Source organism: Marmota monax, unplaced genomic scaffold (genome assembly GCF_021218885.2).
Source record: "Marmota monax isolate L192 unplaced genomic scaffold, Marmota_monax_Labrador192_F-V1.1 WCK01_AAM20220418_F8-fsc00030, whole genome shotgun sequence".
Classification (NCBI taxonomy): Eukaryota; Metazoa; Chordata; class Mammalia; order Rodentia; family Sciuridae; genus Marmota; species Marmota monax.
This window is the reverse complement of record NW_026691988.1, coordinates 10,241,415-10,529,772: the sequence shown is the minus strand read 5'-3', so window position 1 is coordinate 10,529,772 and position 288,358 is coordinate 10,241,415. Positions and strand designations below refer to the sequence as shown.

The window sequence follows — 288,358 nt, the reverse complement described above, 5'->3', positions numbered from 1 at the left end:
CTTAAGACTCCATGAATGCATGAAAATACAAATAGTACCATAAGCTTAATTCATAAGTTAGGTGCAGTAAGACTAACAACAACTAATAATAAAATAGTAAATAATAATAACACACTGTAATAAAAGTTATATAATTCTCTCACACTGCCCACCCCCTCCATTATCTTCCTTCTTATTATTCTGTATTTTCAGACCCAGGTTGACCGTACATGACTATTGAAAATGAAACCACAGATGGAAGAGACCACTATATACTTAAACATAGACATATTAAGATATGTAGAATCTTGCTTTGTGTAAGACAGAGTCTTACCCTTGGATAGTTATTTAAGATATCTGGAAATTTTTTTAAAAAATACATCTGTGAAACTCTCATTTTAAGAGATTATAATTTTATTCACCTGATAAAGAGGTTCCAAATTAAAATATCTTCAACTTTTTAAAAAGAACTTCTTAGGATCAGGAGTGTAGCTCAGTGGTAGAGCATTTGCCCAGCATGTGTGAACCTTAGATTCAATCCCCAGCACCGTGGGGAAAAAAAAAGTTCTTAAAAGTATTCTGATGTGTGGCCTGGTTGAGAGCCACTGCTTTGAGGTTTATTAGGGAGCAACGATGAAGGGTTTGAGAACAGGATGAGGCAGAGTTGGAGAGGCTCCTCTTGAGAGTTTACATTTGTATGTATGTTAAAGAGATTATAGGAACACACAACAGGCACCCAACAGCCTTAGTCTGGGAAAGCTTATTAAAGGAGATGGACCTTAAGCAAAGGTTTTCAAAAGACAAAGACTACTTTTATTATAAGAATAGAGTAGACAAGATAGAGAGTAACTAAGAACAGAGTAGGGACGAAGAGCAGAAGAATATTAACATTTAACAGGGATGAGAGGTGGGAGGGAAAGGGAGAGAGAAGGGAAATTGCATGGTAATGGAAGGAGACCCTCAGGGTTATACAGTGGAGGAGGTAGAGAGAGAGGAGGGGAGGGGAGGGGAGAGGTGGGGAGGGGGGAGGGGGGAGGATGGGAAAGGCAGCGGAGCACAACAGACACTAGTATGGCAATTTGTAAATCAATGGATGTGTAACTGATGTGATTCTGCAATCTGTGTATGGGGTGAAGGTGGGAGTTCATAACCCACTTGAATCAAAGTGTGGAATATGATATGTCAAGAAATTTGTAATGTTTTGAACAACCCACAATAAAAAATTAAAAAAAATAAAAAAGAATGTACAAGAGTAAGAGCAAATCATGTTCAGAACTGGAACAGAGATTCTAAACAAGAACAATTAAATATCAAGAAACACATGATCCAAACTTTGTTTTCTCTAGGCACTCAAGAAGTAGTAATTAAATTTCATTGTAATTGAACTGAAATAATCTTAATGCAAAACCATTAAATGGTTCAGATTAAGTTTTGTACTTAGCACAGTATTCATTTAATCCTGGGTCTGCTTTCAAAAATTTAGAAATATTAAGACCCAGGAATAATGCTGTCCATTCTCCCTTTCCACCATATATCAGTTTTCCAACAGCTCAATGAACATTTTCAGCAAATTTGAGATCTGATAAAATTTTCCAATATCTACAAATGTAGTGAATCACTTTTAAGGGTCCTGTGGTGCCATATGGTTCCATGACCATAGAGGGGGATAAGGATTATATTTTAATAAAACATTGTCACTGAACTTCAGAATCTAAGAGTACCTTTAAAATTATGACTACTGTGTTTTTCAAAATTGTGAGGCATTTTATCCTCTTAAATATCCTCTTAGAATTAGTTTTCCCCCATGCAGAGCTAAATCAAATAGTGTCAATTTATGAGATGTATAAAAAAACTATTCAGTGGCTAATGAGTTTAGAGCAAAATTTTACCTTGAAAATTTTACCTACCTGCAAAATCTTTCCATTAAGACTGTCTAATCGGGGCTGGGGATGTGGCTCAAGCGGTAGTGTGCTCGCCTGGCATGCATGGGGCCAAGGTTCGATCCTCAGCACCACATACAAACAAAGATGTTGTGTCCACTGAAAACTAAAGAATAAATTAAAAATTAAAAAAAAAAGACTGTCTAATCAACACAGTAGTCTTAACATCAGAGCAAATCACCAAGCTTTTACCAGCAGTCACCATCCACAGGTAGCCAGACAAGGCAGAACAAACAGTACCTTTTTATCATCTGTAGGTGGGATCACATCATGACATATGCTGTACTCATTGATAGAATCTGTGGAAATAGTGTAATAGCTGAGAATATCTGAGAAATTTTGAGACAGATACAGTTTGGCCACCTCCACCCCTCAATCTTAAATCTATTCATTCATCTACTTATTCATTCAATAAACACTTAACCAAGATTGTATTATTTGCCAGACACTGAATAGGACAAGCTGTTCTCTGTTCTCATAGAGTTTAAAAGAGGAGGATGAGCAATGAACAAGTAAATAAATTAAAAATCATTAAAAAATCATTTTAAAAATTTAAAAATAAATGTAATTAAGGCAAAAAAAAAGTAGTTTATGGAGAGACAAATGAGAAGGTACCATCCCTGCATAAGTGAAGGAAAAGCACTTCGCAGAAAGCCCTAATGCGATTGGAGAGAAGGAGGTCACAAATAGGTTGTACAGGACCTCTTTTTGATTTATTCTGGATCTTGTCAGCTGCCAGGTGCCAGGATTTGAACACCTTCTCTAAAACCCTAACTGAGCCTGTGTCTGACCTGTCTCCTTTTTGAAAAGTTTTATGCAGTAGATTCAGCTTTGCTTTTCATGTAGGCATGTAGCCATGCATGCTCCCATCAGGGGTGTAGGAATTATGAGTATATATCTGTGTATGCTAGTCAATTTTTCTTCTCTGTGACCAAAATATCTGACAAGAACAACTTAGAGGGGGGCTAGGGTTTGGCTCTGTGGTAGAACATTTGCCTAGCATGTGTGAGGCACTGGGTTCAATCCTCAGCAACACATAAAAATAAATAAATAAATAAAGGTATTGTGTCCATCTGTAACTAAAAAATAAATTTTTTTTTTTAAAAAGAACAACTTAGGGGAGGAAAAGCTTAATTGTGGGGTCACAGTTTCAGAAGTTCAGTTCATGGTCAACTGACTCCATTGCTTTGGGCCCAAGGTGAGGCAGAATATCATGGCAGAAGGGTGTGATCCAGGAGAGCCTCTCAGCTCATGGCAGCCAGGAATCAGAGAGAGAACCAGAAGAGCCAGGGACAAAATGTAATTCCCAAGGGCATACCCCCAGGGAACTTTTAAAACATTAAGCCATCAAATGGATTAATCCACTGATTATGTTAAGGTTCCCATAATCTGATCATTTCACTTTGCTACATTACCTGACATGAGATTTTGGGGGACACACCATATCCAAACCTTAGTACTATGTGGCATGCTAGTAGGCCATATTGTTACCATCATTCAGGTTTTCCATAAAGTCAATTATTTTTTCTCCTGCAAATATGAACTTAGCTTTTAAAGAAAACTACATGGGAGGTTTGTAAAGGACGGTAGAAAAAGCTCCGTAACCTCAACAAACCGAAACAACTGTTTACCTGTCCGAGATTTTATTAGCAGGAGAGTAGCGGCCAGTTGCAGAAGAGAAGGCGGGGGGGGGGGGGGGGGGGGGGGGGGGGGAGAAGAGAGGGAGAGAGAGAGGAAGAGAGGGGGAGAATAAGAGTAAGAGAGAGAGGGAGAGTAAGAGGGGTAGAGTAAGAGAGCAAGCATGAACAGGGTGTTAATATTTATGGGCTTAACACAGGATGAGGAGGAGCAAGGTGAGTGGGCTGTTACTTCTTCATTGGCGGTGAGTTCGGGACACTTCAGGGATTGGAGGTGCGCCATTCAAAGTTCGCGCCATTCACAGGGATTGGAGGTGACGTTTTGCGCGCCATTCAGTGTGTCATGGACCTGAGCTCCCAGAAGAGAAGCACTCCAGGCGCCATCTTTACCAACAAGATTATTCTTGAGTATTGTTTGTCCAGGATGCCCAAACTTACCCACAGTAAGGAATGCCACAAACTTCCAGAAAACCACAAGAAGCTAAGCAGGAGATATGGAACAAATTCCCCCTTTGAAAGAACAAACCTTACTGAGACTTTGATCTTGAACTGCTAGCCTCTGAAGTTGCAAGGCAATACATTTCTGTTGTTTTAGCTACCTAGTTTGTGCTATTTTGTTATGGAAAGCTGAAAGAACTGATACCGCTGGTTATCAGTGACAGGTCCTGCTTCCCCACATGTTGAAGTTAGAACATTAGAGAAGCATGCCGAGGCAGGCATATAAAGCAGGGTTTATTTAAAAAGGGGTAACACAGACTTCTCCCTAGAAGGAGAAGGGGGCCATAGCTGGTATCCTGGTATCCCAAGAGGCAAGGTGTTGTGCCCTTTTTATATGTCCTAGGCTTCCTTTGTTCTCCTGCCATTTCTCCCTTATCCTTCTTCTTCCTGCATATGTGACTAGGCCCAGGAATGCTCGGTAGGATGGCCAAAAGGTGGGAAACAGGTGGGCTGAAGGGGGAAGGGCAGGATGGAGGAGTCCAGGACACATTAACAACCTTATAGCTCCCTGTAGGGAGGGGAAATTCCTGGGTCAGTTTACCTTGGAAGCATGGTGGAGCAGGGACAGGTTTTTGATAAGGGTGGAGGAAGGGCTCTGAAGGAATTAACATTTTAATCCCTCAGGGGACAGTCTCCAACTTCCCAGACCACTCAAAATTGGCCTAATTCAATCTTACCTGACTCGATTTACCTATCTACACTGACTGCCTGTCTAATGCTGGCTTCAGAACTAATCCACATTCCAACTATTCTATCTGAAATTTCAAAATAAATGGAAAAGCATCTTCCTACGCATCTGTAGTTTTTTAAAATAAAAAGTCACAAAATGAAAAAAAAACATGAATAAAGCAATTAAAATAGTAAATATACCTTGAAATATGTATACTGTCATAATCCATTTTAGGAGATTCTGGCATTCATGGAGGGAGAAATCCCTTCTTCACACTCCAGATGAGAATCACTGCTCTAACCTCTTTGATTTATATAGGAATAGGGAGGACAAGCTTGGGAAAGGAACAGTATAATAAGAAGTGCACTTCAGAGGCGTTGGATACAGAGTTCAAGACTAGGCATGTAGTTGGATTTCTGCAGTAGAATAAAATTATGTCCGACCCCATAGCTTTTGGTGTGGGTACCTGGGAAACTACCCAACTTCACAGAGGAGTAGAACTAGAAAGACCTTACCTTTAAGCAGCTTGGTCCCAGTCCTGGCATGTTTTGGAGTGAGTGGTTTTCATCTTGCTTTTGGAACAAAGTAATGGGTACCATGTTAGTTTTCTTTTTATTTTTTTTTCAGTTACTTTTTTTTTAATTAATTTTTTAAAATTTTTATATAACAGCAGAATGCATTACAATTCATATTACACATATAGAGTACAATTTTTCATATCTCTGGTTGTATACAAAGTATATTCAGACCATTTTTTGTCTTCATACATTTTCTTTGGATAATGATGTCTGTAGCATTCCACTATAATTTCTAACCCCATGCCCCCTCTTTTCCCCTCCAACTCCTCTGCCCTATCTAGAGTTCATCTATTCTTCCCATGTTCCCCCTTCCTACCCCACTATGAATCAGCCTCCTTATATCAAAAAAAATTTTGGCATTTGTTTTTTTGGGCATTGGCTTACTTCACTTAGCATCATCTTCTCTAATTCCATCCATTTACCTGCAAATGCCATGATTTTATTCTCTTTTATTGCTGAGTAATGTTCCATTGTGTATATATGCCACATTTTTTTTATCCATTCATCTACTGAAGGGGCATCTAGGTAGGTTCCACAGTTTCATTTTTACTGCTCACACATCGGATAATGCACTAATCTCTAGGGTATATAAAGAATTCAAAAAGCTTAACACCAAAAAAACAGTTAACCCAATCAATAAATGGGCCAAGGACCTGAAGAGACACTTCTCAGAAGGTGATATACAATCAATCAACAAATATATGAAAAAGGGTTCATCATCTCTAGCAATTAGATAAATGCAAATCAAAACTACTCTAAGACTTCATCTCACTCCAGTCAGAATGGTAGTTATTATGAATACAAACAGCAATAAGTGTTGGCGAGGATGTGGGGAAAAAGGTACACTCATACATTGCTGATGGGACTGCAAACTGGTGCAGCCAATATGGAAAGCAGTATGGAGATTCCTTGGAAAACTGGGAATGGAACCACCATTTGACCCAGCTATCCCTCTCCTCAGTCTATACCCGAAGGACTTAAAAACAGCATACTACAGGGACACAGCCACATCAATGTTTATGCAGCACAATTCACAATAGCTAAACCATGTTAGTTTTCTAGGGCTATCATAACAAAACACCACAAACTTAGGTCTAGCTAAAACAACAGATATATATTGTTTCACAATTCTGTAAGCCATATTTCCAAAATCAACATGTTGGAAGGGTTGGGAAAGAATCTGATTTGCCTTTTCCTAACTTTTAATGGTCTGAGCAATCCCTGGCTTCTAGTTACATAATTCCAGCCCTCCCTCTTCACATGGCATTCTCCCTGTGTGACTGTGTCTGTTTCCAAATTTTCCCTTTTTCATAACATCAGTCATATTGGATTGAGGCCTGTTCTAATGACTTCATCCTAACCTGATCATCTTCAAAGACCCTATTTTCAAATAAGTTCACATTCACAGATACTAGAGGTTAGGACTTCACTATATCTTGGTGGGGGCGGGGATGACAACCCAAAACATAACAAATGCCAAGCTAATCATCAATACTATGAGAGACTAAAGAGCACCCGTATGGTTCTTGGACTAGAATCTGATCCAGCAGGCCCAAATACTCAATCATTCCAAAACATCTGCTAGAAAGATGGATGCTGTTCATGTGCTCCCTCTGCTGGAAAAAATCAGTGATGTATTTCAACTGCTGAACTAACTGTCTTTGTATCTGTGTTTACAGGTAAAATTAGCCAATAATTTTCCTTTTATGTTCAGTCCTTGGGATCAAGGTTACATTATTCTCATGCCCTGAACTGGGGGACTGTCCCAACTTAATGTCTTATTGAGACATGTGTTTCTTTTTTGAACTACTTTTGTTATGTTATGTTTTTCCAGAAAATTGACATTTCATCTATGTTTTCATAATTTTAGCATATACTCTTGCATGTTCTGTTATGATTTTTAAAATACCTCCCATATGTGGATTACGCTCTTTTTTTAAATTTTTTGTGACATCATTCTTCTATCATGCCAACAGTTATCTATTTTGTTTCCTTTTTCAAAGAATTAGTATCTAATTAGTGTTTATCCTATTACATAGTTTTATTTCTTAATTTCTGTTTGCATTTTCATTATTTGTTTCCTTCTTTCTTCGGTTTACTATATTGTTCCTTTCGAACTTTTTGAGATTGATACTCAATTGTTGGGTCAAACACTCCAGAGAGAGGCAAGGTCGAAAGGAACAGAAGTGCGTTTCAAAGGCATTTGATACAGAGTTCAGGATGTAGTTGGACCTCTGCAGCAGAATAAAATCAGTCACTGGAACCCAGGAAGGGCCCAACTGCCCTCATTTCCCAGTTCTCTTTTTGCTTCTGTCTTCAAGTCAGTTTTATCCTTTATGGCTGCAGATGGATATTTTCCAGAAATGAGAAGTGATTAAAAATAAATAAGATAGTAGCCTTGAACAAACCAAAGATGGTGAGAGGTATATTGAACTCCACTCTCTAGACATGTTTCAGAACTGGAAAAAAAAAACCACATAGACAAATAACAGGGAGGGACACATCATAACAATAGATGTGAAGCCCAAAAATTATCAAGAAGTCAATATTTTCAAACTAATTTATAGCTTTATTGTAATCCTCATCATCATCGTTGAAATGGAATTTGGAGGTGGGATCTTAAAAAGATTCCAATATTTAGTTGGAGAAAGAAATGAGTGAGATGAACTTTTAAAAATGAAAATCTATGGTAATATGAAGAAATTAGGGTGTTCTAGCTGTTAAAATACATCCAATTATTCTTAGGTTGGCTCAAAAATAAACAGACCAGGGGGGAATCAATACACAAAATATCAAAAATAACCAAGATAGCTATTCTCCACTCTTTTTGAAGAATGTCTCTGGTCTTAATGAAGACATTAAAATTCAAGTTGTTAAGCCAATACTGAATCTGACAATACCTCCATCCGGGGCTGACATAGTTTCAACTTGTGTGCTTCTCCTTCTTCATTTTTAGAATTCAGGAATTTCCCATTAATATCATGAATTTATGATGGCATTTTTGTGGCCATTGGGCCATGATAAGACAGAAAGAGTAGCTACCCTTCCCACTGCTTCTTCCCAGTGGTGTTGTCTTGTCAGACCAAAAAAAATTGTATGTGCATAAATGAGATTTGTTGTCCAAGTATAGATGTGCAGCTTAGATGAATTTGGTACCACTATAGCCTGGTGACCTTTCTTAATAGGGGTTTTATGATAAAAATTAAGCCCTACAGGAAATGTTTGGAATGATTATTTTCTCAATTATCCCTCAGATAGTACATTGTTAATGCCATTACAGACACACAGGAAAGAAATTAATCCACTGCATACATCAAGTGATCCAAAGCTTAATCCTTTCATGAAATCCCAGTTGAGAAAGGCTACAGAGAACAACAAAATAGATTTTGTACTCATACTGGACAAAATGGGCCACTTTTCTTGAGCAAATTGATGTTTCAATCAAACAAAATTACAAGACAAATAACCTATTTTTGCATCTGAGTTATGACCTTCAGGAAATCTTTAGCCTAAAACTTTTAACCTCAGGTGTTTTATTAATTTGCAAAGGTTGCTATAAAAAGTACCACAATTTAGGTGGCTTAAATAACAGAAATGTATTATCTCACAGTTCTGCAAGCTCAAAGTCTGAAGTCAGAGTAAAGTTTGTTCCACCTGAAGTTCTGAAGAGGTGAGCTGTTCCTCGTCTCTCTCCTGGCTCATATGGCCACCTTCATGCACACGTGGCCTTTTCCCTGAATGGCTGATGTGTCCAGCCTTCACCTTTGAATAGAACATCAGTCATGTTGGAGTACAGCTCACCCCAATGACCTCATGTTAATTCAATCATGTCTATAAAGACCTTATCTCCAAATAAAGTCACATTTAGAGGGAATAGAGGCTAGGACTTCAAGAGATCAATATGAGGGCTAAGATTCAGTTCAACCTATAACATAACAAGGTTATAGAGTCAATTGTTAGTTTTGTCTAGTCAGCTTCATTGAATTTTCTTCTTGAACTGAAATCCTACTTTCAGTAAATTGTTTGTTTGTTTGAGGTGGGGGGTCTCACTGTGTTGCCCAGCTGGTCTTGAACTTGTGGGTTTCAGCAATCCTTCCACCTCAGCCTCTCTAGTACCTGAGACTACCCATGTTCACCACTGTGGCCAACATCAATAATCTTTTTCACTAATCATCTCTATTTCCAAGGGTTAGGCATATCCAGAATTGAATAGTCAGAGAAGCACATAATCCTGGTATTACGATATGTTTAGGGATGGGCACGTGACTCAAAGTAAGCCAATAAAAACTCTCACTTGAACAATTTGATGTTTCAATCTTGTCACAACTTTTCTGTATAACTACCATAAAAAGTTGACTGCCTGAGAATAGAGTCTACAGTAATGGATGTATAGCACCCTACATCCTTCAGGCCTATAGCACTCATTTTTCCAACTGCTTGGACTATTGGCAGCTCATGGCTCTAAGCTGAGTTATTCTTTCTGAATTGCCCACAACCAAACACAGCCGCCTGGATCAACAACTGATTGATGTGAGGATGAGGGCTTCTAAAGGCCCAGTCTTCTTCCCTTCAAACTAAGCAACCCTCAGGGTTGTCCACCTCCAGAGCTCCTAAGAAAATCAGCCACTGCCCTTGGCCTAGTCCTGGTCCTTTTACTCCCTTCATCCTTGTTGATACCCAGCATGCTCCCTGATTCATTTTCTGCATTCAAATTTTCATCTTGAGCCTATAACTTCAACATAGAGGAAAATAGTGTTAGAGGATCCTGATTATACCTTGTTTGAGGCTACAGGTCCAATCTTGGATCTCTTGGTTACATAGGCAGTAAGTTTCCTTTTTCACTTAGACTACTTAGTTTTGAGTTCCTGCCCCTTTTGCCAAAAGAGACTTAACCCATTACATCTTGGAAAATAAGTACTGGAAATAGCCTAGAGTGAGCAGCAGATGAATACCTATATATTCATTCAGCAAATATTATGGAACATCCTTCCAGCCATCTAATTTGTGCTAGGTTCCTTTGTAGGCACTGGGGACACAGAAGTACAAAATTTAAAGTCTCTATTCTCAGAGACTAACAGTTTGATGGGGGAAGGAAAAAATAAGCAAGTAAGAAAATAAACAGTATAATCTTAAGTAAAGGCTGTCTACCCAAAGTTGGCCCTGGGAGATTTGCATGCCATCAAGCCTGGTGCTGCCGGGTTAGATGACATTATATTCAAGCAAAAGTTCCTAAGTTCTGTACCAATGAGACTCCTGGGAGGTTTGCTATGACATTTAAAATTACTTACAAGGGCTTGGAGAGACCTGGTAATTAACATATTACCCTCCTATGTGATTTTTGATGAAGACCTAACTAGGCAATTTCAGAGACAATACCTCAGAACTTGACTTCCCTAGAATATTGTCTTCATGGACTTCAGTTCTGCTCTTTTCAGATAAACCCAAGTACCTTTTGTGGATTACTTGATTAAGCACTCAAATAATCCTAATCAGTGGGTATTTCCATCTTCTTTGACAGGTAAAAAATATAAGTCAAAGAGAGGATAAGTAACTCCCCCAAGGTCATATAATTCCTGCATGGTTCTGAGCCTAGGCAGTCTGACTCCAAAGACCTCTGATTCCAAAGACCTTCCGTTTGGAAGTCTGAACAACTTTGTAGTACTTGAGCCATGGGTCGTGCCTGCCAAACATGTACCTGGGTTTGTTTCTGACAATGATGTTGAAATCATGAGACCTACTTACTATTACCAAATGCTTTTTATTTGTAAGTTTGTTCAATCTTTAAACAACAATAAAAAACAAACCTGCAAAGTTGGCATCATTGTTCCTACTGTTCACATAAGCCACTCCAGGTTAAGAAATGATCTCATAGACTTCTAACTAGGGCTGGAGATGGGTCTCAGACCTGCGTCTGATTCCAAAGCATACACTCTTAAAAATTGCAACTAACTAGCTGGGTGTAGTGGCATATGCCTGTCATCCCAGTGTCTTGGGAGGCTGAAGCAAGGGGATTGCAAATTTGAGGATAGTCTAGGCAATTTTGCAAGACCTTGTCTCAAAATTTAAAAAATAAATAAAAAGGGCTGATGATATAGTTCAGTTGTAGAGCACCCTTTGGTTCAATCTCCAGCACTGGAAAAAAAGAAAAGAAAAGAAAAGAAAGGAAGGAAGGAATAAAGGAAGGAAGGAAGCAGGAAGAAAGAGAGAGGGAGAGAAATGCATTTTTCCAAGAAAATGATCATCTGGATCCATTTTCTTTATTTTCATTCAGTTTCCTCTTTAATAACGTCTAGATAGAATTCTTTATCTTGGAAATTGAGAATACAAGAGATTAATTGAGAGGAGTCTAGGCTATACTACAGATTTGCCAAGCTTTTAATTTGGGCAAATATTTATATCCTACTATTAATAGAGTAATATACGGGGTGGTTTCCATGCAGTCACCACAAGGTTTCTCATTAAAGGGCTGGTAAATTATTCTAGCCACAGGTGAGCAAGTGCAGAAACTCACCCTTATCATGGTTCCAGTCTTGTATCTCCCCAGTCCTAGGCCTGATGTTGCCAGATTACGAGAGAGAGAGAGAGAGAGAGAGAGAGAGAGAGAGAGAGAGAGAAATATATACTGAGGATTGAACTGAGGGGTTCTCTGCAGTACTTTCCCAGCCCTTTTTCTTTTATTTTGAGACAAGTTCTCACTAAGTTGCATAGGCTAGCCTTGAACTTGGAATCCTCCTGCCTCAATCTCCTGACTCTTGGGATTATAGACATGTACCACTAAGCCTGACCAGATGACTCTTTTAATGTAGCTGTGACTTTGAGAGATTCTTCCCAAATTTCCTTAGGCTTTTTGCCTTTACTCAGGTAACCAGGTAACTTTGATTCTTTCATCTTTTTTTTTCTTCCCCCTACCGCTCTGGGCCTTTGTGTTCATCCACACACAGTACTAAACCCATCACTGAGCACAGAACCCTTCTCTGTCAGGTCCTAAAGGTACGACTTTGGTTTGGTCTATGATTATCTGTTCTTTGCTCTGCCTTCTCAAAGCTGTGATTTCTCTCTACTCACCAGTCCAAGAAGACAATCTTGTAAAGAAACAAACGTTGTCTCCAGGACCACAAGATCAGTAACCTCCTTGTGGCCCTCATTCACCTCCTCATCAGGTCTCTTGCTAGGTGTCCCTGTGGTTCACTGAATGTCTTCGTTCTCAAGGCTCCTGTGTTATCTTCCTGGATCTTGAGTTTATTTTCACTCCATCCTGAGAAGAGCCATTTCCATCATCCCTGTGATTTGGGGTGAGGAGGATTAAGTTCCTTAGGAATAGATGACTCCTTTTTCTATAGTTGCTTCCTGGATCCCTTTTGAAAGGATCTCCTTCTTCCACAGCTTGGGGGCAAAGGACAAAAAGATCTGTACTTAATATGCAGACTTTGCAACCAGCCTTCCAACTGCTGTTCCTGCAGAAAACCCTTTCAATACCTAAAAATTCTTCTGCTTTTTCATATTCTACCCTTTGCATGTAGACTATCCATTTTTATCGCCATAACATTATAAACTATTTAATGTACCTTTTAATAGATTTAATATACTTAGAATGTACTAAAAGAGCTGATACTGCTTTTTAAGCATCCAACTCAAATTACAAAATATAGTCGTGAACTTTGGAGCTAATAGTAAACAACATTTTCCTGTTATTTTATCATGAAATATTTATGAGTGCTCTGAAAATAATATATTGGTATATGCCTATTATTAATGCCAATTTCCCTCAAAATGAACTCTTAAAATTTAAACACAAGTCTGGAACATTAAAATTTCACAATGTGGCTAAGAATAAAAGGCATAGTTTTGTATTTAATGAACATTTACTATGTGCCATGTTCTGTACTAAATGCTTTACAGACATCATCTCATTTAGTCCCTCAATGGCCCTAAGAGGCTAGTATATAACAGTAATTGCAGATGAGCTAGCTGAAGCACAGAGGGGTTAAATGACTTTGGAGTCCCAAGCCACAGTGGGGCTTGATTCCAAAATACAAACCTTAGCTGTCAAGTGATATTGACTCCTCAAAATAGAAAGGTTGAAAATGTGTGTGTGTGTGTGTGTAAAAGAGAGAGAGAGAGAGAGAGAGAGAGAGAGAGAGAGAATATCAGACATTCAGAATGTAACAAACTACAGTGTTTCATCAGAATAGTTTTATAAGGAAGAAATCCTCATTCTGGATTCAAAATACATATAGTAAATGATATAGTAAGCTTAAAAATATGCTGTTACTTTTTGTTATACACAACCTATCATTTATATAATTTTTCAAGATTACAAGAAAATTTAATAAGACATAGTATTAACAATCAGACTTATTTTGATTATTTAAATGTGGTCCTTGAGCAACCAACAGGAAATGACCTGGATGACTCTTAAACCTAAATCCTGTGTTAATGGCAAGGTGCTCAGAAGTTGAATTTTCTTCCATCTTTCAGCCTGCAAAATTGCATTTCTTGTGTTGCCACTTCAGAGTGACAAACAGATACCATTTTACCCAGATCTCATTGTAAAGGGAATTGTAATGCTAATAATAGCATTAATAGTGAGTCATTGTGGCAGCAGCAGCAGCAATTTAAATACTATATTTATTTCATGAAGATGCTGTTATTAAGGTGACAAAATCAGATTATAGAACATCTATCATTTCATTTTGCCATTTATCTGGAAAGAAGCAAATGACTCTGCTCAGCCCCAGAATGTATCCAGGAAGTCCTAGTTTGTTCCTAGACTGATGATAAAGTGATAGGGTCTCTTGAATTCCTTTTCCATTTTGTCACTTCAGGCCCTTGAGAATTGTGTTGGCACAGTCTACGGGGCCCATCCCTGTAGGAGGTCAGAGACTTCAATTCCTGCACGGCAACATTTATAAAAATTACCATTGAGAACACATGGGGGCCCTGGAATTGTCCCAAAACACACAATTATCATGTGATAGGACCCAAGTTCTTCCTTTTTTATTTGTCCTTTTTAGATATACATGGCAGTAGAGTGTATTTTGACATATTATACATACATGAAGTATAATGTATTCTAATTCGGATCCCATTCTTATGTCTGTACACGATTCAGAGTTTTCATTAGTAGTGTATTCATACATGAACATAGGAAAGTTATGTTTGATTATTCTATCAAGGCCTTCTTAATGTACACCAAGTTCTCCTAAATTAGCATCACAGAGACTCAGAGTGGACTCCATAATCAAAGTACATACATTCTTTTGTAAACCTTGTGAGGGATGCTTGGTTAGCTAGCTCAACATGCAACCAAGCCTCCTTGTGGTTGGAAAGATTGGAGTTCTAAAATGATCTTTCCAAGACCCTTTAGAGCTGGTATTCTCTATGTGAGTCATATTCTGCCAAGCACATTCAATTTAGTGAGAAGTAGAAGGCAGTAATGAGGCGGAGGCTATATTCCTGGTAATGTTTTGCTCAACTTTTCCCACAGCAATGTTCCAGGGCCTGTTCTCAGCTTCCTGGGTGTTGAGGAAGAAGCAGAGGCCATGTTTTGATTGCAGCTTCCTGAGCACAAGAACACAGTTGCAAAGCTGCACCCTTGAACTCATGGCTCTAGTAGCAGTCTCAGGAAGAATAATTGCCCAGGATGTCAGATCCATACTGTTCTTGGATCCTTAGAGCAGCCCAGGCCTTTAATACTGCACCAACAAGGGCAGATGTAAAAGTGGCCTCCCTCAGGGAGTAACTCTCCAGTGTCCCCTCAGTTGTAACCAGTGAGGCAAATGGACCAGGAAACAAAAGTAGAGCCATGGAGGGCGGTGCATGGGAAGCGCCAGGCTTTAACCAGGGACGTTGATTCAGAGCCAGGACCCAAGTTTTCACTATTCCCACCTAGCAGCAATTCATCATTCTCATTAAGAGTTGACCACCACATGCTTCCCAGTCTTCTCTTTTATACATCAAAATATGTATTGAAGTTACTCTGTTTTAGTTCTCCATTGTATTTTGGGCATGGGGAGGCACGAGCACTTTTCTGTTCATGTTATGAGCCAGCAAACTAAATGACCCACTTCTAGCCCTGCTGGTAGGACTGCATATCACAAGGAAACCTTCCACTTTGAACTGTAGTAACTGGAAGTACGTTGGAATTGCCACCTTTAGGGAAGGAGAAAACATGTCCCATGTGAAGGAAAAAGGGTGTGCACATTTAGAAGCCAAAAGGAGAGAATTGTGGAAGAGATGAATTTCCCTCTAAAATCTATTTTTTCCCCTTAATGATAGAACTCCCAAGTTCTATGGGCCATATGACAATTACAAGGCAAAATTATATTGTTGTCTTACTTGTATCTTTGGGTTGCTTGGCTATAAAAACTTGTACTTCTTGACATATTATACATACTTGTACTTCTGTTTCAGTATACTAATTCATCAGCAAAGAAGACAGTTAATGACTAGCTGAACCTAGGGCAAACTGTGGCCAAACTAGAAATAGAAATTAGAAGCATGTGTGATAATTCCCAGTTGTTACTATTACAATCCCTGGAATCTTGCATTTCCGTGACATCTGCAGTGATCCCTAAGGCATCTTTATTTCCATCTCCTTGTCTCTCTTTTCAGATTCTGGTGTCCCGATGATCTTCACATTGTTCCCTTCTCTAAATCCATCAATATAAATGGGAAGACAACTCATGTGTCTGAATATTTTCCCCATGCCTGACACTTTTCCAAGCACTTTATATTATGTGAGATATACAGGATCAAAAATCCCTAATTTTCAGATGAGAAAAGTGAAGTTCAGAGATATTTATTAACTCTACCTGCATGCACTTATCTAGTAACTAGTGGAATCTAACTGAAAACCAGTTCTTCAGAGTTTAAAACTAAGAGGTTGTGTACACCTATACTCAGCCCTGTGAGTGTAATTCCAGGTGTCACTGGGTTGGCTAGAAAAGTGAGTTTCCTGTTTGTGTTCTGTGTGGATCCCCTGAGTCGTGCCCCATAAATATTCACATGCCTCAGGGAGCATATTAACTTTCCCTTTCCTAGAGAAAGTGTCCAGCCTGGGCACTGACCTCAGCCCTGGAGGGGCCAGGTACAGAAGAGCCATATGTGTGTTCAGTGTGGCCAACTGACTCAGGGCCTGGGGAGGAGGATGGAAAGAGTTACCTTCATGAATGACAATGAGGTATGGTAGTTATCTTCAAACTACATTTTGCTCCACAACCTAAGAAGATTTTATAAATGTATGTATCCTTTACACATTTTAAATCTGATTCCAGAAGTACTTGTCATTATGCTTTAAATACTTGCAATGATGTAGTTTCCAATGTGCATTAAATATAGATGCATCCATTATAAGTCACATTGCTCTTTGAAAATAGTCAATGGAATCTAAATATCCTAACAGTTCAATACCCATAAATGTCTATTTTTAAAAGATGTGAACAAGAAGCTCCTTTAGCATTCAGAAATGTTACTTTGTCCCTTGCTAACTCTGTTTCCCTGCCTCTACATAAATTTAGTCAAATGTAATAGTGTTCGATACTTGAAAATCTTTTGTAGATCATATAAATATTTTTTATCTGCAAACCAATTGTGTATATACATTGAAGATTTTTTACTTTTATGTTCCCAGAATATTATAATCATTCACATGTGCTGTCATTTCCAATACACAGCTGTTCAAACCAACATCAGTAGGATGACACTTTTGAATATTATTCAACATAAAAGAAATTTGTTGTTGGAAGTGCATCTCTTTATAAGATGAGTGATGCTTTGTTTTTAAGATGATTTCATTCATACATTCATGAATATTATTTATCAAAAATAAGAGAAAGATTTGGTATCATTTCCCCCATTTTTCATTATATAATATAAAGACTAAGAAAATCTTATTTATATAATAAGTATAGGGGATAGAAAAAGTTTTACTGAAACATAATCACTCAATTCTTTGAACTCCTTCTAAATTTTATGTCAAAAATTACCTAGTGATTTGTCATAACATTATTTTTCATGTTCTATCAAATGACAACTTGATTAGGCCTGTCTTCAGTTTTGTTGGAAGAAAAGAACTGGAAACCACCTGGCTTACAAAAACATTTTTTTGGTTGTTGTTCAGTTATTAGGACTTTCACCAAAAAAGCTATGCCAAGATTTATCAAATAACTATTAATTATACATGTTACTTTTGACCAAGAAATACTTTCTAAAGATATAGTCAGAGGTGTTGGGAAAACAAGAATCTTTATTTTAATGTACCTTAGCTAATTTATAATTCTGAATACAATTATTTTTATAGTATCACTTGCTTTTAATACACTTTTTGTTAAAACTTTGATCAGCTAAGACAACAAGATTTGGCTTGCTGAATCTGTGAAAAATGTTTGCTGTCTAACCCAATTGGCAAAAGCTGTCTTATCAGATTTAATTCTTCAGAAAAACTCTGACTTCAACTTCCAGCTCAAGGAAATAACATAGATTTAAAGGAACATCATAAAAACCATTAAAAAAATAGGTTGTGAAGAACATCTTATAAAATAAATGGCCAAAAGTTAGCCAAGTTAAGATTAAAATTACATAGAGGTAATAGAATTATTTTCCCCATTTTTATAATAAATTATAGAAAACAATGCTGCTTCTTATACCCAAACAGTAATTACATGATAAAGTATGACATTTTAGCTGGGTAGAGGGCTGTCTCTCACTTTAAAGTGGGAGAAGGAATTTGGGAAAGTGAACGTCACAATCAACAACCTTCACCAACATGCTCACCCCCCAGCAGATCAATTTCAAGTAAGAGTGTGTATGGGGTTTGAGAATCTAGAAATTTATTTCCTTGAAACCATCTGTGCTCATATGATCCTTGGCAAGTCTTTAGGTACCCTCAGAGTACTCCAATATGAAGACCACTGCTCTTAAAAACCAAATACCTGACACTTGAAGGAATAAGACATGTGATCAATAACAATTATGTTGAGAATGGCCAACTGCCATTTGTAAGTCAAGGATTTCCAAAATTCTCACCAGTAATGCTTCTTTGACTAAACATCTCAACTGGATGACTCACAGTCACCTCAAACATAACACATCTATAAATGAATTTACTGTCTGTCCACTTAGGCCTCTACTCATCCTGTATTTCTTGTATTAGAGAATGAAACTAATATCCACCTTATCAGCTATAGAAAAAACCTTCACCCACCAAACCACTATTTAGTTCAGAGAGGCAGTCTACTCAGGTTAACAGCTTCCTTGCAAATATATGTAAATTATATATTTTGAAAATATATTTTTACATATTTTAATATATTATATATTAATTATATATTTTAGATATTCATTATTTTTAAAAAATAATAAAACAAGCAAATGAATGAATAAGACACATGTATAAAAAATTAGCCAACAACTAGGAGTAACTGGACAATTTTGTTGAATGCATGAATGACATGGATGGAACATTTGGGAAAGCCCTTTTCAAAAGGGCAGCCTCAACCTTTTGTCCTTCACCATTCTCCTTCATCTGGTCTGGACCACAGATGTGATGCTGGAAGGAGCACCAGCTTCCTGCAGTAACAAGAGAGCAGGTATACCGATGAAAGGCTGTGTTGCACAGGTCTGGGCAGAACACAGGAAGGAGCTTCCCGAATCTGCAACTTTTCTAGCCAGGCACAGTCCTGATGTCAAACCAACTGGGAAACCTGGATGATTCTGCACGGCTCCTTCTCCCTTACGGCCCACATCCGCCTGATTCCTAAGCCCTGATCATCTTATCTCCCTAACGTCTTTCCAATCACTCTACTCTCTTGGACTCTCCAGTCACTGTCTTAGTTGGGACTCCTTTTTGTTTGTTTTTCTATTTCTCTGATGGCAAGGTTTCCTTATTAGTCTCAACTTTCCCCAAAGCTTGAAATGACTTCTAGAAAAGCCTACAGAATGAAGCACCAGCTTTGCACCAGCTTTGTATCTGACTCGTGTTTGCCTTTGGCTTGCTAGACTTTCTGCTCATGCTTCTCCCACACTGCCCTCCAACTGAGCTACACTATGTTGTAGGTCCTTTGTTTGGGGACCTTTTCTTACTCTCCTCTGTCCCCTGAAATTGCTTTTATCTTTCACTTGGTCATGGCAAACACTACTCTTCCTGCAACCCTCAAGTTTCATCATTCTGGTTGATGTTCCTAATTCTACGTCTCCCCTGCTTAAACACAGAAAGAAAGAAAACTGGGGGATTAATAAAATGATTTGATTATTATTTTTTTACTTTCTGAGAAATGGGGACTTAAAATAGATTGCTACACCTGTGGCTATAAATGGCAGTTGGTCCCTCTCAGTATAACAAAACTTGTTACTGATTACATACCTGACTCCTGCAGGTATCCAAGCAAGTCAGGTATTTGGTTTTTAAGAGCAGTGGTCTTCTCTCTCCCTTTCCCTCCCACCTCTCGTCCCTGTTTAATGGTGATCTTCTTCTCATGCTCTTCCTCCCTGCTCTGTTCTTAGTTGCCCTCCTTATATCAGAGAAGATATTTGGCATTTGTTAGGGGTTAGCTAGCTTCACTTAGCATAATCTGCTCTAATGCCATCCATTTCCCTGCAAATGCCATGATTTTGTCATTTTTTAGTGCTGCGTAATACTCCATTGTGTATAAATGCCACATTTTTTTTTATCCATTCATCTATTGAAGGGCATCTAGGTTGGTTCCACAGTCTAGCTATTGTGAATTGTGCTGCTATGAACATCGATGTAGCTGTATCCCTATAGTATGCTCTTTTAAGGTCTTTAGGGAATAGTCCAAGAAGGGGAATAGCTGGGTCAAATGGTGGTTCCATCCCCAGCTTTCCAAGGAATCTCCATACTGCTTTCCAAATTGGCCGCACCAATTTGCATTCCCACCAGCAATGTACAAGTGTACCCTTTTCCCCACATCCTCGCCAGCACTTGTTGTTGTTTGACTTCATAACGGCTGCCATTCTTACTGGAGTGAGATGGTATCTTAGGGTGGTTTTAATTCGCATTTCTCTGACTGCTAGAGATGGTGAGCATTTTTTCGTGTACTTGTTGATTGATTGTATGTCCTCCTCTGAGAAGTGTCTGTTCAGGTCCTTGGCCCATTTATTGATTGGGTTATTTGTTTTCTTATTGTTTAATTTTTTGAGTTCTTTGTATACTCTGGATATTAGGGCTCTATTGGAAGTGTGAGGAGTAAAAATTTGTTCCCAGGATGTAGGCTCCCTATTTACCTCTCTTATTGTTTCTCTTGCTGAGAAAAAAACTTGGAAATGGAAGGAGACCCTCATTGTTATACAAAATTACATATAAGAGGATGTGAGGGGAAAGGGAAAGAAAACACAAGAGAGAGAAATAAATTACAGTAGATGGGATAGAGAGAGAAGATGGGAGGGGAGGGGAAGGGAGGGAGGATAGTAGAGGATAGGAAAGGCAGCAGAATACAACAGACACTAGTATGGCAGTATGTAAAAACGTGGATGTGTAACCGATGTGATTCTGCAATCTGTATTTGGGGTAAAAATGGGAGTTCATAACCCACTTGAATCAAATGTATGAAATATGATATGTCAAGAGCCTTGTAATGTTTTGAACAACTAATAATAAAAAATAGAGCAGTGGTCTTCACACTGGAGTCCTCTGAGGATACCTGAAAACTTGCCAAGGATCACATGAGCACAGATGGTTTCAAGGAAATCTATTTCTAGGTTCTCAAATCCTATACACACTCTTACTTGAAATTGATCTGCCCAACAACTGGTGAGTATTTTGATGAAGGTTGTTGATTGTGATGTTCACTTTCCCAAATTCCTTCTCCCACTTTAAGGTGAAAAACAGACCTCCACCCAGCCGAAATATCTTAATCTGGTTTATTATTATGTAATTACAGATATAATCACTTAATATGTAAAAATTTTTAAACTTATTAATTTTATGAGTTTATATCACTTTACATGTATTAATTTTAAGCCAAACTATATGTTAAATTAATATAGTTAATGACACAGTAGCTTGTGGATTCCATAGCCTTGTTTGTGAAAAATAAAATCACATCAAAAATTTAAATTATAGAATTTAATAGTACATACAACAGAACAGTTTGGATCACACTGAGATTTTATCTCACATCAGTTGGAATGGCATTTATCAAGAATACAAATAATGCCTGGGCATGGTGCACACGCCTGAATCCCAGTGACACAGGCGGCTGAGGCAGGAGGATCCTGAGTTCAAAGCCAGTCTCAGCAAAAGCGAGGTGCTAAGCAACTCAGTGAGACCCTGTCTCTAAATAAAATACAAAATAGGGCTGGGGATGTGGCTCAGTGGTTGAGTGCCCCTGAATTCAATCCCTAGTTCCAAAAAATTAAATTAAAAAGAATACAAATAATAATAAGTGCTGGAGAAGATGTGGAGAAAAAGTAATAACTTTATACTTGTTGGTAGAATTGTAAATTAGTACCACTACTATGGAAATCACTATGGATGTTCCTCAAAAGATTATATCACTCCTCACTATTTATCCTGAATGATTAGAGTCATCATACTACAATGATATATCCATATCCTTGTTTATAGCAGAACAATTCCCAATAGCCAAACTGTAAGGGTCCGGCGAACGTCGGAGGAAGAGACCACCAAGAGACAGGCTTATGCAACAGCAAAAGGGGTTTATTGAGGATCCAATCCAGTGTGCTGGGGCTCCAGGCTCACTCAACAAGGGAGAGCGGCCCAGAGCCCCGAGCAGGGGTTGAGCAGTGCTTAAGTACACTTTTTGGGGAGGGCGGGGACTTTACATACATCACAGTCTCCTTTAACAAATCATCATACACCGTGGGAAAATCAAACAACAATTCTTAGACATGATTAGTACGTTCATTGGCGGGAACAGGTCGGGCGGGGGTGATAGGTCAGTTCTAAATCAGGGTACACATTCAAACTGATTGGTTTAGGCCCTGCGATGCCTACGTGCCAAGCCACACAGGGTCCTAGGTTATTAAACAACCAGATGGTCAGGGGGAATATTTACTGGGCAGTTCCAGGTATTGTCCTAACAGCTACAGGAATTTCAGGTTTTAGGTGTAGCATAGGAACTTAACAATACCTGGTCCTTTACTTTTTAACTCAGGCCTTGCAGCTTAGAAACTTTACAACACCCGGTCTTTTACACTTTAACTTCAATTTCTTTTACCCTTACAAAACTATGGAACCAGTCTAGGTATCCATCAACCAATGAATAGATAAATAAATAGTGGTATGTATACACAATGGATTATTACTCAGCCATAAAGAAGAATGAAATTATGCCATCTATAGGAAAATGAAAAGAACTAGAGACCATTATGTCTAGTGAAATAAGCCATCTTCAGAAGGTCAAGGGTTGTATATTTTCTCTCATATGTGGAAGCTAGAGAGGAAAAAGGGATGTAAGGTTGAGTGTGTGGGGGGGGAATCTCATGAAAATCTAAGGGAAATCAGTAAAGGAAAGAGACTAGGGGAGGGAAGAGAAGAGGGAGAAGACAGGGAAAGGGAAATGCTAGGGAGTGATATTAGCCACATTATCCTGTTCCATTGTGTGCTTATATAAATATGTAACAGCAAATCCCATCATTATGTACAACCTAATGCATCAATAAAAAATGTGGAAAGAAAAAAAAAGAGTACAGTTTGAAAACCTTAAACCAAAAATGATAATAAGCTTGCTCACAGCGGTTACCACACCATTTATAAAGCATAGAGGAGGAAGTATTTTGACCTTTTCGTGTTTGGTGTTAGATATGAACATTCTTTTGGGGGCAAGCAGAGCTGGATAAGCTTCTTTCTCTAATAGCTTATTGGTTTAGTTTTATTGTGTTGTGCCACCAAAGGCATGAAGCTTGTGTTTTGTGTTTCATTTATGATTAAATATAGCATTGGGGGAAAATTGGGGTGACTTAATTTTTGGCTGTGTGGCTGTAGGCAGATGGCCTTGGGCTATATTGCAACTGCAGCCTCCGTTTTTATGACTCTTAACAGCTGAAATTAACATTCTCATAGAAGCTAGTGGTAAAATGGAATCAGCTCAGTGATTTCTAAAAATTGCCGGTTAAACTAGCATTATTATTTTGTATCTTGTATTTTGTATGTCTATTCTTTCTCCATTGTGAATGGTGTTTGGGTGGTTACCTGTCTGACTAATTGGCTTTATGCAGGGGCTGATCACACGTCTTCAGTATGTCAGCATTTAGTAAACACTTGGGGATAATTGCATACTAACAATGTCAATTATTCATTTAATCATCATAATACAGACACCATCATGCTTTATGTGTTGATTATGTACTCAGTGCTGAGAAGAGATAATGATGCCCAGATATTTGTTTTATTATATTAAAATAAACACTGGGTTTGAAACATCTGTCCAGTCTTTTTCCCCCTATAGTACACAGTGATCAGCAACTATTTTTAAAGGCCCTTTCTAAAATTCCTAAAAACTCAGGTTTGACATATAGGTCAAAAAGAAGGCTGGACTTGAGAACCTACTTCCTTAACTTTATTGGACATTTATTTGTAATTATTTTATAATTTACTTATTTAAACATATCTGCAAAGAGTGACAGTGCACAATATTCTAGGGACGCCACATAGAATATCTAGAGAAAATGAAGGCCTTTGCCCCTCAGCACAAGTACTATGAATTGGTGTCCAGTTGAGTTGGTAAGAAAGGGCTATCCTCTCCTAGGCTAGGCAGAACTTTCCTTTTCTCATTCTTTGCAAAGATGGCCGTGACTCAGTGTCCTCTTTGCCTCACCCCTCACTGTTTGCAATAAGATAAGAAGAGTTGAGAAGAGAAAAGAAAAGACAGAGAAAGAGAAAAGGAAGGAAGGAGAGGGGAAGACAGGCAGTCAGATGAAGAGGAAAGAATGATAGTGACTTCCAGGGACTTCTTCCAGCTACTGTGGAAAGAGGCAGCCTGGATCTCTTGGGGCAGGGAGACCACGTTGGCTGCATCTTCTTGGCTGGCAGGTAGAGAGAAATAAAGGCCTTAAAGTCCAAGTGGCAGATACTGGATCTGTCAAGGGACTGCTATAAGTTCTCTGGGACAAAGGTTATAATCCAAATGCTTATAGGGCCATGCTGATGACATACAAGGTGGCCAGCCAGGTAGTGGCTCTGGTGACCTGGAAAGCCCACACCAAGTATGTGTAGTGCATGTATGTAAATGAATGAATTATAGTCATGGGTTCCTTAACAACAAAGATACCATTACTTTTCTCCCACCAATATCTACCATGTCATAACCTTGACCTAATATTACCAGATCTTCTGTTTTGTTCTACTTTGTCCAGAAATTTGTGGGGTTTTTTTTTTTTTTGAGAAATCTTCTGATTTTTAGATGTCAAGACTAATTCTTATTGTTGTTAAGCCTATGGCTCAAAGTGCAATAGTTTTGATGGGCCTGATGTAATCCATAGGTCAGTTACAGTTTTTCTTCTCTTCATTGGTCATTGTCATGTAACTGTGGTAATTCAATTCTATCATTCAGTTTTGATATTTTCAGGAAATCTGAGAAAGAGAAATAAGGAATCAGGAAATTAATAACCTAAAGAAATTGTTTAAAATGCACAAATAGAGATAGTAGATTTGGGGGGCACCAGGGAACATAGTAACTGCCATTTACGACATTATTTGGAAAGGAAAATGAAAACAGGTTTTAAGTTGTAATAACAACACTGGAAAGAAACAAGCTTTTGGAACTCAAGTGCTTCATTGATTGAAGAATCCCATTATATTTTGATAAGAGAGTGTTTTCTATTAGATATGGTCTAACGAGATTTTGAAGAATTCCTGAGGACTTAACTAGCTATCTGATGTTCCTGAAAACATAAATATCTAATCTTCTTTGTAACTAAGATACTTCAGCCAAGATTAGTCTCATTGCTTGTGGCCCATGAAACACCAAATTATAAGATCATATGTCACAGGATATAAGTATCTTCCAAAACATTGATGTGTTCTGGCTAAGTATATTGTCAAGATCATTGTAGCTGAGTACAATGTTATCTTAATTCTAAGTAGGATTTATAGATACTGTTATGGCTAATTTCATGCATTAACTTAACTAGGCCATGGTACCCAAACAGTAGTTTTTATGTGACTATAAAGGTGTTTTCTGATATGATTAACATTTATAATCATTAGGTTTAAAGTATAGATTACCCTACAGAATGTGCATGGTCCCCATCTGGTTGAAGGCCACAAGAGCAAAAAGTGAGGTTTCCCAGAGAAGAAAGAATTTTGCCTCGAGATGATTTACCTGAGTTTCCAGCCTGTGTAGTTGTTTTATAAATTATATCTCTGTGTGTTTATATTTATATAAATGCATGTGTGTGTGCACACATGCACATATTCTATTGGTTCTGTTTCTCTGGAGTACCCTAAGATGCCCATCTATGAGTTTAGAATACATCCTTCTTCTGATCAGTCTCTCCCACCCATTCATCAGTTCTACTCTAAAGCATAATTTCTTTAGTGTAAGGCTTTCATCTCTGATAAAATAAGAACAGGATAAAGCTAATAATACAGCAACTGGTTTCATATTGCATTACAAATTCTCATTCTACCATTGGCTTTGTCTCAGTCCTCAGAGAAATAAATATAAAGGAGTAAATATTTATTCAGCAGTTTTTAGAATCCATTCAATGAACTTTTGAAGTTGGCATTATTTTTTATTACCTGTTTTTAGAAAAAAAATCTCTAGTGTATAGATCATATATACACAGCTTGATAAATTTCACAATCCAACCACACTGTAATCAGCACCTAGATGAAAAAGCAGAACAGGACCATTACCCCAAAAGTGTCCACAAGTATTGTATTGAGTATATGTATACTTAAACATGTATGTTCATATGTATATGAATGTATGTACAGTCACGAGTTGCTGAACAACAAGGATACTTTCTATTAAATTCATCATTAGGTGATTTTGTCATCATGTAAACATCAGAGAGTGCATTTGCACAAACAGATATGATGTCACTAGGCAAAATACATAATTTATGCAGTGCCGCTTGATTGAAAATTCATTATATGGGACACGACAGGATGCATACACATATACACATATGTTCATGTATAACCACTACTCAGATACAGAGACTGTAAAATATTTCCAGCTCCCAATATGGCTCCCCTTGACTCTTGTCCAGTCATTACCTCATCTCAAAGTTAACTATGATTCTGATTTTTTTTCTTTTGTTCTTGGAGCTAGAGATTGAACCCAGAGCCTTGTGCATGCTAGGCAAGCACTCAACCACAGAGTTGTACCCCCAGGCTGTGATTCCTACTTTTTAGCAGCAAAAATTAGTCTTGCTGTTTTTACGTTCTCTATAAATAGAATCATACAATGTGTGCCCTGGGAGACAGCTTCATTCCTTCAGCTTTGTCTTTGTAAGATTCATCCCCATTGTTAACACAAACTTCAGCTCATTAATCTGAGGCTCAGCGATATTTTTTTATTCTTTTTAGTTATACATGATGATAGATTTTATTTTGACACATCATATATACCATGGAGTATAACTTCCTGTATTTGTGGTTGTACATGATGTGGAGTTACACTGGTAGTAAATTCATATATGAACACAGGAAAGTGATGTCCGATTTATTCTACTGTCTTTCCTATTCCCACCCCCCTCTATCTTCCCCCACATCACCCTATCCAATCTGGTGAACCTCCCCTTCTACTTCCTGTTCCTGTCTATTGTGAGTCAGCATCACATATCAGAGAGAACATTTTTGATATGGGGGAATTTTGGCTTATTTCACTTAGCATGATAGTCTCGAGTTCCATCCATTTACCAGCAAATGCCTTAATTTCATTCTTGTTTATGGCTGAGAAATATTCCATTGTGTATATGTACCACATTTTCTTTATTCATTCATGGAAGTTGGTTCCATAGCTTAGCTATTGTGAATTGGAGGTTCAGACATTTTAAACCATCACCTAAATCATAAAAAATACTTGACCAAGATTACACAGCTATAGTAAACAGCAGAGCTATAAATCCAAACATGGAGAGTCTCATTCCAAAGCTAAAGCTTTTTTGCTGCTGTACCAATTTTTTCCAAAGCAGTATATGTAAACTAATCTTAGGTGGTGTGTGGGTGAGGATTAACAGTCATGCTTTCATTTAATGTGTATTATTAAAAAAAATAGCTATCACCTTAAGTCCATATAGAAGCTCCTTTAAAAAAAATACAATTCAAAAGCTAAGCATATGCCTGCTCTGTGACTCAGTAATCAATTCCTATATTCATATACTCACTAAAAAAATGCTTAAGTATAAGTTTTATTCATAATGGTCAAACTACAAACTACCTAAATATACATCAACAATAGGCTTGATAAATACATGCGGAACAGTCATATAATGGAACTCTATACACTAATAAAAAAGAACAAACTATTTATTATTGTTTGGATGTGAGGTGTCCCCCAAAAGCTCATGTTTGAGACAATGCAAGAAGGTTTACAGGAAATGATTGGTTATGAGAGCTTTCCAATCAGCAAATTAATTCCCTGATTGGTTAAATATGTGGTAAGTGAAGGTGAGTAAGGTGTGGCTGGAGGAGGTGGGTCATAGGGGGCATGGCTTTGGGGCATATATTTTGTATCTGGTGAGTGGAGTTTCTCTCTCTGCCTTCTGATTCTCATGTCAACCACTTCCCTCTTCCACAGTCTTCCACCAAGATGCTCTGCCTCACTTTGAGTCCTGAGGAATGGAGCTGGCGTTTATGGATTGAGACCTCTGAAATCATGCGCCTCCAAATAAACTTTTCCTCCTTTACAATTGTTCTTGTAAAGTGTTTTAGTCACAGCAGAGAAAAAGCTGACAAAACACTATTGCTATGTACAACAGCATGAATGAATCTCTGAGATTGTGATGGGCAAATACAGCATACACAAAAGATTATGTGGCTGTATGATTCTACTTTTATGAAGTTCAAGAGAGGTAAAATTAATACATGGTGATAGATGCCAGCATGGTGGTTGCTGGAGGAATGAGCGATCACTGAAAAGAAACAGGAAGGAACATTCTGGAGTCAAGATGTTTTATATATAGATAAGGGTGGTAGGAACGTGAGTGTGCGGGTTGTAAAAAATTCATGGAGCTGTATACATAAGACTTGTGCACTCTATCATATATTCTAGAAAAATCATTACAAATTGAGTTCATCTTCATTAAAAATGAATTTATTTAGTTAAATTCCTATATTAAGAATGCCAGTGTTCTCTTTCCAAATGCATTCTATGAGGCTAGGATCATCCTGATACCAAAACTATACAAAGACACATCAAGAAAAGAAAACTTCAGACCAATATCTCTGATTGACATAGACACAAAAATTCTCAATAAAGTTCTGAAAAATCACATGCAAACATATTAAAAAGATAATGTACTATGATCAAGTAGGGGTTCATCCCAGAGATGCAAGGCTGGTTCAACATATGGAAATCAATAAAAGTAGTATATCATATCAATAGACTTAAAGACAAGAATCATATGATTATCTCAATTGATGCAAAAAAAAGCATTTGACAAAATACAGCATCTCTTCATGTTCAAAACACCAGAAAAACTAGGGATAGCAGTCTGGCTGGGCACAAATCACAAGCCACTTAAGCAGGAACAAACTTTATTGAACTCACTCGAACGCCACCCATTCGGCCCTTCCAGGAACACCACACACCAACCGGAACTCCCTCCACCGGAACTTCACCAACCAACGTGAACTCTTTGGGAATCCCCGCGAGAGCTCAACCAGAACTCCACGAGAACTCAAAAGTAGTGGGCGCCTGAGGCAGCAGGAGCCGCCCTATTGCCAGACAGCAGGGGTCTAATATACAACTGAATACACAGCCTGTTTCAATCCAGCATCATCCAGTCACAGCAATTATACACAGCTTAACTTAATTATCATCATCTTAATGGCTGGGTTACCTCTCAACCATTACTTCTGGCAAAATGCCAGGGGCCATTCTGACTGGCTGTGGCTCTCAACATAGTAGGAACATACTTCAACATTATAAAAGCTATCTATGATAAGTCCAAGGCCATCATCATTCTAAATGGAGAAAAATTGAAAGCATTCCCTCTAAAAATGGAAGCAAGACAGGGATGCCCTTTCCCCACTTATATTCAACACAGTCCTTGAAATTATAACCAGAGCAAGCAGACAGATGAAAGAAAGTAAAAGGATACTGAAAGAAGAAATCAAACTATCACTATTTGCTGATGATATGATTCTATATTTAAAAGATGAAAAATATTCCACCAGAAAACTTCTAGAACTAATAAGTGAATTCAGCAAAGTAGCAGCATATAAAATCAATATCCATAAATCAAATACATTTCTATACATAAATTATGAATCCACTACAAGAGAAATTAGAAAACTACCCCATTCACAATAGCCTCAAAAATAATAAAAGACTGTGGAATCAATCTAACAAAGGAGGTGAAAGCCCTCTACAATGAAAACTACAGAACACTAAAAAAAGAAATTGAAGAAGACCTTAGAAGATGGAAAGCTCTCCCATGCTCTTGGATAGGTAGAATTAATATTGTCAAAATGGCCATTTTACCAAAAGTGTTATACAGATTTAAAGTAATTCTTATTAAAATCCCAATGACATTCTTCATAGAACTAGAAAAAGCAACCATGAAATTCATTTGGCAAAAGAAGAGACCCAGAATAGCTAAAACAATCCTTAGAAAGAAAAGTAAAGCAAGAAGCATCACAATACCAGACCTTAAACTATACTGCAGAGCAACAGTAACAAAAATAGCAGGGTATCGGCACCAAAATAGACATGTAGACCAATGGTAAAAAATAGAAGACACAGAGACAAACTTACATAAATACAATTATCTCATACTAGACAAAGGTGCCAGAAATATACATTGGAGAAAAGATAGCCTATTCAATAAATGGTGCTGAGAAAACTGGAAATCCATATGTAGAAAAATGAAATTAAACCCCTATCTCTTACCCACACAAAAATCAATTCAAAGTAGATCAAAGATCCACTAGAATAGAGACCCTATGCCTAATAGAAGAAAAAGTAGGCCCAAATCTTCATCATGTCAATTTAGGACCAGACTTCTTAATAAGACTCCTAAAGTGCAATAAGTAAAACCAAAAATTAGTAAATGGGATGGATTCAAACTAAAAAGTTTCTTTTCAGCAAAGGAAATAATCAATAACATAAAGAGAGAGCCTACAAGGACTCCAAGATGGCCGCGAATAGAGTGCATCACACCCCGTGTACCGCGCCACTGCGCAGGTGAATAACGAGTTAGAACGACAAAAAACTATCTTGTTAGGAACGTACAGCAAAATGGGGGTGCACCGAAACCTAGAGGAAGGATTTCCAGCACCGAGGTCCGGTAATTGAGTCTCAAACACGAGCCAACTGTGCGACCGGAGATCCGGGCTGACTGATCCGCGTGGCCCGCCCTGCGGCTACAGACGGTGGGGAGCCGCCGAGAAGCGACCAGCAAGCAGGGAGAAACGTTGCTGCGGATTCTGTGGAATCCTGCCGGCTGAGCCCTCACTGAGCCCCGGGCTGAGTTCGGGATTTCAGACGGGGAAGGAAGCGGTACAGTTCTATCCCCCCAACGGAAACTCCACCAAGGAAACCAGCGGCCACCATCTTGGAGAGCTAGGTAACCACCGCCACTCTCCGACAGATTGCAACAATAAAACAGGTGTGTGTTACTCAGCTCATCTCCCATACAGCAGGGAATTCGCATAAAATCTCTCCTAGGCTTTCCGGGGGAGGGATTATCAGAGCGAGCCTGCATAAAGACACAGGGAAAACTAGAGACACCTGACCTTCAACTCCCCCTCCCATCAGCGGCAAAAACGAAACCTGTCTTGCCAGCGCTGGGGGAGGGGCAAGCGGAAAAAATCAAAACAATAGAGTGCCAGGGTTCCCAATAGCCACTCTCCACACCCAACAAACGGCAAGCCCAGAGTACAGTTTGAACTGCCAAGAGGCATTACTCAGGGGAAATCTGGTCTAGCAGGAGAAACCAGGACTAGCAGTAGAAACCAGGGGACTAGAGGCCAGGCCAGGCTGGAGACCGCATGCCCGCCGCCGACAGTCCACCCACTGCCCGCGTGACTGGGCGGCTGGAGAACGCCCGCCCGCTGGCGACCGGGAGCTGAAACCAACCGGAGACAGTCCAGTCCCACCCCGCCATTCGGACACCCCGGCAAGGAGCCTGGGGCCCGCCATAGCAGAGAGGTGACATCACTGGAGCTCGGCCGTCGGAATTCCTTCCCAGCGGAATCCACTTTAGCAGGCATAGTCCACCAACACAAAGGAGAGACAACAGAGATATACAAAACCAAAACAAATCTATAGAAGAGAGCAGAAACACAGCAATCAAATAGAGCTGGAAAGTAACGTGAACATTATGAAAAAACAAGGGAAAAAAGGAGTACAAACAATGCAGGACAACTTAAATCTACAGGAGGACCTAGAAGCATCAGAAACATGGATAGGGAAAGAACTCAAGGCATACCTAACTCAGATGGAAAGGAATATTAGAGAAGACATGAGACAGCAAGTCCAAGCAATAAAAGTATATTTTGAAAATGAATTAAACAAACAAATTCAAATGGCAAAGAACGAGATTTACCAGGAGATAGAGATCTTAAAAAAAAAATCAAACAGTAATCCTAGAAATGCAGGAAACTATAAACCAAATTAAAACTCAAACGACAATATTACAAATAGACTAGATCAAGTAGAAGTCAGATCATCAGATAATGAAGACAAAGTTTATCAACTTGAAAAGAATATAGTCAACACAGAAAAGATGCTTCAATCCCACAAGCAATCTATTCAAGAGATATGGGATGTCATAAAAAACCCAAATTTGAGAGTCATCAGGATAGAAGAAGGCATAGAGATTCAAACCAAAGGAATGGACAACATATTAAATGAAATAATTCTAGAAAACTTCCCAGAGATGAAAGATGGAATGGATTGCCAAATCCTGGAAGCCTACAGGACCCCAAACATTCAAAACCATAATAGACCAACTCCAAGACATATAATTATGAAGATAGCCAACATACAGAACAAGGAGAGAATATTAAAAGCTAGGAGAGAAAGGAGGCAGATTACATTCAGGGGTAAACCAATTAGGTTAACGACTGATTTTTCATCACAGACTTTGAAAGCGAGAAGATCCTGGAACAATGTATTTCAAACGCTGAAAAATAATGGATTCCAACCAAGAATACTCTATCCAGCAAAATTAAGCTTCAGATTTGACAATGAAATTAAAATCTTTCACGATAAACAAAAGTTAAAAGAATTCACAGACAGAAAACCAGCACTGCAAAGCATTTTGAGCAAAATACTACAAGAAGAGGAATTGAAAAATAGTGCCCAAAACTAACAGCGGGAGGTATCTCAGTAAAGGGGGAGGAAAATAACCAAAAAGTAAAAACTAGCCAAACTAAAATAAATAAATAAATAAACATGACTGGAAGTACAAATCATATTTCAATTGTAACCTTAAATGTTAATGGCCTAAACTCACCAATCAAGAGACATAGGCTAGTAACCTGGATCAAAAAAACAAACCCAACAATATGCTGCCTTCAGGAGACTCATATGATAGGAAAAGACATACACAGGCTGAAGGTAAAAGGTTGGGAAAAATCATACCACTCACATGGCCCTCGGAAGCAAGCTGGAGTGGCCATACTCATATTGAATAAAATCAACTTCAAACCTAAGTTAATCAAAAGGGATAAAGAGGGACACTATATACTGTTAAAAGGAACCATCCACCAACAAGACATAACAATTATCAATTTGTATGCACCAAACAATGGAGCTGCAATGTTCATAAAACAAACTCTCATCAAGTTCAAGAGTAAAATAGACTACAACACAATAATTATGGGTGACTTCAACACATCACTCTCGCCATTAGACAGATCCTCTAGACAAAAGCTGAATAAAGAAACTATAGAACTCAATAGCACAATCAATAACCTAGACTTAACCGACATATATAGAATATATCAACCATCATCAAGTGGATACACGTTCTTCTCAGCAGCACATGGATCCTACTCAAAGATAGACCATATATTATGCCATAGGGCAACTCTTAGTAAATATAAAGGCGTGGAGATAATACCATGCACCATATCTGATCATAATGGAATGAAACTGGAAATCAATGATAAAAGAAGGAAGGAAAAATCCTACATCACATGGAAAATGAACAATATGTTACTGAATGATCAATGGGTTACAGAAGACATAAAGGAGGAGATAAAAAAATTCTTAGAGACAAATGACAATACAGACACAACATACCAGAATCTATGGGAAATAATGAAAGCAGTTTTAAGAGGGAAATTCATTTCTTGGAGTTCTTTCCTCAAAAAAAGAAAAAACCAACAAATAAATGAACTCACACTACACCTCAAAAACCTAGAAAAGGAAGAGCAAAACAACAGCAAATGTAGTAGAAGACAAGAAATAATTAAAATTAGAGCAGAAATCAATGAAATTGAAACAAAAAAAACATTGAAAAAATTGATAAAACTATAAGTTGGTTCTTTGAAAACATAAATAAGATTGACAGGCCCTTAGCCATGCTAATGAAGAGAAGAAGAGAGAGAACTCAAATTACTAACATACGGGATGAAAAAGGCAATATCACAACAGACACTACAGAAATACAGAAGATAATTAGAAAGTGTTTTGAAACCCTATATTCCAATAAAATAGAAGATAGTGAAGACATCGATAAATTTCTTAAGTCATACGATCTGCCCAGATTGAGTCAGGAAGACACACACAATTTAAACAGACTAATAACAAAGGAAGAAATAGAAGAAGCCATCAAAAGACTACCAACCAAAAAAAGCCCTGGACCGGATGGGTATACAGCGGAGTTTTACAAAACCTTCAAAGAAGAATTAATACCAATACTTTTCAAGCTATTTCAAGAAATAGAAAAAGAAGGAGCTCTTCCAAATTCATTCTATGAGGCCAACATCACCCTGATCCCGAAACCAGACAAAGACACTTCAAAGAAAGAAAACTACAGACCAATATCTCTAATGAACTTGGATGCAAAAATTCTCAATAAAATCCTGGCAAATCGAATACAAAAGCATATCAAAAAAATTGTGCACCATGATCAAGTAGGATTCATCCCTGGGATGCAAGGCTGGTTCAATATACGGAAATCAATAAATGCTATTCACCACATCAATAGACTTAAAGACAAGAACCATATGATCATCTCGATAGATGCAGAAAAAGCATTCAACAAAGTACAGCATCCCTTTATGTTCAAAACACTAGAAAAACTAGGGATAACAGGAACTTACCTCAACATTGTAAAAGCTATATATGCTAAACCTCAGGCTAGCATCATCCTAAATGGAGAAAAACTGAAAGCATTCCCTCTAAAATCTGGAACAAGACAGGGATGCCCTCTATCACCACTTCTATTCAATTTAGTTCTTGAAATACTAGCCAGAGCAATTAGACAGACAAAAAAAATTAAAGGCATAAAAATAGGAAAAGAAGAACTTAAATTATCGCTATTTGCAGATGACATGATAATATATTTAACAGACCCAAAAGGGTCTACAAAGAAACTGCTAGAATTAATAATGAATTCAGCAAAGTGGCAGGATATAAAATCAACACGCATAAATCAAAGGCATTCCTGTATATCAGCAACAAAACTTCTGAAATGGAAATGAGGAAAACCATTCCATTCACAATATCCTCAAAGAAAATAAGATACTTGGGTATCAACCTAACAAAAGAGGTGAAAGATTTATACAATGAAAACTACAGAACCCTAAAGAGAGAGATAGAAGAAGATCTTAGAAGATGGAAAAATGTACCCTGTTCATGGATAGGCAGACTAACATCATCAAAATGGCGATGTTACCCAAAGTTCTCTACAGGTTTAATGAGATGCCAATCAAAATCCCAATGGCATTTCTTGTAGAAATAGATAAAGCAATCATGAAATTCATATAGAAAAACAAAAGACCCAGAATAGCAAAAGCAATTCTAAGCAGGAAATGTGAATCTGGAGGTATAGCGATACCAGAGTTCAAACTGTACTACAGAGCAATAGTAACAAAAACAGCGTGGTACTGGTACCAAAACAGGCAGGTGGACCAATGGTACAGAACAGAGGACACAGAAACCAATCCACAAAATTACAACTTTCTTATATTTGATAAAGGGGCTAAAAGCATGCAATGGAGGAAGGATAGCATCTTCAACAAATGGTACTGGGAAAATTGGAAATCCATATGCAACAAAATGAAACTGAATCCCTTTCTCTCGCCATGCACAAAAGTTAACTCAAAATGTATCAAGGAGCTAGATATCAAATCAGAGTCACTTCTGATAGAAGAAAAAGTTGGCTACGATCTACATACTGTGGGGTCGGGCTCCAAATTCCTTAATAGGACGCCCATAGCCCAAGAGTTAATAACAAGAATAAACAAATGGGACTTACTTAAACTAAAAAGTTTTTTCTCAGCAAGAGAAACAATAAGAGAGGTAAATAGAGAGCCTACATCCTGGGAACAAATTTTTACCCCTCACACTTCAGACAGAGTCCTAATATCCAGAATATACAAAGAACTCAAAAAATTAAACAATAAGATAACAAATAACCCAATCAACAAATGGGCCAAGGACCTGAACAGACACTTCACAGAGGAGGACATACAATCAATCAACAAGTACATGAAAAAATGCTCACCATCTCTAGCAGTCAGAGAAATGCAAATTAAAACCACCCTAAGATACCATCTCACTCCAGTAAGATTGGCAGCCATTATGAAGTCAAACAACAATAAGTGTTGGCGAGGATGTGGGGAAAAGGTTACACTTGTACACTGCTGGTGGGACTGCAAATTGGTGAGGCCAATTTGGAAAGCAGTATGGAGATTCCTGGGAAAGCTGGGAATGGATCCACCATTTGACCCAGCTATCGCCCTTCTCGGACTATTCCCTGAGGATCTTAAAAGAGCATACTATAGGGATACTGCCACATCAATGATCATAGCAGCACAATTCACAATAGCTAGACTGTGGAACCAACCTAGATGCCCTTCAATAGATGAATGAATAAAAAAAATGTGGCATCTATACACAATGGAGTATTACGCAGCACTAAAAAATGACAAAATCATAGAATTTGCAGGGAAATGGATGGCATTAGAGCAGATTATGCTAAGTGAAGCTATCCAATCCTTAAAAAACAAATGCCAAATGTCTTCTTTGATATAAAGAGAGCAACTAAGAACAGAACAGGGAGGAAGAACATGAGGAAAAGATTAACATTAAACAAAGACGAGTGGGGGGAGAGAGAAGGGAAAGCATATGGAAATGGTAGGAGACCCTCAATGTTACACAAAATTACATATAAGAGGTTGTGAGGGGAAAGGGGGAGGAAACAAGGGAGAGAATTGAACAACAGCAGATGAGGTAGAGAGGGAAGATGGGAGGGGAGGGGAGGGGAGGGGGGATAGTAGGGGATAGGAAAGGTAGCAGAATACAACAGTCACTAATATGCCATTATGTAAAAATGTGAATGTGTAACCCATGTGATTCTGCAATTTGTATTTGGGGTAAAAATGGGAGTTCATAACCCAATTGAGTCAAATGTATGAAAGATGATATATCACGAGCTTTGTAATGTTTTGAACAACCAATAAAAAAAGAGAGAGAGAGAGCCTACAGAATGGGAAGAAAAAATCTTTACCATATGCACCTCAGATAGAGGACTAATTTCTAGGCTACATAAAGAACTCAAAAAACTTAACACTAAAAAAACAAATAAATGGGCTAAGAAACTGAACAGACACTTCACAGAAGAAGAAATACAACCAATCAACAAACATACAAAAAAATGTTCATCATCTCTAGCAAATGCAAATCAAATCCAGAAATGGAAATCAAAACTAGTCTAAGATTTCATCTCACTCCAGTCAGAATGGCAACTATCAAGAACACAAGAAACAATAAATGTTGTCGAGGATGTTGGGAAAAGGGTACACTCATACATTTCTGATGGGATTGCAAATTGGAAAGCAGTATGGAGATTCCTCAGAAAACTTTGAATGGAATCACCAATTGACCCAGCTATCTCACTCCTGGGTTTATACTTAAAATCATCATACTACAGTGATGCAGCCACATCAATGTTTATAGCAGCCCAATTCACAAGAGCTAACCATGGAACCAACCTAGATGCCCTTCAACAGATGAATGGATAAAGAAAAGGTGGTACAAATACACAGTGGAATATTACTCAGCCTTAGAGAAGAATGAAATTATGGTATTTGCAGGTAAATGGATGAAACTAGAGAATATCATGCTAAGTGAAATAAGCCAATCCTAAAAAACCAAAGGCCTAATGTTTTCTCTGATAAGTGAATGCTGATCCATAGTGGGGGTGGGAGGGGAGAGTAGCGAAGGATGAAGGAATTTTGGATTGTGCAGAGGGAAGTGAGGGGAGGGGTGGGGCTGTAGGGATGGGAAGGATGGTAAATGAGACAGACATTATTATCCTGTATACATGTATGATTACACCACTGGTGGGACTCTGCAACATGAAAAGCCACAGGAATGAGAAGTTGTGCTCCATTTGTGTACAATCTGTTAAAATTCATTCTACTGTCATGTATAGCTAATTAGAACAAATTAAAAATTTAAAAAAAAAAGAATATCAGTGTTCTTTGGGTATTGTAAGAGCCAAGCAGGTGAGTGCTATCTCAAAAGAGACATGTGGCCATATGCCACAGCAGCCTCTTAGGACAGCAGTGCCCAAGGAGAAGAGGAGATAAGCTCTTCTTTCTCAAAGCAGTGCCTGGGACCCAGCAGAACTGGTGTCACCTGAGTGTTTAGTAGGCCTGCCCTGTCTTGTACCTCACTCCAGACCTAATAAAATAGAATTTGCATTTTAACAAGATCCCAGGTGATTCACATATGCTAAGTCGAAAATGAAAGCTCTCATAGAGACAACAGAATGGTTAATTGTCTCAAATGCATCTATTTATCTTCCTAAGTAGAGTGTAAACCTCTTGAGGACAGTCTGGTACAGTGATGAAGAGCTCACACCCCCAGTTATGCTACTTCCTATCAAAGTAACTCTGGGAGGTTACTAGATTCCCTTAGTTTCAGCATATAAAGTGAGAATAATAATATTATCATTACTATTATTATCTATTTCATTGGATGTTGTAAAGATTAAATGAAATAATATATTAGGGGCCAAGGGTATAGTTCAGTGGTAGGGCACACACTAAGTATGCACAATGTCCGGGGTTCAATCCCCAACACCAACAGCATAATAATAATGTGAAGCATATATTGTACATTGCCAAGTACATAGTAAAAGATCTTAGTCATTATCACCTTCGTCCATGGTAAATGAAATGAAGGGCACTTGTTTATACATTCAAGAAATTTTACTGATCTCCTAGTATGTGCTAGGCATTTAAAAAAAAAGAAAAAACAGAGGACACAACTCTGAACAAAACTGACCCCCAAAGCCCTGCATCATTAGGGGTCCTGTTCTAGTGTGAAGGGTGATAATTACGTAGCAGATGGAACCCTCAGGAAAGGAGTACGGGGACACTTGGGAAAATCTCCTAATTGAGTCCTGAGGTATCTGGCAGCACTGCATACTGCTTCTTCCTCCCAGATGGGCTGTGACCACTGTTAGTAAAAGACGTGTGCCAAGATTTTTTTTCGCACCTTCCCTGGAGACAGGCTGTGCTGATGAAATAGAAAATGTAGCACCTGCACATCTTCTTGCTTAAAAAATCTTTTTAAAGAAATCCTTGTTCTTTTGATATTTCAGTCTCTATAAATAAATGGGGGGAATGACTCCATTTTTATCTCAAATAAGAAAAATTAGCCCCTCCCCCTGCTCCCGCAAAGTAGAGGGAACTGTGACCACGCACAGAGCAGGCCCAGCGGCCTGCTGAGGGGCAGAGCCGCCCCCCACCCCCCGCGCCTGCCAGGTAGGTGGAACTGTGACCATGGACAGAAAAGGCCCAGGGGCCCACGGCGGGACAGAGCTTCCAATCACTCCTGCAAGGTAGGCGGGCCTGCGACCCACCGGCAGAAGAGGAGCAGCGACCTGCTGAGAGGCAGAGCCGCCCCCTCCCCCTGCACCGGCAAGGTAGAGGGAACTGTGACCACGCACAGAGCAGGCCCAGCGGCCTGCTGAGGGGCAGAGCCACCCCCCACCCCCCGCGCCTGCCAGGTGACCACCGACAGAAAAGGCCCAGTGGCCCGCGGTGGGACAGAGCTTCCAATCACTCCTGCAAGGTAGGCGGGCCTGCGACCCACCGGCAGAATAGGAGCAGCGTCCTGCTGAGAGGCTGAGCCGCCCCCTCCCCCTGCGCCGGCAAAGTAGAGGGAACTGTGACCACGCACAGAGCAGGCCCAGCGGCCTGCTGAGGGGCAGAGCTGCCCCCCACCACCCGCGCCTGCCAGGTAGGTGGAACTGTGACCATGGACAGAAAAGGCCCAGGGGCCCGCGGCGGGACAGAGCTTCCAATCACTCCTGCAAGGTAGGCGGGCCTGCGACCCACCGGCAGAAGAGGAGCAGCGGCCTGCTGAGAGGCTGAGCCGCCCCCTCCCCCTGCACCGGCAAGGTAGAGGGAACTGTGACCACGCAAGGAGCAGGCCCAGCGGCCTGCTGAGGGGCAGAGCCGCCCCCCACCCCCCGCGCCTCCCAGGTAGGTGGAACGGTGACCACCGACAGAAAAGGCCCAGTGGCCCGCGGCGGGACAGAGCTTCCAATCACTCCTGCAAGGTAGGCAGGCCTGCGACCCACCGGCAGAAGAGGAGCAGCGACCTGCTGAGAGGCAGAGCCGCCCCCTCCCCCCAGCGCCTGCAAGGTAGACGGAACTGTGACCACCATCAGAGCAGGCCAGACCTGCAACCAAGAGACAGAACAGGCCCAGTGGCCTGAGGAAGGGTAGAGCCGCCCCCCCCCCCCCGCGCCTGCAAGGTAGGCGCACCTGCGACCCATTGGCAGTACAGCCCCAGAGGCCTGCAGAGGGGCAGTGCCGCTGCCTGCGCCTGCAGAGTAGACAGAACTGTGACCACCGACAGAACAAGCCTAGCGGCCCGCAGAGGGACAGAGCCGCCGCCCGCGCCTGCGAGGGAGACTTTGCAACTATACAAGACCAATATAAATATATAGGGGGAAAATTCAATAGCACAACAGTTTCACCAAGTAGAAAGGAACGCGAACAGTATGAAGAGACAAGGAAAGAAAGGACCACAAGCATTGCAGGTCAACTCAACGTTAGAAGAGGTAATAGCTGCAGCAGATGGAATGTCAGATAAAGAATTCAGGATATACATGCTTCAGATGATCTGGAGTCTCAAGGAAGACATCAGACAGCAAAATCAGACAATGAAAGATCACTTCAACAATGAATTACATAAACAAATCCAAGAAGCAAAAGATCAACTATACAGGGAAATAGAGGTTATAAAAAACAAACAAACAGAAATCCTAGAAATGCAGGAAGCAATAAGCCAACTTAAAAACTCAATTGAGAATACTACCAGCAGAGTAGAACACTTAGAAGACAGAACATCAGACAATGAAGATAAAGTATTTCAACTTGAAAAGAACATAGACAGCTCAGCAAGACTGTTAAGAAACCATGAGCAGAACATCCAAGAAATATGGGATAACATCAAGAGACCAAATTTAAGAGTCATTGGGATACAGGAAGGGACAGAGTTTCAAACCAAAGGAATGAGCAATCTATTCAATGAAATAATACGAGAAAACTTCCCAGACTTGAAGAATGAGACAGAACCCCAAATCCTAGAAGCCTACAGGACGCCGAATGTGCAAAATCATAAGAGACCCACACCTAGACACATTATAATGAAGATGCCCAACATACAGAATAAGGAGAGAATTTTAAAAGCTACAAGAGAAAGGAAGCAGATCACATTTAGGGGTAAGCCAATCAGGATAACAGCTGATCTTTCAACACAGACTCTGAAAGCTAGAAGATCCTGGAATAACATATTTCAAACACTGAAAGAAAATGGGTTCCAACCAAGAATTGTGTTTCCAGCGAAATTAAGCTTCAGGATGGAAGATGAAATTAAAACCTTCCACGATAAACAAAAGTTAAAAGAATTTGCAGCTAGAAAACCATCTCTTCAAAACATCCTTGGCAAAACATTACAGGAAGAGGAAATGGAAAATAACAATGAAAACCAACAGTGGGAGGTAGGACACTAAAGGGGGGAAAATAATCAAAGAGGAAAACAAACCATGTTTAGTAACATAAATAAACAAATATGGCTGGAAGAACAACCCATATCTCAATAATAACCCTAAATGTTAATGGCTTAAACTCACCAATCAAGAGACACAGGCTAGTAGAATGGATCACAAAACAAGACCCAACAATATGCTGCCTACAGGAGACGCATTTGATAGGAAAAGACATACATAGGCTGAAGGTGAAAGGTTGGGAAAAATCATATCACTCATATGGACTTCGGAAACAAGCAGGAGTATCCATACTCATATCAAATAAAATAGATTTCAAGCCAAAGTTAATCAAAAGAGATAAAGAGGGACACTACATACTGCTCAAGGGAACCATACACCAACAAGACATAACAATCATAAATATATATGCCCCAAACAATGGTGCAGCTATGTTCATCAAACAAACTCTTCTCAAGTTCAAGAGTCTAATAGACCACCATACAATAATCATGGGAGACTTCAACACACCTCTATCACCACTGGACAGATCTTCCAAACAAAAGTTGAATAAGGAAACTATAGAACTCAATAACACAATTAATAACCTAGACTTAATTGACATATATAGAATATACCACCCAACATCAAGCAGTTACACTTTTTTCTCAGCAGCACATGGATCCTTCTCAAAAATAGATCATATATTATGTCACAGGGAAACTCTTAGACAATATAAAGGAGTAGAGATAATACCATGCATCCTATCTGATCATAATGGAATGGAATTGAAAATCAATGATAAAAGAAGGAAGGGAAAAGAATACATCACTTGGAGAATGAACAATAGGTTACTGAACGATCAATGGGTTATAGAAGACATCAAGGAAGAAATTAAAAAATTCTTAGAGAATAATGAAAACACAGACACAACATATCGGAATCTATGGGACACATTGAAAGCAGTTCTAAGAGGAAAATTCATTGCTTGGAGTTCATTCCTTAAAAAAAGAAAAAACCAACAAATAAATGATCTCATACTTCATCTCGAAATCCTAGAAAAAGAAGAGCAAAACAACAGCAAAAGAAGTAGAAGGCAAGAAATAATTAAAATCAGAGCTGAAATTAATGAAATCGAAACAAAAGAAACAATTGAAAAAATTGACAAAACTAAAAGTTGGTTCTTTGAAAAAATAAACAAAATCGACAGACCCTTAGCCATGCTAGCGAAGAGAAGAAGAGAGAGAACTCAAATTACTAACATACGGGATGAAAGAGGCAATATCACAACAGACACTTCAGAAATACAGAAGATAATAAAAAATTATTTTGAATCCTTATACTCCAATAAATTAGAAGATTGTGAAGGCATAGATAAATTTCTTAAGTCATATGATCTGCCCAGATTGAGTCAGGAGGATATAGACAACCTAAACAGACCAATATCAATTGAGGAAATAGAAGAAACCATCAAAAGACTACCAACTAAGAAAAGCCCAGGACCGGATGGGTATACAGCAGAGTTTTACAAAACCTTTAAAGAGGAACTAATACCAATACTTTTCAAGCTACTTCGGGAAATAGAAAAAGAGGGAGAACTTCCAAATTCATTCTACGAGGCCAACATCACCCTGATACCTAAACCAGACAAAGACACTTCAAAGAAAGAAAACTACAGACCAATATCTCTAATGAACCTAGATGCAAAAATCCTCAATAAAATTCTGGCCACTCGGATACAAAAACTTATCAAAAAAATTGTGCACCATGATCAAGTAGGATTCATCCCTGGGATGCAAGGCTGGTTCAATATACGGAAATCAATAAATGTTATTCACCACATCAATAGACTTAAAAATAAGAATCATATGATCATCTCGATAGATGCAGAAAAAGCATTCGACAAAGTACAGCATCCCTTTATGTTCAAAACTCTAGAAAAACTAGGGATAACAGGAACATTCCTCAATATTGTAAAAGCAATCTATGCTAAGCCTCAGGCTAGCATCATTCTGAATGGAGAAAAATTGAAGGCATTCCCTCTAAAATCTGGAACAAGACAGGGATGCCCTCTCTCACCACTTCTGTTCAACATAGTTCTCGAAACACTGGCCAGAGCAATTAGACAGACGAAAGAAATTAAAGGCATCAAAATAGGAAAAGAAGAACTTAAATTATCACTATTTGCAGATGACATGATTCTATACCTAGCAGACCCAAAAGGGTCTACAAAGAAACTATTAGAGCTAATAAATGAATTCAGCAAAGTGGCAGGATCTAAAATCAACACGCATAAATCAAAGGCATTCCTGTATATCAGCGACAAATCCTCTGAAATGGAAATGAGGACAACCACTCCATTCACAATATCTTCAAAAAAAATAAAATACTTGGGAATCAACCTAACAAAAGAGGTGAAAGACTTATACAATGAAAACTACAGAACCCTAAAGAGAGAAATAGAAGAAGATCTTAGAAGATGGAAAAATATACCCTGTTCATGGATAGGCAGAACTAACATCATCAAAATGGCGATATTACCAAAAGTTCTCTATAGGTTTAATGCAATGCCAATCAAAATCCCAACGGCATTTCTTGTAGAAATAGAGAAAGCAATCATGAAATTCATATGGAAAAACAAAAGACCCAGAATAGCAAAAACAATGCTAAGCAGGAAGTGTGAATCAGGCGGTATAGCGATACCAGACTTCAAACTATACTACAGAGCAATAGTAACAAAAACAGCATGGTACTGGTACCAAAACAGGCGGGTGGACCAATGGTACAGAATAGAGGACACAGAAACCAATCCACAAAACTACAACTACCTTATATTTGATAAAGGGGCTAAAAGCATGCAATGGAGGAAGGATAGCATCTTCAACAAACGGTGTTGGGAAAACTGGAAATCCATATGCAACAAAATGAAACTGAATCCCTTTCTCTCGACATGCACAAAAGTTAATTCAAAATGGATCAAGGAGCTTGATATCAAATCAGAGACACGCCGTCTGATAGAAGAAAAAGTTGGCTACGATCTACATACTGTGGGGTTGGGCTCCAAATTCCTCAATAGGACACCCATAGCACAAAAGTTAATAACTAGAATCAACAAATGGGACTTACTCAAACTAAAAAGTTTTTTCTCAGCAAAAGATACAATAAGAGAGGTAAATAGAGAGCCTACATCCTGGGAACAAATCTTTACTCCTCACACTTCAGATAGAGCCCTAATATCCAGAGTATACAAAGAACTCAAAAAATTAGACAATAAGAGAACAAACAACCCAATCAACAAATGGGCCAAGGACCTGAACAGACACTTCTCAGAGGAGGACATACGATCAATCAACAAGTACATGAAAAAATGCTCACCATCTCTAGCAGTCAGAGAAATGCAAATCAAAACCACCCTAAGATACCATCTCACTCCAGTTAGATTGGCAGCCATTATGAAGTCAAACAACAACAAGTGCTGGCGAGGATGTGGGGAAAAGGGTACACTTGTACATTGCTGGTGGGACTGCAAATTGGTGCAGCCAATTTGGAAAGCAGTATGGAGATTTCTTGGAAAGCTGGGAATGGAGCCACCATTTGACCCAGCTATTCCCCTTCTCGGTCTATTCCCTAAAGACCTAAAAAGAGCATGCTACAGGGACACTGCTACATCGATGTTCATAGCAGCACAATTCACAATAGCTAGACTGTGGAACCAACCTTGATGCCCTTCAATGGATGAATGGATAAAAAAAATGTGGCATTTATACACAATGGAGTATTACTCTGCATTAAAAAATGACAAAATCATAGAATTTACAGGGAAATGGATGGCATTAGAGCAGATTATGCTAAGTGAAGCTAGCCAATCCCTAAAAAACAAATGCCAAATGTCTTCTTTGATATAAGGAGAGTAACTAAGAACAGAGTAGGGTCGAAGAGCATGAGAAGAAGATTAACATTAAACAGGGATGAGTGGTGGGAGGGAAAGGGAGAGAGAAGGGAAAATGCATGGAAATGGAAGGAGACCCTCAGAGTTATACAAAAGTACATACAAGAGGAAGTGAGGGGAAGGGGAAAAATAATATAAGGGGGACAAACGAATGTCAGTAGAGGGAGCAGAGAGAGAAGAGGGGAGGGGAGGGGAGGGGAGGGGAGGGGAGGGGAGGGGGGATAGTAGAGGATAGGAAAGGCAGCAGAATACAACAGACACTAGTATGGCAATATGTAAATCAATGGATGTGTAACTGATGTGATTCTGCAATCTGTATATGGGGTAAAAATGGGAGCTCATAACCCACTTGAATCAAATTGTGAAATATGATATATCAAGAACTATGTAATGTTTTGAACAGCCAACAATAAAAAATTAAAAAAAAAAAAAAGAAAAATTAGCAATGGAACATCACATGGGCCACTGATTTCTGCTCCAGGGAACTCAGTGACAGGGGTTGGTTGGACTCCTCCCTCACGGCTGGAACAGTTGCCAGGTGGGAAAACGACTCTGTGCCCACCCCCCTTTGAGGGAGCCACACCTGTCCTGGGATGCAGACCCATTAAAGCTGTCTGCTTTGGAAAGCAATGCAGGTGACACTTGCATATTTGCTGGTTGATTTGATGGGAGACACAAGAAGAAGAACCCTCTCTCAATTCTCTCCCTCAGTGTTTTTCAATGTGTATTTTACTGTTCTTGAAGGAAACCCATAGTCTAGCCCAAAATGGAGAGTCATCTTGGATTTGGACTAATCCTAAAAAAAGAGCTTATGTTTCTTTGAAAGGTGTTTTTTCTAATCTTTCCCATCCTCCTTCCTCTTCTGTTACAGGGGAGCCACTTGGACACAAAAAGCCACCGAGGACACCTAAACCCATTCTGAAAAGCATCCCTCACCCCAGTCCTCTGTGTCCAGCCTTCTTGTCCCTCCTTTCTCATGCTGTCTCATTTAGATTCATGTTGGGTTGAACCTGTGAACTAGCTAACACAGAAGGGAGTCATCAGGCTTGGAGTATCTATGGTCATCTATGCTTTTGCCTATTTAAAGACCTAGGGTTCTGGACTAGAATTCTGGACTCAAGTAAGCCCAGAGTCAGCCTCTCTGAATTGTAGGATTGGTACCGTCAACCTAATTAGACCATTTTGGAATTTCCCTGTAAGTCAGGTGCCATGAGCACTTCTTAGAAACCCAGAGGTTACTAGAGAGTTTGTTCCTTTGGCCCCAGATGGATTCTGCACTATCAGCATGCTTTGCTACCAAGCCTTACTCTGTCGTGACACTTCTAGTATTTGAGACTAGAAGTGAAATTAATACTTTAATATAAATATTTTTTTAATATATATATATATATATATATATATATATATATATTTAGTTATAGATGGACACAATGCCTTTACTTACTTATTTTTGTGTGGTGCTAGGCATTTAAAAACAAAAAACAAAAAACAGAGGACACAACTCTGAACAAAACTGACCCCAAAAGCCTGATGGTGCTGAGGATCGAACCCAATACCTCACATGTGCCAGGCAAGTGCTCTACCACTGAGCCACAACCCTAGCCCCTAGAAGTGAACTTAATACTTTTACTATAACCTAAGAATTTCCCAGTAAATTTTGACACTTTAAGACATTGTTCTTAATGTCACCAACATACAAGAAGTAACTGGTGTTAAATGTTTTATCTATTCACTTGAAAATGTTTGGACCATAATATAAATTGACCATTGTCCATTCATTTATTATCATCATCATCATCATCATCATCATCATTGGCACTAGGGATTGCACACAGGGTTGCTTAACCACTGAGCCACATCCCCAGTCCTTTTGATTTTTTATTTTGAGACAGGGTCTTGCTAAGTTGCTTAGGGCCTCCCTAAGTTGCTGAGGCTGGTTTTGAACTTGAAGTTCTTCCTTAGTCTTCCAAGAGGCTGGGATTACAAATGTGTGCCACTGTGTCTGGTCCATAGTCCATTTAAATATAGAAAATGACCCCAAGCACCAACAAGTTTCATTTTTCAATATGAGAAAAAATAGAATATCATTCTATAAGAAAACACTATAGATTTTATTATACTTCTATTCTAGCAATAGAGTATGGATTATTCAAATCTCAAAGTCTTATTTAGGAGAGATTATAGGCCCAAAATACAATTGCTATAAATATGTATCACTATTTGCAAATGTTCTAATCACACAACCACCCAATTTTAAATAATGAAGCTAAATGTACTGTCATTAAATAACCAGAATGGTAGCCACTGAAAACCATGACCAGTTCCAGAAGGCTGATAATAAACTATTAACTGATAATAAACTGTTAGCGAGTATCCTTTCAAAAAAAATGTGGGGATTTCAATCATTATCACACAGTAGAAGCTCTACAATATATAAGTGATACTGAGTACCAGTCAGATTTGTTAGCAGAGCACTGAATCAGGTTCTTCGTCAACTCCAAAAGAACATCAATTTTATTTGATAAATAACTAAGTTTAGCACCCCTTATCTTTCTAACTAGGTTACTAGCAAGCATCTCTTTGCCCGATGTGAAATTCAACAAAGAAATGACTGGCAAGTTTGATCAGTTTTGTGCCCCCTGCATCATAAATAATACAAAACAAGAGGACACTTTAAAATGGACTATATTTTGAAAAGCATAATACTTCCTAAAATATGCAAACAAACTGTTCCTTTAGGCCGTTTGCTGTCTCATCCCTCCTTTGGTAGCCTCTGTACCCCATACCCACTGCATATAAGATCCCCCATTCATCCATCCACTGTCAAGTCTTCTCTTTGTCATTCCCTATCTCACAATACCCTCTCCAAACTTCTACCTTTATCCAAATCTGTCATCCTCACTCTATTCTCTAATTATGTTTGAAATGTTCTACTCAACAGCAGCTTTGTCAGCCAGACCTATCCAGGGTGGAACCCTCTTTCTGACCCAGCTCTCCAGGAAGACAGATGCCATTCTCTCTCCTTCTGAAGCACAAATTCCTCTGGTTCTTTGCTAGGCACATTCAGACTAGATGGATATAGATTTATCCCCAAACTTTTCACTTTGGGAAAAAACTTGCAAAGACTCATTTTTAGTTCTTTAAATATAAAACGTAAGCTGGGCATGGTGGTGCATGTCTGTAATCCCAGAGGCTCAGGAGGAGGCTCACAGTTCAAAGCCAGCCTCAACAACTTAGCAAGACCAAACCTCAAAATAAATAAGTGGGTTGGGGATGTGGCTCAAGGGTTCAGTGCCCCTGGGTTCAATCCCTGGTGCTGAATAAGTAGATAAATATATAATAATACAAAACATATTCTCAAAATTCGGCAACAAAATAAACAGCTTGTTATCTCATGAAATACAGGAGCCAAGTGTTACCTTCCTGTAAGAAAATATTCATTTATCATCCAAACACTGCACAACAAAAGCTACAAAACACTGGCAAAAAAAAAAAAAAAACTATAGCACATCCCCTAATCAAACAAATGCAATTGCCAATCCATAGTCTCTCATATTACTTAAGGTTGTAAGTAACAATGATGCTTGGAACAGCAACCAAGTTCTTCTGCTAAGTTCATTCATCCATCCATCCATTCATCCATCCATTCAACAGCTATTTATTAAGTACCTGCTGTATGCTGGCACTACTATAGTCATTGAAGAGTTGTTAGTGAACGAGACACAAAGTTGGGATAGGATGAACAAAGTTTGGTAAAATTATAGGAGGTAGAGATTTGGTTTTCAGATGAAAATCCACCCAAGGAGAAAGTATTGATTGTAAATTTACCTCTGGATTTAGTCCTATGACTTTCAGTAACCTTTGTTTCTTCCCCTTCCATGCAGTTACACCTTGACTAGTGATCAGTTCCTGTTTACCATAAATTGTCCTCAAAGCTCAGGTTACTTTCAGAACCTTATGACACAAGTAGTAATGATTGAAATTCCAAAAACAATATCCCTGCCAAGACAAATAAATATAGCAGCAACAAACATTTATTGATCAATTACTGTATTTCAAATATTTAATCCCCACAATAATCCAAAGAGTAATTTTGCCCACTTGAAAGATAATGAGAGGCCAAGACTCAGAGTTATTAGATCTGCCTACCATTCAAGCCAAGGCTCTATTTCCTTGATTTGCTGAATGCCTCCTGGCTATTAAGGGTCAAATTCTGAACTCTGTGGTTGATTCCAACTCCAAAAGCATCTCACCTTTATCATGGGCCTTTTGTGCTAATTCTCCTGACTTCTCTCTGTAGCCAGCTATTGTAAGCTCCTTCTCCACTGATTACAACATCAATAGATGATAAATATTGAATATATGTGCAGTATGTTTACTATTCTAATCAAATAGTGCATTCCTCAAAGTTAATTTGGTACCTATTTAACAAGACACATAATTGTTATTGAATTACATGGCAATTAGAGAAAGCTGTACCAATAAATTCTGTAATCAGTCCCCAAATGATTGTCTAGTGTTCTTTCTTTCTTTCTATTATTTCCTGCTATGTGCTATTTCTTCTCCTTTTCTTCCTATACTTCCTCTTCTGTTTCTTCAGAACACACAGGTTAAATAAAATATGATGAGTTTTGATTGTATTCTCCATTAGCCTAAAGCCTATGTTCCCCGGGGATAAGATCTTTCTGGACTTCTCCTGACCTAACACAACTTGTTTCCCAATCCTCATCTCTGCCTGGATTCCCTGGAGGCTGCAGGATGGAGAGATAGCAGAAGTCAGGTAAATCTCTCCTTGAGAGGGGTACAGATTTATCATATGCTGAAAGTCAATCTTCCAGTGACCTCCACCATAGGTAATAATAAAGTAGAGAGGAAAATGAACTCTGGATACTCTACACTTGCAATTTGCTAGTCTTAAAGCAACAAGAGTAGAGAAACTAATAGAAGGATAAGGAAAAGAAGAGATTTTCTAGTAAATTTGGAAAATAGATTACCTTTTTACTATTCTCTTCCTTCTGAACCTGTTCAGAACTGAAACAAATTCACAAGGTCACAAATTCACTAGGATGAAGAGAGTGTGAGAAGAGTCAATCAATGCCTGATGGAACAACTGGAGGCTGGAAAGCAGATGGCAGAGTAGTGATTGACCTGAGAAAGCTGCCACCTGTGGAAAAGGATACCCACAGGGATTAAGCCAACCCACCTTCATAGAGGCCCAAAGAGTTCAGAACATGGTATATCCAGGGAACCAAGATGGGCAATGGAAATTAGGGGAATTTGTTGCTCATCTGAACACTGAACTGGTGATGAATCCAGACAACTCGCCCTCCTCCCCATGAGACAGTGAGACCAATGTCTCTGAAAACAATGAAGGGATCATGTTTCCATCCCAGAGAACTCCAGGTATATTAGACAGCAAGTGTAACAAGCAAAGCTGAAAACTGAGAAGTTTGCTGATTGGACCCATATCTGCTTCCAGAATATCAGTATCTGTGAGATGCTCCCAAGCAAAAACTAAAAAATTAAAAGAAACTGAATGAGGTCAGTGGTAGGGAAAAATCACCTACAATTTTGATGTTTAGGATTTGTGCAATGAAAAGCTTATATACCATCTGATTACCAAGTAGCAAAAATCGTTAGTATATGTTGGCAAAAACTGCCCACCAATATAAAAACCTTATATATTAGTTTTTTGGTGACTCACTCTTAAATTGTCAAATATCTGTATATACTTGAAGAAATACTCCAGAAAAAATATATAAGATAGATACAAATTATTAAAAGGACTTCAGTTAAGAGATAATAAGAAGAAAATATAATGAAACCATAATTAATATCATCAGAGAAATGAGATAAAATGCTGTATCCATGAAATAGGAACAAAATTCTATCCTTTAATAAAAATATGAGAAATCAAAATATAAAAATAGAACTTTTCTTTTTTTTTTTTTTTTTGCATTGCTGGGGATCAACTTAGGGCCTCATATATGCTCAGCTAGCATACTACAATTCCAGTCCCATAAAAGCAGAATTTTTAAATACTAACAAATCAAATTAAATCATTTAGAAAAGAGAAATAAAGGAGACAAAAGGGAAAAAATTAAACTAGAATATTTAGACATGCCACTATCCAACTAATAGGAACTCCAGAAAAAAATCAAATAAAACAGAACAAATCAAATAAAACAGAAATAGATATAGAAGAGAAGTTATAAAAGAAACAATAAAAGAAAACATCCCTAGGTGAAAAAAATGTAAGTTTCCAAACTGAGTCAATGCAGTACTCAAAATAACAGATAAAAAATTCTCCATAACAAGGTATATACAATGTGGCAAAACTTTAGATCACTAGTGATAGAAAGATCATGAGAGTTTACACAATTTAGAAAAAAGTCATATAAACATGGCAAGGAATTAAAGGTTGTCTGACTTCTCAACAGCAGCACTGGAAGCTCTCTGACAATGGATAAATCTCACAATGCTACTTTTTCCTTGAACTCTATCCTTCTATCCCTCTTTTTCTATTTCTGTCTATCTCTATCGTCATCTTTCTCTCACCCTGTCTCTGCCTCTTTGTCCAAGGAGTCATGAAAGCCCAGGAGTTGATGGCAGCTATTTTTTGACCAGGAAGAAAACCAGACTTAAAAAGAAATAAATGAAACTGACATTACAGAAGGCAGAGTGAAGAAACAGAAAAAAGCCAGGATAGTGGTGACATCATTGAGTTACTTAAACCATCCCCGAATCCCTTCCTCCCTCTCAGCATTCCATTACATGTGCCAGATAGTTGCTTCATGGCCATTTATGACCTAGTCTCAGAAATCACTGGGATTATCCTGTTCTGCTTACTGAATCAGCCAACAGCCTGTCCAGATTCAAGGGGAGGAAATGTAGAGTAACTCTGAGAAATAAAGCTACTGAGTATACTGTGAGGCTTAAATGCAGGCTTTCCTGATCTAGGAAATGAGCTTAGTGTGCCACAAAATCATTCCTAACCTGTGGGCAGAGCACTCCTAAGGAGCCACAGAGTCATTTCAATGGATCCATGTGTCACCAAGCCTTTTCATAGATTGAAGAAATATGTGCCTTGAAAACATAAATAACTGTACTATTGTCTTCAAAGTATTCGTTCTGTCTTATAATTAATAAGATACAAACTCATGCAAAATCTTTGCTGAAGTTAAAGTAGCATTTAGTGTTATTTTTATTATGTATTGGATTGTGTGTTTTCTTAATTATGGATACAGAAAGTACAAATAACACATGGGGGCAATATTTATTATGTTTTAAAAGGATAGTCATGCCAGGAGTAATGGGGCACGCTTGTAAATCTAGTACCTCAGGAGGCTGAAGCAGGAGGGTTGCAAGTTTAAGGCCTGCTTCAGCAACTTAATGAAACCTTCAGAAATTTAGCAAGACCAAGTCAAAATTTTTAAAAATAAAAAGGGAATGGGGATGTAGCTCAGTGGTAGAGCATCCCAGGGTTCAATGCCCAGTACCAAAAATTAAACCAAAAAGGAAAAGGATTGCCATGTCTTTCAAATTAAATTTGCCATTTTCACACTGTGCCATAAATCACAGAGTATTCTGAGGTAAGGCTTATTCAAGTACAATCACACTGCCTGCCACATCCACAGGCAGCTCAACTCACAGACCCCATGGCAGTGGCTCTAGACGGCCACACTCCGTTCCATACATTCCCATGTCCCATCCACAGCCGTAACTGATTGGATCAGGGGTAGGCAGCTGAGCCAATCAATCCTTGCCTGGCCAGTGACCTCCGATGTGGCTTCACACAAAACATTATCAGTTAGAGACAAATTAAGCTACTAAGAACTTCTTCTGCAGGGCATTTGCTTTGTTTTTAATTGGCACATAAGAAAAACACATATTTTGTGGGGTACAGTGTGATATTGTAATATATGTATACATTATGTAATGATCAAATCAGGGTATTCAGCATCATCTCATACATTTATCATTTCTTTGTGGTAAGAACATTCAACATCTTCTCGTATTTTGAAGTACTTAACACGGTACTGTTAACCATAGTCACCCCACTGTGCAATAGAAACAGAACCTATCTGCCTATCTATGTGTAACTTCCTACCTGTTAACCAATACCTTTTTCTGGCATTTGAACTCAGACATAGAGACATACAGCATCGGAGACAGGAAGCAGCACAAACTGACACCAATGAATCAAAGTAATGTGAGAGCAAACAAAATTCAAAGGAGAGGTTATGAACTAGAGAGAAGAGAGTGGGTAAGGATGCTGACTAGAAGCACAAGAAGCAAATTGAAACAACATGTATGAAAACAGCAGAATGGTGTTAACTTGGAAGTTCCTGTGTCATAAAGTTCTTCTCCAGAGCTGCTCATCAGAATCAGCCTGAGAGATGTTCCCTCATGGAATGCCATCAGAATCTCCAGTGTATTTAGAGGTTGAAAAAGCTATCAAAGCTATTCTGACAGTTGCCGGTCAGGAGTCCCTCGTCTCCAGAGGCCCCACAGTGGCACGTTTCCCTCTCTTGGATTTCATGGAATCCTCTATCTTCCTTTTGACTTTTGAATTGTATGTGCCCTGACAGTTAACCCACTTTACCTAGCCACATGATTTTTCCACTCCTTCTAGGCAAAAGTATCTAAACAATTACTAAAAGGAGAGCTGTAGAAAAGGGGGAAAAATTTTTTTTTTGCCTTTATACATGTACTTTTTTTTTGCATTACAATTCTTATTACACATATACACCACAATTTTTCATATATTTGTATATAAAGTAGGTTGGCCCAATTCATGTCTTCATACATGTACTTTGGATAATGATGTCCATCACATTCCACCACCATTGATAACCTCCTGCCCCCTCCCTTTCCCTCCATCCCCTCTTCCCTATCTAGAATTCATCTATTCCTCTCATGTTTCCCCTCCCTACGCCACTATGAGTCAGCCTCCTAAAATCACAGAAAACATTGTTTTAGGGAGATTGGCTGACTTCACTTAGCATTATCTTTTCCAACACCATCCATTTATCTGCAAATGCCATGATTTTATTCTCTTTTATTGCTGAGTAATATTCCATTGTGTATATATGTCACATTTTTTATCCATTCATCCACTGAAGGGTATCTAGGTGGGTTCCACATTTAGCTATTGTGAGTTGTGCTGCTATAAACATTGATGTGGCTGTGTCCCTGGAAATGGGTTTTAAATGGAGTTATCTTCCAGAAAAGTAGGGTTTTGAGAAGCTGGTTTTTTTGAAAAGTTGCTTATAACTTGAGAGGGAACCCCGAGACAATTTGGATATAAACAAAGTTACATACATTTCTCTTCATATTTTCTCAATTCATGACTCTAATACGTCATGCCACGTAGAGAAACCAGCTCTGGTTCCTGTCACCTCACGTGTTTATACTTTGTCTGTTAGTACGTGGGCCTTATCTACCTCATGTCTGGAATCACGGACAGTAACTCAGACACTATGGCAGTCTGAGATGTCAATGTACAATTAAAACAAATCACCAAATCAACATTTCTGTAACTTATTTTTGTGACTCCAGGACACTAAGGGATGCTTGGATCTTCTTTGATGGCCGATGAAGGAAATTTGAGGATGCAAAAGCGGTAGTGTTAATCAATATCCAATTAACAGTCATTCACAATGAAGATGATAAGTTCTAATTATAGATTGTCATGATTTCAATATGTAAAAAAAGCACTGTATATTAGAAAATTAGAACTAGAAAATTAAAGTTATTGCATAATTAATGGTACTTATCAAATTACACGTTTTTACAGTTCTTTGTAATTCACCATTATTAAGACATACACTTAAAATTGTTTCTTCTATCTTAAGAGTTGAAAACAATGTCCCAACCTTCCTTTCTACTGAAGTTCTTGATATTCCTTTCTTCTTTGCCCCAAGTTACCTGCTTTCTCTGCCTTTGTATGCAGTAAAGTCTCTCCCACTGAATTCCTTCCTTGTTATTTTACTGCCTTACAGCTCCAACAAACTTTATCTGTGAAAGTCCCTGGGTCCACCCAGGAATAATTAGTCATTTTTAAACCCATGTCCCCTACATCATTTACCCCAAAACTTCTTCTACAACGGTCAATATATTTTGTAGAAATTATTTCTTTTTGAGGACTGGGATCAAATTTTATTTATTCATATTTTGCTTTGCTGTAGTAATTTCTAATGCTTAACACAGTGACTGGAACAAAACAGGTGCTAGACACTTTTGTTGCAAAAATGAAGAATGATTGTATATGGTTGTACACAATTTCTAATTCCCACGTGGCTATAGTCAATGGTACTTATTACCAAGATAATTAAGTGGAATGCAGTTTATTGCCAAGAAAGATCATACTCCCTGTAAATCTGGCTCAAAAGAAACCACATCCATGATTTTGAATTTTAAGGCCATGATCCAAACAAGACAGAGATATCCACATGTGAAATTGTTGCAAAAGAAGTTACCATCTTGAATCTAAAGGAAAATGCATAAAACTCTGTCATGGATGTCAGTAGTAGATAGGAACACTGCTGTGTCAATAAACTTGAAGTAACTAACAATTAACATGGAAATACCTTTTCTGGAAGATATTTATTAAATGTTAAATCATCCAATATTTAAAACTTTGAAACTCCATTTGATACTGAATAAGAGGCTATTAAACAAATACAAATGACAAATTGAGTAACCATTTCAACTTCTTTTTTTTGGCGGGGAGGGGTATGGGTTACCTGAGATTGAACTCAAGAAAGTTTCTTCAGTTACACGAAGTCATCTATCTCATAAAAAAAAAAAAGTCTTATCTGACATATTTGCACCGTCTAGACTGCTTTCCTCTAAAAGCCGCTTCATTTCTGAGCCTGGGCTTTTTAGAAAGCCTATAGAAAATACATCATTTTGCATTCGCTGGAAAATTAAAATGTCAACTTAATAGTGATAAGAGGGGGAAAAGTAGAATTATCTATACAAATCAAAATGAAAATCAAACTTAAACTATTAATTCTTACAACTGCTTGAACTCTGCCTACATCCTGAAACTTCACCTGGGTCCCAGACCCCAAATCATCTGCTTTCTACACATTTTCTCTAACCACATCAAGTTTACCATGCCCAAATGAAACTCCCTAAAATTAGCCCTCCTGTCCATTAAAAACACATCATTCTCCAAGTCACTAAGGTCACTTATAGTGGTGACTTTTGACCATTCATTTGCATTTTTCTTTTATTTTTTGCCCTTTAATTCTATGGATCTGCAAAGTGAACCTATGTTGTTCCCAAGTATCCAGCATCCCTTCCTTGGAGAATTAGCTCTCTTGCATTTGAAGTAATACTGTTAATCATTCCTTCCACCTGCATCAAGATGCATGTGACCGGGGCGGATCATTCGAGGTATCTCATTCCCCAAGCAAATAGTATTGGTCAAAGAGATAGGTTTATGCAGCAAGTGGGGCAATCAGAATCCCTGTCTTGGAATTCATAATTAAATATTGTAATAAATTCTCTCTCTACTAGCATTGCTAATATAGGAATAAGTGGATCCAGAGTAGAAAGAGAATGACATTAAACCCAATAATGACATTAAACCAAGATAAAAAGCCAGTTTTAATGACATTGCTTGCATCCCTGACACATCCATGCTTGAAGTCTGTCCCATCCCTGAACTTCCAATTAGGTGAATTTCAAAATCCTGATTCTATCACCTTTTACCTAGATAATCTTGGATAAACTATTCAACTTTTCTGAGCCTCACTTATCTCATCTGCAGAATGGAAAATAATATTATTACCTATCTCACAGGACAATATGAGGATTAGCACTGTAAAGTCTCAATAAATGTCAGCAATAATCATTGAGTGCCAGTGAATTCCTGATCTAATTTGAATTGGGGTCCTGTCACAACAGAAAGAGTGATGATGATAGGATTTCAATTTCCTTAAAAAAATGCTTGGAGTTCATCTATCCTTTACCTTTCCATTTTTACCACATCCACAGGAGTCTTAGCAATGTTTTACCTGACTGCCCTTTAATCCCTACAGTCCACCCGTGTCAGAGCGGCTGCAGTAAGCATCACTTTCTTCTTTGCTCCAACTCCCCTTGACTGCTGAGGCTCCACCTTTTCCATTCAATCTGAATTGCCTCTAACATTCTGGTCAGCCTCATATCCTACCTTCCACAAGATCCACCTTGCTAACACTGGTCCTTCTGCCTTCTGCCATCACCCTCATTCGTTCTACCTTTTTTTCCCTCTCAATAATAAATGTCAACCATCCCCTGATGCAAGTTCTGCCTCTTCTAGGATGCCTTCTCTGGACCTCATGACTTTCACTGAGTTACTCTCTGATATTGCACCTCATTTTCAATTCTGGACTAACAGGCTACAACCTGCAATCATAAACAGCTCCGCCTCACTTCAGGTGGACCTAATTAATCCAACTAGAAAGTGAAGTTCATAAGTTATGTTTCCTGGCATGTCCCTCAACTCAGGGGCAAGTACATACTGGCATCAAAACAAATATTTTTATAGGCTCCACTGATAACACTAACCATTTCTATTTTTCGATCCTGTTGTCTTTAGAGAATTTTTTTTTAATTAAGATGATTTTTACTGCAATCACCTAATCTTCATGCAAACACTCAATTTTGAGAGCACATAATTACTTTAAATGACAAGATAAAGCAACAAGGCAATTTTAAGAGTTACATGTTTTTATTACACAAACATAACATTTCTTGTGGGAGTGGACCTTCAGTTTGCTTCCTGCTTTGACAGAATGTTAAATATCTGTAGAAACTGTGTAAGAGTGATTTATGAAACAAACATTCCGCTACCCCCTTCAAGGAAAAAAAAAAAAAAGTCTCATTGCCTATATTTCCCAGTCAGATTTCTGATAAAAATAATAGGTTTTCTTTATTTTTACAGTGTGGTACAAACAATTTCTTTAAAGATATAAAAAAGGACAGACTTGTAAAATATGAGCCCCATTTGTTTACAAAGTTCTATAAAAATACATTAAGTAAGCATGTGTTGATCCTTTGATTTAATATTCCAATTTACCAGAAACGAAAAAAATTCAATTACACAAAGATATGCAAACTACATTAATCTTGCAGTAATATAATGTCAACATCATCATGAACACCTTGCAAGAGTAGCTCTCCTGGATATGTGACAATCTTCCTTCGTTTTGCAGCTTTGAGAGTTCCTACCAATGCTTCAAAGAGATTGGCACATTTGTCATCTTGGAAGAGGACCCCAAATTTCACACTTAACTTTCCATCAGCATCTAATTTGAGAAAATACAAAGTTAGTAAATGCAAAATTTGTTTCTTGCCTCCATGCTTAGTGAACTTTCAAAACCTTTAATAAACATCTAACACTGGGCTAACCAAGATTACAATGTAAAGCTTAGCCATAATTCAAGCAGCCTCTTCCTAGAGCCGAATGATAGAATAAATACAATGTGTTATGACTCTCCCAGCTTTAACATTATCTACTCAAAGACCGAAAGAGAACCAAGAAATATTTATAAAAAGTGAATGTGCTACACAAATACTGTAGATGAATTCCTTTTGCAGTTCTAACTTTTCCTCTCCAATGACAATTCCTGAGTTCAGACTGTAATTGCAAGTTGGTAAATGATAATCCTTTCCCCATTTTTGTCCACCAACAAATACACCATCCACATTGGTGCAGAATTTAAAAAAAAAAAAAGTAAAAGGTTTTTTCATGTATTTTTAGTTGTAGATGGGCACAATACCTTTATTTTATTTATGTATTTTTATGCGGTGCTGAGGATTGAACCCAGTGCCTCACGCATGCTAGGTAAGTGCTCTACCACTGAGCTACAATCCCAGCCCAGAGTAAAAGAAAGTTTATCAGAAGCAAATCTGCTTGATACTCTTCCACTTTAATTGCTCAATGGCTCCCTATCACCTTCCAAATAAAGTGAAGCCCATGCCCTCACAATAAGAACCTTCATCCTCCAACTACACATCCATTTCTTGCCTGATCTTCTGCCTCATTACAAGATATACCTTTTGATCCAGTCATGATGAACACTTGCCATTGTCCACAGTGACATTAAAGAAACTGATTTTGTAATTGTGCCCATGTTGAGGCATCTGCCCAGCATCACAGACCCCTTTTCCTAATAAATTCTTTTCTTCAAGAATGGATTCAAATGTCACTTTCTCCAAGAAGGTCCTCCATGATTCTCTCAGAGAGTTGATATCTCTTCTTATAAAACTGACTGCATGTCTATCAAAGCACCACCATCAACTATAGTAAAAATAAGTAACGCTTACTAAATACTTGCTATAGTCCTACAACTATTCAATGCATTTTCGTCATTAAAATTCACATAATCCTTATTTCATAGATGAGAAGACACGATTGATTGCAAGAAGCACCATTATTTTATGTTCCAATTAAACTGCCCACTTAACTCCAGCACACCATGATTAGATAAATCCTCATTTCAAAAATTTTTAAATGTAAAAATGTGTACTTAAATCGCTGAGATACAGTATTAGTATACACATAAGGCAACCAAGAAACAGAAAAGTTTAGTCGTGTGCCTAAGATCACAAGTAAGTATGTAAGGAAGTTGGGATTCATTCCCAGAGAGTGTTGGGATTCATTCCCACTCCAGTGTCCATGTTCTTAACCACTTCCCAAAACATGCTCCCAGTCTGTCCTCCAACTACCCAAAGAAGTCTTCAAGGACTAAGACTGAATTTTGTTTATTTCTACATTTCCTGCACTTGAGCACAAAGGAAGCATTCAAGAAATAGTTGTTGGATGAAAGCATTTAAAACTCCAAATAGTCAGTCTCCACTTAGTCTTTTCTAGCTGAAAAATGAGACTTTGAAGAATTTGACTTTAGGGGCTGGGGTTGTGGCTCAGTGGTGGAGTACTTGCCTGGCACACTGGAGGCACTGGTTCAATCCTCAGCACCACATAAAAACAAATAAATAAAATAAAGGTATTATGTCCATCTACAACTAAAAAAAAAAACCAGAATTTGACTTTAAAAGAAACAGAACTTTGTTCATCCATTTCCAGCTAGAGTTAAAACATCATATGTTTATTAGTCAAAATTACTCCAGACACAACTTAAATAATTAACCATAAGATGTCAGAAGTTGACATATCTCCATATATGCTTTGCAACTCAGCAAGTCATTTTTTTACCAAGAACAAAAAAGTCAATCCATACAATACTGCTACCCCCGAGAGACATGACATCCTTGGGCTAGAAGAAACTAGGAACTGGGGAGGAATAAAAGCAGGGGTAGCACTGGTGAAAACAAGACTTAATAAATTTCCATCAAGTGGTAATGGTGAAGGGGTTGGAGGAAAGTGGAATTAGAAAGATTGTTCATTTGCCTGACCAGGGAAGTAAATAAATGACATTCTCCAATGTCTGCTTGGTGTTCTCCTCAAACATCAGATTCATTCCCATTCCAAAGTGAACTCATGCTTCTCCTCCTATACTGACCTGCCCCATACTTCAAAATCCTATCTGAGATCCTAGGTTTAAGTAAGTGCCCCCAACTATTATATCAAGAATCAATTTCTACAGTCCCATGCTGAACTGTCAGCACTTCATAGTTTAGCATACCATGTTTTTTTTTCCTGATAATTGCTCCATAAGTGCTCCTTTAGTTTCATCAACTAAGTAGTAAGATTCTAGAGGAAGGGTGCACCTATGTCACTTGTCCCTGCGACATATGCAGATGCTCAATAACTATTAACTGACCATAAGATTAAACTTGCTTGCTTGTTAAATCCACACCACTTTTATATGCCTCCTTCATCTTTTCTTAGTACATGATGACTCAGATTTAATGTAGTAACCAAGTGACTAGAGAAGACCAAAAAGAGAAATGGGTGCTAGGGGTATACCTCAGTGGTAGAGAACTTGCTTAGCATGTATAAGGCCCCAGGTCTGATCCCCTAAAGAAAAAGAAAAAGAAAGAAAGGGAGAAACTCAAAGATACCCATGTCCTAACCTCTAACCTCTAGGACCTGTGTTACCCTACATGGCAAAAGGGGCTTTTCAGATGTGACAATGGAGGACCCTGAATTGGGACAATTATATTGTATTATCTAGATCAGCCCAAGTAACTACAGGTCCTTAAAAATGGAAGACAGAGGCAGGAGAGGAGGTCAGTGTGATACAACATAAGGACTTCACAAGATAATACTGGCTTTGAAGATAGAGAAAGAGGCCATGAACCAAGTAATATGGGCTGGGAAAAGGTAAGGACTTAGATTTTTCCCCTAGAACCTCCAAAAAGGAAGATAGCCTGCCAACCTCTAGATCTTAAGCCCAGTAAGACCCTCATCAGACTCCTGATCTACAGAAGATATGAAATATGTTAAGATGTTAAATGTATTATTTCATATCACTAAGTTTGTGGTCATCTGTTACACAAGAATAGAAAACTAATACAGGAGACAGTGGAGATAAATGGTTCAATGGAATTTTCAAAGTGTGTCCTATTATTTCAAAGGATTGGGATTCATAAGCAAATACAGCTTTGAGAATCAAGCTATAAATGATGAAATTCATTTGGAAAAATAAGAGACCCAGAATAGCCAAAGCAATCCTTAGCAAGAAAAGTGAAGCAGGAGGCAACACTATACCAGACCTTAAATTATACTACAGAGCTATAGTAACAAAAACAGAATGGTACTGGGACCAAAACAGATACATAGACTAATGGTACAGAATTGAAGACACAGAGACAAACCCACATAAATATAGTTATCTCATACTAGACAAAGGTGACAAAAACATGCACTGGAGAAAAGATAGCCTCTTTAACAAATGGGGCTGAGAAAACTGGAAATCCATATGTAAAAAAATGAAATTAAACCCCTATCTCTCACCCTACACAAAAAATCAACTCAAAGTGGATCAAGGACTTAGACTCTAGAACAGAGACCCTGTACCTACAGAAGAAAAAGTAGGCGCAAATCTCTACCATGTCAGCTTAGGAAATGACTTCTTTGATAAGACTCCTAAAGAAAGATAAGAAGTAAAATCAAGAATCAATAAATGGGATGGAATCAAACTAAAAAGTTTATTCACAGCAAAGGAAACAATAACATGAAGAGAGAACCTACAGAATGGGAGAAAATATTTACCACATGCACCTCAGATAGCGCATTAATTTCCAGGATACACAAAGAACTCAAAAAACCTAACACCAAAAAAATAAATAACCCAATCAATAAATGGGTAAAGGAACTGAACAGATACTTCACAGAAGAAAAAATACAATCAGCAAATAATATGAAAAAATGTTTAACATCACTAGCAATTAAAGAAATACAAATCAAAACTACAATGAAATTCCATCTCACTTCAGTCAGAATGGCAATTATCAAGAATATAATCAACAAAAAATGTTGGCAAGGATGTGAGGAAAAAGGTACACTCATACATTACTGGTGGGACTGCAAATTGGTATGACCACTCTGGAAAGCAGTATGAAGATTCTTCAGAAAACTTGGAATTGAACCACCATTTGACATGGTTATCCCACTCCTAGGTTTATACCCAAAGTATTTAAAATCAGCATACTACAGTGATGCAGCCACATCAATATTTACAGCAACACAATTCACAATAGCAAACCTACGGAGCCAACCTCAGTGTCCTTCAACAGATGAATGGATTAAAAAAAATTGTGGTATACACATATCGGAATATTACTCAGCCATAAAGAAAAAAGGAATTATGGCATTTGCTGATAAATGAAAGGAACTGGAGAATATCATAGTAAGTGAAATAGGCCAGTCCCAAGGCTGAATGTTTTCTCTGATATGTGGATGTTAATTCACAATGTGGGAGGGGGCTAGGAAAGAGGGAGGTACTTGGGAAGAGAGAGGGGAGTGAAGGGAGGAGAGGGAGTATGAGGGTCGAAATGATAGTAGAATGATTTGGACATTTATCACCCTATGTGCATGTGATTATAGAACCCATATAACTCTGCATCATGTACAACTAGAAGAATGAGAAGTTATACGCCATTTATGTATGATGTGTCAAAATGCATTATACTGTCATGTGTAACTAATTTAGAATTTAAAAAAAAAGTCATGTATGTAAAGGGGATTAAGAATGCAAAAACAAACCTGAATGTTGATCTAATCAAGTGTTAGGGGTAATGTATAAAGAAAATTAAATTCCTCTCTTCCTTAGTAGGAAGTAAGCAGATTATTCTTAACACCAAAACATCACGAAAGATAAGTATGCTGTTTAGAGACATGGAGGTAACTAACAAAGGATGTAAGTTTTTACTTGTGAAGGGCAGGAAATGTGGAGAAACTGGGAGTAGAAGGAAGACTCCTATCAAGCTTTTCATCTTTATTATTTGACTCCTTAAACAATGTGCATGTTTAACTTTGTTTTTTACAAAACCATTTTTTAAGTAAAAAGAAATGTTATAGATTTAAAAAAATCAAGCTATAATGATAAAATAACTCTTGTAAGATACTTCGTAAGTATGTTTTTCATTTATTTGATGTAATTTTAAAACTTTGAGTTCCATTATCCGAGTCATTACTGACTATGTCTATTGTTCTTATTATTTTTAAAATGCTCCCCAAATTCTTATGTCTTTTCTTTGAGATGTAACAAATACCTAAAGCTACAAGTATAATAGTAACTCTGATTACAACTTAGGAAAAAGACACTAATACTACCAATTTTACATGTCACTATCTTTATAGTAGCTGCCTGCCTAGTTGTTGAAGAAAAGGACAATTTAAAAGAGAATATCCTAAAAGATTTTGTTTTAAATTCTAGTTATATGCTCACATTTGTATAAAACTCAAGAATTTAGAGAAAATAAAGACGATTTTGTATAGCTGCGATTGAAGTCCTGAGTTACTTTGGAAGTTCATAAAATGGTGGCAGAATAAAGCAGAAAACATGGATTTTAATAGTGTGGCAAATAAAAATTTGAACTCAATTACCAGATTTTAATGCAACCAGATACAAGATGTTTAGTGATTTTCTTTCCATTCAAAGGGTAAGGAAACATCTCAACTATTCTACCTCAGAAACTGGATACCCCAGTAGCCCTGTGTCTCAAGGTGTGCCTTCATGGCCAAGGGTAGTTACTACTTGAGACTGTGGACAGAATTGCCAGACACTGTCCTAAAGCCCTGGGGTGGCCCCTTTCTAGGTCAGAATGCCAGTGCAGCCTGCTGTGAAGTAAACTACAAGAAATACCCATGTTACTTACTTTTTGAACCCAAACGATGAATTTCCTCCACTAAGAGGTTAACTTCATGATCCACATTCATTGCAACCTGCAAGAAAAAATAAGACTACCTTATGACCGTTTCTATGTTCCATCAAGCACCTATAATCCAATGGCTCTATCTTTTTTGATGTGACATTTGTCACTATTATTTTCCATGTCCCTCTTCCTAAAAAGACTGTGTGATGTAAGGGCATTAAAGTATGTCCACCTTCACTATCTGTGTACAGCTTTCCCTCTTGGCTACCCCAAATCCTGTTGTCCACCCCAAATCCTGTTGTCCACAGTCTACTGGGGGAAAGGCAGCCCTTCTTCTTGTACCTGCTATTACTCTAAGCAGGTGTCCTTCACAGTGCCCTGGGAGACCCAAATACTACAAAAAGTGAGTAACATAGGATCCTTGCTCAGGGCAGAGGGTTCTGGAACCAAAAGCAGGGTGACAAGCACTCTAAGAGGTGAGTCCAAGGCATTAAGGAAAGCTGGAAAAGGCTTCCAGGAGGTCACGGGGAAGAAGTGGAGCAAGCAGACAAACGGGAAAGGGTATTTTATGAATGGGGAAGAGCATGTGCAAAATTTTGGAGAAAAAGGAGAAACTGATATACTTCCTGCCTTTCAAGAGCCTGCAGTCTAGAGGGGAAGGCAGATTGATAAAAGTGGCAATTTTAGTACCCTCAGGTCAGTGCAGTGATAATTTATGGGTCACAGTACATCTGACAGCAGTGAAGAGCTTGTGGTGAAGACTATTCACCTTCAGATAAGGAGGTGTTCAGGACCTAATGGGAGTGGAGATTTATCTTGGATTGCTAGGTCCTCTATAGGCTGCTTCCGCACACTTTCAGCCTCTTTCATTCTTCCCCACTTGAACTCCAGGCTGCAACCACACTGGGTTTCTTTCCATTCCTCAAACGTTCCTTATTCTCATCTCCAGCCTTCCCACATACTGGAAGAAACTGGATTCTGTTTCTTCAGCCCAGATACTGTTTCTTCAGCCCAGACTCATTATTTCTTTCTCAAGGCTAACTCTCATGTGTTCACTTCCTGCTTAGAGGAAACTTCCTCCAGAAAGCCTTCCCTGAAGCTCTGGAGGTAGAGAGCTCTCCAACTCTGTGTTCCCACAGGGCCCTGTGCTCTTTTATATTTTACTCCATTGGAATTACTGGTTTCTCCATTTTCTCCACTAAATGATAAGCTCCTGTCTGCAGGAATTTGACTGAAAAGCTCCCTGTTTATCACTTCTGACACTGAGAGTCGAGGTTCCATAAATATTGGTTTCATGGACTGAAAAAAAACAAGCAAAGAGACAAGAGGGGATGGAACTATATCTGTAAGCACATCAGAAAGTTCAAGCAACTGGGTGGAACAAGCATCAATTCAGTCTTTTTGAATCATACTTTTTTCAAACCGAATAAGGGACAAAAAAGGGGGCGACTGTGTATATGGTTTCCTTTAAGGTGACAATAATTTGCAAGAAACAACTTTATCCAGATGGAAAATAACTAATTCCTGGTAGCTTTTAGAGACAAGAGTGACATCTATGTCTATAGACCACCTGTTTAAATGATATTGATTGGAACACCAGATTTTCTATCAGCTAATAATTAAAAGCACCACTACCATCTGCTATGTTATTTATCTGAATATTATAATTTAAGGACCTTGTATTGCAATAAAATGCAAAATCTTCAATTAAATGCATCAATATAAAACTTATTATCAAAAATTATCCAAATACTGGGACTTTGCATTTGGGGGAAATCATATCTTTAACATTGTATGTAACTCAAGACATAGTTTAAAAGAGATACTAAAAACATGAAATGTATCCAGAGATTATGGCCAGAATGCTGAAGGCTTGAACAGGATGCCATGAGAAAAACAGCAGGGAAAAAACCTATTAACGACAGAGTGGTGGGCAGCTTTTGTTTCTGCCTGCCAGTACCCATTCCCCATTCTCACGGTGAACAATCTCATTTTTGTCTGCTTGGAGCACTTCCTTCCTTATTCCAAACCCATGGATCTTGGACAGAGCCTCACCTGAGTCTCCAAGAGTGGTTCAAGACCAAAAAGGTTGGTTTGAGGCATTAGGTTGGTGTTGCCATCCACATCAATGAAGTTAAACCCTAACATTTTGCTAGAACTAGCAAAACACCACTCTCTTCCCACTGGATTCTAAGATGTTAGTTTATAGCCCTGATGTTGGAAGACCCCATGTTGGAAGTACCTAACAAGGACAGAGCTGACACAAAGAAAATCCAGACATGTTACAATGACTAAGCCCTTATGTAACTCTGGACTCTCCAGTTACATGAACCAATGCTCTTTCCTACTTTTTCTTGTGCTGGTTTGACTGAGTTTCTATCACTTACACTTTAAATAGTCTTGACCCATAAAATTAGTTAGAGATCTACTGTTTTTTTTTTTTTTAACTAAAGTTCTTTTTATTTTTTTCTTTGTGATACTGGGAATTGAACCCAGGGGTGCTTTACCATGGAGTTAAATCCCCAGCCTCTTTTATTTTTTATTTTGAGACAGGGTTTCACAAGGTTGCCCAGACTGACCTCCAACTTACAATCTTCCTACCTCAGTCTCCTGATTTGATGGGATTACAGGCATGTGTCACCTCACCCAGCTAAAGCTCATTTTATACTCTTATATGATTAGTCTTGTTTCATATTTCGATATTGGATAGATAGGATGGATAGATGTATTAGAAAAGCAGATTCGGGGGCCATATTTTTTAAAAAATTCTAAGGCTGGGGATAGCTCAGTAGTAGCATGCTTGCCTAGCATATGCTAGGCTCTGGGTTCAATCCCCAGCACCATCAAAGAACAAAAACTCTCTAACAACCAAACTGCCCAATAATACAGTTTGTATTCTGTTCCTGGAGGTATTAATGAAGAAGTAGCAAGGCTCTATGAGGAATGATGAAAAAATTAGCCTGCACTGGACAGAAAAATAATGAAATGTTCAAGATTAAGAATTTCTTCAATTCTCCTATTATCAGATTCCCAGGCCCTGGAAATTTATCTCTTCAACACCACTCCCCCATTCCTTCCACCCATCATCAGCAACACATTTCAGATTTAGATCTCAATTAATAATGAGAATCAACGAGAAAATCCCTCTATTATGTTCAACATGCATACCTGCATTATATTAAGCAGATGTATGTCCATCCAATTCTGAGAAAGCAACCAGCATTTCTTTATAATCATTTACACATTCAGGTCTTTACCTATTTTAATTCATACAGTTCTAAGAACCTTGCAAAGTACTTATTATTCATTCGATTTTTATGGATATTGAAACAGGCTCCGAGGGATTAACGCCCCACAATTAAATACTGTTTCCAACATATCATTCTGGTTCTTCCTCCTCCTCCTCCTCCTCCTCTTCTTTTTCTTTTCTATTGTACAAATGCACTAAATATAATAGCGTATTTGTATGAAATATTTCATGCTGAGTACTTGCTAAGGCAGATCAACTTACAAAGCAAAAAGGCTTCCTGCCCAGACCCCTATAAATAGGAAAATAATAGGTTTTGAAATTAACTGCTAGCATACATAATTTGGCATGTTTTATTCATTTCTTTTATTATTGGGGAGGGGAGGGTAGGCATAAAGAAGAAAACTGCTCATTGTGACACAATCCTTGGATGGCCCATGACATTTTATTAGCAGGACAGAAGCCTGAGACTGAAGTGAGCAAGAAGATCAAGAACAATGAGAGGCCATAAGCAGAACAAGCCTAGGGGGAAGAAAGAGGTTGTCAATGAGGCTGAACCAGAAGAAAGAAAGCAGCTCAAGGGAAGGCGAAGGCAGATGCTAGTCGCGCCTTCTGTCAGAGAATCTAATTAGGCTTTGTGCGTGGGAATCACAAAGAAAACGGAATGAGGCATATGCTGGGACGCCCCATCAATACACGCTGAAGAATGTATTTAAGGTCCCTCTAATATTTGTGTGTGTTAAAGTTTGGAGGCAATGCGTGAAGATTTTCTAATAACTACGGAAATAAAACCTACTGGAGTGGGGACTCCAGGAAATCAGGAGCGAACTTCACACAACAAACACACACACACACACACACACACACACACACACGCCGGGCGCTTTTCCAGCCCTCCCTTGCAATCACTTAACAGCTGGTGAGGGTCAAAGGATGACTGGGTTCCTTCCTCTCGCTGGCGCGCGCACGCTCCATATTTGGTCATCGCTTCTCTAAGTTTGGGATCCTGCCAAGTAAGGGTCCCAAGCCCTATGCCCTGCAGGCCATCACACGGTCACCACTGGCACCGGTGCAGGACTGGGGAGTGCTGAGCTTCTGCCCTCCGTCTCCGAGCAGCCCTACGCGTCCCAGGAAGAGCTGCGTCCCGGAAGCCTTTGTCTCGGCAACTCACCGGCCAGCGCTGCCCGCCCACGTTCCCCCCAGGGCCGGGTCTGCAGAAAAGGGACACGGCCCAGGGTTCCACCAGTCCCCTCACTAACCTCTTCCCTACCCCCGACCTAAGGGCAGGGCCTCAGCCACCTCCCCCTACTGCAGAGGACATTGCCCCCAGGTCACCAAATTTCTAGGAACAGTGTCTCCCAGTCCTCCAATCCTTCTCCACCCAGTTCTGCAGAATTGGCACCCGACCCACCGTTAAGTGCAAAACCCAAGCGTTACACCGCGGTAAAAAAAAATCGTTTCCTCGTTTCTCGCTTCACCGTCTGCCCCTAGCCGGCAAAACGTCACGTGAGCGGAGTGCGGAAGTCTGCGGGAGAAGCGGGGCGTGGGAGGCGCGCGCCCACCCAGTCCACTCCTTTACGGTTTCAGCCCCCGCCGCTCATCGCCTCCGCGCACCCCTGAGCCGCCTCGCGGTCCCTGCTGTCCACCCGCAGCCCGCGATGCCTCCAGCAGATTGACCCCTGCCGGACACTCCAGTCCATCTTCGCTACCTTGCCACATCTTCCCGGGGGACTCACCTATAGCTTCGTTTTCTTTATCAATGAAGAATTGGTGTCGAATCGGTCTAGACCCGGTTATCTTCTTCAGTGTGTTGGGGAGGAAGAGTCTGAAGAAGGAAGTGGCCGCTAGGCAATAGAAAGGTTCCTGGGGAGGAGGAGGAGGAAGGGGAGGAGGAGCCGGGTGGGGAAAAAGTAAAAGAGTTTCTGCGCTCAGGAAAGGGGCCGCCCATTCACCCAGGGACAAGCCTATGAGGAGGAAACTTGGGGGAGGAGACGCCAGAGAAGGGGGCAGTCTCTGGACAGGTGGCTGGGCACGCGGGGCTCCTAGGAGTACCAACCAGAGCTTCGATTACCTCCACCTTTCCTTCGTGCAGCCCAGAGTCCTGAACCGCATCACACTGCATCTGATCCTACCGGAGTCTCTCTCCCAACAAAAGGAACAAAGCGCCCCCAACATGCTCAACAGTGAGGGCTCTTAGGAAGACCGTGACTCACTTGGGTTCTATTTGCCAGGAGCAGGAGCCTCCAGAACACTGAGTATAATGACTCAAGAGTGGTCTGAATTGCAAAGCCAAGTGCATTCTTGAAAGCCAGTTTGTTTTACTGCAAAGTAATGTTTCTTGGACAAAGCAAGCTCTTAAGCTTCATTATTTCCTACATCTAACTTTATAATTCAGTCATTTTATTCATACTCCCTTTATTTTAATCGTGTGTGTGTGTGTGTGTGTGTGTGTGTGTGTGTGTGTGTGATGTTTGCTGTATCCAGATTTTGGAAAGGAAAACCATCCCAAACTATTCCTAGAGCAGGGGTTGCACAAATAATGAATAATAACTACAAAATAATGTTCTTTCCCCAACCCCGGCTGATTGAATTAAGAGTAATAGTTCCCGGGCTAAGGTTATAGCTCAGTGGTAGCGCACTTGCCTAGCATGTGTGAGGTACTGGGCTTGATTCTCAGCACCACACATAAATAAATAAAGTTCTATCAACAACTAAAAAATGATTAAAAAAAAAGAGTAATAGTCCCACCCGAGCATACACATTCATAAAGTCCTCATTGAAGTAACCAAGGGCAAGCAATTCTCACCAAACACGGTGGTAATTAGCAAATTATCTGACAACTGTCTGATGGAACTGTGATAATTAATAAACTAATCAAAATATCCCTTGGAAAAAGAAAATAGAGAATGAGTTGAGAGGGGGATGAGGCAGAAGGGGCCAAAATAAGCTTCCAGAAAGCAAGACCACTGACTAAGCAGAAACCAGCATGACCAAGTGGAAGGTGGGTGGTGACAGAAATGGCCGAAGCAGCAGCTAAGACAGTGTTGGAAGGAGGGCAACAAAGACCTGCTTCCCCAGGGTGTGTGAGTGTCCAGGTCCTAGGGCTGCACTAGATCCATCCACTTCCCAAGCTGGGTTCTAGTTACCCTTTTATATCAATACCTGTCACGTGGGTGTGACTCTGAATGAGACTCTGTAATCTTCAACAAAGATGCGATTCTTCTAAGCTTCTCATGTCCGATGCAGTTTGAGGAGATTTCAAGATCCTCTGGGTTCTGTTTTTTTCCTCACCAATAAAAAGCTATGAAGTTATACTTTATATCTTTCAAAGACTACATAATGCAATGATTATAATTGAGAAAAATGTCATATTAGTAATTTTCCAAGCAAGACCTAGCTATTTCTTCCTGTGGCAGTGATCACAATTGGTCAGATAATATCTAATGAAGTGAATAATGAATGATGAATAAGGGTGTACTGTGGTGTGTCACTAAGGAGTTAGTGTTTTCCAGTACTCTGTCAGCCAGGAAAAAATGAAATAGATTACTTTACCTAAACAAATCTAAATCTATGTTAGCTTTAAGATAAATTCTTTTACAATGTTATTTATACACTTTTCACACTAGGTATTACAGACTTCATATTAATCTACAGTATAAGGAATTATAATTCAAGACGGTTGTTTTTGATCAGAGATAATTAAAAGTTTTGTCAAAATAAGGTTTTTCACACCAATTACTGTTCCCTTAGTTTCCATACAGACTTTTGCTATTTTTTTCTTCTCTTAGGAATATTATTGTATATAATGTAAGCAATGTGGAAATTTTATGGTAAATGTAACAATCCCAGATAGTCAACAGTCCCTGACTTTTATTATTCCTTAAAGTAAGGCTTCTCATTGGGACATGTCATTCCAGTTCAGTAATAATAATAATGATTGCATGTCTTGGCACTAATTCCTGAAACAACTGGAGTACTGTTTGAGTGCAAGTAAGTAAATATAATATCTGTGCCTCAGCCAGGTATAGTGACACACACCTGTAATCTCAGCCGGTAGGCTGAGACAGGAGAATCACAAGTTCAAGGCCAGTCTGGGCAACTTAGTGAGACCCTGACTCAAAAACAAAAACAAAACAAAACAAAAATTCTATGCCTTCAAGAAATTATGGGAGAAGGATTATACAACATGAGCAAGTAGGGTTTATCCCAGGAATGTAAAGTTGATTGAACATTCATAAATTAACCAATATAATACAATGTATTAGTGGAATAAATGGAAATACCACGTTTTTTTTTTATTTTATCAGGTGCAGGAAAAGCATTTAAAAAATCAATACCTTTTCATGATCAAAACACAAAAGCAACAACACAACTAGGTATACAAGGGGCTCTCTACAACTTATCAAAGGGCATCTACAAGTGACTCACAGCTAACTTTATACTTGATGATGAAAGACTGAAGGCTTCCCCCTGCATTCAAGAACAAAACAAGGGGCTGGGATTGTAGCTCAGTGGTAGAGTGCTTGCCTCACACACAAGAGGCACTGAGTTCTATCCTTAGCACCACATAAAAATAAATAAATAAAGATTTATCTGTCTACAACTTTAAAAATATATTTTTTTTAAAAAAAGAACAAGACAAGAATATATGCTAAAGAATCTGCCTCCCCCAAAGAAGCCAGACATGGTGGTGCATGCATATAATACCAGCTACTCAGGAGGCTAAGGCAGGAGGATCTCAAGTTTGAGGCCAGTTTTGGCAATTTAGTGAGAGCCTGTTTCAAAATAAAATAAAAAGGGCTGAAGATATATAGCTCACTGGTGGAGTGCTTGTCTAGCATGTGTTGAGGTCCCAGTATGGGGGTGAAGTTATCTTGAATTAAGCATGTGGGGAGGTCTGGAATTTTGTTGCACAATTTTGTGAATATACTAAAATCCAATTGATTGTACACTTTAAAATGGTGAGTTTTATGGCATATGAGTTATATCTTAATTTTCTTTAAAAAAGAAACTATAGAAACTCAAGACTAATGGATAATTAATTAAAAGCTAAATCAGAAAACAAAAAATGATGATTTAGCTGAAATACTAAACTGTTGAACAAAAGGGCTAGTGTAACTGCTTTAGGAATGTGTTGCATTTATTCATTGCTGCTTTATTCATTCATTCATTCATCCAATATTTACTGAAAACCACTATGTGCCAAGTCTCATATATCTCTTTCTTAAAATGTGGGCAAAGACAACATTTTTATATGAAGGAGAACCATTCCTGTCAAATGAAAAAGACTCTTCTAACTTGGCTCATTACACAACTCATTCTAATTTAAATGAAGATATTTTCTTTTTCTTTTTTCCTTCCTCCATATCTTGCTTTAGTATTTCTTTTCTGTAACTCTCAAATCAGAAACAATATCTTCAACAAGACTCTTAATCTGTAAGAAATAAAAACATATTAAACTAGCACCAGTAATTGAATTATTGAAAGATTGCAACAGAAATTTTCATGGACATTCAAGGATAGGAAACAAAGTATGTGCTAGTGACTTTAGACTTAGTGGAAAAGTCAGGACCAAAGTGTTACCATCTCTGGAGACAACACTATCACCCCCTCCCCCATCTCTCTCCTCCTTTCAGTATGTTTATAATCTCCACCAACTCACCTCTAATTCACATTGCTTATGGCTTTAGTTTCCCATGGCACAAAGTCTCTGGTGCCAACTCTACTTGTTCAACTTGTCATTATCAGACAGATGCGGTCTTTCAGAGTGTTCTTTAAAGAAACAATCTAATTGGCCTAATTTGGATTATCAGCCCAGTCAAATCTGCTATGTCCAAAACTAGGGCTTCTCCTTCCAAAAAAGACAAATGAGATCATTTCTCTATCAAAGAGGTATGAAAAGGAGTTATTACAACCTATATCTTCCACGAACAACATCAATATGTAGCTATTAGTCCCACATGGATTTTGTCATTTATACTTAATTTAAAATTTAAAAAATATTAAATATTCAGAGCCGTAGTAGACACATCTCAAGTGCTCAATTACCATAATGGTTAATGACTACTATATTGGGTATCACAGATTTTTCTACTATCTCAGAAAATTCTATTGAGCAGAGCAGTTTTTCTTTTTTCTTTTTAACCATTGGTTAAAAAGAAATCAACAAAACTTGGAAAATCAGTAAGAACCCTAATGAGATAATTAACCACTGGTCTTCCAATTCTTCCCTCACTCCCAACCACCAACCAACAAGTTCACAAATACTTGTGTTTTATACCTCCTGATTTTCTGAAAAGAAACTTAAATTACTACAATAAAATGATTCACCAAAAAGACAAATCATGGGACTGTCCCAGTCAATTTAGGACAACTGGTCATCCTACCCACATTTCACCCTCCCCATTCGTAGAGTTGTTTCATTTGGTATTCAGTTTTTCCACTTTCTTTTTCCTGTGTCTTTGTTGTGGCTCCAGGAGGAGAGAGGCTACATTATCCCTCTTTGAGCTTGAGCCAAATGGCCAGTGTTGCCAGCTGAGAGTTAAAGTTTCAAGATCATTAAACCTAGTCATGAGAGGTTAAGTGCTGTGTGCAAAGAGCAGCCAGATGGGCAGCTGTGGGGATCTCAGTGGAGTCAGGTGTCAAGGAGGGCACCAAGAAATAGTTTTTTTTTTTTTTTTTTTTTAAATCTGAACATCCAAGTGACTATCTAGGGAGTCTGGAAAGCTTGGAGGGGAAGGGCTTACTGCCACCAGACGTGCACATTAGAATCACCCACCAACTTTAAAATGCAGTGCCTAAGACCTAACCAAACTAGTGGATCCAGAATTTCTGGGGCAATCATGTTTTAAGGTCCCCGGATGATTCTAATGTGCAACTGAGGATGAGAACTACTGTTCTAGATGGGCCTGTGAAACCTGCAGCCAGCAAAAGCTCATGGCAGCAGTTGCTCCAACGAATTTGAAAGAACTTCTGCTACTTTTCAGCTAGAGTAGCCTATGGATGTCTTGTTAGTCCACCCCACAGAATGTAAAGTGCCTGTTCTGATCTCTTCTGAGGCTTCCTCCCTTGTGGTATCCGTGGCAGGACACTCTTCTGGGATGAGCAAAGAACAGTCTTACATCTTGATAAGGTAGGGCCAAATAGCATTGCAAGATTGGAGGGATGCTCAGGAAGGTCTCCATTCCCGTCCTCGATATCTTCTCTATCGCCACATGACTTAAACCTGAAATTCTAATTAGTATAAGTAACTACACACACACACACACACACACACACACACAATAAGTATGGAGTTTGCATTATCAGTTGCCTATTGAGGTAGGCAAGTAATCTAAGCAGATGAAATAACCGTGATTGTCCACTTCTTTTGAAGGGATAGCTGCTGTTCACTTGCAATATGGGAATATGCATCCAGTTTTGCTAGATCTTACCATTTTGCTAGAGAAGGTAGAAATTTGGACTTTTTAAAAACAAAATTTCCCATTTTTAAAGGCATGAGGCAAATCATTAAAGTGTTTTAAAAACATTTTCCAGCCAAATGAACCTTTCTTCAGGCTGAAAATTTCCCCTCAAGCATGCACATGTCCCTGGGAGTAACAGCAGATGGCTTCGTTTTGTCACAAATATCTGTTGATTTTTTTTTCTTTCTACAAACCAGATAACCCCTCCTACTCCTTGCCTGCGTTCTCGTTTTTTCTCTTTCTCAACAAAGTTCATCAATTAGTACTTGAAACTTGCTGTTTCTATCCCTTACCACCAACCATCTGTTTCACTGCTTGTAATCTCGCCTCAGACTTTGCCTCTTTATTGAAACTGTTCTCTTTAGTCTAAGGTCACTAACGACTCAATTGGCGAACAATATGGCCTGTACCCAGTTCTCATCGCACTATATCTCTCTGTAGCACCTGATATTGTTATTACTCCCCTCAGTCACGACCATCCCCAACAAGGAAAGTGGCTTAGGCACACACCACTGGCTGGAAATCTGGATTGCTGGAGATCAGGAAGAGGGTGACACTGGGAATGGATAAAAGAAAGAAGCACAAGGCAGGGGACTCTGGGAAAGGGAGTGATATTGTAAGGCTCCTGAAGCAATTCAGATGTGAAATTCTGATCTGGAGGTTTCATGACCTGGGGAGAAAAATTGTATGCTCAGCAGTACTAAACAAACATTTATGAAACAAAACTGATCTCTACCCTAGCCTTCACTAGTCTCTGGATCTTATGTCCAGGACTGGAGATGATGGAGAGGAACTAGAGTAGGAAGCCAATGTCCCCTGCCAGGGATAGTCATGGGCAGACCCTCATCATGAGTGCCTAGAACTCTTTGCAGGATTTTCGTGACTATTGCCAAGTTGATGGGATCCTTTCTGTTTGGAGGGGACTTTGAGAGAGGCTGGAATAGTGTGGCCTCATCTTCCTATAATATAGGTGGGAGAGGAGTGAGATAACCAGAACACTGGGAAAACAAGTACAGAAACACGGGGGAAGGGACAGAACTGTACACAAGCTCAAACCCCTTCCCGTGTCAAGGTATGGGATAAAGAGCTATGTACATAGTCTCCCTTCACTATTTCTTCTCTAATTTCTTTTGCAGTCTGTTTCTGCCCTGAGGTCCTAAATAGAAGAAGTCCATATGGGGTTCTGAGCCCACCCCAGATCCTCTCTCAGAATCACTAAGGGAGAAGAGCTTGTTAGATATGCAGGATTTCAGTTTTAGGAAAAGAGAGGCTGTGTTACCTTGTGTTTGAGATGCTCTGCTCTGGTCCACCCTCCTCTTGACTGCCAGGTTAACTTTGCTTTTTGTATTGGGAATTGAACCCAGGGATGCTTTACCACTGAGCTGCATCCCCAGCCTTTATGTTTTATTTTGAGGCAGAGTCTTGCTAAGTTGCTGAGGCTGATCTCAAACTTGGGATCCTCCTGCCTCAGCCTCCCAAGTCACTGGGATTACAAGTTTATGCCATTGCACCCATGCCAATTTAACTTTCTGAAACTACAACTTTCATTAAGTTATACCCCACTGAACAATTTCACAGTCCACTCATATTCTATTAAATTAAGAATAAACTTTTCACTGTGCCTTAGAAAACCTTCACAACTTGGCCCCTGCTACCTTCTAGATTCCTTACCCTCCAATATTGTCTGTGAGAACCAAGACTCCCTCAAACTGAACTTTCCATCCATTCTTTCACCTGATCCAGAGTCAGGTGAGGGGATGGGGTGGAGGTCAGCTTTGTTCTGTAAATGTTTATGTCATGCTTTCTTGCCTTGGCTCAGATTACTCCCTCCACCTAATACCTCCTCCTCTGGTGCCATAACTTCGCCCACTGAAACGGAACATGGCATGTCCTGTTCCAAAGTCCCTTCAACTGCCCTCCCTCTGGGCTTGCTCACTGCCCTCTCCTAAGCTTCGGCCTCCCTTCCCACTGGCTGCCTGGCTGGCACTGTCCTCTACTCCCAGTCCTACTCCTCAGGAGCCAGAAACTCCAGTTCTTTTCTTTGTTATGCAGAGCAGTTTGGTTATAGCTCAAAATCCAAAGCCTCAATAATGTGCTCTGCCTCTGACCCTTGGACAGGTTGGAAGATCTGGTCAAGAGTAAATTGCTCCTGTTTTTCCTCTTCCTTCCTGCCTTTCCCTCTCCACACCACTAATCTCTATCAATGAAAATAAGCTTTAAAGCATCTTATTTTCTCAGTGATACAAGTTAGGACAACCCTCTTGAAAGTCACTGTGGTCTGTTGATAGATTGATAGATTACTACTGGTAATTGAACCCAGGGACACTTTACTGCTGAACTGCATTCCCAGTCTTTTTATTTTTCTTTTTAATTTTGAGACAGGATCTTACCATGTTGCTGAGGCTGGCCCCAAACTTGCAGTCCTCTTACCTCTGCCTCCTAAGTCACTGGAATTATAAGCATGTGCCACTATGCCTGGCTCAATCATTTTAAATAAAACAGTTATTTAAATTAGTATTGGAACTTGTACCATGTCATTTCTCCTTAGTAGACTATAAAATTCTTAATGGCGGACAGTATATTATTCATTTTGTATTCTTTGCAATACTTGGCATCAAGCCTGGTAGAGAGTGGGTGCTAAATATCTGTTTAGTTGACTGGACTCGAGGGTTGACTATCTCACCTCTTGACTCCTCCCCCAGGCTATGTCAAATGAAAGATCAGACATGTAAACCAATTATTTTAGCTATACTGAATATATTTTTCATAGTCACCAAAAAAGAGGTGATATTTAAAATTTTACATATAATTATCCCCATTGATATTTTATATCTCTGGGTTTTTATTGTGAGACTAATGTCTAGAATTGGTGCCCTTGCTGCCTCTGGATCATATTCAATTGAAATAATCTGCTGAAGTATGTAACAATTAGTTCAATATATTTTCAGTGGGTCAAAGTGTCAAGTACTCACAACAAGGAAAGTTTCATTGATATTACAATTTACAAGATATGAATTTTAAATATTAATTTGCATGTAAAATTCTTCATAACAGCAAGCTGCCTTTTAGCCATCAGTTATTAGTAAGTTCATAATATATATTTATTAACTCTTACAGAAGTTTCAGAGAAAGGAGAAGATGGTTTGATATTTTATAAACATAAAATTTAAAGATCTATCTATGACAGTAAATTTTTAAAGTCTTTTTGGCAGTTGTTTTATTACATATTTAGTTAAAGGATGAAACCACAAAAATGTAGATTTCAATTTAAAAATTCAAACATTCTACAATTATGATGTTTCAATTAAGTCGTGTGTGTGTATATGTGTGTGTGTGTGTGTGTGTGTTTAATAGAAACATCCAGATGATTCTGGATGGGTTTCTCAGTAGTTAGGTAGGTTCAGGGTGCTCCTCCAGGTATGACACACATTAAGAAAAGCAGTTCTTATTAACCAAGCATACAGTAGATTGTCTTTTAAAATTGGCATTATTATACAGTAATAAATTCAACTGTAACAAAAATTAGAGTAGCTATTCACCTAAGAACATCCACAATTTACAAATAGTATTGATCTACATGCAATATCAGATTGGTTTTCAAAAGTGGCATTAATAATCACAGAATTAAAGACAAATAATGTGTATTATTTTAGAGGTGATCTAGTTCCTGGAACATTGATAGAATTCAAAGCTTATGAGAGCAAAGAAAGAATATGCAGGGCTATCTTCTAATCATGCAAAATTTGATAATGAAATTTTATTTTGGAAGTTCAAACAACTATATTTATCAATGGTAATTACAGCCATTAAAATATTTATTAAGTGGGCTGGGGTTGTGACTCAGTGGTAGCACACTTGCCTGGAATGTGTGAGACACTGGGTTCAATTCTCAATACTGCATATAAATAAATAAAATAAAGGTCTATCAACAACTAAAAAAAATCTTTGAAAAAAATATATTATTAAGCAATTATTTATTAAGCACCTGCTATGAAATTAATAAGTCATTTTTTCCTCTAATAAGGGTTTTTGGTCTAATATGTAGTACCATTCACTCCACTGGGGAAATATCTACTCAATAATGCTAGACCTGAGATTGTGTAAGTCTCTTCTCAAATGCTCCCATTTCAAAACCTTAAGATGATTCAGAAGCTTTTGTTTGTAGTTATTAAACTATTGTTCTGTCTCCCCTAAGAGTAGAGAACTTCTAATAGCTACCTAAGTCCAGGCTTATTTTCAAACCAAGGGTAAAGAGGCCTTAAGTAGACATATGGTAGTCAGCCATTAGTGTGGTAAGATTTGAGATATCAAAACATTCTACTAAGAATTTAGGCTGTCTTGCTATGGTTCAAAGCACCTACTTGCAATTCCATAGACAAAGAGTTGGAATTCTGACCACATCAGAAAGGCCCTTTTCTTTCCAGTGAGGTATCAGTGTGTTATCTTGTGATAATGATTGTTTTCAGTTTCTGCTATTTGGCTTTTAATGACCATAAATGTATATTTAAGTATGCTTATGATTAATTATAAATGACTTTTAGTTATTGAGTAAGTATCATTGTGTATTTGCATCAGTTTTATTTTGGGCCCATGATTTTCCTATAAGCAACGGCCAAATGACATACCTAAAACACCGAAATTTGCTGTATGATAATATTTAATTCATCATATGCTCCCCAGCAGATCTATATTATTTAAATAACTTTCATCATACTAAGTTAAGTATAATAATTTATAGTGTCATTTTGTGATTTATAGATTATTGTTTAAGATGTGCAATTTGCATATGTTTTTATTCCTGTTATAAAATAAGTTAATGTTCCAAGTTAGCAACTTACGGTAGCTTTTACTTATAAGTTTTTGTTATCAAAAAGCTCTTTTTTCTTTCTTTACTATTTTTTTTCCTGGCAAAAATGGGTCTTCACCCAACACTGATGGAAACATTAAAGCACACACCATGGATAGAAAGGATAAAATTCTAGCTCTACCACTTAATGTGTGTCTGTGGGCTCAATTTCTCTGACTCAGGTCCTTCAAATATAAAATAAGAAAAATAACACCTTCTATATAGAATAAGCGTAAGTTTAAATGTACTTAGTTCTTCAAAGCAATTATTGAATAAATAGTAAATGTTGTTATTCTGAACTATGTGATTAAATGATGGAGCTTTGTGTCTAGGCCTTGGGAGATACCCTGTCTAGGGTGATGCCAAGCAGACTCTTCTGGAATTGATGGGCAGGGTGGATGCATTGCAGCTAGGTCCAAGAAAAGAAACCTGTGCCATGTCCCTGAGGCTAACTTGCATTTTGTAGGTTCTGAACAAGCCAAAAGAAATCGTCATGCTATCTCAGGAGGAACTTCTGATTTCTCAGGATGAGGTGATCCAATTATCTGTTTTGGAATTAATCTGTAATTTAATCTTGTGTGGGTATAGTAGTCCTCTGGGCCTTCTTTCCATTAACTGATGAGCATTTCAGGATTTGCAAGAGGGACCCTTTCAATCCATATCAGGTACTCAAAGGAACAGGTAAGGGTGTGTCTTATGCCCATAAGTTTGAACTCTCATTGCCAGAGCCTGTTTTTCACCTTGAGAGCAGAGTACAAGTTAATTCTTGGACTAGGGGTAAGGTTCAGTGGTAGAATTCTTGCCTAGCATGTTCAAGGCCCTGGATTCAATCCCCAGCCCGGGAATGGGGTAGGGAGATGGTTAATTCTTCCTCTGAAATTTCTAGAAAACTAGTATGGTTTAGAAAATTGATTCATATGGACTTGAGAAGAGGATCCTAGGGGTAGGGTTTGAGTAACTGGATAGAGCACAGTTGCATTGATAACGTAGACTTTGCCATAGGCTCAGGGTTTGACTATCTCCCTTCCCTTTGGTGAGAAGAGATGGGAATGTAGCTTGATCTGGGCACTTCCCAAGGGACAGGAGTTGAGCTAGGGCTTCATGTAGGGCAAGAGACACCGAGGCTGTAAGAGCAGGAAAAGTCAAAATTATGCAGGATAGCCAAGGTCCAAATGGCCAAAAGTATAAAGAGCACAAAATCTGGGGTTCTAAGTATCTAGGTCAAGTTCAGAGAAAATATAGAAAAGATAAGAAAAGGCAGAATATAAGAAAGGCAGAATCAAATGTGGTAGAAGGATCCAAAAAGGCTGAGGAAGGAATAGTGTTCCTGAAAATTTTTCTAGAATATCATATATTGGTTTCCTATAGGAACCGAAGAGGTGTTGGTGACCAGTGGTATGTGGGCAAGCACAGATTAAAGAGTGGGGGGTAAAGCATCCCAATAATAGGGAGATTAGTTATTTTCTCCGTCCAGGCTGGTTTTAAAGTTCTTTGGTTCAGCTCCTAATCACAAGTGGGATGATCTCTCTCTCCTCTTCTCATCTTCCACTGAGAGCAGTGCTCTTGTCCTTTTCTCTGAGAAGTGTGGCTATTCTGGGCCATTGCAATTGTGGAGAGGTTGTGTCTTGGTATTCATATGGGGAGTAAGCCTGGCTGAGCTTTGCTCTGCTGGAAAGTCCATTGGGTGGAGGACATCTTGTACCAATTATAGATAGGACGAATGGGTCCAGAGACAAAACATACCCTTCAAAGGTGGCCTCCAGTGAACCACCTCTTCTAACTAGGCTGTACCTCTTTAAGTTTCCATCACCTCCCAGTAATGCCTTCAACACATGAATCTCTGGGGGACATTCCAGATCTAAACTGTATCATTTGATCCTTGGCCCCCAAGGGCTCATGCCCATCTCACAATGAATCTTACATGGCAGGGGGAAGAGTGTGGATATGAAAATGATTCTCAATTAACAGATTAACTTTCAAAATGAGAGTTTAAAAAGAGAGTTTAAATGTATTTTTAAGTGATAATCCATGAAAGTAGTTAAATTTATCTTCCATCTTAAAGCTTAATTATGTTCTGCTTTTAAAGTACAAAGGGCACAGTCAAAAAGATTGGTGATGTCAATTTGAAAATATCAATGCAAGGGATACATTTCTGAGAAAAAAATATTCAACAAGCCAAAAAAAAAAAAAATCTAAACAGGTCAATAACCTAGAAAGAAAATATCACCCAAAATTGTCAAATGGTTTTATAGGCAAATAATTCCCCTTAAAAATAAAAAACAAGCCATCTAGTTAATTTGGAAAGTTAAACATAATCTTAGTGAGGAAGTGGCACATGTTCAATGCCAACTGTTGTTGAACAGAAAGATGTAGGATTGACTGACAGGGAGAAACATAATCTAAAGGAAATCCCCTGGTTAGCTACTTTCATTTTTTTTTTTTTTAGTTACAGTATAAATGGCTTAGAAAGACATTTTTTAAAAAACTTGGCTTATACTTATCCTCTTGGAAACCTTGCCCTTCAGATAGTCCCTCTTTAAACCAAATCAGTCATGCTATAAGAAGTCCAAACATATGGAGAGGCCATGAGGTGCTCCAGGGGACTGTCCCAAATGAGCTTCCAGACAACAGCAATTGTCATCTGCTACAACCATGTGAGCATCCAACCTGACTGAGCCTTCAGATGATTGAACGTATAAAAAACTGTGTATGTTAACAACTTAACTGAGCCCTTCTCAAATCCCTAACCCACAGAATCATGTTTTATGCTGTGAAATTTGGGGATAATTTGTTATGCAGCAAAAGCTAACAAAACTTCCTGACTATATGAAATTCCTAATTCCAAGAAATAACTTCTTAAGTTCCTATATGGACCAGTGGAACTTCTAATGAAAGGATTAGTGGATGAAAGAGGCTGCCAAGTACAGAGACTTAATGATTGGAGGTTAAAGTCTACAAGTGATTTCATCAAACCAGCTTGATGCTTCAAAAACCGGCTAATTCTGAGATCACTTCAACATAAGCCTGGGGATCAGGCTGAACCACCAACCTTATGGTGGAGCCAGAGGACAGCACAAGGACTCTCACTTGCATATTTGAGTCCCCTTTCTCCTCACAACAAAACCATATGAACTGATCTGTACCTCCCACTCTCACATACCCCAGGACATCTGGGAGAAAGGTAGGGAAAAGAGGAAGAAATATGGAAGGCTGAAAATGCAAATGAAAGAGATTGATTTGCTCAAATTATTACACTTAAAGAGAAAGATACTGATGGTAACTGTATTAGTCAGCTTTACATTCCTGTGACTGAACGACCTGAGAAGAAAAAATGAAAAGGAGGTAAGGTTCATTTCGGCTCATGGCTTCAGAGGTCTCCATTCATAGACAGCCACTCCATAACTCTGGGCCCAAGGTAAAGCAGAACTTCATGGTGGAAGGGCATGGCAGAGGACATGGCAACAATGAAGCAGAGAGGGTGTGAGATCTCTGCTCACCAGGGACAAAATACAAACCCCAAAGTCATATCCCCCAATGACCTAATTCCTCTAGTCATACCCTACATGCCCACAATTACCACCCAGATAATCCATCAGTGGATTAATCTACTGATTAGGTTACATTTCTTATAATTGAATTGTTTTGCCTCTGAATATTCTTGCATTGTCTTATACCTGAGCTTTTTGGGGGATACTACATATCCAACTCGTAACAATAACTGACAAAATTAAGTTCAACTCCCATACTGCAATACTGAGGAAGTTATATTCAGTGGTGAAAAAATTTAAAAACAAAATGTTTTATTCCACTACACTATGTACCTGTACCAAAATACGTCAGATTTACATTCCTGTGACTGAACCACCTGAGAAAATAATTTATATATATTTTAAAAACACAAGTAGATTTTAAGAACTAAATGCTTGCTGGCCAGAATACTTATTGATCAGATTGCAAATTTGCTAGATATTATCAGATTTTTAAAAAATTCAGTGGGTTTACAGAAATAGCAACAATTTAAAGACTTGAAGGAAATGGACATGATAGCTGAAAATACAAGCTGTAAATAATTATTTATGTCTTAATAAAAGGTCTTCTTTCAGTTGTTTGAATTATTTGAACAAAGATGCAAGAGAAAGTATAAAGAATGCAGATTTTAAGTGACTGTGTTTGTCTTTCATAATAGCTGCCAGTTGTTAAACCCCATTTAAACAACAACCTTTGACATACATTATTTCTTTTTTTTTATACTGATCAAATAAAGCATCCCATTTTACAGTGGAAGACATTCAAGCCGAGAGAGGTTCAACTTGCCCTAGATTACTTGACTAATAATTGCCAGAAGTAGGCTTCAAACTTGCAAGGGTATGACCTCAAACTTATTTCAACTTGCTGTCTTCCTATTGCTATAGCCATTAAGATTTATGTTCAGTTTACTTTCTATATTTTCTAAGATTGCACAGAAACAACCTCTAAGCATCCTCAGAAATTGAAATATTGACAAGAGCAAAGCATGCAACAAGATTGAAATGGAAATAGACTTTACAAAGCAGACAACCTAAACAAAGGGTTATGGACTACGGATAAACATTTTGACGTTTTCCATGTGAAGAATCAGAATCTGAAAGCACACCAAATAGACAATATTTATTTACCAAGGAAACCTAGGGGGAAACTGCTTTACAGAGTAGGTAAGTAATAAATATTTGTTGTTTTGATTTTTTTATTTGAAGGAAAATTTTTAAAATTTTTTGGTTAATCTCTCCTGAGAATTCTACTTCTACAAAGAGTTGATTTATTTTTGCTAAGCTAACAATTTGGTGAAGGTTTCTATGTCCTTCCTCCCAATGAATCTGATGCAAATATGAGACCTTAAATTTATATGACATTTTCTATCTCATTATTAATCCACAGATTTACAACTGCATTTTCAAAAAAAGTAATAATTTTATGATTCTTTCCTATTTAGGCATTGGAAATGTATCCCATTGGCAATATAGCATAAGATTGCCTCGTGTGGTTTTTGGAGAATTTAGGTGTTTTTGTATGTTAACCTAATATGTCATTTTATGGATGACTTCAAAAGAGGAAAATAAATAAGATTCATATTAATTTTTAAAAAAGGACAATTTTACATGTATAATCTGCATTTACGTGAACAAGGTGTACTACAAAAGGTATTAGAAAGAAATAAGCATACAATATCAAATAAATGGATGCATCATACATTATTGCATTTTGTTCCCTATTACTTTATATAGTAATATATGCAATGTATCCATTTATTTGATATATCTGATTATTTAATGCATAGTGTCCATTTACTTGCTATTTATTGTGTGTCTATGTCTTTTTATTTTAAACAAATGACATCAAGAAAGATACTCACTGAAATGTTAATGAGGTTCCCTGCAAGTGGTAGGATTCCAGATAGTTTTTATTTTTTCTTTATTATTTTCTGAGTTATTTTGAGTTTTTACATGAATGTATGTATTTTTACAAAAATAATAGCTTTTCCAAAAACAAAAACAAGACATTATGATACCAAATAAGCAACTGTATTCCAAACTCTACCTCAGTCAAACAAGAAGCATACATTGAATAAACTGTGCCCAATGCGTGGATACCATCCATGTTGCTTTCCCAACTCCAACTGTTTCTTCATGAATCCTGCAGAGAGTTCAATAGCAGCTTGCACTCATGTCTTCCCAAAGCATCATTCTTAATTTTTTGTAGAAACAAAAGCTGACTTTTTGTTTTCATAATTAATTTGTTTATATTCAGTCCAATTATAATAATTACATTAATAAGTCTAAGAGGTTGATAAGCACTAAGTAACTCAACTTAAGAGAGCAGAAACGAGTGGGTGGCTTAGATCAGGTTCCCAGAAAACAGGTACTGAGATGGAATCTTGGAGATGAGGAGTTCACTGATAATTGTCAGTAAAAACATCAGTAAAGAAGAAAAGAAAGCCCAGAATCAGGCAGAGGGAAAAATGTAATGCAGTAACAATGGAGGCCCCCGTCAATACCAAGAAGGGCTCTAGAGCTGAGATGATTCTTTTAAAGTTGTACTAAAACAATGCAAGGATCATAAGCTCCTCTGTCTACTGACTGGTCTTTGGATGTGGGCTGCCTCTGGGGCAGGAGTGTAACTTGAGCAAGGCAACTTCCTTTTCCTAAGGACAATTGCTGGAGAGGAATTCAACAGTGAGCCTTTCAACACTTACAGAAGCTCATGGGATGGGAGTCTGAGGCCCGCAGATTGACAAGAGTTGTGCCCACAGCAACCACAATAGTCCAGGCTCACACCTGTTGGATCTACTTGCTTCATATAATGTAATTACCTTATATGGAGATGATTCCTCCAGGATTCTTATTGGTCTTATTTCCTGAAAACTTTATAAAAGGAAGGTTAGTGGAATGAATGATATCTGCCACCATCACAGCTAATCTCAAGGCCACATCTGTTACTCATAGTCTCCTCTCTATTTCTCAATCTAGATTCCTCTCACTGTCTCTCAACACCTTGGCCACTCCAGTGGCTGGTATCTTGTGGCAACCCAGACTCTCATTCTAAAATGGACTGGATCCTTGTTACCATATCCTTCCAACCATATCCTTTGTCCATCAAAATGAACAGAGGAGTGCTAAAGAAAAAGAATTATTCAACGACACTTGCTAAAGCATGATAAAGCTGACTATTCTGGAATATCATGATAGGTATAGGGACCAAGTGGAAATTTAAGGCTAAGGATCAGGGTAGGGGTCAGTCGATGTACAAAAATTACTAAGAGGAAACTCAGTCTAAAGGGGAAATTCTGGCTGAACTGACGTAACTAGATTCTTGCTGAAGATAGGCCAGATTGATTAGATGGCCAACTTGGAGATAATGGGGGATAATGGACCAGACCAGAGATACAGGATGACCAGATATTGAAGGAGACGGGATCTTGCTAAACTGAGTTATCAGGATTCTTTGTTAAAACTGGATTTTATAAAGAAGCACAGAGATGAGTCTATGAGAAGTTTCAGGAAACTGATTAAAGTTTGGCCAAGCAAAGAATCTTTATCAAAAGTACTAAGAAATGCTTCTGTGGATTTCTTAGGTGTAAAAATTACTGTTTCCTGCTTTGGTTATGAAACATAAGTGCTATTTCCTTCTGGGAAGTAAGTTCAATTATTCTTTAGTAGGTTGATTCTTTGGTTATCTACTAAACTTTTAACACAAGGAGCCCTAAGTGACTGGACAATACCTGTAACTGGATATTTACTGGTTGATAATAATTCACCTAATGGAAGCTTTGAGTCACCTTTGAGAACCAAAACCTTTAGACCCAGACACAGCCTGTCATTGCAAGGAGAAGAAGGGTAAAGGCAGAGGCCAGTGTTCCACTCTGGTTCATCATCTCATACAGCCGACTTGCTGGGAACACAGCAGTATATCTGGTCACTTATTTGGGGTGCACACTGTGTCCTGGAATGTGGAGTCCCTTATTCACAGAATATCATGTGCAAGCTGACACATAGCTTCCCCTTCAAAAGACCATTTTATTATTCTCTTGGATTGGCAGCTTTTGGATGATGTGGCTTATGAGAGGTCCAATAAATTAGGTCTCTTGTTCTGAAAGGATGTAGAGAGACTAGGTTGGTTATTTGAAGTTCAGATACTGGTGCTGGCTGAGGTCCTGTGATGAGAAAGTCGATATATGTCCAGAATAGATCTGGTTCCAAACAACTTGTCAACAAGTGTTCAATTGATCTTCTTGAGGGATGATGCTGTATTGGGAACTCACCTTGGGTCTATCTGGATGGAAGGTTAAACTTTTTTTGGCCTTGGTAACTGGAAACCCATGGTGAGGGGCCCATGTATAGTTTTCTTTGCTGTCATCGTAGTCATTCAGTTCCTGAAGGCAATGTGCCACCACTGGGCTGGGTGGCTGAGTGATAGGCTGCCTGACATCAACTGACCATGTCATTTTGTTTACTTAGTCATTTTGTGCCTCCTCCATAGTGGGTACCTTCTGGGGGGTATGAACATGTAATACCAAGATATTCACACTTCATGCCCCATTCAATAGGCTTGCCCAGGTGCTTCCCCCCAAGACTTCCTTCTTTCTTATTTTCTGAACTGTGTCTTTCCTGACTTCCCAGCTAAACTACACCCATGGACTTATTGTCTATTTTTATCTTCAGCCCACCTCTCTTACACAAAGACAATGGCAAGGTACACTAACTGAAGCTCTCCTCAATGTTTCCATTTATTACTGTTTAGGAGTTCCCCTGATTTAGGTTTAACCCAAAATTTAATTTTTTTTTTTTTAGTTTACCTTTATTTTATTTAATTACTTTTATGTGGTGCTGAGGATTGAAACCAGTGCCTCATACATGCTAGGCAAGCACTCTAACACTGAGCTACAACCCCAGCCCCGGTTTAACCCAAATTTTAACTATTCTTTTCTGCATAAGATACTCCTAAGTAAGTAAAGATACTAGTCATAGACTGTAGAAAATATTGATCATAGACTGTAGAAAATACTTGTAAATTACATATCTGACTTATATAAAAATGAATAAAGAAATTTGAAAACTCAACAGTAAGAAAATAACTCAAAACAAACATGGAAAATTTTTTAATAGATACTTCACCAAAGAGGATATTAGGATGGCAAGAAAGTACACAAAAAAATCAATCAATGTCATTTGTCCTTAGAGAAACACAAATTTAAATCACAGAGAGATACCATTATGTACCTATGAGAACAACTCTAGAATGGATTCTTGATGATGTCAATACAAAACAAAACAAACACTGGGAATACAAGATGGTACAGGCATTTTGGAAAATAGGTTAGTGGTTTCTTATAAAGTTAAACAATACATTTAATCATCAGCCCAACAATCTCACTCAGATATTTTATTAATGATCACCCTGAATTGGGAAGCAACCCAAAAGTCCTTCAGTTAGTGAATAAGCAAACTGTAATCATCCACACAATACAAAACTACTCAGTAATTTTAAAATGAACCACTGATACAAATAAGTAATGGAATAATTTCAAAAGCATTTATATTCTTTGAGAATAATCCAGAGTTAGAAGACTAGGTACCACATGATTCCATTTACATGACAATTTGGAAGAGACTTTCAAAGCAGTGGTTGCCAGAGGCCCAGGGTGGAGAGTAGGGGATTGGGGGAATGGAGTGATTCTGCCTCTTGATTTTTGTGGTGGTAGCATGACTAAATGCATTTTTCAATACTAACATAACTGAATACCAAAAATAATTAATTTCACTACATATAATTTATTTTTAAAAACTAGAGATTTCCAGTTTTAAAACAGCTGATGCTTTTACTGGCAGTAATCCACTATTTGATCTTACCTGAAAACCAGCATCTTTAAATTTGTTGCTATATAATATAGACCATCTGTTTTAAAATAGCTTTCTTATGATGTCACTTTTAAATATTGGTATGTCTAGAAATATATATAGGAAATAAATTAGACTTGACTTCAAAGGGCCTACATGCTTAATTGTATTTCTTTCCCTTCATACTTGGAAATATAAATTTAAGTGACAGATCATTCCCTTGTAAACAGTTCAACCATCCAGCCCACCCAGTATTCTGTGGGTGACAGCTTCCATTCTTGCAAAGTTTCCATGTCTTTCTGAGCTCCTGTCCCCAAGGAGGAGTATGCATCTGTTTGGAGGGGCTCACACACCACTCCGAATGCTTCTTACAGAGCAGTGAAGCCCAGGACCCCTCCTCCATCAAGGCCCACGCAGGTTTATAAAGGTAATGGTATAACTTTCTAGTACAGTAGTCCTAGTGACCAGAATGGCTTTGTACAAAGAGCAAAATCTTGCCAGTTGCCACCCTCCCCAGCTACTCAGCATATTTTGTTTTTCAGACTTGGATCAAGAGTAGGAACTGAATCTCTGTAGTGGTCTTTATATGAGGAAGTTTCCCTCATCTACGGGATATCCCTCAAAGCAGAGAATCATCCTCAGCAACTTCTGCTATCAGAAAGATACAAATAATAAACTGAATAACATTTCCCTTTCACTCAGATGTTTGTTAAATGCTTTGTGCCAGAAGCTTCGAAATATAAAAACTGCGACCCATATCTAAGTTCTCTAGCTCTAGCATGCTGATCCCCCAGGTGTCCCCCTCCCAGGGATCTCGTCCACCGGGCTCTGAGGCGGCTGGCCTTCCCTCCGCCGGGCTCCGGCCACCAGGGGGCGCTGCGGCCAGCTCTCTCGGGAGCGGCCGAGCCAGCCCGGTGGGTGTTTCTCTCTCCCTCTCGCGCTCTCTCCTCCCGGCCTCACATCCGGGTCTGGAACGCGGCCGCCGCTGTCAGTGTTGGTGCGGGCGCGTTGGGGCCGGGCCGGGGCTCAGTAAATGGCGGCGGAGGGAGGTGGAGCGGCGGCCACGCTCAGCCCAGAGCCCCCGAAACTTTAGACGCGAAGCCCCACAACTTTCCGGGAAGTGCTGCCGCTCCGGGGGCGTGGACTGAAGGGGAAGCCGAGGCGGGAAGTCTTGGGGAAGCGGCGGGGAGCGGGGAACCTCGAACCCGCGGCGGGGGCGGTGGCTGAGTCCGCCTGTGCCTCGCGCCGCCGCGGCCCCCGCCTCCTTCTCCGCGCTTCGCGGCTGCTGGAGCCGGGGCCGCGCGCCGTGCCTAGCCCGGGACTGCGCGGGGCCTCGCAGGCGGCGGCGCGCGGAGCCCAGCCGAGCCCCCTCCTCGCGACCTCCGGGCCCTGTTGCTCGGGCGCAGCCGACTCGCCAGAGGCCGGGGCTGAGGCTCCGGGCGTCTACGGGGACCGAGGAGGAGGCCGGGCCGCGCGGCCACGCGCAGACCCGCCGGCCCGGGGTCGTGGGGCCGGGCACCGGGTGTTGCATGCGGGGCGGGGCAGGGCGGCCGCGAGCCGGAGGCGAAGATGGAAGGCTTAACGCTGAGCGATGCGGAGCAGAAATATTACTCGGATCTCTTCTCCTACTGCGACATTGAGAGCACCAAGAAGGTGGTAGTCAACGGGCGGGTGCTGGAGCTGTTCCGGGCCGCGCAGCTGCCCAACGACGTGGTCCTCCAGGTAACGCCGCGTCCCGGGTTTGGCCGGCCGCCGAGGGTAGCTTCCCCGCGGCTCAGGCCTCCAACCTCCTTCCTCCGGGAGTGGGAGTAGGCGCCGTTTCCAGAAGGGCTGGTGGTGAGCAGGTTTCCCCCAGCTTTCCAGCTGCGGGCAGGGGCCGCAGGTGCCCGGGTGGCCGCGACTTGCGCTGCGGCCGAGGGGGAGGGGTCGTTCCTAATTAGAAGAAACTCCTGTGATGGTGGTAATGGTCTGAGGAGCCCTGACCCCTCATCCCTTGACTGCTCCTGAATCTTTGTTTTCCAAGCACTGGAAGAACACTTACCATGAAGAATCTTGGGTAGTTAAATGTGTTTGAATCTTAGATTCTGGTACATGCCTAGCTCTTCCGTTCCTGCAGGGTAGGTTACCAATATAGGCGAAATGTTATTTTAATTCTTGAATTAACCCTGACGACCTCATAACGTGATTTTTGTAGATTTAAGAAGATAAAAAGCAGTTTTTAAAAGGAGACAATTCTTAGGGAAATTAAGAAGTTTGAACTTTCAGCTAATTGTTTACAAGTAGAACTTGTAAGTACTCATAGGACGTGTGGCTGATGTAAACTGGACAGTGTTTTCCAGTGGACATTGGATTATATTTGTTGAAATTTGTGGATTTAGGTTGGGAGGTAAGTATTCAGTAGCTTGAAGTGGAATGTGCATGCTTGCTTCAGTCTGTAGCCTTGGAGGTAAGCAGGGTAAGTTAAGACTTCTTTACCATATCTGTTTTTAAAGCAGGAGGCTTCCTAGAAGTTCTTAACTAGTGTATGTGGTGAACATCAATGTTACTGTTTAATGATTCATAGCTGCTAGTAAGAGTCTCACTACACGTCTAGAACACGTTTTAAGCTTTCATGGATCCAAACCAGTTTTTTCAGATCTCCCAAACTGAAAGCCAGACACATAGGTGTAATGCAGTGGACTGCAGTAGTCTTGAGGCCTGGGTTTTTGACTTCACCTCTTGTCAAGTACAATTGTGACTTTGGGTCAGGCACTTTCCCTCTGAGAGCATGAGTACTGTGTATTCATTTGTAGAATCAAAGTTGCTTATCTTCTAATAAAAATTATGTAAAATATAAAAATATCCACACATACACTTCTGATTTAGAAATTACCTGTGCCTTAACTAAGTTTGATCATTTTGCATAATCTTGTGTGTTTTATATTGAATTTTTTAAAACCTGGGGAGAAAAAGTTGAGTTTGTTAGGTGCCCTGAAGGACAGGTAGAAGGCCTAAATTCATGCTGTGGGAGAGACAAATGGTAAATATTTTAGTTGTCATTGGCTACATATAGTCTCTACTTTTTTCTTTTTTTGACTTTTAAAAATGTGAAAACCATTTTTAGCTCAGGAACATAACAAAACAGGGTTTGTAGTATGCTGACCCTGCTAAAGAATGGTGGTAGTGTGAATAACTGCACTGTCCCTGTATAGATTTGAAGTAGGACTTAAAGAGGTCTGGTCAGAACATGCTCGCTAATGATTCTGCTCTTTTTATGGAACAAAACATACCTTCAGGTCAGTTAGGAACTAAAATGAGAAACCTCCCATGTTCTATTTTGGTTTATGTCTTTGGGGCAGGAAGAGTTGAAATAAACTGACTTTTCATCTTTTTAATGGTGCACAAGACTTGATGTTCAATATATTACTTAGGACAGACAAATTAGCATCAATTAACCTTTACTTGAAATATATTTAGTCTAATTAATCCAAATTATGTTTTGCTCAATTTTATTAACATTCAAAAATTAATTTGTCATCTTTTTTATAAAGCATTAAATAGCTTTACTATTCAGGATCCAGTGACAAATCAGAAGCTATAGTAATTCCCTGAAGAAGGACTCTTGTGGTAATATATACAGTTAAGCATCTGATTTGAAAAATCCAAAATGATCCAAAACTTTGAGGGCCAATATGATACCACAAGTGGAAAATTTCACACCCAAAACTTTGTTTCATGCACAAAATTATTAAAAATATTGCATACAGTTATATTCAGGCTATGTGGATATGGTATATATGAAACAAGTGAATTTAGTTTTAGACTTGGATCCCATCCCCAAGATATTATGTATACGTAAATATTCCAAAATCTGAAAAATAATGAAATCTAGAACATTTCTGGTCCTAGTCATTGTAAATAAAGGAAGGATACTAACCCTGTACTAAATATCAATCTGGGCATTTTGAAGGAAATTTACTCAAGAGTTGGCCTAAGACATAAATGTGAGATAAAAGCAAAATATGGGCCCTATTTCCCTTAGGGAATTTGGATTTTCTAAAAAGTTCTCCACTGCTTTCTAAATAAGAGTTATTTGGGGCAACTCACATACTATACTGAGTACTCAGCAGGACTAACAAAGAATAAGAAGCTCTTAAGGATCTTGTAATTGTGGAAATAGTCATGTGTAACATAAAGCAGAACGTGAAGAGAGGGGTGCAAAGTATTTTGTAAACACGGAGGAGGTATGACCAGATTTAATTGGTCATAATGATTTAATTCAGGTGGGCTTTAAATTGGTGTGATGGAGAGGGATAGAATGAAAAGAGCTTCCAGGCAGAGAAAAAACATGACCAAAGGTGCACCATGGTCCTTTTCAAGGACTAGTAGATAAGCAAGTTTTCAGGATAATGGAACTTAGAGGCCATTTTATAGAAGACTGAAAAACAGGCAGGAGACTTCATATGTATTTTAGTAGGTATTGGAGACCTCTTGAAAGTTTTTGAGAGTGAGGAAGGAGGCTTTTTGAGAGGTCTGGAAGGATGGTAGTTAATGGCAACCAAAGGAGAGTAACAGCAGTATAATAGAAAAGGAGGAACTGGTTGAAGAGCTGCTGGATAGTCATTATACGAAGTGCCTTGTGGGAATAATGTTTAATTTTTAGGCCAGATTATCAACACTGTGTGGGGAGCTTTGAACTGATTGTGAGCAAAGGTAGTAGATTTAAGAGAAAAGACTGAACAGGGGTACTTTAAGAGGCCTTTGTCAGTGCCATGGTAGTTAGAGGAAAGCAACTGGACGGTGACTAATGTGTGGGCTGATTTTGTATCAGATATGAAGTAATGAGGAGTTGGGCCAGTGGCACTCAGACATGGAGTGAGGGGGTCATAGAGATTGATTTTTGCCCCCAGCCAAGGTGGGGCATTTGGCAATGTCTAGAGACATTTTCGGTTGTCATAACTGGAGAGGGGAAGGCCGAGTTCTACTACTGGCATGTAGTTAGTAGAGATCATAAATTCTACTAAATATCCTGCGAGGCACAGGATAGCACCCCAGAACAAGAATTATTTTCTCCAAATGTCAGTATTGCTGACCCTGAGAAATCCTGACCTGGATTCTGGTGGTAGCAGTGGAACAGAAAATGAGGATAGAGATACAATAGTGATTATGAAGATAAACTTGATAGGTCTGGGTTGCCTAGCATTATTTAGGTGAGAGAAGAATGGGACAAGAATTATTCAGTGTTGGGTACCACTCACAACTAGAAAAGGGCAAGAAGAAGGCCTGACTTTTTAAAAGAGATAATGGTGAGTTTGAGGTCAGGCATTTTGAAGTGTTGGTGCAAATCTCCAGAGATAGTTAGAAAGGGGATTTGTGTATGATGAATGTTAGTTCTTACAGTGAAGTTCACATTTGGGGTGTCTTCCTCTGTCTTCCTCACGTAATTGTTGGGGGTAGGGGCTAGACAGTATCTCACACTGTGGGCATGCACACACACATCAGGGCCTTGATTGATCCAGTAGTTCTTACTATTGTTAATAAGCATCATGAGAGAAGGCTGAGTCATCTGGAGGAATGAGTGTAGAAAACAAAGAACATAGAACCAGAGCTGACAGAGGAAGGAGCTGGCATTTATTGGGTAACTAGAGTCCATTTACCAAGCAAATCATTTTCATTCTAGATCTCATTTGATCCTTGGCACCAACCCTGTGAAGTGGGTATTCTGGTTTATTAACCAGAAACTTGATAGGCAGAGAAGTTAAATAACTTATTTATCAGTAGTGAGTATTTCTCTCTTACCATCATTCATTGTCAACTTCTAGCTCTATCTTCCCTTCACTGTTAATGTGATTCCAGGGCAAGGTGGAGAATAAAATTCAGTTAGATTTTGATTTGCCCATACTTTTTATGAAGAGTAGGGATTTATTTGGTTTTGAGTTATATGTGAATTTCCTCTTTTGCATAGTAAAGAGTTTAATGTATGAAAATGTCTTGAAACACAACAACTTCAAAGAAAGAGGGAGATTCTTGTTATCTTGGACACACATAGAGACACAGTTTTATATTATAGCTGTCAGACATCTTAAGGTATGTTCATTACACTTGTTTTAAAATAGCAGTGTAAAACCTATTTTGGATTAAAGGGTTGGATTTTGAAGACAATGTCAATAGACAAAATCAAGAGTTAGCACTTTGTAAAATTGCTCCATGCTACAGAGCTGAATAAGGGGGAGAAAAATCTGGCTCATAGGATTTAATCATAAGGAATTTTAATGTGCACTGAACCAGAAAATATTTAATGTTGTGTCTTAAAACAACTTTTCAGAACAAATTTACTTTTTAAAGATTAGGAAAGGTATATTATTTGCCATATTATCTGTTTTCTTAGCTTTCACTTAAAAAAAAAATCTCTATTCTCTATTTTGGGAAATATCTTAAAACTGCATACAGACTTTGAATACCTAATAGCTTGATAAAAGGTTCTAGTACTAACTGTTCTTTATTGAAGTTTGTAAGCAGTGTACTCTATTAATGAAGCTGAAACTCTTTAGATCATTTGTGTTGAGCAATATCTTGGTAACATTTGAATTTTGTGTATAAATTTAATGGGTGAAGGCAACAAAAACAAAATATAACCATTTTGTCTTTCCTGAAACTTGTTCAAGTTGGTTATAAGTTCTGTTCATTAGTGTTAGGTCTAAAAACAGGGAAGCACAGTTTCATTTATGTATTGAAAGATATAAATTTATTAAAAATGTCAGATGTGTTACTTTGAAGTAGTGGGTTTTTTAAATTTGTAATTCCCAAATCACTAAAATAATTGTAACAAACTTAAAAAATAAAATTATCTTAATCAGACATTTTCCTGTGTACGGCTGAAAAATGCTGTTTGAGAAAGAAGTCACAATTAATGTCTTTATGCACTGTCATTTTTACTTTTAAATTTCTCTCCATTTAGCTTCATATCATGATAGTTTTAGTTCATATGTCCTCCCCGCATCCCTCAATATCCCAGAGTTAGAGTTTTAGTATTTGGGGGAAATTATGCTGAACATTTTGACAAAGCTACAAAAGAGCATAAGAAGTTGGTAAGAAACACTAAATAAACATGGGAGTCCTGGCTTTAGCTAGCTTTGTGGACCTTGAACAAATCACATAATGTCTGAGTTTAGTTTTAGCACATGAGATGATTGGGTTGGATTATTGTGATATCTGACTCAAATGAATGTCATCGTGTAGGGGTGGTTACTCTTTTCAGACACACCCTAAGAAAGTGGCACAGATTTGTAATTTGATTCGTTATTTTAACACTTCATTTGGCTTCTTCACATTTCTTTGAAGGATTTAAAGAGGAAAGTCTTAAGCCTAAAATTTTGTAGTAATTATAAGAGGAAACTGAGGGAAGGGTCCTAAACTCATGGTGTATAATTCTTCAAGGTGTCTAGCTGGAAAGAATTTGAAATAGGTGATAGAATTTGGCATTTCTGATACTTTTCTTCAGATAGGTTTCATTTTCTATAGCTTTTCCTGGGATGCATCTTTTCATTCATCTCTTCTGCCTTTACCTCATTTGTTTCATGGAAGTTAAATCATACACCACATGTATTTTTTTGAGATTTGGTAAATTACAGAACTTTGGGTTTTTAAAAATAATACATCTGTTTTGTTTAAAAATGGGCTATATGTTGAAATTGAGTTCTAAATTGTTAAATATTACAGCCAGAATTTATTAGACTATAACTTTTGGGTTGTTGATTCCTTCGAGAGTCTGGGGCACATACTGGATATTGCTTATAAAACATAATTGCACAAAATTTTGCATATTATTTGAGGTTGTCGACCTCCTCCAGCCTAGTCAAGCTTGTCTCATTTGTCTCTACATTAGTATTAAGATAGAACAACTGGACCTGTGAAATGCTGAAGATAGATCTTTCTTAAATCAGAGTTTGTGATCACTATTTATATTCAGAGTATATGTGTAGTTTTGAGAAATGTCTTCATTCCCTTCATGGATTATAACTGTGCTAATGTTAAAAGGAAAAACTGTACAATAACAGAAAATCATTGGGTAAGGAGGCAGTGGGGACCTACTTGTATGCAAGGGAAGGCCTCTCAGATGAAGCATGAACAGGGAGGGGAGTGGGAGAGAGATGTTTTTAGTATAGAGAAAACTATGTGAAAGGGATGAAACTATGAAGAACTTAATATGTTTAAGGAAATGAAAAGCTAAAGCATTAGGATATGAAGGGAGAATGATATGGACTGCATACTGCATGGAGTTTGGATTTGAATGGGATTGTATAAGAGTTTTTATTCAGGGAAGTAGCATTGTTGGATTATATTTTTAAAAAGATCACTCTAACTGCTGTGTAAACAAGGAATGCTGGGGCAAGTAGAAACAAGTTGGTCAGCAGATATGCAATAATCTGTGCAGGTAAGCTAGAAGTGACTTAATTTTAGTGTGGTGGCAGTTGGATGGAGAGGAGTGGATATATTTAAGATTACTTGAGGTGACAGAAATAGTAAGGCATGGAGATGGATTGCATATAGAATTTAAGGGAGAAGAACTCAAGGATGTTGTTGCAAGTTGCCATTTTGTAATGTTTAGGAAAGGAATAGGTATTTGGAGGTTTTAAGTTTTATTTTGGTGGATGGATAATGGTGAGTTCAAGAATTTCCCTTTGTTCATTTTAAATTTAGAAAAGCTTATGAGATTGTCAATTAGGCCTTCACAATGGAGGATCTACAAGTCTCAAGGAGATATATGGCTTGGAGATATCAATTTGAGGATTGTCTGTACACTGGTGATTGTGTAAGCAATGGCAGTAGATAAAATAAAAAAGACTATTAAAAAAAGAAAGGATTGTCTATAAATGGAGCTATGGAGAACACTGAACATTTCTAAGCTGGGAAACGGGAAGCCCTCCTGGGAAGGGAGACTAAGGATAACAGGAATCGTTGGAGGACACTGTGGGGGGGGATGCCTAATGTAAATCATATCATGGATACCAAATGAAACAAGTGTTTTAAAGGAGGGGACAGTCAATTGTATTGAGTTTGGTTGAGAAGATATGGGCAGAAAAATGTGGCCATGGGACTTGACAACCTAGAGGTCATTGATAACTGTAATAAATCAGTTTCATGAACTGGATACCAGATTTAAGTGACTTGAGAGATAAAATGATGGCGGAGGAACTAGAGATGTGATGTGTAGATAGCTTATTAAAGAAGTTTGCTTATGAAAGAGAATAGGTATAGAGCAGAAACTGGAGGTGAATGAGGGTATAAAAGAATTTTTTTTTTTTACTTTATGAGAATAAGGAATATTGCAGCATGATTTTAGTTAGAATTGATAAAGGAAGGAAGGAAGCAGACCTTGAGAAAGCAAGGATGGTCACGATCTGGATTCCATAGAGTCCTTTGATGGGAAGGGCACCATTTCCTCAGTTTTAACAGAGGGGAAGAAAAGAACATGAGTTCTGAGACAAGTAGTTATGTAGATTTAGTTGGGGGAAGTGATTTGGATGTTCTGGACTAATATCTTCCAGTTTTTCTACAAACTGAGTCAAAATAAACAATGTAATAGTGATATGAAATCTTAATATAATATTAAGAAAAATTTACAGTAGAACCAAAAGATTGGAAATACTTAGGAATAAATTTAATAAGAAAAGTACCAATTTTTTAATATGGCAAACTACAAATCATTACTTGTAAACCAAAGATTTAATAAATGAAGAGATAATATATGTTCATTGAATGTTGAGATGGTAGTTCTTACAATCTTTATCTGTAGATTCAACAAAATCCTAATTGGACTTTTTTTGTAGAAATTGTTGATCCATCCTGAAATTGATAAGGAAATAAGGACCCAGAATAGTTGAATTAAAAAAAAAAAAATAGGAGACTTGTCCTACCCTATTTTAAAATGACTATAATGCTGTAGTAATCAAGACAGTGTGATTGGCCTAAGGTTAATAAACATGTAGATCAGTAGAACAAACTGAAAATCCATAAAATGCCTGACATTTATCATTAGTTCATTTTTGAAAGTGCCTGAACAGTTCAATGGGGAAAGGACTTCTCAACAAGTGGTTCTGGTACAGTTGGATATCCATATGTTTAAAAAAATATATTTAGACATGTTGTTTCTACTTTACACCATACACAAAAGTTATCTCAAAATAGATCATGGAGGCTGGGGTTGTGGCTCAGGGCTAGAGTTCGATCCTCAGCACCACATAAAAATAAAGATAAAATAAAGGTATTGTGTCCAATTACAACTAAAACAATAAATACTAAAAAAAAATAGATCATGGACTTAATTGGGAAATTATAAAACTGCTAGATGATAAAAACTAATAGAAGAAAAATCTTTGTGACCTTGGGTTCAGCTGAGTTCTTAAATATGACACTAAAAGCATGAGCCAAAAAGAAAAAACTGATTAACTGAACTTTATCAAAATATTTTCAAACTTTTGACACTTCAGAGGATACTTAAGAAAGTAAAAGACAAAGCACATATTGAGAAAATTTTGCATGTTACAAACACGATAAAGATCTCTAATCTAGAGTATAGTTAAAAATCCTACTATTTCCACTATAAAGAGAAAAGGAGTTTAAAATGGTCAAAGTGGATGTTTCACCATAGAAGATAATATGAATGGCCAGTAAACATATGAAAAGATGTTCAACATCATTAGTCATTAGGAAAATGCACATCAAACCACAGTGATGTATTGTCACATACCCAGTAGAATGACTATAATTTAAAAGACCTGTAATACCTACTATCGGTGTTGTGGAGAAACCAGAACCTTTATACACTGCTCTTGGAAATGTTAATGGTACAGCCATTTTGGAAAACATTTTGGCCATTTCTTTTCTTTTTTTTTTAGCCATTTCTTAAAAGGTGAATATACACATACAAACAAAATTGTTTGTAAATGTCTGTTAGCATTATTCATCATGGTAAAAAACTAGATAATTAAATGTTTATCAGGTGGTGTTTTAATAAATAAAACATGACATATCTATAGAATGGAATACTACTTTGTAGTAAAAAGGAACAGATTATTGATATATACTACAACAAAGATGAATGTTTAAAACATGCTAAGTGACAGAGGCTAGGCACAAAAGGATTACCTATTATGTTGCTTTTATATGAAATGTTTGGAAAAGACAGATCTATAGAGATAGCCAAACAGTGGTTGCCTGAAGTCAGTGTAGGAGAAACAGTCTTGAGGGAAATATTTGGGGTGATAGAATAGGTTGGTGTGATGGTACACAACATTATACATTTGTTAACTCAGTAGGTTGTGCACTTATCATGACTGAATTTTGTGTTGTATAAATTGTATCTTAAAGCAGTAAAGTTAGCCAGGCATGGTGATACACACCTGTAATCTTGGCAGCTCAGAAGGCTGAGGCAGGAGGATCACGAGTTCAAAGCCAGCCTCAGTAACTCAGCAAGACCCTAATTCTAAATAAAATACAAAGAAAGGACTCGGGATATGGCTCAGTGATTAAGTGCCCCCGAGTTCAATTCCCAGTATATATATATAAAAAAAAAGAAAGACAAAGTTGTAAATTTTTTTTTAATTTATGAAATACCCATCCTGAAGAATGTGAAGTTTGAGTGTGATGAATGAAGGACTTTGTACTGCATATATAATTGTAATTTAAAAACTGCAACATAATTTAATGTAATCTGGCTTTTGGTAAGGTACTTGTATTTTGAAAGGACAGATTTTATGTGTGGAGAAGATTGTCATATAAAGATGGATTATAACTGAGTATATTTAAATGAAGCACCTATAGTAATTTCAGTTAACATTTATTCATCTCTTTTTGTGTATCAGGGATTATTCTGTGTTTGTTACATGTATTAACTTTTTTTAAGACAGAATGTTGAAATGTTGCCCAGACTGAAACTCCTAGGCTCAAATGATTCTTCTGCCTTAGCCTCCTGAGTAACTGGACTATGGGCTATTGGCATGTGCCACCGAATCCCACTAACTTTTTTTTTTTTTTTTTGACAGTACTGAAGATTGAACCTGGTTGTTCTACCACTTAGCTATATCCCCAGCTTTTTTGTTTTTTATTTTAAGATAGTTTCTCACCAAGTTGCCAAGGCTGGCCTTGGACCTGTGATCCTCCTGCCTCAGCTTCCTGAGTAGCTGTGATTAGAGGCGTGTGCCTCCACATCCAGCTGTGACTAATTTATTTTTTATAAGTATATTGTTAGATTAAAAGTGGCTGAAAAAAGAATGAATTAAGGTCAATTTCCATCTATTGAATTTGGGTGTTATGCTGAATTTATATACAATTAAGTTGAATATTTGAATTTTATGGGAAATTATAGAACTGTAATGCCTCAAAAATAATTTGAATTTGAATTAATCATGTCTGACAAGTAATAGTTTTAATGAAATAGTAATTTCAGTCCATAGGACTGCTTAGGGTTGCTTTCTTCCACTGGAGTGATTACTGTCACTATCATGATTATTTTTGAAGTCTAAAAGCTTCTGTTGTTACTTAGAGGAACTGATTGAAGTCTCTATATTTCTAATGGATGAGTATGAACTAATAGCTAATAGAGTTTGGATTCAATCCTTTAAATTATATGAGCATGTTCCTTTGGATAAAAATCATTGTAAAGAGTACTGATCAAATAGTGATTATTGCTTCTTTTTGCCTGTGGATTATATGAAAGGTTGTATGTGGAATTTAGAAATATCTGTATCTTTGAAAAAAGAAATATTGTCTAGAAATTATTTAAGAGTATTAATGGTTTTTCCTTGATGTCTCATTGTGAGTAGGATGATTAGGGGCCTTACTATTTTGAATTTTATTGACATATTATTAATAGAAGAATTTATGGGTTTTTCTTTTTTTCTAGAGTACTTCATTATATTTCATATAAAGCATTTAATTAAACACCCTTCTAATTTTCTGTGACAGTAAGCATTGAGTTTAGTCAAAATAGCATAGACTTTGGAATGAGACAGTTCCAGATTTGAATCTCTACTTGGTGCTTATAAACTTCTGATTTTTTTTTTTTTTCTTTTGGTACCAGAGGTTGAACCCAGGGATGCTTAACCACTGGGCCACATCCTCAGCCCTTTTTAATATTTTCCTTAGAGACAGGATCTCAGTGAGTTGCTTAGGGCCTCACGAATTTGCTGAGGCTGGCTTTGAACTCCCCATCCTCCTGCCTCAGCCTCCCGAGTTGCTGGAATTACAGGCATATGCCACTGTGCCCACCTAAACTTCTCACTTTGAACATGAGCATTTTACCTATTAGCATGTAACTTAATCTGTCTTGAAGGTTTTATAGTACCAAACTGAAATGTAGTGACAACTAGCATAGTACCTGTTGCTTAGAAGGTGATCAGATAGGTTTCATTTGCTCAAGTTCTACTCTGCATGAGAAAACGAATACTTTATAGTATTTTGGTTTTAATGATAAAACACTGTCGATTTTTATTCACACCTAACTTTATGCCTTTTGTGGTGTTAACTTAATGCTGCCCCAATCCTTTGATCCAGTCATTTGCATTTTATTTTTTCCTTTTACTGTGTAATTAAATTAAGGGTTTGTTCTTCTGAAGTCACGTTTACCACCAAAGACACACATAAAAGATGCTTCTGAGGTCTTCAGCCTATAGAGCTTACAGAATAGTGATGCTATAATCAGGAAGTGAAGGGGATGGTCTGGTTTTGTGGGGAGACAGCATGCTGAATTTTGAACATTCTGAGTGAGATGCCATATTCATTTCATTTGGGCAACAAGGGTAGGTGGATATTTGAAAGCATGAGAGAAGCATTTGCGTAGCTTCAGAAGCTTGGGCAAAATTTGTTCTGCAAATGAGGCCATTCACTGAAAAAAACAAGAAATGCAAACTTAACTTTATTAATATTTGAAGTGTCCTGCATTTAGGCAATTAATTCAACTATTGCCTTAGTGCATTCCTTGGAGCATACTGTTTGTTGAATTAATGAATGATGTAAATACAGGATATTAAATTTTTAAAAAATTAATATACAGAGAATAGCAATTCACTGAAGCCATCTCAAAGGCAGCATAGTTCTACAAGATAACTAACCCTCAAAGAGTTTGTATACAAACCTTCAAGAATCTGCCAGTTCTTGTGTGTCATAAAGAGCATACATTTTCTTATAAACAAAATGGGGATACCAACACCTGTCAGGCTTATAAAGATTAAATGAGATTCTCTGACAAATGGGAAGTGTAAAAGCTGCATTGAGATGCTGATGCCAGAGTATGGGCTAGACTTCGCTATCTATAAAACTCAATTCTCTAAGTGCAATTTACTAAGTGTCCAGGGTTTTGGGAGTTACTTAAATAGCTAAAGCCTATTGTATGATTAATATCTATTATCCTACTTCCATCCCTTATCTTTGCTCTCTAACATATCTTTAAAGTACTCAGAATCTTCAATTTATTTATTTATTTTTTAAATATTTATTTTTTTAGTTGTAGTTGGACACAATACCTCTATTTCGTTTATTTTTTTTATGTGGTGCTGAGGTTTGAACCCAGGGGCCCACACATGTGAGGCATGCGATCTACCACTGAGCCCCAGCCCCGTCAAATATAAATAAATATAAATAAATAAAATAAAGATCTATCAATAATTAAAAATTTTTTTAATTAGACTTTTACAAGTCACATCGAGGGGCTCATTTGGGTGATGTAGCACTGTTGACCCTGCTTACAGAGTTTCTCAGAGTTACTTTGAATCCTGTTAGAATCTAATACTGTTTGTTGAATTAATGAATGAATCCTCTGTCTTGTCTTGTCTGAGCATGTCATAGAACATTTGTAGATAAATCTTAAAATAGTTCCTTTTGCTACACTTATTTGGATGTCACCGATTATTTTTAATAATTTGCAAAGTAAATTAATTTTATTAAAATAAAGAGATATTTAAGGGCTGGAGTTGTGATTCAGTTGTAGAGATCAGCACACATATAAATAAATGAATAAAATAAAGGCCCATCAACAACTAAAATTAAAAAAAAAATAAAACTTAGACACATGACTTTTGAATTGATTGTTAAATAGAATTCTTTGTTTCAACAAAGCAAAGTTAATCCAGAGCTACTTCAGTAAATCTAATATTCATTCATTTGTGTGACTAGTTGTTAGGGATTTAATGCAGGGCCTCAATACAGGCTATGCATGGGCTCTACCACTGAGCTACACTCCCAGCCAGTTTGACATTTTTGAGGGCTTGCTTAGCTCCATAGAAGACTGAAACTTGAGAGAAAGTTCCATAACATGATTTGGATATCCTTAGCATGTAGATGGCAGTTTATGAATAAGATGAGCCAGGATGAATTTGTTGAGTGAAAGAAAGGAGAGAATGAGAAAGAGTCTGAGGCAGCTGCCTGAGGCATTGGAGGGAAATGAGCAGAGAAGCAAGGAAAGGGTGTCATAGAAAGAATAGTTTGTCACAAGAAGCACAAGTCAGTATTGAACTTTTTGGAGGTATACCAGTGAGAGATTGCTTCCTGACAGTTTTGCATATTATTCCTTCAAAAATATTTTTTATTTAGACTTTTGACTAGTTCCTACTACATTTTCCCTTACATTCTCTATACTATTAACTGAGGTTTTATTGAAACTACTGTATCTTTCTTGAGCCAGAGCAAATCCTCAAATTATATTCAGATACTTACAGACCAATTTATTTTTACTTAGTCCTTGATTTCCTTCATAATTTTTACCCCAGGTATGTTTATCTAAATAATCTGAATCATTAGGTAACATCTGTATGAGTGTTATATGGCATTTCATGGAATTAGAAAGGTTTTTGAAAGGTTTTTGAAATATTTAAATACTTTCATTTAAAAAATTTTTTTAAATTATTTTATTTATAGTGGCATTAAGAACATTCACATTGTTGTGCAACCATCACCAACATCCATCTCTAGAACTCTTTTTTTCTTCCAAAATTGAACTTGGTATCCATTAAATAATAACTCCCCACCCTCTTCTTCACCTAGTCCCAAATAACTTATTTTAAATTTTTTCATATAAAATACCATGTTTTTGTTGTCCTTGTTGTTGTTTGCTTATTTGATGTCCTGTTTTTTGAACTTTTCCCTGATCATTCCAACCAGATAACCCTTCCTCCTCCTGTAATCTTCCAGCACTGTCCTATGTTAGCACTTGTATATATTTTTTACTTTTAGGGTCCTCTACATGTATCTCTGTTTTCATTGATAGGTGGCAAACAAGTTGAGGGCAAGTTTTAATTTAGCCTTGTTTTTTCCCTCAGGTCACTTTGTTCATGATAAGACACCAAATGCCTGTTAAGACTAGTTATTTGGTGCTTTAGAACTTCATTCCTTTAGTCTGATGGTGAACATGCACACTAAAGACTTCACCTTAAGGTATTGTTACCTCAAGGCTGTTTGCTTTATTTTATTTTTTAAAGATGATAAACTTCACTTTATTATTTAACTCACATGAGTTTCTTTGTGCTTCAAAGACATAGTTTTCAGTTGTTGAACTTGACAATGAGCAAGTAGAGGTAGACAAATAATGTAAACAAGGAAACAGGTCAGTGGACTTTCTCAATTTAGTTAAACTCTGTTGGAGGGAAAGTGAAACATTCTCTTAAAATACATGATGGGAGGGAGAGCGTATCAAATCTGGCAGTCATGCCTACTCAGCCTTAAAAGCTTCTGCCAGTTCAGCCCCACATCTCAAGTTTTATTTCTGATTATTCTCCTAATGTGAACTTTGTGTTCCAACCAGCATATCTGTTTTCTGTTTCTCACACAACTTGCTTATTCTTTATCAGTTTCTTTTCATTGTTTTGCTTTCTTATCCTCCTTACTCTCTCCCTACTTCTATGCTTATTCTTCCCTCCTTTTAAAAGCAGGACTTAACCTTAGACTTTGGAAATCCTGATCTGAACAACCTCAGTCTCACTTTGAGACTACTTGCATCCTACCCATCCTTTTATATGTGTTTTGCATTGTGTTGATTTTTATTCATTTATACTGTTGCCAATTTATGCCATTGATTAGATGCTTCTCCATTATATTTACCTCAACAATATTAGAAGAAGGTTGTGAATAAAATTCGGACTTCTTTCCCCTCATGAACTCATGATGTTGATTGAGAGCAGAAAAAGCACAAAGAAAACATTGACAGTTTCTTAGGGCAAGCCAGTTGCTTAGCCTTGCTATATTGCTATGCATTCAGACAGGAGTGGGATGATAAAGTTAATGCAATTGTGGGCTCTTCACCCAGGGGATTAAAAAATCCGGGTAGTGTAGTGAAGTTTGCAGTCTTGAATGTTCCATTGCCTGGCACTGTGAGTACTCTTTCCCCACCCCAATCAACATTCTGGGCATGAGGAGAGAAAGAGGCAAGAACAGGAACAAATAACACTGAATTCTGTGAGCTCTGACTTTGCTGGCAGACATTGCCAGTTCCTCCTCCTCCCTTTCCAGAACTAACTCTCTCTCTTTTTTTAATAGTAGAGTGACTATGAAAAGTTTTAAGATAAGCAAAACTATGAGTTTATTGGCAACTGAAAATATAAATTAGGGTAATATCTGAATATCTGGCATTGTAGCATATATTTGCATTCACAGAATGTAATAGAGCACAACCTCTGCAGAGTTCTATATTACCTGGCTTCAAGTGCAGAAACATAAATCAACTTAGAGGTGAAGGTACACTCTTAACTCTTACATAGAATCACAGAGAAAGCACATTTCCTGGCACAGGCCATTAGACTTGTGCCTTGTGCCATGTCAAAATTACATATTGAATTATTTGTTAAGTTTGGTGTAAGTCTCATAGGACTATGAGAAACTGCAGTGATCTTTTGAAATCTAAGAGTGTATTGTGTTTTCTGTTTGCCTTCAAAAAAAAAAAAAATGATGGCTAGAGGAGTTAAGGTTAGTTTTTCTGTTTACTACCCACATTTTTGAACCCCTAGAGATAGAAATCTTTTACTTCTCTAATCACATTTTCCTCTAAGACTTGATCCTGGAGTAAATCCAAACCTATATTTTTCTCACTAGCTCTAACAAATGGCAAAACCAGGAATTATCATAGTTACTAATTGTATCCTGCTTATTTTCTACATAGTGTTCTTTTTGCTTCTGGTGTTATTCATTTGACCCTGCACATCCATCTGCCTTCCTATTTTTCCTTTAACTGCAGAATAATGAATGACCCAGATTTCTTCTTTCCTAGCCTGTACCCTGCCTACTCTCCTTAAGCACTTATAATTTAATATTTGTAAAAAATATTAAACAACCCACCCCTCCAACTTTTAAAGGTATTTATAAAGTTCACTTTTATCCTACTCACCAAATCCAGAGACCTTTTATTAGGTCTTATTCTGTTTTACCACCTCCCTGGCAGTCAACACTGGATAACATCTTGGTGGATAGATCTTTTTGTTCATCGTGGTGTTAAAGTATTCTGTCTTTTGCATCCTGATTGTCTTCATATTCTTCCTCTTACTCAGAATCGGCTTTGACGCCTCCTTCCCTTATATTCAGCTTACAAAATCCTGAGATTCTTCAAAAGATCTCAACTAATTGTTATTTTCTTTCCCTGTCATTACTATTATCCTAGCCCTGATCACCTGCATGCAGTGGCCTCTTAAATATTAACAGAGCTTTTCTGTAGTTACTAACGAGTAGAATAGACAGGTGACTTAAAAATTATGTGATAATTTTTAAAAATGTTCAGGAAGATTAGCCTGGCATTTAGAGCCCTCCCTAGCTAGCTCTAGTTTACTGCCTAGTCCTCTCATCCCCACTGCCCTGCCCCTCCTCCCCCCACACAACCATTGAATTTTCTACCTTGTTTTGACTTCCCCAAAACCTCCCCTGTACTTAGGATCAGATCAGATCAGGCTCCTTTAAGCAATTTTTTTTCCCCAACCCATATTAACCTTTAGTTCTCAGAGTAATAAGTACTAACTGTATTGTACCTATCATGAACCAGACATTGAGCTATTTGGTATAAGTTTAAATTTAGAGATAGTTATTTTCAGTTTTCAGCTATGAGAAACCTGGAGCTCTAGAGAGGCTATATGCTCAACATGAGCTGGAATTCACATCCTCCATTTTATGGCAAAACTTATGTTCACGATACTAAACACTTTGATTCTTAAAATTACAGCTTTATGTTATGGCTTTTTTAAAAAATTAGATTATGTGTTATTTGCAGCTAGATAAGATTTTAGGGAATAGGGTTGTGTATTAGAACTGCATTAGAACTTTTTGTGTGTTTCCCCAAACCCAGTAGGTACTTTGAATATTGCATGTGAAAACTTAAGACAGCATTTTTTAGAAATTTCTGGAGTGCTGCTAAGTGTAATAATTAGTTCATCTCTTTATCCTAGAGCATTTGATAAGATGTTTGGAATACAAGAAAGACTGTAGATATAGCTGCATACTTAATCAAAGGGAGGCAGCAGAGTGGCCTTATGTTGTTTTCCAAAGTGTGGGATGTACCCAGCAAGATGTGAAAGTTTTTCCCTTTTGTTTTTCAAATCTGATTATTTAAGGAGAAAGTTTCAGCTTGGTGCTAGTAAGTTAACACCTTTCTAACACAGATTACTATTAATAAAGGACAGGTAGGCCTTGATGTAGCACATTTAGCAATTGATGGTATTTGGCTGAAATTAAATAACAGTTTTGTTTTCATTGAGTTTATTATTTTTAAATTTTCTATTTCGGGAGATATTCATTTTCCATTTACATTATTTACAAAGTTTCTTTCTTGATTTAAAGAATAAGTATTAAGTCCATATCAGTGAAGGTGTTCTATAGGCATGGCAGAATTCATGAAGGTAAGATGCAAGTATCTGAAGTTTGAGAAACACTGGCATAGAAAAGAAAGCCAGGCATTAGAGTCATATAGAGAAAAAACACTCATGTCTTGGTCCTTCTTGTTTCTAATCTGTGACCCTCAGGCAAGAATGCTTTCTTCTTCCATTTTTTGATTTATAAAGTGAAAATTATGATGCCTACTTTTTAAGGGTCGTTTGAAGATTGTCTTAAATAAATTCTAGTAAGCCACTCGATAAATGGGAGCTTTTTAAATCATCATTTTTGTTATTCATATATTATTTCTCAGCTAAAAATCTTTGATAGAATTTTAAAGTTGCAGTTTAATTCTTGGGTGTTCTTACATTAAGTAAGTACTTAAATGGTATAAACCTTTTTCTCTCGAATATTGGGACTTATCACAGCAACTACCTCATAGGATTATTTAAAGATTAAATGAATTGGTAAAATAACAGGAATAGAGCCTGGTACATGGAATAGTACTACATAACAGTTAACTATTATTATTTTTCCCCTAGAAAGAATAGATTTTTGGAAAGCTTTTTTCCCTTTGTTCTCATCATCCTGAGTTTGAGTTGTTTGTATATGTTCTTTAAACACCTACTAAGTGTGAAATGTTAACATACTGCCACTATAGTAAATAAGCAAGGGCCAATAAGGTCAAAATTTCTTTAAGGTATTATTTGCATGGTTATATTTATTACTATTTTTGTTTTATAATTTTTATCTATTTTATGGGATACACCTAAGTTTAAGGACAAGAAGTGTTTTTTTTTTTTTTTAATTTTGAAAAGTTTCTAAAATGTCAATTGTAAAACAAATGTGATAAGCCAGACCATTTTCTTCTTTGTTTTTTAGTAATTAAATTGTTGTTCTTCTGTAGGGAGAATAATTGGTCCTAGTACAAAATAAATCACTTACAAAATACAAATGATTGAATTCTGTGCAGATATTTTTTTTTTCTTTTTTTCTTTTGGTACCAGGACTTGAACCTAGGAATACTTTACCACTGAGCCACATCCCCCATCCTTTTTTTTTTTTTTTTTTTTTTTTTTTTAATTTTGAGACAGAGTCTCACTAAGTTGCTTATGGTTTTGTTAAGATGCTGAAGATGGCCTTGAACTTGTGATTCTCCTGCCTCAGCCTCCCAAACTGATGGGATCACAGGTGTGAGCTACCATGCCCAGCATGGAACTTGATTTATTGGACAAGGTTTAGCAAATGACTTAATAAATTCTACATAATTTCCAACATTGTTGAATGTAATTCTTTGTTTGTCATAACTATTCATATTTAAGTATACACTTCTTTTTGTTTTGGGGGTACCTGGGATTGAACTCGGGGGCACTTGAACCACATCCCCGGCCTTATTTTGTATTTTATTTAGAGTTGCTTAGCACCTCGATTTTGCTGAGGCTGGCTTTGAACTCGTGATCCTCTTCTCGGCCTTCTGAGCCCCTGGGATACAGGCATACACCACTGTTCCTGGCACCTCTGTCATTTTCAGAGGATAGTTTGTGTTTTTATTATATACATCATATGAAATTTGCATTCAGGGAAATAATATTTGCACTACACTAGGTCTTAATGATGGAATCCAACCCTTTGATTTTTTTTAAGAAAGAAAATTTGAAATTATGACACTATATTAATATAGCAAGCACCTATCAAAATTGAATTCTGTTTCAAGGTCCTGGGTTCAACTCCCAGTACCACAAAACAGCAAAACAAACTTGATTCAAAACCAGGTGTGGCGACACATGCCTATAATCTCAGGTACTCAGGAGGCTAAGGCTGGAGGATCAAAGTTCAAGGCCAGCCTTGGACAATTTACTTAGTAAGACCCTGTCTCAAAAATAAAAAGAAATGGCTAGGATATACTCAGAGGAATGATGCATTGGATTAAATCCCCAGTGCTACAAAAAAATGTAGTTAGGTAGGGCAGGTTGGATTGTAGCTCAGTGGTAGAGTACCCCCAGATTCAGTCCCTAGTTTTGATTCTGAAACCTGTGCACCAAAAACTTAACTCTTATTTTATAATATAACACAGTAGAACTCTGTTATAATGTAGCTTATAATATGTATGTACCACTGGGAAAATCATATCCTTTATAGATCCCTTTATAACATTTCTTATAAGGTAACACAGTAATGAAGAACATGGGTTTCCATCCAAGTTCTGTTACTTTGTTTGTTCTTGAGCAAGTTACCAGAGGGTCAGGTTTTTCTTCTGTAGAACAATAGCTAATCTCATAGCATTATTAAGATGATTGGATTAGCGAATGTGAACGTTTTATTAAGCTTAGAACAGTTCTTGACATGTTATATACATACAGTTAATATTAACTTTTACCATAATAGGTCTTTTTGGTCCTCATCCTCACCCCATAGCATAGGTTGTTAGTGCATTCTCCTAACACCGGAATAAATGGGTTTCTCTTTATCAAAAGTAAATTCCCAGGCCCATGTTTGCTGCTGCTTGACTTCTGGTAACAAATATACACACCAGAAATTGTATTGGGTGCTTAATTCTATTTGTCCCTAATTCTGCCCTTCTCACTTAACTGCATACACTTCATAGCTCCCCTCTATTCTGTGTATTCATGAAAAATAGTGGGCACTTAGAAGAGTGAAAGTGGCAACAAGTTGCAATATGAACTCCTTCTGAAAGAACATACTCTGGAGTCAACCTCATCACTGTGACCGTGGATGGGGATGCTTCAGTGTTCTTATCTGAAAATAGGGATAAAAGTCCCTTTCTTTGGGAGTTATGAAGTGCCTGGCCCTCTTACTTAAATATTCTATTATGAACTATTATTATTTTTAAAAAACTTTGATTAACTAGGAGTTGTGGCTCTGAAATAGGTTTCCATGTAAGAAAGCAGGGATTTATCCAGGTATGGTGGCACACACCAGTGATCCCAGAGACTCAGAAGACTGGAGGTTAGAAGGATTGTAAGTTCGAAGCCATCCTTGGTAATTTAACAAGACTCTGTTTCAAAATAACAAGAACTGGGAATGTAGCTCAGTAGTAGAAAACTACTGAGTTCAATCCCCAGTACAGAAAAAAATGGGGAAGGGGTGTTTGAATACTAGTTTGAAATCAGAACTGATTTCTGAAAAATATTACTCATTAATCGGACATTAATATTTTATATGGCATATTATTAGGAAACAGATTATAAGTGTTACCTTATGCACTTTTATTGGGTAAAAGGGATCATATGTATTCACTGGAATTTTAGAAGTACAGTTATAAGTCTGATTTATTTAGAATAGTCCCTGCTTGTGCCTCTTGTCCAGGCATAATTATACGTAGTGTCCCTTTCACTCTTAAAAATGTCCAAGGTTTAGGGTTGGAGTTGTGGCTCAGTGGTAGAGTGCTTTCCTAGCATGTGTGAGGCACTGAGTTTGATCCTCAGCACCACATAAAAATAAAATAAGGGCATTTTGTGTTCACCTACAACTAAAAAATATATTTTTTAAAAAAGTTCCAGTTTAGATGTAAATTTTCTGGCTACCTTAAGTATAGTTTACTTATCAGATTTATTTTACTGGATGGTTCTCATGGCCCAATATTATCTTTAAAAGAAAAATACTAATAATTTATGTTTAAGTTTTAGATGGTGTATTATCTTTTTCAAATCCTTTTTTGTGATTTTTTTCCCCTTAACATTTAGAGTGTAATTGTGTGTATTTTTAAGGTTCTTTTTTGTCGTTGTTAATGTCAGTAATACAAAGAATTATTTTAGTTGGAAATTTGAGACTTGGATTGAACTACCAATAAATTCAAATAGTTATCATATTGTCATCCTCTCCCTACTCCTTGTAACCAGCTTGTTTCATAGTGAGTTATTTTTCCTGTCAGTAATTACCCATATTTTTGTTAAAAAAAAAAAAGAGTTCTTATTTTTGAAGCTTCCAAAGTGTTTTATTTAAACATCCAGTGACTGTGATACTAATGATAAGCAATTTTTTATATATATATATATATATATTTTTTTTTTTTTTTTTTACTTGTTTGAGATTTTATTAGCAGGACCGTAGCAGCCAGTCTCAGAAGAGAAGGGGTAGAGAGAGAGAAAGGGAAGAAGCAATAAAATATTTATTGGACTATATGTACTATTATCAAGAGTAGGCTATCAATGGGATCTTGTATTGCCTGAAGCAAGCATAATTTTTATTTAGAAACAGGGCCTCACTAAGTTCTTGGGGGCCTGGCTAAGTTACTGAAGCTGGCTTTGAACTCACAATCTTGCCTCGGCCTCCCAAGTCACTGGGATTACAGGCATATGCACTGTGCCTGGCAGCAAGCATAATTTATTGCCAAAGAATTAGAAGTCACACCTTGCTAAGGGGAATCTCTGCTATCTCAGTCTAGAAGTGTACAGTCAAGAACTCCACAAACATTAAAAAGCTGTTTTAATCCTCTTTCCTATTGATTATTTGACACAGCACATTCCTTATGGTTCCTGTCCTTAGCATGTAGAATAAAATCTGCCTTCCAGATATTAAGCTTCTTTGTCTTATAGCAGTAGTCTGTATTTTGATGGTGAGTTTTTGATAAATAGTAGGGGTAAAAGTAAAATAAAATATTCAAACTTTGTCAGCTAAAAAGTTATAGTAGACATTTGTAATTTTTCTTTCTATTGAGAAATATACCTTTTATATTTCTCTTCAGATACTTATATTAAAAAAATATAATTATCTTTTGTTGGTGCTTTTTTCTTTGTTCATTTTTATTTTTTATGTCTGCTTTATTTTGAAGTTCACAAATAGAATTTTTATATTGTATAGAACATGTTGTTTTGAAATATGTATATGTTATGGAATGGCAAAATTATGGTAATATGCATTTCTATTTTTGTGTGTGTGGTCATATTTCTGTATTTCATTGCCTGACATAAAACAAGAGAAGTCTGATGTTGCTAGTTAGCTCTAGTAATTCTACTAGGACGGATTTTATACATTTCTTTTTTTTAGGTGGTCTTTAAAATAATGTACCTCCTTTTTGAACATCACAACATATAAGCAGTTTATTATATCCAAGGACATACTGTTGGGGAAAGACTTACCCACACTGAAATAGAAGAGTGGTTGAAATGTAAAATGGAAGTTACCAATAATGGTTTGGGTGACAGAATGTTTTTATAAATATTAAAATAAAATTGAAGCAGGAGACAGAAAAGAATACAGTCTCAATCTACAGATTTGAAAGCAAAGATCACTTGAGTTATGTAAGCAAAGGAATCAGCAATTAAAGATTTTGGATAAGAAAAAAAGTGAAAATGAGGTGAGATATTTGCTCTGCTACAATTGATTAAGTATCTCGGAAGGGTTGGGCCAATCACATTTCATGTTAGAACTAAGTTTATTTTTACTTATTTACTTGTTACGGGAGATTTAACCCAGGGCACTTTACCACTGAGCTACATTCCCAGCCCTTTTTGTTTTTTATTTTGAGGCAGGGTTTCACTAAGTTGCTGAGGATGGCCTTGAATTTGTGATCCTCCTGTAGCAGCCTCCCACACAACTGCAATTATAGGCATGGGCCACTACACCTGGTTTAGACCTAAGTTTAAAAGGGTTTGGCAGTGGAGTTGGTCACCAAGGGATAGCAAAACATCATTTAGGAATGCAAACATGATTGTGAATGCAGTAATGGATATGAGTTATCTGTTTAATTTGGTGGATTGTGCTTAGTATTTAAATTAAAAATATTCGAGATTGGTGTGTCCACAAAGCTAAATACTTTCTGTTTTGACAGCAGAAAGAAAATTAAGCCGTTTTGGAATAACCTGAGTTTGATGTTATTTCTTTTTTTTTTTTTTTCCTTGACCCATTCCCTTTGCAACAGTGTATTATAGTGCTGTCCATTCCAACCTCTGGAAGCATTTCCCCTCTTTTCTAGTAGTTTCATAGTTTCACATGTGGAATTTCCCAAAGTTGTGTAGAAGTTGAGTAGATGGTGGTTCTCAGAGGCTGGGAGAGAAGGAGAGGGGGAGATGAGGAAAGATTTATCACCAAGTTTTAAGCTACAATTAGGAGCAAGAAATTCTGGTATCCGCAATAGGGTCACACATGATAGTAATGTGCCGCATTTCAAAAAACATGAAAAAGGCTTATGAAAGTTTTCATCATAAAGAAATGATAAATATTTGAGAAGATATATATATGTTTAGCTGAATTTAAACCTCATGCTATATATATGTATTAAAGCATCATATGTTATCCCATTAATATGTACAATTATTATGTTTTATGTACCAGGTAAAATAAATTTTATTTTTAAATATGAAAATGTTACAAAAAGTAGAGGGTCATAAAATGGGTTATGATGGAAGGGTGTTCTTTAAAAGGAAAATGTGGGTATAATATTGTGAGAGGGAAAAGGAAAACTACAGAGTCTGTGGAAGAGCCTAACCTAGATTGATTTAAGAAAGATTAGGAAGGAAGTTTGGTGTTATAATATGACTACTAGACTTAGAATTTTGTTCTTTAAAATTTAATAAAATTATTTGTAGCGATACTTGAGGACTATTGATTTGGTAGGCTATGTGTAGGAGTGAAGAGATTACAACAGAATCAATCCGTAAATAACATTGATTCATTCTTTTTTCTAGCCACAAATATAAATTGACCCTGTCAGGAGTTGTTCTGGGTGCTAGGGATGTAAGTGGCCTTCCCTATTCTCTAGAGTCTTATTCTTTCAGGAGATACAATAAATAAGTTAACAGTACGGTGTTCAGGGAATCATCTGAGATCATTGATATTTGAGCTGAGACTTGCATGACAAAGCAGCCAGAGAAGCAAAGGTCTGAGGCAAAACATACTAAGGATGTAGCAAGTGGAAAGTCCAAGAAGCAGGAGCAGTCTTATACTAGAGGAAAGAGGGTTTGTTTGTTTGTTTGTTTTTTAGTTGTAGATGGACACAATGTTCTTTGTTTTATTTATTTTATGTGGTGCTGCTGATCGAACCCAGTGCCTCATGCATGCGAGGCAAGTGCTCGACCACTGAACTACAACCCCAGCCCCAAAAGAGGTATTTTAAAATGTACACCGTTGGAATATGTCATTAAGTACATATTCCAATGAGGGATATTTTAGAAATTACTGTTCCTTGGTTTTTGTTCAGTTGTCTCAGTTCCTTGAGTTCACTATGCCAGATAAGATCTTACATAATGCTAATATATAGTAATTCATTGGTGGTGCCAGATAACAAGAGCTTACATAAAGCTAATAATATATAATAATTCACTGATGATTTAAGAACAGTTTTTTTCTTGGGCATCCAGAATCTGCCATTATATAAGTAGGACAGTTTAATATAAAATATGCATACATACACATATATGGATGATTACCTTTCATGAAACTTGGTCTCACTTTCTTTTCCCAGTCTACCTTTACCTACTCACTAGAGGAGAAGGCTCAGTATGGGAATTTCACCATTTATTTTATTGCTTTTTTTTTTCCAGTATTGTAAAAGACCCTGTGGGATAAAAAGTGTGGACCTGTGGTCTAAGTGTTTTGTTTGGTCTGCATATTTTTTTGAGTCCACATTAGCATTTGAAAAATGGGAACAGAATAGTCTAGATATCTAGCTTTTAAAAAATCTGAAGATGGCATCGCAGGGAAAATGGTTTTGTATGGAGGCGTCTCTCTTTATACTTGCACTTAATTCACTGCTTTCCTCACCTGCCAGTTTATATTACTTGCTTGCATCCATAGACATTGTGTTTTGGGAGGCTATTCTAGATCAAAGTTCTTCCAATCACTTACTATACTCCTTTTCTCTCTCTCTCTCTCTCTCTCTCTCTCTCTCTCTCTCTCTCTCTCTCTCTTTGTAAAAGAAGAGGGTATGGTCTATAATAGCATTTTTCAAAGTGTGGTCTGAAAGTCCCTGTTCTGTGAAATCAAAACAATTTTTATAAAAATAATAAGACATTACTTGGGCATCCAGAATCTTTTTATTGTTTTGACTCTTGGATTGACGATGTCAAAGTAATGGTAGATAAAACTGCTAATTCAGTCAGGTGTGGTGGTACACACCTGTAATCCCAGCTACTGAGGCAGGGGGATCACAATTCAAGGGTGGCCTCAGTTTATTAAGACCATGTCTCAAAAAATAAAAAGGACTTGGGGGGCAGGTAGCCTAGTAGTAGTGTGTCCTTGTGCTCAATCCCCACTTGCACAGTTAATATCAGAAAACACTGCTGGTTCTTTAAGCATAGAACAAGGCAGTAACTCCATACTGTACCTGTATAGGATCCTGGGCTGCTATGTAGTAAAAAAGCCAGTTTCACTTAATTATATCCTTTATATAGCAGTGAAAATTACCAATTTTATTAAATCTTGACTCTAAGCATACATATTTTTAATATTTTATATGATTAAAAAGGGTATATGTGCATAAAGTATTTCTCTCCCATACTGAAGTATGATGATTGTCTTAAGGAAAAATACTTTTTGAGTTAAATTAACCATTGAGCTAAACAAACCTTTTAATTTTTGTTCAGGGAGCATCAATTTTCTTGAAAGAATAGCTGAATTGGATTTAGGGTATATATTTTCTTGAAAACGAAGGAAGTATGCTTGTTACTTCAGGGAAAAGAGCTGATGCTGTTTATTGTTAATGATAAAATGCAAGCTTTTTGTGAAAATTAGAATTTCAGAAAATCTTTTATCCATCACATGTGTTTGACTGCGTCTCAGTGCTTAATGATTTAATTTTCTGATGAAATCAGTGATATTAACAAATATGATTTGCAAAAATATTTTGTAAGTGAAATGTGTCACATTTGGGAAGTCTTCATAATTCATTAGACCAGTAATTTACAAATGGTCAGTGTAAATGCAATGTACCAAGACACACATGAATTTTATCATCAGTGTATGCAAAATGTTTATTGATATGGCTTTGGACTTTACATTGAAGCCAATGTGTAGGCAAGTACCACTTGTTGAGTTTTGATGTTCTCTTTTTTGTTGTTGTTTTGATGTACTCTTAATGAGTAATATCAGAATTATCTGAAAAGGCTACTTAAATACTTCTTTTACTTATGTGTATCTGTGGGAAATTAATTTCCTTTTATACTTTAAACAAAGCAAATAAAAAGGGCTGTGGAGGTAGCCCAGTGGTAATGCAATTCTGGGCCCAATCCCCAGTTCATATTAGAGTAAACTGAATTCAGAAAAGAGATATGAGAATATTCCAAACCAGGCATTGAGAAAATGTACACATAGGTGAAATAAGGCATTCTTCTAGCCTAGGTTTTGTTTTTTATAGTTTTATTTTTAAAGTTTTGGGAGGCAGTTATTTTCCTATGTGATAGGACTATTCTTGTTTTTTAAATGGATTCATAGATATACTTTTGAAATTCACTGATTTAAATTATGATATGTCAGTAACTAAAGCTCACAAAAGACATTTAGGAGGGAGTCTTAGTAATTTAAAGGATGCTGAGACCCAAAGGATTTAGAATTGCTGTTAGAGTCTACAATATTCATTCCCAAAGGGTTAAGCAGAGGGTCTAATATATGGATCACTGGTTCTGAAGCCTTTTCATAGGCCTTAAACTGAAAATGGATTTATTTCTAGGCAAGGATTTTTTTAGTGCCTTGTATGGAGTAAAAATGCATTCTGAAATCTTCAAAGGAGCTGTAATTTACGTCAACTTACTCAGCAATAGAGCTTTCAACTTGACTGATGTTCTTTGGAATAAATTTTGGAACTACTGCTCTATAAAGATACCACTGTAAGAGTTCTGACTAAGTATCTCCTGGAGGCAGCTGAGACAGAGAAGCTTTCAACCTCAAACTATACTGACTCCACACCTTATTAGCCTCAGTTTTCTTTCCTATGAAATGGATTAAGGCAGCCAACATTAGAGAATTGTTAAATAGAATAACAGGTAAACACCCTTCCTAAATAGTGAGTGCTCATTTTTAATTATTCCCTACTTTTTAAGTAGATACAAATCTCCATTACAAATATTCCCCATGTCACTAAAGCTAGTGAGTCACAGAGAATTGTAGGAACCAGCCTAACAAGTTGGTAGAACAGGAAAAGTTACAGTGTCTGGCTAGTCCAAATTGTCCAGGCTTTTAAGCCATCAGAAAACAGCATATCCACTGTCCTTGTCCCACTTAACCTGAAGAATTTTTGTAAGAATGAAAGCAGAAGTGTCATCTCATTCTTAATCTGATAATAATTGGAAAGGGAGGATCTTATTTTCTATTATACTTTATTCATTTTGGAGGTTTTGTTTTTTTTTTTTTTTTGGTGGGGGAGCAACTAGAGATTGAACCCAAGGGCACTTAACCACTGACTGAGCCACATCCTCAGCCTGTTTGTTTGTTTTTGAGATGGTCTTGCTAAGTTGCTGAGGCTGGCTTTGAACTTGTGATCCTCCTGCCTCAGCCTCCTAAGCCACTGGGATGACAGGAATGTGCAGCCACACCCACAGAGTTTCATTTTGGAGAGCGATTGATAGCTTACTGGAATGATTCTGTCATAGTATTATGTACAGTTTCAGAGTATTCCTCATTCCATTTTTTGAGTTCTTATTTTTCGTGATTCAGCTCATGGATTCAAAGTCATGCAGATTATTGTGTCTACTTCACTTCATCTTTTCTCATCTTAATTAAATAATTTCCATTGGGGGAGGGAGAAAGGAAGGAAGGGAAGTATTGAGAACTGAAATGGAGCAAACTATGTTATATGCATTTATGAATGTCAAAGTGAACCCCACTATTATGTATAAGTATAATATACTAAGAAAAACATTTTTTAAAAAAAGAAATAACTTCCATATACCTTTATTGTTAACATTCCCTGCACTCTGACATTCTGAGCATAGCAATAGAGCATATTTCTGTACTTTACTACTCTTTGATTGTTAGTGTAGAAGAACAGAAGCATGTTGTGGTAGAACAACAACAACTATATATATATATATATATATATATATATATATATATATATATATATATATATATATATATATACACACACACACACACACACACACACCCCCTTTGTTAGGCACTTTGGCCTTAGGCAAATTACTTTGTCAGTTTGATTCTCTCTTTTCTGTAAAATGTCAGTACCAATTCCATTCTGTTATTTTTAGGGATTAAATGGGAACACATTGAGTATTTTATTTAGCTCAATGCCTATCATTTGTATGTGCTCAACATATATGTTAGTTGCCTCTACCGCATATTTATATATCAAGATATTTTTTAAAAAACCATTCATGTATTTTACTCCTTGGAAAGTTCCTTTGGTCATTATTCAAGAACTATTTATTCTTGTTTTATACAGTTTAAAAAACTTGTTTGTGTGTGTGTGTGTGTGTGTGTATATATATATATATATTTTAACTTGTAGTTGGACACAATTTATTTATTTATTTATTTATTTATTTATTTATTTATTTATTTATCTATCTATCTATCTATCTATCTTCATGTGGTGCTGAGGATCAAATCCAGTGCTTCACACGTGATATGCAAGCGCTCTACCACTGAGCTACAACCGTAGCTCACTTTTTTGTATTTCTAACACATAGCATACAAGGCAGAGGGCAACAACTAGAGACTACTGATAGAGCAAAAAATTATAGCTTGGCAAATGGAAAAAGTCACACATTATAACAAAGATAATAAACTTTGTTTATAGTATTATTCCATTATATGAAAAAAAATTTGATTTTTCTTAAAGACCTTGAATATACAATCGAAATACAGTGTAGTATGCCAATATGTGTTCCTTAAACCAGAAGTTTAGAATACTTGTGAAGGCCTTAGAGCATCTTATATTTTAGAAGGCTTCCCATCAAAAATTATAATAAAATTCAACTGGAAATGTAGCTCAGTGTTAGAGTGTGCTTAACATACACAAGGCCTTCAGTCCAATCCCTAGTGTGCCGGTACACAAAATTATAGTAAAGTTCATGTGCTTAAAGGCTCTCAGGAAAATATGGTTTTCAAGAATGACTTCGTATTTAGAGTTCCTAACTATATGAAGTCTATTGTGGTTAGTGTAGTAAATGAAGAGTAATAGTGGTGATATTTGTGGACTGCTTTATTGAATATAGTTTCCTCACATCCTGACAGTAACCAAAGAGATCATATACTCTTTTTTTTTTCATTTTATATTTGAAGAAATCAAGGCACAGTAAAGTTACATAATTTAAAGTGTAGTCTCTCTTTTACCTAGTAGTTAGTGGCTTTTGGTGAACATTATTGGACAGAACATTTAGAAAATAAGTCAATACTAACTTACATAGGGGATAATTCTTCTTTGTGAAGCCAGTAAAGCTAATGAAAAACATCTCTGATCATGCAGGTAGGATTCTGTGCTGGTCAGTTAAGTGTTATAGACAAAGTTGTTAGTGCCTGGCTGTGTTATATTTTAAAGCATATTCTGTGTCTAGAATTTTGTCCTGCAGTTAGTTGTACAAGTAGACAGAGGTATGTACACAATAATGTTTTTATTATTTGTAGTACAAAACTGACAAAACTCTAAATGTTCCTTGTGGGGGATTAGTGACAGATACATCTATGTGATGAAATGCTATATAAGAAAGTGAGAGACCTATATATGCCGATATTTGTTGACCATTCGTATTATATGTGTGTTTGTGTGTTTATATACATGTAGAAAAACATAGGAAAGGAATTATTAATTCTGATGGACTTGTAAGAACTTTAAACTTCATATCCTTAAGTACTGTTTTATTTATTTTACTATGATTTTGTAGATTTTATAATGTCAGGAAAATAAAGCTTGGTGGTTTTCAGTAGCTATCAGTAATATACCAACAACCACTAGCTAGCTCTGGATTTTCTAGGTGAGTTAGAAATCTTAATATAACAGAATCTATAGTCAACAGAATCTATATCCTAATAAGTACTTCAAGTATTCTTCATGTTCAAGGTATTTAACTTTGCTAGACAGTGAGTATGCACATATATATGCATAATTAAGAGGAAATTACCATTGAGAGGAAATTAAAAGAGTAAGACTTTGAAAGATGCTCAATTAATATATTTCGTAATTTTAGAGATGATAAATGATTCTCTAGGAAATTATCAAATATTTTAGAAATAAAAAACCTAGCTAATTTCAAATAACATGAAAGAAATGGAGATACCTATCAGCCTAGACTGTAATCATAGGTGAATTCTTTCAGCTTTTCATGGAACGCATAATTTCTGATCTATTTAAAATATTTCTGAGCAGAGAGAAAAGAAGTAAAGCTTGCTAGTTAGGTTCATGAAGCCATCATAATTCCAATTAAAAACCTAACAGATTGATTTGTTCTAACAAAAGTTTAATTGTGGACTGGGGATATAACTCAGTGGTAGAGCACTTGTCTAGGATGCTTTAAGCCCTGGGTTGGGTCCCTGTTACTGCCCAAGAGAGTTTAAAGATTATGGTTAAAATGTTACAAATGTTATTTTTAAAATGTCATACACCATGATTAAATGGAATTCCTTCTAGGAACCAAAGGGTGGCTCCACATTAAGAAATCTATTAATATACTTATTGATAGACTAAAGAGAAAAATCTTGGTCTTTTAATTTTCTACCCAAATGCAAATGGTAACATCTATATTTGGTTTTTGAAAATATGAACCAAAACCAAACTCTTAGGAGAAGAATGGAACTGAGTAACATAACAGATGTTAAGAGTGTTATACGGTATTATGCTTAATAACAAAACACTAGAGCTGATCTTGTTTAATTTCAGAATAAGACTATAGAGTGCCATCCCAAGTAAAATCTCAATTTATTCTAACAAATGATTCTGAAGATTACTTGGAAGAGTATATAACAATATTTTATATGCTTTATTTTACAAACAAAATTATCTTAAGATGTGTAATGATCCCCTCCAAGGCATTAGGTGGGCAGAAAAGAGTAGTGCTAAAGATAGTAATCACAATAAAAATGCCTGCATGGCGGATAACCCTGTGTGGCCTTCCTTTGTTAACTCTGCCTTGTTTTCCTCATAGTTCCTTTAATGGTTAACCTGACTCTTAGAATTTCTTTTGCCTTTTTCAATTTCCTCAGAAGTGCATGCCCCTTAGTGGCAGAACTAGGAATTTTTTCTAGAGCAGGTCAGTCAACAGATATAACTTTTCTTTTTTTTTTTTTTTTTTTTTAAAGACCCTGAATATATAACAGTGATAACATTGAGAGGTATTTTTCTGAAATTCTTTATATACTTCAGACTTAATACTACAACATCTCAAGTGTACTTTAACTTCATTTGAATTCGATAAAAAGAAAATCAGTGAAATATACCAATAATTTGTTTTCTTGGAAAAATGTGACAAGGATACTTAGTTCTTATTTTAAGATTAATTTATAATATCTGTCTAGCAAAAATTATACCTTTTAAAGTTATTATTTAATCTCATAATCTGAAATCCTCTTTTTGGGATATTTTCTTGTAGTAGCCAGTTAAAGAGGTACTTTTTAAGAACTAGAATGATCAGTGTAGGTCCTTGAAAGCTTTTATGCTTAAAAAAGGGAAAGGGAAAAAAACTTTGTGTTTCAATCAAAGTAGTATAACTATATTAAACAAAGGAAAAAGACCCTGCTATTTTTTTATTTGTCCTATTTTAGATATACATGACATTAGAATGTATTTTGGCATGTTATACAAACATGGAGTATAACTTATTCTAATTAGGATCCCATTCTTCTTGTTGTACATAATGTAGTGTTACACTGTATATTTATATATGAACATAGGAAAGTTATGTCCAATTCATTCTACTGTCTTTCCTATTCCCATCTTCCCTCCCTTCCCTTCATTCCCCTTTGTCTAATCCACTGAACTTCTGTTCTCCCCTTCCCCTTCATTGTGTGTTAATATCCACATATCAGAGAGAACATTGGGCCTTTGTCTTTTGGGGGGATGCATGATAGTTTCCAGTTCTACCCATTTACTGTCAGATGCCAAAATTTCATTCTTATTTATGGCTGAGTAATATTCCATTATGTATGTATATGTACCACATTTTCTTTATTCATTCATCTGTTGAAGGGTACCTAGCTTGGTTCCATAGCTTAGCTGTTGTTAATTGAGCTGCTGTAAACATCGATGTGGCTGCGTTACTGTAGTATGCTGATATTAAGCCCCTTGGGTATAGTGCGAAGAGTGGTATTACTGAGTCAAATGGTGGTTCCATTCCAAGTTTTCTGAAGAATCTCCATATTGCTTTGCAGAGGGGTTGCACCAATTTGCAGTGCCAACAGCAGTGTATGCGTGTACCTTTCCTCCATCCTTGCCAACATTTATTGTTTCTTGTATTCTTGATAATTGCCATTCTGAGTTGAATGAGATAGAATCTCAGTGTGGTTTTAATTTGCATTTCTCTAATTGCTAGAGATGTTGAATATTTTTTCAATATTTGTTGACCATTCATATTTCTTCTTCTGTGACTGCCTGTTCAGTAAAGCCCTGCTGTTAATCTTGCGTAACAAAATAGCTGATAGAATTTTGATAATTTCCAAATTTGTTTTTCTGTGGTTATAATTGTGTACCTTGATTTTTTCCTCCATTTAATATATCTTAGCATTCTGCCATGTTATTTTATCATTTTATAACCTTATTTTAAATGGCTGTGTAATAAACTACTGGTTGCATGGTACTGTTATATGTACAGTGCTTATGATGAAGAGTATGGATGATATATTTCTAAAAAAATAATGTGAATCTTAAGGAAAAATCATTACTCTAATAAAATGAAATTGTTCACTACATGGATTTTGATAAATAGGAAAATATATCTTTCTTATACAACCAGTTCTTTTTTGTTTTCAAACATATGAACCTGAAACTTGAAAAAATTGGTTACCATATATTAGAAAAGTATTTTTGGAGAAGTTACAAACAAGTAGGATAGCTGCTTATTTTTGAATGGAGAATTTTTGCCATAAATCTTAATGTTAACATTCTGTTCTTTTATAGATTATGGAACTATGTGGTGCAACGAGACTTGGTTATTTTGGACGAAGTCAGTTCTACATTGCTTTGAAACTTGTAGCTGTGGCCCAGTCTGGTTTCCCGTTAAGAGTAGAAAGTATAAATACGGGTAAATATGCAACACACTAGTAATTGAAATGAAAATAATCCTCCTACTTTCAAATGAAATCAATAGGACCTTTGAATCTTTCTGATATTTTAATAACATCTGTGACCTTTAAAATATCACAACTTTATTCTCACTACCTTGCATTTCTCACTTGAAAATGTTAGAAATATATGTCTAATATCTGTTAGGGCATAGAGTATGTACATCATACACATTTGATGATAACATTCAGATGGTAATTTTTTCAGAGTTAATCCACTAAAAATTGCTTAGAAAGAATTTGGATAATTCTATAAAGGTAAATGATAATTGTAGTGACCATCTTCTCATTAACTTCCTTATTGTCTTTTCGAATATAGTAACCTTATACTTGCCCTTTTGTTGTTGTTGTTATTGTTTGTTTGAGAAGGCTACAGAAGCTCCATTGAATGAAGTGTCAGTTAATCAAAATTTTTTTGATTAATAGAGATAATATTGAAATAATTGGAAACTGAAACCCAGTTACAGACATCTTAGCTACCAGTAATTCATTTTCAATTATTTGGAGGGTCGTTGATGTGGAAAAAGATAGAAATTCTATAAAAGTAGTTGCTTGTATGTAGAGGGTTCTATAGTTTTCTTAGAGAAAAGGGGAAAGGGAAAATTTGAAGTTTTCTTTAATGTCAGAATTTTTATACTTTTAAATGTTAGCTTAGTTGATTGGTAGGTCAGAGGTTTTCATTGTGGACCTCTGATTTGCTACGTCTTATTCTTCTAGTGTTGAGAATTTGCATTCTTTTCAAGTGATTTTGAAATCTCACATACGTACTAAATAAAGTTAGTTATTTCCCTCCTTCAAGTGATGGTTCTAAAAAGAAATCAAAAGGGAGTTGTTGATGTAGCTCAGTGGTATGGAGTACTTGCCTAGCATGCATGTGCACAGGCCTTGGGTTCAATCCCTAGCAGAAAGAAAGAGACAGACAAACAAAGGTAATCACATAGTAGAGGCAATGTACTTTGTTCCAAAAATGATTCTGCAGCTGTATTATTCTACCCAAAAAGTATGAGTTATGGTTGACCCGCAAAAAAGTTCTGTTTTTCATCTCCTCTGCTTAAGATTGATATCTTGATACCAAATAGGATACCTGATGTGGGAGAGTCATAAACCAGACTAAAGGGGATATATAGAATTCCATCTATCATGTCCTTAGTAGATAAGCAAGATATTTTCAGGAATTTCTATTATAAAAATGTCTAAATTAAATTAAGCTAGTCTCAAACTTAGTGACATATCTTGTGCTTTACTTAGAGCTCTAAAATCTTACTTTAGAGACACAGTATGAGTAGAAGCATCCTAGGCTTTTAGTCTAACTGACTTGGGTTCAGATTCTGTTACTTGCTACCAGTGTGGCCTTGGCAATCTCACCCTCAGTTTCCTAATCTGTAAATAAGAGTGATGTTCATTGGGTTGAGATGAATATAAAGTGACAAGTAAAGGACCAGACATACAGTGGACATTTAATAAAGCTGTTGTTGTCATCCCTTAGTAGGATAGTTTGACTTCTTTCTAAGCAGGAGTCTCCCTAAACAATCTAAGCCATTTTATGCCTGTTGTTTCTCTGTCAGTTTTTGCAAAAAAAGTCATATCTAATTTCACTTTTTAATAAACGTGCCCTTTTAAATTTTAAAGTAATGTAGGTGGAACATCCCTAATGTAAACTCCAAAACCCAAAGCTTTGTGGGCATTGACATGATACCCAAAAAGTTTTGGATTTTGAGCATTTCAGATTTTGAATTTTTTAAATAGGTATGTTTATTTATAAATTCTATTCAGATATTCCAAAATCTGAAAAACTCTGAAATCTGAAACATTTCTGGTCTCAAGTATTTTGAGTAAGGAATACTGAGCCTGTAATTATTTTTGTTGTTAACAGTAAAGGACCTTCCTCTGCCAAGATTTGTTGCTTCAAAGAATGAACAAGAATCTCGCCATGCAACCTCATATTCTTCAGATTCTGAAAATCAGGGGTCTTATTCTGGTGTGATTCCTCCTCCACCTGGCAGAGGGCAAGTAAAAAAGGGATCTGTAAGCCACGATATGGTTCAGCCTCGTGCGTCTGCAGATCAACAGGTAATCACATTAATGTAAACGTTATTAGTTGAAGTCCTGTATAGGTGTTTATACTAAAACATTTATTAGCACCTGAATAGTTAAAATGTCACCTTAGATTTAGTTTTAAAATAATTATATTCTTCCTAGGAACCTGCATCCCCAGTAGTTTCACCACAGCAGTCCCCGCCGACTTCTCCACATACATGGAGGAAGCACAACCGTCATTCCAGTGGGGGGAATAATGAGAGGCCTCTTGCAGGACCTGGGCCATTTTGGTCTCCTTTTGGTGAAGCACAGTCAGGTATTTGAGATATTCCATAAGAATTATTTAGAATTTTCAATTTGACATTCCTTTAAGAATTGCTACCAAGACAATTGTAAGGTTGATTTAAATATAAGCAAAAGCTAGTAACGAAAATTTGTAAGTAGATACATTGCTTTGAAAAGTTGTGATTACATTTACTTAATATAGATATGATACTAGAAAAAGATATGGATAACATTCTCTGAAGGTAAAGTGAGTAATCATTTCCCAGAAAATTGGGTATATTAAGTTTTATTATTGACAAAGAAAGCAGAAAATTACTAAAAAGAGTTAAATGAGATAATTTTTAATCGAACATAAAAGATTCCTTAGGAAATTGTATCATTTCTTTGAAGTTGGAATTTAACAGAAAACTTTTTTTTATTAGTGCATATTAATGATACAGAATAGTGGGTTTCAATGGAAAGAAAACTTTAAAAATGTAAGTGGTAGTTTGTTACAATCTTAGCTTAAAAACCTGTTTTGTTTTGTTTTTCCCTTCAAATATGATTCAGCGTGTTCACCAATTTTCCTCCTAGGTTCTTCTGCTGGTGATGCAGTGTGGTCTGGGCATTCTCCACCTCCACCTCAAGAAAACTGGGTCAGTTTTGCAGATACTCCACCAACCAGTACTCTTTTAACCATGCATCCTGCTTCTGTCCAGGTGTGACATTTTATTGATATTGCATTTTTATTTGCTTCATTCAGAGTATTGCTGCAGTCATTATTTTTATATTTTGCTGTTGCAGATTTTATAAATGTAAGTTGACTCTTATTTAAAAAAAAAAAAAAAAAAATCCAGAACTTCTCTGTGTTATTTTTTAAGCCTGTTATCACTGGAATGTTTCACTAAAGGTTCTGGCTGATTTATTTGTTTCTAATTTCCCGGTGAAGCTTGGAAAGGTTTCTGCATCTGTAAATATATTTGCTTGGCTTCCTTAGCACATTTTTCATAACTTTCTGTTGCTTACATAATTGCTATCATTCTACACATTTATATAATCATTGTGCAACAACATATCCAATAACCTGGCTCTAACTAATGTGTGATTTGCTGATAACTTCTTACATTTTAAATATCCACAAAAAAGTAAGTTTTACTATCAAGGATGAGTAACCTAGCAATCTTGGTCCATATAATCATATAGATAGATACTGTACTGAGGAAAAAATGTTTCATTGCAGGACCAGACAACAGTACGAACTGTAGCCTCAGCTACAACTGCCAATGAAATTCGTAGGCAATCCAGTAGTTATGATGATCCCTGGAAAATAACAGATGAACAAAGACAGTATTATGTAAATCAGTTTAAAACCATTCAGCCTGATCTAAACGGATTTATTCCAGGTGAGTTGTTGAAAACAGAAGTTCTCCTAGATGGGACAGGACAATCTCAATTTTATAATCTGAAAGACATTGTTTTATTGGTCCTAGATTTTAATTATAAAAGATCATTAATTCTCAGATTATTTATCTAAAAAGTTTATAATCACTGAGGACCAAAAATATGACATATTCACAATAATAGTTACCTTTTTCCCAATGAGAAAAAGTCTAAAATTCTTACCTCATATTCTGTTTTTAGATCTATACATTCAGAATAACATTAACACTGTTTTAATATTTCAGGATCTGCAGCTAAAGAGTTTTTTACCAAATCAAAACTTCCTATTCTTGAACTTTCTCATATTTGGTAAGTATGGTATATCATTAGTTGGGTGACATGGGTTGTTTCAAAGGAGTTTCCAGCAGGTAGATTTCAGAACCTTAAAACTATGAGACTAATCCATTCAAAAATGTTCTCAGAGAATTTAGTGTGGCCTTACAATAGCCAGTTTCTCTCTCACTTTCTAGGAAAGAAGTGATAGTGGACATCCTTTCATAGTAGAATTAGGTGATATGGAAATTTTTTGTATATTGTAAAATTCAAACAATATTAGCTCTTCTTGTTGCTAGCATAATGAATGCATAGAATAAAAACTAGTATAATGGTTGTTACTTATCTCTTTTGGTTTTGGTTTTTGTCAAGTTTAATAAGGTCTAATGAGAGCAAACACATTCAGGGTTGTATGGCTGTAGACAACTAAGTTCTATAGCAGGCCATAAGTTGAAAAGCAATGCTTAGCTCCTATGTTAAACATAGACTAAAAGTCTCTAGATAGCTGCCACATAGTTGGAATTGGCCATTGGAACACAAAATACAATTTCAAATTATGTTTTGAAACTAATGATCAGATAAACATTATTTCTACTTGGTATCAGTATATTTCTCTGTTTTCTAAATTATTTTGTAATAGATTTTTAGTAGCATGTAGAGTACTATAATAGGAGGTAGGTAGATTATGCTTAAAACTGAGATAACCAAGAACTAGCATGCCCTTTATAGATAAAGGCAATAAATACAAAAGTGGTGACCTTACATCTAAGAAGTGGTAGGGGACAGCAGCGTGGGAGGCCGTATTTTTGTATTGAGTGTTGTAGTTCTATTCAGTGCTTTAAAGTGCATACATGTTGAACTTTGATAACAATAAAAACAAAATTTTAAAGAATGTCCATGGCTTTATATACAGCTTACTTTAAACTTTATTACTTAAATACATGGGCTAAATTAAATTAGGTCATTTTTTGGTGGCCTTAATTATTGGCACTATTTTTCAGCATTTTATTATGAGAATTTCAAGCATGTAGGAAAGTTGAAAAATTATAGGTACCCAGATGCCCACCACCTACATTCTGCGATTAACATTTTAATTATATTTGCTTTATTACACATCTTTATTACACATCTATGGGATTTTTAAACCTCATGACTTTGTACTTTTTGGAGGAAAGAACGTCTCTTTCCTATTTTTTGAGGAAAAAAAAAAAGGAATCCAAAGCAGAGAATGGTTGTGTTCATAGTAAGTTTGTCTTCTAGGGAACTCTCAGACTTTGATAAAGATGGTGCATTGACACTGGATGAGTTTTGTGCTGCTTTTCATTTGGTGGTTGCTAGGAAGAACGGCTATGACTTACCAGAAAAACTCCCTGAGAGCTTAATGCCCAAACTGATTGATTTGGAAGATTCAGCAGGTAAGATTGGGAGCCAGAGGGAGCTATTTGCATGCCTTGATAAATATAATTCTTGATTTAAAACAAAATCAAGATATATGTTAAATGTAGCTTAATAGCTTAGACTTTCCATTAGGAGCAAATAGATTTGCCATTAGAAAAGACAAGTAGACTGAACTTGGATTTATTTTAGTCAGCTTTTAAAAATAAAGAGGGGGTTAGAGTTGTGGCTTAATGTTAGAGCACTTGCCTAGCACACGTGAGGCACTGAGTTCAAGCCTCAGCACCACATATTAATAAATAAATAAATGAAGGTATTGTGTCCACCTACAACTTAAAAAAATATATAAATAAATAAATAAAAACAAAGAATATATACCATTGTTTCATCTTTAACTTGTTACTTGCTGAGATTTGAAGAGCATTTCAGTTTTGACATTTATCTTCTATTTTAATTGCATTATATATTGTCTGAAGTGGGTATAATCTGTTTTTGTTATAAACATCTTTCTATTTAATGCATCTTAATTTGTTGAAAGGAAATCATCTGATTTATCTTTAGACCTTTGCAATCACAAGCATTTTCCTTTAAAACACCAAACTTTTTTTTATGCAGATTGTAAGGAAATCTGGAAGTTTTGAGTTTGATGTTAGATAATATTATTTTGTTAACAAGAATGTTAAATGATCGTATTTACTGATAGCTTTCTTTAAAAGCATATTGAATACATAAATAGGCACTTAAATGACAGAGCAGGTGGTTTTTAACTGTTCTGTTTCTATACACACTGATCACGTGTATCTGTTTGAGATACTGAAAGATATAAAGGGATGTGTTTCCTGTTTTTTCCTCCATAATCATTGCTGTACACATTAAACATGGGTATGTTTCATTGTTTTATCTATAGTGCATAGCTTATATTTCCCAAACTCTAAATAATGTTTTTTTTAAAAAAAATCAGGGGTAAAAATTAGCATTCTTAAATTCTGAATGAATAAAGGGAAATTTGTTACATTAATAAGCTTCCTTAAAATCATTTTATTATCTTCAGTCTTCCCTTCTAAATTCAGAATTTGGCTTTCAAATGAACATTTATCAGGCAACATCTCTTTAACCCAGAAGTGTGTATCGTCTTAATTTTATTGTCTAAGTTATACCAAAGGAAATCATACATATGATTACTTTTGTGAAGAGAATGACTCAAGAATATGAGCGTGCTTCTAGTTTTGCCAGTTATGTCTGTGACCTTGGACAAGTTCCAACCAAATACTCTACTTTTCCCTCTGTTTCTCTACCTAATATATGAAATAGATGCCATTCACATTGACCTGTACACTGACCTTTTGTCAACCGGTAGGTCGATTAAAGAGTTTAGCATTGATTTTATTTTTTTAGGAACATTTTTTTATGAGAATCCTAAGGTTTTATTTCAGATACTTATAAAGTATCATTTAAAACTTGAACTAATGCTAAATACTGTGTCTTTATTTATGTGATTTTGTTTCAGAGTACTTGATTTATCTACTTAAGAAATAAACAAATAACTCCTTTGTTTAGCTCAGATGATAGTTGCCTAAAGAAGAAATTGCAGTAGCCTCAGACTCCTGATATTATTTGGTTTAAAAATTAAGCCTTAGGACAGTGGGTGTAGCTCAATGGTAGAGTGTTTGCCTGGTTATGTGCAAGGCCCATAGATTGATCCCCTGCACCTTTAAACAGTAACAACAACAAAAAAATTTGAATCTTGGATATAGAGTTTTTATATGACTGAAGCTTTTAAAAACTGGTAGTGTAGTAATATAAGGAGATGATTTAAGTTAACTTTACTCTTTTGTATGTAATTTTCTAGAAACTTGTCTGGTTTTGTCATCAATATATGTAGATAGCTGAATCTGGCTTTTGCATGTAATTAGTGAGTTTTTCTTTTATTTAATTTGAATAAAATCATTGCCTTAGTAAATATCTACTGTCGAATTTTAAGGCTGATGTTCTGAAAGTAGTTCTTTTCTGGGCATTTTGTCCAATTTTATACTTGTTACATCTATTTAATTGTCTTTTTGTCCAATTTTATGCTTGTTACATCTGTTTATCAGAGAGGCTAATATTTTGCCTGCATATGTCTGTGCACTATTGCTTTTTAACTATGATTTTAGAGGTATCACAGGCTTAAGACTAAATATAATACATGGTTTTCTGATTAGCTTTTTTATAAACATTTTAACCACATAGATTCACATCTGTTTTGTCTATTTATAAATGATAAATTTTGGAATTCTATTAAGTTAGGGGTTGTAGGAAAGAAGTATGCCTTTTTTTCCCACTTGTGATAACCCTGGGATTCATATGACACAAAACCCGTTTAATGTAGAAATTGTCCTGTGCTACTGTGGGTCAGTCAGTGTCCATAAAAATTATAAATAGCTGTGTTTTTAGAAGTGTACAAGGGAGAAGTAACCAGATAGTTTCTTCTGGTAGATCACAGTTATACCTGCTTTAGAGCTGTTTTGACTATTGGCCAAGGTAGTTTCTCTGTTTGATTTCTCATAGCATCTTTGCTTACTTTTCAGAATAGAATATATCACTCTGAATCTTGTTTCTTTAATCTTCCCCCCCCCTTTCAAATACTATACTTCGAGCTTCTTTTTTAAAAAATGTATCATATTCATTATTAAGTATCTTTAGGAACTGGAGTGTTGGCAGCCATATACTAAATTGCTCAGTAAAGAATTATTAGAAGATTACTGCTATTAATGTGTACCATTTTCAAAGTAAGAAAGTTTTGTTGATACTTTTCTGACCTTGAAAATATAGAAGTTTATTATATTTGTGATGTTGGGACATACTGAAATATTACCTGTACAAGTGTTCTATACTTAGAATTTAAAACTCTTAAGGAGTAGGGGACAGCTCAGTAGTAGAGTGCTTGCCTAGCATATCTGAGGCTCTGGATTCAATCCCCAGCACCAGGTAAATAAGTCCAACAGTCAAATAGATGGTAAACAGTGGTAACTTGAATTAGAGCTCCTGGGAGTTACAAGTTGGCTTTCTTCAGATGTGTAGACATGGGTTGAGTTAAATATATATATTTTCAAAAATAATTTGAGCAGGTTTATGGGATTAAATAGCAGATAAAACAATTACGAATCAGAGGTAGAAGTACTTATATAGACAAATTAAAATATGTACTGTCAGCACTGAATTTGGCAACTAAAATAGAGAAACTTGATATTTGTTTTACAAAAAAAAAGGCATGTAGCTGGGTCAAATGGTGGTTCCATTCCCAGCTTTCCAAGAAATCTCCATACTGCTTTCCAAATTGGCTGCACCAATTTGCAGTCCCACCAGCAATATACAAGTGTACCCTTTTCCCCACATCCTCGCCAGCACTTGTTGTTGTTTGACTTCATAATGGCTGCCATTCTTACTGGAGTGAGATGGTATCTTAGGGTGGTTTTGATTTGCATTTCTCTGACAGCTAGAGATGGTGAGCATTTTTTTCATGTACTTGTTGATTGATTGTATGTCCTCCTCTGAGAAGTGTCTGTTCAGGTCCTTGGCCCATTTGTTGATTGGGTTATTTGTTTTCTTATTGTTTAATTTTTTGAGTTCTTTGTATACTCTGGATACAGAATACAACAGACACTAGTATAGCAATATGTAAATCAGTGGATGTGTAACCGATGTGATTCTGCAATCTGTATACGGGGTAAAAATGGGAGTTCATAACCCACTTGAATCAAAGTGTGAAATATGATATGTCAAGAACTATGTAATGTTTTGAACAACCAACAATAAAAATTAAAAAAAAATAAAATAAATTAAAAAAAATAAAAAGTGAAATATGATTTTTAAAAAAAGGCATGTAAAAAATTCATCCGCAGAAACAGTGTCTGAAGCTGAATTCAAGAATGTTTATCTTTTAAAAAAAAATAATCTACTAGCCTGCTACTGTATTGTTTTTTAAGGGGAAAAAATGTAGAGGTGCTGTACATCTTAAATCCAAGTCTCTAAAGAATAATCTTCTTTGTAGCACAGATACAGTTTTACGGTTCTTTTGTGATTGTATGATACATTTTCATCTCTCTTTCAAACTAGACTATAAACTCTGGGGATGGTAAGTGGATTAGTTTTGTTTGTTGTATGTCAGCACCTAGCAGAGTGCAAATTGAATACATAAGTAGGCAGTTACATTTTTTAAAGGTCATTGACAGAGCAGCAGGTAGTTTTTAACTGTTCTTTTTCCATACACACTGATCATGTAAGTATCAGTTTGAGATATAATGCATTATCTGTTTGAGATATTGAAAGATATAAAAGGGGTGTGTTTCCTGTCCTTTCCTCCATAATCATTGCTGTGCACTTGAAACATGGGCATGTTTCTTTGTGTTATCTATAGTGCATAGCTTATATTCCCCAAACTAAGCAGTACTTCCATCATGAATATTTTTAAAAACCAGGTAAGAGAAGGCACGTGATACTTCTCATGAATAGTTTACTAGAAATCCATGTAAATTGAGACTACCTTTATTCAAGTTAATTACTGTGAAGAGCTTCTCTTGTATACATCAAAAAAAATTTAACAAAACAGCCTAAACACACGCCCACACACACATACCAATAAAAGTAACAATCTTGGTTTTTGAAAATTCATTATCCAAGTGCTGTTAATTACAGAGAAAAAAAAATAATGAAAATATGTACTAATACTCATCATCATTACATTCAAGGAATTATTTCTCAAACCACCCCATCAACACACACACACACACACATTCTTAACTGTCATTTCTAGGTACTTATTATAGCTGAAAAATCAATATAATAAATTACAAATATTGGCAAAAAAGCACTATGTAATGAAATTGGTGGGAGTAATTAGAATTTCTCAACTGCAAGACATTGACAAACCAAGCTAGATAATACTTAAAGGAGAAAAACTACGAGGATAATTATAGTCAGGACTTTAAGAGATTATAGTTTCAGATCATGGAAATAATTAATGATCCCCTTAATTGTTTGTTTTTGCAGAAATGACTTTTTTATTTATTATTGTGCTATGAAAGTGAAAAGGGAATAAAAGGCAGTTCTGTTTTCTCTTAGAGAACTCTGTAGGAGAGGTGGCCTTGTCTTCTTGCTTAGTACTATATATATCCCAGGAGCCTGGAACCTTAATAGGCTCTCAGTAAGCATTCATAGACTCAATTAGTACTTTTTAATTTTGCCAAATTACACTCAGAATTAACATTTTTCATTCTTTGCTCTTAATACTTATTTCCACAATGTTCTGTATGTTTAAGACAAAGCCCCAATTATATTTCTTTTCCTCTTTTTGAAATACTAGTTCTTATTTTAAGTAGTTTAAATTAAATGGACTTTGTTCATTTTAAGCTACCGTTTGATAATGGGAACCTCTTCTGTATCTCTAGTAGAATAGCTGAGTCAAATTGTAGGTGCTATCACATGTTCATCAGTATTGTGAAAGAGTTAGCAGATAAAATATAATTAGAATTTTGGGTGTATTGTTTTTCTTTCACACCTAGTTGGGCACGATTTTATTTTCATTAAAAAAAAAAAGCTTTGATTTTTTAAGTTAAAATGGGTGGATTTCTACATAGACCTTCTTAAGGTCTGTTTACTGAAAAAAATTTCCAATTTGTGGAAGTTGGAGAGAAGCGGAGTTCATTTTTAAAATAGAACTTAGTTTTTTGATGCCAATACAATCACTCAAGACAAAACAGAGCATATCTTAAATTCCTTCTTTAATTTCCTCTTGCATATGCATTGCTTTTATCCCTGCCTTTTAAGAAAGAATGGAAGAGTTGCTATCAGTACTTTTCCTCAAAAGCTTAAAATTCAGCTAAATCCATTTTTTCTTTATTTTAATTTTTTATTATAAGAATAATAGTTATTTTGAATAAATAGTAGATATAGTTTTGCCTTCATGAATCTTTTAAATGAAGTTGGAACCTTGAGCCTTCATGACTGAAGAACTTCCTAGATTTGTTTGCTGCTTGAAAGCAGAATAAATTTTAAACCATAATACTTCAGGGGAGTGTATATATTTATATAAGACTAATGTGCTGCCAGTCACTTTTGAAATAACTTTTAATATACTAAATATAATATAAAAAATAAATTTAGGATGGATAGTTACAAACTTAGAACAACACTGAAGTTCTCTAGTAAAGAAGCTTTCAGCAGGTACATTGTATTGGACTGAACCTATGAATTTTCCAGATTCTTTGAAAGGTAGAAGGATGAAAACTGCAGCCAGTGTTAATAAACCAGATATCATTCCCCAGTATGATCATACTGGTTTGTCTCTTCCTGACAAACCAGTTTTATACCTGGAGAGAAACTTTCTTTGCGTAAAAGCCCTTTGGGGGTTAGCTTTAACAAACAATTTAGCCTCATACTCTTCTTTTTCAGCCCTGATGCTCTGATGGTGTCAGGGCAGAGCAGAACCCTCAGGAGGAAGGCAGGGTTGACACAGTGTTCCAGCAGGAGGCTAGGTTGGAACACTGCATCAGGTAAGAGTAAAACTACACCCCTGCCTCCGGAAAGATAGTCTTGAAGCCTGACTTTTGTGGGCGGGCAGTAAGCTCTTTGCTCGAGTGTTTACAGGGAGCAAAATTGAAGGAGGTGCATCCATATCTAATGCTTCTCCTCAGATTCATGATTGTTGGTTTCTAGAATATAGGTAGTTTGCTCATTTTGCTCTTTGCCTACTGCTGTTTGTTGTTCTATATATGAAGTAGGAAAGAAACAATGTATAATTTTGCAAATTTGTCCCAGAAGTACTTTTTGGATTTGCTAGGACAGGAGTTTTTTTCAAGTTATTAATCTCGGGACCCTTTTTCCTTCTTACAAATTGTGCCTCAGGAGTCTTTGATCATGTAAGATCTATCAATAGTCATCCTGTTAGAAATTAAAACTGATATATTTTAATTTTTTCCTATCTCCCCAACCCCAACATTTAAAAAATACTTATTACTTAAAAACAACAGTAACACACTCTGTACATATTAGCATAAATATCTTTAGGAAAATAACTGTATTCTCTAAAATACAATTATGAAAAGAGTGACATTGTTTTGTATTTTTTGCAAATTTTTTTAATACCTAATATAAGTCAACTAGATTGTCATATTTATTTCTGTGTTTAGTCTTTTGGATATCTTATTTTGTTTGAGGTAAATTTGGGCTCCAAACACCAAGCCTTGCAGCTCAAATCAAATTTGTTGCTTGTTTTTGTATACTGCACAAATTGAGTGGCTTTTTTTAAATTATTGAAAAAAACCAAAAGGATAATATGTCATCATACATGAAAATTATGTGAAATTCGTATTTTAGTGACCATAAATAAAATATTAATACAGCCACACTCATTCAATTACAAATTGTCTGTGGCTGTCTGTGTACTACAGTGACAGAGTTGAATAGTTGTAGTAGAGGCTATATAGCCTATAAAACCTAAAAAATTTATTATCTAGACCTTTGCTTAATAAAGAAAAGTTGCTAATTCCTAAAATACATAAAGAAAAATCTAACTTTGCATAGAAAAAGGAAATACTATTATATACTGCTTTTAGATATTTTTGACTGTTCTTAGGTACTACGTCAAACACAAATGGTGGACTGGGGGTGTAGTTCAGTTGGTAGAGCACTTACTTCGCATGTGCAAGACCCCAGGTTCGATCCCCAGTACCACCACCAAACACACACACACAAAAAAAAATTGTAATTTCTTAAAAGTTATTTGCAGTGTGAAAGCTGAAACCATATTAATGAATTTTTTGTAATGTTAATGATGTACTTTGAATGAACCCTTTATCCATGAATGATTTTGTATCATAATATAGTGGTTATTTATATAAATAAGAGTTTATTGAGTTATACAGATCTTTTACATATTGAGATGTTTCATTGTAAAATATCAAAAATATTTTCCTTTTTTTTGGCAGTACCAGGGAATGAACTATGGAGTACTCCACCACTGAGCTACTTCCCTAACCCTTTTTGAGATAAGTTCTCTCTTAAGTTGCTGAGGCTTGTGTCTAACTTGAAATCCTCCTGCCTTAGACTCCCAGATATCTGGGATTATAGGTAGGCACGACCATACCTGGAAAAAAAGCATATTTGTTAATTTTGTAACCTGTCTCATCAGAGAAGTCTTTATGTGCTAGGAAACACTTAAGGTTATGGATATATATACACATTTTTCAAAATTATAAGTTTTTCCTAAAAGCTTAAAATTTGTTGTAAGTAACAAATACTGAAAAGAGTTGCTCACTTTATTCATTTGAGAAAATGTCTGCCTAATACTCAAATCCAAATACTTATAGTTTATAAACTGTTCCCTCAAGATAAATGGTATTCTATGAAAAGTGGTCAGTTCGGCTTACAGCTGAATCACATAGATATTGTTTGGTTGAGACAACCATTGTACCCTGATATGCAAAAGAAGTGCTTTATATATATTTCCCATTTTGTCACAGAGTATTATAAAGGTGTGTTTTTAGTGCTAAAATTTATCAAAATTAAATATTATTTGCTTCATTGTGAAATTCTTCAGTGAGAGCAACATGCATTTTTTTGTATTATAGTAAAAATTTTGAATTTATATATGTGAGGGTGAATAATACATTTTGTCATCACTGCCGTGATTCTTCTTGATGAACCAGTAGTGCTTTTAACCACTGTTGCTTTTTAGGATAAGTGTCAATATCAACACAGGAAGAAAAATTACTAATATTATTACAAGAATAATTTTGACTTTTCAGGAGCCCCCCCCCCCCAAAAAAAAAAGAATTGTAAAGATTCCCAAAAGAATACATTGGGAATACAGTGATACATTGTTTGAGAACTGAGATTGTAAGAAAATAATCATTGAAATGATAATAAAGTATAATTACTTGGGTGAGTAGTATTTTCTTAGCCTTAAGAGGCTAGACCCACTGTAGCTTTTGTACCACTGATAGAGATTATCTGAATCTCTTCCCAAATTATAACTGCCTTGAGGTGAGGATGTCTGTCTCTGAATTTGTAAAACAACATCATGAGAACTGAGATCTGAAAGCCAAACCAGAGCCTCAGAAGGCCCTAAGATGATGTTGAAGAGAAAAGAATAGAGTCTGGCTTTAAATTGATTCTTTTGGAAATTAATTCCCCTAGAGTAAATACTATTTAATTCTATTTATTTTTATTTAATACTTAAGTGCTTTGGTGGGGGGCAGGGATCTCTCGTAAAGACCTTTCTTCATTTTCTATGGCCCTGGAGACTTTCACTTTTAGCAAATTTCATATTGTTAGCAGCTATCTTTCTTTGCTTAATTTCCTTTCACTTTGTTATGATGGGGGGAGAAAGGTTTATAATGTCGGTTCCCACAAAAAAACACCAAACTAGCCAATGAGAAATGACCTATTACTGTTTATTCTAAATAATTTTTCCACTAGTTCTTTAAGAACTTTGAGTTCTGCAGTCTTCATATAACAATAGCTGAAGCCTTCCTGCCTCTAATGCTCCCACACTATACTGTGAATGTATAGGACTCAGAAAGAAATAGGAACATCTTTTCAATTTATAATACAAATAGAAGTCAAAATGTAATGCTAGACTGTAAACTAGAACTTGCAATGTGGTATAATGATAAAAGTATAATTATAGGGTACACAAAAGGGAAATATTTTGAGAGAGTCATGAAACACAGCGGGTAGAAGGAGAATTTTGAGAGTTTTCCCAACTATTAGTTGTGATTCTAAGAAAATGACAGTAATGAAGAACACAAAAAGCAACTTACTCAATAAATACTTGAGTGCTATTCTGTATTAGATCCTATGTTAGGTACTAAAAGGTAAAAATTTATGACTAAATTGAAAGATTAAAAGCTATATATCGGTAGGTTTATTATATGGCTGTATGCTTAGAAATCTGAAGTATAGAGCTAACACTTAATACCAAGTATCTTTCTTTCTGGTGGAAAAACTTGGATATTATTTTATTTAACTTGCCCATGGTCAAATAGAAAGACAGAGACAGATATTGGAATTGTGAATGATATGTGGTCTAAACAAATTACATATTCCCTGTTGATTGGGATTATATTCAAAGCTGTGTAAACCTTGGAAAAATTTGGGAATTTAGTTACTTTTGAAATTATATTTTTAAGTGTAGCTAGAGAGATTTTAAATTAGGGCTTAAATAGAATTAAAATTATAGTATGATACTTTGATTTACATTAAAAATCATTTTGAATTAGTGTCATGGATTTGTAGCTATCGATAAGATAGCAGTGAGTGTAATGACAAAAGTTTTAAGGGCTGGGGGTATAGCTTAGTGGTAGAGGGCATGTGCAAGGTCTGGGTTCAATCCACAGGACTGAAAGAAAAACCTTTCTTAAAGCTAAGTTTCATATGGGCTTATGGATTTTTGCTTTTTTTTTTTTTTTAATGACTGGGAATACCTTTTATTTTCCATTTTTTGGTATCAAGAAAGATTTGTAGAGGAAATGTATTAATGAGTATGAATCAGCAGTTCCCAAAGTATATTTCAAGAGAATATTGAAGAATTTTATTTGATGAAAAGCATTTGTGTTTGAGAAAAACTGACTTACAAATGTTAAGTTTATTTACTATTGGACATAAGTAGTCTTGATATGCATGGGAGTGCTCCAACAGGGAATTAATAGTATCCCACAAACTTATTTGAGCAAAAAACCCTAATTTTTGAAAGTCCCCAAAGTGATTAGTATTACAAGAAATATATTTTCGGAAGCTGATAAAAAAAATCCATCCCTGATATCAGAAACTGAGTCAGAGCATTTGACCTCTTTTATTATCACTGTGTAAAATAAACGTGTATAACACTCTTCTGCTTATTGCTAACTAGATTTTATTTTCATAAAAAGTTAAAAAACTGTGGTTTCAGGTAGACAGAGTAGTATGAATGAGTATTGTCTGATGGTTAAAATGTTTATTTTGGGAACATAAGAAAAATCAGTTTATAAATTACTACTTAGGAAAATCATCTGCTAGCTTTTTTATAAGTAAATATTCTAAACTAAAATATATTGTTAATAGAGGAGTCTTCTGTTTTTAAATTACAGATGTTGGAGATCAGCCAGGCTCTCCTACTGAAGCACCTCCAAGCAAGTCACCATCAATGCCATCACTAAACCAGACTTGGCCTGAGCTGAATCAAAGCAGTGAGGTTAGCATAGCTTTCTTTTCTTCTCTTTCTTTTCTTTCTTTTTTTTTTTTTCAATTAAAAATTTGCATTTTTAAGGTAAGAAATTTCAAACAGGTTAATGTCAGTATAAAGCTCTTTGAGCATGCATGCATAGTTAATATAACTGATAAATAAATGTTTGTAATGATGTAACTTTTGAGGTTTTTAATGTACATACACTATCATTTGGTTTCCATTGTTTATCCCCACTAAAATATTGTGAGTTAGTTGGGGCAGATGAATGAAGTTAAAAGTCAAAGTGAATGACTTGGCCAAGATCTCATTTCCAGGAGATTTAAGAGCTAAGATTTTAATACAAGTCCTTTGATACTAGTCAGCTGCCTTGTCTAGTGAGTCATGCCATCTCAGTCCTTGGGTACATGATAAAACAATTGGAATCTTGGGATTGGAAGTGATGTGATGTCACTAGGCATGCCTTCCACAGGAATAAGATGTTTTCTGTGACCTTATTCAATATAAAATGAAGTGTTTTTGTCTAAATGTGACCAAGCATAGTATGCAAAATAGAATTTGGGACAAATGCATTGTTCTCCAGTGACTTCAAAGTTCTATCATATAAAACAATAAAAGGATCACTTTGCTTAGAATAAAGGAAGAGGGCCTGAGGCCCCCCTCTCCTGAAGCACCTCCTGAGGATGCTCTGTTGAACTTTAGTGTTCTGGAGGACTCCATTTGGAAACTACTGTTCCAGCCTGAGAGCATTTCTCTTTGTGAATAAATTATCTTTTTTTCTTTAGGTAGTACTGCAAAAATAAGAGTTTGTTAACTTTCAGGAAGCTTCTGTGCTTTCCATGTTCTTGAAAGCCAGAAAAATACTAGATTAAAGAGTACCCTAGTTAATTTGGGACAGTTGGAAAACAGAGAAGTAACTGGCAGTTTTGTACTATTTTTACTGCTTTGTAAACACCCAATCACAGCCAAGACTGTGTCTTAAGCATTATAACATTATACCATATGTCCTACCATCAGATGTAAACCTATTAATATGTTTTTGTAGAGAAGGGGATTAAGCCTTTGAAAAATTGGCCAGTAGAACGTTTATGGAGAATAGATAAGTGTTCTTGAAAATATTACTTTCACTGCATTTACATTTCTATCATTTTTTAAAGGCACTATCAGAATAAAAGGAGTATTGTTAGCCTACTTTTATCAGTTTGTAAATAAGAGCAGCTCTTATAAAGAGTCTCAACTCCTAAGCCCGTGTTCATTTTAAATGAAATCACATGCAATTAACGCGTTAAAGACGAGGGCTGGAAGTCCCTCCTCAATTCTGATTCCACTAGTTGTTGTCTGCCTGATTAAATATTCCTATCAAGTTCTATTTTCTAGTATTTGCTAACAATACCAAAAAAGTGGTAATTTTTTTTCACTTTATATGAAATATCTAAAGCTCATAAAACATTGGTTTTAAGATGTATTAATGATACCTATTTTAAATGATACCTATTTAGCTACTTAGGATATAAAATTTAGATTTTATTTTCATTGTCTACCACCAAAACACTAATATTTTTTTAACTTTAATTTAGCACCTGTGGGTATGGATTAGGTAGTACAGTGGATAACACTAATGATAATCACTAACATTTGTTGAACACTTTTGATGTTCCAGTTCTGTCCAGAAAGCTCTTTATCTATATTAACTCCTTAAATCCTCAGAATACTCCTTTGAAGTAGATATTAATTTCATGTTACAGATGGTGAAACTGAAGTACAGAGAGGTTATGGAATTTAACTGGCCCAAGTTTGCAAAGCCCAAATAGGATTCCAGTAGTCTGGTTCCAGAGCCTTGTGCTCTTAACTATTTACTAAAGTCATGAAGAGGAGAGTCTCGTCCCTCCAAATTGCTTACAGATAGTCTTGTAAAACCACGAGGACAAACCTCATGACACCCAAGCCGGGTGTTAGTATATATGCCTTCTTTTTGCCAAAGTTTTCTGTATTTGAACTTTTTTCAGTTAATTAGGATTTTAAAAATTCCTTATGAATCCTGGCGACAATAATTGTTGAAGAAGAAAACAATTGTATTAACAGATATCGTTAAGTCACTTCCTTGAACTTATGTCTCCTGATAGAAGTGAGTTATTATGGCTTTTCTACCTAAAATACTTTGAGTGCATCACTATTTCTGTTTATCTTATTTTTCAAGCTAAAACTAATCTGCAGAAAAAATTGGTGAATGATTGTATTGCCCATTTCTGTAGATAATTTTTAATAGTGCACTCAATTGCTAACTTCTACATGTCTTCTCAAATTGAATATCAATATTTTAAATAGTAAGTTGAACTTTGAAGCATAAAACTATACTTTCCCAAAGTGAATTATAAAAAGAATTTTGGTGAATGGGTAGTTGTGTGTCTGTGTGTAAACATTTGTTTGTATATATTGTATATGTGTAGATGTTTTTCCCTCTTCAGAGGATAACTGATAAATTTTAAGAATCTGATTTAACTGACAATTTTAATGTAAAAATTCTGTACCATATTACTAAGATCTCTACAACAAATGGAATTTACTGTAATTAATATTGAATTATCCACTATTTTAAGAGGTATGATATTTCTTTGTGTACCTCTTTTAGATACGTAATATTTCATATACATCTTCTATATATAACACATACTCAAATGCTTGATTTGCTCTCATTGTGGCTGCATTCTGATTTTTCTAGCATGGGGAGGGGGGTGCCTGATTGGCGATTCCATCTTGTGAACTAGCATGGCCCTGTTTGTTGTGCTGATTGCAGGGGTTGACTTGCTACAGGTTGACATAAGCACAAACATATTAATTCCAGAATTCCTTGCATTTTACCTCAATTATATTTTATTAAATATCTATGCATATGTATAAAATATGTGCACGAACATAATAGAATCATCTTTCAGGGGTCGCACTGGCAAGTCACACTGACTTGCTTTGTTTTAATCAAAACTTTGTTACCATTACCAAATCAATGCATTAACGTTTGAATTTTAAAAGAAGGATTATTCTTTCTTCCAAGCAAGACAAACCCCTTTACATTTTCACTTGATAGCCATTTATATCACTCACAATATGGTCCTGTATTATGTTTTGAATCTTAATTCTGTAAGGCTATGAATCTCTTTAGTAGAGATTGCAAAAAATTATTACTATTCAGTTGATATCTGCTTGTGAAACTGTTTGCCTTTTATTCAAAATGACCCAAGATAGATAAGTATAAGATGTTCATGGAAAAACAGAAGTTACATAATAATGTTAGACCTATGAAACACAGCTTGCAGTGCAACCTCTGAATTACTTTGCTAAATCTTCTCCAGTGATCTTTTACTCCATCTTTCTCATCATGCTGACTTGTCTCTCCTCTGTCTGTTCAGCAGTGGGAGACATTTAGTGAACGCTCTTCAAGCTCACAAACTCTGACCCAATTTGATTCTAACATTGCACCAGCTGATCCTGTAAGTCAATCACTTAGCTTGCTTGTTTGAAATTAATTTTATTAACCCAAATTTCCATTCATTATGGTTTTTTAGCCAATATGCATGATTCAGTGTAGTGCTTAGAGGGAAATGTTGGCAGACTTTTCAATTTTTGTGTGTTTAATGGTGGAAAGAATTTTTTTTTTCCCATTCCTTGTATTTTCTAGTTATTTTGGTGAGAAAAACTATGCTTTTAAAATCTGGTACATGTGTCTAAAGAAGCATTTTGTGATAATTGATTTGGTTAACCATGTTGTCATTAGCTAATTAAATGTATGTTTTATTTAACATACTATGTATTTCAATGTAGTGACACTTATGTAAATATTATTTGTATGCTTATGCATCATGTAATATGTACTGTGTATGCAAATATTTATGCAGTGTCATCTTTTTAAAAACGCTTCAAATGATAGGCTTTTGTTTAATTAGTATGTTAAGTTCTGTTAGATAGAATCAAGTTCAGTAAAACAATACATAGCTATTTGTCAAAAATTCCTCTTGTGCAAAGGAACCTGTCTTGTCTTCCTGTGGTTTACTGTGTTTTTTGAAAATGCTACAAAGTTCATATCCTGATTGTAAAAATAAATTTTATCTCTATAAAGTTAATTTCATCTATGCCCCTCCTGTCCTTGAAGTTATTTGAAAACTTCAAATTATTTTTCTCGCTGTTCATTTCTCTGCCTTTGCATGCTCTCTCGCTCGCTCTCGCGCTCTCTCGCTCGCTCGCGCTCTCTCTCTCTCTCTCTCTCTCTCTCTCTCTCTCTCTCTCGACATGCTAATAAGCACTTTCCAAAAACAAAAGAGGAATTCAGTAGTAAGGGAAGAAGAGTGTAAAGGTAGGGTTTTTTTCGTTTTGTTTTCTTAAGTGAGCTGAGTAGAAAGCTATGTAGAAAGTGACACAGGCATTCTTAGATTTAGCAGCTGGCAATTAATAATTAAGTATTAAAATGGCTTCATCATTTAATATGGATTTGGAGAAGTGGCTTTAAAGATAAAATATCTTCAGTTTCAATCAGTGGATTTTGGGTGCCTTATAAAATTTTAAAGAATTTGTATTGAGGCTCAGTGGGAGAGCACTTGCCTGGCATATGTGAGGCACCGGGTTCGTTTCTCAGCACCACATATATAGAAATAAATAAATAAAGGTCTGTCACCTAAAAAAAATTTTTTTATAGAATTTGTATTTGAAATATAGAGGATGCTGTTACAGTCATTTAATTCAAACATAATATATGGCCTTTAAAAATGTTTATAGTCTATTAAAATATTCAGGGACCAATTTATATGTAGATCTTCTGTGCCTTTTGCTTCTGTTAGTATATTTAAGGCATTTATTTTTTACTTTTATCTGAAAAGTGCAAGAGAAATAAAACCAACAGTTGAAATTTTTGCTGCTTATTAGCAGCCATAATTAAGATCTCTTGGGAAGTGACAAGTTTTAAGCTTTAAAGAGTTCCCTATTTTATTTCTACCTGCTAATTTTTTAAATATATAGTCCAGTTAATTTTGTTTACTTAATGAAGGTATTTTATAGAAAAAAAAATCATCTTAATCTCTTAACCCTTACAAGACAGTGAAAATAATCACACGTAGTATTATAACTCTTTGTGAGACAAAGGAAGAACATTATATATAAAAATCTAGAGCTCAGAGGTAAAATAAATTGACTCATGACTGCCAGGAAATATAGAGGAATGTTAAGCTTATTACAAGTGATGTTCTTACTTGGAAATAATATCCTAATTTATGAGTGTTTAAAAGTATACTTTGTTATTTCTAGTGTGGTAGACAAGAGACTGTAGGAAAATAAAGAATGCTTGACATTTTAAACTTGAAGTTAGACTTCTGAATTTGATCATTTTAATTGGCATTCATAGCAGACATGGCTTTCCCTATGTTCATATGTGAATACATGACCAGCTAACTCCATATCATGTACAATCACAGAATGGGAAAGTATAGTGTCAAAATGCACTCTACTGCCATGTATATGTAAAAAGAACAAATGAAAAAATGGGGAAAAATTAAGTTGACATTCTTAAATATTTATACTTTGACATCTGGAAAATCTTTTTTCATTTATGCTGGTAAGCTTAAACCTGAACTTCGTTCTCTAACCTGTAATCTTTAATTTTTCAGTTGGGAGAATGCCTTCCTTTCTCCTAATTGTGTGCTTTAGAGTCTGAGTTTCTTAACCTTCATTTAATACTAACTGAAATATTGACTGTTTATAGAGCACAGCCTGGAGCCACAATCCCAGATAATCCTTTGCAAGGCTTATATAAATAAGGATTTTAAGTAAGTAAATGAGACCCTTTCAGATTAGAAGGGAGAAGATAAAAACAATAAAACTAAAGTTTTCATGTGAATTTCACTTACCTTTCAGTGATGTATTTAGTTAGTTAGGGGATTGAACTCAAGTTATTACTCATGCCAGACGAGCACTCTACCACTGAGCTATAGCCCAGCCCTTCAGTGTTGAAAATATATAATGGAATATTAAAAAGGAACTAAATCTTGGTAATTAACCCTTTGCTCAATAAAATAAAAAAATCTCTGAAAAGCTTCAAACTTATCTGTAGCACTTACATAGCACAGTGACCTCATGTGCACACTGGGATGGTTAGTTATTAGGCTTTCAGAGTTCCGATGAAATTAAGATTCTAATTATCTCATTTTCAGCTGAACAAAGCTGTAGGCAGAGAAAGGGTTGGCTATGTGGGAAGGATTTCACAAGAGGTTTTAGTAGTATGCTTAGTCTTCACTGAAAATAGACATTGGCAAAATGGACGAGGGCAGTCCAGGCAGGGAGAATTTCATGAGCAGGATCAGTTCATTGTGGTCATAGTATAGGGTGCACATACCTATGGAGGAACAGTGGGAGCTGAGGAATGTAGTTGAAAGTAGATTGAGAAAATCTTCATAAGCTAGAGTAAGTAGCTGAATTTCACCTTACAGGGTGATAGCACCAGGAGATATCACAGAGTACCCCAGTGAGTGGGCAAGGACAGTAAGGGGAAGATCACTTAGGCAACAATGTGAATTAACTGAAGCAAGAGGGATCAAGAGGTCTAATACCTAATTCCCTGACATGAGAATGAAAAGTAGGCAGGAATGGATTAAGACAGATAAGAATAATAGCATTTAAGGCATGTAGAAAAATTAGATCTATGAGATACATGTATAATATATATAATTCAATAAAGTACTGCATTATATAAAATCACACCAAATACCTAACACAGATGTGCCATGAATGATTAGAAATGGATTTCCTGAAGGATTTGGGTAATCTGACTAGATAAGAAGAAGTTGGCCAGCCAATTTTGTTTCCTCCTCACTATTTAAAAACACTAGGTTGGAGCAGAGAAAGTGTTACTTTGGCATCTTATGGCACATGTGTCTTAGGACTAAGAGATTTGTATACATTTTGGTTCTTCATATGGATGCTAAAATGCTTAAAGTGAAAGCTCCCTATCTTGCTGCACGTGACAGTCGTAAATGCAACTTCTGATATCTTAATCTGAAGTTAGACGTGGTCATGTGTGTCAAATTCATCAAAGCACTACCATATTCTGCTGTCAGTAGATCCACTGGACTAAAGCCATTGTAGAACCACAGCAACCAGTAGTTGTAGGAATACAGTGTGCTACAGAATATTGATTTGTTGGTACAGAAGACCTGAATGAAGTTACAGAACATTCCTGATTTTCTTGACCTCCCTTTTTTATACCACAAATGTATATAAATACTCATTAATATTTCCAACTATTTTAAATTTTATAAATCTGATTTTATACACATAGAATATATATTAGATAAATGTTACAAATTTGAAGCATCTAAATTTGACATTTTTTCCCCTGATTTGTTTGGGTTTGGGATCAGAAATTATTTTCACATGTGCTATCATTTCTTTTTCCTTGATCTTGTCTTAGAATGGTGAATTCTGATTCTTATAACACTTATTTATGCAACTAAAATTGTAAATATACAGAGCTATATTTTGCCTAGTATGTACAATTAAATGACAAAATACATTTACTTGAAAAATACAATATAGTTAATATTGTACCTGATAAGTTAAAAATACATAAAGCGAAAATTAACTAAAAGAAAAGTAGAAAATCACCTTCAGAGTCAGGTTTACCTATTTTAGCAATTTATATATTAATCAGTCAAGTAATCTATAATTTGTAAGTGATTAGAATGATACAAATTTATCTATGGATATAGTGAAAAATACAAGATTTTAGGCTACAGATTTTTTTCAAGAACATTTTGAGAGGAATAAACAAAACTGAACTTAGCTGCTTTCCTGGCATCACATTTAAAACAAAAACCTTTCCCTTCTGATACAGTAGTAAATGTAAAGGCAAGATTATAAAACATTGAGAAGAAGTCATGTATCTTTTAAGACTTTGAGAGAAAAGAAAAAAAAAATTAAAGGTACCACTTGCACAAACTGTTTTTAAAAAACAGTTAATTAGGGCTGGAAATGTGGCTCAGTGTTAAAGTGCCTCTGGATCCAATCCCTGGTACCAAAAAAAAGCAGTTAATTAGGCTAAATTGAAATTATATATCAAGAACATAATAAAGGAAACTCAGTAACAAGAATATATTTATCACACACTGAAAAAACAAATGCAGAATGTTTTGAAGCTCCTGTGCATCAGAAAATAAATGAATACAGAAGTGTATAAAAGACGTGCAGATTGCAAGAAAGAAATATACAAAAGAACATTCAAACCATCAGCTAAAAAAAAAGTGTATAACTGGGGTTGGGGCAGTGGCTCAGTGGTAGAGCACTTGCCTAGCTTGCCTAGCATGGTTCAATTCTCAGCACCACATATAAATAAATAAGATAAAGGTGCATTGACAACTAGAAAATATATTTTTTTAAAATATATAACTACAAAGAGAAACAACTCACATCTACAGATTAACAAAGATTGAAACTCTGACATTATAAGAAATTATGAATTAAGAAAATAGTCATGTATAAAACCATGGTGTGTGTGTGTATTTATTTTTGTGGTGCTGGGGATTGAACCCAGGGCCTTATGCATGCAAGGTGAGCACTCTACTCCCAACCCCTAAAGCCATGTTTTTTGTATTGCAACTATAACTTAAATAGTATCTTAAGTGTATTATTATATTTTGAGAGTCACTCATTATGAGAAATCTAAACTTTGATCCATCTGTAATGTTGGTCTTTATAACTACAATTTTAGGATGTATAGGGGAAATATTAGGCTTCTTGAATAAATATTAACCCTATTTAAAATTCTCTTAGGTATAGGAGCAGGAAATTACTTTGAATGACTTTATCAAGATAGTGGCTCTAAAGAATTTGTTATAAATTGAATTTTAAGGTGATGAGAGTAAGCCAAGGAGGCTGGTCCAGTAAGAGACCATATGCAGGAACATAACTTTCCCTCTCAAGGGCTTGGTGTTAACTCAGTATTATCACCAAAACAGTATCCAGTATAAACTAAAATTCAGCATCCTCTACACTAAATTATAAACTTAACTCATTAATAGATATTTGAAATTGAAGGGTCTCAAATTTGTTTTTAACTGCAGCACTTACAGAGTATGAACTGATTCCTCATAGGAGGAGCCAAGCTCCCTTGGCCATGTTTTTCAGCTGGTCTGTTGCTGTGAATTCAGATGCTTGACCTGGTTCTGATTCCTCTAACAGGGGTTAGGACGAGGCTTCTCCATGTCCCAGGGCACCTCACTTTTCTCCCACCCTTTCTGAGATGTCTCCATTAGTCTTCGTTCTCTTCTTCCTTACCTTTGCTCTTTCATTATTTACAAAAGTCTATACAAATAGCTTCTTTATGCCTCTAAATCACCACTCACCAAGTTAGATATATTGCCATCATGGAAATGGTAGAAGAAAAGTATTAGCAGGTTAGACAGGGAGTCTTACTTGCTTTCTGAAATAATGAGTTCCTTTATGGAAGTCTGAGCTAAAATTTGAGGTACTCTGTTTTTAACAATTTGAATTATTCCATAGAAAGGATGTATTGTGCCCACTATCCCAATTAAATTGACAGCTCATTATCTTTGTTTTATAGGTGAAAAAAATCATCAAATTTTCTTAAGTAGTCTACAAAAATGTTTTTAGTCTGGGTTTTCATGAAATAGTTTACTTTAACCTCCAGATTTAACAATTGTATAATTTCATCAGACCATTTTAAATTGCTTTTGAATATTGTCGTGAACTGTGTTTTTATAAGAGAATTTTTTCATGTAAATGTTTAATCACTCAATTTAAGATGTACTTTTTATAAAAGAAATCAGATTATTTGACTTGATAAAATCAACTAAGCTTTTGATTATGAAAATTTATTTTCATCTTTACCTTAATGTAAATGAGAAAATCTATCTACTAGTTTTTGCATTGTTGTTAGTTTTGGTTATTTAATGGTATTAACTTGACATTTTAAATACAAAATCTATATTTACTCCCATTATCTTTAGGATACTGCTATTGTTCATCCAGTTCCCATTCGTATGACTCCAAGCAAAATCCACATGCAGGAAATGGAACTTAAAAGAACTGGCAGTGGTAAGGAAGATGTTTCTAGATTGTATTTTAATTGCTTATTTTCTAAATCTAGTGCTTTCTAACTATTGTGTTTGTAGACACGTGTGTTTGCTTATATTGCAGTTTTTTGTTTTGGTTATGGTACTAGGGATTGAATCTAACCACTGAACCACATCCCCAGCCCCCCCTTTTTTTAATTTTCTATTTTGAGACAGGATCTTGCTAAAGTTGCTTGCAACTGGCTTTGAACTTCTGATTCTCTTGCCTCAGCTTCAAGCTGCTGGATTATAGGTATGTGCCACTGCACTGGCCTATGTTGCAGTTTTTTAAAGGAAATTACTGATCTTAAAGTATAAGGTTTTAGAATAAGGGCATGTGGAAATGTGACTTTTCCAATAACCCTGGATTTATGTGGTCACCATCATGAATTATTTAAAGTGTGTTCAGTTTTTAACTAAAAAAGATGTAAAAGTAGATTTTGGCCTTTGTATAAATTTTGTAAGTTGTCTGTTTTACTTGGACTTCTGGAATTTCCCATCAGTTTAGACTAAATATTTTGGTTAAAGTTTCTGAAAGGTAGATTTTTTTTTTTTCTTGTGTGAATTAGTATCATTAATTAACTTATCTGTAGCCTAATATATATGGTGTTTTGTTTAAGCAGTTGCACTACCAAGCTAAAATTGAACGTGCAGATAAATTTTTTCATTATCAAGTATCTTATTATGGCTGATGAAGAAATTCCATATAAACGGGTTTACATTTATTTTTATTAAAAATATTATTTTGTCTAATATCTCATGGATTTATTTGCCACTTTTATGGAATATCTAAATGAAGTTTTATATTCTGAACTTTATGAATTTATCAATTCAAATACTAGTATTTGTATTTTTACCTATTAATTCTCCACTAGATCATACTAATCCGACCAGCCCCTTACTTGTGAAACCATCTGACCTTTCAGAAGAAAATAAGATAAATTCATCTGTGAAATTTGCTTCTGGAAATACTGTAGGTAAGTAAGTGAAACATTTGCCTCACACTTTCCATTTGAAGTATATTAAGTGTGGATGGATTTAAAAATCTGAGTGCTTCAAATGTGTAGCCATTTAGTGCTGTCTTCACTGAGTAAAGTAGAAGATAGTTAACTCTTTTAATCATCCTGCCCTGTCTATGAACAAATGGCCACCCTTCATTGCCACCTGCTTGAGGGAAGGCTGCTCCCTCCCAGCTTGGTCCATTGGCTCTTTTCTATCAACATTTTTTCTTTCTGTCTCACAAAACATTGTGGATATGTTTATTCATTCAGCCAGTGCTAATCAGATACTAAGTGCCAAGTTCTGTTCAAGGTACTGGGAATTTAGCAGTAAACAAAAAAGAAAAAAAATTTGCCCATATAGAGTTTATATTTCTGTAAGGGAGATAAGATAATAAGAGGGAGGGCAGCTCTTAAATTAGAAGGTAATTAATACCATGTATAAAAATAAGGCTGGAAAGGGAAGAAGGAATGCCATTTTAAATAAAGTGTTCAAAAAAGGCCTTACTAAAAGATAGCATTTGAGTCAAAACTTGAAGGAGCAGAGTGATTCAGCTGTTTGAATCCTAAAAGAAGGATGAATTAAGGCACAGGAATTAGTAAAACCTTAAGAAAGGAAACTTGTTTCTGTTGGGACCGCAAACAGATGTGTAATAAAAGGTTTGGCAAGTCAGAGTAGTAAGTGGTAGAATAGTAGCAAGGAGCAGTGCAAGACTTTGACCTTTACTGAATGGAAAAGCAATTAGAAGATTCTGAATAGAGAAGTGAAATAATCTGAACTTCCTTTAAAAAAACAAAACAAAAAAACGAGGTCACTCTGGCAGTTCTAATAGTAATAGACCAAAAGAAGGCAAGAGAGACAGTTCAGGAGAGAGTTATAATAATTCAGGCAGGAGAAGAGAGTGGCTCAGTTTAGAGTGGTAGCAGTGGGTATACTAAGAAGTAGTCAGATTTGGGGCTGAATTTTGAACATTTCCTAGAAAGCCACAGAGTTTGCTTACCTCTGTGGTATAAGATTGGAGAGAAGAGGCAGGGGTAATTCTTGGGCTTTTTATCTGTAGCTGGGAAATGAGGAAGGCTGTCATGATAGTAGGTTTGTGGGGAAAGAATTAAGACTTCAGTCTTATACATCTAAAATTTGACATATATGTCAGGACATCTAGGTGGAAATATGTTCATTTTAGCATCGTTCTTTTACCAATTAAGTAATTCCATTATATGGCAAGAAAAAGTAAAAGGATAAGTTTTGAAATGAAATTAAACCTAATAACCAATATCATTAAAAGTGTATATAGTTTTCCTTCAGATTATACCTTGAGTTTCTATTTTAATTTTTTTTAGTTGTTGATGGACCTTTATTTTGTTTATTTATATGTGGTGCTGAGAATCGAACCCAGTGCCTCACACATGCTAGGCAAGTGCTCTACCACTGAGCAACAAACTCAGCCCTCCCTGCTGCTTTCTAAGTCTTTGAGGACATAGAAAAATCAAGGACCCCTAGCTAAAAAAATTTATTATTGCCAGCATATGTTACTTCAGGTTGTTTTATTTTTCACTTTAACAATTTTAAAGTTCATTTTCTTTATTTTAAATATTTTAAAATTTATTCTTTGAAGGTGACTTTTTTACATTACAAAGCAGTTCATATTTAACTGCAAAAATGTAAAAGATAAACAGAAATAACAAAATAACTATTCATACTCTCACTATTTTACAAATGACCATGGTTAACAAAGTCATCATCAACTTTAGTTCTTATTTGTGTGTGTATAATACAGGTTGAGCAATCCTAATCTGAAAATCGAAAATCTGAAATGTTTCAGAATCTCAAGCTTTTTGATTGCCAGCATGACACCACAAGTATAAAATTCGACACTTAAATTCGTGTGATAGTTTACAGTCAAAGCACAGGAACACTAAAAAATATATATAATTACCTATAGGCTGTATGTATAAGGTGTATATGAAACAGATCTTGTCTTTAAATATCCCTAAAACATCTCATTATATACATGTAAATATTTCAGAATCCAAAAAATTGGAAACAAATTATTTCTGGCCCCAAGCATTTCAAATAAGGTATACTCAATCTATAGTTCTGTTTTTGTATAATATGAAATTGTAACATATATAACATTTTGTGACTTATTTTGAATAATTCTGTATCATTAAGTATTAAGTTTCTAGATAATGATTTGCTATATACATATGCATGATTTATTTGATTGATACTTAATTTTTTACAGTTAGTAACATTAGGATGAACGTTACCTATTAGCAGTCTTTGAATATTTTTGATTTGAAACAGTCTCTCACTTATATTTGTGTGGGTTAGAGCAAAAAGTAAAGAAATGATTATTATTAAATAGGACATATCCCATTTATCAGCAGATGGTTACAGTAGTTCAGACTCTTTTACTTCTGACCCAGAACAGATCGGGAGCAATGTAACTCGTCAAAGGTCAGTATTTCTGCCAATTAAAAGTGTTAAAATATCTTAACGCATTTTTTTATTTTGATGCAGTTTAATACTTAAAATCATTTGGAACCACATACACATTATTTTGTTCTCTGAAAGTTGTTAGGTTACTTTTTGGTAATATGTAATTTTCATTCTTTCAAACTTAATTAGAAAAATCAATGAAATTCTGTTTTGTTTTTTTCCTCATGTATTTTGTGGAAGTTCTAAAGGCTGATAACTTCTTCATAATAGAAGCTTAATATAGTCCTTTTTGTAGAGAAACAGTGAGAACAGTGAGAGTCTAAAGTAATAAATGAATAGGTTAGGCAAGTACCAAAAGAATTCTGTGTTTTAAAACAGCATCCAACACAGCCCAGCAGTGCAGGCCCCTGACCCTAAACTTCTGTGTTACATTAAAGCTTAGGCACAAACAATTCGTGTGGGAGAGGGTGGGAGGATGGCAAGAGATTTGTCTGTGAGGACTTTGCCATTCCCTAAAAGCTGTTCAGAACAGAAGCATATTTCTCTCCCCATAAATTAAGGCTGCTTGCTTCCTTTCCAATTTTTCATGTAGTTCTTCCTGTGTTTCTTAAGAGTTCTCAGTCATCTTGGTTTTATTCTTTTTATCCCTATATATGAAGACCAGATTGCCAGTATCCATGGAGACCCTTTTCAGAAGAAGACTGAAAGTAGCAAAGACTTCAGTAGCAAAGAAGTGAATCTCTAGGGCGAGTTGAGCTCTTAAGTAAGATGGTCTTTGATGAAACAGAATGGGCACCTCAGATAGTTTACCCAGGTTTGACCTCAGCTTACCAGACTCCAGTTTTTAATAAGTTTGGAAGATAAACCAAGTTTGATAGTAGAGTTTCTCATTTTAATTTTTTTTTTATTATTACCTTTAGTTGAATGGGAAAAGCAGCCTGTGGTTTGCAAGTTTAGCTTGAAATCATGTTGACAACTAACTTCTCCAAATTTTTAAAATACTGTTTATTGTTTTACTTTACAACATTTAAAAAAAACCCACTTGTTTAGGACACATAATAGTGCTATCTTTACTGATGGTTATATTTAAATAGGTACTGCTTGAGAAAATGTCATGCTAGTAGGGTCATTTGCTGCTTAGCCAAGTTTGAATGCTTAAAAAATTTTCCAATATGAATAGCATGACCAATTGTTATGGGGTGAATTTTGCAGGTCTCATTCAGGAACTTCTCCTGATAACACTGCACCACCACCTCCCCCTCCAAGGCCACAGCCTTCTCATTCTAGATCATCATCCTTAGATATGAATCGGACCTTTACAGTCACCACAGGTAGGGGCCAAAGAAGCACAATATATATTATCATTTAATTTTAAAGTTAATCCAAGACATACAACATTTTATTTCCATTCTTGTTAATATGTCTTGTTTATTGTATTTTTATGAAGAAAAAATCTGGATGTAAAGATAACATCAAATAAAGGGGATGTTTTTTCTTAGTAACTCTTTTTGTGTGTTTGAATGGAAATAATACATACAGAAACCTGAGGTATAACTCAGGAAATTTGAAAAGAAGATGTAGTGATATCAGGGGTGGGAGAGTAATAGGCCTTCACTTGGCTAATGAAAGGGCAAGAACAGTCATAATTTGGTAAAATTTCAACTGACAGTATTGCTATTACATTAATTGAAATAGAAATGATGGGCAAAGGGTAATGAGGTCATGTTTTAGTCATTATGAGTTTGAAATGGTAAGGAAAAATCTAAATAATCAACAGGTCACTGGATCTTCAGGCAAAGAAAGATCAATGTAATGTTTAGAATTATTTGCATAGAAATGGTAGAGTGAAGTATTAAAAAGAAAAATTGGAAGTCTTTGTATCTGATAGCTAACAAGCAATCAGAAATATAGCAGGAAAAGATGAGAATATATTCTAGTATGGAAACAGGAGCTTATCAGGAGTCTCTCATGTAATGCAGTTCCTAAGAGAAATAAGGTCTGAGGAAAAGTCAAGAGATTTGACCAATGGGTGACATACAGACTGTTGTACAAGATAGTATTCACTGTCCTATAATTATCAAGCATTCTTAGAAATGTTTATCATGTGGTCACATTGATTCAGCCTGTTTTTTCTATTAGCAAAGTGACTATATATTTGCTAAAAAGAAGACTTGCATATTCACACAGGACAACAACAGGCTGGAGTTGTTGCCCAACCTCCTGCAGTGCCTCCAAGACCACAGCCCTCACAGGTAATTCTCCAAGGTACTCATTACTAAATGTTGGCTATTACTTCCTCCTGATGAGTTTGTCGGTTGGATATTCAATTCTGTTATACATTTATTTGGAAGGTCAGTAATCACCTAATAATTATCCTTAATGAGTATTTCATTCAGTGAAGATGAGGATTTTGGAAGAAAAGGATTTCAATAATAATCTGGGTTATTTCTTGAAAGATCCTTTAAAGTGAAGTCAGTGAATTTGCTGAGAAAGAAATCAGGAACACTGTTCCATTCATAATAGCCAAAAAAAAAAAATAAAATAAATAAATCTGACAAGGTGAAAGACCTCTCTACAATGAAAACTACAGAACATTAAAGAAAGAAATTGAAGAAGACATAAGAACATGGAGAGATGTCCCATACTCATGGATAGGCTGAATTAATATTGTCAAAATGGCCATACTACCAAAAGCAATATACAGATTCAATGCAATCCCCATCAAAATACCAATGGCATTCTTCACAGTTCTAGAAAACACAGTCCCAAAATTAATTTGGAAGAATAGACTCCCAGAATAGCCAAAGCAATTCTAAGTCAAAAAAGCAATGCTGGAGGCATAATATCAGACTTTAAATTATACTACAGAGCTATTGTGACAAAAAGTGCATGGTACTGGCATAAAAACAGGTACATAAACCAGTGGCACAGAATAGAAGATATAGAGACGAAAACCACACATCTACAGTCATCTGATCTTGATAAAGATGCCAAAAACATACATTGGACCCTTTGCAATGAATGGTGCTGGGAAAACTGGTAATCCATGTGTAGAAGAATGAGACTAGACCACCCTTTTCTCTCACCCTGCACAAAAGTCAACTCAAAATGGATCAAAGACTTAGGAATTTGACTAGAAACTATGTAACTCCTAGAAATAAACTTGGGGTCAATAGTCCAGCACACAGGCACAGGCAATGACTGTCTCAGTAGGACTCTGTTTTCCAAAAGGCACAAACTATTTTCTAAATCTCTGGAAATAATACCAAGAGTTAATAAATGGGATGGCATCAAATTAAAAATCTTCACAGCAAAGGAAACAACTAGGAATGTGAACAAACTGGGAGAAAGTTTTTGCTAGCTACTCTTTTTAACAGAGGATTAATATCTAGAAATTATGAAGAACTCAAATGCCAAAAAATCAAATAACCCTATTAATAAATGGACAAATGAACCAAATGACATTTTCAAAAGAAATATAAATAATCAACAAATATATGAAAAAATGTTGAATATCATTAGCAATTATAGAAATGCAAATCAAAACTACACTGAGATTTTGTAAGTGTTGGAGAGGATGTGAGAAAAAGGAACAATTTTATATCTTTGTGGGACTGTAAATTAGAACAACCATTATGGAAATCACTCTGGAGGTTCCTCAGAAGACTAGGCATGAGAGTATGGGATATAGCTCAGTTGGTAAAATGCTTGCCTCGCGTGCACAAAACCCCTGGGTTCAATCCCCAGCACCAAAGGAAAAAAAAAGACTAGGCATGGATCCGCCGTATGACCAGCTATACTACTCCTCAGTACTTATCTTGAAGAAGTCATATAAATGCCAGATAGTACACTGTGTCTACATGTAGGTAATTTTCTGCCCACAGAATACAGACTAATTAATTTGCTTATATAAGGCTTAAGTTTATGGTGTGATTCTCCAGCCACTTGAGCTAATGAACTGTACATAAAAATAATGTCAGTTTAGGTGCAAAAAAAGTACAATCAGCCCTTTGTATCCATCTGTACTGCATCTATGGATTCAATTAATCATAAGTTGAAAATATTTGAAAAAAATGTGTCTGTACTTAAAAAAAAATTAAAGTTGTATACACATGTTTATAGCAGCACAATTCACAATAGCCTGGTTTTTCATCAATGGATAAAGAAAAATGTGGTATATAGACATCATGGAGTTTTAGTCATCAGCCATAAAGAAAAAATGAAATTATGTCATTTGTAGGAAAGTGGATGGAACTGGAGACCATATGTCAAGTAAAGTAAGCCAAACTCAGAAGGCCAAGGATTGTATGTTTTCTCTCATATGTGGAAGCTAGAGAGGAAAAGGAAAAGAAAGGTGGTGGTGATGGGGGTGTCTCATGAAAATCCAAGGGAGATAAGTAGAGTAAAGGGACCATGTGTAGAAGGAAGGGAGTGGGGAGAAGTGCTAGGGAGTGATATTGGCCAAATTATATTGTTAGATTGTGTGTATATACGAACATATAATAAGAAATCGCATCATTATGTATAGCTGTAATGTACCAATAAAAATGTGGAAAGAGAAAAAATAAAAATGCATATACAGAATATTACTCATTGTACATTTTTTATAATGGAAAAATTAATAATCCTATGAATAAAGCAATTTAATAAACTTAAAAGTGAAGCAAGTAATATATCTTGATAAAGGAGGGCTTAGGAGAAAGAATAACAGATTTTAGGAGATGGGAGCTGTCTGTCCATTTATATTCTGCAGTCTGGCATTTACAAGAGTAATCCCACTGCATCTTTCTGGATGTGTTCTTACATCAGTGAAAGAAGTGTTAAAGACCTCTGCATTCCTTTCAGGGAGAATTGAAATGCTGCAGTAGATATATTTATAAAATGCTTTGGAACAGACTTAGTGGCTAGTAAAATCAAGATTAACATTGAGAAGGTAAAGTAAAATGAAGGAAGAAAGATTTGAAGAGGGACTTGAAAGATACAGTAGTATTTACTGGGGAGAGGACATGTGCAGTAGCCTGGCTTTCTTTGGGGGGAAAACCAGTTAGTTCACTATAACTGGAGTGGACATGTGGGATAATGAAAAAATGAAACTAGAGAAGAAGGGAGGAGGCAGAGTATCTTCTAAGTGATGGAAAAATTTTAAAGGGTAAATAGAAAAGAAACATCTGATATATTCCTGTAGCATGTTTTAATTCCTTGCTTGCTTATTATCTCTTATCCTGTACTGGACTGTCACCTTTATTAGTTATGAGCCTTATTTGTTTTCTTCCCTATTATATTCATAGTGCCTGGCACAAAGTAGATACTCAATAAATATATTTTTATACTGAATATTTTAGTATCATTGGTGTGGTGTAGGACAGATTGAAAAGAAGTGGGAAGTGCACTTGATCTTGGGAAACTAATTCTTTTGCACTTCAAAAATAATGACCTTTTAAAAATAATAATAATAATAATGACCTTTTAAAGAAACATAAGGAAGCATTTTTAAAAGTAACTTTTTAAAAGCATAAACTATTGCACAATATCCCAATTAAGGAAAAAAAATACGGGGCTGGAGTTGTGACTCAGTGGTAGAGCACTTGCCTAGCATGTGTGAGGCATTGGGTTCAATTCCCAGCACCACCATAAAAAATAAAGATATTGTGTCCATCTACAACTAAAAAATACTTTCTAAAAAACTGCAAGAAGAGGAGTTGGGTAGGGCCAAACCCTCTCCTCTCCTTTAATGTACTTTTAAGTTTTTTAAATAAAAACTTTGTGGTACTGGTATCCATGTGTTCTGACTGACACCTAATTTTTGTCCCAGTATTGAAAAAAAAAAAAATAGTGGGGGAAGGGACAATAGGATCCTATAAATTGTACATTTGAAAAATGTATATAAAATTATAAAATTCAAATGTACAATTTATAAAATTCTTCAGATGAATAAAAAACATTCTAATAAAAAAACTTTGAAAAAGTATTTTTATTGGAGCTTTATAATCTTAATGCTTTTGAGTGTCTGCTTTTCACTTATGAAGACTTATTTATAACTAAATGTCATAGTAATATACACCATGAATTTACAGATAATATACTATTTATTATAACACAGTTTAAAATATATTACAATACAGCTAATATGTTGTATTGTAATATATTTTACAACATATTTTCAAAGAAAAAGTAGACTGTTCTATGGTATTGATATTACACACACCCCCCCCCCCCCAAAAAAAAAAATGTATGTTTCTCTGTTCTAAACCATTGTCCAGGCTCCTGGTCCCACTGTACATCGTCCAGTGGATGCCGATGGCCTAATGACTCACACTAGTACCTCACCTCAGCAGATACCAGAGCAACCAAATTTTGCAGATTTCAGCCAATTTGAAGTATTTGCTGCATCAAATGTAAATGAAGAACAAGATGATGAAGCTGAGAAACATTCAGAAGTCTTGCCGGTCAGTTTTCAAAGGCTTAGCTAATTCATGGATTCTCTTCCCGTGTCATTCTCTTAAAGCCTCTCTGTGAACAAGAACTCCTGATAAGGCAAATAGTAGATGGCACACCATTGAGTAAAATATGTGCTGCTGCCTCTTTGGGAGGATTCATATTCACTGGGTCAGTGTTTCTCAACTTTTTTCTTGCCCTCTTAATACCTGCTTGTTGCAGTATAATGCTAAGAATCTGAAACTGGTATGGTATGAAAAGACACAAACACAACTAGCTGGTCCTGGATGAAACATTTGTCTGGAGGTTCAATACTGAGCATCTGATTGTAAGATTTAGTGAAGATTTCCAAGAGAGAAGAAGCCATGGTTACCATAACATATACCCAGTTTGTGTAAGTCACCTTAGTTAGGCAAACTTACAAACCATATAATGCCAAAATGTGATCTTAGCAGATTGCATTCTAGGAGACTATTGTAGTTCTAGTGGCAAGGAGCATTACTAGGAATGTCTTAAACCACTAGGAATAAATATGAAGTGGAAGGGACTAGAAAAATTCTGAAATCTCTATCCTAATTGTTGTTTTAACCCATGTTGAGCCTTTCTGTCAGATTAAAAAGCCATGTTTATTTGACTAGCATGGCTTAGATAAAGGTTTCCTATAGATTTTATCTGTGGAAAATTTCCTACTGGTCACTAATTCCAACATATAACTTTGTGCCTGGCCATTAGGTGAAAGGGCTGCACCGAGGAAGACAGGAGCAGGTCTGAGGGCAAGTGCAGATGTGTCAGAGTACTGGTACTCACATCCCTGGGTGGGTGAATTCCCTCCCCAACTAAAGAACTTTCCAGCCACAACCTAGATATTCAGTACAATGGCTGCATCCTTATTCACCCTTCCCTCCTTCACGGATGTTGACCTCCCCCCTTTGCTTCCTTTTAGCACTAGAGAAAGGACATTTAATGTGGTATTTCCAAGTTCCTTCTCATCTCTGAGCTCTCAGTTTTCTTGTCAAAATATTTTCTTGAAGTTTTACTCTGATTTGTTACATATTCTATATTTGTGCATAATTATATATTATATATCGTTAAAATGGTAATGTGTTCATCTCTAGGTTGAAAAAGCTTCTGATCCTGCAAGTTCTCTTCGAGTTGCCAAAACGGATAGTAAAATAGAAGAAAAGACAGCTACTAGTGTTCCTGCCAATGTGGTATGCAAAAAGTATTATAGAGAAAGAAATTTATATTGTTTATCAATAAACCCCATGTTGATTATACCATTAATATTTTATTATATTTGCTTTCTAATATCTTTCTCCATTCCTCTTGTAAATTCTTCTCCCTTGTGCATTTCAAATTGTAAATTCATTCATTCCACTCGAGGGAACAATTTTGGTAACTTTTTTTTTCCCTTTTATTATTCATATATGTCCAAGTTATTTAAAACAGGTTGTGTTGCTATAAAATGCTTAAATTCTGCTTTTTGGACACTTAATTTTTTACTATGTTAGTACTTCTGTGATATTTTTAAATAATTTTATTTTTTGTCAATTTATCACAACAAATTTTAAAAAGCACTTAAGAGATGACAGTTGACTCTCTCTTTTATTTATTTACTTAATCAGGTTATACTAAACATTGAAATACTCTAGTGTTAATTGATTCTATTGGAGGCAGATTCACAATCCCCAAAAAAGTGTCCACTCATTTTCAAGAGTTTTAATTACTGTGCATTTTAGAGGTATTTATTAATTATGTAGTCTTCCGCATGTTCATAATAAATTATTTTATTCTTAAAGATGATATATTTTAGTATTTTTGAATAGGATTTCCTATGTTGAAAATGAATATTTTTGGAGATTTTCTTTATTGAATTGGTATATGTTGAATATGTATCATATTTATGTTAAAACTGACTTTTACAGTCTTTTATCAGATTTGGACTCCAAGGAGCTTATTTTACTCTATTTAAAAAAAAATTGTTATTGTAGATATATTCATGATTGTGGGATCAACTAGAAGCATCCTTTCCTGTTGCACTTTAAGTTAGCTGCTGACAAATAGATGAATTATTTTAAAGTAGGACAGCCAACTTTTAATTGTTTTAAGAGCAAGTAGCTTAAAGAAAGCAAACAGAGTTGGCAAAGTGCTAGCTAACCATGAACGTCTTCAGGAAATATCCATTATTAATGGATTTCTTGTCTTCCAGAGCAAAGGCACAACACCTCTTGCTCCACCACCTAAACCTGTTCGAAGAAGATTAAAATCAGAAGATGAATTAAGGCCAGATGTTGATGAACACACACAAAAGACAGGTGTCTTGGCTGCTGTTCTTGCATCACAACCTTCTATTCCCAGGTAATCAGCATTATTCTTAAACATTTAATTACTAAGAACAAAAAGCACAATAATTAAAACACCAAACTGAAAGAAATTAATGGTCAGACTAATTCTCAGTTTTTAGTTTTTCATTCCTGAATAGGTAGACTATTCTTCCCACGTTTTCCCCCATTATTATTATTAAATTCAATTCCAATTCCATTTTAACACCCTATTGTAAACTCTGGGGTGGGAGTTTTTAAAAACAATAATGTAGAATGAAACTAATATTTTAATTGTGGTTGTTTAAGATCAGGGTTTGGCAGACTGAAACTCGGGCAAATTCAGACCATGGCCTAGTTTTGTATAGCCCATGAACTAAGAGTGGTTTTTACATCCTTGTAAAAAAAAGAATAGAAGGGAAAAGGGGAAAAAAATAGAGTATACAACAGAAACTGTATGCCCTTAAAGCCTAAAATAAGTCTGTTTACAGAAAAAGTTTGCCAGGGCCTGCCCTAGACTGTTTAACTTTAAACTTGGGATTCTTGCCGGGTGCAGTGGCTCATACCGTAATCCCAGCTACTTGGGAGGCCAAGGATCACAAGTTCAGGGTAGCCATTTAACAAGAACCTATTTTTAAAAACAAAAGTCGAAAGGGCTGGAGAGATATAGGGCTGGAGTTGTGGCTCAGTGGTAGAGCACTTTCCTAGTATGTGGAGGCACTGGGTTTGATTCTCAGTACCACACAAATAAATAGATAAATAAATAAAATGAAAGTTCATTGACGACTAAAAAAAATATTTAAGGGGGGGGTGAAAATGTGATTCAGTGGGAGAGCACACCTTGGATTCAATCACCAGTACGATGCAAAGGAAAAAGATGGAAAACAGAAAAAAAAATCTTGGGATTTTCAGTAATTAAAACAATAGCAAAAATAAACAAAAGCTTCTGAAGCTTATATGTTTTTAGTTGACCATTGAAACTGACTAAGTGAGGTTTTGAGCTGTGTTAATAAGGAAAAAGATGTTCCCTGTTCTTTCCATGCTCAAAAATAGATCAGGGAACAATGAGTTCAGGTAAAGAAATAAAGGTTTTGGTTTTTGTCCTCTTTACTTCCTCAGATCCATTGGGAAAGATAAGAAAGCTATTCAGGCATCAATTAGACGCAATAAGGAAACCAACACAGTTTTGGCCAGATTGAATAGTGAATTGCAACAACAATTAAAGGTAATATAGTTTGTGATACATTATTTGGGAATTTCCACAGGCCCAGAGTTGTGGAGGAAGTTAAAGAGAATCCAGCAGGTTTTATGCTTGCATGAAATCTCCCTCATATCAAGAGAACTGTATATCTAAAATGCTGTATTAGCCACTGAATTTTTTAGTAGTAAAAGAAATTTTTGAAACTCAATTCTGATATACATTGCCTTATCCTATATAGATACAAGAATTATAGTTCCTATAATGTTCCTTACTTTCATATAAAAACTTAAAGAAAAGAAACCCTGTAACCTCAGGCACACCATACATCACATACATAGCTCTTTGCATTCTAAGTAATTATTAGATGATTTGACTGCTTGTAGTTTATCTTTTTACCAAAAACAACTCAGATTATATTAAAGGAACTTAAAGATGACAAGGGGTGGAGAAAATTCAGATTATCTTACATGTAGAAATAGAAAAGACAGACCTTAAATAAAAATGGTATTTCCATGTAATGTGTTCCACTGTTATCCAATACTTGAGATGAATGAGGGGTTTTTCCCCATTATGCACTATGATTTATTTGAATGAATAAAATAATTATACTCAGAATCACTCACATTATTAAGCCCTCATGTCTTATAAACCAGTGGTTTATAAACTTTAATGTATATATAAATAATCTAGGGTTGTATTAAAATGCAAATTCTGATTTAGTAGGTCTGGGATGGAACCTGAGAATTCTACCTAAGGTTCCAGAGAAGAAGAAGAAAAAATTAGAATTTGTGGCTACTTGAAAAGACTCCTCAGAATCAACAGTAATTAAAAAATCTGGGTGCAAAATGAATTTTTCCTTTGGGGACCGGAACTCAAAATGGGATCCAGAAGTTGCTATAACTGAATGACATCACTAGGGAAAATAATCTGTGTTAACTAATTCATCTACAGTTTATTCAGGAGGCTGGCTTTATATAAAATTTTTATAGAAATACCCATTCTTTGCAAATGTTAACTTTCCTAATAATTGGCTTAAAAACATTTTATTACTTGATTTACATAATAAGAAAGATTTAAGTTACTAGGATCATATTTTCAATGTATGAAGAAACTACCTTTCTAAAGTGATGTATACTTTCAAAATATGAATAGTTGTCCATTAATCTCCTTGACAAAAGCAAATTGTTTTCAGAGTTGTTGTTAAATGTGTCTTTGTTTTTATATATTTTTGAATATAACTTGGACTTGATATCTTTTTCAGGATGTTCTTGAGGAGAGAATTTCCCTGGAAGTTCAACTGGAACAACTTCGACCATTCTCTCACCTATAAGCCAATTGCCGTTAACTGTGAACATACCCCATTTTTAAGCGGTTTTGGGTTCAAAGCCAATTTGGAGGCCCAAATATTCAGCTCACTGCTTAATTCAAAATTAAATTTTATGATTCTGTTTTGCCCTATATGTTCACCATTGTATTTAAGTATCTCTTTTTTTTTTTTTTTAATTTCAACAATAAAAGGGTCAGGATGACTTTTTCTGGAGGATACATTGTGTTTGTTGGCATATCCCACCTCTGCTCTTTTGTAGCATCAGGAAAATATAATATTGGTCCATCATATTTATATGGCAAAACCACATACAGATTTGATTAACAGTATGGGCTCAAGCATACACTCAGAAATCTTTGCAATAAGGAAATAAGGAAAACAAAAATAAACTTGATTTATCCTTTTAGGCTTAATATGTTATATAAAACATCTATATTCTGTAAAAAAAAAAAAAAAAGCTTTAAAATTAGTTTTCTATGTAATTTTGACTTCAAAGAACTATGTTGGATAAGATAGTTTTTACCAGAAGCTAATTTACTGAGTGGAGTCCTCCTATCTGCAATATTCTACTTTCTTAAATACCCAGATGATTCTTTAAGCATCGTTTACATATCAGTTTGGGGGTCAGGTACTAGTTTTCCTTGTCATATTTTGACCAGTTTCATCAGAGACTTAGAATCTTTCAGCAGCAATCATAGAAACTTATGAGCTGTCTATGAAGATGGGCCTTTTAAATTGTCCCTTCAAGATAAAGGAAAAACTGTGAAACCACTCCATAAATACTGCCCATTCAGAAACATCGCCATGTCAATTTTACATGATTGATGCTGTCAACTTTTTTAGAAGTTATTACTGAGATTATTTTAAATTAATGTGCTTCTAAATTTCCAAGGATATCAGTTATAGAAGAAATGGAAATTCCTTAAGATTTCTGTTTACCTTTCACTATCTTGTCACTTGTTCTTTTTGCCATATAGATAGGTTTTCCTATTACAAGTTTCTGAAGTATACCCTATTTGGGATAATATACTATCTTACAATTTGTTTTATATCATATATTGGGATCACATGTGTAAATTTGCATTCTTGCTAACAACAGATATTGTCTTTAAAGTTATTCTGTCTGTTGGATCATAGATGTTAAACTACAGGGCTATATCATGATAGAATCAGAAGTGTGATTTCACACTAAAAAGAACAGTACATACGTATTTTAACTTTTGTATATTTTTCATAAGAATTTAAATTTTTAAGAATTAGAAGGAATTAGTTTCACTGTTTAACCCAGGATAAAAATCCTAAACTGTACTAGTAAATTTTATTACTTTATCAAGCAAAAAGGAATTTGGCAACCTAAAGCTTCCAAGATTATATAACTTTCATTTATCATTAAGTAGATATAAATATTACTACTGCACACATCAGCTAAAGCTTCCAGGTGGCCCCAAGTTATAACCTTTATTAGCTAAACATGCTAATAAAGGCTTTAAAGGCCCAGGAAACTTCTATTTTGCTGTTTATTTGTTTTAAACAGAGCTGTCTTAATTTATTTGATTTTATTAAGCTAAGTCCCATTACAGGCAGTTTCACTAGGTTTCCATTTATTTTTGTTTCTTAAAAATGGCTTATTTTTCAGTGGCCTTCTAATTTGACAATATCAACAGTATTTTTAAACCTCCTTATTTGGATATTCTAAGTTTTGCAGCAAAAAAAAAAAACTAAATACAAAAAAATCTAGTGCTTTGTAATGGTACTTTTTGTTTGCTAGAGGATTACATTCATATTAAGGATGTAATTAACAAGTGTTTTAGAAAGTTGTCACTTATATTTCTTATGTATTTTTTAATCAGTAATTGTTCTATGAAAATTTTAAAGATTGCAAATCAACAAATTAAGCTTTCTAGAATGGTCATTTAAACTTTTCATTCTAGTGTTTTTTCTTTAGATGATTAAAAAAAACTTTGCACAAAATGCTTGCTCTCTTAGGACTCATTACATCAGTCAAATTATTTTAAATAATGTCCAGGAAAAATAACTACCAAAAGAAATGGTTCAAAATTTTAAACTGATTGTTCTTATGTTACACATGACTGTGTTATAAAAGCCTATTTTTTTTTTTTTCTGTGGGGGTAGTGGTACTGGGGATTGAATCCAGAACCTTGTGCATGAGAGGCAAGCACTCTACCAATAGAGCTATCCCCAGCCCCACAAAACTTTTAGATAATGAAGTTCAAAAGTTGGAAGGAATCTTATGGGTCATCCTAGTTCATCTTCTCATCATCCACAACAGATAATCATTCTGCTTCTTACTGGATACCCTAGAACAGAAGAACAACATTTTCTGTCTTTGCCAGGGAGAATTGATACCCCTGATGTTTTCTTCAAGTCCAGTCTCACTTGTCCATACTGCTTTTGATCGCATTTTGGAGTACTGACAACCATAGGAATTTGTCATCCTCTACTTCAGTAGCACAAATCCATTCACATTTTGGACCTTGAAGAATAAATGCATTCTTGACATCTGTGAAAGCGTTTGAGGTACACAAATTATTCTTTACAGTAACAAAAAGAGAAAATGTTTTAAATTTCAAGGACTGACCAAGTCATCTTTAAGAATTCTTTGAAACCTAAAATTAAGGGTTCAACGCAAACACAAGCCTAGTTTAGAACATAACTTCCTGCAATTAATGATTAAATATGTCATAATCTAAAATAATCTTTATAATTAGCAATTATTTGAAAGACTAAATGGTAGATGATGTGGTATTCTTTAATTCCTTAATCTCAGTCACTCCATGAAGAACTGGAATTGATAAAGATCTTTACTAATAGTTACTATAATTAGACATGCTGAGAGCTAGACCTAGACAACTATGTTATGAGGTGCCAGTGACAAAGCCAGGTACTGTACTTAATTCAGTGCCTGCCCACTGTTAGGTTATATAACAGTTTCACAGAGTATAGCTGGTTATCATGAAAGGAAATGAACTGAAGAAAAGAAACATGTTTCATACACTAACCATACACTATGATTATGGGTAGCTAACCCTTTTTACCTTCAGATACTTTCTAGGTAGAAATATTTATTCCCACACTTAGCATTCTTTTTTCCCTAAGGCTCAGATTTAGAATGGAGCAGAAGCTATTTTTTTTTCAAATATAGTATTTTTTTTTTGAATTTTTTTTTTTTAATAGTTATTTTTTAGTTTTCGGCGAACACAACATCTTTGTTTGTATGTGGTGCTGAGGATCGAACCCGGGCCGCATGCATGCCGGGCGAGCACGCTACCGCTTGAGCCACATCCCCAGCCCCGGAGCAGAAGCTATTGAGAAATAGTTTTTTTATTCAAGTTAATTTCTTCTCTAAGATCTTGATTCCTGCTTTAACATTAACTCCTTTCTTTACATGCATTGGAAAATATTGGAATGAGAGTGTTACATTTAAATTGGCCTAATAAGTATAGGAAAGAGATTGGTCCTTTTGAGAAGTAGAGTGCAGGATGATAACTGAAAGTAGGCATAACAGGTTAAGTAGGATTTCCTTTTTGTGATTTCCACTGGAATTAGTATAGATAAAATGTTCAAATTACTAAGCAGCCTATGCAAGTTTGTTAATTCCTTTATAGAAAAACTCCCAACTTCAATGTGAATTTTAGGAAGAAAAGGTACAATACAAGTTTGTAATAGCTATATAGTCCTAGTAGAATAAACAAGTAATAGAGGAAAATCTAAAGTGGTGTTTTAAGTCTCTAACATCTTCAGACTTTACTGCTTAGTGGTTAAGAACTCTAGCTCTGAACTCAAAACTCTCAAAAAGAATTCAGGATGATATGGGGTCTTGCCTCCCTTTGTGATTTTGAAAGCTCTGTTCCTGATATCTAGGGGACTTGTGTGATAATGCCAACATTCCTTTTTTTTTTTTTTTTTTTTTTTTTTTTTTTTGCTATTTCAGAGATAGATGAAAGTTTAACAAAATTCTAATGTTTAGGGAATTATTTGCAAGCTAGCAAGTTGTAACTCCAGTCCTTTTCCTGCTAAAAGGAAAACAGTCCTTTTCTATTTTAATAGTTGATGAACTTTATAAAAATATTTGCTCTTAAAGGAATAAATACATACACTTGGAATCTGGAATATCTTCTATCAGTAACCTGTGAAGGGCCACTGATGCAATGAACTGGTAGGTTGTTTTTGAAGTCCTTTCAAATGGAGTGTGTGATATGCCCCGGCTAGAAACAAGCAGTGCATCATTGAAGAGGAAGAAGCTGAGATCACGAATTTGTTCATAGAGCCTGTGTTAAAATGGAAATGGGAAGAGTTTTCATATATGCATATATGTGCTTTGTTAAACAGTTAAGCCTCTTTAATAAGTCCTAGTTAAGATTTTGACCCCACTCCAGACTTTTCAAGTGCACATCACGTTCACAGTAAGATTTTCCTCCTGATGTGATTATTTCCCACTGTCTCTCTCAGACCAATATTGGGAGCCTTCAAGTTACTGGATGGAGTCGTTCATAATCAGTGTGGGAAAAATGAACATTGAATTTTCGCTCCTTTATGAAGAATCATATTATGGTTCTTTGTTTTGTTTTGAAATTATAGCTCCTTTTATTTTCTTCATTTTACAAAGCATGTAGTTTTTAAATTTTTTATTCTAATTTGTTATATGACAGCAGAATGCATTACAATTCATATTACACATATAGAACACAATTTTTCATATCTTTGGTTGTATGTAAAGTATATTCACACCATTCGTGACTTCATGTACTTAAGAGTAATGATGTCCATCTCATTCCACCATCTTTTTTACCCCCATGCCCCCTCCCTTCCGCTCCCACCCCTTTGCCCTATCTAGAGTTCATCTAATCCTCCCATGCTCCCCCTCCCAAACCCTGCTATGAATCAGCCTCCTTATATCATTCGGCATTTGTTTTTTTGGGATTGGCTAACTTCACTTGGCATTATCTTATTATGATTCTCTTTTTAAACTTGTTTAGTGTTTTGTGCCAGGCATATTTGGGCAGTGTGAGAGAAATAAGTTTTTGTTTTATCTCTTAGGGAAACATGAGTGTGGCACAAGGTGTCTTTAAGTAGAGGGGAAAGAGACATTTAAATACTAGGTAGAAGTAAGTTTTTCATTTTGATTGATCAGCATGCAAGGTAAAAGATAGTTTTTTTATTTTTACTGGGGTTACTAACATGGTCAGCTGTAGGCATGTTTATCAAGAAGCAAAATTTGGTGTCCTTAGCCAGTTATAAATTTTTTTAATTGTTGGTGAACACAATACCTTTATTTTTATTTATGTATTTATTTTTATGTGGTGCTGAGGATTGAACCCAGTGTCTCACCCATGCTAGGCAAGAACTGTACCTCTGAGCCACAACACCATCCCCCAGTTATGCTCTTTGATTTCTGTTGTTGGAGCAGTTCATTGGTGGGTTTCACTGTGCTCTAGTGTGGGTTATACTGTGAGAGTACACTAACAGAGCATCATACTTGAGAGTAATGATGTCCAGTAATAGACTGGGGAGGATCTCAGGAACCCAAACCACTCCCCATGGCTCCCATGCCCCTCCCATTCAGGAATGGCTACATGAAGAAAGCTAAATGTTTGGGGGTTTTAAATATATTTTTTTAATTGTAAATGGACACAACATTTTTATGTGGTGTTGAGATTCAAACCCACTACCTCACACATGCAAGGCAAACACTCTACCACTGAGCCATGACCTAGCCCGAAACCTAAATGTTTTGATAGAGAATATAATTATTTTATGACTGTCAAGCAACCCTTGGGAATTTAATGAAGGGAATCAATTTGTGTATGCTTATTCAAGGGAAGTCTCATTCTTTATCTTCAATAATAATTTTTAAATTGTCCATTTAGAGCATACATTTTTATAGAAATTTTTAAGTGACACCAGTCTTGCAATTGGTTCTTATTTAATGTACAAATATGTACATTACTTTTTCTCCTTACTTTTTCCATTGTGCTTGGCTCACTCCTCCCTCTACTCATGTGACCCAACTTTCCAACCCAATGCATATCCTTCAATTTCTTTGTATTGCTCAGGTATTCACGCATGTATACACACATCTATTTACAGGGAAATTTCCATTATTTTACAAAAATGCCAATATTATTCCCCACTTTTTTTTTCTTTTCTGGTTTTCTCAGCAATGAAAATCATTTTGATCTAACTACTTGGTTTTAATTCATTCTTTTTAAATAGCTAAATAGTACTTAATGGTGTGAATGGACTTATTTATTTCCACTACAGATGGACATTTTACCTTGTTTAGAAGTTTTGGTCCTCTTCCCCCTTGCCACCAACTAATTCCTAGTTCCTTACACATAAACAAATTTCTTACATTTGCTGTTAATTTCTATCAGATAGGAATCCCAAGAGTATGGATTAGTCCCAAGATAGATTAGTCAAATGAGTTCTGTACTTTCATCAAAGAATTCCAGGTTCTCCATGACACCTGCATAAGATGGCATTTCTAGTAAGCTCCCTTGTGTTGCTGATTCTACTGACCTACAGGCCAGCCACACTTTGAGAAGTAAGGCACTTAAGTCATTTATTTATTTATTTATTTACCATACGATTTATTTTTATTTTTTTTTAGTCCTACATGAGAGCAGAATGTATTTTGACATATAATACATACATGGAACGTACATACATCAGTCATAATGTCTGTTCTATTCTGCTGCCCTTCCTATCCACCCTATTCCTCCCCTCCCCTCCCATCACTTCTCTCTATCCAATCTAATGTGACACACTTTTTTTTTCTTTTTCTCATCACAACATCATATATATATTCTATATAACAATGAGGTTCTCCTTCCATCTTCCGTGCAACACCCCTTCTCCCTCTTTTTCCCTCCCACCTCTCTTCCCTATTTAGTGGTAGTCTTCTTCTCATGCTCTTCCTCCCTATCCCATTTTGAGTAACCACCTTATATCAGAGAAGACATTCGGCATTTGTTTTTTAGGGATTGGCATAATCCCACTTAGCATATTCTGCTCTAATGCCATCCATTTCCCTGCAAATGCCATGATCTTGTTATTTTTTAGTGCTGAGTAATATTCCATTGTATATAAATGCCACATTTTTTAATCCATTCATCTATTGAAGGGCATCTGGGTTGGTTCCACATTCTAGCTATTGTGAATTGTGCTGCTATAAACATTGATGTGGCAGTGTCCTTGTAGTATGCTCTTTTTAGGTCTTTTGGGTATAGTCCGAGAAGGGGAATAGCTGGGTCAAATGGTGGTTCCATTCCCAGCTTCCCAAGGAATCTCCATACTGCTTTCCAAATTGGCTGCACCAATTTGCAGTCCCACCAGCAATGTATAAGTGTACCTTTTTCCCCTGCATCATCACCAGCACTTATTGTTGTTTGACTTCATAATGGCTGCCATTCTTATTGGAGTGAGATGGTATCTTAGTTTTAGTTTGCATTTCTATGATTGCTAGAGATGGTGAGCATTTTTTCATGTATTTGTTGATTGAGTGTATATCCTGAGAAGTTTCTGTTCAAGTCCTTGGCCCATTTGTTGATTGGGTTATTTGCTTTTTTGTTGTTTAACTTTTTGAGTTCTTTGTATACTCTAGAGATTAGAGCTCTATCTGATGTTTGAGGGGTAAAAATTTGTTCCCAGGATGTAGGCTCCCTATTCACCTCACATAAGAGCTGAGCAAAGGACTCATCCAGGAGTTAAAATTCCAGGGAGTACTATACTTTAGGTTTCAGCTATTTGTACAGTATTAAGGAAGTGTGAGGTTTGTGGGTGTGTGGATAGATAGAAACACAGTAGTATTCCAGCTCCTTGAGCCAGCTATTCCTTTCAAACTTTTCCTTTCTGTCTTTGGTTATCCCAGCCACTCAGGAGGCTGAGGCAAGAAGAATCAGTTTCAGGCCAGCCTAGGCAATCTAGCAAAACCCTGTCTCATAATAACAGATAAAAAAGCTAGGGATGAGGCTCAGTGGAAAAGCCCTTTTGCATGAGACCCTGTGTTCAATCCCAGTATCCCATACAAAGTTTTATACATATTTAAATACATATATGCATATATATATATAATTTTAATCTAGAAAAAGTTTTTCAAAAGCCATTTACTAAATTAAGCCCCTCAAGCTCTCCAACAATTTTCATCCATAGACAAAAAGCACCAAAAGGTTTTTAAAAAGTTTTAATAACTCTTTTAAATATGCAAAAGCAAATAATTTGACCTTTAATATCAACCTAATAAAGCAAGTAGAGTAGAAATTATGGATCCTATGTAATGTTTCAGAATGCTACCACTCAGAATCAACTCCAAGATTAGGGCATTTGCTTTTTCCCTGAATTTTGACAGGATTTCTTTGCTCGTCTATAAATAATGAATGACTCAGGAAAATGGAACACAGTTACTCTAGTGTAAATTCTTAACTCCATTCTAGAAGTGCTGTGTTATTTATGCACTAACTAGACCACATCAGAAGACATAAAGTACCTAACTCCTATAATACATAAAACTTTAAAAGAAATTTTCAGGATGAAAGCTTTAGAAGGAATGGACAACAGCTTCTACCGTGAGCTGATCTGAGCAGAACAGTTGACAGCTAGCATCTGTATCCACACTGACTTGGGGATCACAATAGCTCTTGGGTCCCTAGAGTAGGACTAAATTCAGAACCAAGAGTCTAGTGTCTCCAAAAAATCTGAGTGTTTCCCTTTCTCCAATGCATAGTTGCCCTGGTAAATAACCACACTTAAAAAGATTAGCAAGCTTAAAGTTACATATATGAAGATTGGTGTTTCTGGAAAAAAGTTATAAGAGTTCCAAAATACATAATACACTATAAAAGCTAAATATAATCTAAAACTACAGTTTATGTCCACAATGGAAAAAATATCTTCTGAAATTCCTAGCTCTTCATATGACTCTATGACTTCCATCTCTATTTCCAGAGGAATAGAGAATTGTTTAAAATGCAAACATTTACCCATTCTTTCAGTGTTAATTATTTGTTTAGTACTTGCTGCTACGTTGGTAAATTTATTATGAGGGAGGCTCAGTTCATCTTTCCACCTGCCTATGATCTGTGGAGACAGCCTGTGCATTGAGAGACTAGGTTGTGAATTCCTGACCAGCCTTTAATAGTTCTGTGACCTCAGGCAACTTACTGAAGTTGGATTCTCCAGGATCCTGTCCTACCTGCCTCACCAAGAGATTGTAATGAATTTATCAAGTAGAATAGTTAAATACATGGTAAACTATAAAGCCTTATATTCCTGTCACTGTCATACCTATAAGTATAATGTATTTGCTTTAGTAAAAATCTCTGATGGAAATCATGGGAATGGCAATTCTTTTATTTTATGTGATTTTCTAAAATGACAGAAAACAAGATTGCAGGCTAAATATTGTGCAATATTTTAGAATATAAGCCTGTTTGCAGTTATTTAGTTTCAAATGTTAATGTGAAGTTATATATGTTTATTGGCAAATAGTATAAATGTAATCAGAAAACATGCCTACTTGAATATAAATGTACCACACAGAGTGTAAAATAATTTAGTATTATCTTAATCTTCTTAAATGTACTGTCATCTCTTGTCCAAGACAAGTCTAAATTCTAGTAGACTTCCATTCCCAAATGACATGTAAAGGGCTTGGAAGTTGTCTTTCCTAACCTCATAACAAAAAATAAATGGAAAAAACCCTCAGAATTGACAACTCTTCTCAGATCTACCAGAGAACTGAGGTCACGGAGTTAACCACCACCCCAAAAGCTGGATAGACCAATACAATCTTAAACCAACTACTGGCTAGAGCCAGTATCAAACACTTAAAGGCTCATTGACTAACTATAGGAGATTGTGGAGAGAAGAGAAAGGGAGAAAACATCAGGGGTTCCCACACTGGTCTGAGTTTTACCCACAGGTTCTTATGATGAAGGACAGAGAAAAATCCCCTTATTCTTCCCCAGGGCAGATGAAAAGTAGCCATTTTGAAATATGTCCAGAGAGTTCTGTTCTCCTTAACCAAGTCCTGCCCCCAAGGAGAACTTTTAACAGAACTTAACTAACTTGGGTTTTACCAAAATATAACCATTGCAGGAAAAGGAGAGTATCTAACACCAGCCCTCTCTATCCTTCACACCTCATCTTAGAGTTGGAAAAAATGCTGAGAAGCACTTACGAAGGTCACATCTCAGGCAATAGGCTCATTAAAAGACTGAACACTGGTCAAAGAAGTACAGAATGCTTCCCCTTCCCTCACTTTACTTCCATATCAATAGTACCCTCATATAATACAGCTGACAGAACCACAAGGGTCAGACCCTATTTAGATCTTCCAGGAAATCCAAAAACAATAGGGGAGACCAAAACAAGGACACTAGGGAAAATTGCAAACTCTGACCTCAACCCAGTAAACACAGCCTACCTCCTAGCCAAATAAACTAAAACCTCACACTAAAAAGGCCTATTTAGCCCAGTTCCTTTTGCTGATACTTTGTGTCTGTCCTTCAACAAAACATTATAAGGCATCCTAAGAGGCCAAAAACAGATTGAAAAAAGGCCAAGTATCAGAACCAGACTCAGAGAAGGTAGAGATATTGAAATTTTTTAACTATGATTAATATATTAAGGGATCTAATAGGAAAAGTAGACCACATGGAAGAAGAGAGGTGTCATGTAAACAGAAATTTTTAAAAGAAAGTTAAAAAGAAATATTAAAAATAAAATCATAAATGAAGAATGCCTTTCTTTAGTGGGCTCATCAGTAGACTGGACACAGCTGAGTTAAGAATTAGTAATTTTGAAGATATGTCAATAGAAACTTTCCAACGGAAAAAGAAAAAAGACCAGATTGGAAAAGAAAGGAACAGAATATTTAAGTAATGAGTACATTTCAAAGCACATGTGTGTAATGGGAATAGTAAATGGAGATGAGAAAGAAACAAGAAATATTTGGAGTAATAATGGCTGAAGTTTCCAAAATTATTGACAGCAAAACACAAGCCCAGGAAGCTCAGAGAATACTAAGCAGAATAAATACCAAAAAATCTATATCTACACATAATACACTCTTAACTTCAGAAAACAAAGAGAAAACCTTGAAAGAATCCAAAGAACAACAAAACACCTATTTATAGAGGAACAAGGATAATGATTACTTTATACTTCTCTTTGGAATTATTCCATCATGAAGTGAATGGAGTGAAATAAGTATAAAAAAAATCTCCAACCTAGAATTACATAGCCTGCAAAATTTTCCTTCAAACATGAAGTAGAAGTAAGAATTTCTCAAACCAAAATTGAGGCAATTAATTGCCAGTAGACCTGCTTTGCAAGAAATGTTAAAGGAGGTTCTGCAGATAGAAGGAAAACAATACAGAAACTTGGAAAGGAAGTGCTCAAGAAGGAACACATGAAGGTCAAATAATAACCCAAACTGGAACAATTCCTGGCATGTGTCCTACCACAGCAGTTTAGAATTGCTGCTTTAGGCTCTAGTTTCTATCATTGTAGCTCTTTGCTAGTGTCACTAGCCAAAAACAGCACAAAAGAAACAAAAATACTGTGACAATGAGACACTACTGTATAATTTGATTTTCACTAATGATCTGCTCAAGGTGGAAATAGAGGTAAATATTTCTTCCATCTACACCAGGGCTCTATGCTTTTGGAAAATGGTTGCTGAAATATTCATTGAAAGAAATCATTTTTTTACTTTTATTGCAATGGGATCATTTGGTCACTTGGGTCTTCTTTCAATAGAAAAGTGACCATCCTTGAGAAGTTCTGCTTAATTATGTGCTAGGTCATTATCTTTGCTATTAATACTGGAAAATAGTTTTTTTAAATATATTTTTAATTGTCAATGGACCTTTAATTTATTTATTTATATGTGGTGCTGAGAATCCAACCCAGTGCCTCACACATGCTAGGCAAGCACTCCACCACTGAGCTCAGTTTGATAGTTTTCTAAAGCAGAGATAAACAAACTATAGCCCATTACCTGTTTTTGTAAATAAAGATTTATTGGAACAAAGCCATACATATCCATTTATATATTGTTTATGAATAGCATACATTTTTTGTATTATATCATTTATGTTAGGGTTTTTTGCTACAATGACAAAGGTAGGTCATTGCCACAGAGATCATTTGGCCAGCAAATCCTAAATATTTACTCTCTGAACCTTTACAGGAAAGAACTTGTCCATCTTGTTCTAAAGGAGGAATGGAACACTAATTTATGGACATTGGCATTCTTGCACTACTCTGAGCACTTGTGCAAACTACATGTGGTGAAGTTGTTGTTGTTGTTGTTGTTGTTGTTATATTATTATTATTTTAGTACTAGGGATTGAACCCCTGGGCACTCAACCGCTGGGCCACATCCCTAGCCCTTTTTTGTATTTTATTTAGAGATAGGATCTCACTGAATTGTCTAAAGTCTCGCTAAGTTGCTAAGGCTGGCTTTGAACTCAACATCCTCCTTCCTCAAGCCACTGGGATCACAGGTGTGTGCCACTGCGCTGCTAGGTAAAGTCATTTTTAATACCATCCTCAACAACTATTTGAGGATAATAAGATGTTCCCCTCTTTTGTATAGTTGAACAGATGATTGGTATGCAATCCATAATACTTGAATCTTCTCTCAGTAGAAAAGTAACCAACCTCTAGAAGTTCTGCTTCTATGGAGTTTGTGGTCTTGGTAGAGACGATTTATTTTCTCCCATCTGCCCAAGAACTGCATAGAACTTATGTAAGGTAATAGAGTATACCTCTTGCACTACATCAGAGGGATTGTATGTAGCTTCTTTGTTCAATGCAAAGATTTATCATACACCTATAGTATGTCAGGCACAGTTACTGAAGGCCACAGATGTGAAATGAATAACAGCCACCAGCACTTAAGGTCTTCGCAGCCTTAGGGGAATTAACTGCTGCTTACCTTAAAGAGAAACTTATCTCCTCATCACAGCAATGGAGTTGGACTACATCTTGGACCCTAATCAGGTATCTGTTTATTTCAAATAGAGTCTATAAAGTCAAAAAATTAGAAGCATGTATAAACATTTTAAAACAAATACCATCACTGCAGAACCATTTTATATCCCAGAACATGCAAGTGTTGACTAGAACTTGGTTCAGTTTTGAAAAAGTGAATATTTTCATTGTTTATAAAACAGGCTTTCTTTAGAAAGACCACAATTGACAATAAAAACTTATTTGGGAATGTTGTCAAAGTTTTCAAACTACCAAAATTGGGCTGGGATTGTGGCTCAGCGGTAGAGCGCTCGCCTAGCATAGGCGGGACCTGGGTTTGATCCTCAGCATCACATAAAAATAAAGGCATTGTGTTGTGTCCATCTACACCTAAAAAAAAAGTACCAAAATTATTTTTTGTAAACAATTTTATAGTATCAAAAACAAAGTGAAGGAGGGAGATTAAAAGAAAATTAGTAAGAAAAAGAAGCATGGGGCTAGGGTTGTGACTCAGTGGTAGATCACTTGCCTCACATGCTTGAGGACTGGGTTCGATCCTCACCACCACATACAAATAAATAAAATAAAGATATTGTGTCCGTCTTTAAAATATCTTTTAAAAAAAAGAAAAGAAAAGGAGGCAAATGAAATGCTACAAATTAAGATGTCAAGCCTTTGTATTGATCTCTTGATCATGAGAATAATATCTTGGTATGTACAGTGAGTCAGAGATGAAGTTCTAGAGACTCTCTGACTTGCAAAAATTTGGGCTTTTGCTGTTCAACCAACTCTTTTCTTTCCATGCAGATTGAAATAATGACAAAAACTCCATCTAGCTCCCCCAGTTTGACCAAATAAAAATCATATCTCCAATCCACTGATACTTCAACAATTCACATAGGGAGCTCCTACTGAATGCCAGACACCGGAAGACAAGTGAGTCAGTTCACACATGGTAGCTCTCCCAGCTATGTAAATAGAAGGTCTCGGTAACATATGTCAGGGATGGTCCAGGGCTGTGAAAGAAGGAAACAGCTCACAGCTGGAAATGTTAGGGAAACTGCATGGAGAAGAGAATGATTGATCTGGTTTTTAAAGGATGAATAGCATTTATCCAGTAGACTAGGAAAGGAAGGCAATTTCAAAGAAGAATTTGTACAAAGAACAAATGCAAGACAAATGAAGAAAGGCTACACTACCAGAGAATGGCAAGTACATTTGTGGTGTGATCCTTAGTAGGTAAGAGAAGATAGGAAGACAAGTTGATAGTCAAGAGGTAACAGCTAACCACAAATAAGGACCCAAGACTGCAGAAAAGTGGTGGGATAGGGCCAAGGTCACGTGTGCCTCTTCTCATGGAGCATGGCTGCAGATAAGGAAGATGTGAAATGTGAGAGGTTGCAGTGAGCCCCAGCAGCAGCAGACGTTCCATACATTAGCTGCAGTGGGATCTTTATGTCTTCTGCCAAAGATGAGATTATACTCACGAGCAAAGAATACAGAAAGTACATCAGAATACTTACAGGGCACCCCCAGATGATTCTCTGTATGTCTGACAGCTGCTCCTTCATTCTGATGTTTTCTTTCATCTAGAAAACAGACTGATTTTAGACCAACTAAAATTGTGACATTTTTAATCCTAAAAGAAAAGGATTAAAATATTTTTGTGGCACTTGGTGCATGGTTTGATACTTTACTACAATAAAAACTTAAATTTTCTGTACCTGCTGTTTTAAAACAGTGTTTTATTTTTTTAAACAAATTTTAATATGTAGTTGGATACAATACCTTTATTTTATTTATTTGTTTTTATGTGGTGCTGAGGATCAAACCCAGGGCCTCACATGCTAGGTGAGTGCTCTATCACTGAACCACAACCCCAGCCCCATAAAACAGTGTTTTAAAAGGCAAGTAACATTACTATTTATGAAAGCATCCTCAGGGCTTTGATATGGTAACAGGAGTAACAGGTTATATTCAGCCTAGATTCCTATGTAGTAGGCACAATCGATGATGATGTCTACAACATAAGAGTACTGTACTCCAAGATGCCAATGTCTTTCAGATTGATTTCTGTACTTACTGAAGCAGGAAAACTAATTAATACCTTAAAAAGTAATTTCAGAATCAAAGGATTATACACATCATTCTTTCTTTTTGTTATCAAGAAAATAAAATTTTCAAACTTTCATTTTAGTAAAGGTTTTATTGTTATTGTACAGCTCTCTGAAAACATTCTATTCCATGTTGCTTGGGTTAGGATTGATCTCCTTAGTGTTCAAAACCATTGAATACAACTATCTATTTAATATTTAAAAGAACCAAAGACTACAAGAACACCACAGAAGAGAAGATATCTCAGGATCTTTGAGAGTGCCACAAAAGCATTGTGACATTTGTGAAAGACAGATGCTTATCAGCAACGAACCTGATCTATATAACCTTTGTATTTTTTGATTTGGCCAATTGCAGTGGTCAGGTCCCCACGGTCAACGTGTTCGGCAGCAGTATGAAGCCTCAGAGCATAGAGAAGATTCACATATTCGTCAAATCTCCGAGATGGGAACAAAAGCAGCTCCGGCAGGCTGTATGAGGCACAGAGAAGGGAGCCTGGTCTCTGCTTGAAAATTGAGGAGTACCCTCTCCTTGGGACCCAACTGTGCTCTCCCTTGGAACTCACCTCAGCATTTTAGTAACAGTGGTCTTATCATGCCTCTTCAGGAAAGCTCGGAATGCTGGTGTCATTTCTCTGCACTAGAAGGGAACAACTGTCAAAACCTTGCTGTATGAGACAGCTGCAAAGCCTTCTGTTCCACCTGGTGAGTGACGACCTATGGAACACTCCAAGCAGGACAACATCTCAAGATCTGGCACCCCCAGTGTCTCCTAATATATTAAGCAGAGTGTCTTAATTATATCATAGACCTAGCCCTAGCCATTGAACTTAATAAGACAAATAATAATAGACTTTTCAATGGGCCTGGATTAGAACTAGAATAAATCGACATTGTCAAGTTAACTTCTTTCACCTTTAGCTTTCTCATCTGTAAAATGGATCTCACACCTAATTTAGGATGAGGGGGATAATTCTGTCAATAAAGTACCTGTCATGCAGTAGAGGTTATTTCATTGTAGTAAGAACTTGACTAGTAATAATAGTCACTTTTAATACTGCTATTAATCATGTTTTCATAATATTATAAAAGCATTCTACTATATTTAATATCTGTTTTTAGATGTATTAATTCATTTCCTTTATTGCAACCATGAACTTACCTCCTTCCACTTAGTAGGTACATGTCTAAATGATATCAGCAGTGCTAATTTCTAAAAATTCTGATTTCGGTAATTATAGCTAACAATTATTGAATATATACATATACACTATGCTAGTGGAGCAGGTCTCATTGTTAAACATAACTATAAAAATTTTGGCACCAGTTTGTTTCTGGTAACATGTGTCTCTGCTCCAATTCTTGTCCTCAAGATCAGATCTATGAAATTGCCATATTCAAGTGCACTTTTGTCCAAAGAGCTGAACTCATCCGAGCCATATGGGATTGGGCTGGAGAATAGAATCAAAGCTCACAGTCTTTCTTCTACCTAATTGTTGAACATTCTCCTGTAACTGAGCCACAGGGGAGCCGGGTAAGATGTAATGGGCAGTGTATATGAGGATTAGTCCAGTTCAACCTAGATAATGCTGTGTGTAAAGCAATGTCCTAGCTCTTTGTCAGGGTCCCTGTCCTCAGAGAGCTCACAGGACAGGAGAGAAGACCTAGGAGAGAAAGGCAGAGAAGCAGCCCTTCCTGTTAACTCTGGTCCTAATCAAAGGATGGATGACGAGTCAACCATTTACCTTCTCGATGGTTTTCAGAACAACAGGGTAATTATTGAAGAAATTGGTGTATGTGTTCAACTGGCCTCCAAACTTTATGAATATTTCCCCCACACAGTGGGCTGAGCTCCATTCCTGTAGTCTGTCTCTTAGGTTATCTAGAAATTGCCTGCAATATGGGGAAAATATAATTGTGAATATAAGCCCATGATAGCTTGCAGACTTAATTGTTGCTAGTGTAGACTTTTGCGGCCTAGTCTTTTATGACGGTACTTGATTTTGATCAAGAACTTTTTTCTTAACATAGAGCAATAGAGATTTGATGGACCAGAAGTAGGGGTAAGGGTGTAAGGAAGTAGGCACGCTGTGGAAGGTCCCTCTCTTTGTCCTAATTCCTGGAGTCAGAACCCAGGCTAGCTTCAATACAGCTGCCCCTGAATGTCCCACCTTCAGGGAACAACAACAGCTTAGACAGCTCCAACTCTAAGCACCATATGTCCCTGGGCCTCTAAGATAGTCTCTCCCAGCTGTCCCAGATCTTGAAAACTGGCAGAGGCCTACCAACCTCTTCATTTCATGGCAGCAGGGGCCTATAGAGGGTGGACAACTGGTCCCAAGTTACCTAAAGAGTCACTGTCAGAGCAGCATATGCTCAATTTTCTTACTTTACAACAGGTAGAGTGACTGTTCTCTCTCAGGTTATATACATGAAGCACATTTATTAAACTGATCTGTGTTGGGATTTCTGGGTAAAGTTCCCTATTACGTTGAGCCTGTTAAGTTCTTCTGCTCCTCTCTCCCTGATCAATTAAGATTTGCTGATTAAGAATGACTCCATCCAGCTCTCTTTCTGGTTGTCTTTTGTGCAAATATTCTCCTGATACAGAAAGCCCCAGCACTGGACTCTATCTTTGCACCTAGCCTGGACCTGGGGAGGAATGATCACTTCCAGTTGCAGCCCAGAGAGTGACGGGCTGAGGAGCCCTCCCCTCTGCAAGATGATCATTGTACCCAGGAGGAGCAGAGAAAGAGGTTCTGTACAGCTCTTGAGACAAAATGTGATTTACCTGTTGAGACTTAAAATCTGCAGAATATCAGAGAAAATTATCTGTATGTTTGCAGCACTCAGAATCGCTCTGTTTGATGCCAGTGCTGCTCTCAGTGGTCTCACATAAACATCCCGCACAATTTCCAGCATCTGCACATACTTTCTCTCACTCTGTAAGAGTTCCCTGGCAGCACTAGTTCGCTTATCTGCTGAGTTTCTCTGCAGCTTTCTCTCCTGCAGAAAGGCATTAAAAACTCATAGGAAAAGCATCATGACTCCAGCCCTCAAGAAGCCCTAGGAAGAGGCCAACACTAAGAACAATGAACATCCTAATTGTTTCTGTGGAGTGGTTTAAGATTGAGAGACTACACTGCTTAATGAACTAAGGAAAGTCTACAAGGAACCACGGGGTTTGTCGAAGTCCAATTTGACAGACAAATCTTCTCAGTTGCACCTAGAGGCTGAAGCTGCAGCAGATGGGAGGTGTCTCCTAAAAAAGGGAAACTGCTCTTCTCCAGAGGGAGTACTGTTCTCACAGGGCAAGAGCACTTCCTCAGCTGGCAGATGCCACTGGGCTTCACCACATCCCACTACTAAAGCAGTGTAGGTTTCCCTATTCTTTCAGCTTCCACTTTCCATTGCTTTATTAAGCATACAGTAACTAGGGTATATACACAAGCTTCCTCCTCCTCCTCCTTCCCCCTCCCCTCCTCTTCCTTCTCCTCTTTTTTAATTTGAAACTTTTTATTTGTTTTAATTAATTATACATGACAGTAGAATGCCTTTATGCACTTTGATATACATAGATGGGATATAATTTCTCTCCTCTTTTTTACTAAATAGGCAAAGGTATGTTTTGATTGACATCAAGTAGAGATGGAATGGGAGAAAAGCCCTTCTCCATGAGTAGCATAATCCTTCAGCTCTCACCTTTATATTACAGTAAATTATTTTGTTCTTACTGTTTTAACAAAACAACAGCAACAACAACAAATCCTTGTATACCTTGTTCTAGTGGAGAATTCTAATGTTTTTTCATTTATTGTTGTAAAACCAAGAACAATTTTGTAACTTTTTTTCCTACATAACTCTTACATGTAGGATAATCTGTCTTTCAGTAGGTATAGATTACTCATAAAAATGAATACTAAATAGCTCATTGATTATGGTTTAAACAAACTTCTTGTTTAAAATGGAAAACAAAATATGACAATATTAAGTATAAGGCTATGTGGTCTTCACTAAGATGAGCCAACCATAATTTTAAGAATTAAGACTGAAATTTATAAAGTAATTTTTTTTAAAAAAAATGAGAAAATTCATTCTCTTTGAAATACTATAAAAACACTGCTCTGCTGGGCATGGTAGTGCACTCAGGTAATCCCAGTGGCTCCAGAGGTTGAGATAGGAGAATTACAAGTTTGAGACCAGCCTCAGCAACTTAGCAAGGTTGTAAGCAACTTAGTGAAACTCTGTCTCAAAGTTTAAAAAAAAATTTTTTTTTGAAGTCTGGGGATACAACCACAAGAATAGGATCCTAATTAGAATAAGTTATGTTCATGTATGTATAATATGCCAAAATACATTCTACTGTCATGTATATCTAAAAAGAACAAATTTAAAAAATAAAAAAGACTAGGGATGTGTCTCAATGGATAACCACCCCTGGGTCCAATTCCCCATACCAAAAAACCAAAAATCAAACAAACAAAAAACACTACTCTTGGTTACTTAAGTTTTATGTTTCAAACACATGGTCTGTGTGTAACGTCTATTTAGACATATCTAATAAATTAAAAAATACATCTGCATCTCAATCAGCAGTTGGTTTGCAACCTATGTTATATTTTTACGTATATTTACATATGTATATTATTTTAAATATTGGCGTTATTAAACGTTTACAATCATTGTGGCTTAAAGTGTCAACTGCCAAACCTGTTGTTTCAAAGCTGTTGTCAGATGTTCTTTCCACAAGTCTTCTTTTGTTTTTTCCCAGTTTTTTTGACCTTAGGGAATTCATTTAACTTTTCTAACTCTAGTTCTTCATTTTTAAAAAATGTGGCTACTAACATCTACTCTACAGGCTTTTGAGAATGAAATATGATAACAAATGGGTACATGTGTTGAAGAATACAAAATGATATGTACATGCCACATATCCAGCAGGACGGGACCTCTAAGTTTATGCAACTTCTTTTATGTACTCTGCCTGTTTTACCCCAAAGGACAAAGCCCTAAACATTACATTGATTACAGTCAACATATGAAGTCAAACCACAAGTTAGTGGATCAGTTAGAAACTGTTTATTTCCATTTATCCATTTCTTTAAATGATATCTGTTATGGTTTGGATATGAGGTATCCCCCAAAAAGTTTGTGTGTGAGACAAGGCAAGAATGTTCAGAGGTGGGACTGGGATATAGCTCAGTTGGTAAAGTGCTTGCCTTGCATGCACAAGGTCCTGGGTTCAATCCCCGGCACCATACACACACACACACACACACACACACAAAGTTCAGAGATAAATGATTGGATTATGAGGGTTCTGACCTAATCAGTAGATTGATTAACTGGTGGTAACTTTAAGCAGATAGGGTGTGGCTGGAGGTCACTGGGAGTATGCCTTTGGAATTAGTATTTTGTCCCTGATGGGTAGAGTCTTATCTCTGCTTTTGGTTGCCATGTTCTTAGCTGCTTTCCTCTACCATTACCTTCTGCCATGATGTTCTGCCTCACCTGCCAACCAAGAGCTATAGAGTAGGCCAACTAGGGACCTGAACTTCTGAAACTGTGAATCAAAATGAAGTTTTCCTCCTCTAAGTTATTTTTGTCAGGTCTTTTGGTCACAGTGATGCAAAGCTGACCAAAACAACATCTAGTATTGGAAAATCATGGTGGCACATACAGATTGGTTTTCTTAAAGATGTTCTGCTTTCTCTTTTTGGCTCAACTTCTTTTCAGTGCAGAGCTTAATTCAGGGGAGGAAAATTTACCAGCTGGATTCCCCTCAATTATACTTAGTGTTTTTTTTTCTTTACTTTTTAAGGGAAATGTTCAAGGACAGCAAAGGACTAACCAGAATAAAGACTGAAGCTTCATTGTCAGGAGAAAAACAAATGGGAAATTCACATTATGTTATTACTGACTTACCAGCTTAAGCAGCACCTCAAAATCTAGATCACTTTTGTTGAGACTTGATTCTGTGTCCTGAGAGTTGTCTTCTATAATGTTTCTTTCCTGAAGATTAAATGGAACTTGATTATTTGGAGGTGAGCCTTGGGATCTCTGGAAAGGCAGTACTCTGCCCTAAGAGACATTGGGAAGCTATCTGCCCTAACCCGATTCCCTAATGAGAGCCTGACAAATATAATGCCTCTCTTAACTTAAAATTTGTGTTTGAAAAAACATATACCCTTTAGCTTCCTTTCAATGGCTTTCTACTTGGGAAACTAAAGTCATTGAACCTCATTCCCCCAGAAAGTAGTGGGGGTGTTTTGTCCTGAATTCAGGGGCTCCTTTCTGGCATAGAGTATTGCACATATCTTGGGCAACAGGCTTCTGCTTCAGTGCTGCTGTCACTTCACAGTAGGGGATAAGTAGGTTAGCTCACTTTTAAGATGCCAGAAAGAAAATAACACAACACTTTATAAAATTCACCTTTTTTTTCAACTAATTTTTTGCAAACGTATCATAAACAATTTGCATCCCCTTTCCAGACTTGTCCGTTTCCACATTTAAATATGGCTTATTCTTTCTTCACTTTTCCTTGTCAATTGTTCTTCTTGTGACCTCCTTACAAATTAGCACATTAAATTTGCCCTCCCTCACATGCCTGCAGCATCCCAGGGCTCACTCTAGCTAAGAAACCAGTGGACCTGTATTTAATTTGAGAAATAATCATGACAAATGGTTATTATTGTTGCCCTTCCTAATCAAAAATAAACGTACCAGGGCTGACCCCACTAATGTCCAGGCAAGAAAAACATCAATTTGTTCCCACGTTGCTTTTGTCTTACTCAGGCAAAAGTGAATTTTTATTTCATAGCTACAGGGTTCCTTATGGCAGCCTGAATTCTTTGTGAGGGAACCCTGGTCCCTGGACTGCAGCCACCAGCTCTCTTCTTATTTTGCATGATATGCCACCTGAACCTGGCACTTGTCTACTCAGAGAGTCTTTCAGTCATTTCCTTTGTCCTCCCCATGTGTGGTGACCTGTGCCAGTCTGGTAGGTATTTACGCTTTCACTGGGGGATTATGCCCCCACCACCACCCTGTGTGCACAGTGGGGCTTTGTTCCATTTCTGGCTCAGCAGCAGCTATTTTTCTTTAAATATAAATTGTTCTTTGAGGATAGGGAAATGATTTGGTGTGGTAATTTTGTTTAAACCTAAAATAACAACTTCTCTCATTTTATATTTTAAGTTATAATTATTAGGATTTTTAGAGTCTATTTTTAAAAATGAATATGCTACCCCTTATTTTGTTTTTTAGGGATGAATTCAGAGGCAGTAGCAGAGGCAACCAACTTTGCAAATATATAAGAAAGTCATTATTTTGTGTTGGTGGGCCTTTTCCGTGGCTCTCTCCAGGACCTATAGGACTACCATAAGAAATAAGCTCACAGGGCTGGGCCTCCATCATATGACAGTAATTTTCCTCTAGGATAGAGTGCAAGCAGGCAGTGTGTTTTCCAGTCTAGACTTGGCTAATGCTTTTCCAAGAAGACACTATGCTGCCTGCACCAGGGGCCAGAAATAGTTGTGGAAATGACAAGTAGAGCTCAGGAATAACTATGATTCTAGCTGCATGACCATCACCAAGGTTGCATCGTTCAGGGTAAACACCACAGGCCCACAAGGACCAGAAGTAACTGCTGATTGGACATCAAGATGATAGTGGATAGGTGGATGGATAGGTGGATATATAGATAGAGAGATGGATAGATAGATAATAGGTTGGTAACAGAATAGATAGGTGAACTAGGAAGATGATAGGTAGATAGAGGGGGAAAAAGAAAGGAAGGAAAGAAAAGAAAGACATATGGAGTCCTGAATTTGACAGACAGCCCTGTTACACAGGACTTAGGGGAGGTTCTTGAGAACAATCATCTTAGAGAAGCTACTATTTCTACTCCTATGGCTGAAAGTTTGGGTGCTCTTTGGTAAAAACAGTCAGGTTTAAAAACACACCCCAAGATGTAAAGAAAGTCAGATTCTCTATTTTAACGTAAGTCAGCACTTATGTTTAAACTGGGTTTTTTTTTCCTCTAAAGAGTGCCCAAGTTTGTTTCATAAACCTGTGAACAACATATTAAATGTTAAATAATAAAAACAAAATGAGAATCTAACACATATTATTTCTAACTTGACATTAAAAAAGAAAAGCTATTAAAGAGATTCTGAGGTGTCAGGGTGATCCTTGTTGATGCAGTTTTATTACAGGCAGATGACAGAAGGAGAGTAACCTGATTTCCAGCAACAGGCAGCTCCAAGCCCACACTTCATGCATTATTTTATTAACATGACTAGATGTTTCAGTCAACAGTAGGTTGACAAGACTTGACTCCAGTGTGGATTTTATTTGGCAGAAGAAATTTAAGAAAGATCAAGGAGGAAAGCATCTTTGAAAGGAATTGTTCTGGTGACCATTGCTGTAGGTGTAGAGATTCCACAAGTAGTTCTCCCAGTAGTTAGGTCTTTAACATGTAAAAGTGACACTTCAGAGGAGGAAGCATGTACAGATTTGTCCTTACTGCTTTCTTCAAGTTTGCCTGCTTCATAGGCAGGTATTATTGGGTTGGTAGCGGGTAAAAGAAACTCCAATAAAGTTTCCAGGGAGTCAGGATCACCCAAGTCTCATAAGGACTTTGAGAGAATTTGAAACCTGTGTGATACAGTCACATGTGGGTCATGTGAATGAAGGCAAAATGAGTAAGATTATTTTTAAATGGCTTTCCCAGGCGGAAAGATAGATACAGACTAAACACACACCCAAATCTCAGAGAGGTGGCTGCCCTGACAAGGCAAAAGCAGCAGCCTCTGAGAAGTGGAAAAGGGGGTGTGCATGAACAGCCAGCCCTGGTGTGTCCCCCAGCCTGCACATTCTGTTAACCACCACCACTTACCATCTGCTGTGCTGCTGTCAGCCACTCACAGAGACTATGTCTCATTGAGCTCTCTATTCCCAGAATCTAGCATGGCACCTAGCAAATGGTTAGCTCCTGTAATTATTAGGAAACTGAACTGAAAAGAAGGGAGTTGTTCTCTGCCTAAGAAGTGGTCTAGGAGTGTTTCCTGAAAAAAACATACTTAGCCTGGGCAGTGGGCCAGCAGAGGTCCATCCTAAAAAGAGTTTAGAGATCCTGCAATATGTTTGTTTATGACTCCTCTCAGGGAGATGATTGAGTTTGGGAAGAATAAGGAATTTGGTGGGGAACAGAGGTGACTCAATCTCAGTTGGGTGGGTTTTAATAATTGAGATCTTTTGTTTTGCTAAGTCAGTCCAGGGCACCTTAGCAAGAGGGGATACTTCCCTGAAATCCTCCATGTCTGCTGGCACTAAGCTATCCTTGAACAAAGCACTGACAAATACTTTCAGAATATTGGGTTAATAAAGCAACAGATGATTCACCTACTAAGGAAATCCTCACAGCTATTCCTACTAACAGTCTAAATGGCAAGTTGTGTTGTGGGACTTAGGCCTTCAGATACCAAAGATGGGTGACTTTTCTTTGAACATAAAAATGGTTCTAATATAACCTTTTCCCCTATCTAGAAATCAGCTCTGTGAATGACAATGTGATTCTCAGTGTTTCCTGAATCCTGATTATTTCATGTAACAAAGAATGTGTGGATTTTGAGCTCAGTACTGCCAAAAGTATTTTTTTTTCCTGAAGAGCTAGCTTTAAACCTAAATTTTTTTCTTTTATAAATATGAATCTCAACCTAAGAAAAAAATTCTCTGGCTCCCCCCCCCCCAAAAAAAAAACCAAAAGTTTAAATGAAAAAAAAAATTCAAGTTATCTTAGGACCCAACAACAGAATAAGCAACAAGATAAAATGCAAATTTCCAATTTTTTTTATTGTACTTTTCTCCCACAACCAAGTATTGTTACTCAAGCAGTTGAAATGGCTTAAATGCTACTCATGCTAGGGAACAACAAAATGCCTTTTTTAAAAACAGTCCATCAAAATCATAGAATTTGCAGGGAAATGGACGGCATTAGAGCAGATTATGCTAAGTGAAGCTAGCCAATCCCTAAAAAACAAATGCCAAATGTCTTCTTTGATATAAGGAGAGTAACTAAGAACAGAGTAGGGACGAAGAGCATGAGAAGAAGATTAACATTAAACAGGGATGAGAGGTGGGAGGGAAAGGGGGAGAGAGAAGGGAAATTGCATGGAAATGGAAGGAGACCCTCAGGGATATACAAAATTACATACAAGAGGAAGTGAGGGGAAAGGGAAAAATAATACAAGGGGGAGAAATGAATGACAGTAGAGGGGGTAGAGAGAGAAGAGGGGAGGGGAGGGGAGGGGGGATAGTAGAGGATAGGAAAGGCAGCAGAATACAACAGACACTAGTATGGCAATATGTAAATCATGAATGTGTAACTGATGTGATTCTGCAATCTGTATACGGGGTAAAAGTGGGAGTTCATAACCCACTTGAATCAAATGATATATCAAGAACTATGTAATGTTTTGAACAACCAACAATAAAAATTTAAAAAAAATTAAAAATAAAAAAATAAATAAAATAAAAACAGTCCATGAAAAATGAAGTTCTGAGGAGAAATGACAAGTTGAAAGTTTTCCAGGAAAAGCTAGCATTATTACTTACTAATTTCTTCCCCTCATGTGCCTAAAACTACAGTAAACAATGGCATCAAGATGCAACTTTACCTTTGTGAACAAATCAAGTGTTTCTTTTAGGTCACATTTTGTCAGAATAACATTTCCTTCATCTTTGCTCTTTTTACTACATTTCTTCAGCAGAAAACATGCCAAAAATTCCAGAGGCCTTTCCTGAAAAATGCCCCCCCACAAAAAATACAATTTAAAGCATTCATCTGAAATATGAGTAATCAAGGGTACAGCAGAAAAGAGAACACTTTTTAGCCAAGTTTTCAGATTTCTACCTAATTATTGTATATATCCAGAAAAAAAATAACTCTTATAGTGGGCAAATGGGACTTTCTAATTAATTTCATTCTGGCTATAATATATGCTCCTTGTTCTTGGCTTTTTGTCACAATGTGATTAGCAGGTCAACGTCTTGTGCAATGGTCTTTCAAGATCTTCATACCCAAAGTCGTCCACACCAACCCCTTGGCCAAAAGAGGACAGGGAGCAGGAGGGATTCTGCTGTCTCTCAGGGAAGGAGGTTGGCCTGGGAGAGAGGCAGCAGCGTCAGGGTGGGTAGGAAACACACCCTGAGGCTCCACTCTCACACTATGGGCTTTTGCACCCTCAAAATTATATCATACATAATTCTTTTTTAAGTAATTAGTGGCAATAAGTTTTCTGAACCTGCACCAAACATGTTTAGTAATTCTTTGGTGTTTGAGAGAAAGTGCAGTATCTTTCCAGGCCTCCAGGGCCAGCTCTGTGAACATCCCTGCTCATTTTAGCAACAGAGCTCACCAGGGTCTTAACTCACTGGGCTGGTGCACCTTGACTTAAGTACTGCGAAGCTAAGCCTTCAGAGAAAACAAATCACAGCTAACTGCAACTCCACGCAGTACAGCTAAGCCTGTATAATGCATAAGTCTGGTGCTGATCCAGGAAACCATCTAGAAATCAGAGGAGATGCCCAGTAACATGGAGACAGAATGTGTGCAAAGACAATATGCAATTCACCCACAAACTAGCGTGACCACAATAGAAGAGGACTGGAGAAACTTCTCTTGGAAACTGAAGTTTAGACAGTGTTGAGAGTCAACATCATTCTTATTTCCAGTGGCCCCCAAACAGCCAGCAGCACATTTCATTTTCCCTGAGCCTCACTATCATCTTGAGGGGAGAAAGAGGGAACCCTTCTGTCTAACTTCTCCTCATTGTCTTCTGAAATGTGGACTGACTTTCCTGCCACAGCATCCAAGATTTGGTTTTAATAAGAATACTTCTTTGGGTTCCGCAGACCTGCCACCAACCAAATTGCTGATTTGTTTATTTCTATTCCTTTGTGTTTTCTTTCCCATCCCCTCATCTAACCCCCTCGTCCTTCACCTTTCTATGTCTGGTTTCACACATTTTTCCCTTATACTAATGATTGTTTTCACTATGTGAAATATATATTGTGTTGTATAAAATTAACATCTCTCTTAAAGAAGTCACTTCTGATTGAAATTAAGCACAAGACAAAATAGTGCACAGTATATTTTAAGTATCCAGAATATGTTCTTGGCCTAGAACATATTCTGGATACTTAACACATCTCAGGCCTAGAATCTCTCCATGGCTAGTTTTATAAACTGATGTAATTTCTCTAAGAAATTATGGTTTAAAAAATGATAAGTCCAAGTTAAGAATTTAAGTATTGTGGTTTTTCTGGTTTGCTTTCTTCAGTGAAACACTTACAGAATTTTCTTTTGACAGCTCCATCAGACCATCTGCCAGAGCTTGTGCAATGTCTTGGTTATTCAGAATGCTTGCCATACTCATGGAGTCAAACATAAATTGCCCTGTAAATACAAGGTCATTTGTCCTATAATTAATTTATGTAAGATATGCAAACAAAAAGGAAAAAAACTCAGTCCTCACTGCTGCTCTTTAGTTGGACAAACAAAAATGCAAAGAATAGAAGTAAAAATTTTTATAAGTCCATAGGAAAAAAATATATTTTAAATAGAAGTAAAAATTTTTATAAGTCCATAGGAAAAATATATTTTTTAAATTTTAATTTATATTTAAATACATCTTTTAAATTTTTTTTTTGGTATTTGAACAACTTGCTTTTATTTGAAAACAAGTTTTTTTCATTGGCTTATCACTGCCTACATGTAGCATCAAAAACATACTTCTATATTCCCAGCAACTCAGGAGGCTGAGGCAGGAGGATTGGAAGTTCAAAGCCAGCCTCAGCAACTTATCGAGATCCTGTCTCAAAATAAAATATAAAAAGGGCTGGAGATGTGGTTCAATGGTTAAGTACCACTGGGTGGGTTCAACTGTTTTTAAAAAAATTCTATCTTTAAAAATCTACCTTTTGGGCTGGGGATATAGCTCAGTTGGTAGAGTGCTTGCCTCACATGCACAAGGCCCTGGGTTCAATTCCCAGCACCACACACACATAAAAAATCTATCTTTCCATTTTTCTGTCTGGTCTTTATATGTGTGAAAGAACCAGGGGAAATAATTACTTCCTGTGATTAATTTCATAAGTACTTAAAAACATTGCTGGACACCTCCCAAAGTACAAGAAAATAAGAGGAAAAGCCCTGTGTTAATGGGAGGCATTTACAAAGAGATGTAGAACGTTTATTGATGGATAAAATACCTGTGTGCACAGGTGTTACTGCTCTTGTGCAGACAGTAGCTACGTAAATAGACATTTAATCAGGGGAGGAAAGGGAAGAAAGGAATACGGCCATAATGACTACAGTGATATAGGGCTTTAATCAGATGGAAAGTACTGAGAAAAATTGAAAGAGGTTATAAATGAGGCAGAGGGGAATTTATCTAGATGATGAAAAAGACTTCATTTTAAAGAATGGACTGATCTAGTTGAAGATTGAAAGCTGACACACTAAGTTGTTCTCCAGGGACGATTGTGATATTTTGATCATGGGAATGGAGTCTGAATGGGAAAATAAGTTAAGAGATGTCCACCAGGCTCTGCAAATTGGAGCTATCACCAAATTATATTATTTAGATAGATAGGAAATAGAACTTAAACTTTAGAACAATTTATATAATAGCTGCAGTAATGTAAAAGCGGCTTAACTAGGATGTTAAGTGCCAGGTGTTAACTTTTAGAGCAAACTGTTTGGTCTGGCTCCGCAAACAGCAGATTTGGTCTAGGCCAAATTGACAGACACAGGAATTAATAAGATGGTATATTTTAAAAACAGAAACCATGGATATATTTTTTTCTTAGTAGGTATTCATTATTTGAAATAAAATACAAAACAAGGGGATAAATGTTTTACTGAAGATGTTCAAGAGTTAAATTTTGCTTGTACCATTCCTAATGAACTTCATAATGCACCTGCGTTAGAAGCTGCCAGCGTACTTACCTATCATCCTGCCACTGATGCCCTTCTGCAGCTCCTTGAAGAGAGGTCTTAACTCTCTCCTCACTGATTTCAAGGCATCTTCCAGGAAGTCTGTGAGGTTGGACCACATCTGTAGCTTGGCTTCATTGAAGTAGATGGAAGGAGGAGGCCCACCCTGCTGAGGTCCCAGCCAGTCACTAAGAACTAACATTATTTTTTCCTTTTATTATTGTGGAGTTGAGCTCAGATGAAAAGATTCTACTTCTTGTTTAAAGTATAACAAAGCCCCAATTGTACTAGGTTTATATCCTTCCCCATTAGAAGACCAAGATGTTAAGAGTAAGATTCAAAACTCAAAAGGACATAAAGAACCATTTTAAATGCCTGTCTATTCATCATAGAAAGGTTGATATATTCTACTTGAAATCAAAAATTAAATAGCTACTGCATGTGCATTGGGAAGCAGAGCAGTCAGTTTAGCAAGAATGTATTGCTTTATCTATTCATCTTAAAAGTGAAAGTACTAGAAAATTCCATTCATCATTTTCCATTCCCCATCATGCCATACAAAGCCAACCCTGTATCTTTCTTAAATTAGGACAAACTGCTATCTCTTTCTGCAAATATCTCCAGTGGGTGCTTTAAATAAAGTTTCCTTGAGGACTGGGAATGTAGTTCAGTGGTAGAGCTCTTGCGTCTCATGTGTGAGGCACTGGATTCAATCCTCAACACCACATAAAAATAAATAAATAAAATAAAGCTATTGTGTCCATTTACAACTAAAAGATATTTTAAAAAAGAAAAAGCTTTCTTAAAAAGCAAGACTAGAAGATGCAGGGTATGATAAATCTGCTTTTTCTGTCCTTAATGGAGAGATAATCTTACTTAGGTTGTTTACCAAAATTTCATTGATAAATGTGAAATTTTTTATAATAGGTTCTTTTATAAGGAGAATGAGAAAAAGAGAGGGGAAAGGAAGAGAAACCAGAGGAAGGAGAGGCAGAGGAGGAGGAAAAGAAGAAAGCCTGTTCCACACTGTAAATGACAGTGCCCACGCCCTGCTCTGCCCAGCTAGGCCGATTCCTCTCGTCATGGGGCTGTCATAGGGCGGTGTTGTTATTTGAACTAAAATTAACAAGTAATTTCTGCTTCAAAACTATAAAACAATGTGCTTTTTGTTACCTCCGCACAGAGTCCTTTCCCTTACAAGTTTCCCAATCATGCCAACTTTCCTAGTCTTGAATGGCCCCTGGCATTTGGGGAATAGAGAAGTAAAGCTCTATATAGTTTCTCCATCATCCCCTGTTAATAGAAAGCAAGGGAGTTTTAAAGGGAAAAAATGACTCATGTTACTGTAGCAAAGCAATTTTGTTCTCTTGTTTTTCAGCCAATATTACATTTTGATCTAATGTTTGAAGCTTTAGAATCTAGATGAAAGTTTGCTTTCTAGTATATTTTCTCTTTGTTTCTCTTCTCAGATAATGCTACTGAAATGGGATCTAAATGGGACTCTGTTAACACCTCCTTATAGCTACAGTTTTGTTTTTCCAAAGAAATGCATTCTGATTACATTTTACCAAGAAAAACTATTATTTGTACTTATTGTTTTTCTAGATCAGCAACTATACATCTTGCTTAACTCTTGCTGGTGATAATTTCAACCAAGATTTTGTAAATGATTTCTTGAAGGAAAATATTTGTAATAAATAATCCCCTCTAAACAAAAGACTCAGTGATATGAAATTACATAATTTGTGGAATGATAGCATTCCTTTAGAGAAGGGATGAAATGCAGATGTTGACATTGGCCACGGCATGATTATCAAGTGTTCTTGTCTTCTAGTGATCCTGGAGTCGGTGTATGTTGTTGGGCATAGTCACCAGTCATAAGCACTTACTGTGTTGGTAAGAGCCAGTTGCAATCCCAGTGGGGGCAGTAAAGAATGTGCCAGTTAGTTGAGACAGCTGAGAGAGCACTTCTATGCCTGCCTCTGCATAGCCAAAAATACTTGTATTAGTTTACTCACAGGTTTTACCAGGTATTGTTAAATACCACTTAGAAGCACAAAGGGCTCAGCCAAGAAAACTCACTAGCAGTTGTCACCTTCAATTCAAATCCTGCCTTTAAATAGTCCATTAAAACTTCATGTTTAGCTGGGCATGGTAGTGCGCCTGTAATCCCAGCAGCTGAGACAGGAGAATTGTGAGTTCGAAGCCAGCCTCAGCAATGGCGAGGCACTAAGCAACTCAGTGAGATCCTGTCCCTAAATAAAATACAAAATAGGGCTGGGGAAGAGGCTCAGTGGCCAAGTGTCCTGGGTTCAATCCCTGGTACGCCTCCCCCCCCAAAAAAAAAAACTTTATGTTTCACCCCTTAACACTGAAGCTCAACCCTTTAGTTCATGAAGACTAAACAGTAGAGTGGGGAAAGAGGGCAAGGAGCTGGGCACAGTGGTTATTTATAAATTTGGAATTCTCAGCCCAAAGACAGGGAAAAGCTACATATATTTTTTAAAATAGTCTGACTTAAAGGAGAGTTCTCATTGTAAGAGGACAGACATAATTAAAATACAAATCAATACAGGGCCAAAATTTAGTTTCCTCCCTACCTCAATGACACAGCATATAGATCAGATTATTGAATTTAGTGTATAGATTGAATCATTTGGAATAAAATAATGTAATGAGTAATGCATTTTAGTCCTTTGTGGACCAAGAGTAAATATTTACTTCAAACTGTTCAATTACTGTTTGGAACAAGATGAGAGAGGTGGAAGTTTAGATGCTTCTGACTTACTGACGGCTAACGTTTCAATTACAGAATCCAAGTGTGGACCTCCATGCATGGAGTCAACTGACTTCAACAAATATGCTAATGAAATCACTGTGGAGAGAGCAGTCTTTAAAAGGAATGGTGCTGGAAAACTTAGATATACATATGGTAAAAAAATTTAACCTTAACCCATGCCTCATAGTCTACTAAAAAATAAATAAATAAAATGGGTCACATACCTGTCAAATTAAAACTATAAATCAAGTCCTACAAATCATAGGGGAAAATCTTTATGACCTATGGTTAAATGAAGAGTTTTTAGATATGACACTAAAGGCATGATTTATAAAATTAAAAATGATAAATTTGATTCATCAAAATTAAGAACTTCTACTCTTCAAATGAAACCATTCAGAAAAGGAAAATATTAGTCACAGACAGAAGAAAATAAACAACATTGTTTTTCAAATATGTAAAATATTTGAACAGAAATTTCACCAAGGTAAGTGAATGGTAAATAATTACATGAAAAAATGCTCAGCATCATGAGTCATTAGGAAACTGAAAATTAAAAATACAATGAGATAGGCCAGGCATGGTGGCCCAAGGCCCAAGTAACTCAGGAGGCTGAATCAGAAGGCTTGCAAGTTCAAGGTCAGCCTCAGCAATTTAATGAGGTTCTATGCCACTTAGCAGAACCTGTCTCAAAATTAAAAACAAAAATGACTGGAGATGTAGCTCAGTGGTAAAGGTCCCCTGGGTTTAACCCCCAATACCCACCCCACAATGCAACAAGATACCACTACACATTCATTTGAATAGTTAAGACAGCTGACCAGATCAAGTACTGGAGCATTGGGCAACTGGAGTTCTCATATATTCCTACTGGAAATGTTAAGTGGCATAAATAAGTAGTTACTCTGGGAGATAGTTTAGCTGTTTTTAAAAAAGTTAAGCACACACTTATCATGTGACCCAGTCATTCCACTCTTAGATATTTATCCAAGAGAAATGAAAGCATATGTTTACAGCAACTTTAATCCTAAAAGCCAGAAACAAAAAAGAATTCAAATTTATATCAAGAGATAAATGAATGTGTCTATCTGTTAATAGATTTTGAAGTTACCTACATAATCTGTCATTGTCTATGATTATGGTGTATCCATGAAAAGTAATAATTCCCAGGAGTAAAAAGAAATGAGCCATTGATTGCATTCAGTGGATGAACCTAAAATAATTATTCTCACTGAATGAAGTTGGACCAAAAAAATATATGCTACATGATTCCATTTATAGAATATTATAAAAGATGTAAGTTAATATTTAGTGGGAAAAAAAGTATATCAGTAGTGGCCTCAGGTTGGGGAGAGGAGAAGCAGGAGAGAAATTGTTGATGTTGGGTTGATGATCATGTTCATCTCCTTGACTATTTTATGATCACAGGGCAGGAATACACAAGTCAAAATTTATCTAATCATACACTTTAAGTATATGTGATTTATCGTATATCCACTACTCTTCTATGAGCTATATAAAAATCAGGCACGGTTGTGTACACATATCCACAAATGAGAAGCAAGCAAAGAAGACCTAGAAGAAAGGTCACTGAGGTGGGAGGGAAACAAGGAGAGCATGGTATTAGAGAAACCAAGAGGAGTGTTTTGAGCAGGCATGTTCCTCTGCATCAAATGCTTCCAAGAAGTCTAAGCAAGGGATGAGAAGGAAGGGACCACTGGGATTTGAGTACATGAAAGTCACTTCTAGCTTCCAAAAAGGCAGAAGTGGGTAAAGAAGAGACAATCAGTATAGATCAGTAGGTCACAAAGTGGGGTTGCAGCAACATCTCAGGGGAACCTGTTAGAAATAAAAATCCTCCAGCCCCAAGACCTGATGGGACCAAAAACTCTAGGGTGGAGCCCACTGATGTGTATTTTAACAAACCCTCCAAGTGATTCATAGATAGACTGAAGTTTGAGAATCACTGAGGTGACTATACTTAAAAAATGATGAGGGAAAGTTTGTCTTTTTGTTAAAGACAGGGAGATGCTAGAGATGCTCCTGATTTTTTAGGGAGCATATGACAGAGGGAGAATTGAGGCTCTGGGGAAGGATCTGAGTGTGGGATTAAAGTCTACAGGAGAGTGATAATGAGGTATTGAGTGAGCGGCCGATCTTTGGGCAGGGGCCCTTCTTCCATGGTAAAATATGGGAAGAGTAAGAATGAAGACAAGGGCGGGGAAGGTGGTGGGAGGAAAATTAGGGAGTTTCCAAATGATTCAGCTTTCTTAGGAAAATAAGAGGCAAGGTCAACACAAAGAGATGGGTTTTGAAAGACTGCCTGGAGAGAAAGGATGAAATTGTCATCTCAAAGAGTGGGACAATGAATCTACCAAGGAAGTATGGAAAGATTGCTCATCAGTGTTGCTATCACACTTGATATTGATGTCATCCCAGTAGAGTTGGACTGGTCAGAACAATGCTATTACTTTCCCCAACCATCTTCAGCTGCTTTAATGCAAGTGGGAGTAGTGTATGCCCATGGTTTATTGTAAGCCAGCATTGGTATTTACCAGAAGAAAGAGGCAAGGAAGTTCCAAATCTTTGCAAGGCTGTGTTGAAATGTGGGATCATTAAATCCAGGTTCATCAAGGGAGGGACCAAGGAGGACAGAAAGGCAATAGAAGGGAAAAGTGGGAGTGTGTGGACTTGAGGGCTTCAGGAAAAGAATTGCTAAGTGGGAATATTTGAGCACATGATTTAGAAGTGGGAATCAGAGACAACTGCTGCAGTCACAGCTCATGGGGATAATAATCTCAAGAGTGATGCCAGAAGCCAGGTGTGGTGGGGGCACCTGTGGTCCCAGATGCTCAGGAATCTGAAGCAGGAGGATCACTTGATCCCAAGAGTTTAAGACCAGCTTGAGCAACTTAGCAAGGGGGGGGGAAAGTGATACTTAAGATGGGAAGAGGCATATTTTGGAGGACAGATATTTGTGGGTCTTCAATGGTTCATCTAGGAAATATTGTATTTGATGAGAATTTTAGGGATGTTGTTAGGGCCCAAAATGTAAGAAATGTATTTTGGGGGGTATCATTAAGCTTAACTTAAGATGATATTTATATTGATAAATCCTCTCTTTGTTCCTCACCTTTCCATATTGTTGCTATTTCTTCTTCTCCAGTTAAAAATTTTGCTCTTGTAGGCTGGCATTGTAGCTCACTGGTAGAGCACTTGCCCTGCATCAACAAGGATCTGGGTTTGATTCCCAGCACCACAAAAATTTGTTTGTTTGTTTATCATTATGAAAGTAATATTGTTTTGTTCTAGAATATAGGGACAAACTAATTATTTTTAAAAGTTTAAAAAAAGATAAAAACTCAGCTATCATTCTATTTGATTTCTATTAGCATTGTGTACACATTCTTCCAGACCCTTTTCTATCCATACACCATCACCACCCTGTCCACCTCTCATGCACAAATGTCTTAAACAGTGGGATCAAACCATCCATGTCCTTTGTAACCTATCTTTTAAAAGTGGTTTCTAAAGTAGGGAATTTGTAAAGCACCTATAGAAATGGATGCTGCTTGCCAATATTTTGGTACATTTCCTCCTAGGTTTTTCTATATATATTTTTCTATATATATATTTTCTGTATGGTTCACATTGTGTGTGTGTGTGTGTGTGTGTGTGTGTGTGATAACTTTACAGAGGTAGTTATTTATAATTTTTGTACATTATTTTGTACATCTCGGCAGGGGGTACTGGGGATTGAACCCAGCCCATCATTTTTTATTTTTTATTTTGAGACAAGGTCTCACCAAGTTGCTTAGGGCCTCATTAAGTTGTTGAGGATGATCTTAAACTTGTGATCCTCCTGCCTCAGCCTCCTGAGTTGCTGGGATTACAGATATGCACCACCACACTCAGCACCCAGCACTTTGTTTCATTTTTTATCCCTCTCCATCTTTTTCATTTTTCCTTCCCTTTGCATGTATTAAATAGTCCTGTGAAATTTGAGGATTAAAGCTGAGTGTGGTGGTGCACACCTGTAATCCCAGTGGCCTTGGAGGCTAAGGCAAGAGGACTGTAAATTCAAAGCCAGCCTCAGCAACTTAGCAAGGCTCTAAGCAACTCAGTGAAACCCTGTCTCTAAATAAAAATACAAAAAAAAGACTGGGATGTGGCTCAATGGTTGAGTGCCCCTGGGTTCAATCCCCAGTATTAAAAAAAAAAAAAAAAAAGGTTCAAAACTCACAGTACTTTCAAGAATGACAAATAAGAAGCATTCTGAGAAATTTTAATTTCATGCTCCCTCTCCTCTTCTCTGCTTCATAAATTCCAGACAGGTGGGCCACTTTACTGATCACCAACCATGCTTATTTTTATAAAGCACTTCACTGTTTTTAATATTATCTATTTATTTTAATTTTTATTATGCAAATATTTATAATTTTTAACATATTTTTACTTGTATTTGAACACAATACCTTTATTTATTTATTTATTTATTTATTTATTTTTAGGTGGTGCTGAGGATCAAACCCAGCACCTTGCATGTGCTAGGTGAGTGCTCTATCACTGAGCCACAGCCACAGCCCAAAATATTTATATTATTTTTATATTTGCAAGTCCTTATGGTCAGGTAAGTTACTAACTCCTAATTTCTGTGTGAGGAAACAGCCACAAACTTGCCTGTGGCCACACAGCTAACAAACAGCATGGGCAGACTCAGGTCCAGGACCTTGGTCACCAAGGTCATGTTCATTCAAGATTCTAATCACTGAAGGAGCAGTTTTTCTCAGACTGTTGATAATTGTTCCTCTGCTGGCCAGGTACCTTCCCCCATATTATGGATACTGATTTTTGTTTCCAGAATAAATAGAAATGATGCTGCTGAGTCTTACCAGACGTGACTATTTCTGCAGAGACAGGTTATTCTGATCACTATCCCCAAACCCTTCTTTCCTGGGTATATGACATATAAAGAAAAGTAAAAGTGAAGTGTGACTGAATCATTTGCTCTACGAGCACTTCATAAATTCACAGAGGAACATCATAAAGTACGTGTGACCACTTCTTTCTATGGTATGTCAAAAGCTCACCTGATGCTCCAAGAGGCACAAATAAGTCCACATGACCCCCTTCTTCTTTGGTGGCTACAAAGCTGCCTAATTTCTCCCAGAAGTCTCTCACTTCAGGCCTCAGTAAATTTTTAATACCAATTTTATAGCCTGAGGGGGACAAATCAAAATGTCATATTAGTTTGTGAAATTATCATGAACAGCAGTGTGCAAACACAGATTCAGAAAGCCAACATCTGCCCATAAGACCAAGATCTCCGGACTTCATGCTGCACCACGTTCAGGCCACTAAGATGCCACTGGACACCCCCATGGCAGAGTGTCCTTCACACTGTGGAACAACTGGACATGGTGTGCTTTGGCTTTGGGCTTTGCATTTCTGTCTCCACCTTGCAGCGGTGTGAGTCACCAGGCTCACACAGAGTTCACAGGGAATAGCCGGTCAAGTCCTGGGATCTTGCAACCAAGTTCCAAAGTCAAAATGCTTCCCACAATTATCAATCAACACATAAGTAGTTCAGAGCAGATGTAAGGCTCCCAGAGTCACCAAACATTAACTGCCACTCTCCTCTGCTTCACTTCCTGGGAAGTGATTCAGGGACTCACTACACCATTTTGTGAATTTCCTACCAGCTGGATCTTTGATCATCTTGTTCCCTCCTCCCTCAAATCACAAGGATGGAATATTTGATGACAGTAAATCCTTTTTTAGGTATAGGCAGGGGAGAATTCAAGTTCTATAAGGGAGAAAAGAAACTAGAAATTTACTTCTAAAACTCATCATTTCTCCCCAGCCCCTAAAAGGGTGACTGTTAGCCTAGCATGGTGGCACATGCTTATAATTCTAGCAATTTGAGAGGTTGAGGCAGGATAATATCAAGTTTGAGGTCAGCTCCAGGAACTCAATGAGACCCTGTCTCAAAATAAAAAATAAAAAGGGCTAGGTATGTACCTAAGTGATAGAACACCCCTGGGTTCAATCCCAAGTACCACACAAAAATATATATGTAGACATATTTAGATACATAGATATAGGTAGATAAATCGATAGAGACACCAATGGCCAAACATCACTCATCACTCAATATCAGAGCAATGCCAGTCAAAAACAATGAGGATGGGTATTATTCAAAAAAAGAAAAGAGCCAGGTGCAGTGGTACACTTTGGGAAGCTGAGGCAGGAGGATTGCGAATTCAAAGCCAGCCTCAGCAAAAGCAAGGCACTAAGCAACTAACTCAGTGAGACCCTGTCTCTAAATAAATATACAAAATAGGGCTGAGAATTTGGCTTAATTATCTAATGCCTCTGACTTCAATCCCTAGTACCGCCCCCACGACCCACCCTCCCCCCCCCAAAAAAGGAGAGGAAAGAACAAATTAAGGATTTAGAAAAACTGAAACACTTATGTCACATTGACAAAACAGCCATGGAAAACTATATGGGGATTTCTCCAGAAATTAAAAATAGAACTACCAGGTGTGGTGACACATGCCTGTAATCTCAGTGTCTCAGGAAGATGAATTAGAAGGATCATAAGTTCAAGATCAGCCTCAGCAATTTAACAAGACCATGTTTCAAAAAAATTCAAGGCTGTGGAGGCAGCTCGGTGGTAAAGTGGCCCTTGGGTTTACTTCCTAGCACCAAAACAAAAATAGAACTACCATGGGAGACCCAGCAATCACATCCAAAATAATTATGAGCAAAAACTCAGAGAGATATTTGCAGACCCCTATTCACAGCAGCCAAGATATGGAAGTAACAAATGGATGGACAAACTGATTCGCAAAATGGGGCATAAACATACAATGAAATATTATTCACTTTCAAAAGAAGGAAATCCTGTCACATGCTACAACATGGGATGAATCTTGAGGACATTATGCTAAGTGAAATACATCCGTCACAAAAAGACAAATGTGATTCCACTTGTAGGAGGAATCTAAAGTGCAGTAGAATGACGTTTGCCAGGGATTATGAGAAGGGAAGAGAATTAGTCACAATTGAAATTATTGTTGAGTAGACACAGAGTTTGAGTTGAGAACATGAAAAAGTTCTGGACAGCTATTTCGCAACAATGTGAGTATGCTCTTAAGCTAAAATCAACACTTCTTAGCAAATTGAAAATTAATATTAAAGTTATTCAGTGGACAAACACTGCATAAGTGCAAAGTTGTCTGGCTGTTCTTCACCAATCCCCAGTCCCACCTTGAAGTAAATTGATTTCTCTGCTATCTCCATCACTCAGGATTCCTATGCTCTGTGCCTTCCGCCCCTGCAGGGCTTTCCGCATGAGGTAGAGAAGGCTCTCCAAGGTCATGCCGCCGTGTTCACAGACCACAGAAATCACACCTGCCTTCACGCTGTCCACCACCATCTAGAAAACAAACACAGCTACAGGACCAGGGTCTGTTATTTTAGAATGTTTACTAATAGGAGAATTATAATGGATATATAATGTACTGTGACTGCTAAGGAGGTTTTTGTTTTTCGGAAATCATGGAAGGAAGAAGCTAAGTTTCCTTCTTAATTGATTCCCTTTAAAATTATTGTACTCCTTTTCTAATTACAAGAGGAGAAAATTAAGTGTACTTGCAACTCCATCACTCAGAGATACATGTTTTTAACAATTTAGGTTATTTTCGTTTAGTCTTTTTACCTTTGTATACTCTATGCACAAATATATGCATATGTATTTTAATTTATATTTAATATTAATATATATTTTTAAATATATTTATGTATTTTATATACTCATATATATTAAAATGTATATAAAATATATAAATATATCATATACATATATAACTTAAAAATGATAAAATCGAGATCATACAATACTGCAATGAACTTCTTGGATTTAAATTTTCCTTTTCACTATGAATTTTTGAATTATCAATATCAGTTTATAAATATTTCCCATTTAAATCAATGTTTAAAAATGCTGTTAATTCAATAGCCAAGCACTGTGATAAAGTTAATTCATAGTGTCAGACAGGTTGAGAAGTCATTAAAGCTGCTGCCTTTTCCAAAACCTCATGCCACGTTCTTGATTCAGTTCAACTGACCAGAGAACTACCATGTGGTTATGTTCCACTTTTTACTTAAACTCCCCAACATTCATAGTCAAATAAATAATTGTGCCATAGTCTTACGTAAAAGAGGACAAACAGGGAAATGGACTTGACCAACTTATTAGTGCACACAGATAAAATAGGCAATATTTTATTAACTACCACAAAGAAATCAAATCTGATTTGAGTCATTATCAGAAATATAGAAAATGTAGAGATTTTTGTGGACTAGGATGATATAGGCATACTTCTGAGATCGTAAACTATAGGTGGACCTTGAAAACAGGTGGCATTTGGAAGGTGGAAAGGGGTCATCAATGATCCTCTGTGCCAAAGGTACCTTTTTTTAGCATTAGGGGAACTACTTGTGGCACACACGCAGATCACAGCTCTGAACTTATTCTCTCATAGACCTGCTGAGCTCACCGGCTGACAATGATTAGAGCCACTTCCTCCATGCCCTAAAAAAGCAATTTCACATCTTCAAAACAGCCATTTTGTTACAAATAGGAACTTTCTGATAAACTTTCTAAATAGGCCAATGAATGTAGCCTGCTGAATGTGATCCTCTTCATCTCTTTGTGTGTATTAATACAAACACATCCATATATACAGATGCTCGTCAACTTACAGAGTTACGCCCCTACAAACCCACTGTAAGTTGAAAACATCCCACGTCAAAACTGCGTTTCATTTCATACCTCTAACCTACCAAGCATGCCCGTCCAACAACACAGCACACACAGCACACAGAGCCTGCTGTGATCCCCATCGCAGGGCTGACTGGTAGCTGTGGCTCCCTGCTGCTGCCACCTGGCATTGCCAGACAGGATCATACCATTTATGACCAGCCCCAGAAAAGATCAAGATTCAAAATTCAAAGACTGGTTTCTACTGAATGTCTCTGGCTTTCATGCCTTGCATGAGAAAGTCAAAAACTCATTAAGTCAAACTGTGATAAGTCTGAATACTAACGTATATCAAAAAAAAAAAAAGTGTGTCTTCTACATATTCATTTTTTTGTATTCATATTAAAATTTAAAATATAAGTTTATTATATATATAAAGCATATTTTAATTGATTGGTACCTTCATGGACTAGATCAAAGAATACGATTTCTCACATTCTTCTTCTGAGAGATGGTGGTTATGTAATATTATTAAAATCTTTGGGAATTCCAGAGAAGATCTTAAATAAGTCTTAATCATCATGCTGTTTTTTGGATTAAGTGCAACAGATTCATTTCAATAAGAATATTCTGAACACCTATTAAATGCAAGTCAGTTTGTCTACTGCTTTTTCAAAGTTAGTTTGATTTATGGTTACCTTTATTGTTTCCGGTTTTAAAAATGTTTGGGGTTTGTAAATTTACACTTAGATCAGGCAATTTTCCATTTAGGAGATGAATCATTTTCGTACACATCGTGGCCAAAACCTTGCTACACACCCTCTATGTAGGTGAAAAATGACCATTCAGGAAAGGGCTGGCCTCACAAGAGTCTGTACCTCATACGCAGGAATCCGAGATGATATTATGATGACATGTAGCTGGGAAGCATAGGAAGAGCTGTCATCATTTTGAGAAACTCCATGCCAGATTTTCTTTTTTGATAATAAAGGGTATGGATGACTTCCAGAAACATTGCTTCTGTAGTGAAAGAGAAGGGGTGAGTGAAGTACTGCTCTTCTCTTGACTTCTGGTAAGTAAGCGTCTGTGTCCTCTGAACTCCAGCTGCACTGCATGGGGCACCTGGCCTCTGTGTCTCAGACTCTCCCTGTGGCTTGGGGGACAGCAGCAGAGAAGAGTCACATCTTGGGCTGCTGGCAGAGCAGAGTCACATCTGTCCTCCTAGGCCTCCTCTTCCCCACATCTGGGATGTTAGAAAGGTCTTGAAACATTATGGCTTTTGTTGGGCCCTTAAAGTTAATGTGATGATATACTTAGGGGTTAAAACTGAGCAATCAAGAAATTTTAAATTTCCTTCTGAGACTTAGGGGTCTCTGAGTCTTGTCTCTATTTTCTCCACAGCCACCCCGACCCCAACATTACCCTATGACAAGTGCTTTAGAAGGTGCAGCCTACTGGAAGGGAGTTAGGTCACTGGGGTGTGTGCTTTTGAAGGAAATATTGGGATCCAGCCCCTTACTCTTTCTGCTTCCTAGCCTCCATGAGGCCAGCAGGCCTCCTCTGCCACTCACTGGCCATGATATACTGTGCTGACCACAGGCCCAATGCAGCACAGCCAAACAACCATGGAGCCATGAGCTCTGAACCCATGAGCCAAAAAATAAACCTTTCCTCCTCTTAAGTTTATTTATCTTGGGTATTTATTACAGCAACAGAAAGCTGACTAGTGTAGACCCCATTTAGATATGTTTGCTCCATCAAAAACACTTGTGGGAAAACATTATTTTTACTCAAAAACTTTATACAGAAAATGTACTACATCCACAATATAACCTCATTGCAAGGTTAAGAATATATCAAACGCAAGGTTTCAGTGTTACACATTTCCCTCTTCAGACAGCATTTTCAAGACTACTGTTCTGGAAAATGTAATAATTGTTTCCATAGATAGTTAATAGAATATGAACCATATAATTACTGAAGCTCCTTGCAGGTTATCTAAATTATTCCAGAATGGATTATTGGTTATATGGGTAACAGTAGATGGAAATGTGCTTACTGTTTGGGCAAAGCTTCTATTGATGCCAAAACAAGCTGTTTCTCAAAAGCTTCATGTAATCCCACTCGATCCCTCACCGTCTGGGAGAGATGTGGTTGGTATTTGGATTTTAACAATCTGGAGCAGCATGTTCCAGTCACCCAAGGGGGTCGAACTTTGAATAACTCCTCTGGAAAACAAACACCAGCAGGCTCAGCTGTTTACTTCAAGCTTCTTCCAGCCAAGTCGACATAGATAAAGGCATCAATAAAGCTATATCAGGGCAGTATTCCAGATGACAACAATTACAGCCATTTGCAAACACTCTTAGGTTTTCTCATCCTTACAGCACTGTGGCTGTGACTTATCAGTCATTTCAGGTCAAGAAAAAAAGCACAGAAGACAAGGAACTCTTCTTGTGGAGAGCAGGTCATCAATTTATAGACTTCCCATCCATTTCTGCCCTTTTTCTTGGTTCCAAGCAATTTCCCATTTGTTACAATCTCCCCAGAGGATGAGTCAGTGGGGGGAGGGGAGCGGGGAAAGGGAGAACTCAAATCTGTCTAGTTGAATCTATTTATTTATTTATATACCAGGATTGAACCCAGGGGTGCTTAACCACTGAGCCACATCCCCAGCCCTTTTTATATTTTATTTAGAGACAGGGTTTCCCTGAGTTGCTTAGGGCCTCACTAAATTGCTAAGGCTGGCTTTGAAGTCACAATCCTCCTGCCTCAACCTCCTGAGCCACTGGGATTATAGGCGTGCACCAACTATGACTAGCTAATTGCTTATTTTTAAAATAAGCAATTATGTGAAACTGGGGTTGTGGCTCAGTGGTAGAGCCCTTGCCTAGCATGTGTGAGGCACTGGGTTTGATCCCTCAGCACCACATAAAAATAAGATAAAGTATTGTGTCCACCTACAACTAAAATATATATGAGCAAACACACTGTACAGGCTAGAGGACTTAGCTAAAAATATGTCTTCATTCCTATTTTCTCTTTGCCCTTTTAAGAAACTTTTTTTACTGCCATTCCTTCTGCTTCCATTCCCATTTTTATTTCTCCTCTTTTATTTTATTTGTTTATTTTTATGGGTCCTGAGGATCAAACCCTGTACCTCACATGTACTAGGCAAGTGCTCTACCACTGAGCCACGACCCCGGCCTTTATTTCTCCTCTTTTAGCATCAATCCCAGCTCTTCCATCCTGAAGCTCTTCCTTGACTCTCAGTGTGTATATCTTTCTCCTCCTTGTTCTTGGTCTTAAAAACCTGACAGGAACAGTGATGGAGGTGCTGATTCTTGACTTTATATATTTCATCTAAAGTCTTTTGGTTTTTGTTACCCACTAACTTGAAATACACAATAAAGGAAAAAGAATTGGCCCTGAGCATACATGAGAGAAGACCCCGCAGGCTGTTCCAGAAAGACAGAGCTATCCTCCTCTGTAGGAATCAGTCTGTAAATCCATTTGTTTCTACAACACTTGAGTAAGACACAATGTTTTTAAATGCTACTCACTCTTGTGTAGAGCAATTTTCTCCCAAATTATTTTCCTTAGGCATTTTTCTCTCTGTCTCTCCTGAAGCTCCTCATCCTCTGCTTTGGGTTCATTCAGTGTCCCATAAATAGCAGCGGCCTCCCTGGGAGTTAGCCAATCTAGGTTGGACACACAAGCAATGTAATGGCGCTTCCAAGCCCCATACTCGTTGTCTGTTGGTGTATAGGGCAGAAACCATCCAAACTTAATACATTTGGGCATCCATAAGCAATCCTTCAAAAAATCATAAAAATAAAAAAAGAGAACAATGAGTTATAAAATTTTTAAAAAATAGTTTTCTAGCAATAACATTTTCAGGTATCCAGACAATATTTTTTGTTACATTTGAGATTTCTGGTATAATTGACTTGACATTTCAGCTTGACCCTGAGAAATAAGAAGCATACCTTACTCCATAGGAAAAATTCTTTGGTAGAAAAGAATATCTATATGACAGATGGATATATGTATTGGTCATATTTGTGACACTCTTCCAGTGTTCCCATTGCATTTGGTTACACTTAGAGTCATACAATTCAATTTCCTGCAATATCGTAGTGGTTTGTTCCAAACCAACCCTCCCACGAGAACACTTGTGATTGAACCATATGATATTGCAATATGCAACCATTTTTGACACATGCAAACAGCGAATTTCATGGGATTCAATCTAATCACTCATCTAGACAAAACATCATTTTTCAAAAACAATTATTTGAAGGCATTATAGAGCTATCAATGGAACAAGGGACTTGCCACCAAGACCTCAAGAGAGAGAAAACCAGACAGATACGCTTGATATTTGTCAGTACTTTTTACTTCAAGGCATTTTCTAGTTCTGAAGTAAATCTTAGTAGGCTAAGAAGCTGAGAAGAAAATTATGGCTGAAAGATTTAGAAGCTATAAAGAACTTTAGGGATTTTTATAAGAAAGAAAGAAGACAAGTAAAATTCAGGGCTCAGTAAAGGGAATAGCACTGGTAACCACCCCAGGCCTTCAGGAGAGACCCTTTCAGAAAAAATGATGCAAAATTAGACAACCTATCACAAGAATAAAAGCCAGCTTTGAAAGAGTTTGTTCTCTGATTGGATTTACATGATCCGTTCCCAGCCTAACCACATGCCAGAGGCAAAAGTAAATTCTCTTGGAGGAAAATAACATCATCTAGAGATTCAAATTATCACATCAATGTTTTATACTCAGTATCTAGTGCCTAAACAAAAATAACCAGAACATGGAAAAAGACAAGGATTGTTTGTTTCTTCTTTAGTTTTTAGTAACCATAGAGAGATCCTCTGGAGAGCCAAACATTGTAATTATGAAACTTTGAAAAATTACACCCTGTAATTAATATATCTGAAGATATAAATGGCCAAGTGGAAACTTTTGGCAATAGAAGTACATTGACATTCTAGAACTGAAAAATATAATAATTGAAATTTAAAACTCAGTGAATGAGGTTTAAGAGAAGATCAGATTCCAGCTAAAGAAATAATTAGTAAACTGAAAGATGGGTCAGAAAAAAAATCTGGATTTAAATGTGGAAAGCTAAAAGCATAGAACATGAATATAACAAAATATGGAACTTATAAAGCATGGTGAATCAGTTTAACATTAGTATCAGAATCCCAAGAGCAAAAGAGACATACCGGGGCAGAAGCAATATATGAAGAGACAACACACAGATGAAAAACACTAAATATGAGATTAAAAACTGCAAGGGCTGGGGATATAGTTCAGTTGGTAGAGTGCTTACCTCGAATGCACAAGGCACCACAAACAAACAAAAAACAACTCACTGCAAAATACTAATACAAAGCTGTATACATATAGGTACATCAACACACATATATACCCGGGTATATCAAAATATAATTGCTGAAAATAAAAGAGAAAGAAGTCTGATTGGCAGCTAGAGACAAGAGAAAAAAATATCTTTAAGGGAATAACAATAAAACCAGCTTCTCAAGAAAAAGTTGTGGAAGCCAGAAGACAATGGAACATTCTCAAAGTTCTATAAAAATTAACTGCCACCCTATGTGCATAATGATTACACGACCATTGTGATACTACATCAAGCACAAGAATGAGAATTTATTTTTCATTTATGCATGATGTGTCAAAATGCATTCCACTTTCATGTATAACTAATTAGAGAAAATAAAAATAAATTAACTGCCAAATTGGAATTCAAATTCCCAGTGAACAATATCCTCAAATATAAAGATAAAATAAATACTTGGTAGACAAACAAAAATTAAGAAAACTTTATCATCAGCAACAGACCTACACTAAAAAGGAATATTAAAGAAATTCAGAAAAACATGATCCTAAAAGGAGCTCAGAGATGTCAGAAGTTAGCAACAGAAAAAATAAATAGGTAGTTACATATAAATAAATATTGATTTTATAAAACAATAGTAATAAAGTTTTGTGAGGTATATTACCTATTATATATAGTTATATATATACATATATTGCAATATATATATTATATTATATTATATAGTTAGACACACACACATACACATACACACATAAAGTTTATATATACAGATGGCTCTCCATGGTATGGTTTGGATCTGGAAGTCTCCCAGAGTCTCATGGGTTGAAGGCTTGATCTCCAATCCAGCAATGTTTGGAGGTAGGACTCTGGGGAAATAATTGGATCATGAAGCCTCTGACATCAAGAATGGATTGATCTACTAGATTGATTCATGATTTGATGGCATCATTGAAAGATGGTAAACTGTAGTGAGTGGGGCCTACTTGGAGGAAGAGGTCATTGGAGGTGGTGCCTTGAAAGAGTGTATCTTGTCTCCTGCCCCTCTCCACCCTGTTTCCCAGCTGCCATGAGCGGATCAGCTTTCCTACACCATGCTCCTCTGACATGATGTTCTGCCTCAACCTCAGGCCTAAAACGATGGTGCTGGCCATTGGACTAGAACCTCTGGAACCATAAGCCAAAACTAATGTGTCCTCCTTTTAAATTTTTTCTCAGGTATTTTGTCCCTGCAATGAAAAACTGGCGAATACCAGGTTATTAGATACTATACATGACCTAGAGATGATTTAAAATAGGAGAATTATAGTGTATCTACTACACTACTATATCATCTTATATAAGTGACTTGGGCAGCCATGGATTTGGGTATCTGTGTGGAGAGAAGGATGTGCTGGAACCAATCCCCTGTGAACTCAAGGACAATTGTATGTTTGTTACACACACACACACACACACACACACATTATACTTGACAACAAAAGCACAGAACTGAGAAAGGGATCAATGAAATTAAAGAGTTCCAAGTTTCTTGCATTGTCTTGAAGTGGTAAAATAACAAAGGGTGCTTACTACAGTCTCTGTGGTAACTATGAAAGAACTTGTAACTTGCAGTCAAAAAATATTTAAAATATTAAGTTAAACCAAAGAAAGATGTAGAGAGGGAAAACACACAGAATAAACTAAAAAATAAATAGTAAGACGATGTATTTAAATCCAAATATTTCAGGATATATACAAATATAAACAAAATTAATACTTCAGTTTAAAATAAGAGGTTGCAGACGGGATGGAGCTCAGCAGTAGAGTGCTTTCCTAACATATGTGAGGCTCCCAGTACTGCAATCAATCCATCAAAAATTGTCAAACCGTAGAAAGAAAGAAATTGCTGCCACCATATTCTCTTCACAACATATACCTTCAGTGTAAGGACCTACAAAAGTTAAATGTCAAAAGACAAAAACAATACATTGTGCAAACACTACCCTGAATTCTGAAGAGATTGTTGAGGTTCTGTGAGCCCAGGGCTCATAGTGGGCTGTGCCTGTGACCTCTCCATCAAGAGCCAGTTAGTCTCAGAGACCAGAGTCTTGACACAAGCCCACCCTGGACATTTTGCATAATCTAAAGAGAGGAAATTATTGACTTGGATCTTAAGTATGTCTGCCATTACATTGCATTAAATCTTTTCACAGAAAAGGAAGAGACAAAATTTATGGCAGAAGATGTTGATTTTAAGCAGCTGCTGTGAACTGCCTTTAACCGCTGTTAGAGGATCTAGATTAATATTCTTCAACAGATATCAGCTGAAGAGGGATTTGCCGAAGACATGGTTGTGTGGCAATTTTCTAGAACTGAGTTATGGATAAAATAATATCAGATAAAAAACCAAAGCTTAAATTGCTTTTCATGGAGTATAATGAACTCCTCTAACAAGGTAAGGTGTTTTCTATACATTGAATATTTCAAGATTATTTAAAATTATGTGAAGTACTGGAATCATGTATATAGCCTTAGTTGCAAAACCAGTTGCTGTGCAGTGGCACATGCCTGTATCCCAGTGTCTCAGGAGGCTGAGACACAAGGATTGTGGGTTCAAAGTCAGCCTCAGCAAGGGCAAGGAACTAAGCCCCTCATTCAGATCCAGTCTCTAAATAAAATACAAAATAGGGCTGGGGATGTGGCTCAGTGGTTGAGTGCCCCTGAGTTCAATACCTAGTACCAAAAAAAAAAAAAAAACACCAAAAAAACAATTGCTGGATTTTGCTTGTCCTTATTATTTTCATTCAGGGTGACTCAGTTGTGTTACAGGCACCCTCTGCTCTTATCTTTGGGGAAGACAGCTAGCAAATTGTCTCATCACAGATCACAGCTGCCTTTGAGTTCTGTTACTAGGAAGTGACACAAACTAAACCTGTTCAGTTAAAAACTTCCAGGGCCAGCTGACTTGGGCTGCTGCACACAGGTCTTTTGGGTTCAGAAAAGAGAAGACATATAGAGAAATGAAGCGTGGTAACACAGTCGAGAAGTCCACCCTGGCCACTTGCGTCCTTTCTGAAAACCAGTCTTGGACACACCTAAAAAGAAAGATGCAGAAATTTAGTTCAGAACCTTGATATCTAAAATTGACTAAAAATCTATATAATCTTTCTCCCAGGTTCTGCCTATAAAAATTAAGGTTTTGGGGCTGGGGTTGTGGCTCAGTGGCAGAATACTTGCCTCACACTTGTGAGGTACTAGGTTCAATCCTTAACACCACATAAAAATAAACAAACAAAATAAAGATATTGTGTCCATCTGTAATTTTTTTTAAAAAGATTAAGGTTTTTGTCAGAGGATAGCTGTGTACTTCAGTGGTAGAGTGCTTGCCTAGCATGTTCAAGGCCCTAGGTTTGATTCCCAGCACCACAGTAAATAAACAAATAAATAGCATAAGGTTAGAATTTCCAAAATACCGTATCCACTTTCAATTATCCATTTTAAAGAGAAAGAGGGAGGACAAAAATATCTGAAATTCACAGGAACAAAAAAGTCTGAAATAAACTCACTTATTTAAACCATAAACCTGATTTCCCCCCTTTCCCCTTACCCCTAATTCAATGATCCAGAAAGTACTATTAGCTCTACGTCCAAAATAAAGCCCCCAGTCCAACTGCCTCTCTCCATCATTACTGCTGTCACTCTGGTCCAAGGCACCTGCACCTCTCTCCTGCACTGTGGCAACAGCTTCTAGATTGTTCTCCCAACGTCCACTCTGGTCTTCCTAGAGCCCATTCTCCTCCACACAGCAGCCCAAGAGATTCTTTAAAAAGGTATATTGGGTAATGTCACTCATGCAAGTAAAACCCTAAAATGACTTCCCAACACAATTAGAATCAAAACCTATAGCTGCTTCACACCTGCCACAATAGGAGGAGCAAAGCAAGAATGTCCACTCTGCCTACTTCAGTTCCCATTTACTGGAGGTCCCAGCCCATTCAATAAGGTAAGCGAGAAACAGAAGTAGAACTGTCTCAATTCATATGCCATGTACACAGAATCTACAAAACAACTATGAGAGACAGATAAGGAAACTGCAAACTAAGTTGTTGACAACTTCTTATTTTTAGCATCTCCTTTTTCATTCCTGATATTGATTATTTATGTTCTCTTTTCAAAACAAGCTCTTGCTAAAAGTTTATAAATTATATTACTTTTCTAAAAAATAGCTTTTGTTTTCATTAATTTTCCTTGTTATCTGTCCATTGTCTATTTTATTGACTTTCACTCTTTTTCATTTCTTTCCTTCTGTTTATTTTGAGCATAATTTGCTATTTTTCTACTTTCTGCTGTCTGAAATTCAGGTCGGTAATTTTAAATCTCTTTATTCTTTTTTGATATAGTCATCCAAAATGATAAATTTCCCTCTAAGCTGTGCTTTATCTGCACCACACACCTTTAGATATGTTGAGTTTTCACCATCATTCAGTTTGAAATATTTTCTAATTTCCCTTGTGATTTCTTCTTTGACCACAAGTTATTTAGAAATGAGTGCAAATGCTACAATACTATCATGGTACTTAAAACATTCAACAATAATTCTTTCATGTGACATCTTTTCAGAATGATATATATCAGGTCTGTGCATTGCATTGCATTGTCTTCCACCTAAGCACAAATGAGTCCTAAATGGGTACAAAATCCAAAGCCCCATCAGTGGCCTTCTTGAGGGCTGTACATGTCTTGACAAAAGAGGCATTCCGCAGCCCATGAAAGAAGCACAGCTGCACAGACCTATTGCCTCCAACTACATAAAACATATATATACAAATTCTTAATTCCTAATTGTCCATACTGGTGACCAACAGGTTCTACAGTCCCAAGACACCCAATAGGGGTCATGTTTGAATAACAATTGCTAGAGCAAGAAGGCTTGGAAGCAACCCAGGCAGCAGTAAATCAGGGGCTTTTTCTGGAACCCTTGTCTCCTCCAAATTCAGTGAAATTACAGACATCTCTGACTGGTCTCAAAGCTACTTAGAAACTTGCTAAAGAACCCACCAGAACTCTTTACCTCAGGACTTTGGGACTATGGAACCTTCTCCCACTGCTAAGTGACTATGCTGACCAGTGTTACTGGACACTAATGAACACAGATTAACTCATGGGAAGAGAACCTGGGACTGAACAAGCCTCATCTCTGACTTAAATTCCCATAGTGTGGCTTAAGCCTGAGTAAGCTTCATGTGAGAGGAAAATGGCATCTCTAATTAAGAAAAAATAAGACATTAGTTACTGTTGTAAACAAGTGGCTAAATACCCTGCAGATCTAGAGACAGTCAAAACCACTACTTTACCCAGACAACTGGCTTAAAGTGAATCCTCACCTACAACTCTCAAACCCTGGAAACAGCAGAGCTCACTAATGAAATAGTCCACCATCCAAAGGTCCACAATCCAGCATAATGGTGAAATGTTGATCACCACTCATAGTACTTGATGCTTAGCAGTCTGAACTCTAGTGGTACCACTAGTCCCAACACACTGTCTGAGACCAAGTTTTACCCAAACAGACCAGTTGGTGAACTAACTGTTGAGCCACATCTTAAAGAAAATGCCTCACTTTAAAAATAGTTGAAGAGTGCTCACTTTGGCAGCACATATACTAAAATTGGAACAATTTAGTATATGGAGAAGATTAGCATGGCCCCTACTGAAAGATGGCATGCAAATTCATGAAGTGTTCCATATTTTTCAAAGTTATGATGTTTACTGGTAAATGGATGGAGCTGGAGACTATCATGCTAAATGAAATAAGCCAATCCCCCAGAATCAAAGTTCTAATATTCTCTGTTATATGGATGCTAACACACAATAACAGGGGTGGGGAGGGAAGAATAGAAGTTCATTGGATTAGACAAATGGGAATGAAGGGAAAGGAGGGAGGTTGGGAATAGAAAAGACAGTAGACTGAATTAGACATAACTTTCCTATGTTCATATAAGAATACAGGATCATGGTAACTCTACATCAAGTACAACCACAAGAATGGGAAGTTATACTCCATGTATGTATAATTGAACAGAATACACTCTAGGGTCATATATAACTTCAAAGAATAATTTTTTTAATATTTATTTTTTAGTTGTAGTTGGACACAATACCTTTAAAATAAAAATAAATAAATTTTTATGTGGTGCTTAGGATCGAACCCAGGGCCTCGCACATGGGTGGTGAGCGCTTTAAGCACTGAGCCACGACCTCAGCCCCAAGAACGAATTTTTTAAAACCTAAAAAAAAAGTAGTTGAAGAATAGTTCTGCTTAAGCTCGCTTGATTTATGCTCAAAAGAGTTATAATAGTAGTTAGGCTGGGGTTGTAGCTCAGTGGTAGAGTGCTTGCCTAGCATGTGGAGGTGCTGGGTTCAATTCTCAGCTCCACAAATAAATAAATAAATAAATGTCCATTAACAACTAAAAAATATTTTTTAAAAAGAATTATAATAGTAGAACTACGCAGGGCTGGGTTTTGGCTCAGTGGTAGAGTGCTCACCTAGCATGTGGAAGGCCCTGGGTTCGATCCTCAGCACCACATAAAAATAAGTTATCAAAATAAAGGTATTGTGTACAACTAAAAAATAAATATTTAAAAATATAATAGAACTACTCTAAGTGATTAGACTATCTGGCAAGATTTTTTTTTAATTTGTATGAAACCTATTGTTATCCACAAATCCTGTATAATTTATCAACTGTGCCAAACTTGGATGAAGATCTCTATAAGCCTATCTCTTCATGTGTCTTTAGTTATTATAACTTGCATATAGTAAAAGTAAATTCTCTTTCTTTTGTCATGCTTGGTTTGACCTCAACAGATAGACAATTAGTATTGTTCCAATTGATATAAATCTGGACACTGACTTTGCTGTGCGTGCTTTTATGGTCACCCTCGTCTCTTCTCAGAAGTCACTCATGATTGGAAAACAGTAGCTCCTGAGTTTCTGGGGACTCATAAGTTAGGAAAAGGTCATCTGGTCATCTTGGAGGGGAGGCTATAGGCCTTGCATGATGGGCAAGGAGGCAGAAGTAGATGAGACTGAGGAGGGTACAAAAACTCCATTCCTATTTTAGATACAGATTAATCCCTGTTCCCCCCACCCCCACCCCAGGTGCTTTCCATAACTCTCTCAATGTTAGAGATGTCTTTCCCCACTGGACCCAGTTGTATGAGATATTATTGACAGCCCAATTGAGAACAGAAACATAAACCTGCTATAATTGAGTAACAGTTAATGCAAAGAAATACATTAAATGAAGATTCTAGGGGTTGCATTGAGAGGTACAGACCCAAATGGCCCCTTTTCATAAGCTTAGCAGAGCGTTTTACAGGAGATCTGAGTTCCAAGTTCCAACAACTACTGAGTTCCAAGATTCCTGTTTTAATAGGGCAGATATAAATGTGTGTGTGTATGTGTGTGCGCGCGCATCTGATGATGGGTACACTCTCTCTCTCCCCCTTGACTCTATCAACCCTGGATCATGCAGCCCATCTCCACATTGCCTAAGCCGTGGGATCGTGTAAGTTGAAGAGATTGTGTGTTTCTGTTTCTCTGTTCTTAATGATTTTCCCAATAAACCCTATTCTATGCATGCATCATGATGAACCATGTATTTCACTGTAACCCCTTTACATAGCAGAGGATGATTCTTGGTAAACATCAGGCACTCAATAAATATTTATTGAGTAAATTTGTGATAGGAAAAAATTGTTAAATCTTTCCCACCATCTGCTAGGAAAAATCCAGTGTTGGAAAATTTGTGTCCTAGATTTTTTTTTTTTTTTTGGTGCAAAATTATAGAATGGAGAGAATCCTGCATGCTTAATCCTACATGATTAATTTACAATGGAAAGGAGAGATAGGCATCTTAATGGACAGATAGAGTTGAGGACTAGGAGTCTACCAGGTCCTTCTGCAGACTTGCAAATAATCTCTCCAATTTTAGCCCCCAATTCCCAATTTCTGTCAGGAGTTTGTACAGTGAACTGGCTTCTCATTCATTCTCTCTCTGTGAGTGTTAAGTGTGATGTGCTTTCTGTTATTCTGTTGTTCACGGTTTCTCCATTCAATCTCTGCTTGCACATTTTTGATTTGTTACAGACATCTTTTAGTTTCATCCATTTTGTGTTTCTTGTTCTTTATCGTTTGAGGGTGATTTTTCAAGAGAAAGAGAGCATAGAAATGGCTTTACATTCTCAATTTAAAACTGGAACTCAAGATTTTTAACAGAGTTGGAATTCAAAGCAAAGGCATTTCACTCAGATTTTCTTGCAAATTTTATTTTAGATGGGTCCTGTTGGAAGAAATCTATTTCTTTTCCCTTTTAAATGGCAATCTCTGATACAAGACTAAATTTCTTCCCTACTGGAACTAAGTGAAGACACATATTATGTGGTTCATTTAATCCTAACTTTGATATCCAGGCTGGCCACATTCTGAGATGCCAATCATTTCTCCTGATTGGATTACAGCTGTAAATCTGCAAGTTACAGAAAAAAAAAAGAAAGAAAGAAACACAAGCCTGCTGTGCATGGGTCAGCGATAGGGTACGCTCAGCCTGGAGAGGGCTGAATGAAAACCAATGGTCATTTAACAACTGGCCTGTCCTCCTCAAAACTGTCAAATAAGAAAAAATGAGGAAAACCTGAGCAGTTGCTCCACATTGAACATGGACACTGAGTACAATAGGTCACCCTGGAGTGGATTCTGGACCAAAAAGGAAAGGATGCTAAAGTAGGACATTGTTGGAGCCATAGGGAACATTGGACTCAGGGGCATGGGTAGGATGTTAGCAACGTACAGTATTATAGCTGCCCGTACTTTGACTTTTCCTTGTTTGTTAGGAAACTCATATTGACAGGCTTGGGGGTTAATGAGTACCATGTAATCTCAAATGATTCAGGGTAATAAGGCAAAAATGGTAAGATGTTAATTATTCAACTATAAACTATTAAAGTTTAATTAAATGGAGGAATCCAGGTGGAAAGGGTGAAGAAGTTATTTGTACTCATCTTGCAACATTTCTGTACATTATAAATTATGCAAAATATGATTTTTTAAAAAAGCTGTCTGCTCCAGTTCCCAAATATTGCTGGTATATGTTGTATATGCCTACTCCTCTGACATTGTTTGAAGTCACTGTTCCTTCCTGATCCCTGTCCTTGTAGCCTAGTTACATTTGAGATAAAACAGAGTGACTTTTTAAAAAAACCTGTTGGCATGTCAGTCTGAGGAAAGTGTGTGGGTCTGTGTGTGTGTAACCAGGAGAGCCAGAGTAGAGTTGTGCCTGTGCTAATAGTACATGGTATTTACAAAGAGAAGTATCACTTGGTGATCTTCTCAGTATTAATCACAAATCACATGTATAACTGCAATTTCCTTAGAAATTAACACTCAAGCTGAAAAAGATTGTGACATCACCAGGAACAGTTAATCTCCAAAGCACAACTGTCCCAACTCATTGTCTGGTAGGCTTCAGAATCTTTTTTTTTTTAAGGCTTTGACACAACATTTACTTTCATTTTCTTTGGAATTATAAAACAGATTAGTAAAATAAGATTAAAAACACAAAAGCTTCCAGCCACATTTCCGGGAAGGATCTCAGTATCTTTAGAATTCTCATCTCCAGGGCTGGCAGTGTTGCTAAGTAGTAGAGTGCTTGCCTAGCACGCATGAGGCCTTGAGTTCAATCCTCAGTGCACCCATGCGGGTATGTGCATACACACACACACACACACACACAAAAACACACACATCATTTCCACCCACCCCCTTCCCTCCTCACAGAATCGACTGTTCCATCCCAGGAGGGCAAAAGAGAAGAACTGAATATGAATTATTATAAAGTAAACCTCAATTATACATGTTTTCTATTTGTTGCTAGTTTGCACTGCTGCAAGAACACATTCAAGGATAATGAATCTTAAGCAAAAAAAAATAGAAAATGCTTCAGTTACATTTTTTTAAAAAAATCAGTGCATGAGCAGCAGAACCAGGGTAGTTTGCAGTAATGGCATTGCGGCTTATCACATTTTAGTTAATGTTGCAAAGTAAGAAATCCATGAAGAGAAATAACAATATGTAAGGAGAAAATGAACAAAATGTGCTTTGCTCATTTCTGCAACAAGGATAGTTTCGTTTAAATAATTCATGACCAGGCCTTTTCAGTGTAGCACTGAATGTACAATGTGTACTTTCAAAAATAACAGAGCTTAGTAATATGAGGCTTGAATTTAATTCTCTGCTCTTAAATTTCTGATAAGAAGTGGAAAGGAGCAGCCAGAAATGTGAAGAAAATGTGCAGGAGAGCAGGGTGGAGAGGTGGCCTGTAAGGGTGAATGGCTTTGGCAGAGGTCCCAGTTTTCTAGTTGCCTAGGTAGCCCCTCTTAGTCTTGTCTAGTGGCCTCTTACAATCACTGTGTGGCATGTCTGGAGTGCAGTTCATGTCTGTTTCAATCCCTACTGCACTTCTCAAGAGGCCTCCAGGAGATTACCCGGGGCCCATGGAGCATCCACAACTAGAACCATTGGGATCTGAGTAACTCCAGAGTTGCATGGAAAAGGAAGATGAGTCAGCAGTGTGACAAGTATCAACCGTCATACAAATGTGCCTGTGGATCCAACAACCCATCTTGTGGGAGTTTTTCCTGAAACAATGGTTAAGGGTATGTCTAAGGATTTAGCTAAAAGTTGTTCCTCTGTGTGTTTTTATAGAGCAAAAGCCAGGGGGAAACATACTAAATGTCTAAGTTACTGTATATCTACAAAACCTAATAAATCTTTCTGGAAATCAGTAGACTGAGCCAAAAGGAGAATCTATGCACTAATTTCAAACACTCAGAAGTTCTAGAGATTATAACAAGGACACTTTAAAGCATAATAATAATCTTTTCAAAATGAAACATAAATCTGCAAGTTACAGAAATAAAAAAGGAATATAAGTTAAAACAGTGAGAGGGAGTTGGAATTGAGATATTCACAAAAGAGTTGAGCCCTTGAACTTTCCCTCAGACGCTCCTAGACCCCGGGGGGGGGGGGGAGCAAGAAGAAAGGAAGGCCTGGGGGAATAAGGCCCTGCACCCCACAAGGATGCAAGGTCCAAATGAACATTTCCTGATGTTAGAGACCACAAACTACTATAAAAACATAAGCTGGTGAGAAAATGAAAAACGCCGCAATGCCATTACTGCAATATAGAAGACAATGCTAACTCCTCAGCAGGATGAAGGTAACTGGAATAATAGGGAGATCAGTTAGAAGCTTCTGTCTATAGCTAAACAATGCCCACTCTCTGTGGAGTTCCAGAGAGGGAGATGAAATGTGAGACAACTCCGACACTCCTACAATACAGGGCATATCCCCATGGAAGATAATCTCCAGCTAAAATACCATGAAGGAAGAACAGCAAATGAGACAAATAAAACTCTGCCACCTTGGGAACTGGAAGTAATAAAATAATCCAAATGAGACTTTAGCAAAACTATATTTAAAATATCCAAAGAGAAATCAAGGTAATAACAGAAGTAAATTTTTAGATGTCCATTTGGAAAAGAAAAAAAAAAGATATTTTAGAAGTAAAGCAAATATAGTATATCTAATGCTTGAAATAAAGAGAAAATTAAATAGATGAGTTGGAATAAAACACTTGAAACAGAGGAAATGAGAATCTTAAGCAGAATCTGGACTGTGGAATACTATAGCGTCCTTAAAAATGATGATGAAAATTTAAAACATTTAACTTGGTATCAAACACTGATATAGTATGGATCTGAAGTTCTCCAAAGGTCCATGTGTTAAAGGCTTTGTAACTCCAATGTGGTACTATCGGGAGGTGGGGGAACCTTTAGGAAGTAGAGCCTAATGGAAGTTAGATCACTGAGTGACTTCCTTCAAAGGGGATAGTGGGAACTCAGTCCCTTTCTCTGTCTCTTTGCTCCTTGGCCACCAGGAAGTCAGCAGTTTCCTCCACCAGGGGCCCCCACCAGGACTTGCTGCCTCACCACAGACTCAAAAGCAACAAGCAAACTGACTATGGAATGATACCTTCAAAACTGTGAGCCAAGATAAACCTTTCCTCTTTTTAAACTGATTATCTCAGGTATGTGTTACAGTAAAAACTGAATATCACATGTACTGTTGTCAATATGTGAGCTTCATGGAGCATACAAGCTTTCTAAATTTTCGGGCAGATTTGGCATACATAGGCATGTGTGTTTTTCTGGGGAGCAAATATATATATATATATATATATATATATATATATATATATATATATATATATATATATTAGTAGTTTGAATACTATTTTTCAAAGGAGTATGTGATACAAAATGGTTTAAGAGCTGAAATGTTATATGCATATTTGCTGTGATTTGGTTCATTGCTTAATTCACCAAACCAATATTGATTGGATTCCTTTTTATATTCTGGAGTTATAATGATGAGACAGAAAAAGATGAAAAGAACATTATGCAATTTCTGTCTTTATGGAGTCTACAATTTGATTAGAAAGACAGCATTAATAACTAAAAATTTAACAAAGAAATATGAATTATACCTGTAGTAAATCTTAGGACAAAACACACACACACACACACACACACACAGCGTTATGACCATATTTAATTGAAAAAACTAGCTGGGTAGAGAGGTGCAGCTGGCCAGAGAGGTGCAGAAGGGCTTCCCTGCAGGAGCTGAGTGGGTTAGCGGCAACTTGGAGAAGCGGGCAGTGGAGGTAGAAGAACTTTCTGTGCAGACAGAAGGTTCAAGGACACAGGCAACCTGGCACTACTGAGAAGCTGGAGAAAGGCAAATATGGCCGAAGCCCAGAGACTATGGAAACGAGGTAAGGAACACTGAAGAGCTGGGCTGGAGTCCATCCCTGCAGGGTCTGAGGTGCCATGTTAAGGCAAACAACTTTTACAGTTGTGACAAGGTCACAGTGCAGTGTTAGAAGACAATGCTAACTCCTCAGCAGGATGAAGGTAACCGGAATAACAGGGAGATCAGTTAGAAGCTTCTGTCTATAGCTAAACAATGGTAGCCTGAATGGATTTGAGAGATATTAGAGATAACTTGATAAGTGACTCTCAGGTTTCTGACTCTTGAAACTGGGTGCTTTGTGGTATCAGTTATTAAAACAAAGAAAATGGTCAGGTTTTACCTGAAATAATTATATATCCCCAAAAATGTTGGTTTCGAAATCTCTTTAAGACACCAAAAAAATTAATATCAGATAAGCAGTTGGATAATATGATTAAAAGCTCAAAGAGCATGTCCAGCCCAGAAATAAATTATCTGGTATAGAAATAAATTACTGGTATAGAAATCATAGGTCTGAATTAAACAGCCTAGAAAGAATGTAGAACGAAAAGGGATGCAAAGTTAAAACACACTGGAGGAATGCCCACATATAATGACTGAAGAACATTAAGAACATTCTGTGCAAAGATAATTGAGAGGTCCAAGAAGCAAGAAAACCAGTTGAGTGTTACATCATGAAAACTACAGCAAGACAATGTTTCAAGGAGTGGATACTTGGTACTACTCCATACTGCAGAGAGATTGACAAAAATAAGAACTTTAAAAGGGGTGGGGGTTGGGTTTAGCCACATGGACTCAAAGTGCAAACCAGTTTAGGATGGGTAAAGAGTGAGTTGGAACCATCACTAGGGTCAGTCAGCACAGGTGACTCTTGAGCAGGGTTATGACTTGTAGACTATCTCCATGTTTTTCTATCTCTAGTTTTTGCAAAATTTCTTTGGAATGCAACCACATCTCTTCATTGACATGTTGTCTATGGCTGGCTCACAGTATCAGTAGAACTGAGTAAGTTGCAACAGAGATGATTTGGCCCACAAAGGCTAAGATATCTGTAGTTTTGATATCCTTTATCTGAAACGCTTAGGAACAGGAGTGTTTTGAAATTTTGATTTTCAGGTTTTAGAATGTTTGCATAAACATAATGGTCCAGGGTATGGGGCTTTACTTTAAACATAAAATGCATTTGTATTTCATAGATATATCCTATATACATATCCTGAAGGTTATTTCATACAGTATTTTAAATGATTTTGTACATGAAACAAAGTTTCATGGCTTCATGTAAAATTCCAATTTTCCACTTGCTGTGTCATCTTGGTGCTCAGAAACTTTGAATTTTGGAGAATTTATGGGTTTGAATTTTCAGATGAGGGATACTTAACCTGTAATATATGATCCTTTACAGAATTTGCTTACCCCTATTTGAGAAAGATTTAGAGGGAGGAAAGAGAGTAGAGGGGGTACAAGCTAATTTTCATGATTATATCTTGTTTTCTAGATTTGACTTCTTGAACCATGTCTTTTATGTACAAAATTGGATTTGAAAAATACAATCTCAAAACTTCAAAAGCAAGGAGCTGGGGTTATGGCTCAGAGGTAGAGCATTTGCCTAGCGTACATGGGGCACTGGGTTTGATTAATATCAGATAAGCAGTTGGATAATATGATTAAAAGCTCAAAGAGCATGTCCAGCCCAGAAATAAATTATCTGATTACTGGTATAGAAATCATAGGTCTGAATTAAACAGCCTAGAAAGAATGTAGAACGAAAAGGGATGCAAAGTTAAAACACACTGGAGGAATGCCCACATGTAATGACTGAAGAACATTAAGAACATTCTGTGCAATGTGTCCATTTATAGCTAAAAATTGTGTCCATTTATAGCTAAAAAATAAATATTTTTAAAAATTCAAAATCAAAATTAAGCAGATAAAATTGTGTATCAATTTAGTCATATAGCCACAGATAGAAATTATTTCAATTTTTAATGTGGTATATTTTAAGGATGAAAGGAACTGAAAAAAACATTTTAACAGGTTTCAATGACTGTGTTGTGTATATGGTGATGGTTTTGTTATTCTGGGAGTGTTGGGCATGCATTGTTATGGAACAAAGAAAAATGGGTAATTATATTGGTGTCCCAAGATTTCCTATGTGAGAGAAAGTAGATACAGATGCAATATAAAAAGTGTTAAGTAAAGACTGTCAACTTGAATTTGAATGGTAAATATGGATCTGAACTCACGATGCATTGGGACTTTTTAAGAGTTATTTTCTAGTTCTGTCTTTTGAAAATGCTTAGAAAGTATGTGTAACCTAGATAGTTAGGTGTGCACTTAAACCATACTTCACTCTAAATATCATTTCCCACCCAAATATACCAGGGCTCCTTGAATAAATGTTGATCTTAAGTCTGGGACAAAGAAGAACAAGATGAGCCTGGAATTTCTTGTCATACTGGAAAGAAAAGAAAATAATTTGCCAAGATGGATCAAAAGTATTCAAGTTTTCTTGAAGAGGCTCCAGAGCCAAGGATAGAGCAATTTGAACCACAATAATAAAAAGAACTGAATTGGATTAAGTCATATCAAATTACTTAAATTCATAATAAAAATACTTAAGTTCATAATACTACAAAGAACTCAATGATCAATTATGGAGGATGACGAAAAACCAAATTATTGTTTAGAAGACTGGCAAATAATACCAACATATGCCTTCGATTTATAAACAATACCTCAAGAGAGAGCAAATCTGTAATGTCAGGATGCTTCTATTCCAACTAGTGAACACAAAATGAATGACATACTAGGAAGTCAACATTCTGCAACTTCTAATGAATAATGGACCTGTATAAAAGAATGGCAGCCGATAGCCCTCCAAGAAACACCAGGAAAACAAGCCATGGAAGGAAGGAGGAACTTAACACCGCTGATCAGGTGTTCTTATCATAAAGTCAAACCTGATCAGGCCCAAACTACCAAATTTGAGGAAATAGAACCCAGGAGGGTACGGTCAGCAAAGTGAAGACTATGGGAAGCTCTAGGAAACTTATACATTAAAAGAAATTTAGGAGCCACAGTGATCAATTGCAATGTATGCTGCTTGAGTTCTGATTTGAACAAATCATTTTTAAAGCAAGAATTTTTGACACCATTGAGGAAATTCAAACACTGACTAGATAGTTGGTATATTAAGGACTTTTTATTAATTTTAACAGATTATCCAGGCCCAGTGGTACATGCTATAATTCCAGCAACTTGGGAGGCGGAGGCGGGAGGATCTCTGGTTCAAGGGCAGCCTTAGTAACTTAGCCAGACCCTGCCTTAAAACATGAAAAGTATGGGGATGAAGTTCAGTACATATCACCCCTGGCTTCAATCACCAATACCACAAAAGGAAAAAAAAAGAATTATTAGGTTAATAAGGTTAATATAATAGTAGAATTGTGATTAAAAATGTTAAGAACAATTATTTTTTATATGCTGGAATATTAATGTATAAACCAACATATCTGGAATTTGCTTTAAAATTATTCCTGGTAGCTAGCAGTTGTAACTTTGGGAAACTTGATGAAATAGTAAGAACCATGACTTGATCATTGTTAAAAATGGGTGTTGAAAAAGGTACATTCATTATTATTAATTTGCAATTTACAATTAAAGAAATGCAAACCAAAACTACACTGAGATTTCATCTCACTTCAGTCCCAATGGAAACTATCAAGAACACAAGCAACAATAAATGTTGGTGAGGATGTGGGGAAAGGGAACACTCATACGTTGCTGATGGGACTGCAAATTGATGAAGCCACTCTAGAAAGCAGTATGGAACCACCATTTGACTCAGCTATCCCACTCCTCAGCTTATACCCAAAGAAATTAAAATGAGTATACTGCAGTTATGTAGTAATATCAATGTTTATAGCAGCTCAATTCACAATAGCCAAGCTATGGAACCAGCCTAGGTGCCCTCAACAGATGAATGGATAAAAAAAAAATGGGGGGCTGGGGTTGTAGTAGTGGTAGAGTGCTCACCTCACATGTAGAGGGCACTGGGTTCGATCCACAGCACCACATAAAAATAAAATAAAGGTATTGTGTCCATCTACAACTAATTTTTTTAATTATTAAAAAAAAGAAAATGTGGTATATATGTACACAAAGGAATACTACTCATCCATAAAAAAGAATGACTTTATGACTTTTGCAGGTAAATGAATGGAGCTGGAGACTATCATGTTAAGTGAAATAAGCCAGTCCCCCAAACCCAAAGGTTGAATGTTCTCTCTGATATGCTGATGCTAACACACAATAAGGGTTGGGGGAGGGAAGAATAGAAGTTCATTGGATGAGACAAAGGGGGAAATAGGAGTTCATTGGATTAGATAAAGGAATAGGAAAGTCAATAGAATGAATCAGACATAACTTCCTGTGTTCATATGTGAATACACACAACGTAATTCCACATATGTACAACCAGAAGAATTGGACTTGTATTCCATGAAAGTATAATATGTCAAAATCCACTCTATTTTCATGTATATCTAAAAAGAGCAAATTTTAAAAATGGGTGTAGACTATATGGGGATTCTTTATGTTGTTTATATAGTTTTGATTAAGATGGTAAAATTCCAAAATAAAGTTAAAGAAAAAAAAAACAATTAAACAGTTTACCCTGCCAATGGCTTTACCTAGTAACTCCCTGCAACTGGTATGCATAGGGGAGAAATGAAAAAGTTGGGCTGACCAAAGACTGGGGTTTGAGAAACTAAATGTGATGCTCAGAGTCAAGGGAACTGGAATGTGGGATAGTGAAGGAGCTGCAGCCTCTAAGTGGAGTCACCCAGGAGCCTCCAGGGAAGGGCCGACTGACTGGAAGGAAGCAGGAGCCAATAGACGGAAGAACCTGTGAGCCAAATAGCAGTCAAGGGGGCACTGCTTGAGCAGTCAAACTGGAAGAAGAAGGACTGCTTCCACCTGTGGCCTTGGGTATAATGCACTTATTATGGGAATCGATGGCTAAGAAAAGTGGAGTAAAAATTCAGTATGGATGAGAAGATCTATTGCAGGCACAGGGTGTGAGGTACGCTTTCCACCTGGATGCCAATGTCAGACAGAATAATGACTAGGTTAGGAGAGAAAGGATTTGAAGAACCATGTGCTAAAGTATTCAGAGCATGAGACAGAGAAGCTGGGTGGCTTTGTAAGGCAATAATGAACAGTTTCTTTTAAAAAAAGATGTAAATATTTATATAATCGGATCCATATATCATTATATGGCACATAAGTATAAGAAGTTAGAACAACTATCGGTATTTTTTTCTTTTTGCTTATCCACATTTTCTAATATGTCTACAGAAGACTGGTATTAAAAATTGACTGGGAAAATGAGAATTCATACCCTATTTGAATCAAATGTATGATATGTCAAGATCATTGTATTGTCTTGAGCAACTAATAAAAAAAAAAGAATAAAAAAAATTGACTGGGCCAGGTGAGGTGGTGCATGCCTGTCATCTCAGAGGCTCTGATGGCTGAGACAGGAGGATCTTGAGTTCAAAGCCAGCCTCAGCAACAGTGAGTTGCTAAGCAACTCAGTGAGACCCTGTCTGTAAATAAAATACAAAATAGGGCTGGGGATATGGCTCAGTGATCAAGTGCCCCTAAATTCAATCCCCGGTACCAAAAAAAAAAAAAAAAATTAACTAGGCTGGGATGGGGTGTGGCTCAGAGGTAGAGCACTTGCCTAGTATGTGCAAGGCCCTGGGTTGGATTCTCAGCATGGGGGTGAGGGTATGGGATGACTAGGTAAAGAATACCTGATATCTGCCCACATATTTTCTTCACTAGGTGGAAAATTCATCCTCCAAGTCTTTGTCTAAAGAAGTTCATTGGATTAGATAAGGAATAGGAAAGTCAATAGAATGAATCAGACATAACTTCCTGTGTTCACGCATGCTTCCGACTCCACCATAAATATCACACCCTCAGGCAAGCCTTCTCTGATCCTCTGGACTTGGCAAGGCCCCCATTATTTTTCCTTTGTTGCTTAGCACAGTTGTAGCTATTTATTTGCTACCAGGCTAACTGGCCCTGCCTTGGATCGTAGGAAATCAGGAAAATGCATACATGCAGACTTGTTCTGTAGTTCCTCTGTGTGAGGCAATGTGATGCTGAGGATGAAGAAATTCTATTTGGACCCAGTATGGTAGGTAGGTCCAAGTCCTGTGGCATCTGAGCTGACAGGAGAGTTTCAGCCTGGGATACAGTCGGATCCCCCATCTCCCCAGTAGCTGACGGTTCCTGCTGCCCCAACACATGCCTGCAGGAGGCTGACCTGCTCACTGGCCACTACTACTCCATTTCATTGCATAACTTCTCCTTAAATCTGTATCCCTTACACCTGCACTATAGTACAATCTAGGTATCATATTTGTGTTCTCAATCTTGCTGACACCCAAACTCGGTATTATTATTATTATTATTATTTCTTCATCATTTAATGTCACACGTCAATGCTATTTTGTACACTTCTCTGTCCCCAGCAGATGGCATGGTGGTTGTAGTCTGGCTGGGTCTAAATAAATGGATGTTCTATAAAACGAATAATTTTTTTAAATAATAAAAGATAAAAAATATTTTTAAAAAATCACTGTTCTGTGTTGGTTTCTTGTTGCCAAATTACCATGAATTTAGTAGCTTAAAGCAACACAAATGTATGTTCTTACAATGTTGGAGGTCAGAAGTCTTGAGTCAGTGTCATTGGGCTGCTATGGAGGTGTTAGTCTGACTGGCCCCTTGCCTTTTCCTGCCCTAGGGGCTTCCCACCTGCCTTGGCTCAGGGCCTTGGCTCCATGTTCAAACTGGCAGTGAAGCATTGTCAGACCTTCCCGTCTCTCCCACTGCACCCACCAGCACACCTTCTCCTCTGGCTTTGACTCTTCCCGAATCACTCTTGTAAGGACCACTCTGATTTTATTGGACCCATTCAGATAACCCAAGATCATCTCCCCGTTGCAAGATTTTACACTCAGTTACACCACAAAGACCCTTTGCCATAGACAGTAAGATCCACAGGTTCCAGGGACGAGGACATGGACATATGGAGGAGGGGGTGCTGTTATTTAGCCTGCCACACAGCTCAAACATCGGAGACATCCCATGGAAATAATCACTGTGGTGCTACTTTGCACTGTCAAATACCCTGTGAGAAGAAAGGATACCCCCCTTTTTTTAATTTTAGGACAGGATTCATTCTACTAGAATATAAATTACAGTGGGCTGGAATTTTTATGTTCTGTTCACTGTTGAATCTGGTGCACTCTGAACTGTGTTTAGTCCATAGTAGGCACTCAGTCAATGTTTGTTGAGTACTAAATAAAGAAACTTTAGGTTTTGCCACCCTCGTTTGCTTACACATTTTTAGGTGAAATAACCTCAATTTCTTTTTGGTAGTGCATCCCTAGCTATAAAACAAACATGATTAAGGTCAAGTCAATTCATGTGGGTCAATTTCCTGGCTACAGGAACTGGTCAGAAGCCAGAATGAACCTAAAACAGTATGAAGCCCAAACAAAGAAAATCTCTCTCTCTCTCTCTCTCTCTCTCTCTCTCTCTCTCTCTCTCTCTCTCTCTCTCTCTCTCTCCTTGGACACAATTCAAAGAAAGTAAGAATGAATCCATGGTTACTGAAGGCAGAACAGAGAGGGGGAGAATTCATTGGTTTCATTATTAAACCACTGGAACAAGGTTTAACTGCAGCCCAACCAGATGGGTTTTTCAATTACAGGAGAGTAGAAGGTTTCCTTAATTATTTGTATCATGTTTAGAGCCAACTACAGTGAAGCACTTTCTATACCCACTAAGTATAACCACAAGGATGAGATTAAAATGGTACCTACCAAATCTGAACAAATAATATGGTTTCATTACATTGAGGACAGAAGGGATGAGACAGCGCTAGTGGTCAGAGTTCCTGCCTCCAAGGAATAGGATCAAGAGGCAAGGGACACCTCAGGGCCTTCAAGTCTGTGCCTTAACTTGGCTATATACCAAATCACTGGAAGAACTCAGTCAAAATAGTGTCCTAAGCCCATTCCAGGTGTGTTGAGCCCAATCTCTATCATCCAGACTCATTATCTGTGTTTTACCAACTGCAAGTGACTCTGATGGGCCACACATTTTCAATGTCCATGAACGAACTTGACTTCTCTTGGTAGGCGGAAGAGGCACCAGAATGGATCCTGTTGCTGATCAGCATCAGCTGACATCAGTTACAAAGCACTGAGTATTTGCATGGTGGTCTTAGGAGTACCAGTAATTCTGTTTCAATTCACTTTATAAAAGCCCCATATTAATTCACTATTTAATTATGCCTGCAGGTCTGAAGGGCTCTATCACACCCATTCCACAGCCAAACACTTTTTGCTTTTCCTTCCTTGTTCTCGGCTATATTCTGGAGAACTGAGATGCCCAGAGAATTGACTATTAGATAAATGGAAAATTTTGAACCATTTTTAAACCTGTTATCTTCCTTGTGTTTTTCACAAATAATAAGGAAATCAGGGCAGCTTCAGTGTTAGTATAATCAAGGACTCAATGATGTTTTCAAATGCCTAACTGCTGCAAGCATCAGTCTTCATGCAATAGAGATCACAAGCTAGCAAAGTGGAAGACAGCATGTCCCTTCTGCCAGTCCCGTCAAAAGTTCTTTTAAATTTGAAGAAAACTGTCAGGGCTTACTACACACACCTGCATTCCTAGTGAGTCAAGAGGCAGAGGCAGCAGTATCTCAAGTTCAAGGCCAGCCTAGCAACTTAGCAAGACACTCTGCAACTTAGTTGAGAGAGCAACTTAGTGATACCCTGTCTCAAAATAAATTAAAAAAAAAATGGGAGTATAACTCAGTGGTAAAGCATTCTGAATTCAATCCCCATTACAAAAAAATAAAAAATAAAGAAAACTCCAGAAGCTTCCTAACAACCACCCCTTTATTTCATGGGCAGAATTAACATGTCCTAAACCAGACACCACCAAGAAATGTAATGATCATTATGAATTCAGTTCATTTCCCCGCACCCTTGGTGGGGCAGGTGATCAGCCCGGAGGCACTGTAATGCCTGGGGAATAGATAGAGCTCCTGTCAGGAGGAAGGAGAGGAATGTGCAAGATGTGTGGCAGTCAGGTGTCTAACCCACTCAGAAGGAAGGGAGGAAAAGACCTATTCAGTCTATTTCTGTGCCTTTTTGAGCCCTTACTGATCTCAGTCCCACTGTACACTTGGGGGTATTTATTTTTTTTTTCAATATTTATTTTTTTTTAGTTATCGGCGGACACAACATCTTTATTTGTATGTGCTGCTGAGGATCGAACCCGGGACGCACGCATGCCAGGCGAGCGTGCTACCGCTTGAGCCACATCCCCAGCCGGGGGTATTTCTTAAATGGATAAAAATGCTTTTTAATGACTGGTAGTGAAACTCTCTTGCTCATTTTTTCTTTGTATTTAATTTTTTTTCTTAGCCATTGTTGCCCATCTTCTTTTCCAGATTAGCTGTAGAATCAGTTTTTTCAAGTGCATAAGAAAAGCTCACCTGTGGATTTGGAAAGGAGTGACGTCTTAAACATGGAATATCTATCCATTTACCCAGATTTGTTTGTTGTTATTGTTGCTATCTGCCTTAATACAAATTTGTCATTTCCTTCTTGAGGATTTTGTGCTTATCTTTTTAGTTTTAGGCCATGCACACAGGGAAGCAGACCTGTGAGAGGGGGAAGGGAGAGAGCCCTGGCAACATTGCTTTAATCTAAGGATCTAGGCCAGCCTGCAGCTAGATGAGTTGTAAGTCAGTAAATTCCTTTTTTCTTCTTAAGCTGCTTTGAGTTCAGTTTCTCAGTTGTGTTGGAAAGCCTTCTGACCAGGAACTTGAAAGAACAGCTAGAGAGGTCAGGAGGAAAGAGGATCAACATTCATTGGATGCTTGCTGTGTTCTGCAGATGTGATACTTCTGCTTCTAAGACTTGCTGAGCCCATTTGGATCTCATGGGCAGTCCCTTCCACTCTTATCCTGCAGTAACCCTCCTAGACGTTTCCTAAATAGCTTCTCTAATACAGAGTAAGGCAAATGGTCTCTTCAAACCTTGTCTCGAGTTTCCAGTGAATTATATCTGAATCAGATGTTTCCTATGTATAAAGTAAAAGAATACTTGGTAGATCTGGAAGCTAACATCATGTATGATATAGAGAGAGCAACAGAAGCATTTTCTGAGATGCTGCATTTAACAAATTGTGCAATGAGCAAACATCAGAGCTGCCATTCATGAGATAACAGGGTGAAATAGCATCTTGTGGAGTTGTGCATCCTGACACACTTTGAGTATTATTACTGTTTGTAATTCCTTTTGGAATTGCTTTATATGTGGTCTTTTTAAATTAAAATATATTTTTAGTTGAAGATGGACACAATACCTTCATTTTATTATTATTATTATTATTATTTTTAATGTGGTACTGAGGATCGAACCCAGTGCCTCACATAAGCTAGGCAAGTGCTCTATCACTGAGCTACAACCACAGCCCCTTATAGCGTGGTCTTGAATTAACTAAATAATGAAAAGTCTTGTATCAGTTAACCTCCTATATTTTAAAACTTATCTTTAGAAAACTACTCCTGCCCAGAGAACTACTAAATGAAATTTTTTCTCAAATATCTACCTTTTTGTCATTTTTGTAATTGAGCATGTTTTAGATATTTGCATTCAGTCAATGAGCATTTATTGAGTGACTCTTGGGTGCCTGAAATTTCTGTAAGTGTGGAGACAGAAAGAGGCACCCAAGTCGTTGCCCTCACAGAGCCTGCCTTCTAGTGGAGGGGACAATAAATGAAGCATTGCACGGAATATAATGCAGGGGGTGCTAAGTGCTATCCAGAGACTTTAAACGTGACCAAAGAGAGCAGCACCACTTGCAAAATGGGAAGTGAACTTCAAGTGCTTGTACTTCTCCTCCTGTCGACCTTCCCTCTGCCTGCCCCTCACCCCCATCCAAAAGCTTTGGGTTTTGGTTTCTTCTTTCCTTTTAAACTCAAGAATTTTATTTTTTAACCTTCATCCCCCCGCCCTAAACACAATCTCAACAGCAAATGAGAATATTGTCAATGTAAGCTCCTACCCAGCCACCCTCCGAGGATAGAACATGACCGGAATCCTGGACCTAAGGGAAAGAGTCAGAATGACCTGCCTTGCCTTTTCTTTTCCTTTTCCTTCCTTGCTTACTTTCTTTCTTTTTTCATTTTTTGATTGTTTTAATTTTTTTGTTGTGCTGCAAATGGAAGCCAGGGCCTCATACAGGCTAGTCGAGTGCTCTACCACTGAGCTACACCCTCAGCCCATCTTCTATATTTTGAAAACAGTAATTTTAGGTAAAAGTGAACAGTTTATCTTTCAATATTTTTCTTTCTGACATAGATTCTCTGCTTGACCAAACTTTGGTCAGGCCCATCAGTGCACTTCCTTGTAACAAGAACACTGCTAAGTCAGTTTAGTAGAAACTCCGACCTCTTTATCTCTAATGACCCTGGATATCTGATCTGGTTCCTCATTCTTCACCAGCCTCAGGAAAGGTCTGATCACCCAGGCCTGTCTCTGGCAAGAGTTCCGCTCGGTCCATCTAGACAGGAACCCCCCTCGCCTCTAATGTTTCCTCTTAGTAATTTTCCCACTCAGCTCCTTTGCCTATAAATTTCAACTTGCCTGTGCTGTATTTGGAGTTGAGCCCAATCTCTGCCTGGCTGCAAATCCCATGGCAGTGGTCCCTATGCCCATAGCAATGGTCCTAAAGAGTCTGCCTCACTATGCTTGAACAAGTACCAAGGGATGATTTTTTTTTTCCTCTAACATCTTCACCACCTTCACACAAAAGTATTCTCATTTCAAATGGACTCCCCATAACTCAGTTACGTGGCTGTTCTGTATTCCAAATTAAGCTACAAGTATGAAAAACTACACATCAGATTTCCTCTACAGATCACAACTGAGCGATCTCCTCAACAGACCCCCTCCTGGGCTGCTTGGAAAGAGTGGGTAAGGGTGCTGAAGTGGGCTGGGGGGTGTTCTTTCTTAAATGTACTTTGGTGGGTACATTTTTCTGCTCTCCATCCCCACTTCCAGTCTGCTCTGAAGGGGGCAAATGATGAATGCTAGTGCCTTGTCAACCATCCATGTAACCTTCTTTGCCTTTGCCAACTCTCTCTCTCTCCCCCCACCCCCCACCCCCTTCCCCCCCACCGACAAGCTATCTGCTGTTTTGAGACTGCAGCTGCCTGAATGGTGCCCCACCTGCCCAGGAAAGCTACAAGTTGAAGCAGCTCCAGCCCTGGAGTGCCAGGCCTTTGTGTAAGGCATTGAGTTGCTGAGCAGAAGCAATTTAAAACCGGTTCCACCAGTGCAGCAAGGAGCCGGATTCAACTCCTCCTAGGTTTCTCCAAGTATGACAGACACAAACAGCCAGTTTCCTTTAAGGAGTCACAGGAAAGGTCAGTTTAGACGAGTGGCAGAGGGAAGACACCGATGGGAACCATTGGATGTGTTGACACATAAGCATAATGTACTGGGGAGAATGCCATGATGTAGGTGGAAAACCCTCTGAGCAAAAAGACTAGCAAAGAAGGCTTCCCAGGAGGGCTGACATTTAAACAGAGGTGAGAAGGAGAATTTGCCAGAAGGACGGTTTAATAAACTGAACCTTTGAAAAATGTCCTTAAAATCATAAAATTCCATTTAAGGTCCTCTACCAAGCCACGTGTGGTGGCACATACTTGTAGTCCCGGTGACTGAAGAGGCTGAGGCAGGAGGCTCACAAGTTTGAGGCCAGCCTTGGCAACTTAGTGAGATCTGTTCCAAAACAAGAAAAAGAAAAAAAGAAGATGGGGCTGGGGATGCAGCTCAATGATGGAGCATCCTGGGGTTCAATCCCCAGTATTGCAAAAAGGAAAGAAAAAATAAGTTCATGCTAAAACTTAACAGTATGGACTATTGAAATATGTATTAAGACAGGAAAAAAGTCTTAGATATTTAAATATATTCCATAGAGAGTAAGGAGAAATTTTTTAATTTTTAATTTTTTGGTATCAGGGATTAAACCCAGAGCACTTAACCACTGGGCCACATCCCCCTTTTAAAAAAAAAATTAATTTTTTCTTTGGAGACAGTACCTTGCTAAATTGCTTAGGGCCTTGCTAAGTTGCTGAGGCTTACTTTGAAGTTGTGGTCCTTCTGCCTGAGCCTCCCAAGTCTCTGGAAGGAGAAACTTTTAAAGAAAATTCTGATGAAACATTTCCTACCAATAGTTGAAATAGTATATTAATAAATGTAACTATCTGAATTATAATAAAATTATTTGAAAATCATAAAACAAACTATTTAAAACTAAGGGCTCTCTGACTTAAAAAAGCATAGTCAAGCTTACATATAAATATTTCAGGCATTCAAATAATGCTTATTTCTTTCATTTATTAATAAGCATATTCACAGGTATGAGATAAAATAGAGTACAGGAATAAATAGGACTCAAAACAAACTGTTAATATTGCACCTAGTAATTTTACTCCTAGATATATACCTAATAGAAATAACAACATCCATATACAAAAGCTTGGAGATGGATATTCATAAAATCATTACTTACAGCAACCAAAATGAGAAACAGCCCACATGTCTGTCAATTGATAAATGGATAAATAAATATGACACTTTTATACATTGGGATGTTATTGTCAATAAAAGGTAAGTACTGCCAGCAACAGTGGCACACACCTGTAATCCAGGTGTAAGGAGGATTGCAAGTTCGAGGTCAGCCACAGAAATTCAGCAAGACCCTGCCTCAAAATAAAAATTAAAGAGAGGGGGGACACTGGGTGTATACCTCAGTAGCAGAGCACCCCTGGGTTCAATTCCCAGTACCAAAAAAAAAAAAAAAAAAGGAAAATATCAGTGATATATACTACATACTACAAAATGGATAAACCTTGAAAACATATGAAAGACATCAGTCACAAAGATCACATACTTCATGATTCCATTTATGCAAAAAGTCCACAAGGGGCAAATTTATAGAGACATAAGACCATTAGTATTTGCCTGTATCTGGGCAGGATGAGGGTGGGGCTCAAGATAGGGAGTGACTGTCAACAGGTAGGGGAATCATTTTGGGGTGATGAAATGTTTTAAACCTAGATTGTACTGGTGGCTACACAATTCGGTGGATGTATTAAAACCACCGAATTGCATCTTTAATTTGGAAAACTTCATTATATGTGAATTATATCTCAGTAAAGATGCTTAAAGGAAAGTTCACTGCATTAAATTAAAAATATGTGTGTGGGGGGGCGCTGGGGTTGTGGCTCAGGAGCAGAGCGCTTGCCTAGCGCATGCAAGGCATTGGATTCGATCCTCAGCACCACATAAAAATAAGTAAATAAAATAAAGGTATTGTGTCCAACTACAACTAAAAATTTTTTTTAAAAAGTGTGTGTGTGTGTGTTTGGCTTCTATATTTAACTGAAATTGAGCACAGCTGTCACTAGGTTAGACCACCAACATGCAGTGTGACAAAAATCAATGGGAAAGAAGAAGTGTAAAAAAGACTTGACCAGGCTTTTCAGAAGGAACTGATTGATGCTTAACAACAAAAACCATTAACACAAATTAAAGGTGAGTTCTGAATGCCAAATCTAGACACTAGACACATATGAACAAGTTTCCCTGAAATCAGCTGCATACAGCTATTTAGCACATACTGCTCTCTGTGGAAACACAGCTGCCACCAGACAAAGAAAAGTAATTTCACTGAACAGGTTAGTTCCACATTCTTTTCCCACAGAAAGTTAAGAATTCGGGTACTAGAAAAAAGATGCAATTTCCAGAGACAAAATGTCAGGCCTGAAGTTCAGCAGTCTCAAAATATACCACAAGAGCTCTAATGACCCCCAGTGGTTACAACTGAGATTGCTTGGTTTATGATACGTGAGACAAGAACGTAATGCACGCAGCAATTACTAATATGGGGTTCCACCTATTATTTTCTTATCTTGAAAGCAGTAAAGTTTGAGTAAAAGTAAACATAGCAAATGACTGTCATAAATGTCCCTTCCCCTGATTTCTACACATGAACTAAAGAGCCCATTTCGCTGTAGCCTGTCCACAGCCTGGTTCAGCAGAGCCAGGAAGGTGTTTGTCTCCTTCCAGTTGACTGGTCAGGGTGAGTCAGTTCACAACCTGTTTTGCACCTGCAGATGCAGGAGAAGCTGACAAAGGAGAAGAGAAGAGAAATGGCTGATCAAGTGAGATAGGCAGGGAAAGTGGAAAAACATAGGGGGAGGCAGGTTGCAAACTGAAACAAGCCAGTTTGGTCATGAACAACTCTCAGATACTTTTTGGTAGCTGCCTAAGAACCAGAAGGTTAGCCTCACCACTAGGTTATATGGAAAGCAACTAACACCAAATGATGCCATTCCTAGGGTTTCACTAAACAGACCTTAGTAAATAAATATAAACCACTTGTAGAGTCCCCTGTGCAGGCTTGATGAAGCTTCTATCTGCTGGGTGAGAGTTTCATCCAATTGAGAAAGAACAGTGTTCTACCAACAGCATCCTATTGTTACTCTAGTAACCCAAGACTGACCCAAGGTCATTTATTTGGGGATGAAGCCTGGGAAACCACACACACGACTTTTCACTGGCCCAGCTGGAGTCTTCGCTCAGGTCCAAGTGCACTGAAGTATATAAATATCCTCCTCTCTCCTGTATTTCCGTCAGTCCATACCACTTGAATATCCCCAATTTCACGAGAGTCTATGTCTAACACAGTTAACAAGGCATTGGTTGCCCATACAACAGAGGTCTGATATTTGCTCTAATAATAACTAAAGCATTGGGACCCTTCCAACCTAGAAAGAACTAATGACCCCTAGAGTATTAATTCCCAATCAGAACACTAGCTGCCCCTGGGTATCATTTCAACTAACAAATGTAATGCTGTCTATGCTGCGTTATTTGAAAGTAAATTACAGATAGAACACCAGGGAAGGGGAAGAGTAGGGGCGGGACCCATTGGCCACCACTGTCCATTGCTGTCTACCTCGGCCACATCCCTTTATGTCACTGCCATTGTCCGTGCTCATGTATATTTCAGATCCATCATTTAATAATCATTTACAAGTGTCTAGCTGTGTACCAGCTATCCTGCCTGTATGACACTTCCAAGGAAAATTTAATAATCCAAGAGCATATTAAAAATTCACTGGCTGAAGCCACTAACAAATTTTGCAAAAACAAAACAGCTTCATAATTGTGTGATGGTGTTCATACCCCCCCATGGCTTCGTTGCAGCCTCAAGGAGGAAACAAGCATTTGAAGAGTCTGTAGATAAACCTTCAAGTATTAATTGTGTGATTTTTTAATAGGGAAAAAAAGACTCATAAAGGTTATATACACATTTTACAATGTTTTGTTTTCTTTAAGGACCAATGGTAATTACATCATTAAGCAACCAATTTACCTTAATTGTGATTTAGTGCATCGTAAAAGAATTGTGAATAAGAATTCTTGACGTTGTTTGTTGGTCCAGAGGTCAAACCAATGACTTATCAAAGCAACTCTTTCCTGAAAGAGCTGTAAGGGGGGAAAATGATATTTTACTGTACCTTTATATACATTCTTAGTTGCTAAGCAATCTTCAGATGATCCACTAACAACCTCCCAGCTAATATTTGCATAGCACTTTACAATTCACAGGGTGCTTTCATGAATGTGTAGGGGTCTCTCCTTTCGGCTTAAACTGTTTTTATCCAGGGATAAGAGGAGCCTGGGCTTGTTGGGTAGGCTGCTGGGAAGGGTGGTGGGGATGTAATTACAGAGAAGGAGGGAAAACAAAAAGGTAGTGTGAACTGGCTCTTGTTTTTAACCTAGACTACCATGACCCAGGGAAACAGATTCCATACGTTTTTGTCTTGAAAACACATATATGAAAAAAAAATGTGCAGTATCTCTAGCAATTAGAGAAAAGCAAATCAAAACTACACTGAGATTTCATCTCACTCCAATCAGAATGGCAACTACCAAAAAATATAAGCAACAATAAATGTTGGCAAGGATATGGAAAAAAAGGGTACACTCATACATTGTTGGTAGGACAGCAAATTAGTGCAACTACTCTGGAAAGCAGTTTAAAAATTCCTTTAAAATTAGGAATTAAATCATCCTTTGACCCATTTATCCCACTCCTCAGCATATATCCAAATGATTTAAAATCAGCATCCCACAGTAACACAGCCACATCAATGTTTATAGCATCACAATTCATAATAGCTAAGCTATGGAGCCAAACTTGGTGCCCTTCAACAGGTGAATGGATAAAGAAAATGTGGTACATAGACACAATGAAGTATTACTCAGCCATAAAGGATAACTTTATGACATTTATTAGTAAATGGATGAATCTGGAGGCTATGATGCTAAGTGAAATAAGCCAATCCCCCAAAATCAAAGGTTGAATATTTTTGTTGATATGTAGAAGCCAAACCACATAAATAAGGGAGCGTGAGAAGAAGAGAAGTTCAGTACATTAGACAAAGCGGAATGTAGGGAAGGGAAGGGGATAGGAATAGGAGACAGTAAAATGAATCGGATATAATTTTCATATATATATATATATATATATATATATATATATATATATATAAAAAACTTAGCAAATTCATCATTGTATATACCCAGAAGAATGGGGTCCTGATTAGAATAAGATATAAAAATGCATGTGTAATTTTATCAAAACAATTCTACTGTCATGTATAACTAAAAAGAAACAATAAAAATAACTTTCTAATTATTAAAAAAGAAAGAAAGAAAACACATATAGGCCTCACTCATTCCATTGCTAAAATAGATTCATTTAAGTAGATATGAATTATTGATCCACAGCCATGGATTTTCATAACACTCATGAAACTGACCATGAATAATTATTATAAAATGCTATTGTTAGTTGTGTCTCTAAGACAATGTTCCCAAAGACCAGTGTCCCCAAAACTGGGTTCCAGTCCAGCTTTGCTAGATAGGCATATACAAACTCACTGTCTTTATTACAGGTCAGGCTTTAACCCCAGCCAGTCTATTCTTCCCTTGTAAAAGAGGTTGAGCCCACGTGAACTCTGAGGACCCACTATGGTAGCTCCATTAATGCCTTGCAGACTGCCCTCCACCATTCGATGACTTCTTCCTGAATTACTGTTCAAGGGACGGGCATCGCCAGGCCACATAGAACCATATGGTGGGCACCAGAGAGAAGGAGTATTAAGGACACAGTGAGACATACACGCACACACCCTCACCACCACCACCCAGAGCATCTTCTTTCCTTCTCCTTCCCCATTACCGCAAACCACAGGTGTCCTGGGGATCTCTATTTTGACTCTGGAAGCACAGAATAAGATGGGAGGCAGATTGGGAGACTTGCAACAAAGCTAGAATTGCTTTTGTTTAAACTGACTCAAAAACTAAATTCTTTAGAGGATTTTCTTTAAAAGTATGACAACGTAAGACTCACTATTTGTAACTCACCATGTAACTCACCTGTCTATTTAGTGACTTGTTGCTAAAAGGTGTCCAGGCACTGAACCTTGTTTGCAAGCTCTCCATTTCCAGGGTTTTCCAGGAAGAATCCCCAACTGACATCACAGCAAACTAGGAACTACAGGTACATTTCAATAAATGTATAATTTAAGCCGACTTAGAAAAATCCAATACAGCAGGCACAGTGGTACACCCCTGTAATCTCAACTACATAGGAGGCTGAGGGAGGAGGATCGCAAGTCTGAGGCCAGCCTGGGAAACTTAGCCAGGAAACTTACCCTGTCTTGAAATAAAAAATAAAATGGGCCAAAGATATATCTCAATGTCAGAGTGCCCCTGGATTCAATCCTAATACTGGAAAACAAAATAGAAAAGAAAGAAAGAAAAATTATAATGTATAATTATACTGTACACACTTAATACATTAATGCTGTCCCTGTAGGAATTTTAGAATTAGAACATATATTTTAGAATTAGAATAATCCCTTTGTATGTATAAACTGTTTATAAAATTATAGTTCATGGAAGCATATGTATATGAATACACACACAGAGGATGAACCACATAAATATACACTGAGTCCATGGATTCCTAATCACTTCAATTATTCTGGCCTTACCTACTTGCAAACAAATCTAAACCTAAATAAAAGTTCTTTTTTACTTTGCCGGAAAATGGAAGAGTAGTGAATATGTTTCAGAAAATGCTATTAATAACTCAGACATTGGTATAATTTTTTTTTGAGGGGATAGAACCTGAGGACTAATGCTAAGCAAGTGCTCTGACACTAAGCTATATCCCCAACCCAAAGCATGGTTTGTTATCTGCTAGGAAGACTGACTTTTTCTTTCCTTGGAAAGCAAAAATTTGAAGTATTCAAACAGGACACCCTACCTACCCATCTTTTAGGGACGTAAGTCAGAGAGGATATAAAGGGGGAAATTAGGTTCATGTATTAGTCATCTATTGCTGCATAACAAATGATTCCAAAGTTTAACAGCTCAAAATGACAAGCATTTATAACCTCAAAGTCCTGAGGGTCAAGAATCTAGGTGCAGCTTAATGAGTACTATATTAGTTTGCTGGGTCTGCCAAAAAGAAAAAAAAATCCACAGAACAAGTGGTTTAAAAAACAGAAATTTATTTTCTCTCAGTTCAGGAGGCTAGATGTCCAAAATCAAAGTGCCATCAATGTTGGCTTCCTAGCTTGTGGATAGCCACTTTATCACTATGTCCCCACACAACCTTTCTTCTGTTGAAAAACCAGCCTCTACCTCAGAGCAAAGCCTGTCCAAGGAAGGGACATGACCTTTGTCCTTGGAAAGACCCACAGAGCACTCCTAGGCACATTCCCACCCTGCTAAATTGTTTATCTACAAATGAAATCTGCTGCACCAGGTGTCCCTGACTTAGGCTAGGTGGGGACCCATAGCAACCCCCTAACAGCCACCAATCAGCATGAGACAGGGAAATAGCTGGGATGCCAGATGACCCTCCCAGTAGTTTACGGTGTTGGGAAACCACATAGTTCAGCACGAACACCCCTCTTGGCTTAAACCAATCAATTCAAATGAATCCCCCTCTTGTAGTAACCAATCACCCCTATCCAACTTGTTCCTGCCAGTAAATGTGCTAATCATGTTTTAGAGCTGTTATTTGATTTTCCCGCGGTGTGTGATGATTTGCTAAGAGATGCTATGATGTATGTGGGGGTCCCTGCCTTCTCCAAAGAATGTATAAAACTGCTGCAAACCCTGGGCTCAGGGCCTCTCAGCGTCACCAGTTGCTGTGTGCGCGTGGAGGACCGAGCTAGCTCGCAATAAACACCTCTTTGCTGCTTACATCGATCTTGGGTCTCTGGTGGTCTTTTGGGGGTCCTGAATTTGAGCATAACACTGTGTGTACACAAAGGGAAAGGGGTAACTCTGTAAACTGGGCCCACTGTACTGACCAACCCCCACATGTTTTCTTTTGAAAAACAATTTACCTGCAGCCCTTCCTGGCTTCAGCCAATAGACAGACTACATTCCTCAGCAAAAGACCTGTTGTCTGCAGGAGAAATGCGGGACCCCAAGGCTCCTTCCTGCTGATAAGAACACAAGTTACCGTGAAGTGGGAGACTTTCTTTATACAGACCAGATTCCAGGACTGAAGGAGACAAGATAATTAAAAGTAAAACCCCCTAACCATTAAATCTGTAAAAAAAAAAAATTCCAATTGGAACCAGTAATCAAGGTGACCCAGAGTTGCCTTGGATCTTGAGATTTTATAGTAAAATCTCCCCTTCATGAGGTAATACCATATGCACTGGAGACTTGAAAGTCTGATGCAATCCTACTATCAGTCAAAAGTCAAGAGGAAGACCTGGGCAGACTCTTTGGAAACTTCCTTGGGAACCCCCAAAAAATAGGAGAGTAGGAGAGGTGAGCCATCACTCTCCTCTCTGATAGGACCTACTCTCTCCTTTGAGAGCTTCCCCCTTTCCCCTTTCCTGTCCCTTCTAATAAACTCATGCCTGCCATTATGTGCATCTTGCCCAAATTCCTTCTAATATGGTCTCAAGAACCAGTGACAGAGGACATCCATGGTTGCTACAGCTCCACAGAGGTTCTCGTTCTGCAAAAGTATCAGGACCTATTTATTATAACGCTAGTGTAAACTGGGTACAGTGGCAGGAGGAGCACAGGTTCAAGGTCAGTCTCAGAAACTCAGTGAGGCCCTGACAATTTAGCAAGATCCTGTCTCAAAAAACAAATAAATAAAATAAAATAAAAATAAAAGGACAGGGGATGCATCCAAGTTTGGACAGGGGTGTCCAAGCACCCGTGAGTTCAATCTCCCAACCCTTGCAAATAAAGCAAAAATAAATAAACAAATAAAACTAGTGTAACTAAAAACATGAAACACTGGCACAAGAATAGACAAGTAAACCAATGGAAGAGATAATTGAGTCCAGAAACAGGCCATATATGTATGGACACTTGATTTATGACCAAGGTGGCACTCAGAGTAGTGGAAAAGATGAGTCAGTGAAACATGGAGTAGAACAACTGCCCAGAGCAGCCCTGCTGGCCTCAGAATCATCAGAAATGATCACTAATGCTTTACAATACTACATTTTGGGGTACTTTGTTAATCAGAAACAACAACAACAACAAATTAGGGGTAAATTATTACCATAATTGAAACACATGGTACTGCCATTGGAACTGAAAGGGCGTGAGGAGACTGCTTAGTGGAGTTGAGGAGAGCAGTCAAATTGCTAGGAAAGGATAAGCCACAAGAAGTCTTGCATTTTGTAGCAGTTTAGTAACACAATTGCCTGTGTTATTGTGGATGATAGAAAGGGTACCAATGAATATGTAGGGCTGACTAGAGAGATTCCAAGCTGATTAAACGAAGTGCTGATGGAATTATTGAGCTCCATATGGTAAAGTCTAGTAGGAGAGAGATGAACCAACCTGAAAGATCTGTTTAGTGTGGGGCAAATGTTAGTGGAAATAGACTATCTAGCACGGTCTCCATCAGACAAAAGTATCTCAGAGTAATAAATGGCCTTATGTGGGGAGCCATTTGTGAAAAACACATGAGGATCTTCTCTTGGCTAGAAGCCAGGAAGATTTTAGGTTTAACCTTGGGAACTATGGTGGCTCTCATATGCAATAGATTGCCCAAGGCATATGACCTTTATCTTTGCTCTGCTAGGAAGATCTCTGTGATGGTGGCTCCAGAGATGGGCAAAACCGGTTGGGAACTGGACAGCCCACCTTTAACATTTTTTGGAAAAGAACATTCTATGAAAGACCTCCAATATCCCCCGATATATATAAATCAGGCGCAGGCTCCATTTTGCCATAGAATAAAAGCTCGATCCGTGCGTGTATCAGCTTGTCTGTCCCACCCCTGCTTTTGAAAATATTTTCTGTGTCCTGTGGTTCTTTCCCATTCTATTTTTCCTAGCTTTTATTTCTCAGTCAGCCCATTCCACCAAGGGGAACCCCAGCCCCTTGGGGCAAAGATCAAATGAAGGGTGTGGTTGTAAGACTCCTTATTAAAAAAATTTCAGCTGATTCCTCATAAACTCTCATTTAGGGGTGAAAAACATTTCCTAAAAATCTTAGCATTTTTGTTCCACATACCCAGTTTCACAGCCCAAGTCAGAGAAGAACCTATCTCATAAGGAGTTTTGGATTTAGCTTGTGTTGAAGGAAAATAATTACAATTAGATACATACAAAACCCATAAAATTGTCAAGAGGGTAGTTCTGCTGAAAGTATGATCAGCTTATAATAAAGCTACCAACATTGTTTGAAATAAAAATCTCCAAGGCACCATAGTAATCTGTGTGTCTCTGGAGAGAGATAACTTGTTTTTTTAAGTTCACAGGTCTCCAGATCAGGAGGAATTGTGGACAAGAAGAGTTATTTACAGTTGGATCTGATGCAGATCACAAGAGACTGGAACTTCAAGCCTAATTCTATAATTGGATGAGACTTTGAATGTCTCAGGGTGGAGTAAATGTATTCTGTACACTAAAGGCATGTGAAGGCAAAAGGTAATTTGTTTCCTTATGTAGGGCCAGGAAAAACTGCACCCATTCCTGTACCTCCATATCAGTTATCCCATCAGGAGGTGGAGTCTGTTCCTCTCCCTCCCCTTAAATCAGCCCTCGTAATGATTTATTGTAACCAATAACATGTCATGAAAGTGATCATGTATAACTTCCAGGTACAGCCTTAAGAAGACTTGCAGCTTCTATTTTTGTACAGTTGCAAGGTGAATAAATCCTGGCTTGGATTCTGAATGATGAGAGATCACACTGGGAGAGAGAGGCTAAACTACTCCCCAGCTGTTTCAGCTATCCCCAAGTGCTAGATGCATGAGTGCAGTCATCTTGGATATTTCAGTTCCAACCAAGCTCCTAAGTGAATGCACCACATGAATCACCCCAGCCAACAACACAGGAAGTGAAAGAACTGCTCAGCTGAGGGCAGCCAACCCATAGAATTGTGGGAAATAAATGATTTCTGTTTCATGCTGCTAAAATTTGGAATGATTGTTTTCAAGTATAGACTGATCAAACCATGCGTTGGTGAACATGCAGAGCTTTCAGCTGGTAAAAATGAAAATTGGTATTAAGTACTTTGGAAAATTGTTTGGTATTATTTCATAAAGTTGAACACATGCATTTACTTACCCCAACAGAAAAAAGGTACACATTTGGATTAAAATATATCAACAAGAATATTTATAGCTAAACTGGATAGCCCCAAAATAGAAACAATCCAAGCATCAGTCAACGGTTGAATGGATAAATATATTGTAATTAAATCATGTAACAGAACTCTGTTCATCAAAAAAAAAAATGAAGGACCTGGATAAATCATGCATATATCACATTAAACAAAAGAAGCTAGGAGCAAAATAATTCATTTTATATGGATCCATCCATACAAACTTCTAGCATTACGATGTTAAAAGTTAAGATAGAGATTAGCTTTGGGTGGAAAGAGGGTAATGTTTAGGAGAGGGCATAAGAGGTGACTCTGGGTGCTGCTACTGATCTACAGATGGGAACCCAGGTCCACTCACTTTATAATTCATTGAGCTCTACACTCATGATTGGCATATATTTCTAAATCCTCTATTTTGATCAATAAGTGTATAAAATGATTCAGTTTAAAACTTCAAGAAATATAAATTTTATAAAGAAAATTGTTAAACTTTATTAAAAAATCTTTTTTTTTTCCTTTTGATACTGGGGATTGAACTTAAGTGTGCTCTACCCATGAGCTACATCCCCAACACTTTTTTGGTGGGGAGGGGACTAGGCATTGAATTCAAGGGAACTTTACCACTGAGCTACAACCTCATTCTTTAATAATTTTATTTTGAGATAGGTTCTTGTTAAATTGCAGAGGCTGGTTCCAGCTTGCAATCCTCTTGCCTCAGCCTCCCAAGTAGCTGTGATTATACATGTATGCCACTGCACCCTGTTTTGAACAACATATTTGGAGTAAATGGAGAAATATGGCTTGTTCCTAGAGGACTCATTAGAGTGAAGAAATTAATTCTCTCAAATTGATCCACCAACTCAATGCAATCTTGGTAAAAACAGCCCTAAAATATATTACTGTGGAGTGTGCGTGTGGTGTGTGCACACACACATGCACATGTATATGCATATGTGATTTCAAAAAACTGATTCTAAAATATTTATGGAAGTTTAAGGGCCCCAAAATACACAATAGCTAAGCTATGGAACCAACCCTAGGTGCCCTTCAACAAACGAATGGATAAAGAAAATGTTGCATATATACACAGTAGAATAAAAAGAATTTATAACTTTTGTTAATAAATGGATGGATCTGGAGACTATCATGCTAAGTGAAATAAGCCAATCCCCAACAAGCAAGGCTGAATGTTTTATGACATGTGGATGCTAACACACAATAGTATGGGGGCAGGGTAGAAATTCACTGGATTAGGCAAAGGGGAATGAAGGGAAGGGAGGGGTTGGGAATAGTAAAGATAGAAGAGTGAATCAGACATAATTTTCCTATGTTCATACATAAATACATGACCAGTGAAACTCCACATCATGTACAACCACGAGAATGGGATCCTAATAAGAAAAAGTTATACTCCGTGAATGTATAATGTGTCAAAATACACTCTAGTGTCATGTATATCTAATAAGGAGCCCCAAATTGTCAAGACAATATGAAGGACAAGGGAGGAAGAAGTGTTTGCCGATATCGAAACTTACTTTGAAGTCATAGTAATAAGATGATGTGGCATTAGTTTGGGGGTGACACCTATAGCAGTGAAGTAGAAGTGTCAAAACAACATGGGTTACACTTACTGGTTGACAAATCAAGAGGTAGAGTTTTCCATTTAGGGGAAACAGATTTTCTGTCTAAAAAGGAAGAAAGAAATTTGACCCTTTCTCACACTTACACTGACAAGCATCAACTATCTAAAGGCTTTTCATATATACATAATCAATTACACATAGTTTGTGAATCGCCAGAAGACAAAATTATGAACAAAGGATGATGTCAGAGAAGATGATTTTGGCTCAGTCTAAGTGGAAGAAAAATCAGGTCAGTGGCTCTAGGAGATTATGTCCTGTGCCCATTACCTGGGATGGTAAAGCTCAAGTTGTCCTACCACTTGTCAGTGATATTCTAGCTAGGATTCAAGCAATTTAAATGTTTCTAGCCACCCTCTGTTACTACCAGTTCCAAGGAGAGAGAGAGAATGCAATGTGCCTGGCATAGCTGAAGAAATTTATTGGAGTCAGGAGAATTTCAGCATAAGACTAACATTTGCAGCACCTCCACTCAATGAGAGAGAAGCACATTTAAAAGTGAACATATTTCCAAAGCTATGCATCATATTAGGAACAATTTTGGAAATGTTATTGGAAGACAGCATGATATAGTGAGTAACTGATTTGAATCCTTGATCCAACTTTTCAAAATTGAAGCTTTATAATAATTCAGTATCTGAGCCTCAGTTTCCTTATGTGTGAAACAAGGTGGTGATGTGTCTTGGCTAATACATTATAATAATGTATTATTCACAACCTAGATGCCCTTCAGTAGACATATGGATAAAAAAAATGTGGCATATATACACAATGGAATATTACTCAGTAATAAAAGAGAATAAAATCATGGCATTTGCAGGTGAATGGATGGAATTAGAGAAGATGATGCTAAGTGAAGTTAGCCAATCCCAAAAAAACAAATGCCAAATGTTTTTCTTTGATATAAGGAGACTGATTCATAGTGGGGTAGAGAGGGGGAACATGGGAGGAATAGATGAACTCTAGATAGGGCAGAAGGGTGGGAGGGGAAGAGAGGAGGCATGGGGTTAGAAATGATGGTGAAATGTGATGGCCATCATTATCCAAAGTACATGTATGAAGACACAAATTGATGTGAATATACTTTATATACAACCAGAAGTATGAAAAATTGTGCTGAATATGTGTAATATAAATTGTAATGCATTCCACTGTCATATATAAAAATCAATTTAAAAAATAATGTGTTAAATGTATGATATGTCAAGATCATTGTAATGTTTTGAGCAACTGATAAAAAATTTTTTTAAAAATGTGTTGTTCAAATAAAAACTTCATGGTGAGGTGAGAAATTAAAAGAAATTAAAAACCATCTCGCTTCTAGGGATACCAGGATACCAGCTATGGCCCCCTTCTCTCTCCTGGGAGAAATGCAGAAGTCTGTGTTACCCCTTGTAAAATAAACCCTGCTTTATATACTTGCCTTGGCTTCTTCTGAATCAGCATTAAATCAAAACAAATCCTGAGTTTCATAAAATACCTATTTGTTATGTGAAACTACCCCCCACCCAGAGCTATCAGAAGGGATTTTTACTTAGCAAATTCTTGAAATTGTTATTATCCTCTGTGTTAAGGGGTTAGTAAGTTCCATAATGAGCTGAAACTTAGTAGAACCCTGTCTCAAAAATCAAAAATAAAAATGACTGTGGATGTTGCTCAATGGTGGAGTGGCCCTGGGTTCAATCCCTAGTACCACAAATATAAATAAAATAACAATTTTGCTGACTACCTATTTCAATCCAAAGGGAAGGGGTATGTTGGTAATCGCTACTTCATTAGTGGATTTTTTTTTCTTATTCTAGCATTTTACATTTCTCCAAAAAGTAGTTCCATAGATATTAATAGGTGTTTCCCCAGAAAACAGAATCTGTGACTGAATATGATTGGGAAATGATTGAACAAAATTAAGCATGTTTCTTTTATGTGGGATGTTTTGGAAGCATTGACATACTGAGGTTCACAGGGAATTTACAAGAGGAGATAATGTGTAACATTTTCCCTCTTTTATTGTTATATGGATCCCATAATAGTGTGTATTGATTATTTAATATGATTATCATAGTGTTTATCTAGTGCTGTCAAATTATCCCTCAAATCACTGGTTTAAAATAATAAACATTGATTATCTCAGAGTTCCTGTGAATCAAGAGGATAGGCACAGCTTAATGGGGCCTTCCAGCTCAGGATCTCTCATAGTCTAGGAGTCAGCAGGGGCTATAGTTATCCCAAAGATGGCCTGGGGAAGGATTCCCTTCTAAACACATTTAAGTGATTGTTGGCAGGATCTAGGTCTTCCCAATCTGCTGGAACAAGGCCTCAGTTCCTTGCTGACTATTGGCCACAACATCCTCTATTATGTTGGCATCTCCATAGCTTAGTTCACAAAAATGGCAGCTTACTTCTGTTCAAATGATCAAGCAACAGAGCAAGAAAGGACAGGCAAGATGGGAGCTGGAGTCTTTGGGTAATATAATTTCAGAAGTGATGCACCATCACCATCATTTTAATTAGTCAGAACAGAGGGCAGCTAACATGTTTAACAGACATATGTGGCCCACTACCTAATTTTTAAATCAAGTATTATTGGAACAGCCAATCCCATTTACTTATATGGTTGTTTTTATACTACAACAACAGAACAGAGTAATGGGGAGAAAGACCATATGACCCACAGAGCCAAAAATTTATTTATTATCTGGAACTTTACCCAAAATGCCAATGCTTGCATTAGAAGCAAGTCCAGCACATATTTAGGGGGAGAAAATTCACAAGGGCATTAATACAAGGAAGTCTGAGGTCATTGAGAGCTATTTTAGAAGCTGCCTGCCACATAGTGTCTGCAATAGAGTAGGTGCCTCACATATTTGCTGAATGAGTAAGTGAATAAATGTTCATGGTTTGAATGGGTCTCTTTTAAAAGTCAGGTGTTGAAACTGAAGCCAGAATTAGATGGACAGTCAGTATAGATGGGTAAATTGGGTAAATCGAGTCAGGTCAGATTGAATCAGGCCAATTTTGAATGGGTCCTGGGAAGTTGGAGACTGTCCCCTGAGGGATTAAAATGTTAATTCCTTCAGAGCCTTTCCTCCACCCATATCAAGAACCTACCTCTGTCCCAACCTATTGCTAAGGTAACCTGTTCCAGGAATTGCCCCTTCCTACAGGGAGCTATAAAATTGTTAATTAATGTGTCCTTGGCTGCTCCATCCTGCCCTTCCCCCTTCAGTCCTCCTGTTTCCCACCTTTTGGCCATCCCACCAAGCATTCCTGGGCCTAGTCACATATGCAGGAAGGAGAAAGGAAGGGGAAGAGGGCAGGAGAAAAGAGGAAGCCTAGGACATATAAAAAGGGCAGACCATCTCGCTTCTAGGGATACCAGGATACCAGCTATGGCCCCCTTCTCTCTCCTGGGAGAAATGCAGAAGTCTATGTTACCCCTTGTAAAATAAACCCTGCTTTATAGCTTGCCTTGGCTTGCTTCTCTAATGTTCAAACTTCAACATGTGGGGAAGCAGACCTCTTCATTGATAACAGGTGGTATCAAAACTTAATAGCCAAGGAAATGATAAGAAGAGGTGAGACTTTAAGAGGAGAGCTGTTTTAGTCAGCTTTTTTGGAATTATGATCAAAAGACCTGAAAAGAATAATTTTAGAGGAGGAAAAGTTTATTTGGTGCTCACAATTTAGAGGTCTCAGTCTACAGACAGCCAACTCCATTGCTCTGGGCCCAAGGTGAGGCAGAACATCATGGTGGAGGAAAATAGTTAAGACATGGCAATCAGGAAGCAGAGAGAGCTCTGCTCACCAGTGACAAAATATTAACCCCAAATGCATGCCCCTAGCAAGTCACCTCCTCCAGTCACTGCTCACCTGCCTCAGTTATCCCCAGATAATCCACATCAGTGGATTAGTGCATTGATTAGTTTAAAGCTCTTATAACCCAATTATTTCACCTCTAAACTTCCTTGCATTGTCTTACACATGAGCTTTTGGGGACACCTCATGTCTAAACCATAACATTCTGCCCCCTGACCCTCCTCCCCAAACTCATGGCCATTTCACAAGGCAAAATATATTTAGTCCATTCTCAAGAGTCCCCACTGTTTTAACAGTTCCAGCGTTACCCAAAGTCCAGGTCCAAAGTCTCCTGAAACTCAAGGTGAACTTTCAGTATGAACCCCTGTAAAAACCAAAAGCAAGTTACATGTGTCCAATATATAATGGCATGGAGTAAACATTCTCATTCCACAAGGGAGAAACAGGGGCACAGAAAGAAGGTATGGGACCAAAGCAAGACCACACTCAGCTGGGCAAACAAGTCCTAAAGCCCCATGACTAGTATCTGGGGCACAATGGCATTGCTGTGTTCTCTCCAAAGGGCTTGTGTAGCTCTTCCCCTACGTCCTGGTTACAGTCCATGTGACCTCTCTTTTAGCTTGTTTCTGCTAAATTCCTACAGCTTTTCTCAGCAGACATCCCACATTATTGGCATCCTTTAATCTTAAGGGTCTCCAATGCGCTGTAGCTTCCTTTTCACTTTTTCACCCATCAACCTCTAGGGGGCAGCCCACAGGGACTCCAGCCCCGCTACATTTTGCCTGGCCTCCCAGGCCTTCCTTTGACATCTCAGTGGAAGCCTCCATGACCCCCTAACTCCAGCATCCTACATTTCAGCGGAACTAGCACCATGTGGTTGACTACATAGTTTGCCACTATCTTGAATAGTAGTCAAGCCTTTAGGGACCACGGCTGCAGCAGCCTCTGAGTGCCTGGGTGGCGAACGTGGTGAAACAACTTCCCAGCCCCCTTTCCCTTGCCCCTGTGCACTCAGGTGCTCCCATGGTCTCTTCTCAAAGAAATTTTACTTTTACACCCTTGAGCCTGAGATGTGTGTGGTCTTGCCAGTTCATGAGATGTCCTAAGCCATCTTTCTACTGTCTCTGGGTAAAGTATTTAGCATTACTTTAGTACTATAATTCCTTTAATAACCACACCTTCCTTAGCCTCAACTTTACTTGCACTTTTCTGGCCAAACTGTAAGTTTTTCAAATCTTTCTTGTTGCTTTCTGCTCCTGATTATCACAGTAAACTTGGCTAAAAGCCACCAGCAATATCCATGCCACCCCTGAATGTGTGCTGCCTTGAAATTTCCTCCTCCAGATTACTGAGTCCATCACCCTTAAATTTATTTTCACAGAAAATTTCAGGACATGGGCCACAATATAACATGAATGGCCACTGGTCCAATTTCCAATGCATTTCCTACTTTTCTGAAACTTCATGAGCACAGTCTTTACTGCTCATAGTCCTATCAGGATTCTGGTCATTTGAGTTCCCACTAGAATCACCCATTAAGCTCTGCTTACATTGTTCTAAAGCTTTTCCAGTTACCTCTCTAAACTATCCAAAATGCATCCCCCAACAAACCAGCTACAAAGGCTTCTGAACCATATGGTCAGGTTAGTTGCAGCAATGACCCACTCCTGGTATCACTTTCTGTTTTGGTCAGCTTTTTCATTGCTGTGACCAAAAGACTTGACAAGAACAATTTTAGAGGAGGAAAAGTTTATTTGGTGGTCACAGTTTCAGAGATGTCAGTCCATAGACAGCCAGCTCCATTGCTCTGGGCTCTAGGTGAGAACATCGTGGCAGCAATGCATGGTAGAGGAAAGCAGCTCAGGATATGGCAATTAGGAAGCAAAGAGAGCTCTGCTCACCAAGAACAAAATATAAACCCCCACAAGCATGATCCTAGTGACCCACTTCCCTACCTGCCTACACTTATCCCCAGTTAATCCATATCAGTGGATTAATGTACTGATTAGGTTAAAGTTCTCATAACACAAATATTTCACCTCTAACCTTTCTTGTACTGTCTTAAACATCAGCTTTGGGGGGACGCCTCATATCTCAACTAAAATGAGTAGTTCACAAGGGCTCCCCTCCATTTGTGAATGGGATTAAAGCCCTTATGAAAGAGGCTTCACATAGCATTCAATTTGCTTGCCCATCTGTATCTCATCATGTGAAAACAGAAGATTCCTCCCCTCCAGAGAATGCAGCAAGTGCCAACTCAGATGGCAGACACTTTGATCTTGAACTTCCCAACCCCCAAAACTGATAAAAAGAAATTTCTGTTCTTTATAACTTACTCAGCCTCAGTTATTTTGTTGTAGCAGAAAAAAAGGACTAAAATGTGCATCTATCAATTTTCCAAATTCAAGAACTAAAAATCATGTGACTAATAAGAAAACATTCCTTCACTGATTATTAGGATTTGACAACTGTGAAAATTTACCAACTTGTGTGAACCTATGAATAATTTCCATTATTATGCTAAATTAGCTATATGGTAAAATGTGCTAAGAATTGAATTAGAATATAGATCCGACAGGTTATTCTTTCATGGCATCTGCAAAGTAGAAAAAGGGGAAGTACTTTAAGGTGTTCATTTGAGATGAGAATTTATTCTGGAGCATAGTTCACAACATTATTGAGAATTATGTTTACAACATGGCAGTCACGAATAAGTTGCCAATACCTCTCTCTCTCTCTCTCTCTCTCTTTTGCGGGGGGGGGGGGTATTAGGGATTGAATCCAAGGGTGTTTAGCCAGTGAGCTGAGCCACATCCTCAGCCCCGCCCCTTCTCTAGATTGCTTACAGCCTTGTGAAGTTTCTGAGCCTGGCTTCATACCCGAGATCCTCCTGCCTCAGCCTCCTAAACCTCTGGGATTACAGGTATGCTCCACCATGTCCTACTGCCAATACCTTCTAATACCAAGAGAGACTCAAAACCTAAGTGTACATACAAAATCATATTCTCATTCACTTTTCATCTTTTTTATGTGTCCTTTTTCCAAAAGCCAAAATACTCTACCATGAAGTTTTTTCCGTTATCACTTAAGAATGATCTTTTTCCTATGCAAAGCGGTACCTCACTACTGGAAATGGTCCTGGGTGCCATCTCACTGTCTCACTTAGCAGCTGTTTCCAGCTTTGAACTGTAACTCTGTTATCTCTATCTGTTAAAAAAAAAAAAGAGCCCTAAATGTTCCTAAAGTTTGTTGCAAGAAGGGAATAAAATAGGAAACGCCAATCTGTAGCTGTTCTCATTTGTAATGGGATCCAATAAACATAGTAATAAAATAAACTGAGTAATAAAATAAAAATGGGGAAGAGAGTATAATAAACACTGAATTTCGCATCTTAATTCTTGCCAGAGAGGCTAGTCCGACTGGCACTGTTAGTAAGCCTCTTCCCTATACACTTAGCTCTTTGAATCCTCACACCCACCCTGGAATTTACAGAAGAGTAAAACCATCCAGGGTCTCATAGGTAGTAATTGACTACCAAATTTTAAAATTATACTGGATTTTCCCTGGAGTGTTACTATAATTTGAATTGGATATGGATTTATTTGTAAATACAATTTCTATTTTGTGGCTGACTATCCTTAAGAACTGGTATATTGATGAGAAACTTGGCAGTTGATGTTAGCACTTCAGGGTGGTGGAGAGGCCTGTTGTGTGACAACCTGGAATATTATGAAATAATGAGAAATAAATATATATATGGTCCTTGTTCTGGATTCCCAACACAGAGCTCCTAAAACTCTTATGGGTAGGGTGTTGGGAGAATCTTTTGTCCTAATATTTGGATTGTGCTATGTTCCTGACAAAGAGTTCCTAAATCTCTTGTGATTTCCTGGGTGATAGGAGCATCTTTTGTTCTAATAAATTGATTATTGGTGGGCTTCTGAACAGCCCTCAAGATATGGCTCATTGTCAGAACAACCAACCATGTGATTAGAGGGTTGAACTTTTAATTCCACCCCCTGATACCCAGGAAAGGAAGAGGGGATGAAGTTTGCATCAGTCATCCATTGCCAATGATGTAATCTATCAGGCCTACATAATAAATCTTCCATAAAAAAACAGAGGGGGACTTTGGATTGCTGAACACATGGAAGAGTCTGGAGGGTGGCATGTTTTCCCACACACCTTTCTCTATGCATCTCTTTCATCTGGCTATTCATCAGTGTCCTTGGTAATATCCTTTAAACAAGTCAATGTACATAAGATATTTCCCAGACTGCTGTGAGCTGCTTCTAGCAAATTAATCAAACCTGAGAAGGAGGTCACAGGAACCTGATATAGCCGGGTCAGTTAGAAGCCCAGGTTTCAACCTGGCACCTGTGATTGGCATCTGCTATAGTTTGAGTCTTGATGTGTCAAAAGCCCACAAAGCCCCTCTGTCAAAGGCTTGGTACCCAGAGCCATTCTACTGGTGGTGCTTAAAGATGGTGGAACTTTCTGGGACAGGGCCTAGTGGGAGGTCTTTAGGTCACTGGGAACACTCCCTCAAAGAGGATTGTGGGACCCCAACCCCCTCCTCTTCCTCTTTCTCTTTTTTGCTGCCCTGCCATGAGGTGAGCAGTTTTACTCCACCTTGTACTCCCGTCAGGATGTGTTACCTTGCAAAAGGCCCAACTGTTCATGGACTAGAGCCTCCAAAATTGTGGCCCCAAAATAAACTATTTCCCTTTATAGTTTGATTTGTATCTGTTATAGTGATGGAAAGCTGACCATGTCTTATGGGGCTGGGTCTTCAACCTGTGGGATCTGATGATAGCTCCAAACAGACAGTGTTGGAATTGAGCACAAAACACTGGACTTTGGGGGCCATTGGAGAACCTGATATTGGTGGGGAGAAATCATTCATTGTGTTGAACAGAGACGATGTGTTGCATTGAGCAAATGTATGGGAGTAGAGAACAACCCCCCCCCCAAAAAAAAAAAAAAAAAAAGATTGCTTTTTTCTCTCAGAACAACCAAAGCCAGAGTAAAGGATGAGATGGCTGGGCAATAAGTCCATGCAAAGAGCTAAACCACCACTGGGAAAAACCCTGTTGTCAGGAACTGTGTTTTCATGTGTGATTAGTTACACAGCTGGAGAAATGCAAATTAGGATGGTCTTGCTCCATTATGGTAGACAAAGTGGCTTAGAGAATTAATAACAAAACTGTGTTCCTTGGTTCAGAGTTACTTACATTTACCTACTTCTGCAATTCCCACATGCAAGTTGTGCAATGATTCATTTATTACCGAAAATTTAATTCCTTAAAAATATGCCTTCTTCCTGGCATGGTGGCACAAGCCTGTAATCCCAGTGGCTCAGGAGGCTGAGGCTGGAGGATGGGGAATTCAAAGCCTGCCTCAGCAAAAAGCGAGGTATTAAACAACTTAGTGAGACCCTGTCTCTAAATAAAATACAAAATAGGGCTGGGGATGTGGCTCAGTGGTTGTGTGCCCCTGAGTTCAATCCCCTGTACCAAAAAAAAGTAGTACTAGAAAGGTGAATGTAATCAGTGAAAAACAAAAGTGAAAGTCAGCTCCAGTTAAGTTAGATATCCTACGTTCAGAGCATGTAAAAACATGGCCTATTTTGAACATAAATCAGTATGTTTTTACTAATTACACAAGTAAATAGTAAACAGTGGAAGTGATGGTATGTTTAGAGAAAATCTGGACATCAATAGCATTAATGGTGATAGGAAATGCCATATTTGTGCTGGTATTCTTGAATGCTGGATGGGCTCATTGATTTGTAAGTTTAAAGCTATAAAATGAAAACTGTAACAAACAAGAAGTAACTGCATGATTTAAACTCATTCAGGAAAAGTAATATTCTTGCTCTAGAACTTTCAAGACTCTGACTTCTACTTTGTCAATGAAATTATTGTTTTTAAAACATTTTTGAAGTTCCCAGGAGCACAAAAGTTCCTGCAGAAAAGACTTGAATGCAATTAAACCACCTGAATGAATTGAATGGGCTTCACAACGCAGAAATTCATTGCACTGAACTTCACTACAGATGTCAGGATGTTCTGTTCTGATAACTGTGGTAACATCTATTAATGAGCACTTTAGTATTTTTTAAAAGATATATTTAGCAGTACCCTGCTTAATTTGTCCTATTCATCAAGCTTTATCATATCAACACTTAGAGTTGTTGTAACCACAAACTGTATTCGCTGTAGATTCTGTGCATTTCCCCATCACTGTGCCTCCACCGGCTTCTCCACATTTTGGGACCCCAAAGTAGGAAAAAAGGGTGAGAATAGGCCCCAGGAGGAAGGGAGCTGGAGTGCCATTTTGGAGTCCTATGAAAATCAGTGTTTTCCAAAGTGCTCAAGAACTTTTTACTTCATTTCCGCGAGTGCCCTGGAGGAGGTTAGCCTTTGCTCGCCAGCGCCCAACTCAAATCTGACCTGCGAAGTGTGTGCAAAGCCGTCCTGGGAGGGCGCAGCGCTCCGCCACCGCCCTGCCACCGCCCTGCGCAGGGTCTTTCCCGCGCTGCAAGGGGAAACTAAGGCGTCCCCAACTTAGTGCCCTGAGAGGCCCGGAGCAAAGAGTGCGGCCAAGAGGCCCAGGGCTTTACCTCGGGGAAGTGGCAGAGAGGCCCAGCACGGTGGCGGCTGTCTCCTCTTGAGACCGTGCAGTGAACAGCGAGAGCCAGCTCTGCAGCCCGCAGCCCCAGGAGACTGGTGGGACAGCCCCATCTCCAAGGGGACAACAACACGGACCCGCCACCCCGCCCCTCCGGGGCCTGCGGCCCCGCCCAGCACTGTGTTCGGTCGCCAGCCTTGGACTGGAGGACCCTGAAGCCGCGCTCCGCGACAGTCCTGCCAGGCTTGAGTCCCCAGGCTCCTTCTCCAGCCTCGAAGGTGCCTGCGGTGGGAAAACTTTTCGGTGGGATCCCGCGGTCACTGCACGTCCCTGAAGGGACTTGATTACTGAACCAGCGCTTGCCTGGTCTCACATGAGCTATCAATTTTAAGGCCTGGTGGTCCTCAGAAAATTTTAATTCTTATTGCCAGTTTTAGTTGTACAGAAGTAAAAAAAAAAAAAAAAAAAATTGTAAGACAAATACCACCACCGCACACGCAAATAAAAACAAACAAAAAAAGCCCAACTCCCACAATAATTATCTTAGTTTCCAATGGTTCTGGTCAAAATAGCTTTAAGTATTAACTGTGAAACCTTAAATTTTTTTTTCTTTTGTAATAATTATTTACCTCTGTGAAAAGATGTTCATGATACATTAAGTACAGAAAACTGGTTAGAAAACTATCTGAATACTACAGGCCTCCCTGAGACTTTCTGTTTTTAAAGGGATATTAAAAAGACCAATTATAACTGGGTGTGCTGCCACACACCTCTAATACCAGTTACTGGGGAGGCTGATATAATAGGAACATATGTTCAAGGTCAGCCTGAGGAACTGGTGTAGTTAGGTGTCTCAAAAAAGCTAGGTGGAGGTCTAAGGGTATAGCTCTGTGGTAGAACAATTGCCTAGCATGCTTGGGGCCCTGGCTTCAAACCTGAGTACCCTGCTGAAAAAAAAAAAAAAAATTAAAAGTGAATCAAAATTCTTTGAATTTAGACTGTCAAAAATTACTAAAATCAGTTGGGCAATGGTATACTCCCAGTGAATTGGGAGACTCACAGTTTTGAGGCCAGCCTCAGCAACCTAGCAAGATCTTGTCTCAAAATAAAAACTAAAAATGAGCATCTTTTACAATATAGAGGTAACTGAGCTATGAATAAACAAAATGTGGTATATATACATAATAGAATACCTCAGCCATCAAAAGAAATTTACCAACCTGGATGAACCTTAAAACCTTGAAAGCATGCTACGTGAAAGCAGCCAGCAACAAGAGACTACATACTGTATGATTCCTTTTATATAAAATGTTTAGAAAGGAAAATGTAGAGACTGAGAGTAAATTAATGGTTGCCATGATCTTAAGTGTTTAGGGGTTGACAAGTGACTGCTAATAGGATTATATTTGAGGTGATGAAATGTTCTAGAATTAGGTCTTGGGGCTAGGGATGTATCAGTGGTAGAGTGTTTGCTAACATATGCCAGTTTAACCTCCAACATAGCAAGGAAAAAAAAGAGAATTAGATGATGGTAATGGGTACATAACTCTATGCACCCACTGAATTATTTATATATATATAAAAATAATTATATAAGTAAGATATATAATAAAATTCATAGAATATGTATACAATTCAGTGGTTTTAGTAGATGTGTAGAATTGTATATTTATCATATATATATATATGAATTTAAATATATATATATTTGGTTTGTGTGTATGTGTGTGTGTGTGCGCATTTGCACATGGTACTAAACACATGGAATTGAACTCAGGGGCACTCTATCAGTGAGCTACATCCCTAGCCCTTTTTATTTTTTATTCTGAGACAAGGTCTTGCTAAGTTGCTAAGGTTGGCCTCAAATGTGGGATCCTTCTGCTCAGCCTCCTGTTGCTGGGATAACAGGCATATGCCACTGCTCCCAGCTGAGCTGCATATTGCTGGGATAACAGGCATATGCCACTGCTGAGCTGCATACTTTTTTAAAAGGGTAAGTTTTATGACATATGAATTATTCCAATAAAGTTGCTATTAAAAGATAGTGAGCTGGATGCAGTGGTGTAAATGTACAATCCCAGCAGCTTGGGAGGCTGATGCAAGAGGATCACAGTTCAAAGCCAGCCTCAGCAACTTAGCAAGACCCTGTCTCAAATTTAAAAAAAGAAAGAAAGAAAGAAAGGCCTGGGAATATGGATCAGTGGTTAAGTGCCCCTGGGTTCAATCCTGGTAACAAAAGGAAAAAAAAAAAAAAAAGACAATGAAGCTAATGTTTGCTGCACTTTACAGATATCAGCTACTATGCTAAGCATCTTTTATGCACATCTTCAATTACACCTTATGCAACCACTATCAGTTGGGTACTAACCTCATTTTCTAAATCTAAAACAAAAATTAAACTCAACCTGAGTAAATGTACATGTGCACAAACTAAGGGGCAGAATGGGGATCCAAACCATGGTCTAAGTAACTTTAAAGCCCATACTCTTTTATTACATAGTATATAAATATGTAAAAGGCACAAAATTTACAAAGAAAGTTATAGAACCTCACATTTTATAAACACAGTTTACTTTTGAGGATTGAACCCTCATATTTATAGATTGAAAGACTACCCAATCTTCCAAACAGACAACAGACTCATTTTTAAAAGAATCATTTTATTAAAAATAGCAAATCTCACAAATACTTATTTAACATTTTTGTCACTGGCCATTGAAAAACACACCTGCGTGTGTACTGATTGTCTAGTGTAAACGAAGCTGGGCTGCCACAAGAGGCCTGTGCACCATCAACTTACGATCAATACTGGAATAAGTTTGATGAGCTCAGGAAGGATAAATCCCTTAGCCCTATCAAGAACATTTAGCACAAATGCATTTCAAGTATAACCCCATAAGGCAACAGTATCAAGCACAGGAGTACAACCTTTGCATTGCATTTTCTGATTAAGCCTTCATCAAGGCCTAGATCTCCAGTTACAGTGAATTACAGTGAGCACATTTACTAAAAGCAGTATGTGGATACAATCATTGCACTTGCACTTTAATTACTTGAATTCCTATTGTGGAAGATGATTCTGGATTCAGCTGTAAAATTAAAGAATGCCGCTACTGGATTCAGCTGTAAAATTAAAGAATGCCGCTTCTCTGCAAATCCCAAGAAGGCAAAGTGCATTTCAGTTTAGCTGGTAGAAGTATTTGGAACATCTTGTGCATCCGCCAAATGGAGTTTTTGTCTGAATTCATCAGTTAAGAAGATTTTCATTCTATAGTATGTACTTCTTTTAAATTTCAGGAAATTATATTCAGGAGCTAAGTATTTGAAAAGAAGGAAAGAAAAGAAATATATTTAAGGAAAAGCTGCTATGTTGCTATTGGGATCCTTGGATGTGGAAAGACAATTTTTAAATGCAGGAATTATACTCTGTCTATGCTTAGTCAATCACTACTAAAGATGATGTTCCAGATTCCAACAGAGCATTATTTTTTAATGCAGCAATAATCATTTTTATGATTTAGGAGATAATTAGAGTCAAATATGATGACTTACTGGATTAAAATAAATATTTGAGAAGACATCTCTTTATCATCTTTAGGAAAACAACTTCTTTGTAAGAGTCCAAATTAAGATAATCATGTCTCTAAAATATATTCTATAATCCCCTTAATCATTCTTTGAAAAAGAATAATATATGCAGGAAATCTGCATATACTATTTCCTGCATATATTATTCTTTTCCTTTCTCATCATCACCTCTTATTTTCCTTTCTCCTATACTACTTGTTACCTATTTTCTAAGACCTAATTTAAACAATAATAAGGATACACTGAGGACAATGCTAGCAATACATGAATGGTTGCAAAATGGATAGATGTAAGCACAGCCATAAAGGCATTCTAGTTCAGCGGGAAGGATGAGCCTTAACATAAAAAAACAAAAACAAAAAAAAAAAAAAAACAGACAATAAAATAAGGAAGAACGTTCAGTTAAGCTACATACAAAACACTTTATGGAAACCGCAGGCTTCAGTGTAATTTGATAAGGAGGAGAAGGAAGCCAGAGCAACTCCAGGCAGGAAGTACAACCTTAACAAAGGCATGCAGAGAGAATGAATGAATATGGTATTAAGACATTCAAAGAACCAGCTTCATGGGGATGAAAAACGTGATGTATAGGCTGTGACTAGATTACTGAGAGTCTTTAAAAAGTTGGACATGGTTTTAAAAATTGACAAGAAAGTAATGATTCAGGAAGATTAATTTATTAATAGTGCTATCTGAAGTCTAGAACAATATTATTCAATAAAATTATACTGCAAGCAGGGCACCGTAGCTCATGCCTGTAATCCCAGGGACTCAGGAAACTGAGTGAGGAGGATCATAAGTTTGAGGCCAGTCTCCCCAATTTAGCAAGACCCTGTCTCATAATTTAAAAAAATAACTAAGGGCTGGGAATGTAGCTCAGAGGTTAAGCACCCCTGGGTTCAATTCCTACCACCAAAACCAAAACCAAACAAAAACAAAACAGAAAAAAATTTTAAATTTTCTAGCTGTCATATTAAAAGGAAAAAAGAATGAACTTGATTGTAATAATGTATATTTTACCTTAATATATGTTTAAAAAATCATTTCAATATGTAATTATTACACAAATTGAAATATTTTCCATTCTTTTATGACAAATCTTTGAAATCAGATGTGTCTATTACACTCATAACACACTGCAATTCAGCTACATTTCATGTGTTCAATAGCCATGTGACTAGTAGCTACTATATCGAACAGTCAAGCTCTAGAGTAGGAACGGAAAATTCATAAGTTATGAAAACAGGCAATAAATAAATAAATTAGGTGACCTGTGTTATCATACAGAGAATGAAGAAAGAATGAAAGCAGACTGATGATACCTGACAGTTGCAGTTAAGAGATGGCAAGTAGATTTCATGTCCATGTCCAAGCTCAATAGGCAGAAAGTGCCATGACTGATTAATAATGTCAGCTATGGTTAGAGAAGGGATTTTGAAATATTCATGGAGACTGGAACAACAGATACAGTGATGACAAAGAAGGCAATTAGGAGGGGAAAGATTAATTACCACTAGAACATTTACCATATATGAGGAAACCAGGGTTGTCGCACTTTGTTCAAGGTTATATGCCATTTGCCAAGATTTAAAACCAAGTACTCCAAAACCTATACTTTTGTATTATCCCAGGCTGCCTTGTTTGTGGTGGACAAATCCCACCAAAGTTTGAATCAAGGAAAGTGATAAAACAAGTAAGCCTACATGTTTAACAAAAACTCAGATAAGAGGATAGGAGATAATAGTTGGGTGTCTTGGGCATAGAAAGAACATAAAGCATAAAAGGAATACAATGAAAAAAAAGAATAAGGAATGACTTCTAAGCAAAGTCCCTTATTTAATTCAAATCTTACCCCCTTTTCTTAAAGTCTTTCTTGATAATAACATCTTATATTAATCTATTAATCTCTCCCCATGGTTGATGTAGCTTCTCAAAAATTTATTTTCCTCATCTGCAGAATGGAGAATATAAATAACAACACCTGTGTTATGGTTTGGCTGTGAGGTGTCCCCCAAAAGCTTATGTGTGAGACAGAAATGACTGGGTGTGAGAGTCTTAATCCAATCAGTGAATTAATCCCCTGACATGAATTAACTGAGTGATAACTGAAGTGATACAGTGTGGCTGGAGGAGGCGGGAATTGGGGTATGGCTTTGTGGTATATATTTGTATCTGGCAAGTGGAGACCTCTCTCTCTGCTTCCTGATCATCATGTGAGCTGCTTCCCTCTGCCACATTCTTCTTCCGTGACATTCAGCCTCACCTTGATCCCTGAGGAATGGAGTCTGCTGTTTATGGAATGAGACCTCTGAAACCGTGAGCCCCTATATAAACTTTCGCTCCTCTATGTTGTTCTAGTCAAGTCTTTTGGTCACAGCAGTGAGAAAGCTGACTAAAACAACCTGCTTCCAAAGGTAAGACCAAATGAAGTAATATGTGTAAAATCCTTCACACAATACTTAGCAAATAGTAAGTATTTATAAAGGCTAGATGTTAATTGTTATTACTGGATTTGTATATACTTCCTTATTTCTTAATTGTTGTTACTACACAACTGAGTAATTAATAACAGTATATAATGTTATAGAAATAGTAATTTACATACATATATATTCCATATAGTTTGGAAATTTTCACATATACGTTCACATATTACAGAGATCTCTGAGATGTTAAACAACTTGCCCAATGTTATATCATCAAAATATGGAACTAACTATCAAATGATAAAATCTCTAGATGAATAGCCAGTATCCTTTCTATCTCATTATCTGGTTTAAAGGGGATTTTTTACTTCTCAAATTAAATATTCTGTATATATTCTGTAACTGGCATCATTTCTTATTACTCTAATGTTCCTACCATTATGTTCAAAAATACATTTTGAAAAGTTCCTGAAATAATTTTTCTAGATTGAAAAATTAAATCCTGAATATTGGTAAGCATTGTGTTTTCCTTTGAGCTATTCCTATATTATGCTTAGCACACTTAATTGTGAAAATGTTGGTTCATAAGCTACATACACATCCCTCAAGGCTGTAATTTGATGATACCTAATTTTCAATTTTATATATTTAAAATATTCTAGGTAATGTTATTAAGTATAGTATATTTTCTCTAGATCCAATAGCCAGTTCACCTCAGAATCTAATATTCAAATAATTTCTATGGCAACTAGCCTAATCCTTAATTATCATGACTTAAAAAATAATTAACTTAGTTTTTAAAGAGTTCAAAAACAATATAAAACAATGCAGAATAAAGCAGAAACAAAATTTCAGCACACAAAACATTGAGGAAATTCCATTTGGAAACCAAAGGGGAAGAGAGGTGGACCCGGTAAATATTTTGTATTTTTGTTCACTATACTTAAATAATACCTTTTTCTAAAATGTGATAGGGATTACAAATTACAAAATTATAAATTTTATAATTATAAACTATAGGCTTTTCATTGTTGCTAGTAGGCAAAGGATACATAGAAGAATTCAATTCTTCCAACTGTAAAACAAAGAAACAAAATTTTTATAAGATAAATATAAGTAATTATAAATATAAGTCATTGTTACCTCTATATTTTTAAGGATTTTTTTCATTTAATATTTCTTAAGAAAAACATTCAAAAAATTTCCAATATGGGAAATTCCCTTTTGCAAATTAATTAAAAAGTAGCTTTAGCTGGGCGCAGTGGCACAACATGTCTATAATCCCAACAAGTCAGGAGGCTGAAACAGGAGGATCATGAGTTCAAAGCCAGACTGAGCAATGGCAAGGTGCTAAGCAACTCAGTGAGATCCTGACTGTAAATAAAATACAAAATAGGGCTGGGGATGTGGCTTAGTGGTCAAGTACAAAAAAGGTAGCTTTATCATTTATGCAACATAATATGAGAAGAAACTGAAATCAAAGGCTAAAAACTGGAGTTTTGTAAGTATTCCCAAACCCATCCATAATTATAATAACTTCTAATAATAACTTTTAAAAGAAAAAGTTGCCATTTTAATTACACTATCTTTAAAACCTTCATGAATTACAAAACTATTTTATGTCATTCAGTTTTAAAGTATAAAGTATAATTTATCACTTTTTGTCTTTGTTTGGATTGCTATAACAAAATAACATAAACTGCCAAATATGGTGGTCTAGACTGTAATCACAGTGACTGGGAGGCTGAGAAAGGAGGATCACAAGGATCACAGGAGGATTACAACACTGGGGATGTAACTCAGTGGTAAAGTGTCCCTGGGTTCAATCCCCAGTAGCAAAAAAAAAAAAAAAAAAAAATTACCATAAGCAGATTTGGTGTCTGGTGACCTCCCACTTCCTGGTTCCAATATGGCAACCTCTCATTGTGTACTCACAGGTAGAAGGGGTAGGGGTCTCCCTCATGCCTCTTTGAATGGGCACTAATTCCATTCTTGACCTTTTTACTCCCAAAGGCCACCTCCCACTACCATAACCTTTGGGTTGAGAATTTCAACATATAATTTCTGGGAAGACACAAACATTCAAATCATAGTACACCTAACTTTACAGAAGGAAAAATTTGAATTACAAAAAATGTTAAAATTGTTCAGTGTTACACAGTATAATCTAAATATAAGCCTTGAACTAAACAAAGGTTTTTTCTGGCTTCAAATTCAGTGTTCTTTTTACCATATCATAGTTACTTTCCTACAGTGCATAGCAAACTAACCTATATTTGCTAAGAGGAATAAAACAAAACAAACTGGTAAAAAGAATGCTTGCAAGACTGAATACAAAAAACCTGAAAAATAAAAAGAGTAGAGGCTTGAAATTTTAAAAGTATGGGCATACAGTTTCCCTTGAATTTGCTTATTCAAATGACAGAGAAAAGCAACAGTAGACCCTTCTTATCATTAGTAAATATGAAATTTAAAACTAAAGTATGTTGAATTTGTTTTATTTATGTTTGTCTCGAAAAGCATTTAAAGAGACAACTGAACTAACAATTCTCAGTCCAACAATCTTACAAGATATTGGGGCTGAAAAATGACTACTCCCAAAATTCATGTTTTAGTGTTCACCCATAATATTTCAGAATGAGTATACTTGGAGACCAGGCCTTTAAGAGGTAATTAAGTCAAAATGAGGTACTTAGAGTGGGCCCTAATCCAATGTTACAGGTGCCCTTAAAAAGGAGAGGGAATTTTGACAGGTGTGCACAGAGGTAGAATGCCATGTGAATACGAAGGTCACTATCTAGAAACCAAGGACAAAGACTTCTGAAGAAACCAACCTTGTCAACCCCTTGAACTCCAACTTTCAGCCTCCAGAACTGTGAGAAAATAAATTCCTGTTGCTTAAGCCACCCTGTCTGTGGTACTTGGTTATGGCAGCCTACCAAACTCATATACATGGCAATGTACTAAATTACCATAGACACCCAACACAGTTCTGTATTTAAAAATAAGTAACCACCACCTAAGTAAAAATAACACAAAGAATATTAATCATTTTAGGTAAAGTTCTTTTTTTAAAATATTTTTTTAGTTATTAATGGACCTTTATTTATGTGCAGTGCTGAGGATTGAACCCAGTTCCTCACATATGCTAGGCAAGCGCTCTACTACTGAGCCACAACCCCAGCCTGAGGTAAAGTTCTTTGACTACTATCATCTCTAAAGATCTGTACATATATATGTATACAACATTTTTACATGTAATATCTGTGCATATATAATATGTGCATAAGCAAATATTTCCTTTTTATATTTGCCAGTTTTCTGAAAATACATGTTTAGACATAAGTATAATTATTTCCTTAGGATACATTTCTTTGGAAAACGTACTTTTTAAAAAAGTAAAGTACAATATGGATAAAACCTGAAAATACTAAGTCAAACAATACCCTTAAGGCACATATTTTGTATAATTCCATTTATATAAAATTCCACAGTAGGCAAATCCATAAAGGCAGAAAGTAGACTGGGGGTTTCTAAAAGATGGGGAGAGCGGGGGAATTGAAAGGTACAGGCTTCTTTTGGGGGTAATTAACATGTTCTGAAATTAAGACAGTGATTACATCTGCACAACACTATGAATATACTAAAAACCAGTAAATTGTACACTTTAAAGTGTTTAAAAGGTGAGTTTTGTACAGTGAAATTTATTGCCATATTTTTTTTTAAAGAATAGAGAAAAATAACTATACTTACATCAGACAGAAGCCTGTCCAGATTGGAATCACTGGCTGTTTTTCTCTTATCCTCAGGAAGTTCCTCTAACTCCCCATAGAGCTCCAAATTCAAGCGAGCTAATTTCTCTTGCATTCCCCGAACATGTTCCATCTGTTCTATGGAACATTCATTTCCTGGGGAACATTCCAGAACATTAATAAAGATTAATGTTAAAACTAATAGCCTTGAGGAAAAACATATAAACTCTGGGTGCTCTAAAAGAAATCCATGTTTTTTCTTTTGTAAATTATTTGCATATTTTCTATGTATAATTACAAATCAAAAACACCATACTGGGGATTGAACTTGAACCCTGGGGCACTCTACCACTGAGCTTCATCCCCAGCCCTTTTCATTTTTTATTTTGAGACAGCATCTCACTAAGTTGTCAAGGCTGTCCTTGAACTTGTCTCAGCTTCCTGAGTTGCTGGGATTACAGGCATGCGCACCATGCCTGGCACAAATCAAATTTTTTATCAGGAAAACAATAACCAACCTAATAATTGACCTTGTTCACTAAAAGAAAATATGTATTTTTTTTTTAAAAAAGCAAAATCTTTCCTTAAGTAATAAAAATATTTTTATTCAATAGCAATATAATATATAGAAGCAACAGCACCGTCTAATTAAGTTCAATTTGACAACTAACATTTGAATTGACTGACACAACATTTTATGAGAGAAATTAAGATTTCTACCAGAACTTCAACCATGAATCATTTTTTCCAAGCAATTATATATTCTTCCTTTAGAAAATATTTATGAAGCATGAAGAATGTTATGAAGCAAGAAGAACATAATGTAATTTTTTTTGGCGGGGTGGGTACTGGGGATTGAACTCAGGGGTACTTGACCACTGAGCCACATCTCCAGCCCAATTTTGTATTTTATTTAGAGATAGGGGTCTCACTGAGTTGCTTAGTGCCTTGCTTTTGCTGAGGCTGGCTTTGAATTTGCAGTCCTCCTGCCTCAGCCTGCTGAGCCACTGGGATTATAGGCATGCACCACCATGCCCGGCTATAATGCAATGTTTTTGATCATATACACAATAGTGCAAGGCAACTTGCTTGGTAAAGGATAGATCTTACATGATTTACTGACTAGAGTGACATCATCTGCCCACAAGAACAAATTTATGTATATATTACATAGTACACATCCTTACCCAGTTTAAGTACAGCCACTGCAAACTCATGATACTATAATAAAAAAAAAAAAAAAAAAAAAGAGCTTTCTATTTTTCCTGAATGTACTAAACAGGCATAGTTCAGCTAAAGTTAAAATACATATCTTGAGTCAATATGAATTAATGTAGATTATACTATAGTTTCCTGTAGTGAACTTTATAACTTAATTCATTAACTATACTATAGTATGTTAAGGACTACTAATATTTAAAATTAGTTACAGTTCTTTCAAAATCATCCTTTATTCACAGTAAATGTCTTCTATTTTAACTATTAGTAACCTGGAAGAACAAATACCTCAAGATATGTGTGTGTGTGTGTGTGTGTGTGTGTGATATAAGGGGTGTGTGGGGGAGAGAGAGAGAGAAAAAAATATATATATAGTAAGAATAAAAATATAAAGCAATTGAAGCCACAAGGGGAAAGATGGGTGAGTCAGAAAATGGATGAAGGTAACCTAAAAGCAACAGAAGCACCAGAAGACTAAAAAGTAATAGATGGAGGAGAAACAATAAACAATAGAAAAAGCATTCTGCAAGATGAAAGATGAGTCAGCAAGTAAGAAAGCCTTACTGAATCCCAGGCAGCTGGTGAGAAAAGACAAAGACCTAAGCACATGTTGATAAATGCCTAAACTTTAAAGATTAAAAAAGGTCTTTTAAGTATCAATGCAGAAAAAAATTATTACGTACTAAGAAAGAATCCAACTGGCAAATAAATCTCATGGTGACACTTACAGATAGCAGTAGAGTACCAGACACATAAGAAAGGACTTCAGTTCAAACAAAGTTACCTACATAGCAAGAATTGTGTAGGGAGGTAGGAAAGAAGTAAAAGTGATCTAAAGGGAACATCTCAAGGATGGGAAGGAAGAAAGAAGGAGAGAGGAAAGTCAAAGAATTCTTCAGATACCACCATACCGGGATGAGGTAGTGCTAAAAGTAATGTGCTTTTAATGTATTCTTTTCAACATACTATATAAAAGACTACAAATCCAGAAACAATAAAAAAAAAAGATAGACATAGTTGAGTATGCAAAAAATTAAAACTTTTACAAAGTTAAATTGCTCTTGGCAATTGACAACAACAGGATAAATAACCAAATTCAAAACTGAATGAAATACTAAAAAGAGCAATCCAACTGCTTACCAAATACACAAAAATACTCAAATTCAGTAGAAATTTTAATACTGTTAGCTCAACACAGTGACACCAAGTTGAAATACTGGTAACTCAGAAGGCTAAAGCAGGAGGGCTACAAGTTTGAGGCCAGCCTCAGCAACTTAGTCAAACCCTGTCTCAAATACCTGTCTGCCTATCTCTATATCTACATATCTACATATATATGTACAGAGAGAGTTGGGGTACTGGAGATGTAACTCAGCATCCATGGGTTTAATTGTCAGTACTAAAAGCTTAAAATAAATAAATAAATTTAAAGAATCTTAATCGATGCCAACAGAGTAGCAAAAATTAAGACACAATACTATTAAAGACACTATACAAAACTGTTCTTGATGGGAATTTGGGAAAAAACCCTTTTTTTCTGTACCTTTTCTTTATTCAACAATATCTGATGGAACTCTTTTGTAAACTGCTGCTAGAAATGAGAAATGTAAGGGTTTTTTTTTTTTTTTTTTCTTTTTTGGAAAGCAATCTGGACACTTCAATTAAAATTAAAATTACATATATGCTGTGACCCAATAATTCCACTCATGGTAATTCTTTGCAAAGAAATAAAAGTACCAGAATAAGAATTAATCTAAGAATCTTCACTGTGGAAGCCAAGCATAGTGGAGCACATCTGTAACCCCAGTTACTTAGAAGGTTGAGGTAGGAGGAACCCAAGTTCAAGGTTAGCCAGGGAAACTTAGTGAGACCCTATCTCAAAATAAAAAAAATAAGGGGCTGGGGTTGTGGCTCAGTGGTAGAGCATTTATTTGCCTAGTATATGTGAGGCACTGGGATCGATCCTCTGCATCACATAAAAATAAATAAGTAAAAATAAAGATATTGTGTCCATCTACAACTAAAAAAATTACTTAAAAAATAAAAATAAATAAAAAGGGCTGAGAATGTAGCTCAGTGGTAAAATGCCCATGTGTTCAATCCTTAGTGCCACAAAAAAAAAAAAAAAAAAAAAGGTTCACTATACCTTTGCATTTAGTGGCTCAGAGATGTGAACAATAGGAAAATGATTGAAATAAAGTAGAGCATATTCATAACTATGTAGCAATTAAATTGCTACTATGTAGCAATTAAAAGGAGACTGTATTAGAGCTGTGCAGAGAGTTCCATCAAATATTGTTGAGTAAAGAAAAGGTACAGAAAAGTATACATAAGGTCCCATCTATGTAAAACAATGAAAACAAAAATCTGTGCGTGTGTCTGCGTGTCTAAATATTGACATCCATGCAGATTATAACCTGGGGAAAATATACAAAGATGTAACCTAACTGTTAACATGGTTAACTGGTTGGGGAGAAGAGGAGAGATGGAAGAAGCAGAAGGCATAAGAAAGGGGAAAAGGAAGTCAATCAATTAAAAACATGGGTGAGGGAAAGTCCACGCTTCCATAAATCAATATATATGTTAATGACAAACATCTTAAAAAATAGTAAAGAGAAATATTTACTGCTTACCAAATGCTTGAAGTTTTCCAGAGTGGAAATCATTCAGAAGACTCAGGAGCCCTCGCTCCATTTCCTGAACGTCGGAGACATCAGTGAGGAAAGAGTGCTGAATGGGAGTTGGCTGAGCACCTTTTCCTTCTCCACTCTGAGGTTTGGTCTTTTCTTTCATCACTCTGCAGAGATGATGCAATTAATTCTAGTTACAGATTTTCAGGCTATTCTAGATTTAATTTTTGCTTAATTTTTCCCTTAAGAACAAGAAATCAGAAAAAAGTCAATACTAAATAAAACCAGTAACTTCAAGCCATAGACCAGGAAAAAAACAATCAGGGGAGAGGAAGAACAAGTTGTGAACATCTCAAACAAATGCATGGAATACACTTTCTTATTCATATGAAAGCTGTGGGATTTTTTTTTTTTTTTTTTTGGTACTGGGGATTGAATCCAGGGGTGTAACGTTCCTAGCCTTTTGTTTTTTTAATTTTTTATTTTGAGACAGGGTCTCAATAAGTTCCTTAGGGCCTTGCTAATTTGCAGATGCTAGCCTTGAACTTGTGATTCTCCTGCCTCCAATGGCTGGGATTATTGGCACGTACCCCATATCCGGCAAAAAGTTTGATTAATACATTTATATGATACACTATTTCTCTGGACTATAAAAAATTGAAAAGAAAATTAGTCTTTTTTACTAGCTTATGTTTCATTATTTCATTTTTCAGTAAAACATCTTCCCCTTCTGAACTTTGCCCTATTTGTTTCTTGAATTATCAGTAATTCCACAAATGATTATGGGGTCCCTACTCTGTAGCTGACATACCAGAAGTGCCCAGTCTAAGGACAAAGGAAGACATTTAAATATATAGTCACCATATGATGCAGTGCTAAAAACCTCTTGTAATCCTCGACCCCTCCACTTCATAAGGCCCCCACATGCTATCATGAAGTCCTATTGATTATACCCATAAATTATCTAATTTTCCTAGTTCTCTCCTTTGCCACTGCCTTCTTAACCCCCCTCCCTTCTTCTTCTTCTTTTTTTTTTTTTTTTCTCTCTCTCTCCCTCCTTGGTGCTAGGGCCTCCTGTGTCTAGGCAAGGCCTCTACCACTGAGCTACATCCCCAGCCACCATCATAGCTCTTGTCCTAATGACTCCAGCACCTTCCCAACTGGTCTCCTTATCTCTGTGTGTGGTCTCTGATCCCCCTTCCTGCCTCACAAGGCAGCCAGGTCCACTTCTTAAAAATCAAATCATATCATATAATTTATACCCTTCAGCTTTGTACTGCTTCCTAAGTCCCATATCCTTAAGAAATCCTATCTTCTCCTGTCTGTGCTCTAACTACTACCCTGAATCTCTTTAGTTTTCTAGAAACATTCTGTCTTCTTACATGCTAATCCTCTGCCTACATTCACATCTTCTGCTTACTGCCACCCTTGCCAGGTGACCTCCCACACATCCTTTAAATCTGTTTAAATACTGTTTCCTCAGGAGGGCCTTTTAGGAACCCTGAGACTAATTATCACTTATTGCACGTCTGGCATATGCCAGGCTCTCAACTACTTGAATGACAGTGCTATCTATGCACACTGCCATATAAAAGCAAAGAGCAGGTCATACAGCCCAGGGTAAGCTAGGAGGGCTTCCTCAAGGTGATATGTGAGTGAAGGCTTAACAAGCAAGGAGGGGTTAAATAGGCAAAAAGGAAAAGGTATTGTTGTGATATCTTTAAAACCCAATATAAACTACAGATTCTTGGGGTGTGTGTGTGTGTGTGTGTGTTACTGTTTTTTTCTTTTATTTCAGTACTTGGGATTGGACACAGGAATGCTTATCACTGAGCCACAGACCCAGCCCTTTTTATTTCTTATTTTGACACAGGGTCTTGCTAAGTTGCCCAGAAGTTGTGATCCTCCTACCTCAGCCTTTGGAGCTACTGAGATTGTAGGTATATGCCCAGGTGTACTTATCACTGAGCCACAGACCCAGCCCTTTTTTACTTCTTAATTTGACACAGGGTCTTGCTAAGTTGCCCTGAAGTTATGATCCTCTGGTACCTCAGCCTCTGGAGCTTCTGAGATTGTAGGCATATGCCACAGCATCCAGTCTCAATTATGTTTATATAACACTAAAGACATTTTATCCACAACTGTACTTACCACAATGAGGATAATCTAAGTATATATATATGCCTGGGAAAAGCACTGGACAAAAGAAAGAAAATAATAATTCTTAAGAAAAAATTTAGAATTCAAAGGCTGTTGTTACACTAACAGTTCTTTACAAAGTAAAGTTTGCATTTTCTGTAAGTTGTGTTAAATCACATTATCCAAAATACTGTTCATGACCCAGTAACATCAATCTTACCTGTGAGCTTACTGGAAATGCTCATGTGAGGCCCCATCTCAGACTGATTCAGAATCTATATTTTATTTTTGGGCACTTGGGATTGAAACCAGGTGTGCATTACCACTGAACTATATTCCTTATCCCTTTTTATTTTACATTTAGAGACAGAGTCTTGCTGAGTTGCTTAGAGCCTCATTACGTTGTTGAAGCTGGGCTTAAATTTTCGATCCTTCTGCCTCAGCCTCCTCAGTCACTGGGATTATAGGTATGCCTCACTGCACCAAGCTAGAATCTGCATGTTAAAGAAATCCACATTAAATTCTGAGATAAACCACTATAAAATGTAAGGTTTCTTTTTTTTTTTTTTTTTTTTTTTTAAGAGAGAGTGAGAGAGATAGAGGTAGACAGAGAGAGAATTTTTTAATATTTATTTTTTTTAGTATTTGGCGGACACAACATCTTTGTTTGTATGTGGTGCTGAGGATCGAACCCGGGCCGCACGCATGCCAGGCGAGCGCGCTACCGCTTGAGCCACATCCCAGCCCCAAAATGTAAGGTTTCAATATAATAAATATATTTTTCTCCTCTCAAATTTGGAAGTTTTATTGAAGAAACGGTTTCACATCAATTCACTGTTTAACAACCCTCTCAAAAAAGAAAAAAACCACAGAAGGTAAAACAAAACCGATTATTCCTACTTCAATGCTTTTGGTTATGTCTCATTGCCTCACTTTATGTTAGGACAATTTAATACCAAAAATCATACAATGAAATTACAAAATTGCAAAGCCCCACTGTGAATATAGTCAGGCACACAATGATGATCAATACAGCTTTAGTCCTCAGAAAGCCTACATTCTAGAAAATAGGGGAATAAAATTACCAGGTAACAAATGACAATAATATCAGTTTTTAAACTGCTATTAAGAATTTAGAGAAAGGCAAGTTGTGGTGGTGCATACCTGTAATTTCAGCTACTCTAGAGGCTGAGGCAGGAGGATCCCAAGTTCAAGACCAGCCTGGGTAATTTAACATAACCCTGTATCAAACTTAAAAATTAAAAGGACTAGAGATGCATCTCAGTGCTTGGTTGGCATATATAAGGCCCTAAGTTCAATCCCAGTACAAGAGGGGGCCGGGGAGAAAGAATGAATTAATTAATTTAAAGAAAGGAATTCTTGCCTTAAAATTTCTTAGCCTTCTTTCTCTACCAATTATAACTTTATTCAAAATCTGACTCTAAAACTGGGCACCTGAATTCCCAGCAACTTGGGAGAGGTTGAGGTAGAAGGATCAGGAGGATTACATATTTGAGGCCAATCTCAGCAACTTAGTGAGCCCCTAAGCAACTTAGCAAGACCTGTCTCAAAATAAGAAATAAAAGGAGCTGGGGATATTGAACCCTGGATTCAATCCACACTACAAAAAAAAAAAAAAAAGGGAGGAGGAATTGACTCAATATTTTACTGTGAAAATGTGAAAGAAGAATTCACCTTTTTAACTTTGGTCGCTGTGAAGTTGACTGTGATGCTGGATTTGAAAACCCTGTGCTCTTACTAACTGGAATGGCATTTTTTTTGGCATTAACAACCTGAGTAGAATGGGCACTAAAAGATTTTGGACTCCTCCTCTTCACTTTCCGATCTTCCATTGTTTTAAGTTCCTTGTTACACCAAGGCCAGCTTCTTAAGACCTAAGTAAAGAAACACAGTAATTGTATACATTAGCTACAATATGAAAGAGATTCAAAGACCCACTCAAAGGAGGATTAAGAATTTCAGAGGTCATTAGAAAGTAAGAATAAGGATCCCTTAAGTTTGTGTGATATACTTTATACATTTTTTAACCATTTTCTTAATTCACTTTTCCTACAAATATTTGCTGATTCTCTCCCATGAGCCAGGTCCTATTATGAATATTGAGGAACAGCACTAAATACGACAAAGTTCCTGCCCTTGAGAAGCAAACATTACACAAGGTGCACAATATATATAAACAATAAAACAAGTCATTCGTGTTATATCCCGGCCTGACTCAAGTTTTAGGTGGCCTTTAGGTCTCCCTTTCAAAATGTATTCTTAGAAAAAACAACTCAGATTCAGACAGATGTATAATTTTCAGGGTATCAGAATTTTAAATAACAACTAGAAGTCTTATTTCAATTACCAAGCAAACATTAGTTTGTACCTAGAAGTAAGACTGATTCTAGCTAGATTCTAGCTCTATGATCAAGTGCAGTTCTATAAAATCAAGCTTGTTTCTCACCTATTTTGAATACTTAAATATACTACCAATGTCTAAGGAAACATGAATCATATCTTTGGTTTTGCTCATATTTTTAAAATTAACACTATAAAGTTACAGATGTCCCTTTCATGGGGAATATGTGTAAGGCTTTATATTTATCTCAATACTGTCCCATTACTTCACATATTAACCAGTTTTATTTCTTAACTCAGATATCCCAAAATGTCCTTCTACATTTGTTTTATTTTTGCATAGGCTAATTTTTTCTTAATTCCATTAACTCATTTATCATAAAAATGAGAAATTCAGATGGCTATATACCCTATCAAATTGTACATTGCCTCAGGAACATTAGACCTTTTAAAAAATATCGTGTTGTATTTAATCATGCTGTGACTGTTCAAAAAGATTCAAACCCTGCTGTCACTCCTAAAAGTTATTTGAGAATTTTAATGAAAATAGATTTTCTTTTTTGCTATTGTCTGAACTCAGTACCATTAGCCCTGGAAATTAAAATGCTGAGTTTTGATTGACTCTAGACAATCACGAGTTTAGCTATGATACCTCCAAAAAAGAAAAGGCTTTCTGGGAAAGATGCCAGTGCCCAGTCTCTAATTCCAGACACCAACTGTAAATCCATTTAAATATTGGCAAACAGTATTTCTCCTAACAAGCATTTTTAGGCCAGATGCCTTGGCCAAAACCTGCAATTCCAGCCACTCAAGAAGCTGGGACAGGAGGATCACAAATTCCAGGCCAGCCTTGGTAACTCTGTCTCAATCAATCAATCCGTCAATAAAAGGAATGGGGAATTAACTCAGTGGTAGAAAGTTCGTGGTTCGATCCCCAGTACTGGTGGGAGAAATGAAAGCATTTTTTAGTAATAAAACACTCATATGGGGTTTGTTTCAACATGCAAATTAAATGGAACTATAAAAGGCAACTGAATAGAGACAATAGGGTATCAGTTCTCCAAAGAGGCAAGGGTCTGCATACATTTATGATACACATAAACACATTGGCCTTTAAATTTTAAGATGGTAATAATACAGCCTTGTATGGTGGCAGATGCCTGTAAATTCCAGCCACTCCGAAGGCTGAGACTGGAGGATCACAAGGTCGTGACCAGCCTTAGCAACCTGGCTAGATCCTATCTCAAAATGAAAAATAAAAAGGACTGGGGACGTAGCTCTGTGATAAAGTGACCGGGTTCAATCCTCAGCAACCCCTCCCAAAAAGGATGCTAACACATTTGGCGACCCACGATCAAGGGAGGAAAAAAAAGAAAACCTAAGAAGTAAAGTAACGCAAATAAACTGTGACCTCAGGCAATGGTGTTCTGCGGGGCCAAGGCTTGAGATTTATTCGTTTAGTGAAGGTAACATGTGTCACAAAACCACCGAAATCCTTCTTGTATACCAAGCAGCAAGGAACGTTTTAGAGAAGGCGCAAACCGTTCAGGCTTACAAACTAATTTTGGGTGCCAGACCCTGCCTCCAAGCAGGACCAGGGAAAGTCCCTCTGGACTTCACCCCATTCCCCTTTCCCAGTCCTCCAAAGCGATGACCCATCACCATCCCAAAGCCAGCAGTGACCTAAGGGGGCCTTAAGGAGGGCGTGGCGGGGTTTCCTTTGCTTTCATTACCTACCCGAGGAAGTAGAGGGTCCGGGTCCCTTTCCTCAACCCGCAAAGATCCGGGAACCTCGGACGCCACTGCCGCAGCTGCAGCTAGATCCCAGGTCACATCTCCAGACCCGCGGCAGCGCAGCGCCCCTTGTTTACGGAAGTGACACAAGGAGGCGGTGCCTTCGTACCCTGGGCGGGAGCCCTGCCCCTTCCTGCTCCAACAGTGTCTCTCGGGTCTCCGCCCTCGGCACCTCATTGCTTCCCCCGCCCTTCCTTCAGCTGTGACTCTGAAAGGCGTGGAAAGGAGGACCCATGACCGGCCGTTGCACTTTAGGCTCTGTGGTCGAGACACAGGGCGTGATAAAGAGTGGCCGTGGAGCTGGGAAAGGTGAATGTAGTACCCTTACAGGACGCAGCCCCGCCCCTGAGGCGAGACTCAGCCCCACGCACTACAATTCCCAGCATGCTATTCGTTTAAAGCCGGGCGCGGAGCAAAGTGTCGCCATAGCAACTGTTCCTGATTGTTTCCGATTCGCTGCCCCAACTCTAGTAGGCTAAACCGACTCCGGTTGGAGGGCCGCGGGAAAAACGAGGTTGTGATCAGGTCGCTGAGACCCTAAGTGTTACTAAGTTGTTACTACCGTTAGTAGCGGCTCTGTCCAGGTACTACACTTGCGTTATCAATAAAACTCACTACAATTTTATGAGGTAGGTGTCCTAATCCCCCCACAGGAATCTCTGAGGGAAGTCAATCCAAGTAGCCAGAGACGGTCTCCGACTGTACTTTTCCCCTGGACAAGGAATTGCGTGTTGAGAGAAGGATTTACCCTGAATGGGAGAAGAAATCCATTTTTCATTCCCTGGTCTGGGTAGCCTTCCCTGTGTGGAGGTTGGAGATGGGAAATTTTAGATTCTTTCAAATTGAAGGGACTTTGAAGGAACACCGCCTTGGCTATTTGCTAATGAGGTTATGTCAATGCCAGAGAGAAAAGGCAAAGATGAATCCAAGTCTCCTGGTTTCTAGTATGGATTGTTCTTCCACTACCCTCCATTTTTAAATTATGATTGATTTGGGGTGTGTGTGAGTGTGATGATTGAACCCAGGGGACGCCTTACCACTGAGCTACATCCCCAGCGCCCTACATTTTTTTTTAGACCCCGAGTTTCACTAAATTTCCCAGGCTGGCTTCTAATTGGCAATTCACCTGTCTCAGCCTCCCCAAGTAGCTGAAATTAAAAGCGTGTGTGGGACACTGCCCCTGGCAGACAGAACAAAACCAAAAAATTTAAAACACAGAGCAAACACTCACGTACTCAGTATCCAAAATGAACAGATGTCAAAGTTTTGTCATTTTACAGTTTTAGACGAAAGAAATAGAACATTAGAGTAAAAGTGGGTGCCCACTCTACTAATCTCCCAAGAGGCAACTAGGATCAGGAATGAAAATGAATCCTTTTTTTAAAAATATTTATGTTTTAGGTGTAGATGGACACAATACAATGCCTTTATTTTTATGTAGTGCTGAGGATTGAACAGGTCCAGCCCGTGCTAGGCGAGCACTCTACCGCTGAGTCACAATCCCAGCCCCTGAAAATGAATCTTAATAAACTAGGTTTCTATATTTAAAGCATTACTATGTGTTTATAAACAATACATGAAATGGCTTTGGAATGTTGAAGTTTTACATGAATGCTATTGTATTTTGTGAATTGATCTGCAACTCAATATTTTTCACCCCATTCTATGTTTTTAAAATCTATCTATATTGCTTTATATATTTACTTCATTTTTTGCCAATATAATCAAAATAGGTTTGCTACAAATTATTTGGAACTCCTATATTGATGAATATTTAGATCTTTTCCCATTTATTGCTATTACAATCAATGCCCTGGGATACATTCTTATCAGTATCTTTTCTCAGAACCCTACAGTGCTGGGCATGGTGATTCACACCTGCAATTGCAGCTAGTCAGGAAGCTGAGGCAGAAGGATAGCAAATATGGGACCAGCCTGAGCTACTTAAGGAGATGCTACCTAAAAATAAAAAGGGTTTGGATGTAGTTTAGTGGTAGAACACCCCTGGGTTCAATCCCTAGTAACAAACAACAACAACAGAAAAAAAAACCCTGTAGTCAGAGATCTGTGTTCTTGATAAAAGAAATTAACAATAAATTAGGAGGCAAATAAGACTATCATTTGATGGTTAAATGCCTTGAAATAGCAGTTTAAAGTCATAGGGAGTTATTGTAAGGAGTGGGGTACTGAAGGATGAATATCAGGGGAGGCCTTCCTGAAAAGACAACTTCTAGGTTGAGATCTGAATGAAGCTCCTGATCCAACCTTGGAATGATCTAGGAGAGGAACATCCCTGAACAAAACATATCCTGAAGTTCAGGTCTTAAGACACAAGTGAGCTTGGCATGTTTGAGGAAGCAGTAGATTGGCCTTCCTGCCAAAAGATCTAATGCTTAGGAACTAAAACTTAGTTTTAGTTCTTAAAACTTATCATTTAGGATAGTTTGTGATTCTGCAAATTCATGTTTTAATCCAATTTCAAACTTATTCTTCCTTTTAAGGCTAAGAGTAATTGACAGGATTAGGGGATGGTTATCACCAAGGTAGGTGGTCATTTCCACAAATTCTTGTAATAGGAGCACTCCAATTTCTGAAGGCTGTGTTAACCAGAAAACAAAAAATATATCATGGGTTATACTTCATACTTCATCATGACCCTTCCTTCAGTTTTCTCTCCTTTTCTAGAAGTTTAGACCAAGTTCACCAGTATTCGCATGAAGTACCAAAAGACTGCCAAGAAACACTTGAAGGACTAACTCATAATATGTTAATGGAAGTGGAAGGAAAGAAGGGAGACAGGGAGAGCAGAAGGGAAGCCAGGAGGCCACCATGACACTTTATATCTGTGTAACAAGTAAGTTTGTGAAATGGTAGGGGGATAGCTCAATGGTAGAGCCCCTGCTTAGCACAGTGAGGCCTTGGGTTCAATCTCCGTTATTGGAAAATACACATAAATACCAAAGAAGTTTGTTTAAAACCCAAATTCCTACCACTCTGCCTTTTAAGAAGTTGGCATGATTTCTGTCACTGGAAAAATAAATCTGTATGTAGAGGCAAGAAAGGAGGTAAAACTCAAGGTAGATGACCGGTTATGGGGTCACAATGACAACTGGACACACACAGATATGTAGGAAGCTGAGTTTGAGGATATGAAATTGAGAAAGTCAACTTGCCCTGTGTAATAAAGGAGGAAAAATCGCTCCCTGGAGTGTGGGGGTTGAGTGTTGTTGCTAAGAAACAGCAAAGAGAGGGTGGCAGAAGAAGAAAAACTGGTTAAAATGATAGGTAGAAGGAGGACTTTTAAAAGAGCAAGGAATTTTAATTTTAATTTGTAATTGTTAGTGTTACTGTAAACACACATACATGCTACTCATACTTCCAAATGTCATGGATGAAAAGCTTTATGTGGATGAGTCATTATAGAACTAAAGTAAAAAAGGTTGTGCTCTGTATCCTTGGAGATATAGTGAACAAAAACAAAATGTATATCAATAGTCTATACCCTGAACTGCCTCATATGAAGCAGGAACTTAGCATCCACAGTGAATGGGAAAATTGCAAACCACTTTCTACCCTACACTTAGAAGGACACATATGTGTTTTCTGCTATATACAGGTAGGGTTAGTTTTAATCGAATTTTAATTTTAAAGGGCAGTGGTTCCTGGGATGACATCTGATAATCTACCTGTCTTTTTTTTTAAATATATTTTTTAGTTGTTGATAGACCTTTATTTTATTTATTTGTATATGGTGCTGAGAATAGAACCCATTGCCTCAAACATGCTAGAGGCAAGTGCTCTACCACTGAGCCACAACCCTAGCCCCAATCTACCTGTCTTTACCTCTAGTCTGTCTGTTATTCAAGGAGGGAACTAGGTTATATAATCTTTATATTCATGAAATCTAACATAGTGTTTGGCATATAAAAGAAACTTAGCAAATATTTATTAAATGAATGGATAAATGAGAAAAAATTAGGCCTAGATTAGGGCAGGGTTCAGAATGGCATGATTATATCACATGTCACCATAACTCAGGCTTTCAATCCAGAATTATGAAGATGCTCTTAGCTATACCTGCTTCTGGTCTCCAGGTGGCAGTATTTTATCACATTAAATTGTTTTGAGAAACCAGATTGCGTTTTTCTGAAACCAGAGAACATAAATGCATTAAAATAAAAATTCAGTTCTGAGCTTATTTCTGTAATTGTATATGTAAAATAAGTGATAAAATATAATTATATGAGATTATGGATTTCTTCCTGAGTTTCAACCCAAGTCATTACTGGTAGTTCTTGTCTGGTGCACACCTATAATCCTATGGCTCAGGAGACTAAGGCAAGGGAGTTGCAATTTAGCAAGACCTTGCCTTTGAATAAAAAATAAAAAGGATTGGGATGTAGCTCAGTGGTAAATTTCCTGGGTTTAATCCCCAGTACCAAAAATAAAGAAAGAAAGAAAAATTAAAGAAAAAAATCACTGGCAGTTCTGGAATTCAAGCAGTTTTACATATATTCAAATTAGTGTTCTATTTTGTTTACAAAACACCTGTAGTACTTCAAAGTGTGAAAATCTCTGTGTGTGTGTGGGGGGGGATAGAGAATAAGGGTGATGAAGATTATAGAGAAGGCAATAATATGTTTAGAAATAATTGATCTCCCAACAAATGAGGTGAACAGATTAAATACAGGGTGGCCAATTAAATTTGAATTTCAGATAAATAAGGAAAATTTTCTTGTTTTTTCAGTTTTTTTCAATTATTTTACAGGACATACGTATAGAAAAAAAAGTTTTCATTGTTTATCTGAAATTCAAATTTAACTGTGAAACCTCTATTTATTTGTTTGTTTGTTTATTGCTAAATCAAGCAATCTTACTAATAATTATCTTGTAGTCGTTAATTCCAAAATAAAAAGAACCAGGTCAACAGGCAAAAAATGGTGCTTCCTTTTTTGGAGAGATAAAAAGGAAGCAGCTGATAAGGGTTGGCTTCCTTATTGGAAGTCTAACTTTATTGCTCTTTGTATTCTACCCATGCAGGCTGGAGTTCCTCAGCTAAATAACTTATTTTCAGGAAACTGAGGTCCAAACTGTAAGCTACCTTTAGCAAGTACAGATGGTAAAGCCTAAAGTATTTTATATAAATACAGTGTTTTGTGCAACTCTGCAAATTCCACACCCTGGAACTGAGGGTGTATCTCTGGTAGTCAGTGCTTAGGAGGCTCCAATCCCCAGCATTAAAAAAAAAAAAAAAAAAAAAGGCAAAAAAAAAAGCAAACTCTTTTTATGATTTAGGATATTCTAGACCACTTTAGCTCTCATTTCTCTTTTCAGGGAAACTTGATGCATAGTAGTGATGACAACAGAAATAGCTGAATTCCTTATGAAGTGAATCCTATTTTTAATGAGCTATCATAGTTTTATAACATTCATATAGTTAATAACTATTTCCTATCCTCCAGATAGATTGTTCTTCAAAATTATACTTATAAGCAAAATTTGTAATTAAAAAATTATGGGTGCAATGGCACACATCTGTAATTGTAGCTACTGGGGAGGCTGAAACAGGAGAATCACAAGTATGAGGCCAGTTTGGGCAAATTGGCCAGATCCTGTCTCAAAATAAAATAAAAGGGCTGGGACATGTAGCTCAGTGGCAATGTTATTGCCTTGTATGTACAAGGTCATTTTAAGTAAGTAAGTATGAATTTAACCAAAGTTATATAGCTACTAAGTGGAACTGGGATTTTTTTGTGTACATGCGGTGCTGGGGATTGAACCCAGGACCTTGTGCATGCGAGGCAAGCACTCTACCAACTGAGCTATATCCCCAGCCCCCATGGCCACATTGTCCACTGTACATCATAGCCTCATTAGTTTAGAAGAAATAAGTAAACTGCCTGACAAGGTTTTGAAGGGGACATTTGATCAGTTTCTGGAATATAGTACACATGGCATTTTTCTCTGAGTCCAGAAAAATTCAAATGAATAGCTAGTCTTTCCTGTTTAGGTGTATTATGAATATTACTTTTGTGCTTAACCCAAAGAATGGAGCTGTTCTAGAGTTTATAAAAGGAAGAAAGAATGTTGGAGAGTGGGAGGAAGATTTACCTGTGGTTGGGTAATACTTACAAAAGATGGACGAGGATTAAAGAGTACATGTATGGATGTATGAGAAAGAGATTTCTAGCGTAAAGCTGAGATTTAAAAAGAAAATATAACTTTGCATAATTATCTACATGAAAAGGAAGGGGGGGAAGTGGGAGGGACATTGCCTCTAAGAATCTTAGATTTGTGATAACCCAGATTGTGCATGTTCCACAGTCATGACAGAAGTGAATTCTCAGAGGTCATGATATACTACCCAACATG

General features: G+C 37.2%; 4 protein-coding genes and 1 pseudogene across 12 annotated transcripts; 2 read left to right on the top strand and 3 right to left on the bottom strand.

Annotated features, from left to right (window-relative positions):
- Positions 1-58,298: 58,298 nt before the first annotated feature.
- Abracl (ABRA C-terminal like) lies at positions 58,299-70,005 on the bottom strand. The gene is made up of 3 exons (XM_046450442.2): positions 69,855-70,005; positions 64,875-64,941; positions 58,299-58,894 (listed from the first exon to the last, which is right to left on the bottom strand). The coding sequence occupies exons 2-3, from the start codon at positions 64,933-64,935 to the stop codon at positions 58,710-58,712; spliced, it is 246 nt and encodes an 81-aa protein (XP_046306398.1). The 5' UTR covers positions 64,936-64,941; positions 69,855-70,005; the 3' UTR covers positions 58,299-58,709.
- A 20,765-nt stretch (positions 70,006-90,770) lies between these two features.
- Positions 90,771-167,369, top strand: Reps1 (RALBP1 associated Eps domain containing 1). 5 transcript variants are annotated; one of them, XM_046450409.2, is made up of 20 exons: positions 90,771-91,520; positions 125,635-125,758; positions 127,672-127,868; positions 127,998-128,151; positions 128,694-128,755; positions 129,340-129,502; positions 129,785-129,848; positions 131,073-131,227; positions 142,313-142,416; positions 145,812-145,892; positions 152,409-152,496; positions 153,389-153,490; positions 155,900-155,972; positions 157,167-157,285; positions 158,142-158,206; positions 162,215-162,400; positions 163,505-163,600; positions 164,599-164,747; positions 165,830-165,935; positions 167,173-167,369. In XM_046450409.2, the coding sequence occupies exons 1-20, from the start codon at positions 91,368-91,370 to the stop codon at positions 167,239-167,241; spliced, it is 2,310 nt and encodes a 769-aa protein (XP_046306365.1). In that variant the 5' UTR covers positions 90,771-91,367; the 3' UTR covers positions 167,242-167,369. The 5 variants fall into 5 exon arrangements, with proteins under 5 accessions (XP_046306365.1, XP_046306357.1, XP_046306348.1 ...); XM_046450401.2 differs by having other exon boundaries at positions 128,694-128,818; positions 155,903-155,972; XM_046450392.2 differs by having other exon boundaries at positions 90,772-91,520; positions 128,694-128,818.
- A 60-nt stretch (positions 167,370-167,429) lies between these two features.
- On the bottom strand, positions 167,430-262,190 carry Ect2l (epithelial cell transforming 2 like). Of its 4 annotated transcripts, none has more exons than XM_046450357.2 (24): positions 262,071-262,190; positions 246,743-246,838; positions 245,033-245,108; positions 244,755-244,872; positions 242,683-242,795; positions 216,182-216,344; positions 211,466-211,718; positions 209,962-210,130; positions 208,781-208,922; positions 206,408-206,576; positions 204,223-204,351; positions 198,243-198,335; positions 196,366-196,548; positions 194,708-194,811; positions 193,031-193,153; positions 188,277-188,363; positions 185,143-185,357; positions 184,097-184,244; positions 182,918-182,991; positions 182,666-182,822; positions 181,761-181,826; positions 180,203-180,291; positions 171,355-171,527; positions 167,430-169,759 (listed from the first exon to the last, which is right to left on the bottom strand). In XM_046450357.2, the coding sequence occupies exons 4-24, from the start codon at positions 244,854-244,856 to the stop codon at positions 169,632-169,634; spliced, it is 2,880 nt and encodes a 959-aa protein (XP_046306313.1). In that variant the 5' UTR covers positions 244,857-244,872; positions 245,033-245,108; positions 246,743-246,838; positions 262,071-262,190; the 3' UTR covers positions 167,430-169,631. The 4 variants fall into 4 exon arrangements, with proteins under 4 accessions (XP_046306313.1, XP_046306321.1, XP_046306326.1 ...); XM_046450365.2 differs by having other exon boundaries at positions 246,743-246,841; positions 262,071-262,177; XM_046450370.2 differs by lacking the exon at positions 198,243-198,335.
- LOC124097002 (U6 spliceosomal RNA) lies at positions 218,888-219,001 on the top strand (annotated as a pseudogene).
- A 2,528-nt stretch (positions 262,191-264,718) lies between the features above and the next one.
- Positions 264,719-282,083, bottom strand: Ccdc28a (coiled-coil domain containing 28A). Of its 2 annotated transcripts, XM_058581576.1 has the most exons (6): positions 281,930-282,083; positions 279,527-279,726; positions 275,696-275,859; positions 271,846-272,000; positions 269,145-269,167; positions 264,719-265,316 (listed from the first exon to the last, which is right to left on the bottom strand). In XM_058581576.1, the coding sequence occupies exons 2-6, from the start codon at positions 279,682-279,684 to the stop codon at positions 265,262-265,264; spliced, it is 555 nt and encodes a 184-aa protein (XP_058437559.1). In that variant the 5' UTR covers positions 279,685-279,726; positions 281,930-282,083; the 3' UTR covers positions 264,719-265,261. The 2 variants fall into 2 exon arrangements, with proteins under 2 accessions (XP_058437559.1, XP_046306301.1); XM_046450345.2 differs by lacking the exon at positions 269,145-269,167 and having other exon boundaries at positions 265,254-265,392.
- Positions 282,084-288,358: the final 6,275 nt, after the last annotated feature.

What these genes read in the sequence shown, in the direction of transcription:
- Ccdc28a (XM_058581576.1), bottom strand. Translation starts at nt 279,684, where the DNA reads ATGGAAGATCGGAAAGTGAAGAGGAGGAGTCCAAAATCTTTTAGTGCC. An exon ending in CAGCGACCAAAGTTAAAAAG is followed by an intron (nt 275,860 to 279,526) that starts GTGAATTCTTCT and finishes TCATCTCTGCAG; the next exon opens with AGTGATGAAAGAAAAGACCA. An exon ending in TGGACAGGCTTCTGTCTGAT is followed by an intron (nt 269,168 to 271,845) that starts GTAAGTATAGTT and finishes TTTGTTTTACAG; the next exon opens with TTGGAAGAATTGAATTCTTC.
- Abracl (XM_046450442.2), bottom strand. Translation starts at nt 64,935, where the DNA reads ATGAATGTGGATCATGAAGTTAACCTCTTAGTGGAGGAAATTCATCGT. An exon ending in TCATCGTTTGGGTTCAAAAA is followed by an intron (nt 58,895 to 64,874) that starts GTAAGTAACATG and finishes TTCTCAAATTAG; the next exon opens with ATGCTGATGGAAAGTTAAGT.
- Reps1 (XM_046450392.2), top strand. Translation starts at nt 91,368, where the DNA reads ATGGAAGGCTTAACGCTGAGCGATGCGGAGCAGAAATATTACTCGGAT. An exon ending in AACATTCAGAAGTCTTGCCG is followed by an intron (nt 162,401 to 163,504) that starts GTCAGTTTTCAA and finishes GTTCATCTCTAG; the next exon opens with GTTGAAAAAGCTTCTGATCC. An exon ending in TCACAACCTTCTATTCCCAG is followed by an intron (nt 164,748 to 165,829) that starts GTAATCAGCATT and finishes TTACTTCCTCAG; the next exon opens with ATCCATTGGGAAAGATAAGA.
- Ect2l (XM_046450357.2), bottom strand. Translation starts at nt 244,856, where the DNA reads ATGTCAGTTGGGGATTCTTCCTGGAAAACCCTGGAAATGGAGAGCTTG. An exon ending in AGCTGTCAAAAGAAAATTCT is followed by an intron (nt 193,154 to 194,707) that starts GTAAGTGTTTCA and finishes GGCATTTTTCAG; the next exon opens with GAAAGGCCTCTGGAATTTTT. An exon ending in GAATCATCTGGGGGTGCCCT is followed by an intron (nt 180,292 to 181,760) that starts GTAAGTATTCTG and finishes TTGACTTTATAG; the next exon opens with ACTCTATTTGAAATAAACAG.